This window comes from Oryx dammah, unplaced genomic scaffold (assembly GCF_014754425.2).
Source record: "Oryx dammah isolate SB20612 unplaced genomic scaffold, SCBI_Odam_1.1 HiC_scaffold_26, whole genome shotgun sequence".
Taxonomy (NCBI): Eukaryota; Metazoa; Chordata; class Mammalia; order Artiodactyla; family Bovidae; genus Oryx; species Oryx dammah.
The window spans coordinates 26,185,578-26,450,014 of NW_024070210.1; the positions used below are offsets into that span (position 1 = coordinate 26,185,578).

The 264,437-nt window shown below is 40.6% G+C and overlaps 7 protein-coding genes, 1 long non-coding RNA gene and 1 other non-coding gene across 15 annotated transcripts; 4 read left to right on the forward strand and 5 right to left on the reverse strand.

Moving 5' to 3' along the window:
* Positions 1–7,185: 7,185 nt before the first annotated feature.
* On the reverse strand, positions 7,186–28,599 carry PPP1R36 (protein phosphatase 1 regulatory subunit 36). 4 transcript variants are annotated; one of them, XM_040226284.1, is made up of 11 exons: positions 28,489–28,599; positions 27,628–27,692; positions 21,197–21,283; positions 20,224–20,321; positions 20,060–20,126; positions 18,061–18,159; positions 13,165–13,299; positions 8,723–8,765; positions 8,217–8,395; positions 7,936–8,127; positions 7,186–7,436 (listed from the first exon to the last, which is right to left on the reverse strand). In XM_040226284.1, exons 1-11 carry the CDS (start codon positions 28,552–28,554, stop codon positions 7,253–7,255), a joined length of 1,215 nt encoding a protein of 404 aa, XP_040082218.1. In that variant the 5' UTR covers positions 28,555–28,599; the 3' UTR covers positions 7,186–7,252. The 4 variants fall into 4 exon arrangements, with proteins under 4 accessions (XP_040082218.1, XP_040082222.1, XP_040082221.1 ...); XM_040226287.1 differs by lacking the exon at positions 27,628–27,692 and adding an exon at positions 21,364–21,451 and having other exon boundaries at positions 7,194–7,436; positions 28,489–28,569; XM_040226286.1 differs by lacking the exon at positions 28,489–28,599 and adding an exon at positions 28,281–28,373 and having other exon boundaries at positions 7,194–7,436.
* A 3,889-nt stretch (positions 28,600–32,488) lies between these two features.
* On the reverse strand, positions 32,489–36,345 carry HSPA2 (heat shock protein family A (Hsp70) member 2). The gene has a single exon (XM_040226275.1). The coding sequence runs from the start codon at positions 36,088–36,090 to the stop codon at positions 34,180–34,182; it is 1,911 nt and encodes a 636-aa protein (XP_040082209.1). The 5' UTR covers positions 36,091–36,345; the 3' UTR covers positions 32,489–34,179.
* A 264-nt stretch (positions 36,346–36,609) lies between these two features.
* Positions 36,610–61,185, forward strand: LOC120852832. The gene is made up of 3 exons (XR_005718663.1): positions 36,610–36,681; positions 39,419–39,509; positions 60,256–61,185. It is a non-coding gene; the product is annotated as an uncharacterized LOC120852832 (long non-coding RNA).
* On the forward strand, positions 40,757–40,825 carry LOC120853799. The gene has a single exon (XR_005718854.1). It is a non-coding gene; the product is annotated as a small nucleolar RNA SNORD2 (small nucleolar RNA).
* On the reverse strand, positions 41,268–67,195 carry ZBTB1 (zinc finger and BTB domain containing 1). Of its 2 annotated transcripts, XM_040226274.1 has the most exons (3): positions 66,223–67,195; positions 50,121–52,036; positions 41,268–43,093 (listed from the first exon to the last, which is right to left on the reverse strand). In XM_040226274.1, exons 2-3 carry the CDS (start codon positions 52,016–52,018, stop codon positions 43,057–43,059), a joined length of 1,935 nt encoding a protein of 644 aa, XP_040082208.1. In that variant the 5' UTR covers positions 52,019–52,036; positions 66,223–67,195; the 3' UTR covers positions 41,268–43,056. The 2 variants fall into 2 exon arrangements, with proteins under 2 accessions (XP_040082208.1, XP_040082207.1); XM_040226273.1 differs by lacking the exon at positions 41,268–43,093 and having other exon boundaries at positions 48,450–52,036; positions 66,223–67,188.
* Positions 67,196–67,276: 81 nt separating this feature from the next.
* Positions 67,277–111,614, forward strand: ZBTB25 (zinc finger and BTB domain containing 25). 2 transcript variants are annotated; one of them, XM_040226279.1, is made up of 7 exons: positions 67,277–67,525; positions 78,771–78,950; positions 81,909–82,852; positions 87,917–87,951; positions 92,939–93,002; positions 98,326–98,421; positions 111,264–111,614. In XM_040226279.1, exons 2-7 carry the CDS (start codon positions 78,778–78,780, stop codon positions 111,416–111,418), a joined length of 1,467 nt encoding a protein of 488 aa, XP_040082213.1. In that variant the 5' UTR covers positions 67,277–67,525; positions 78,771–78,777; the 3' UTR covers positions 111,419–111,614. The 2 variants fall into 2 exon arrangements, with proteins under 2 accessions (XP_040082213.1, XP_040082214.1); XM_040226280.1 differs by lacking the exons at positions 67,277–67,525; positions 92,939–93,002; positions 111,264–111,614 and having other exon boundaries at positions 74,827–78,950; positions 98,326–98,405.
* Positions 94,515–103,314, reverse strand: AKAP5 (A-kinase anchoring protein 5). Its single transcript, XM_040226283.1, has 2 exons — positions 103,200–103,314; positions 94,515–100,626 (listed from the first exon to the last, which is right to left on the reverse strand). Exon 2 carries the CDS (start codon positions 100,366–100,368, stop codon positions 99,091–99,093), a length of 1,278 nt encoding a protein of 425 aa, XP_040082217.1. The 5' UTR covers positions 100,369–100,626; positions 103,200–103,314; the 3' UTR covers positions 94,515–99,090.
* On the reverse strand, positions 108,119–167,859 carry MTHFD1 (methylenetetrahydrofolate dehydrogenase, cyclohydrolase and formyltetrahydrofolate synthetase 1). Of its 2 annotated transcripts, XM_040226272.1 has the most exons (29): positions 162,909–163,278; positions 162,726–162,866; positions 151,145–151,229; positions 145,169–145,228; positions 144,685–144,738; positions 143,665–143,801; positions 143,443–143,543; positions 141,377–141,513; positions 140,464–140,575; positions 135,380–135,507; positions 134,784–134,881; positions 134,460–134,633; positions 133,684–133,820; positions 131,828–131,874; positions 131,103–131,210; positions 130,896–130,970; positions 128,220–128,322; positions 126,275–126,351; positions 125,500–125,640; positions 123,975–124,043; positions 123,610–123,721; positions 123,377–123,516; positions 120,865–120,906; positions 118,258–118,358; positions 116,853–117,030; positions 114,404–114,511; positions 113,225–113,377; positions 109,713–109,806; positions 108,119–108,366 (listed from the first exon to the last, which is right to left on the reverse strand). In XM_040226272.1, the coding sequence occupies exons 3-28, from the start codon at positions 151,190–151,192 to the stop codon at positions 109,717–109,719; spliced, it is 2,730 nt and encodes a 909-aa protein (XP_040082206.1). In that variant the 5' UTR covers positions 151,193–151,229; positions 162,726–162,866; positions 162,909–163,278; the 3' UTR covers positions 108,119–108,366; positions 109,713–109,716. The 2 variants fall into 2 exon arrangements, with proteins under 2 accessions (XP_040082206.1, XP_040082205.1); XM_040226271.1 differs by lacking the exons at positions 162,726–162,866; positions 162,909–163,278 and adding an exon at positions 167,598–167,859.
* Positions 167,860–176,129: 8,270 nt separating this feature from the next.
* LOC120853615 (coiled-coil domain-containing protein 170-like) lies at positions 176,130–207,669 on the forward strand. Its single transcript, XM_040227579.1, has 8 exons — positions 176,130–176,267; positions 183,094–183,222; positions 191,342–191,598; positions 195,002–195,137; positions 197,529–197,843; positions 205,005–205,232; positions 205,895–206,110; positions 207,423–207,669. Exons 1-8 carry the CDS (start codon positions 176,130–176,132, stop codon positions 207,582–207,584), a joined length of 1,581 nt encoding a protein of 526 aa, XP_040083513.1. The 3' UTR covers positions 207,585–207,669.
* The last annotated feature ends 56,768 nt before the right edge of the window (positions 207,670–264,437 follow it).

The following is a 264,437-nucleotide window of genomic DNA, read 5'->3' on the forward strand; positions in this document are numbered from 1 at the left end:
AAGGATGGAAATGCTGACATGGTTGGCCAGGCTGAATCCTAGAAGAGGGTGACGGTTTAAATGTTACAGGAGCCTGCAGGGGTCAGTCTGAGAACAAAGACTGAATAGAAAACGTTTCGGAGCCCTTGGAAAAGGTTAAGAAATAACATGATCTTTCCTACATGAAGAAGTCTTCACTGCTTCCCTAACCAAGCCCACAGCCCAGCTTAACTGCACAAGGCCCCATTGTCACCTGGTTTTTGGGTCTGAACCCTGTTAGAATTCCAGGAAATACCCCCTGATACTCCCACCCATCTCTGCCTATCCAGACCCCTCTCATCTTCCAGGGGTCTTGGAAGATGTGCTCCAAGACCAACGCTCTATGCTCATCTCCCAATCTCCTGACCTGAAAGGCTCTCTCCTTTAAGACCTATTGCATTGTGTTTCTTGATATCTGACTTCTAGACTCTATTCTGTACATGTGCTTATCTTATCCTTCCACTTTTGTCCAGAAAGCAACCTGAATAAACACCATATGTGGTCCAGCTCTATGCCCATGTCAGGTTTGACATAAGTATCTGCTGAATGTTTTTTTTTGGTTTGTTTTTAAATTTTAGAAGAGTTTTAAAGGAAAGTAGCAAAGATATATAGAGAATTCCTGTATCCCTACATCCAGTTTCTGATTATTAACATCTTATATTAGTATGGTACATTCGTTATTACTGTTGCTTGGTCGCTAAGTTGTGTCCAACTATTTTGCAACCCCATGGACTGTAGAGCACCAGACTCCTCCGTCCATGGGATTTCCCAGGCAAGAATACTGGGTTGGATTTGCCATTTCCTTCTCCAGGCGATCTTCCTGACCCAGGGATGGAACCCACGTCTCCTGCATTGGCAGGCAGATTCTTTACCACTAAGCCACCAGGAAAGTCCATGGTACATTAAGGAACCAATACTGCTACATTATAATGAACTATACTCCATATTTCATTAGGATTTCCTTAGTTTCTACATAATATCCTTTTTTGATGTTTGTTTCAGGATCCTATCCAGGATACTAGATTAGATTTAGTCATCACATGGCAATTTCTCAGACTTTCCTTGTTTTGTTTTTAATTAGGATATAATTCGCATACCATAAAATTCACTCTTTTATCAGGGATGGTCTATTGACAAAGTTGTGTAAAATTAGCATTATCTAATTCCAAGACATTTACAATCACCCAAAAAGAAACCCTGCTAGCAGTCACTCCCCATTCCCTCCTCTCCTTAAGTGTCTGGCAACCACTAATCTACCTTGTCTTTATGGATTTCCCTATTCTGGACATTTCATACCTTTATAATCACAGAATATGTTGCCTTTTCTGTCTGGCTTCTTTCACTTGGTGTGATGTTTTCAAGCTTTATTCACCTTGTAGCATTCCTTTTTATGACCATATATTTCATTGCATGGATATACATATTTTGTTTATTCATTCATCAGTTGTTGATTATTTGGTTTGTTCCACTTCATTGTCCATTGTGAATGATGCTTCTTTGAATATCTGTGGGGCAGTTTTGATGTAAACATATGTTTTCAATTCTCTTGAGTATATACCTAGGAGTGGAATGCTAGGTCACGTGGTATATGCTTAACTTTTTGACGAACTGACAGTTTTAAGTGGTTGCAACACTTTACATTCCCATCAGGAATGTTGTGAAGATTCTGATTTCTCCACATCCTTATCAACACTTGTTCTTCTCTAGCTTTTTGCTCATAGCTATCCTAGTGGGTGTCAAGTAAGATTTCACTGTCAGTTTAACAACTAAAAATGTTGAGTGCTTTCTCATGTGCTTAGTAGCTAGCCACTTGTACATCTTCTCTGGAGTAATCGCTATTCAAACTTTTTGCCAATTTTTAAATTGAATTACTTTTTATTGTCAAATTATAAGAGTTTATTATGTATTCTTAATACTAGACCCTTATCATATATAGGAGTTGCAAATATCTCCTCCCATTCTGTGGATTGTGTTTTCACATTTTTCTCTATAACAGCTTTATTGATAAAACAAACAATGTGTATATTGAATTAATTACTAACAGCTTTTTAAAAATATAGTTCACATGCCATGAATTCATCATTAAAATGTATAATTCCATTTTCTTAGTATATTCAGAAATTGTGGTACAATCATTACCCTAATTTTCTATTTTATTATTTTTATTTGGCTTCACTGGGTCTTAGTAGGAGTGTGTGGGATCTAGTTTCCCAACCAGGGATTGAACCCAGGTCCTTTGCACTGAGAGTGCTGAGTCTTAGCCACCAGCCTAACAGGGAAATCCCCGTAATTTTCTTAATGTTCTTTGAAGCACAAAAGTTATTAATTTTGATGAAGTCCAATTGATCAATTTTCCTCTGGCTGCTTATGCTTTTGATATTATTCATATTTAAGAAGCCATTACCTAGCCCAAGATCAGGAAAATTACTCCTACCTTTTAAGAGTTCTCTAAAATTTTAGCCCTTATATTTAGGCTTATGGTTTACTTGAGTTAAATTTTACATACAGTGTAAAGTAGGGACCCAACTTCACTCTTTTGCTTGCACATACTCTCTCACTTGTTCACGATGATAAAGTCAGCTGGCATGTTGTAAGCTTCTTTTGGAGGGACTTTCATGGAAAAGGACCAAGGAAGGCCTCGGGCCAACAGCATGCCAGGAACTCAGTCCTGCCAACAACCACTTGAGCCATGCTGGAACCAGATGACCTCTCTTTTGCAGTATTCCCCACCGCTGCAATCAGTTATCTGAATATTCGATCCCTGTCTTTCTTCCCCAAGACTGTCAACTCCAAGTCAGAACTGACTATATCATTTCTATACTGAATTCCCAGCACCAAACATGGTACCTAGCACAGAGTGAATGAAAAAAAATGAATAAACAATGGAAGGAATTAATAAATGAAGGACAATAAAGCTTCACAGGTCAGAAAGAAGGCAGGAGGAAAAAAAAAAAAAAGCCCAGTGCCTTAGTAAGACAGTTATAAAAGTCTCAAAATTCCCAGGATTTACTTTTTAAAATTAAAAAAAAAAAAACATAAAAATAAAACCATGTCAACATGTTCCAGGTAAAAATTTGTTATGACACAGTGCATTATAACCAAATTCTCTGTGTAAATAAAATATTCCACAGGGGTTAGTTCAGGAATTTTTTCTTTTCTCCCCGCCTTTCCCCTGCCCCAGGATCCTTATTTGAGAAAAACGTTGCAATTTTAACAGGAGTAACTGGAGCTGACCTGGAATATAAGGGATGACAGTGAAGCCAGGCTGTGTGTTGCACAGAAGATGCTCCACATGATCAACAGGCTGGAGCTGCTGTTCCTCTGCTCTTGATATTAAATCTGGGGAAACTTTAGCTAAATGCAAAAAGGAGGATTTTTGAAATTTGAGGATAAACCCGTGGCCACAGAAAGGTAAATTCACCAGTTGTTTTAGTTGGTGAAACTCCTACAGGACTTTTTAAAGGATAATACTGTATACAATCAGCGGTCAAAAAACAGCTTCCTCCAACTGGCTCCCTGCAAGGGCATGCAGGGCTTGGCTCACCTTTGCAGTCCGCTCTTCCTCCTCTCCGCCTCACACACCCTCCCCCCTGTACACCCATGACTCTTGCCATCCTTGGTCACAGGACATACCTTTTCATCTCTGTGCCTTTGCACACTTTTTTTCTGACTGGAGGCTCCTGTTTAGTGCCACCCCGTCCCCGCAACACCAATTTCAAACTCTGAATGCTCCTGATTCCTCTGGAAAAGTGAAAACTGAGAGTGAAAGTCACTCAGTTGTGTCCCACTCTTTGCCACCCCATGGACTATACAGCCCATGGAATTCTCCAGGCCAGAATACCAGAGTGGGTAGCCTTTTCCTTCTCCAGGGGATCTTCCCAACCCAGGGATCAAAACCAGGTCTCCTGCATTGCAGGTAGATTCTTTACCAACTAAGCTATGAGGGAAGCCCGATTCCCCTGGAAGTGAGGGCTCTACTGATCTGTCCTCAAAGGGCACTTGGATTTATCTCTTTAAAGGTCACTAACTCATTCAATGTTGTATCACTAGCAGGCATGTGTTTTACTGATCCTCTCTTTACTACCCAGACCAGAGGATATGGTCTCTGTCTCGATGATCTTTTTTCCTTACATAAGCCAGCACAAGGCTGTGGATGGAGCAGGGGCTTGAAACATAGTTTTGTTAAATAAACAAATGAAAAAAATGAATGAAATGTACATGCTAAAAGGCCTTTAAATGACTCAGATGTACTTTATATCCCAATGCCAATAATAATATAGCCATAGAAAGAGATTTAATGTTAAAAATATTTTATTTTGCCTTTTTATGATATATTGTTTTCAGATGTACCAATTACTCTCTCTCATAAAACAAAAAGGAACTCAAAAATGAAGAAACAGAATGTTTCTTCACTAGTCCACTAGAACACTGGCTAAATGTCCTAATTGTTCATTTCCTAAATTGTATCTTACTCTTTGTGACTCCAGCATATCAGGCCTGCATCTCACCATCTCCCAGAGTTCACTCAAGTTCATGTCCATTGCATCAGTGATGCTATCCAAGCATCTCATCCTCTGCCTCCCTCTTCTACTTTTATCTTCAATCTTTCCCAGAATCAGGGACTTTTCCAGTGAATCGGCTCTTGGCATCAGGTGGCCAAAGTACTGGAGCTTCTACATTGGTCCTTCCAATGAATATTCAGGGTTGATTTTCTTTAGGATTCACTGGTTTGATCTCCTTTCTGTCCAAAGGACTCTCAAGAGCCTTCTCTAGTATCACAGTTCAACAGCATCAATTCTTTTAAGGTGCTCAGCCTTCTTTACAATCCAACTCTTACATCCTTCAGTTCAGTTCAGTCGCTCAGTCGTGTCCAACTCTTTGCGACCCCATGAATCGCAGCACGCCAGGCCTCCCTGTCCATCACCAACTCCCAGAGTTCATTCAAACTCATGTCCATCGAGTCGGTGATGCCATCCAGCCATCTCATCCTCTGTCGTCCCCTTTTCCTCCTGCCTCCAATCCCTCCCAGCATCAGAGTCTTACATCCTTATATAACTACTAAAAAGACCATAGCTTTGACTATACGGACCTTTGTTGACAAAGTGATGTCTTTGCTCTTTTTTTTTCCTTTGCTTTTTAATATACTATCTAGGTTTGTCATAGCCTTCTTTCCAAGAAGCAAGGGTCTTCTAATTTCATGGCTGTAGTCACCAGCCTGCGATTTTGGAGCCCAAGAAGAAAAAAGTCTGTCACTATTTCCACTCTTTCCCCTCTACTTGCCATGAAGTGATGGGACCAGATGCCATGATCTTCATATTTTTAATGTTGCATTTTAAGTCAGCTTTTCCACCCTCCTCTTTTACCCTCATCAAAAGGCTCTTCAGTTCCCCTCACTTTCTGCCATTAGAGTGGTATCATCTGCTTATCTGAGGTTGTTGATATTTCTCCCAGCAATCTTGATTCCAGCTTGTAACTCATCCAGCCCAGCATTTTGCATGATGTACTTGGCATATAAGTTAAATAAACAGAGTGACAATATATAGCCTTGTCATACTCCTTTCTTAATTTTGAACGAGTCAGTTGTTCCATGTAAGGTTCCAAGTGTTACTTCTTGACCCACATACAGGTTTCTCAGGAGTCAGGGAGGAATGATCGGGTATTCCTACTCTTTAAGAACCTTCCATACTCTGTTGTGATACATACAGTCAAAGGCTTTGGTGCAGTCAGTGGAGCAGAAGTAAATGTTTTTGGGGAATTCTCTATGATTCGGTGAATACTGGCAATTTGATCTCTGGCTCCTTTGCCTTTTCTAAACCTAGCTTGTACATTTGGAAGTTCTCCATTCAAGTACTGCTGAAGTCTAGCTTGAAGGATGTTGAACATAACCTTACCAGCATGGGGCTTCCCTGGTAGCTCAGTTGGTAAAGAACCCACCAGTAAAAAAAAAAAAAAAAGAACCCACCAGTAATGCAGGAGACCCCAGTTCAATTCCTGGATTGGGAAGATCCCCTGGAGAAGCGACAAGCTACCCACTCCAGTATTCTTGGGCTTTCCCTTGTTGGCTCAGCTGGTAAAGAATCCACCTGCAATGCAGGAGACCTGGGTTCAATCCCTGGGTTGGGAAGATTCCCTGGAGAAGGGAAAGGCTACCCATTCCAGTATTCTGGCCTGGAGAATTCCATATACTGTACAGTTCATGGGGTGGCAAAGAGTTGGACATGACTGAGCGACTTTCACTTTCTTTCACTTTACTAGCATAGGATGTGAGCCCAGTTGTTTGGTGGTTTGGTGTCTCAGATGGTAAAGAATCTACCTCCAATGTAGGACACCCAGGTTCGATCCCCAGGTTGGGAAGATCCCCTGTAGAAGGGAATGGCAAGTCACTCCAGCATTCTTGCCTGGAGAACTCCTGGGACAGGGAGCCTGGCAGGCTACAGTCCATGGGGTCACAAAGAGTCGGACATGACTAACTGACTTTCACTTATGAACATTTTTTAACACTGCCCTTCTTTAGAATTAGGAAGAAAACCGACATTTTCCAGTCCTGTGGCCACTGGTGAGTTTTCTAAATTTGTTGACATATTGAGTGCAGCACTTTAACAGCATCATCTTTTAGTATTCTAAATAGCTCAGCTGGAATTCCATCACTTCCACTAGCTTTATTGGTAGTAATGCTTGCTTCCTAAGGCCCACTTGACTTCATACACCAGGATGTCTGGCTCTAGGTAAGTGACCACACCATCATGGTTATCTGGGTCATCAATACCTTTTTTGTACAGTTCTTCTGTATATCCTTGCCCTCTCTTCTTAACCTCTTCTACCTCTGTTAAGTCTTTACCATTTTTGTCCTTTATCATGCCCATCCTTACATGAAATGTTCCTTTGATATCTCCAATTTTCTTAAAGAGATCTCTAGTCTTTCCCATTTTATTGTTTCCTTCTACTTCTTTGCATTGTTCATTGAGCAGTATAAAAAGTCAAATGTCCTTATACATTACTCTAAATAGTCATGTAAAGCCAAGGAAGTAAATAATTAACAAAGAAAATTATTAAATATAGGAAAATGAGCTTCTCAAAAGCTTCCTAGAATTCTTTAGTCTACTGTTGAACTTTTAGCAAAATAATATGGATAAGCTTTAAAGTTGAATAATAAACACTAGTCTTATATAAAGTGATTAAGTCAAAGTAGTTTACTTCAAATATAGGAATTAACTACAGAAGTGGAATGTATAGATTATTTAGGGAATGTTGTTTGAGAGGACAGTGTTCTCATGACTAAGTCCAGTGTATCCTGAATCCTCATGTTATTTCTTTCTATCAGGGAAGACGGTTTTCCAGACTTCATGCTTTCTTCTGGATCAAGGGGGATAAGGGTATGGGGGTTGAACTGACATCGAGGCTCCCCCAAGATGCCAACTCTGTGGAAAGAATTACTAGTATAGATGAATCTTTGCTGAGGTCTAAGACTAAGGCATATGGTTATACACACACACACATACACACACAGATTTATGCACCTATTTTTTTTAAGCTTTCCCTATTTCTATGAATCACCACTGTAGTCTTAAATATGGGCCCAAAAACTTGACACCTAGCAAGATTTCATACATTTCCCAAAGATTATTCTTCTAATGGGAAAACCTCAGTCTTACAAAGTCTGCTATTTACTTCACCAAATTAAAACTGTCTGAAGTCTAGTATAACTTTCTAGTTTTTTTCTAGCCTACATGCGTATACCAAGAGCTGATCTGGAAAGAAAACAGGTGGACAGGAGCCAGGGATGGTAGGAAGACTGTTTCCACCTTTGTTCAACTTTCTGGCAGAAGCACTGTGTCTGAGCCCCTGCCCCTCCTGGGCCCAACTAGGAAGTGACACACAACACTCCATCTCTCCTTCCTCTCCCCTGGGGCCACTTACATTGGCATGTGCAAAGAGTCCAGAGTTTCCCTGGGCTCTTGCATCTGGGCTGGGAATTTCGCACCTATTTGGCGGTACTTTTTCTCAGAGACATTCTGAGCTTTTTCTCTGAGAGAGGGCAGCAGAGTGGACATGACTGGAGAGCGCATGTTAATGGCTTTTTTAATCGCTGGGCGTTTTGCCATCATTCTCCTGGCAGGGAGAAGCAGGGATGACATTCAGGTCACATGATCCTGTTTCCTAGCAACGTCCTTGAACTTAGGAGAGTCAAAAGGTCATACCTGAACTGTACGAAAGTCATGCGCTTCTTTTCCCCTCCTGACTCTTCATCCTCACGCTTCCTTCGAGGAATGTTGAACATGTTGGAACGAAAGAGCCTTCCTATTTCTTCCTCAATCTCTGTGAAGTGTTGACGTCGGAAGACAATCCAGGCTACGTATGTACAGAATGTATAAAAGGACTACGACAGACACAGACAAGAATCAGAGTCCACAGCTATGACATGAAAAATGACATGGGAAACTCCTGTCTATGGAACACTGCTAAGGAGATGCAAACCAAGATGAGCCACTCTCTCCACATGCCTGCAGAGCTGTGGGAACTTATACATGTCCTCACTTTTGCAGGAGGAAAATCAGACCAAAGATTTAAGGAATGGCACACAGCTTATTAGTATCCTTTCTAGAAGATATTTACTAAATATATGTGCCTGAAAAATAACTATTGGTTATTGCTATACTTCATGTTTCATGTCAAAGAGCAGAGTCCCCAAAGGTAAGTGACTCACCTCAAAGAATTTCCAGTCTTTTTGTGTATCTGATATTTTTCCCCTGAAATAAAACAAATTATAACTTTGAAAGGGAAGTTCAATATTTCAGTGATCTAGGCAATCCTTTATCTTCAAAAGGCCTCTTTGCAGATTATTACCAATGGTCTCATAACTATTTACTCACATAAATGCTATCAAAAAGGCACTGTGAATGAGTGCCAATGTCTTTTTCTTCAACTTCCTAGGTTACCCAGATCAAAAACCCTAGTGTTTGGTTAATCAATATATCCTGTGATAAATCATAACAGAAAAGAACATGAAAAATGATGTTTATGTGACTGAATCACTTTGTACAGCAGAAATTAACATAACATTGTAAACTAACTACACTTTATTAAAAAAATAAAGTGGGACTCATAAAAAAAGCTAAAATAAATAGAAATTCAAGATATACATAATCAGTATAAATTCTGGATAAACAAGCCAACAAGGAAATGTATTCTTCCAAATATATCTGGTAAAGTGTATGTTAGGGAAGTGAGGAGAGGGGAATGGTGGTGAAGAGGTAACACAAGGCATTAGCAGGAATGGAAATAAAGAACTAGAGACTGAGTTTAAAATAAAGAACAAAAATCTCAAACAGCGGTTATGGCTATTGGATGCAAAAAGAATCAGAAACAAAACAGACACGGGTTGATAAGAGCATAATCCAGCAGAAATATACAACCCACAAATGTGACTTAAAACCTTCTAGGAGCCACAGTAAAAAGAAACAGGTGATATTAATTTTAATAATATACTTATTTTACCCCCAAATATTATCATTTCAATATGTAATCAATATTTTAAATTATCAGTGAGTTATTTTACTCACTTTTAAACTTTTTGTACAGTGCATATTTTACACTTACAGCACATATTAATGTGGATCAGCCACATTTCAAGCACTCAATAGCCACAGGTGGTAAGTGGCTGCCATGCTGGTCAACAAAGAGGCCTTACATTCACCTGTGAGGGTGGAATCCAAAGGAAAGAGGGGGAAGCCAGGCTGTTGGTAAACTCAGAGACTGTCATGGTCTGTTATATGGTTTATTTTTCCTTCCTGCTAAATGAGACTCTTAGCTCTAAACCAAATCATATTTTCAGTCATTCCTGAAGGGGTGTAAAGCCTAGAGCCAGACATATGGGGTTCTGGGCTGGGGAGAGAAAAAAAAAACTGTGTTCCCACTAGGCCCCCTGCTGCCTTAGGTTTAAAAGATGGTCAAGGCCTGCTCTGTACAAGGGAAGAGAAATTTCAAAGGCATGTGCTTGGGGGAGGGAAAAGAGGGCCTGGTGCAAGTGACTGAAGGTAAGGGTTGGGGAGAAGGACTTAAAGATGACTTAAGCACCTGAGCTTCAAAGAAACCCCTTTGTCCCCATTCCCATCCCCACCGCCAGTCTCTTTGGTCACCGGTCAGGGGACAGCTGTACTGACAGCAGAGGAGGAGGGCATACCTTCCAGGGTAGAGGTGGGGTTAGAGCCAGAATCGGCCATAACCAAAGATCAGATCCAGTTCTATGGGTTTGTGCCATCTGGGGGTTTTCTTACTTATCCCGGAAAACACAGAGCGGTTTTACTCAACAAGTTCATCAAAATTTTGCTGAAGATTTTGTAATATCAGGATTTCACAGCAGTATTTAGAACAGAAAGACATGTCCTCCTACTTCTCAAGAATCATGAAAGCACTAAATTAACAGCTGCTAAATTACTGGTTCTACTGAAATCTTTATCTCCAGAGATAAACAGTAGAAGGTGTCTAGTCCAACATTAAGTATGCATACATTAGAAAGAAAAGTGAGAAAATACAAAGGAGAATAGAAGCTTCTTCACAGCAGGAAGAAGTTAAAGAATGATATGTTAAAATCAGGTCATAACTCGTAACTGGCAAAAACATTGTCCTTATCTTCTCTAAATAAAAACAACCAAAAAGAGCAATATAAACTTCATGCAAGGATACAATCAACACCCATGTCCAATTAACAACTTTTTCTGGTAAAGTCATGTTATAATCTGTTTTACTCAATATCCATTATTCAGCAATTTGGCCTATATAAAATTTGTTATGTGAATGAGGGTAGTGAGCTAAAAAACTGATTATTCTCCAAAGCAGGTGACATTGCCCACAATGGCAGAAAGACCAACATCTCCAGGAAATGTACTGAGGCAATCACTTATAAACATGAGTTCTTTTAAAAGTTTGTATAAAAAAATACAATGTAATAAAGATGTACTTTAAAATGTTTTTTAGAGTATGTGTTTTTTTTAACCTTGTCATAGACAGAATGTGTCTTTCCCCCACCCTAATTCATATGTTGAAGCCCTTAAAACCCCTCCAAAGTGATGATAATTGGAGATGGGGCCTTTGGGAGATAACCGAGTTTAGATGAGGTCAAGAGGATGTGGCCCCATAATGGGATAAGTGTCCTTTGACGAAGAGGAAAAGACACTAGGGAGCTGTCTAGATTTGTTACATTTTCCCTTTTAACTCCAATTCCAGTTCCTATGGAATATTGTTCTTTACAGCATTGGACTTTCACCACCAGACACAGCCACAACTGAGTTTCTGCTTTGGCCTAGCTACTTTACTCTTGATAAATCTAGACAGTATGTTAAAAAGCAGAGAAATCACTTCGCTGACAAAGGTCCGCATAGTCAAAGCTATGGTTTTTCCAGTAGTCATGTACTGATGTGAGAGTTGGACCATAAAAAAAGCTGAGCGCTGAAGAACTGATGTTTTTCAACTGTGGTGCTGGAGAACACTTTGGAGGGTCCCTTGGAAGCAAGGAGATCAAACTAGTCAATCCTAAAGAAAATCAACCCTGAATATTCCTTGGAAGGACTGTTGCTGAAGCTAAAGCTACAATACTTTGACCACCTGATACGAAGAGCTGACTCCTTGGAAAAGATCTTGATGCTGGGAAAGACTAAAGGCAAAAGGAGAAGGGGACAGGAGAGAATGAGATGGTTAGATGGCATCACTGACTCAATGGACATGAATTTGAGCAAACTCTGGGAGATAGTGGAGGACAGAGAAACCTGGAGTGCTACAATCCATGAGGTGGCAAAGAGTCAGACATGACTCAGTGACTGATAACAACAACAACAAATGAACAAATGAACAGTGCAAATGAACAAAGTTACTTATATAAAGATATTCAATGTAAAAACAGTAAGCATAAAAACTGAAACTACACAAGTGTACACAAGAGGAAAGGTTAACCAAGCTGGTACATTATATGACAGAATAACCACAGTTGCTATTCAAAATAGCAGGTGAGATTATATAAGCAGAATACTAGATTAAGGTTCACAGAAAAAAAATGTGGAACACAAAAAAGTATATACAATACAAATATTGGTATTTTAAAAAATGCGGGGGAATGTGCAGAGAGAGAAATTATGTATCGGGTTCTTTGCCAATAAAGTTTAAAAAAATTTTTAAAGTCTGGCCATGACCAGAGACAGGTCTTCAGGCTATTGTGAAATCAGTATTGTTGTGATGTTGTGAATGTTGGTAACGTTGTGAAATCAGAGAGGGAGATTTTTGGGTTAAGGATTGGAATTTTCTCTCCTGTGATCCCAAACTTTCCTGTGATATGACAGTTTAAATGTTTAATTATATTAGTTATTATAAACTGTCGTCCTAAGGTAAAAAATATCCTTCCACAAATGGGGTCATTTTACTACTCCTACCTTACTCATACCCACAACTGTTTCTGAAAAGCAAGCAGCACAAGGGCAGAGGACACACCCAATACCCCTTCAACACTGGCCCATCATTTGGCTTCTCACCCAGCGCAGCCAAGCAGCCTTTGTCTGGCAACAGAAAAGCAAGATTTCATCGAGCTGATATAATTTGAGAGACTTTTTTTTTTTTTTACTGTTCTTACTTTAATTTTTATTTGGAAGATAATTGCTTGATAATATTGTGTTGGGTTTCTGCCATACAACATTGTGAATCAGCAGTAAGTATACACATGTCCCCTCTCTCTTGAACACTTGTCCTTCCTCATCCCACCCCTCTAGGTCATCAGAGCACCAGGCTGAGCTCTCTGTGTATAATGCAACTGCCTACTCGCTATCTATTTTACGTATGGTAATGTATGTTTCAATCCTATTCAATCTGAAAGAAATTTAAACCCAAGTGGTAGCAGGCTGTTAAAATATGTCACACCTGAAACTAACACAGCATTGTAAATCAACTTTAATTGAAAGAAAGAAAAAAAAAATCAGCTGAGATTCTTCCTAGACTCACTTGGCTCTCTCCAATACTACATCACATGAGTTTCAGACAGTCTCAGTTGAGCCCACTTATTCTGTACAACAAAGAGTAAGTCTTTCTCAAGGGTACCAAAAGTCAAAGTTAAGGGTCGTAAGGATGTGGATATACACACAAGTGAAGATCTAAATGTGTGCTTACTTTCCGCAGCTCATGTGATGCTTATCGGGCATTCCCAAGCCCAGGACAAGGACACAGTACTTCTGTGCCAAGTGTTTCTGTGCTGCTTCTAACTTACTGATAATCACTTCCATTTCTTTTTTCTCTACAAGGCCTCTGAAAGAAAAACAATAATCTGGATTAATTTCTTTTTTCTCTGCTAGGCCCCTGAAAAGAAAAACAATAATCTGGATTAATTTGGTAAATGTCTTTATCAACTAGGAAAAGTCAGAAATATAAACTATTTTGAAACAGAAGTGAGTAACACATCTCACTTATTGTTTCTTTTTTTTTTTTATTTGAGCTGCGGCAGAGGAAGGTCCTCCAAGTCCTTTGACATTTATCATTGTAATCAGCATCTCAATTTATGCCGAATATTATTAATTTATTTATTTTTGGTTGCACTGAGTTTTCGGTGCTGAACACGGGCTTTCCCTAGTTGCAGAGGGTTACTCTTCCGTTGCAGTGTGAGGGCCTCTCATTGCAGTGGCTTCTCTTGTTGCGGGGCACAGGCTTTGTAGCATGGGCTCAGTAGTTGTGGCTCATGGGCTTAGTTGCTCTGCAGCCTGAGCGATCTTTCCAGATGAGGGATCAAACCTGTGTCCTCTGCATTGACAGGCAGATTCCTATCCAGTGTACCACCAGGGAAGTCCTGAGTATTAATTTTTTAAAGATTCTTTATACATTGTGCTATGTACTCCTGAGTGTTCATTGGAAGGACTGAACTCCAATACTCTGGCCACCTGATGTGAAGAGCTGACTCATTTGAAAAGATCCTGATGCTGGGAAAGATTGAGGGCAGGAGGAAACGAGGTCACAGAGCATGAGATGGTTGGATGGCATCACGGACTCAATGGATATGAGTTTGAGTAAACTCCAGGAGTTGGTGATGGACAGGGAGGCCTGGCGTGCTGCAGTCCATGGGGTCGCAAAGGGTCGGACACGACAGTCACTGAACTGAACTGATGTACCCTTAATTTTATACGCAGACAGTCCTAATTGAGAACAGCTCAACTAACAAATTCCCTATCCTAGTTTCTGAGGCAGTGAGCAGCCCACTTTCCTGCTATTTTGCTATAACAGCCATGGAGACTTTTTCCCACCTTAGCTTCCTGAGGGTTTTCTGACATTACTACTATGTTTGGTGGCTCAATGTTTGAACTACTCAACGTTTGCCCACCCTCAGTTCTTTGTTTGCTAAAAAGGCACTAGTGAGGAACTACTCTGGGAACTTTGGCATCAATTACAAGCACCTCCCTGCTTCCCTGTAAAACACAGCCCCATCCAATTGAATTGCAAATATACTTTCTAAAAGACAATCTGTTTTTAGGTTACTGCATGTCTGAAGCCTAAATTTAGAAGCTTCGCAGTACAATATAGCAGGAAACAACATTGCCAACAATATATTCCAATGATTGCTATTGAAAGTGGCACTATCTTGTTCTTGCCCTTTTGTTTTCAGAAAGATTTAAACCAGATGAAACGCACTTTAAACAACAGGAACAGCATACTGCCCCTTCTGTTGTTAACTACTAGACTAACCACAGGAGGATAAGCTGTGGGGGGAAGGGAGTGGGTTTAAGGATAATATAGATGTCTCCAAGCACAAAACTTTATCACACGTGGTGAGAAGGGCTGTGAGTCATCAGAATAACATGAGCTTCTGCAATAGATAAAAGTGGGTTCCAACTTTAAATGCCCAAATATCATATAACCCAACACATACTCTCCCACGAGAACCCCAATGACCATCACTCTTTCCAGCCTCCCTGTTTCCTTCAGAAGCACCACCTGCAGCCTTCACCTCTACTTTTCCAGATCCGCCAATAGTTAATCTCTCCTGCTGCTCTGCTGAAAACAAAGCAAACCAAACAACAACGAAGAAATGGTTTGAAATGTTTGGGCAAATGGTTCTCAAGTCTTAATAAATGTAAAAAACTTCACCTGGGGTAATTGCTAGAAGTCCAAATTCCCAATGCCAATCTTTTAGATTTTGGTTCCATTAAGTCTGGGTAGAGCCTGGCATTTAAAACAAATCCAGGTACAATCCTCTGGAAAAAATTTTGGTAATGATTTCAAGTGCCACACAATTGGTCATACGTTTTGATCCAACAATCTCTCCTGTAAATTTCTTTTTAAAAAGCCATCCAAAGTTAGGGGAGAAATGTAATACATGAAGATATCAATGCAATTATTTATGTCTATCAGAAAACCTGGAGACTCCAAAAATATATAAAATAGAGGGATAATAGGAATAGTAATACAGGCTATAGTAACACAGCCAGTTACTGTTTAAGGACTTGACAAGGATCTAACATATGAGTCCCTGTGGGATTTAAGCCAGGCACCAAAGTCTGTGCTGTTATCACTATATTACATTGCTTTTTAACAGGCAGATTTATAAGTCACTAACATATAGTGGCTTGAAGGAACGTTATGCCACCATTAAAAATTACAATTATGAAGCTTGTAACAACTTGAAAATACGTATGATGTTTAAAACTGCATACGTAATTGAACCTTTGTTCAGAAGCTATAAGTCCTAATTACAAATGGATAACCTTAGCAACATTAAGCCAATCTGACTAGTAAGGGATGAGAGCATACCACACAGACATAGACTGTGGAGTTAAAGAGATGTGCATTCTAGTCTCAGCTCCACCACTAACTTGGCAGGTAACCTCCAGCCAGCTATTTAAACTCTCTGAGCCTTAGCTTCATCATCTGTAAAACGGGGATAAGACTTCTTCAGGAATGAGGTCTTTTAGTCATCTAAGATCATCAAAGTGTATTTTTGATATCTTTCTGTATCTCTCCCTCCTCTCCTCTCACAGGTTATAGGCTTTCCTTCCAAGTGCCAACCACTAGGTTAGGATAAAATGCATTATCTTATCTAATCTGGACAATAACTGAAAGTGAATGCTACTATTATCTCTATGTTAGACCTCATTATTTTGACTGATATTAATTTTTAAGTTATGCCCAGATATCTCAATTTAATTTGTTTCTATTATAATAAATAAACCAATCAACTAATGGAGACTTGAAAATGAGGTTATGCTTTTTTAGAATCACACCACAGAACCATTACTTTTAAGGGTTGAATTTTTCAGTCATTCTGTAACTGATTCCTTCTATGAAAATATACAAATATCACTGAAAAAAAAAGTGAGCGTTAGTTGCTCAGTTGTGTCTGATTCTTCGCAACCCCATGGACTGTAGCGCCCCCAGACTCCTTTGTCCATGGAATTCTTCAGGCAGCAATCCTGGAGTGGGCAGCCATTCCCTTCTCCAGGGGATCTTCCCCACCCAGGGATTGAACCCAGGCCTCCTGCACTGCAGGCAGATTCTTTATCAGCTGAGCCACAGGGAACCCCCAACCAATTAGTGGGTTCTATAATTTTAGTACATTTCAAAAAATAACTAAGAAACCTTTCTTCTCTGTTATCTATTCTTATAGATTAAGAACTGAAACAATGTCTCTGGCTTGAGTAGCAATAATCTGCAGAATTTGAAAACACCATACAAAATAAAAGCTAATATGCTACCAAAGTCTAATAAATTTTGTCTTTGGAAACAGTAAGACTTCTCAAAGTTTCTGAGCCCACAGCTGGCTTGAGCCCCTCTGCTACCATAGAAACACTTCATGATCTCTGGCTGCTCTGGTGGATGTTGCATATTATAATGGCTTTACTGGAGTAGCAATGTTTGAATTATTTATTTGGTTCCTTAGAAAACTGCTATCCCAATACATTCATCTGTCCACAAAATGTTTCTCAGGCTGCTTGTTTATGTGCAAGGATTTTGCATTTTGAAAACATTCCACAGCAACAAACTGATGACTCTTATCCAGCATTCCTAAGAGCTAAATCATTGGGTTGGTTCCATGTGTACTGGGGCGGGCACTGGGAAAGTTTCATGGCTTGCAAAGGTCACCATGCCTGAGAGGCATTGTTCTGCTTGGGACGCTGAGTTCCCAGATTCTTGCCCTGTATAGCTCTGAGCCACCTCCACCTAAAGTGATTAAATTCTTCATATGTAGCCTATGAAATCTTGTTTTCTTCTCTGATGTGGAATATCATTTGGGTCATACCTATTAATTTTTTTAAATTCTTAGTTTTTTAAATTAGATGCTTACAAACCCTTTATCTATATCCATGTTGTTCAATATGGCTGTGAGCCACATGTAGCTGCGGAGCACTTTGAGCAGCTAATGCTCAGCTATTCCTCAATTCCTCTGAATATTATAAAATAGACCTTATTTCAAAAACTTGCTAAATAAAAGTATTTTATTAAGAACTTCCTAACATTGACTACAAGTTGGAATGATTATATTTTTGAGTTACTGGATTAAATACCTTGTTAAAATTAATTTCACCTGTATCTTTTGCAATTTAAAAATATAGCTATCAGAAAAGTTTAAATTACATACATAGCTCTCAAAAGTTGAGCATACTCTTCTATTGGGCATTGCTGGTCTATATTATTTGGAATATTTCATTAACAGAATACCTATCTGAATTATTCAGTGAGCGTTAAAACTGGAGAACTCTTCCCTGTAAAATGTTTAATAATAATAAACATTTTTTTATCTTACAAGAGAAACATTAAATAAACATTTAATCTTAATAATCCAAGATTTCTCAATTTCCATCGTCTCTTTAGCCTACACAAAAGTTAGTTCTAATACTGGCAGTGATAAAGCTTTAAAGTGCACTATGGGGAATTTCCTTGTGGTCCAGTGGTTAGGACTGGTGCTTTCACTGCCAGGGCCCTGGGTTCAATCCCTGGTGGGAAACTAACATCCTGGAAACCCCGAGGCTTGGCCAGAAATAAATAAATCAATTTTTAAAAAATACACTATAAAATTCTACTTACATCATATAGCTTTTGGGTTTCTTTTCCTGTGAGATTTTTTCCAAGTAATAATATAAGTAGTACAACAATGCCATAAGGAAATTGTCAAGATTCTTATTCCTATGAGGAGATTAAAATTAAAATAATGTCATTAAAATAATGACAACATATTTCAATCATGAAGCTAGTCATAAAAGAATACATGGGCACACAACACAAGAATAAGTAGAAACACATGTCAGCATACCCATCACACAACTAGTTTACATTTAAAATTCTACCTACTATAACTGTTAAAGATATAAGAAATCTGACTTTTGTAAACAAAACATTTTAGGAGGTCACAATTGAATTACAATTTTGCTTATCAGTTAGTTTTCATTTTAAAAAAGTTTTTATATTATAGGTAACTTTGTTGTTTAAAAGATGTACACAAATGTACGAGGTAGAAGGACTCTCCCCTCGCTCTTTTGTCACCATCTTACTCTTTAACGGTACCCACTGTTAAGAGTTTGGCATGAATCCATCCTAACCTTTCTAGAGCACAGACAATCACATATAAGGTCCTCCCCTACCAACACACACACATATACATGAATATATGCCTTAATTTTTTTTGTAACAAATGGGACAATGCTGTATACACAAGTCTTTGCAACTTGCTTCTGTCACTTATCTGTGTAGGATGGACCTCTTTCCATGATACCATGTATAGATTTTTCTCATTTTTTTAAACAGCTGGATAAAGTATTCTGTAGCTCATAATTTAACTAATCCTGTACTGATATTTAGGTTTTTTAAAAATATTATAGACATCGCTGCAGTCATCATTCTCATAGCCACATTTTTGAGTAACTTCCTAGAAGTGAAAATGCTAGGACACAGAAATCTGTACATTAAAGTTTCATAAGTTTTGCTCTCTAAAAAGATTGCATTGATTTACAGTCTTATGTCATTTGTTTTAAAACTAAAAGCCTTTGTTTTCTTTCCAAATATTCTTACAAAATTTTTGCTGCTTCCTTTCTAGCCCCAGATGGAAATGTTTACTGTGGCATGCTTTCCTTAAACATACCTTGAGAGCAAGATGAAGATGAGCAGTGCAGTCTTTTTTTCCCATGATATTAATAATCACCTGTCCTAGGCTGGGTTCTCTCAGAAACGTGCCATGAGACAGATGTGAGAGTAAGTAGTATACTTGGAAGTGATCAGAGAAAACATCAGTAAGGGAGCAGAGAGGTGAGATAGAAAAGGGCTGCTAAGAAGTTCATTATCACTGTGTAGTTCGGTCCCATGGGGGACTCTGGGAGACAGTGTAGAAAACTCAAGAGTTATCCTGATAGGTGGAAGGTGGGCTATTTATCTCTCCCTCCAGCACGTCACTGACTGGAGGCTGCTTCTGGGACGCTGACTCCCTAGTGCCCCAAACTTGCCCTGTAGTCTGGCTGAGTGTGCTCCTGCTATAGAATAAAGCATCAGGCAGAGACTCTCAGATGTTTCCCATAAATGGTCTTCACTGAATGCTGAGGGAATCTGAAGGCACTCCCACAGTTCAGGATACCCATTTTCCACCTGCAGTCGCAAGTGCAGCTGTCACGTGGAGCACCTTCCACGAACAGCCACCTGGGACAGCAGGACTTCCAAACTTGTATCTGAGGGAACTGACGCTTAAGAAGGACAAGAAGCTGGGCCAGAGTCACACACCGAGTACTTGGGGCTGCCAGACATAACTAGTGGAGAACACTGATCTCCAGTGAGTGAGCATACCCTTTAACTAACATACACACAGTGCATACTCATTGGAACTCTGACAATATGCTCTCCATACTCCTTGACTTTACTTTGGGCTCCTGTGACCTGACTTTTCCTCCCTTTGGTCTCAGTCTTTGAAACAGAATCCTGAGAGGATGGCTAGCACAGAGCCAGCTCTTTCTCCTAAACTCAGATTTTTCACCATTTATCAGATGGAATGACTTCAAAATAAAAGATAAAGGATCTAAAATGTCTCACAAGCATTACATACCTCATAAACGTTGTAAAGGAACAGATACGTGGCATCTCAGTATCTTGTAGCAAAAGCAAAGCCACAACTGAAGGGAGAAAAGATGGACAGTTGAAAGAGGGACAAACTGCTGCCCTAGAGGCCGACACCAGGGAACATATGTAAGGATGATGACAGTTACTCACATTTAGCATCATGCAGTGTAACGTTGCCCTGCTGACTCCGTTTCTCCAAGCCTCTGGGTGACTTATCGTCTCTTAGAGCAAACCTTTTATCTGTCACCCTGTTAGGGGATATGACAGTCTCTAGTAGTGCTTTAAAATTTTTTTTTTAATTTTTGGCTATGCTGGGTCCTTGTTGCTGCAAGGGGTTTTCTGGTTGCACAGAGCAGGGGCTACTCTCTAGTTGCGGTGAGCAGGCTTCTCATTGCCATGGCTTCTTGCATTGAGGACCATAGGCTAGGGCATGCAGGCCTCGGCAGTTGCAGCACATGGGCTCCGCAGATATGGCTCCCAGGCTCTAGAGCACAGGCTCCACAGCTGTGGCACACAGGCCTAGTTGCTCCACAGCATATGGGATCTTCCCAGATCAGGGATGGAACTCGAATCTCCTGCAGAGCAGGTGGAATCTTTACCACTGAATCCCCAGGGAAGCCCTTTAATAGTACTTTGAAAGGTTTTAGTTGTATTTAATCTATCCTGAGGCACAGAAAGTATTTACTATAAAGTAAGAAGACCCTGAGTGTTACGCGTGGGTTTCATTTAATATAGGATCATTTTGGAATATATTTTATTAAACATTGTATATACTGTGCTAGGGATAGGAGGAATGCATACTGCCTGACATAAAATGAAAATACCAATTTCACCCAAAATAGAACATTTAGCTCATCTGTTTTTGGCATATCTATCATTTTCAATTCTTTTTAAAAGTATAAGAAGCTGAAAATTCATTTGTAGCCAAATTATCACAAGGATACACTATTGGGATGACTAGCTCCTATCATAATTGTGAAATAGTGCATGTTCTTTCCTTGATGCGTATTTGCATTTCAACTTAAGATGATGGGAGTGATATTTTCTTAAGAGTTTGTAGAGGCTTAAGCCATTCTGCTAAGAGGCACTATTAGCAACACTGCCATGGTGGTAGTTAAGCTACCTGTCTGAAGCTGGGCCATCAATTTCAACAAAGTGAACTGCTTTGCCTTTCTTTCCTCTTTCCTTGGATTCTACTGCAGGTGTAAAACTGTAATAGAAATGAGAAAATTAGGAACTTAATCTTTTCTTGGGAGAAACTAATCAGAGCATTGCCACAGCTCATGGAACCTTAGGACTGATATGTATTGTGAGTGTCCTGGAGAGAATCGGAGGCACATCCACTCTTAATCCATGTATTCACATGCGGAACAACCACCTAGGAAAAGATGAAAAGATCGGACTTTGTATTCAGCATCTACGTATCACTAGCCCCCAGAATACCACCATAAACAAATCATTTCATCTGAAAATCCAGCTGTAACTTCACAAGAAATAGAAGGCTTGTGATCGATTTGGAAGGATTTTTTTGATTTACTGAGTACTTGTTACATGCAAAGTGCTTTGAAGTATGATCTCATTCAATCCTCACAGCGACTCTATAAGGAAAATATTGCTACTGTCACAATTTTTCCATTATGAGAAAGACTGAAGTTTAGAAACAGATTAAGTAAACTGATCAAGATCACTTAGCAAGTGCCAGAGCCAGAATCGGGACCAGTTCTCTAGCTACAGAGCCATGTGCTTACCCACCAGGCAGTCCTGCCTCCCAAGCAGGACTCAGTTGTCATCGCTGTGGACTCTTCTAAAAGCTCGATTATCTCTAAGAACGTTTCAGGACCCTTTACTTAACTCAGGGTTTCTTAGACTCTTTAGTTTGTGAATAAGCATTACTGAGCAGTAATGGGCCTAACAAACAATGGACCACAATTAAGCAACAATAAATATATACTGAGGCCATACTCTGTGTCAGGCATTGCTGTAATATCAAAAATAAGTGTTGTCTGACGAGAGTGTCCACTTTCACTACTATTATTCAACATAGTTCTGGAAGTCCTAGCTACAGCAATCAGAGAAGAAAAAGAAATAAAAGGAATCCAGATCGGAAAATAAGAAGTAAAGCTCTCACTGTCTGCAGATGACATGATACTGTACACAGAAAACCCTAAAGATAGTATCAGAAAATTACTTGAGCTAATCAGTGATTTTAGCAAAGTTGCAGGATACAAAATCAATATACAGAAATCATTTGCATTTCTATATACTAACAATGAAAAATCAGAAAGAGAAATTAAGGTATCAATCCCATTCACCACTGCAATTGAAAGAATTAAATATCTAGGAATAAAGTTACCTAAGGAGACAAAAGAATTGTACACAGAAAATTATAAGACACAGATGAAAGAAATCAAAGATGACATAAACAGATGGTGAGATATTCCATATTCCTGGCTAGGAACACCATATGACCCAGCAATCCCACTCCTAGGCATATACCCTGAGGAAACCAAAATTGAAAAAGATACATGTATCCCATTGTTCGTTGCAGCACTATTTACAACAGAACATGGAAGCAACCTAGATGTCCATCAACAGATGAATGGATAAATAAGTTGTGGTATATATACACAATGGAATGTTACTCAGCCATAAAAAAGAACACATTTGAGTCAGTTCTGATGAGGTGGATGAACCTAGAACCTATTATACAGAGTGAAGTGAGTCAGAAAGAGAAAGATAAATATTGTATTCTAACATACATACATGGAATCAAACTTACATTACCATATGTAAAATAGATAGCCAATGGGAATTTGCTGTATGGCTCAGGAAACTCAAACAGGGGCTCTGTATCAACCAAGAGGAGTGGGATGGGGTGGGAGATGGGAGGGAGGTTCAAAAGGGAGTGGGTATGTGTATACCTATGGCTGATTCATGTTGAGGTTTCACAGAAAACAACAAAATTCTGTAAAGCAATTATCCTTCAATAAGAAAAAAAAAAAAACATTCTCTGATTATAGTCAATGCACAAAATGTTTAATAGGAAAACAGAAAAAAGTCTTTTAAAGACCAGTAGGATGCAGTTCCTAAAGAGTGCATTTTCTAAGAGAATTGTGGTATTTACCAAATACATTAGTTTGGCAGCCATTGTGGATTATGATGTTTATTTTTCTGCCTGAAATAATGCCACCTTGATAACATGACCTAGAAGTTTCATCTCTGCCCACAGTTACAAGTCTCTTTGTTAAGTTTAAGTGTAGATATAGTAGATAGCAGCACTTTTCCCCAGACTTTAATCATTCTCTAAGCATGCACATATACTCTTACCATATCCTTGTCAACATAAGTTTTGAAACAACTTCCTTTACATTTTTTCTGGCATTAGTTGCCCACAAAGTCATAATTTTAGAGAAATACCTGCCATGGGAATAATAAAGTTAATCAGTTTGGTACTGTCTTCTTCCAGGAGTTTTTGCCAACATCCTGGCAATATTCAGATTGAAAACTAGGTTAGAATCTAAAAGCATGTATATACTTTTAAAAATGTCACCTCAAGGGAATGACTTTTTTCTTTTTTTTTTTAGAACATTGGCACCAAGTTGGTTAGCGGATGATTCCTGAACTTTTCATTCTTTCTTGTCCTCTTCTTATCACTGGTCTCCATGGATTGGGTATTTAGGGGGAGGGTGTGCTGAAATACTGAGGGAATGGTGAGAAAAAAAGAAGTGAAAGGATACCAAATGGTGATAGTGGCTCTCTCCAGAGAGAGATGGGGATTGGATAGGACAGAGAGGGGGTATGGTGATGAAGGGAGCTATCTTCCCCAGCTGTATGCTTTTGTATTATTTGAGGTGTTTGGTTTTTTTAATAACAAGAATTTGCGTCACGTGCAGCCTGTCATGTCTGAGTCTTTGTGACCCTTTGGACTGTAGCCTTTTAGGCTCCTCTGTCCATGGGATTTCCCAGGCAAGAATACTGGAATAGACTGCCATTTCCTCCTCCAAGAATAAAAATAATGTATTGATATATTACCTGCATACCTTAAAAAATGTTGATAGAGGTATAGAGGAAGAAGCAGTATGTGGTCAATACATTCTATTGACAGACCATTTAGATAGTCTTTAACAAGATGGTCAATTCCCCTAAACATTCAGACATTTTCTAACAGCTCTGTGAAGTCTATTCTGCTTACTGGATATCTAGTGTGCAGCATTGATATTAATATAACCACCTTAAACAAGAACACAAAACTGTTTTCAGTTTTCCCTTGGACCATCAAAGTGTTTGGGGCACTTATAAGCCATTGGCTGTTAACTCTCCCCCCAGGCTAGAGAAATTTCAAGTCACCAGCCCTTCCTGGTTTCTCTTCTCTAGAAGATGAGAGAATACAGAAACACCCAATCTCAGTTAATGACAAATGAAACTTTCCCTCCTAACCTTGTTTCAGATCCATCCCTACAATTCAACATTTCTTCCCCTATTAGTTTGCCTGAGTTAAACTGGACATGAGAGAGCCTTATAAGGAAAAGGACACATTTGGGATCTTACAGATCAGGTCTGTGAACTAAGTCAAGTGAACTTAAAATTATAAAGTCATAAGATCATAGAATTTGGGGTTAAAGGACATCAAAAAGATCATCCAGTACATGGATGTCATTTTACTGATGGAGAACTAAGGCTCAGAGAGGCTGACCATGTCTCAGCATTTGAAACTTGTGGCAGTGCATGCCCTTAGCCAACAGTCTGACATTTACTGCTAAACCTTCATCTTTGTTTTTATGACCTCTGGACACGTAACACCTTCCCACACTTGTCTGAGTGGTTTTTAACTTGACTAAAGTCATCCTCTGGTTCAGATGGTGAGATAGATTCCTTCTTGTGAGTGTCCTGCCATAGCTCTGAAAGCAGTCTATGCTCACAGTGCTTTTGGAATCACTAAGCAGCAGCACTAGTAATAATTGAAAATTGTCCCTTAAATTGCACCTCTGATTGGCTCCCAAACCACAGTCTGACCTAGATCTATACTTTCTTCCAATCTTCATAGTTCCCCCTTCAATCTGGCAACCTATTTAGACCACGTTGTGTTGATGTGCTCTCCTGATATTTCTAGAACAATCATGTCATTTTCCTTTGCCCTGAAACAAATGAGAAAAAAGTCATATTTTCTCCTAGAACTCATCACTAAGATGCAGAGGGTTGGACCACTCTTGGCTTCCACACCAGTTAGAGCTCTTCAGGGGTTACTAGAGTCTTTTCTTAGGCTATGTTGAAAAATAAGTCCAAGGCTTCTGGAGGTGTAGTTTCCTGTGCGTCCTCAGGGGAGTCCATGACCTTAGCAAAGACTCAGACAGGGGCTGATTCTCTCTCAGCTGGAAGAAGGCACCTGAAACATGAAATGAAAGAACTACAGGCACTCTATCAGAGAGATGCATGTCTTGTGGGCCAACTCACCTGTGAATAAAGGTATTCCTTTTTGTAAAAGATTCTTTGATGTGGACCATTTTTAAAGTCTTTATTGAATTTGTTACAATATTGCTTCTGTTTTATGTTTGGATATTTGGCCCTGAGGCATGTGGTATCTTAGCTCCCTGACCAGGGATTGAACCCATGCTCCTGCACTGGAAGGAGAAGTCTTAATCACTGGATAGCCAGGAAAATCTCCAAGGTATTCCCTCTTTAATAAATAAGAAAGGAATGGGCATGCAAGCTGATGAACTATGCAATGCCCTCATTTACTCCTCAGAAGGCATTAATTTTCTGAATAAGGAACTTATAATTAACAAGGCTAAGTAACTTGACAAAGTAGGACCACCAAATTAGTAGCAGAACCAGGATTTGAACCCAGGTCTCCCTCCAAACCACTCTCCATGGTCTTTTTCTTAAGAAATAATGACCATCCTTTCCCTGCCCATTACTGTGTCATTTCATGCATGGAGGTAATGGGTATACTGCTATATTCTGATATAGTTATCCTCCTCAGGGTATAATCTGCAAAGGTCAGACAAACTCTGCCTGGGAATAGGCCACTACTTCTCTGAAAGGTAAGAGTCCCAGTGTCATTCATCCAGGAAAGATGCCAGGAACTGCAAGGTGGGGGAGAGGAAAAGGAGTCATCTTCTTTTGACCTGAATCTGAGAGTACCTAGATGTCTATGAACTCCTGTGGGCTAGTGGGTGTAAAAGGTAGCCTATCTACCCTAGGTGGAGGGAGACCAAAACCATGGAAGAAACTTCCAAGGTCTTAAATTGATGTCCTAGAACTTGAACACTCCTGAGATCAAGCTGTTACTGTGCAAAGCAGATTATCTGGGTACATGACACTCCAAATTCCCTCCCACAGCCCCCATGTCCTCAGTACAGCATGCACTTGTTCAGTGCATTTGGTGATTGCCTACTCTGTGAAATTCTGGAGATGGTTTCAGGGATGTGAAGATGATTAAGACAGTTCCTGCCACTGAGGGCTTACAGTCTATTGGAGGGAGATACTGTTTAAAGTAGAAAGGACTTTGGCATCAGATAAATCTTGGTTCGAAATGTCAGTTCTGCTGTTCTGGCTGTATGACTTTGACTTAAATGCTTAATCTCTCTGAGCCATGTTTCTTCATCTATGAAGTAGAGAGGAGATATTAACACTCACTTTTCAAGGCTGTTTTAAGAATCAGAAAAATATGCAAATGCCTGGAACATAACAGGTGCATAGCAGATGGTGGCTAGTCTTGTTAGTTTAGCAAAACACTTTTAATGGAGTCAATATTTTCCCAGTGGAGAATTAAAACTAGTTCTAATCTTCCCTAGTAGCTCAGTTGGTAAAGAATCCACCTGCAATGCAGCAGAGCCTGGTTTGATTCCTGGGTAGGGAAGATCTGCTGGAGAAGGCATAGGCTACCCACTCCAGTATTCTTGGGCTTCCCCTGTGGCTCAGCTGGTAAAGAATCCACCTACAATGCGGGAAACCTGGGTTTCATCCTTGGGTTGGGAAGATAATTGGAGAAGGGAAAGGCTACCCACTCCAGTATTCTGGCCTGGGTCACAAAGAGCCAGACGTGACTTTCACTTTCTTTCTTTCTTCTAATCTAATAATTTTACCTTGTAAAATTTGCTGTCTATTGCAGCAGGTATAACATGATCTCATTAATGTAAAACTCTATTTCTATAACTCAAAAAAGCAATTTTATAAAGTAGTTAATAATACAGTGTTAACCAAGTAGACCTAGATTTAAAACATCTGAGCTGTGAGATATGACCAAGGCTGTTAGCTTTCCTAACTTCTTACCTCTTTGACATCAGTTTCTTCATATGTAAAAGTGGATTAACATGCAGCTGTTTCAAAGAGTTGATAAACTGATTAGCACAGTTTCTGGTACATAGGAAGCAGCTGATAAATGTCATCAGAAAGTGATATCTGGAAGGCTGCCAAAATAGTTATCTCTAGATGGTGAGATTTCAGGAGACATTCATTTTATTCTTTGTACTCTTCTGTATTGCTTGATTTTTTTTTTTACACAAACACATGCAATTTCCACAAAAGCTATAATAAAATTTTGTTTAAATTTACCTTCTGAATTCAAGTGTTTTGGTTTCATCTTTCCAGTACCACATCCCCAATCGCAATCCCAACTGCTGTAAAATGAAATGATGGCAGCAAAAATAATTAAAGGTTCAATTTAAAATCAACATTCATAATGAACTTTTAACAATAGTTGCTCTTTAACGCTATAGAGCCTTAAACTTTCTTTTTTAAAACTTGATGCCAGGATTTTAAGTTATTATTTCGGGGTGTAGTTTCAGTAGACAGTAAGGAAGGGAGGAAGGTAGGGAAGAAAGGAAGGAAGGGAAGGAAGAGCGGAAGGCTAAGAGCCTGCATCACCTCAAGGCTCACCATAGCAATTTACCAATTGGGACTTAGACCACAATAAACTGGTGCCCAAGGCAGCCCCCATCTTTCAGAGGGGCTACACCTGTTGTAACCCTGACCCAGGCCTTCAAAAGCAAGCGAGCGTACTACAGGTTCGCACTTTCCAAGGTTGCGTAGCCACCAGCTCGGAGCCTTTCCTCTCCGGGGGTCCCAGCCGGACCGAGCAGGACTGCTTCCTCCGAGGGTTTCTTATTTTGCAGACAACCCATCAGAGGTGGTGAGGTAGAACTTTCCTACATCTGGATATCAGCGTGGGGAGCCGGAATTCAATTCTGACCGTTTGCTGAACATACCTCCATCATCTGGTTTATCGTAGACCACTTTGCCCAGGTTTCGTCGAGTGCGGCTCTCCCTAGGCTACGGCGGAGCCCCGCCCGGGGGGCGCGGAGGGCAAGGCCGCGGCTGAGGCAGTGGAGGGCGCCGCGGCCCAGCCACCGAGCCCCGTCGGGCGCCGGAGGTGGGCGGGGGCCGCGGGGTGGGGTCAGCCGAAGGGGCACTTACATCCGACAGGGCAGACTGAGAGTCCAACCGCCGCCGCCTCGAATAAAACTCCCCAACCTGACTCATGGTCTCCCGCTGGCCGCTTCAGAGCGTCGCCTGGAAACCGTGACTGGGGGCGGGGCCGGGGCTGGGGGCGGGACCCTGCTTCCTACGCCGCTGCGGCTGATGGGCGTAGCTCCCGCCTCTGCCGACACCCTGGGCTGCGGTGGCTCGCTGGCATCTCACTGCGAAGCTGCCCGAGGGTTTCTTGCTTAGGGGTCAGTTGGCTTTGTTTTTAATTAGAAAAACTAGATTCAGTTCCATAGGGAGGCTCCCTTTGTTTGATAGCACGAAATGAAGTTTAAATCCAGGTTGGAGAAACAAAATCCAGGCTGGGACTAAATTGATTGGGACGGGGTGGGGGGGGGGGGGGGGGCGTGGCGTGGCGTGAGTGGCGCAACCGTGGAAATCAAGGTTTCTGATGTGGAAGTCGTTTGAAGATACCCAAATGATCGGTGTTTGAGGATTCTTAAGGAGTGCTGCGATTCATGGGGTCGCAAAGAGTCGGACACGACTGAGCGACTGAACTGAATGTATGTAAAGGATCATCCTGAATTAAAGTATTGAGAATTAATGTTGCAGAAAGCAAAGAACCTTGGTTTGTGTCAGTGGGTATTCAACAGTGTCTCTCATTTGTGTACAACTCTTTTGCAACCCCCCCATGGCCTGTAACCCATTATGCTCCTCTGTCCATGGGATTTCCCAGGCACGAATACTGGAGTAGGGAGCCATTTCCTTCTCCAGGGGATGGAACCCCCTCTCTCCTGCTTTAGCAAGTGGATTCTTAACCACTGAGCAACCTGGGGAAGTCCACGTTCAACTTCATTCCTGCATTTACTTTTCAAACCATGTGTCTTGTAATTTCTTCTTGCAACTGAGTTGATATGCAGATTGTTTTTTTCCCCCTTCTAACACTGATGGTAAGCAATGCTAAATGACACTGTATGACTGGGAATGCCTCATATTCTGCTTTTGTTTTAGCCCCACAACTTAATTAGCATTAAATAGATGGTCAGTAAATACCTGATTTTATTTTCATATAAACTTATGAATCCCACATTGGTGGGATGATGGGTAACACCCATTTATTGTTTTTTTTCGGCTGCACCCTGCACACATGTGGGATCTTAGTGCCCCAACCAGGGATTGAATTTGGCACCCCCTACATAGGAAGGTGGAGTTTTAACCACTGGGGAAGTTCCTCGCATAAACTTTACAAACAAGAGCAATAGACACTCCACTGCTTCCCCTTAACCCCACCATCCTAGTCTACTTGGTAACACACAATCACTGTTCACAGTAGTATAAAATTGTAAACACCTAGATTCATGATCCACTCTCGAGTCCACTGCTGGTAACTGCTCTAATTCGCTCAGGTATAAGGAAACCCACCAGTACACTGGCAATGTTGCTTTGAGGCTATGGCCTTTAAGAGGCTGGCTTATTATAAGATGACTCATTTGAAAAGAATTCACCAACATATCCCAGTCATCAAAAGCTTTTCTCCAACCTGGGTATTTAACTTTGGGTGGGAACAAGAAGAAATAATGAGTTGAAGCTCCAAAAAGGACCAAGAAAGAACAAGAACTCTCAGTGGTACCCATTTATCACACTTCCAGGCAATCTCTTCAGTTTAGCTAAATGAATGAAGAAATGCTAATAGAAAACCAAAGATCTTTTATACCTTACTGTGTTTAACTTTAGGCTGTCTAATATGCAAAACTAAAGGTAAAAATAAAGGAATTGAGAACCCAGAACAATGACCTACATAAGTTACATGACAAGTTACCACAGCTGTGCTAAAGGGCCCTGTTAATACTTAGAGGAAACCCTGGATAACTCTGAAGGTAACATCTTATATTTCTGTGTCACTAGACCCTAACGAAAGAGGAAGTAAAAATTGTTTTTATGACTCTAAATCATTATTTTTAAAGTGACCCATTCATCTATTAGATTTTCCACCAGTTTTTTTAAAATGACATTAGAAACTCACAACCTAATATGGAAATATAATTTTCTCTTTAAAAAAAAAGTCAGTGATGCAATGAAGTAGGGGAAAGGTGCTGTCTAAATATTTAATAATTTCAAATGTCCTATAAGATTTTTTTTTGCCTAATTAAGTTCTCAAGAGAACTAAGCATATGACATAAAACTAAGTTGACTGTCTCAAATTTTAGGCCCAAGATATTAATTGGATATTATGCATACTTATACTATGAAAAAAATCAGTGGACAGATTTTCAAAATGTTATGGTTCTACTTTTAAAACTAATATATAAGAAACAGCAATACCAGTATTTGAATTAGCAACTCCATTTCTGGTGCTTATTTCTCCAATCTTCAATTCAAACATCCTAATCTGTACTAAAAGAGATGGAGGAAGAGTCTGACTTTTTCACTTAAGGGAAAAACATTTCAACATTAAGTAACACAATACTAAATTTTAGAAATACATATATCCTAACATATCTCCATCCCCAAAGCTGTAAATACTTGTAAAAAGCTGTAAAAAGAATAAATACTGAGCTCTTCTTCTAAAGATCTGTAATTTTTCTTGAAGGATTTAAATTTTATATCTAATTAATGCTTAAGGATAGTCCTTCAGAACAGTTGTCTCATACATTAAATATACAGAAACAATTGAATATTACTGTTGTTCTATATATATATATATTCCTTTAGCAATTGTCTTGTGATCATATGGATTTGAGATCCTTTAAAACTTCAGTTCCAGTATTCAAAAGCAAGAGAAATATGCCTCCCAACTTTTATAAACTACATCCAATTGAAATACCTTATCATGAGCCCAGTATTTGATGTTCATGAGAGACCTTTTGATTTCATAGATTATATTCATGTTTAAAATTATACATAAAGATTTTTAGTTCTCCTTGACATACAGAATATATTATGTATTTTAATATGCATGCTAAATTTAAAGATGTAAAGAGTACTAGTATCTCCTAACGCACAAGTCAGGTGCATTAACTTCCATTATACATATAAATTAATATGATAAATTTAGAGTAATCTTGTTTTGAAATTTCATACAACCGAAATACTCTAAACAATTTTGACAGGTGTCTAGATTCATTCCCTCAAAACAGGGACAATTATGTTAATCAGACATTCAAGAAAGAAGAAATTAAGTCCCCGTTCTGAGAAATGTACTTTTTCAATCCCTAAGCATTCTATACATATTTCATTAAGCTGTAGTCATGACCACTAGTCCCTAGCATAGTATTACTTTCAAGGGCAAGTGATGTTAATTATTCCTTAAACTGTAATTTAGCCTCATCCTGAACTCAAGTACTTTTTCCATTGTCATTTGACTATGGCTGATCTAACATCTGCTAAAGGGTTCCCATGAGTTATTGAGTTACCAGCTTCAACTGACCCTGGAAACATGAATGGCTACTTTAGTGGCTTTTTATCTTAAGCAATATTTAGATCTAGGTAAATCTGAGAAGACAAAAATACTCAAGAGTTTTACAAATTACTTTTCAAAATAACAGAAAATGAAGTATCTACATAGACTGATGTTAGTGTTACAGCAAGTTACCAGAGGTCAGGCTATAGGATCAGAGAGATTACCATTTGGCATTTTTCTGATCCTTTAGAAACTAATCTCTTCTAAAATGAGGTCTAAAATGAGTCAAACTAATACCAAACTGCACTTAAAGACCCCCATTATACTTTGTATACTTTGAAGTTAGAGCAAGGGATAAACACTTAATAAAAAACTAACAAAAGGTTAACAGAATGAATATTACCTTGGTAAAAACTCAGGTGAAACATCACTCTAAGGCTACTAATTACCAAGGTAACTTGTCAAATATTTATGTGATGCTATCTGCAGTCAATGAAATATCCTTAATGCTTCTTTGCTGAAAACTTTCCACTCTGGCAACAGCACTGAAAAACTCAAGTTATGTTCACCTTTCAGAGTGTAAGGAACAACTACCTTTAAAAAAATGTTTATTTTGAAGCAATTTTACAACTGCCTTTTTATCTCCCCTTCCACCCAAATGAGACTTGTTAAAAGAAAAAAAAATTCTATGTACAAAGAGTCAGCTCTTACGTGAGAGGACTGTGACCAAAGCTCAATATTTTTAGGCTATTTTGTTCTCTAGTTTTTATATTTCAAAAATTCCTCTCTGTGCTTGATATGGAAGAGTCCACTACTAAGTTTAAAATTAGCTTCTATTTGTCACTGTTATGAACAACATGAAGTAAATCTACATCACCTGGAAGGAGATATTAAATTGTATGGTGAAAACATTAGATTAACTATGCATTTTCCAATCAGCTTTACTGAATTTCTTCCAAATTCTCCTTAAACAGAATAAATCAGTACAAAGCTGATGAGTCAGTCCACTAAAATATAAACATGAACCCCCTTCTTCCAAGGATGTGGATTTTTAAAACTTAAGCCCAGGATAGTGGATTTCAAAGGGTTATATTTCTATCTGTAACAATCTCAAATTGGAAATATTGGAAAATGAACAAGTTGCATATTGACAAAATACAGGACTATATTGCAGTTTATCTTTTTTAAAAAGAAATATATTCTAGTGATTTAAGGCAGGTATTGAAAAAGCACTATGATCGTCAAATCAGAACAACAAAAAACTATTATCTTCCTTTACCATCCAAGTAATTTAAGTGCTGAAAACATATTCTTCTTGAATTTGCCATATGCCCAGAATTTGAACTGTTTTACTAGAAAAAGTTAAAAGTTTGACTGAATTTGGACTCAATATTAAGTGGCTTTAACCTTTGTCTGTTGGATCTTGTTTCAGACACCTGTATGCAGCAGAAAGCAAGCTTGTTTCATATTATGTTAGGCTATTTTCAGAAGACAACTCCTTTTGTTTACAGAAAGAATCTTTTTGTACTTAACCCTGGAATACAGCTTGTATTTTGCTGGAATATTCAGGTGGATTTTCACTTGAACATTTATGCCAACTCTGGTTTCTGTATTAAAAGGAGGGTAAAGTTTACCCAGATCTTCTCCCCTTAAGTTGCTGGTAATTCAAAGCAGGAAACTCATCTGAGAATTAGATAAGATTGAGTTAGACAAATTTCACCCTATACTAATACCTTACTTAAAGACCTACATGGGTAAACAGTAAAAAAACAAAATTAAAAACTCCAAGACAGTAATTTTTAGATCAATTTCAGCTTTTTACTTTTAAATCTGTATTTATGCATTTGCAAAAAGTATGCCTTTCCTTAACATTACTGCAATGTTCACCTTTCTTTTCAAGTAGTACATACAAATAAGCAGTTCAAGCTTCTATGTATTTTATTGTTACCAAACTTCTACAGAAACTGTGTGAAAACTTCAGGTTTCCCCTCTCAAATCTCCATGCACAAACTAAGATAACCAAAAAACATTCAAGTCAGCAAACAAGCAAAATGCATTAAAGAGATACCTCAAATAATATTTCTAAAAAATCAAACTTTAGAACTAATCTTTTATCATTCAACTAAGTTGTTGCACCTTTCCTTTCATATGCATACACCGGTTAAACACTTCCAATAACAGATCTCGTATTTGGCACAAGGACATTTCAAAGAAGAAACAGAAACAAAAGGAAAAGGAAAATAGAAAGGAAAAGAGGTTTTTACGCTGTCTTGAGTGCAGGTTTAGTCCACTTCCTCGATGGTCGGTCCCCCAGATGCTCCTGAACCGCCACCGCCGCCAGGGCCGCCTTGGTATAGTTTGCTGATGATGGGGTTGCACACTCTTTCGAGCTCTTTCTGCTTGTGTTCATACTCATCTTTTTCCGCCATCTGGTTCCGGTCGAGCCAGTTGATCACCTCTTGACACTTGTCGAGAATCTTGTTTTTGTCCTGATCGCTAATCTTGCCCCTCAGTTTCTCGTCTTCCACCGTCTGCTTGATGTTGTAGGTATAGGACTCCACAGCGTTTTTGGCGGCTACTCGGTCGCGATTGGCCTCATCTTCCGACTTGTACCGCTCCGCCTCCTGCACCATCCGGTCAATGTCATCCTTGCTCAGACGACCCTTGTCGTTGGTAATGGTGATTTTGTTTTCTTTACCGGTGCTCTTGTCGGCGGCGGTGACGTTGAGGATGCCATTGGCATCGATGTCGAAGGTGACCTCGATCTGGGGGACCCCGCGGGGCGCTGGGGGGATCCCGGTCAGGTCGAACTTGCCCAACAGGTTATTGTCCTTGGTCATGGCCCGTTCGCCCTCGTACACCTGCACCAGCACGCTGCTCTGGTTGTCTGAGTAGGTGGTGAAGGTCTGGGTCTGCTTGGTGGGGATGGTGGTGTTCCTTTTGATGAGCGGAGTCATGACGCCGCCAGCCGTCTCGATGCCCAGGGACAACGGGGTCACGTCGAGTAGCAGCAGATCCTGTACGTTCTCTGACTTGTCCCCGATGAGAATGGCCGCCTGCACCGCGGCTCCGTAGGCCACCGCCTCGTCGGGGTTGATGCTCTTGTTCAGCTCCTTGCCATTGAAGAAATCCTGTAGCAGCTTCTGGATCTTGGGGATGCGAGTGGAGCCGCCCACCAGCACGATCTCCTGGATCTGGCCCTTGTCCAGCTTGGCATCGCGCAGAGCCTTCTCCACCGGCTCCAGGGTCCCACGGAAAAGGTCGGCGTTGAGCTCCTCGAAGCGGGCGCGGGTGATGGACGTGTAGAAATCCACGCCCTCGTAGAGCGAGTCGATCTCGATGCTGGCCTGCGTGGACGAGCTCAGGGTGCGCTTGGCGCGCTCGCAGGCGGTGCGGAGTCGCCGCACTGCGCGCTTGTTGGGTGCAATGTCCTTCTTGTGCTTGCGTTTGAACTCCTCCGCCAGGTGGCTCACCATGCGGTTATCGAAGTCCTCCCCGCCCAGATGAGTGTCGCCAGCCGTGGACTTCACCTCGAAGATGCCGTCCTCGATGGTCAGGATGGACACGTCGAAGGTGCCGCCGCCCAGGTCGAAGATGAGCACGTTCTTCTCGCCTCCCGCGCAGCCCTTCTTGTCCAGGCCGTAGGCAATGGCCGCCGCCGTGGGCTCGTTGATGATGCGCAGCACGTTGAGGCCCGTAATGGTGCCCGCGTCCTTGGTGGCCTGGCGCTGCGAGTCATTGAAATAGGCCGGGACGGTGATGACAGCGCTCTGCACCTTGCCCCCCAGGTAGGCTTCGGCGATCTCCTTCATTTTAGTGAGGACCATGGAGGAGATCTCCTCGGGGAAGAATGTCTTGATCTCTCCTTTGTACTCCACCTGCACTTTGGGCTTCCCTCCCTCGCTCACCACCCGGAACGGCCAGTGCTTCATGTCTGACTGTACTGTGGCGTCCTCGAACTTCCGACCGATCAGCCTCTTGGCGTCGAAGATGGTGTTGGTGGGGTTCATGGCCACCTGGTTCTTGGCTGCATCGCCGATGAGGCGCTCGGTGTCGGTGAAGGCCACGTAGCTGGGGGTGGTACGGTTGCCCTGGTCGTTGGCGATGATCTCCACTTTGCCATGTTGGAAGACCCCCACGCACGAGTAGGTGGTGCCCAGGTCGATGCCAATAGCCGGACCGCGGGCAGACATCCTGACTGAAAGACAGGCAAGCGACGTTAGACGAGAACACCTGGGGCAGAAAATCTGCGGCCTCAACTAACGGTCGCCTAGCGCCAGACTCCGCGAACACAACCAGCGTCTCACTCCCCTCGCTCGGCTCCCCACTCTTATAGTCGCCTCCCCGCCGCCTTTTGGAAACTCTCAGAGCCAATCCGCTCTCGGGACCGCCCACCACAGGCTTGCCGGGATCGGAGTGACCGGCCTGAGGCCCAACAGACTTCTAGATGGATGAGGGGCGGGATTCCCGGCCACGCTAGGACGCGAGGGGCGGCCGTTATGCAAATGAGACCCCTCCCATGTGTCCGAGGCGGCCCGCAGTCCCCGCGGCCCCAGAGCGGCCTGCAGCTTGGGGGCGTTAGGCTCGCGCTTCAGGCCAGGTGTACGTGCTTTTTCTCAATTTTCACCTTCCCTGAGGCAGGATTCGTCGACGTCCGTTGGATTGGCAGGGCAGCCAGCCAATGAGTAGCGCGGATTCCCAAGTAGGGCGGGGAGGAAAGGATTGGGGCGTGGCGCTGGGAGGAGTCGCGGAAGCAGAGCCGGGAGAAGGGAGCCACCTAGACGGTTTGCTCAGTTCTTAAATCCTGAAATGTCGATCAATTACTAGTGTCTCGGCCAACCTAGCTCGCTGGGGCGGGGCAATTCGTTCTGAGTTGGTGGCAGCAAAGAACTAGGGCCAGAGCTGGCTTTTTTCTTCTGCCCGCTTGTGGGCGTTGGCTTGGCGGGGCCTGGGCGTGAGGGCGGCTACAGCCCCGGGAGGAGGAGCCGGGTGGAGGATTGAGAAATGAAGGTGAAGTTTCTAGGAGGGGCCGTCGGCCTCCTGTAATTTAATTTTGTGTGCTTCGCAGAGTCTTGGTGTGAGCTCTGGATATCTTATCTGGCGGGCGGGGGCAGCAGGAGACTGGGAGAGCTACGGGAGAGGCTGACCATTTTTCCCTGCGCGCGGAGGCCTACAGAGTTGGAGGGAGGCATGGGCGTGGTTGCAATCTCCTTTCTTGATCTCACTTTCCGTTTACCCTGCTTGTCTTACCACTTTAAGCTTCCTAGTTTCATCTCCCTGTTCTCTCGCCACTGCTTTTGTTATTTTCCGTTTCAAGTGCTTTATCCGCCGCTTTGAGTGCTCCGGGAAGTCTGTAGTCAAACCCCACACGTTGAAGTATCATAAAATAACCCGGTCTCACGCCTCTCAGGATTCTCTTAACCCAGGCTATCGTAAACTCAGCTGAGTGAGAACTCTCAGAGGAGGTAGATAGAAAGGAGCGCAATTCATTTTGTGTTTAAGAGGAATATGGGATAGGTGATAGATAAATGGCTCCTATAAATGGGCTCCGGAAGGAAGACAGTAACAAAGCAGCGGTAACACGTCACCTTATGTGGGGAAGCTGGAGACATTCATTCAGCTTTAACAAGTCCCAGGATGTGAGAGTAAGACGACGAGTGCAATAGTGTGTCTTTATGAGGTTGACAGCTCAATAAAGAGCTAAAAATAGCTCAAGAGAAGTGCTATGGGAAACACAAAAGAGGGAGCGCATCCAGTCGGGGAAACTAATGTTCCCGAGGGCTTCCTGTAAGAGGTGACATGCCAGCCTCTGACCTTTGTCATTCTTTGCATGGGTTGTAGCATGGGCAAAGATAAGAGCAGTGTGTGCTGGGGGCAACTACAAATTGAAGGTTGGTGTCAGTACATGAGGAGGGATACAAACAAGAAATAGTCTCTTCAGGTGGACGGGATATGCCATGATCTTTTCCCTGAGGCTATGGGGGCGTGGAGAGAAACATCTTTTGAAGAAAGTTATGGTTCATATTCAAGTTCTTTGAGACAGTGCTGGAGAAAAGCTTTTGAGAGTAACAAAAGTTATCTATAATTTTAAAAATAACGGTGACAGAATCCTATAAAGTTAAACAATGGATATTTAAGTTTCTTTTATCTAGTTGTGTATGTAATTTCTAATTTTTAAAAGTACATTTGCTATTAATTTGTTAATCTCACTTCACAATTCCCATCCCTTTTTCCATTAAAGAAGTTAAGGAAAAAACTTTAACTAGGAAAACTTTTTAAAAATTAGGAATATAAGGATCAAACCAAAAATTTCTATTGAAGTTGCCTTAAATGGTAAGTACAGATTTCTTGATTTTATTCTTAGAAATTCTTGTCTTTTGTGCAGTTAAAAAAGGGAGTTCAGGGAATTAGTGGACTGGAGAGCAATACACAGTCTTTATAGAACTAATGACACGTGATTTAGATATAGGGCCCAACTACAACGGAAAGCAGAAGAGAACTGTGAGAAGCACGGACTCTACAGATCTGTTGTATTCAGTCCTCACCTCAGACAAAGCAAGATTGCGAAAAAGCAGACATGCCAATTCTTACACACAAAAACCAAAATTAGAGTTTCAGAAGGGAGAGGTTCTTTTGTATAGTAACTATGTACTATCTCTCTGCACAGTTATTACATCTTGCCATCTAACTACCACATTCATCGTTAATACAACTTTCTGAAACCACAGTAGCAATTTTATCTGTATTTTCATTAGCTGTATGTATTTTTTTTGTTCTAACTTTTCACTCAGTAAATTGATGTTTCGTAAGTTTCATACTTTAAATGGCATCCTGAGCTTGTCCCAAAAAGACACAGTGTTTGCATTTTTATTTCATATGAAATAAATTTTTGCAGTTCTGGAGCATTATCATATACTGACCTTTCTTGGATTTTTTAATATTTTTCTCATTTGTATGGATTAAAATTTTTTTTCTATTTTATGATTGTGACTCATAATTCCTTAAACTTGTGGCACATTAAAAATGATCAAACTTAGCAAACTTAAGATGAAATGATATTCATCAACCTCAGTAATGGTGCGACAAAACAGGTAAAGCCCTACCTACTGGTGGGAATGTAAATTAGTACAGTCTTTCTGGAGGACTATGTGACAGTTTTTTCTTTAACTTAAATATGACTGTACCCTTCATTTAGCATTACTCTGTGGGATTTATCTTAAGGAAATAATGGAGCATGCAGGTATATTATTTATGATAACAGTGATAAAGGGGAAATGGCTTAAATATCCGACAGTAAGAAATAATTATTTGACCTATAGTCATGAATTAAAAATTGTTTACAGGATTTTTAATGACGCAGGAAAATGTTCTTGGTATAATTAAGTGGAAAACTTAGATACAACAGTTTTGTATCATCTTAACCTCTGTGTAGGATAATCATATATATGAGAATTGCATCAAAATTGGTTATCTCTAAAGGGTAGGATTATCAGTAATTTTTCTAAATTTTCTTTTTTACAGATGATTTTTAAAGCTTGGCTATCAGCATTCAACTGAAATACAGTTCACTAATCCTACTATTTATGTAGAAATTACTACTGATTTTCAACAGGTGAGATTTGTTTGGCAGATTATAAATAGGGTGTTTCAAAATATTTTTAAAATCCAAAGGCTGAGATTTTACACAGTCTGAATCAAACAAAAACTATATGTGTGTCAAATTTTCTGATGAACTCCCCAAATCCAGAAGAGTACCTGGAACACAGTAGTAATTCACTTGTTCAGTGTTTATTAAAAGTGACCCGAGACATTAAAAACTGGAAATAATAACTTCACTTTTTCCCTGTATAAGAGGAAGATTCTTTGCTTGCCTCTTACATTTCTGTACTAAATAATACTGCAGAGACCAAAAATTGAAACAAATTCACATCTGAAAATACTTGTACCTAGAGATACAAAGATGAATAAGATGAGGTCTAAAACTGTGTGCTTGTGGTAGTAAGGCCTACCCTAAGGAGATTACTTGAGCAAGAATACATTTTTTCCAGAATTACTAGTAAAGAAATTTATGGATATTCTGAAACCCTCTCATTCCCTACCCAGGCACAACCTTCATAAAGGTTGTGGATTGAAGAGGTAATGTTGCCCTGAAGAGAGGAGTGGAGTCAGTAGCAGCCTGTAATTTGAGAACCTATCAGCAAACTGGATTTCAACTTCTTATTATATTTAAGATCTCTATGAATACTGCCATTTTATAATTCTTTGGATGTACCTGGTCCCAAAATATTTCTCCCATCACCTGTTACTAAAATTTCACCATCTGCTTCTTTGAATCTTGAAAAAATCAGTCTTTAAAAGTTCTATTTGAATTGTAGATACACAATAATTGGAATACAACACTACTTTGCCTTGTATGGAAGGCTAAGGCTCCCAAACCTGGAAGAGAGACTTTTCTAGAAAAGTGAATCTGTGTAATAGCAGACAAATTGTACCTTCTTCAGTTTTGTAGAGTGCTAACCTTGAAGACAAGACACTCTTGTAGAATACTCTGAAATAATTTAAAAGACGTAAAAGAATAAAAGAAGTCGCTTAGTTGTGCCAGCTCTTTGCGACCCCATGGACTATACAGTCCATAGATTTCTCTAGGCCAGAATACTAGAGTGGTTAGCCTTTCCCTTCTCCAGGGGATCTTCCCAACCCAGGGATGGAACCCAGGTCTCCTGCATTCCAGGCAAATGTATAGTCCATCGGGTCACAGACAGTCAGACTCGACTGAGCAACTTTGAAAAAAGTGAAGCTGTTGTCTTATATATGGAGAATCAGATTCAATATGCCGTCATTGCTAATACTTACTAACTTCTGTGAAATTATGGCACTTATCTTTCAGAACTTACCCGAAATGAAGAGAAGACTCATTGCTGATCACTTGAAAAAAGAAAAATAATTTTTTAAACTCTCAAATGGAAATTTAACAAAATGAACTACATTGATAAGGTAGCTAGTTCTCTGAATAAATTGTTATTTTGAGAAATAGATTAACCCTCTAAAAGAACTAAATACTATGTCAGTTAATTTTTATAATTACCTATTTTTATATTATGAGGAAACCTAATTTGTTACCATCTGTTTGCCATGAGATAGTACTTTTCTAGTCATTCTGTATTGAAAGAAACCAGGATTTGGAAATAAGAATTTTAGTTAATTCTTTGTGCACTTCTTAAGGTGCTCAGGAATACTATAATTAGCTATATCAGATACTTTATTATTCTGGTATTATAGAATGAAAGGAACAGATAACTTTTCAGTCAAATAATTTTTTAAAAAGAGCAAGGTTAGAAAAGTACAGTATAAAAAAAGTAATATAAAGACATTTTAAATTCTGAACATAGAGGAGGAAATTTTATTAGATAAAGCGTGGATTAAAAAAATGTAACAAAAATTCTCTATGTAACCCAATAGTCCATTTTATACTAGTATACAGAAAGTAGTCACATTATAGAATGCATTTATATCATTTATAATTATTATAATTTATTACATTTGTAGTTTAGTACAGTCAAAATTTCAGTCATATTTCTCTTGTAAATCTAATTCCACCAGTAATCAAAAATTGTTGAGTTTCTACTATATTGATCTAGCACCTTGAATTATTGATAGTATTCTTTTATCTTTACTGTTTTCTCTTTACTTGTTAGAAGTCTGCAGTTCTATATGCTTGTTCATATTTCTAGAAGAAACTGGCTATAGTTTTTGGTTTTTAGACTATAACACTTCTCTAAATTTATTTATTTCTCTTAAAGCAGATGAATTCTTATGAATTTGAAGTCTTTAGTGGATTTCTCATCTCCCTTCTCAGCCCTGTACCCAGTATCACATTTTAATTAACTTTTTCTGATTTTTTGTTAGTCTAATTATTAGAATATTCATGTTATTATCCTGCTTTATATCTAGAGATGTTCAATGTCTTAAATTCTGCATCTGCTCTTAAATATGCTCTTAAGTTAGATATCTTTGTGCAACTCCCTATTAAAACATTTGAAGGCATTGGCATAAAAACAAAACAACCATTTCTGAATATATACATCTTGATATTGCAGATGAAACAGTAATGATTATGATGATGATATTGAGTTGACTATGCAGTTAACCAAAACTACAAATATATTCACAATATGCAAATAATATGGCTGTAAGATTAATATGGTTGAGAAATGTATGTATATCTATCTTCAGGTTAAAATATCATCAAACATTCCCATTTTCCCATTTTTTTTAAACATGTTAACAGTGGTTTCATTCAATACTTAGTTGAATTTTGTCTTGAAACTTGAAAACTGAGAAGCATGGTATTATGTTTTAATACCAAGAATAAATGTTTAACAGCTTATTCTGTCTATTAGGTTACATTGCTAAATTGAGAAGAAAATGTGACTTGATACATTCTTCTTGGTTGTCTGTGATCTGTGAATATATATCACCGTGGAAGTAATACCACTTCTATTTTTTCTTAAAGCAACAGACTTAAAAGGGAGCCTCATTAATATTAATAATCAAGATTTGTGACTGGTTATATACAGTGAAAAAAAAGAAAGGCAAATGTCACATTACAGTAAGCAATAACTAGATTATCTTGTTAAAATATTGGTCTTACACGTAACTTCTCTGTACCCACATCTTTTTATTTATAACCTAAACTACAGAATTGGTATGTAATTTTTGAAACTAACTACATTTCATGATATATAAACTGTAATTCCATTTAAGTTTAGAATTATATGTGTTTACAGATAGGTGATTATCTTACTTTATAAAGTATTTCTAGTAGCCTAACAAGCCCTTTTATTTTAGGAAGGGCTCTTGAAGATAATTAGCATATAAAGTTTCATTTCAGTGTAGCTGTAATCACTGATGTTGTTTTCTTTAGCAGATTTTTTACAAATAATAGAGTCACTGTGAATCGATTTTGTCACAACAAAGTGATTCCAAAGTGATCTTTACTGAGTTTTCTTGGATCCTTGCAACTGGAACTTTTGGGGTTGATGAGGTTTGTCAGAAGACAGAAAAGATGGTGTCACTTCAGATCTGATATTCCTGGGTCTGGACTTAAAGATTATCTGTTGATGATTGATTCTTCCCCATGTCCTCTCCAAATTCAGATCTCACTTCTCCAGAGGTTTAGAAGGCCCTATTTGACCACTGCCACACAGAAAAAGACAAAACTCAAGAAAAATAATATTACAAGTTGACTGCTCTACAAGATACAACATAAATCTTAGGTCAGAATTTCATCACTTTTGGCACCAGGCCAGCACACTGTTAATTGAACAAAAAATGAGAACAAAAGCACAGATCCTAAAACTTAATTTCTTCCCCAATGTAATTCACTATACCCTTTAAATATAAGGTATTCTTTTCACCAATATAATTTTTCAGCTATTGGGGCAACTTTTTCTTACAAGGGCTAACAGAATGGGTAGGACTCATAAATATGAAACAAAGAGGAGGATAGGTAAAGTAGGGAGGAAGGAAGCAATTAAAAAGTATTTTCCTTCAAATAAAATAATTTTACAGTGTACTTGTTAATAGCAAATCTCTGAATGAAACATACATCTAACAAGTTCATGTTCTTTTTATGAGTGCCTTCAGCCATCAGGCTAACATTGTTCTCTTCAAATATTGTTTTACACTCTGCAAATGGAAATAAAGTACACCCATACACAAAAAGGAGTGTTCCTTCAAATTCCTAAGTTCATAGCACTCCTAACCTGCCCCAATGATTCTGGGTAGAATTTTATTTTTTGCAGCAATGATTTGCCCTAATTTTGTAATAAAAGAAATTTTTTATTTTTTCCACATCAAGGAGCACATAAGTATTTGAAAGAAACAATGACTTTCATAATCAAGACGTTTATATTTCTGTCATCTAAAAATGAGCTCTGCTGGTTCTGCTATAAGCAATTGGTTTAAGTAGAATAAAAACAACATAGTAACTTTCTAAATAAAGCTTAACTGGGATTCATGAAATGTCTACCCATTCTTTTCTCAAATAGGTAAGTACAAAGTTATTCAAATGTTCCCACATAAAATTACTACTATTCCTGACTCATAAAGTCATGTTTTTTTACATTTTTGTCATCTTTCAGTCCTAGAGTTTCCTGTGATTTTTTAACTTATTACAGTGGTGATTAGTACATTGATACATTTAATTCAGAGGCAAGTACTGAATTATAATCTTCATAGTCTTTTTCTTGCCAGCAAGTAAGATGATAAAAAAAATTATAAATGGCTTCCTGCCCACTAGTGATCTGTGGTAGAATTTGATAGAAAAGATGAACAATTTTGTCACTAATAATGGACCTTAGTGATTTGGTTCTCCTAAATATAGTAAGGGAGCAACTTAAATGGATTTAACTTCTTAATGCTAAGTCAACTAAGCATATGCATATGTGTTATTAAACTAGTTTAAGATTAGCATGAATTTATAAGCTGCTATTGTCATTTAGTTTATATTTACCAATATTTAGAGACACAAACATTCTAAATCCTTGCACTTTTGCCTCTTGCCAGCATATAAATTTATAACTAGCTAAATTTCACTTGGTCTAGACTCAACCCATATGTTGGGGCTTTCCTGGTGCCTCAGTAGTAAAGAATCCGCCTGCCAATGCAAGAGACACTGCCTCAATCCCTGGTTCAGGAAGATCCCCTGGAGAAGGAAATGGCAACCCACTCCAGTAGTCTTTCTTGCCTGGGAAATCCCACGGACAGAGGAGCTGGGAGGGCTACAGTCCATGGGGTCACAAAAGAGTCATGACTTAGGGACTGAACAGCAACAACCCGTATGTTACCAAGGAATAAGTCCTTGAGTTTGATAGAAGGCAATGAAAGTGGGCCACCTAAAAGATTATATATTTTGTATGGAATCTTCACCATCTTCTTCTTCTAGTCTCACCTTTTAAAAAAAATATTTGGCAGATGGTAGGGAGATCATTAAAGTAGTAGGCTTTGTTAAGTAACAGTAAAACCTATTGTATAGGTTTTAGAAATCAGGCAATAGATGCATGAAATTAAAATCTGATTAGATGGGGAGGGATGTTGTTTCACTTAAACCAGTAGACTCTTCCATTTCTTAAAAGTTTGCTGCTAGGTTAGGGTGGATATACAATTGTTTCCTGAAATTATCTTTCATTTACAAGTAAGATTGTAAGTTTACACTAGGAATACATAGATATTTCTGGTAAATTGAATTACAAATGGCTAGAATAACTTGTTTTTAGAGATTGCTTTGTAAACTTTAATCCTTACAAAATGATAATTAAGGATTTTGTTTTGTTTTTTAACCAAATAAATGAAGAATTTCTTATCCACATTACCTGCTAAGGCAAAAAGAGGAAAACATTCTGGGGTCCTGATTTGAGGGGGCCACAATGGAGATTTTCAAATGATTTATCACATAACCAATAAAAGGAAATGGTGACTGGTCAGAGAGGTTAAAACATAACAATCAGGAATAGGGAAAACAGAGGCAAAACATCACAGAGGTAGAAATATAAAGGAAAATTATGAGTATTTAATATTTATTTCTAAAACATCATTCTGAATGATCTACTCAAAAATGTTTTGCTTCTGATATATTTTCACATTATTCAATATGTTCATTAAGGTACCACTATTACCAGCTATCTTACCAGGCACAGTAGATAACAGATGATGAACAGGAGCACAGAATTGCTTTGTCATACGTATTACCTGAACTGAAAAGGCTTTTGTTTGTACTTCTTGGTTGGTAAAGTATGTTGCTTAAGTACAGGAATGTAGGAATCAAGTAGGCCTAGTTTCAAATTTCAGTGCTAGTATTTAGTTTCTGTATGATCTTAGGAAAAAGACTCAGTCTCACTGAACCTCAGTCCCCCATCTGGAAAATTATTGATAGAATACTTACCTCATAAGGCCGAGGATTCATTAAAATTACATCTGTATCAAGTGTTTAGCAAAGTACAAAGAGTGTTAATGAAATGGATGATGGGATTACTGAGAGCCCTGGGATGGGTAGTTCGTAGACTTCCAAATCTGGGCCACAAGTTCTAACACCAAATCTAACTTTACTTGCTTCAGTTCCCTGGCATTCATTCTATCACCTTGTTTACTGCACCTTAGGTATCAGGAGATGGGAGACATTCCACAAAGGTATGTTCCCGCAGAGCCTTTGGTATCCTGGGATCTTAGGCATTGTCAAAGCCTTCTATCACTGAGAAGCATATGTCACAAAGGATGTGGGGGTGGTGACAAATGATGAGCTAATCAAAGTAGATTAATGGTGAAAAAAAAAAGTAATTCATAAAACCCATTTAGAATTAAGAAATATACCAAACTACTTTATTCTCAACTATGTATGCTTATACATATTCAGGTTTTTCTCTTCTAGTTGGTACTAATTTAGTGTTTTGTTAACAAGTTTTATGTTTAACTTAAACTGTTACACTGGTTCTTTGGGGAATTTTCCACAGATCTATTAAATACAGAAGTTCTTTAACTAGTGATACATAGGAATATGTATTGTTTAACCAGAGAATGTTACAAACCACCACCAGCTTCTCTTCCCACTTTTTATAAACGGAATATTATTTCCCATGTTTATACATATCCTCGGCATTTTCATAAAAGCTGTTTCATTAGGCATTCTGTAGCTCTGATGGAATTAATCATTATTTTAGCCTATCAAATTCTGTTTTTACTCACCTCACTTTTTTTTTTACTCAATGTTTTTACCTGGCTCATATTTTTGTTCTCAACCACAATACTTGTGATTTTTACTTAGCCTATAATTTTTCCTTTTAATTGGTGCTGACTGCTCTAGAAAACTCTGTCCTTAATTCTTTTTGTATCTAGCCCTTGGAGTGCTTCTTTTTGTTTATACTCAAACTTTAAACATTAGCCATTTTACTCATGTAAGTCATTTCTCTGAATATTACTTTAAAAATACAGGATTAAGACAAATTTCTGAGTCATAATCCACTAATCTCTGAGATTCTTAGTCCTGTTTACTAAAAATTGTAAATATCTGAGCTGCGCTGGAATTGGTGGCAAGCTTGCTAAGTACTGACTCCATTCCCCCAAGATTTTTTGCTGGAGAACAAAAGGCCCTTTAAGAAAGACTGTATTTGTAAGAAAAAACAATATTCCATATGTACCTATCTAGATTTCCCCTTCCTTTTCACATTTGGAGCCAAATCATGTAAACTACAAAGACAGTAGGAGGAGGCAACATCCACAACCTTGATTCACTGTCTTCATAGCACTGGAGGGCAAGAAGCGGTATTAAGTAGCCACAACTCTGTAGCTCCACTCCGGGAGAGGGAAGTGAGAGAAAACTGGGCTAAAGATGGTGTCGGATTGATTTCAACCCCCACCACCCCGCCCCCGCCCAGTTTTAAAAGGAGGCATGTAGTCATTAAAAGAACTCGTTCTTAATGAGGAAAATTGTACATAAAGAAGCTTGTAGTGCTGTAGCTAGCTGCAAAACAAAAGGCGTGTGTCCAGTATAACGGGGAAAACGCATCCTGCGGTGTAGCTTTGTGAAACTATAAACATCTGTTATGTAAAATTAGAGATTATGTTTAATGTTTATATATTTGCTTGCTAATTGACTGTTAGTACATGTGTAAAACTAAACCCCTTTCCCAATGCGTTAGAAATCATTTTTTACAGAGTGCTAGTATTTAGAAAGTCTTCCATTCCTTAAAGGCTTCCCAGGTGGCTCAGTGGTAAAGAATTCACCTGCCAATGCAAGAGACATGGGTTCAATCCCTGGGTCAGGAAGATCCCCTGGAAAAGGAAATGGCAACCCACTCTGGTATTCTTGCCTGGAAAATCCCATGGACATAGGAACCTGGCTGGCTACAGTCCATGGGGTCGCCAAAGGACTCGAACACAATCTAGGGACTAAACAACAAACTTGTTCTTTAATGGTGGGAAAGCCATTGCAATAGAATCTTTGAAGAGGGTCATGGAAAAAAGTGGTTCCAAAGAAAGTGATATCTACTAAGATGCTATCTATATACTTTGGAAATTTGGTTTGAGATCTTTTCTCTGTTCTCTGATGGTCTCTGGATTTGTTACAGAACTTTTATCAGGTTTCTATTAGTAATGTATATACATTTTAAAGTTGCATTTCAGATTTAATAACTTGATAAACTACTGTATCTAAGAACTAAGATGAATCATTTTTCTTGCTTTTTCTGCTGTATGGCTTTTTAAAAAAAATCCTGATTTCTCATTTGTCTTTTTGTGTATTTCCCCCATCTCTACTTCCCATTATTTTGTTCTAATACTGTATGGCTCCTATTTCAATTCTTAACACCTCAACACGTCCCCACAAATCTCTGAGCACACACTGTGGTCTTCTCTTTCAACTAAATCTATGCCAGTCAATATGTCTCTCAGTTCTCTTGGCAAACTTGTTCTTTTATGCAAATTGTATACAAAAATATGACTTGCATATCTTTAAAATGTGATGTAAACAAAAAGAATAATACTGTTAAATTACTGTTCATAATCACAAAATTATATTTTTAAATATAGGAGTTATTTAAAATCCCTTTCATTATGAGAAGGGTATTACTATGCAAGTAATTTACATTAAAACACATTCTATCCAACAGATGTGCTGATTTGTGGGCCAGTTTTGCCAGTTTTAATTCACATGTAATTCATGTAGACCTCGTGTCAGCAACAACTAACAGTAATACTACTTTATCTAAAAAATGATAAACTATTTTCATTTATGTTATTATTTTATAGTCCTCAAATTTTATAGTCCTTTACAGAAAAAAAAGCATGTTGATAAATTGTAATTTTCCATAACACATTTTCTCCAAATCTTAGTATAAAACACGAGACATGTTTTTTTTGCACACTCTACTTTTATAGAACAACCAGATTTGTGATTGATTTCTTTATTTTATTAGATTTATCAATATACATGGCAGCTTTCTCAAATCTCAAAGTAAGTTCCAAAAGTATGTCATTTTAAAGGTGAAAAATCATTTTCCTTTAGATGTCATCTTCCTAGAAAGCTATTAAAGTCTATTTATAAACAAAAATAATTGATAAACTAACACACTTTAGAAATCAAAATATTTTAAATTATTTTAAATGAATACAAGATATGCTTTTTTAATTAACTATCATAGTTAAATTTAATCACAAAACAAAATGACTTGTCCCCACTAATTTGTCAAGTGGAGTAAAGTCATTGGGTTTTTACACTTAATATAAGTTTTAAATGTGATTATTAAATGATAACATTTTATCAATTATAGGAAATATTCATTTATAGGAATTTCCTTAGGTCCATCAATCTTTTTAGGCCAAGTTTGAGCCCATGTCAACCTTCAAGGTTAGATTCAGCGCACCTAACCTGCCTACTAAGTTTTCAATTTAAGAATATGAATTTCACTGGTAAGACAGGGAAATAAACAGTGGATAAATCATTGTTCAACTTACAAAAAAAAAAAGCTAAAGTAAATGGGATAGTTTTAAATAACTACTTAAAAAAATTTTTTTTTAATTTAAACAGGAATGGCCAATGATATTGGGTTTAAAATTTCACAAGGTAGCCTTAAAAAACAAAATAAAAATTGTGACATCATCACCTTACTGATTAAAAAAAACAACCTATGCTTCAACAGTCACTGAAGGGGTAACAACCACTTGTAATCTACATTTAAAAGTAATTTTAATCATAGCTAAAACAAACTAAAAACAAAGAATTCTATTAAGAAATAACAAAAATGATAAACATTTAATAACACCTAAAATGTATATACTTAAGATCCTAAACAAAAATATTAACGGTAAAAGGGCCTTGAAAATTTTTTTCAACAATTCCATCTTATAAAATCATTTTCTAAATAGCTCATATCCTTTGCTTTGGTGTTTTGTCTCCTATCAGCTAAACATTTTACAGTAGAAAATCACTTATGTTCTTTTCAAATGCTTGGCATTATAATGTGATCTCATATCTTTCCTCAAGTTAAATTTTGCTCCACATATTCCACATGTATACAGATGAATATCCATGTGCTGCTCCAACTGTTCATTATTTGGAAATATCTGAAAGCAGACCTGGCATATAGTCTCACCAGCAGATAAATGAGAAATCATATGCCGTACATGGTCATGTTTTCTGAAGTTGCCTTGATCACAAATGGAACAGACATACCTGGCCATGCCTTTGTGCATGTCATTGTGCAGGCGCAACTGACGTTCTCTTAAAAACTGCTTCCCACATGTCTGACAAACAAACTGTTTTTCCTTGGTATGAACAGTATAGTGTTCTCTTAAGTGACACCGCTGATAAAATCCTTTCCCACACAGGTTACAAAAATGCTTTCGTCTGTGATCTCTTTCATTCTCTTCCATGATGGCACTCTTAAACACGTCTTGGTCTAGGCAGCTAGACATATGTTCAACCACTAGATTTTCAGTTTCAAATCGCTGGCCACAATTAGGACATCGAAAAGGACAGGCAGAATGTTTAAATAACTGCTTCTTTTGGATACTGTTTATCTGGAAATGATTGTCTCTAAAATCATCCAACATTTCAACAAACATATCCCTTATTTCTGACTGTTCATCAGGATTCTCTTCCATGTCCATCTTCTCCTCGGCATTTCCTAACCCGTTCATCGTCAGATCTTGGGGCTCTCCGCATCTCTGGGCATGCTCCTGAAGCTGTCTACCCTTCACAAGTATTTGTCCACATTTGCCACATGCGCAGATATTTTCGATATGTTTGGCCAAGTAATGAGATGACAGGTCCTCCTCAGTTATTGTGAGCCCACACAGCTCACAAGAAGCATTTTCAGTATCCTCTTGTACAGGACTGCTATTGTTCGGGGGCCTCATATTTTCTAAACCACCTCTTTCATCAGCATTTATTGACATCCGAGGTTTTAGAGTTTTCCTCCCACTTTTTTTAATACTGACATCTTCTTCAACATAATATCTATAAAATGGCTCTTCAGCTTCGTCTTCTAACTCATCATTGTCAGTGGACTCATTACAGTCTTTATCAGTAACTTTAATAATGTTAAAGTCTTTCAGTTCATCTGTAGGAATATCCTCTGGTTCCATCTTAATGATGATTCTTTTCCTCTCAGCGGCTCTGCTCTTTTCTTCACTGGCTAGTTCAGACTCCACTGTGCTACTTTTTCTGCTTCCAGTGGTTGAAGCTGAATCATCAGCAGCCTGGCTTGTGTCTCCTCTGTATTTGTCTGTCTGTGCAGAAAAGGTTTTAGAAGAATCTTTTTCACCAAATTCAGCTTTGATATTACTGTCTTTTCCATCTCTAATATCCACTAATCTATGATAGGATCTTGTGTTTTGGTATGAATGTCTGTTAGTACAGGTTAGCACATGCTCATCTAATAATTTTTCACAGCTAAAGCCAAATCCACAGCTATCACAGGTAAAACTCCGTCCAAAGCGTCGTGATACACGTTCTTTTGGAGTAGATAATTTGGACACAGAACTCTTTTTACATACATCAAATAATGGCTCAGGAAAATTACCTAATTGCAACGACTCTTCATCAGGCTCTCTATTATGTGGTGTATTCACTGTTGAACTTGGCTCTGCACACCACCTATTAGCTTCACTGCCATTTCTAGCCACAGTGTCTTCATACATTCTCACCCCAAATATCATTTTGCTGTTCTGTTTGCTAGAAGCAGAAGATGAACATTTTGAACTAGAACAATCTGCATCCTGTATGTCTTCTAAGCAGTCAGGAACATTGTACAGCTGTAGGTAGTTCATTGCCACTTTAAACTGTTCAAAACTGGAAGGAGCTGTCATAATTTTTCCTAAATACATGAACTGCAAAATGAGATCAAAACACTCAGCACTAATTTTCATGTTGCTGAGATTCAGTTGTGCAGTACTATGCTGATGGTTCATGAAAAACATTCTAAAATAGGAGCTACAAGCAGCTAGAACTGCTTTGTGTGCTTGAAAGTAAATGTCATCAATTGCAATACAACAGTCACAGAGAAAACCCCATTCCCTTTGGTTGTTTAGCTGCTGAAGGACGTAGCTGCTGTGGCTGGGCTTTGCCATCTTCTATTAATTAGAGACCTATGTAAAACAAAAACATTAAAATCAGACAAGAAATCAGAAAAGCACTTGAAAAAAAAGAGCTGTCCATTCTAACATAGTAAAACTCAATTAATATATACCTGAATCACTTTTAAAACTTGAAGATACCCAGCCATTTATTCAAGCTTCTCATTTTTATTTTAAGAAATACAAGCAAAGTTATCAAAAGCAAAGCCCATCATTTTGGTTTCATTACAACTCTAGAAGGAAACATGCAATTTCAAACTAAATTTGAAAGGAAAAAAGACACTAGTTTTAAAGTACTTGAAGAATACAAACAGTGAAAGCAAATAAAATAGCAATTTGAATGGAAAGTAATTCAATTGCCGAATATTAAAAAAAAAACTCTTCAGGTGATTGATATAAAGGAATTATTGCTCATCCTTAAGTGTGATGCAGGTATTTTGGTTGTGTTAAAAGCATCCTGTCTTTTAGATACACACTGCTGTGTTTACTGATGAAATGATACATCTAAGATATGCTTGAGAATAATCCAGTGGGGTGGGTATAGGGCTATAAATGATACAAGATTGGTCCTGTGGTGATAACTATTGAAGCTAGGAGGTAGACATAATTCTATTTTTGTATGTTTGAAAGTTTCCTTAGAAAAATTCTACTCACTAAAGCTTATCAGACTCCATGCAAAGGGCACCAAGCAAAAAGGTTTGGTCAATGCCTGTCTCTTAATTTATTAGAGAAGGAGTAATTCTGTACAAAGAAACAGGGGACCTATTTGGGAAGGAGGTATCTGTCCTTAGATTGTAAATTTTTCTTCATTTTTCAATCATTAAAAAAAAGGTATACAAAAGTAACACATGCTTACTGAAAAAAAACATAAAAGTACATAAAATAAAAACACACCTTAGGTCACATACCTCTTTCCAGAGATAACCTCTCCAATTATTTATCTTCAAATCTGTTTATATGTATACATACAGAGTCAACAGCTATTGAGTACCCACTACATGCCAGACAAATAGTTTTGCTTTGGTTTAAAAAAAATTTTTTTTAACCTAAATGATATTGTACTGTATATACCTTCTGCAACTAGTTTTCTTCACTTATCAACATATAAATATTTTTAATATACAGAGCTGATGCTGGATAAAGACAGGAGCACTGTAAGTCTGATTATATTACAAAGCTAAAATAAGATCCAATTTCAGCCTTAATTTTTAACCTGTATAAATAAAATTTCAGAATCTATCTTCTACTTGAAAACAAGTTCCTACGCAATTTGACTGAACATAAAAAGAACAACTGAACAAGCTGTTCATAGAAATAAAACATTCATGTCTCAAAACCTTTTAATCCCTGCAATGATAATTAGAAATTATCTAAATTTACTTACTTCTACTTGCTTTTTATCTGTTTGTCACAAATCACATGTGGGTCACATACCCCTTTCCCCTACTGCCTAAAGATCACCCTGCTTGTTTTGTTCCTGCCTGAAATCAGAGTTACACAGTAGGGACGTGCCCCTGGTGAAATGAAGATGGCTTATGAGACCTACAGCCATCTTTAAATTGAAATGTCCGGCCTTTTCTGTAAGCCAGATCAAATAGTATTACAAGTAGGTATAATATTTCAGCCTTGTGTAACTTAGATATCTGTACCAGAATTGAGTCATGTTCAGTATGTAGCTATATACAAAATGCAATGTATGCTCAGGTGTTTATCAGTGTGTTATTTATAACTCGAAATCCGTGGTAATAAGGGAGTTGTAAGTAAACCAAGGTAAATCCACTTCCTAAAGTTCACTGCCATGTGGCCTTTGTGAAAATTATATTTATGAATGAAGGCTATAAAAGAAAATGAGAAAAGTTTTCAGGATGGAAAGTCAAGTAAATAACCACAGACTACGAAGTTTTAAAAATTACAATAACATAAAACAACAACAAAACCTTCACACACACTCACACACAAATATTGACCCCCTCCAAGCCCATTTTATGTAGGATGAGATCTCTAGGTCTATAGACATTTTACAGCAAGGGTCCCCAACCTCCAGGATTTAATGCCTAATGATCTGAGGTGGAGCTGATGAAGTACATGATAATAAAGTGCATAATAAATGTAATGCGCTTGACTCATCCCAAAACTACCCCCCTGGCCCCAGACCTTGGAAAACTTGCCTTCCACGAAACTGGTCCCTGGTGCCAAAAAGATTGGGGACACTACTGTTTTACAGGATTCAGAGACCTTTAATGAATAAAGAGGTAGAAGGATAGATATTATCTCAAATTTTCTTCTAATAATAAGAGTTGTTAAAAAATGAAACAAACTCATCTAGAGGATAATGACTGTCCCATTTAGAAGCATGGGAGAAATTCTGTTGAGGACAGTACAGTGAACAGGGCACAGGCTTTGGGTCAGACAGGCCTGAGTTCCAACTTAGCTTTGCCACCTTAGATGACTTGTTTGTCCTCACTGACCCCAAGTTTCCTGAACTGTCAAAGTGGGGATAATTACACCTCAAAAATGGTATCAAACATGAGGCTTCACAGGAGCCATGTGTGAAATGTTTAGTGCTTGGCACGTGACAACTAATGGAAGGAATAGTGGCAGTTGTAATGGTAGTGTTGCTTCCTTAAGCACAGGAGGAAAGTCTGACTGTTGCTGCTGCTGCTGCTGCTAAGTCGCTTCAGTCGTGTCCGACTCTGTGCGACCCCATAGACGGCAGCCCACCAGGCTCCCCCGTCCCTGGGATTCTCCAGGCAAGAACACTGGAGTGGGTTGCCATTTCCTTCTCCAATGCATGAAATTGAAGTTGCTCAGTCATGTCCGACTCTTCGTGACCCCATGGACTGCAGCCCACCAGGCTTCTCTGTCCATGGGATTTTCCAGGCAAGAGTACTGGAGTGGGGTGCCATTGCCTTCTCCGGAAAGTCTGACTAGACAGTCTTAAAATTTCCTTCTAAATAAGAGCCCATCCGTATGAAAGCCGGCAGTTTATCTGTTAAAACTTTCAGGTTTAAATGTCTTGTGCTTGAAATAATGACATTAAGAGCTTAAAAGTTCCAAAGATCTTTGTAATCTAAAGGAAAAGCAGTTTTATGGTCAGCAACCAAAATGAATGCAGCCACATAGACCAATATGATAGGCACATCTGTAGCTACAGTTATAATTCACTTAAATTAGTGAACATACATTCTGTGTTAAACAAAACACTAAAACAAGTAAGAGAATCAACAGCATTTTAACACATTAACTCAAAAATCTGTTGAGTATTTTGGTGTACCAGGCACTGTATAGAGTACTGAGAATCAGCAACAACATAGGTATCCTATAATCTCAAGGATACATCACTGAGGGCAATTTATTGTTCTAGATGGTTACTTTGCTCAACACATACTCATGTACTACGCACGAAGGCAGTGTGCTGTGATGGACAGAACAAGGGCTCAGGGTCCAACAGACCTGAGTATGAATTCCACCACCACCACGTCTCTGTATTTCTATCTTCCCCTCATACAGCTGGAAGCTGAACAAGTATCTTTTTGTCAAAAATTAATGCTAACACTACAGCTCTTAGGCTGATCTAAAACTAGTTTCTACAACAATACAACCAAGTTCTGAGTAAAGCTGATTTTAGGGAGAGTAACGTTCACTAGCAATCATTCACACATTAGCATGAACAACTCTCTTCTTATTACACCTCATTCAGAAAAGCTTTAAGGTGGCTTAATAACACCAAAACAAAAACAAACAGAAAGGCGGGAGGTGGAATCATGGGTGAAGGATCTAAATTCCTGTGAGACTTTTAGCTTGTTATGTCTTGAGAATAATTTTTGCATTAAAGCTTTTATTTTCACTCACTTTTATTAAATAATAGTTTCACTTGGAGATGGGGGGTGGGGGAGGGAAAAAAAAAGTTTCACTCAAATTCCAAAAGAAGTTTGCTCTTTTTAAAATATCCTTAATAATGTTACCCCAAAAAACATAGTGAACGTTGTTACAGTAAAGCTTGTTACCTGTTTTTAATAAATGTTTAGATTTCAATTCTTGTTTTTATAATGACATTCTGTGATTGCTTTTGTTTGTATATTACTAGCTCCATCACTGGTAGAGCAAGTTTGTACAGCTACAAGTCAAGGGCTGGGGTTGAGAGCAGAAACTTCAAAGTTGATCCAAAGCTGAGGGTTCTCCCAAGGCTAGAAGGAAACCCAGCGTGGATGTAGTTCTCTAGAGGAATAAGGAGTTAGGTGATGCACTGGATTTTTGAAATTTTAGTGTGAAAAAGTTTAACCAGCTTTCTCAAATTCAAAACCAGCTACCAAGCACATTAAGAATATTCAGTAATTCAGAGGATTTTCGAGTTTAGAGATCTAATCTGGTCCCACAGGCTTATTTCACAGAAGGACAATGATGCAGTGCTGTTAAAACAATGTATCGAGGAGGGTTAACTGTGGTAAAGTAGGAACTGGGATTCCTGACCATCCAGATGGTACTAACCACTAAACAGTGATTACTACATACTCCTTGCAGTGTGCCCTTCTGCAAAGAACAGTCAGCAAGGATTGGGCATGAGTCCTTAACATGAGGTTTATTAAGATCCTTGCACACAAAAAAAAAACTACCCAGAACTCCATCTGTAATGTGGCTGTGTCTGTATATGTGCATCTAATCTTACTCAGTAGATGTGTTCCCTAAATTATACTTTAAGCTATTTCAGTAAATTTCTCACTGACATAGTAAGGTTTCAGAAATACTTTTCCTTCATTGCTAAATCTCTTAAATGGAAAAAACCAGTTTTGCTTGATGTTTCTGTTGCCCTGCTGCTGCTGCTGCTAAGTCGCTTTAGTCATGTCCGACTCTGTGTGACCCCATAGACAGCAGCCCACCAGGCTCCACCATCCCTGGGATTCTCCAGGCAAGAACACTGGAGTGGGTTGCCATTTCCTTCTCCAATGCATGAAAGTGAAAAGTGAAAGTGAAGTCGCTCAGTTGTGTCAGACTCTTAGCGACCCCATGGACTGCAGCCTACCAGGCTCCTCCATCCATAGGATTTTCCAGGCAAGAGTACTAGAGTGGGTTGCCATTGCCTTCTCCGATAAGGTGAATAACCACCCTCTATCTGTGTCACTGACTTGCATTACTAAGAACACTCTTCTGAGAACCATTTGCATAGCTCAGGGCTTCTCAGGTGGCTCAGTGGTAAAGAATCTTCCTGCCAATGCAAGAGAGGTGAGTTCAATCCCTGGGTTGGGAAGATCCCTGGAAAAGGAAATGACAACCCACTCCAGTCTTCTTGCCTGGAAAAATCCCATGGACAGAGGAGTCTGGGGAGCTACAGTCCACAGGGTCACAAAAAGTCAGACACGACTGAGTACACACACATATGCAGTTGAGTTTACAGTTCAGCATCCCAATCTCTGAACTACTAACAATTACCTCTGGGTCTCAAAGGTAATTGTTAAGTGCATACATTCATTTCCTCATATCTATTTCTATGTCTTATATGATAAATGTATATGGACTTGACTTGAGGGCTATAGACTAGATTTTAAGAAGCCTGAAATATAGTGAAAGGATTCTCTTCTGCTTATAAACCAGAATATCAGAATGTATTAAACACCCACAATGTTCCTAATAGCATAAAGTACTGAGGTGGATGGTGGAGAAGGATGGTATACAGTAGAGCTAATTACATATGAGGGATTACATTTTATTTTTTTAGTTTGCTGAGCGGTGCAGCTTGTAGGATCTTAGTTCCTCAACCACAGACTGAACCCGAGCCCCTGGCAGTGAATGTGCAAGGATCCTAATCACTTGACCACCAGGGAATTCCCTGAGGGATTACATTTTAAACCAAGAAACAATCAGAAAAATTAAATACTAAATTATATTCAATAAAGTTCAGTAAGAGTTTAGAAAGAGAAAAGCATGAATTGTACTAGAACGGTGGCCTTTAGGAAGGATTTGACTAAAGTAAGGATAAGAAAGAAAAGTAGACAGCAAGGGGAAAGACATTTCAGATATCTGCATTGGTGTGTATGTAAACAATTGGGGAGAGGTACACAGCAGCAAAAATAAAAGCTTGAAAATGTAATGGGAGGGAAGATAAATTTGTTTCACTAGCCTTACTATCAAGCAGATGTGTGTGTGTACGTGTGTGTGTGTGTGTAACATATCTGCTTAAACTGGAGCCTAGCAAGTCAATAGTAAGACATATAGTATTATAAATAAAACATGTATATGTGCATTTAAATATGTATATCATTTTATCATTTAATCCTCATAGCAATCCTACAAAGTATGTTCTAAGACCCATTTCCAGATAAGAAAACAGAACACAATGTTCTATAACCTTCCTAAGGCCAGAGTACTTGGTGAGATTAGAACACAAGCAATACGACTCTTGAGCTTGAGATCATAGCCTTAATGACTTTGCCGCCTATAAAAATAAGGTCACCTTGGCAAAGTTCTTCCTAGAATACCATTTTCCAGGGTATACAGTGCTCCAATCTCTAAATTTAACCTCAGTAAAATTCTTTAGGTTTTCTCCTTGAGATTTCCAGAAGAACTGGTTATACAGGTTTGTTTCCTAAAGAGAACAGGTTTTTATTCAAGGTACTGAAATTGGACAGTCATGATCAAGTTTAGAAAATTTTATTCACTTTTTAGAATAGGCATCCTGACTGATTATTAGACTGCAAATTCAGTACTTAGTACAGGAAGTTCTGAAATTATACTGGGTTATGTTCCAAAACTTTTAAGTTATTTGGAACCTGAAACATATTCCCATAGAAACAAAGCTATAAATGGTGGCTCCATTCTGTCCTCACACCATCAAGTCTTTAAAAACCCCAATGAGGCTGTGTATTAGTTCATCCTAACTGTGCTGTGCTGTTCAGTGCATGCCATGCTAAGTCAATTCAGTCGTGACTCACTCACTCTGTGTGACCCTATGGACTGTAGTCCGCCAGGCTCCTCTCTGTTCATGGGAGTCTCCAGGCAAGACCACTGGGGTGGGTTGCCGTGCCTGGCTCCAACGATCTTCCCCCCAGGGATCGAAGCCGTGTCTCTTGAGTCTCCTGCATTAGTAGGCAGGTTCTTTACCAGTAGCACCAACTGTTCTATAGTAGTATTAATACTTGCACCTTTAGCACTAATAGAGGGACTATATACAGCAATGCCTACTACACTCAGCTCTCCAAGACAGGGACAAGGCTTAATGGATTTTGTGTTCCCTGTGCCTAGCACAATTCCCATGGAGTTGGCACTTAATGCATGCTTATTAAATGAAAATATTAAGAGCCCAGGGAGCAGACATTGATAGATTTGAATACCAGCCCTACTACTTACCCAACTACAAATTTTCTTCACCTCTCTGAGCCTGCTTTCTCAACTATAAAACAGAGATAACCATACTCCTCATGGAACTCTTATATAAACCAGAGATGAAAACTGTCTTTCCAATCCAAGAGCAATGAAATTTTTCTTAAACATTAATGTCATCATTGTGAACAAAATTCACAGAATTTTACCAAGTGATCAAGTTCAACCTGCTGCTTTATAGATGAGAAAACGAACTGAGGCCCTGAGAAATTAAGTCATATACTCAAAGTCATATCTAATTTTTGTAGATGACAGGATAGGACCTTGGTCTCTTTAATTCTGGTCTGGGGCTCCTCCTCCAATTCCAACAGCTGCCTCCCACATACAGCAACACCTGGCTGGCTACTAGCTCTTCTGCATCAGTTTTTTCTGAAAAAATAGGAACTGTTCAAATTTGCAAGGGTTGTTCGCACCTACACAAAATGGCCTGAGGCTGTTACACTTTTGGAGAGTATAGTTTGTGGGGTGGCTAGTATTCTTCTGTCGCCTGACTTGTCCAGGCATCTGCTATCACTTCTAAAAGGTCTGTTGATCTCCTGTAGCCCAGCACTTCTGTTATGGGTTATGAAATTCAACAAAAACTCATTGAAACTGAGTCTACATAAATAATTTAGTTTTCTGTTAGGACCTAGGGAAGTGTTCTATGAGTATGATAAGGTTTTAGTTCATGCACTTTGTTTACCTATCTTAATTTTTGATAGGCAACAAACTGCCTTACTTTTGCTGAGGTTGTCAACCAAATAACTTCTGAATAACTGAGGTGTTACTGTAGTCAAGGTGCTAGGTCTAGGAAATGAATTTATTCACACAGAATGCAAAGGAAACATAGTGACTCCTGAAATTCTCTCTCTCTCCAGGAGTGGAAGAGGAAAAGCATTTAATTCAGTCTACATTTTGATCTGTTCATCCTGAGGAGGCAACATGGCATCTTCTGACCACCAGAGGGCACTGGTTGAACAGAAGCCTTGTCTCAGCAAAAGGCAGCTTCACCAGGAAGTCCCTTTTTGCACGTGGCATTCATATTCTTAGGGTTCATTTTGTGGAACCTTATTCTTCAACATACTTACTCTGTGACTTTGTCTGGGACCCACCTAAAACTGCTCTTCCCCCGCCTCCATCACGCACTAACCACCCAGGATACTTGTGAGTCACCTAGGACTTCTGCCTCACAGTTAACTAAGTCTTGCCAATTTTCTCACTAAATATTTCTCAAATTTGCCCCTCTATCCCATCCTTACCTTTCCTGTCCTTTGAGGCATCTATCTTTACTCCTAAATTATTACAATAGGCTCCTTCACTGGTCCCTCAAATCTATCCTTCACCCTCAGATGATTCATAAAGAACAAAAATCAGACCCTGTCATTCTGCTTGAGTCCTTTCACGTACCGTCAGACTGAAATCCAAACTCCTTTAGGAAAGCATAAAAAGCCCTTCCTGTCCACCCATCTAGTCTCCTACGTGGTTACTTACTGCTTCAAACTTCAGACAACCAGCATCAAACTGCTTGCCACCTTCCCCATCCTCCAACTCCATATACTTCATGTATTTCTTATCTCCATATTTATTCATGCTAACTGGTTTTTAGCTGTCTGTTTTCAGCTGACTGTCTGAACCCACCACATATCTTTTAAGAATCAATCACCTTCTCCAGAAAGTCCTCTGGAGACCTCCCTCTCCCACTGATTTAGGTTTTGATATTATTGTGTATTATCTCCTTATTTTGCACTGACTATGCTATTTTTTAAATAATCAGAACAGCAACATAAAGCAGATGTTAATGCACAGACTAACCAGACTGCCTGGATTCAAATTCTGGCTCTGTCACTTAGTAGATGTATGAACTCAAGCAGGTTACATCTAATCTGTGCCTCAATTCTCTCATCTGAGAATGGGGATGATAATCCTCCCTCGGGCTTCCCTGGTGGCTCTGGTAGTGAAGAATTTGCCTGTAATCCAGGAGACCTGGGTTCGATCCCTAGGTCGGGAAGATCCCCTGGAGAAGGGAATGACAACCCACTCCAGTATTCTCAGCTGGAGAATCCCATGGAAAAAGGAGCAAGGAGAGCCACAGTCCATGGGGTTGCAAAGAATTGGACACAACTGAGCAACTAACACACAATTTTCCCTAGGGTTTAGGGTTACTATAAGGAGGTGTGTCATGGAACAACTGCTAAATAAGAATCAGTTACCACAGTTATCCATATGTTGGTCTCCCAACTAGACCGTGAGCAACTTGAAGACCAGGACTTTGGCTTGTTCGATTCTCTGCAGCATGGTGTGTACTCAGTAAATGTTACTGAATGAAAATTGGCGAGGCAGCTCTAAGATGATGGGAGGGACTATCCAGCTTCCTTCTTTCAGCAAGTCCACATATATTTTTTAATTGTATTGTTTTCAATTGTGTAGCTCCAAGTGTTAAATTTTTAATTTTAACCCAAATCCTGAAAACTTCACACACCTTGAAACCAATAAAAACAGTATCATAAAAAGTATGTTCAGAGGCTTCCCTGGTGGCTCAGTAGTAGAGAATCCGCCTGCCAGTGCAGGAGACTGCTTCAATCCCTGATCTGGGAAGATCCCACATGCTGCAGAGCAACTAAGACCACGTGCCACAACTATCGAGCCTGTGCTCTAAAGCCCAGGAGCTGCAACTACTGAGCCACGTGTCCTAGAGCCTGTGCTCCACAACACGAGAAACCATCCCAATGAGAAACCTGTGCACCACTACTAGACAGTAGCCCCTGCTTGCCACAGCTAGAAAAAAGCCTGCAGCAATGAAGACCCAACACAGCCAAAAAGAAATAAATTAAATCATTAAAAACAACAACAAAAAGCACCTGGCCTCCAGAATTTTGAAAAAATAAAATGAAAAAAAAAAAGGTTTGTTCATTCTAAGAAGCTTAACTGCATTTTTAAGTCTTAAGTCTATTTAATATTTCCCCTCATCTCAAACTAACAAAGCAAACACCTTTGTGTTTTCATACAAATAATGTATCATTCAAACTGGGATGCTCTATCACCACACTCAATGGCAGGGATTATTATGATGTGGTTCCCCTGCTTCACTGTAGGTTACCTGAGATCAGGGCACTATCTTAGTCATCTCTGTGTCCCAAGCCTCTAACAGTTGCCTGACATTTAGTTGGTATTTGATCAGTTTTTGAATGAATAAGTGTCGAAGAAGGCAAGTTTTATTTTGCTTATGAACTTTTTGCATTATTTCAATTATGGCTACTTTTATATAATAGTCAAAAATTACAATGTGATTTCCCATACATTATGCAACTGATTTTTACAACAGCCCTGAGGTAGGTATTTTTACTATCCTCATTTTGTGAATGAAGAAACAGGTTCAGTGGTTGATACTCAAGTGTTCATCTTATAAGATGGGACTCAAACTCTGACTCTTGATTCAGAGCCCTAAGTTTCAGTGTTTTCAGCCAGAAAACACTCTTTCTGGCAATGACTATTAACTGAAATGTCCCTTTGGACATTCTAAGCCTCCCAGAGTCACCCCATTCTTATAAAGCCCCATACTGCAGGCAGAATGCCCTGCTCTCCCCATTTCCTCTTCCATCTGCTGACTCCCACTACCCATCAAAGGAAGCCCTCCTCTAATACAAAAGATTTAAAGTGAGGATGGAGCTCTTCAATTATCTCTAAAAATGATCACATCTCAAACAGACAACAGAAAATCTGGTTGGAGATTTAATTCTTTTAATTTTCCAATTTTATTTTGAAAATGATTTTAAATTCAAATCACAGAAAAAGAAAACAAAAAACAAAAAACAAAAAACAACCTCATGTCCTCAACACTATCAACCAATGTTGTAATTTAACTGCTACGTACTATTTCAGCAATTTTTTTTCAGAATATCAGCTACTTCACAGCTTACTCTTCTTGAAAATACCAGGCTAAGAAATAAGTGATTCTGTACTTTTAAGACTTCTTATATGTGCCACAATATGAGTATACTTAGAAATCTAACTTAAATATGTACTGTCTCCTTCTAGGCCACATCTGAAACCCACAGTCAGTAATCTTCTTTCCTCTAGTTTCCTTTCCTTGATGTTTGGCATGTTACCTCTGGATACAGATCCAGAGGGACCTCTCACCCTGTATCAGCACAGTGGTATCTTGGCAGTGGTCTTAATGATAAGTATAACTACTCCTCCCCAACTATAAATTATGAAACTCTTTACAAATGAGAGGGTTTGGTTTTGCTTTAATGAGTTTGGCCAGTATAAATCAACCCATCAAAGGCTTGACACCAACATTAACATTCAAAGTGTGAGAACTAGTCTGCTAAGCTACAGTAAGTACTTCATAAGGACAAATCTAAAATAGCAGCCCTGTTATATTTAAACTCTCATGTCTTGTTACTTAATCATAGAATTTTAAATCACTTTAATGCAAAACTCCCTTTTTCTCTACCTCGCCAATTCTCACCAACCAGAATAGTGAACAGAGAGCATGAGTTCATGAGTCCATGAATCATCACAGCTGTCCCTAGCCAGGGTGAGGTACACACAGCAGCACAGTAATACCAAATGTTGCCCTCTCTCATTTTACACAACGAATTGACTGTTAACAGTGATTATCTCTAAGGAGTGGGAGTCAAAATTACTTTCATTTTTGTTTTTTATGTACTTTGGTATAGGTTGAATTTTTATAAAGAAAATGAATTTTATATTAAAAGCATTTCTATTCTGAGGGGAAAAAAAAGACATGAACCAGTTTTAATTTGGTTCCCATAAGAGTATTAGAATAATTTCAATTTTTACTATAAGAGATAACAGCATAAGAAAATGTCAGGAGACAAGCTCCTACAGGGACCAAAGTGCCCTCTCAAGCAAATTTTTTTTTTTTATTCAAATGTATCTCAATTTTGGGGGGCAAAGGGAAAGACAACAGATTGTAGCTTAAAAATAAAATTTATGGAAAATTTTCTGTATTTTTATCTCAAATGGTTCTCTCTCCCCTTTGGACCAGAGCTTAATTGCAAAGGCTTAGCACTTCTTTTGGATGGAGGAGAGACCTGAAAGCAGGCACTTCTTTTCTCTTGCACATTAGACTGGTTATTCTGAAGGAACAAAGAGATACCCTTAAAAAGCTCCATGAACTATATCTTCCCCAGAGCCTGGCAAAAGAGAAGGAGGAAACAGGACAAAAATTTAGCTGCATTAAAACGAAATCAAACACAAGGTCAAGAGCAAGTGTCTGAGACTGCTCTGCCCTGCTAGGGTCCTAGTTAAAATATGGTTTCTCTTTACTCTGACAACGATGCATCAGGGCTCCCCTCTGCCTCCAATTTAGGCCATATTGGGGTACGAAGAACAGAAATGCTTCAGGTAAGATTGCTTAACTCGAGCAGTTATTCTATACCATGAAAATTTGGTTGTAATGGAGAAACCTGCTTTTGAAATGAATGTAAGATGCTGACTGAGGGTCCTACTTGCAGACTATCATCATTTTATCAATCTCTGGGAAAGTATTTCACCATCCCTACAGTTCAATTTTTTCTGTTTAAGATAAGGAAGCCAAATTCATTCAGTTATCACTGAGACTTTATTAGATATCTAGCAAGTGACTCAAAAGTTTTGAGGTTCTGATGGCCAGCCATCATTCAAGCTTCATCGCTTTGTATTCCAAATCTCATCATATCCATTTGCAATGACAAAATTTCCTAATTTCAAAGGAAAATGTGGTGATTGCTTAGTAGTTATCATGAGAACGGCATCCCTCACCAAATCTGTTCCGGAGTGCCTTGAACTTGAGCTCAAACGACTGATTCCAAGTCTCAAAGAGCCTGGGACCACATCTTAGGAACGAGTGTCAAAGGGGAAATATTTCGTTCCTGGCATAATTTTCCTGACGTGATACATATTGCATGGGAATACACTTAGGCCAGTAAAGAACCTGCGCGTGCCTACCAGCTTGATTTAGGAATATTATTACATACAAACGCCGTACTGTCTCCAGAAAACATCAAGGACTTTCATCAACATCTCCCTGACGCTCCCAGCTTGGAAAATGTCATGTCAGCCTTTCAGATCACGCAGATGCGCTGCTTAGGTACGAAGGGAGATGGGTTGAGTGGCTGAGCTCAGACCCAAACCTACATATTTTAGTGTTAACTGCTCCCGATCTACATCCAACATATTTACCGAACACTAACAGAACTCTAGTAAGCGCCCACCACCGGAAAGGAAAACACTTTCTTCCCAGGAAACATCTTTCCACTAAAAATCCCCAAACCCGAGACCTACCACTTTTTACTGAACAAAAAAGCGAGTGTGACGGCAAGAGGGGGTGGGAAAAAGCGTGGCAAGAATTTGCACGGCTCTTACGCCTCCTCCCTCGGAGCGCGCCCAAGTCTGCGGCCTCGGGCTCCGGGACACTTCCCCTCCCACCCGCCAAGGAGCCGCGGCTGTAAGTTGAGAGAAGCGGGCTCTCGGCACGTCAATCAACCGGCTCCTCCCGCCTCCCGTCTACACCTCCCCTCCCCTCCCCCCTCAAAAAAATAAAGGCAGAGAAAGAAAGGGAAAAGAAGGTAACTAATTTGGGAACTAGTCTCCGTGGGGGCTTCGCCTCCGACCCAGGGAGGCCGCACGTCCCCGACTGGGCGCGCTGGCGGGCGGCGGGATCAAGCAGGCGGCCCGGCAGTCACCCGTCACCGGGTCCTCGCCGTGCGCCCGCGGCGCCCCGGCTCCCCGCACGGGTCGGCGCCGCTCCGGTCCCGCACTCCGCCGAGTCCGCCGCCCCCAGCCCTGCGGCCCGGGCCAAAGTTGCGCAAATAGCCCCATAACTGGCAAATACTCACCGGCCGCAGCAGGAACCGGGGCTGCGGAGATTTTAGGGAGTTTAAGGCAAATCGGCAGCGGGAAAGGCAGGCGGAGGCGAAGGGGCCGAGAACTGCAGTGGCGGCGGCGCGCGGCGCTCGGGCTGGGCTGCGCGGAGAGGCTCTGGCTCTGCCAGGGACTGCGCTGCAACAAAGGACTTCCGCTGCCGCACAGCCGCGCCTGCTGCACCGCACTGAGCCGGCCCCGCTTACGCGGCGACTCCGGGTCTGCCCACCAGTTCGCTGCGGCGTCCGCCAGCCTTCCCCTCCCTCTCGACCGCCCACCCACTCCGCCGCTGGCTGCTAGGGGCACCCGCGGTCGCCTGTTTGTTGCAACAAGTTTCTGCGTCGGGCTCCGAGGAGGCTGGCGCAACCCGCACCGCGGGGGCCGGCGCGGCGGCGGCCCGACCACCCCTCTCGCCCCTTTCCCAAGGGTAGGCTTGGGACCTCCTCCTCCTCCTGTTTGCACAGCTGGATAGGACTGGGCTCCTCCCGGCTCCCCAAGGGCAGGCTGCTGCTTTCCCACTCCGTCCAGATGTCAGAGCCCGGCCCCAGAGGGCCCAGCAGCTGGGACCCTCCCTCACAGTACGTTCCTAGCGTTCGGGGGGCGCCGGAACCCTCGTCTCGTCCCGTGCGCTACCAGTCGGTTCAGGGTCGCCCATTCCCCGCACCTCCCCCACGCTTGCCTTCCGTGGGCCTGTCCGCCTCTGGCCTTGAGTCACTTCCCCCGCCATGCCCCACCCCGCCCGACCGCCTCCCCTCCTAGGCTACCGGGGCTTAAGCTTCCCTGGCCTCGCGCCCTCACTCTTACCGCGAAGACGCGGGTGCACCCTTTCCCGCCCCCATCTCTGAAATGAGGTGGTGCCTGTGTTTTTGCACACCCTGGGGAAAGTCCCCGGGTCACGCGGTTGTGTGTGTGTGGGAGCCTGTGACGCTCAGGCTGGTTTCCACGCTTCCGCCTACAGTCACGACTAGCAACCTTGGCGAAGGCACCCGGAGAGCGGGCCGACCCCCGCCAAGCCAGTTGAGCTGGCTGGCTGGCGGGCGGGCGGGACGGCGCGCACGTATGCACGCACGCACGCACACTTCGGCCCCCGCGCCTCTGGTTTCTCAGCTACGAGGGGCGCGGTCACGTGGGGCCCTTCGCCTGGAGGCTGGCGCGGGAAGCCGCGCGAGAGCGGGCCGCGGGGTGCGTGAGCCGGCGCTGCCGCGTGACGTACGCGGCGCGGGAGGCGCCCCTCCCGCACGGAGAAGTCGGCCGCCTGCCTGCCGCGGCGGCCTCTGGGTAAGCGACGCGGCCCGGCCCCTATGGGCTGCCCCGGGCTCAGTCCCTCCCGCCGCGATCCGCCTAGGGCGGCGGCCTGCAGCTGCGCCGGTCGCGGGACAGATGCAAGTAGCTGGGGAGATGGGTGTTTCTGGTCCGTTTGAGATGTCAATCAGGGTACTGGAGGAAAATGGCAACCGTCAGTGAAAGCTGGGCGGAGAACGCCCAGAGCGGCCTTTCTCTGTTTACACCATGCGGCCGCCAGGCCCGACTTAGGCCGGGACTGGGCTCCGGGGCTCTTCAAAGGGACGGAGACCTTCTGCCTGGGGGCCCCGGGGCGACCCGGCGCGGGAAGCCCCCCACGGGCCTGCGGCATTCCCCAGGCTGCTGCGCCCCGGACCCCTCTCGCCAGTGGGCGGGTCTCCAGGTGCCACTGGCGGAATGCTGCAGGCACTGTCCTCCGTCTCCCCTCCACTGCCCCGTTTGTGATTACCCCATCTCTAGGGCCGGAATTCCCCCTCATCTCCATAATTCTTTTTTCAGATTATGTTAATCTCATTCTAAATCAGTTTTACTTTTTAAAGCCTGCTCCATCTATCGCTGCCTTCTTTAGCACTCTTTATTTGGAGAAATCAAGCTGTTGTCAAATTGCTTAGGCAGTGCCTAGCGCCGTACCTGGAAATTGACAGCAGCTAACATGTTTCATAAATTAACGCCCCAGTTCCCCCCAGTGGCATGCATTCTTTTGAGACTCCTCTTTGGCAAAGCTGTTATTCTCACAGGATTTTGTGAAGTATGTAAAGTACACCTTAGAATCACAAGTCTTAAAGCCGAAAGGGGCCTAATAGAAAATGCAGTTCATCCCTCTCATTTTACAGATGAGGACACCAGGCCAAAAGACTAGCTTGATCGAAGTCCCATACCTCTTCAATAACTAGACTCCAGGGCTCTAGATGTCTTGGTCTTAACAGTCCTCACCACACCAGGAGTGCGATGCTAGTTTAACCCACTCACTGTAGAGACTTATCTGCTAGAGGTGATTGTACTTGATTCCGGTTATTGAGAAATCAGACTTGGCCAGTGTGATGACTCTGGCCTCTTAAGGAATGTGGTTGGCACTATTGCTAGGTGGAATAGACTGCCTATTAATGCACTTTGAGCTCAAAGCTCGTCCCCCTCCCCCGCACAAAAACATTCAGCTCTATTTTCTGCAAGAATAACCAAGATGTGCAGCATTAGTTGTTTCCTTGGGTAAAGGCACCAGAGATCACTTTGGCAATCTGAATATGCTTTAATTAAGAGTGAACTATTAATCCACTGTCAGACGTCAGCTCTCTAATAGGGAACAAAACACTGATGGGATAGGAAGCAGAATAGATCACTTCTGATGGCCGGGAGGTTTTCAGGAACCAATAGAACATCACAGGGATAATCAGCAAGAAGACAGGAGGGGACCGCACATAACTTGCTACACTTTTTCTCCCAGCGCAGCTCTGAATGTCTTATTTGGAGGTAGCAGAGATGGATTTGGTCCTTGTTTATTGAGTAAACAGCCCAATAGCAACCTGCAGTGGCCCGCTGTTCTTTCATAGATGAATTATGAATACTTACAAAATGGAGATAGTATTGTCTCCCATCTTACAAGCAAGGAAACAGGCTCAGAAAGATTTACCTGGCTTCAGTGATGCTGTCATTTGCAGTAGAACTCAAGGCTAAATCACTTTATCTCCCAAGTTTGGTCAGTGCTCTTTTGCATTAGATCTTGCTACCACTTCAAGCCAGGAAGGGGATGAGTGAATCGCCTGTGGCTGATTTATTGGCGCCTGTGGTTGCCCAGAGAGGCTGAGCAGGACTTTCAGCTGCCCTCTACGCCTTAGAAAGTAGAGCTGTGTGCTTCCACCCTATCTCCTGAGGGGAGTGCGGAGGAGCCAGGCTGTCTAGCTGGGGAGGAGGGGCCCAAGTGCCTTGGCCATAAATTATCCTGGTCAGGGCTGTGCTGGGAAGTGTTGCATAATGCCCTCCCCAACACTGAACCAAAGTGATTTATTTACTATGGTCCGTAGATGGTGCTTGACCATCTTGTTAAAGAAAAACTTGCACATTTTAGTAATAAAGGCCAGAAAAGAGTTGGGGGTTTTATATTATTGCAGGTTTTTTCCTTGTCTTAAAAACAGTGCAGGTGCTCTTATCTTGATAAATTATAAAGTACTTCTACACCACTTCCTGTGCCCCCTTTCTGCTTATTTATTCCAAATTGCATGTGAACTTCAGTCTCTTGAGAGAAGAATGCTAAGAAAAATACTGTTCCAGTTTATAGTTACCAGCACAGGCTGTGGAGTCAAATATAGCTTTTGATCCCACTTTGAACTATTTGCTTGTTGTATGTCCTAAGCCTAGGTTTTTTCTTATCTTAAAGTGGAAATAAAAATAATACATATAGTCATGGTGAGGATTAAAAGAGATAGTGTACATAGAGCATTTAGCACAAGGCCTTACACATACTATTTACTCTATAATAATAGCCATTAATAACTAACAATTTTTCCTCTAGGCTAGAAAAGATATTGCTGCTTGAGCTTGCTTAGGGAGAGTGGAGGAAGAGGAAAGAAAGTGTTTGAAGCAAACAGTAGTTTCAGGATTATTGGTTGAATTTATTAACACATCTGCTTTCCTTTTCTAGCAGGAATTTTTTTTCCTTTTTTAATCTTACCTGGAGAAAAAGTGTTTATAGTGTAAAGTTATTTTTGAATATTTTTCAATTCATTATTTCCCTGGTTACAAGTCAGTCATACAATGGCTCTTTAATTCCTCCTGAGAAATCCTAGGCACTTTAAGCAAAGGGTTTCATTAACGCATGTGGATAATGTGTGTGTGGAACATTGCGTGGCAAAGGAACCATTGGTTCGCCTATATTCAGAAGTTATAATCATTCTTGTTTGTACTGTGTTCCAGGTCTGTACCAGTGTTGTTGTTTTCCAGTTTTCTCCAGCCCTGTCAGTGGTTTGCTTTTTCTTTCAGAAATGCAGACTTAATTTTTTTTAGTGGACTGAGAGGAAACTTTTCCTTTACAGGGTTCCGATATTTTTAAGATCCAGTAGCAATTTGCACTCACTGGTGTTAGCTTTCATGTTTGCCTGGCATTGCGGCTTTAGCAGGCATCCCACGTGTTGGTTAGATGAGGGTAGAGATGTAATAGGCTGGCTGTGTCTACCAACAGGCAGCAGGCCCCAAACTAACGTTTCCCCTGTTCCGTTAAAGGTTTCTAGAGCTTAACTGCTCTTCCTGTACCATCTACCGCATCTGCTCCTTACCCTCTTCTCTTACATTTTCAGAGATAATTTCATTAGCAGATGCCTAGAATTACTGCAGGGTGTACCTCACACAAGAATTTTCAGATCTTAAATTTCCATGTCATTTTCAGATATTATAAAAATAGATATAATAGTGTCTGAGAGAGTAAATATACCTCTTTTTCCTAAGTACTTTTGAAAAAGAAGTTTGAAAATGGTGTGTTCTTCATCTGCCCCCAAGACCCATACTACTTTGGGAATATTTCTGCTTCTTGATCTGGCAAGTTTTTAGTTTACAGTTAGAATTACAGTGGTTGATTTTGGTTCATTTAATGTAATTCGTATAATTCCCACATTTTAAGCCCTTCTTGTGAAATAGCTTTTCTCTTTAATTTTAGTGTGTGAAATAGTCTCTTGGATTTCCTGGGTCCCTTGTTCTTCTAATGCAGTGGTTCTTAATTGAGGCATTATATTAGAATCACCTGTATGTTAGTCGCTCAGTCGTGTCCAGCTCTTTGTTACCACACAGGCTATAGCCTGCCAGGCTCCCCTGTCCATGAAGTTCTCCAGGCAAGAGATACTGGAGTGGGCTGCTGTTACCTTCTCCAGGAGTCACCTGAGGAGGTTAAAAAAGGCTCTGTGCCTCACCCTCAGCAGTTCTGTTTGGGTTAATCTGGAGTAGGACTCAGACATCAGTACAGCTCTGCATAGAAGGTTTTACAATGCAGTTAGGGCCACTATTCTGGGGTAAAATGATTTCTGCAAACATTCTTTCTCTTGGTTATAAAACATTACACTGCCACAATCATGTGAAGGTAAATTAAAAAGTTAAAATCATTGTATAAAATCTTAGTAAGTAGCACTTTGGATATTTCTGCTTTTACCTTTGTATTTATAGCCATGAGTAAGTATCTCAAAAAAGCTGTACACATTCCTAGGCCAACTTTCCTGTCTCCATGTCTTAATAATTAATAATAAAGTTACAGTGGTGGAAACCACAAGGAAAATAAGTGTTTTCCAGAGAAATGGATGTCTTACTCCTTTTGTTTATTCTTTTATTGAAGAGTCTTATAGCCTGCCAGAATGAAAAATTGCATATTGTAGGACATTATTCTGGCTGTCATAGGTCTGAGAGTCCAGATCTAAGAGTCTAGTCTGTCTATTATAAAATATTATTTTAAGTAAATTCAAAGAAGTTGAATATCAAGCTAACATTGAAACTGTTCTAGCTTACTTAGATTGAGCTAATCCAGTTATTACAGTCTAGTAAGTAAACAATTTTTTGTAGTCTCTTAAATATCAGTGCTATTATTATTAATATCACCTTGATAACAGATAAACTGTTTTAAGATGTAGCACCATTACATTTGGCTATAGCATTTGTAAATATAACGGTAAGTTATTGCAACCTCTCTCACATTTTAAATCTCCATGAAAATTTCTCACATGTAACTTCTAAGATGTTTCTGTACACATAGGAAACTTTGACTATTCCTCATACTAAAGAAAACCAAATGAGTAGACAACAAATGATGAACAAAGGCTATATTAAAAGCCTCTCTAATAATTTGTAAAGTAAGTTGTATTAGAAACCGTCCTGAATTAACTATGTTATGTTTTGGTTCTATTAACATGAGGTAAAGTCTGGTTGTGCTGCCTTAAAACATGAAATGTCTATAATGCAAACAAGTTTGAATGAACTTTTATATATATATATATATATATATGACTTTTTATTTAACAGATTTGAGTTTATCTCATTTTATAAACTTGAAACATTTATCCCTTTATTTGATTCAATATATTTGCAAAATCTGCCATCAGTATATATGTTGATAATTCTAGATGGGGATTTTGAAGAAAAGGTACTGAGTTTGAGGTCAGATGTGAAGTTCTGTGAGTACCATTTAACAGGTAGTTATCTGATTTTGGGTACCTTTCCTGCCTTCTCTGAGCTTATGGTTTCTTAACCTGAAAATGGAAATAATACAGGATCCGCTTTAGTACCTCATAGGATCAAAAAAAGATAGTGTAGGAGAGAGGTTCTCAAAAGTGTGGTCCACGGACACCTTGAAGTTTCCTGAATTTCTTTCAGTGGGTTTATAAGTATCTTGCTTTTGCCAAGGCAATTTCTCTTAATACATTTGAACCAAAACATCATGTGGCAATAGATTGATTGAAAAGGCAGAGAAAAGAACCCAGCTATAGTTTTTAAAGCCAGGTATTAAAGAAGATTGCAAAATACAAGTGCCACCCTTCACAGTGGATGAGAATCCATCTACCCAGTATAGGGGACACAGGTTCAATCCCTGGTCTTGGAAGATTCCACGAGAGTTCAGAGTGACCACATAGGTAGAAAGTAGGGAGGAGAATCCTAGAAAGGTTGTTGAGGGGACCCCCAAATACTGTGTGTAAATTCAGCTTAAATCTCTTGCCAACCCTGAAATGTGTATGTGTGTTGAGCAGCCTCCAAACAGCACACCTAACACAAAAAAAAAACCCAAACCATAGTGGAGGCAGAGCTTGGGAGTTTCAGTTCAGCCTAGCTAGTTTGCCGGAGAAGGCGATGGCACCCCACTCCAGCACTCTTGCCTGGAGAATCCCAGGGACGGGGGAGCCTGGTAGGCTGCAGTCCATGGGGTCGCTACTAGTTGGACACGACTGAGCGACTTCACTTTCACTTTTCACTTTCATGCATTGGAGAAGGACATGGCAACCCACTCCAGTGTTCTTGCCTGGAGAATCCCAGGGACGGGGGAGCCTGGTGGGCTGCTGTCTATGGGATCGCACAGAGTCGGATACAACTGAAGCGACTTAGCAGCAACAGCAGCAGCTAATTTGCAAAAAGAAAAAAAACATCGGTGCTGTTTGGAAGAATATTATAGTACCTAGAGTCTTTAGTAATGACAGTGTCTAAGATTTTATCCAAAATCATGAGACATATGAAGAAATAGGAAACTATCATCCTAATTGAGATTGACCCCAAGATGACCCAGAGGTTGGATTTAGCTGAGAAGATTTAAAGCAACTACTGTAACTGCTGAAGGGTGTAAAGGAAAATAAGGTCATAATATGTGAATAAACTGGAAATCTCAGCAGAGAAATAGAAACTTAGAAAACATGAGATGAAAATTTTAGTCCTGAAACTATATCTGAGATAAAAAATGGGTTAACAGGAATGATGGTGAACTTGAAGATAGGTAAATGGAAATGATCTTATCTGAAGCAGAAAGAGAAATTACTGTGTGTGAAAGTTCTCTGTAAAATTCAACACTCTGTATTAACATCAAGGATTAATGGGTTTCTTTCAAGGCCTAAACTCACCTCTTTCCTCTGCATATGGACTGACATCATAGTTTATAAATCAGTGCCATTGAAGAATACTCTGAGATTCTCTCTCCTTACTTCCCTGGTGGCTCAGGGAAAGTCTGAGCCTCTGTCTACAATGTGGGAGACCCGGGTTCGAGCCCTGGGTTGGGAAGATTCCCTGGAGAAGGAAATGGCAGTCCACTCCAGTACTATTGCCTGGAAAATCCCATGGACCGAGGAGCCTGGCAGGCTGCAGTCTATGGGGTCGCAAAGAGTTGGACACGACTGAGCGACTTCCCTTCCCTTCACTTCAACCATGTGCTTTCCACAATCAAAAAAAAAAAAAAAAGATTTCTTTTCTCCACACTCACTGCTGCACTTACAGTTGTGATTCTATTCTTTCCAGCTTCTAGAGATTCTACCCCTCTTCAGCCTGGAAGTCTTTGATCTGCGGTTCCCTCAATATCCTGTTCTATCTGTACCTATCCTCAATGGCCTCTGCTTTCTAACATTCTAACATCCCCCTGCAATCAGATACTCTGCTCTTTCCCAGAGTGTTGAGAGAGGTCACCAGAAACCTTGGTCAGCACACTTGGTGGGTGTTTGTAATAGGTCTCATCCCCGTGTTTCTCAGCCACTCCTCCCATCAGGGTTCTTGCCTTTTCTTGTGTTGTGTTAGTCGCTGCGTTCTGTCGACTCTCTGCGACCCCATGGACTGTAGCCCGCCAGCCTCCTCTGTCCATGAGGTTCTCCAGGCAAGAATACTGGAGGGGGTTGCCATTCCCTTCACGGCATCCGCCTTTTCTTTACCTCCCTCAATAACAATATATGTTCTTATTTCTCTTCGTGTGTCTAGCTGTATCCGTGTTTCTCAAGGATTCATTTTTAGCCTTTTTTTCTACTTTTTCTTATTTTATTTGGTAACCCCATCCATTCCTGGTGACTTCAGCCCAGTTATTTCGGAGGACCTCCTCTCTAGCGCTGCCCATTCTACTCAGATGTCCTAGGGTGGACACCTCAAACTCACTGTGTGCAAAATGAAGCTTCTCTCTTACCAAGCCAGCTTCTGTGCCTCTCCTCTGGCATTCTGCTATACTACCTATATATCAACACCTTGCACATGGCAGTTACTCTGCAAATAGGATCCTGAGGAATGAATGAATTCTCTTGCCCAAGCTGGAGTTCTGAAACTCACTTTTGACTTGGTCTTCTCTGTGACTGAGCACATCCAATTCTCTGCCAGTGCTTGTCAGTTCTCCATCTGGTATATCTTCTTGTATTCCTTTCTTCATTCCCACTGCCATTATTTAGATGTTACAAAAGACTACTTACTGGTCTTTATTGCTCCATGCCTTTTCTTTGTTAATCTTTTATATTTGTTGCTACTAGAGCAGTCTTGATTCTCAGGCCTAATGGTGATGATTTTACTCATTCTGGTTTTTTTTTTTTCTGCCTGGAATGCTATGTTCACCTTCTCCATTTTCATCTAAATCCAGTTCAAATGGCTTATTTCTCATTGGGTTTCCTGTTTATCTCCCCCTCATGCTGTCCAATTGCTCTTATGGCACTTACCACTTTTGCTTCATGTCATAGTTGCTCTGTTTTATGTTTTGTCTCCCCTGTTAGCTTATTGACTGCAACATCATTGTAATTTTTTTCTGTCCCTGTGCCTTGTACGGTGCATGCTTTCAAATACTTTCCTTTATTAAATTTCTCTTCACAAAATATTTGTTTGATAAGTGAATTTAACTGTTACTCAGACCATTAACCACAGATTTTTACATATGTGGCTTTTTAGTGTTTGCCATTTTCATTTCTACACGGTTCAATAGTTCACTATACTAACGCACTATTTATATACACCATATATATATATATATATATATAGAGAGAGAGAGAGAGAGAGAGAGGGAGAGAGGGAGAACTGTTGAAAATGTTTATGATCCAAGGGGGGGTGTTTCGGAGATAATTTGTAAGACTGGTTTAAGGTACTTCAACCTTAACTATCTTATTGAATCTAATTTTACATATTGAAATATCCAATATAGAGTTTTAATTTGGTTTTTTAATCTCCTTATAAATTGGTGGTATTTTAGAATCAGGGAAACGTGGTAAATACAATAAATAATGACTTTTGATTAAATGGCCTTTTGGAACAACACCCACAACTTGGATTTTTGATTATGTTCTTAGAGGATAGGCTCAGGTCGCTGTAGCTTCTGTTATCTTAATTTCTTATTTTATTTCTGCTTAAAAGCTTTTAAAATGAGATAGAAAGGGATATATGTTTTGTTACTCGAGGGAGGACCAGGGGAAGCTATTATGTTTGAATTAGAAGAATTTTTTAAAGTAGTGTGTGAATATAGAGTTAAAAGAAGTTTTAGGATTCCTAAAGTATAATACTATTCATATAAAAACCTTCTTAAAGGATATATGGGACTTCCCTGGTGGCTCAGATGGTAAAGCATCTGCCTACAATGCAGGAGACCCAGATTCAATCCCTGAGTTGGGGAGATCTCAGAGAAGGAAATGGCAACCCACTCCAGTATTCTTGCCTGGAGAATCCCATAGATGGAGGAACCTGGTAGGCTGCAGTCCATGCGGTCCCAAAGAATCGGACCCGACTGAATGACTTCACTTTCGCTTTCAAGGGATATATACCTATGCAGTAGAAATATGACGATGCACAGTAGAGTCAGAAACACTAAATCAAGATGGTGGCTGCCTTTGGGGGCAAGGAGTAGAGGGTGGTGGGGATAGAATGAGGGAGAGATGCGGTGGTTTTCTTCCCTGTTTGTGGTTGTTTACTCTCTGTGCCCCAGGCCAGGTGGATGGGAGGTGGGTGCTTGTTACATTGTGCTCTTTATCTACTTATCTGTCTAAAATACTTCAGCATATTCAAACAGGATAGTTCCCCCAGCTACCCTTAACTCCCTGTTCTCTAGTTTCCCTGGCAGAAACGAGAGTGGTTTCTTTGAACCTTTCCAGACATGTACATAAACAAGAATATATTTATGCATAAATTCTTACCCCACCTTTAAAAATAAAATAACCACTCTACCACTTTTTCATAAATAGTAGTCTTCTGTACACAATTTTTACATTTTGCTCCTTTTTTTTTTACTTAATATGTATTGGAGATTATTTCATATTAGTACATTAAATACGTGGTTTTAACTAAAATAGCTCTAACCTTTTATCAGTAATAATTGCTTTTGTCTTTACCAGTTTTAAATGTTTGTTTTGCTGTGTCACATTTGCTTAAGTAGCAGGAATCTGAGTTTCTCCCTGATTCTTCTTTCCAGGTATTCCTCTGAGACTTCCCAGGGTATGTGATGACTGTTCCCTCTGCTCCTTCAGTTGGTGGGTTGTGTCTTTTTCTGGGCGGTGGAGAGGGAGGGCCCTGGGGGTCTGGAGTCCAGTGCCCAGGTTTGAATCCCCAGCTCTGCATCTCACTAGCAGCATGATGTTGGGTCAGTCAGCTCTCTGTGTTGATTGTTTCCTCACCTGTAAAATGGATTGATTATTTCCTTTCTCACAGAATTGTATTGAAAATTAAATGAGTGAAAAATTCCTGACACACAGGAAACATTATAAACTGTTGATGATTTTTATTATCCATCACTCAGCATTTTGCAGCCCAAGCTACTGCCAGTCTCCAGACAGCTAACCTCCCACTCTCATCACTGACCTCCTTAAGACTTTGATCTGTCTGGTTAGTGAGAAAGCTTCATTCTTTATTTAGGACCTGCTCTTTTAGAGAAGGTTCTCCCAGACCCCAGTGGTGCCCTTTATACCACACCTGCCTTCTCTTTGAAGCACCAGGGCTCTCTGCACGGTTGAGGTGGAGAAGGTGGACAGAGAGGATGGCCCAGCCTCCTGCTTCCAGGGCGCCCTCAAATGTTCTTGCTGCTCTGCTCACACTAGGCTTCTCCACCAGAATTCTTTTGCATATTCTTCCCAAGGCATGATTTCCGGCCCCCCTGAGACCAGTGGTCCCATCTAGCATTCTACTTCTTCGGGAACCTCCATGCTTGTATGTGTCTGAGTCCAGTTAAGGTCAGGGCTTAGGTTCTTTCCCACTGGGCTCTAAGCCCCATGTGGCTTGACATCTATTTTAAGGGCTTCTGTGACTGATAAGTTTCCCAAACTTATATGATAGTTAGGCGGCCAGTGTCCCCTGAGTATGCAGAGGATCCCTAAGGAGCAGGGACAGCTCTTGCCTAGCCAGGACACACATTTAGAGTTGACATTTGAACAGTAGTTTCCATTACAAGGTGCTTTTCAGGTAACTTATCTCATCTGGCCCTGAGGCAAAGATCAGTACCTCATTCCCATTTTTGCCAGTGAGGAAACTGAGGCCTAGAAACATTGTGGTCACATAGATTAAAAAAAGGACAAACTCCCTCTTTCACATCGCTGGCACCCACGGCAAGTCACTTTCTTACCAGATTTTAAAAAGGCCATGTATTACCTTTTCAGTATAGTGGATATCAGTTATCATAATTTAATGTTAGCTAAGTTTAGGGTTAGATTAACAGTACTGAAAACTGTTGAGTAATTTCATTTAGATTTAGGTCTCCCTGTCCTCTGTAGGTTTGTGTGAACTATAGCCAATTTGGTTTAAAAAAAAAAAAAGGCAAAAACTATATTGTCCTTTTTCTCAGAGCCACAATGGACACAGCTAGCCATAGCCTTGTCCTTCTGCAGCAGCTGAACATGCAGCGAGAATTTGGTTTTCTGTGTGATTGCACCGTTGCTATTGGAGACGTCTACTTCAAAGCCCACAGAGCAGTGCTTGCTGCTTTTTCTAACTATTTCAAGATGATATTTATTCACCAAACAAGGTAAGGAGGTGCTTTTGTAAATCAGAAGAATTTTTAATACCGTGATATAGTTAAGCTTTATAAAAAACATCATTTTGGGTATTCTTTTTTTATGGGATCACCTTAGGAAATAAAAAAAAAAATTATCATTTTTTTACACATCTGTAATTAAGCTCTGTATAGGATCCATGGTGGAAGATAATGAAAACAATAATAGGTAAAGTTTATTTGTTTAATCCCATAACCAACCACTAAGCATTTATCTAATGTAAATTCTACCATTATCCATATTTTTTTAAGAGAAAAAGAAACTGTGATTGAGTTAAGTAACTTGTCCATCTAGGATTACGCACAGCTAATAAATGAAACTCATGCAAATCTGTGCTCTTAGTTACTAAGTTGTTGATTTCTGTTCATATTTTCAGAGCAAGATTTCAATGTCATAACTCCACCCACCTGGTGGCGGCAGAGGAGCCCCGCCGGTGGGCGGGGCAGTCCATTCCACCCTTCTTTCCTCTCTGGGCTCCGCCTCTCTGCGGGCGGCGGTGTCCTCAGCCCCAGTTTCTCTGGCCGTGCCGCCGAATCCGACGCTGGGTCGAGTGGCACCGTCCCCACGGAGGGAGGGCCGATATTCCATATTGTAATTCAAAGGTCATTTGTTTCAAATATTTTTTCAAAAAAATTTTTAAAATTTATAACTCAACATGATAGGGAGAGGGGTATAAAATGGTATCCAGATTCTGAGCTCTTGGTAAAAAATAGCTTTAATGCATGTTAGGTTAAAAGTGATGGAACACTATGCTTACAGATTTGGCGTTTCTCTGGCAGTCCAGTGTTAAGACTCTGTGCTTCCCCTGAAGGGGGCGCAGGTTCAATCTCTGGTCAGGGAACTAAGATCACAGGCCAGGTGGCTTGGCCAAAAATAGAAAAAAGACATTTATAGTCTAAGAGAGAGGTAATGCATGTAAGGAAAATAATTGCAGTGTGATTGATCTTTTTGTGCCTCAATTTCCTTCTCTGTAAAACACTAGAATAGTATATCCACTCCATGATGTTGAGATTAAATGGATTAATAATATTAAAATGTTTGGAACAGAGCTTTGCACTGTTAGCTGCTGCTATTAATAATTTCTATGATGTGTATAGTCGAAGTGCTGCACAAAGTAGACTGGAGTGTCAGCAGCCGTACTTTGAGAGGGTTAGAACAGGTTTTACAGAGGCTCTGAATCTTAAAGGATCAGGAGGAGTTTTTCAGATGTTATAGAGGAATGCCAATAATTGCAATTGTAGGCAGAGGAAAAAATGCAGGAAAACATATGCAAATATGAACCAGGCTAGCACATTCAAAAAATGGATTGGCATATATGATAAAAAGGGGAGAGGAGATTAGAGTTGGGGACAGGTCATGGGTAGCCTTTTCTGTCACACACAAGTTTCCTCTCCAACTTAAGTGTCAATGTAGAAACTAGATTAGGAACCCTACCTTGACATCAGCCTCATTTGAGAGCAGTAAGTTGGTTTAGCTCTTAAACACCTGTTTGTACCAGGCACTGTGCTAAGCTAAATTCAGGAGATGCACAGGTAACAGGCCTGCTCTGTGATATTTCTGCTGAGTAACTAAAATTCCTCATTTAAAAGACCTCTGTGCTGATACTAAAAAAAAACAACCCTGCCACAGACCATGGCAGTGAGTGGGTCAGAGGTAAGAGTGAAACCCAAGAGAGAATCCTAAAATATCAGGACTAAAGAAATGGATTGCTGGCATTCAGACTGCTTTCTGATGTGTTGAGGCAAACTTGCGTTTCAGGGAAGGTAAGTCCATCGACTGATTCCATTGTTCCTTGTTATCCAGCCTTTCCCTCAAGTTCTCTTTATCTTAATTTTAACGGAGTGTTTCCTGATTTCTTGTTACACAATTATTTCCATCTATCTTCTGGATTCTAGATTCATATGTGAAAAATTGGGCTTGAGATTAATTTAAAGCTTTTCAGAATTACACTTGTATTCATTTGTGATCTAAAGAGTAGATATATTAATATATTTGGAAGCCAAAATAAGGTGAGTATGATTTAAATTCTATATGGTACCAATTCCAATAAGCCCTTTGAAATTTTAAAATTATTTTTTGTTGTGGCAAAATATATATAAACATAAAATTTGCCATTTTAACCAGTTTTAATTGTACAGTTCAAGGGCATGAATCATATCCACAATGTTGTATAACTATCGCTATTACCTATTTCTAAAACTTCATCACCCCAGAAAGAAACTAACCATTACATAATAACCCCCCATCCTTTCCACTCTCAAGTTCCCAGTAGCCTCTAATCTATTTTCTGTCTCTGAATTTTCCAAATCTAGATTTTTCTCACAAGTGGCATCATATAGAATTTGTCCTGTTGTGTCTGGCTTATTTCATTTAGCATGTTTTCAGGATTCATCCATGTTGTAGTGTATATCAGAACCTGATTCCTTTTTACGGCTGAGTAACGTTCCAGTATACATATATACTGCATTTTGTTTCTCCATTCATCTGTTGGTGGATAGTTGGGTTGTTTTCTGCTTTTGGTTAATGTAAAATGCCATTGGTTTATGGATTTCCATTTGAGTCCTTGATTTCAGTTCTTTTGGTTATATACCCAATAGACTGTTAAGTTCCTTAAGGGCAAGGTATCTGTTTTATTTGTTTTTCTACCCCCTGCATGCAGTGTAAGTGCATATCACTTAGGAGTCACTAAATGTTGAACTAATCAGAATATCTGTGTTTCTTAACTTTAGGCAGTAGATTGAATAAGTGGTGCTGGGCCATAAAACTGGTATACAATGAAAATCTGAGCTTTTGTTGCTGTGTTTCATCAAGGCAGATTGTTAAATAAGAAGTTAGGAAGAAACTGCTTTAGCCTAAGACTGTATGCTATTAACTAAAAGGCCAACTGGGTTGTTTCATTCTGTGTGGGTCTGTTTTTTTGTTTTTAACAGTGAATGCATAAAAATACAACCAACTGACATCCAGCCTGACATATTCAGCTATTTGTTGCACATTATGTACACGGGGAAAGGGCCAAAACAGATTGTGGACCATAGTCGTTTGGAGGAAGGGATTCGATTTCTTCACGCCGACTACCTTTCTCACATTGCAACTGAAATGAATCAAGTGTTCTCACCAGAGACTGTGCAGTCCTCAAATTTATATGGCATTCAGATCTCAACGACCCAAAAAACAGCTGTCAAACCAGGGCTGGAGGTCAAGGAAGCTCCTTCCAATAACAGTGGAAACAGAGCTGCTGTCCAGGGTGACCACCCCCAGTTGCAGCTCTCTCTTGCTATTGGGCTGGATGATGGCACTGCAGACCAGCAGAGGGCCCATCCTGCCTCCCAGGCCTTGGAAGAGCACCAGAAGCCCCCAGTGTCCATCAAGCAGGAGAGATGTGACCCAGAATCTGTGATCTCCCAGAGCCGCCCCTCACCCTCATCAGAGGTGACAGGCCCCACTTTCACCGAAAGCGGTATCAAAATACACTTATGCCATTACTGTGGGGAACGTTTTGATTCCCGTAGTAATCTAAGACAACATCTCCACACCCACGTGTCTGGATCCCTCCCATTTGGTGTCCCTGCTTCCATTCTGGAGAGTAATGACCTTGGTGAAGTGCATCCACTTAATGAAAATAGCGAGGCTCTTGCCTGCCGCAGGCTCAGCTCCTTTATTGTCAAGGAGAAAGAGCAGCAGCCCGACCTCTCACACCGGGGTGCCACAGAGCCTTTGCAGATCAGTCAAGTGTCTTTGATCTCCAAAGACACCGAGCCAGTGGAATTAAACTGTAATTTTTCTTTTTCAAGGAAAAGAAAAATCAGCTGTACCATCTGTGGTCATAAATTTCTCCGAAAGAGCCAATTGCTGGAGCACATGTACACACATAAAGGTAAATCTTACAGGTATAACCGGTGCCAAAGGTTCGGTAATGCATTAGCCCAGAGATTTCCGCCATATTGTGACAGCTGGTCTGATATCCCCCTGAAAAGTTCTCGTTTGTCGCAAGAACAGTTAGATTCATCTTGTGCCTTAGAGTCAGAACTCACACAAGAAAATGTGGACACCATCCTGGTTGAGTAGCAGTTTCTCCTTCAGAGTTTTTATATCAATTTTGAAAAAGGAAATCCACATGTGTTTTTTTATTCATAAATTATTTTCCTCCTCAGGTTCTTTACCATTTATCCAAGTTCTAAGGTTGTATATACTACATCTTTCTATTGTAAAGATATATCGATACATTGCTGCCAAAATGTAACCTTCCATTAGGGCTGTCTTTTCCTCAGTTAAATCACAATTTACAAATGAGAAATCAATGTGGAAGTATGGAAGTTTTTTCAGGTTGTAGAATCTGTAAAAGCAAATTGAATATGAAATAAGTGTAATCTTTTTAAAAGAATGTTCTAAACTATCACTTTTGGTGAATGTTCCACATGAATTAAGCCCCTATGAGGATTATTTTAAAATATTTTCTGCCATATAGGAAATTAATAGTTATATTAGTGTATAAATATAATGTATAAAACATTTGTTTGAAGGCATAACTACACCAAATCACGAGTAGTTTTAAATTTCTGTTTATTTGCTAGTTCTGCAGCATCTTGCATGCATGTGTGTGCATGCTCAGCCACTCAGTCAGATCCTGGGGTGTGATTCTTTGTGACCCCACAGAGTGTCTGACTGACCCCATGGACTGTAGCCTGCCAGGCTCCTCTGTCCATTGGATTATCCAGGCAAGAAAACTGAAGTGGGTTTCCATTATATGACTTTATTTAACATTGAGCATACCTCATTTTCAATAAAAATTATTTTATCTAAAAGAAAAGAAGAGTCAGAAACACACAAAAACTTAGAGAGTCAGTAAGATACATACACGTAGGTAAGCATAGATGCCTCCAGTGTTGAGACAGCAGTTCAGACAGATCTGCGTGGACTGACACCCTGGTGTTTTACCTTAACCTAGTGTTTTCTTAAAGAAATTAAGACCAGTTTGAGATTTATATGACAAGAGGTTTATATGAACTTAAGAAAATGATAGAATACAAATTATCTTTCTATCCATAGTATCAGAAGATTTTATAGGCTGTTTGAATTGACATTAATTTCCTTTTTTTCCCCTTTTTAGCTAAGGAATTTATTTTTTAATATAAATTTATTTATTTTAATTGGAGGCTAATTACTTTACAATATTTTATCGGTTTTGTCTAACATCAACATGAATCCGCCACAGGTGTACACGTGTTCCCCATCCTGAACCCCCCTCTCAGACATTAATTTTCTAACAAAAACCTGAAAAGGTACTTTTTCAGTGGCACAGTTTTCATTTTTTCTGGTACATAAAACCAGCAGAGTAGATAACAGTCAGTGTACTAGAACTATGTTTAAAAATCATGACCAGCCTTCTCTCTGTGAGTCAACTTAATTCCCCTTTCTAATAGTGAAACTTACAAAGCTAAAACTCCAGAAAAATTAAAACTGATGGACCGAATGACAGATTCTTCTGCTGTATGTAGCTGGGAAAAAGCTGGTCAAACCTCACCAGAGAGGATAGATCTAAATTGTTTCTGATATGTTTGAATTTTAAATCCTAGATAGTCAAGAATAACCAAAGAGAGAGGCTTTAGAACACCCTCATCTTTTTTGTATGTTCCCCTGTTAAATTCTAACTCTCAGAAGTATTTTAGTAAATTTAATAAATTTGGTTTCTACAGCTTAGAATTTAATTGGATACAAAAACTCTTTAATTTCCCTGATGACTGCACACTTCATAGTTCCTGACATCAGAGTTCCTTAAGTGTCTGAGTTTAGTCAGGAAGGAGCTCAGAGAGAAATCCATCTCATTTTAAGGGTGCAATGATTTCTCTGAGTTATCAGTGAATTCAGGTAGATTATGAAGTGGTAAGTTTTTCTTAAGTGAATGAAGAAAACCAATGGGCATTATCTAAGGTGGTTGAACTTCTGTCCTAGACAAGGATGTGAAGCCTCATGGGGTCAGGATTAACGTGCTAAGAACAAAATCTAAGTAGCTATTGATACAGAGTCAATTGTATCAGTCAGTAGTTAAAACAAATGTACTGCTCTTTAGTATCAGAACTTCATCTAATCATATTCTTAAAGCATTTCAGCAATTACTCAAACTTTTGCTGTCCTCAATGACTTCATCACATAAGGTGAACACAAATATTAACGTTGATTTCATGTATCTTAGGCTATTCTGGATATATTCCCTAGCCTCCTTCAAGTACAATTTTATTTTTTCTTGTTTAGATAAAAATTTTCTTGATTTTTCTGTTCTGTTTTCTTTCTTACTTGCTCAGTCATTGGTCCTTGACACAAAAAGTATGTGTAGCTTAAAGGGTGGGATTTATTGTGCATATGAGTTGTGGGTAGGACAGCAGTTCAAGGCAAAGTCTGGATGAGGCAAGAGTTTGCTTTTGGCTGACTGTCCATAATAGACAACATTAACTTAAAGCAGACATTTATCTACTTTGTTGAGTGTTAAGAAAGGAGTGATTAACTGTATTTTTATTCTTATTCATAGGGTTCCTTTTAATATTAGGAATTCAAAGCAAGTGTTCTTTCCTTCATCTTCATAGTATTATGTCTGTATTAGGAAGTGGGAAAATGAATACTCCATTTTATAGGAAAAAATCCCCAAACCTGGGTTCCGGAGAGCCAGTGAGTAGTGGTATGGGGAATGATTCCAGTTTTATCTTTTTCATTTGTTCAACAAGAATATTGTAAAAATTATTTTATAACTAATATTGTGCCCTGAGTATTTTTAAAGACATGATTCCTAAGAAAATCTACCTTGTATAAAAAAGTTCCTCCAGCCAAACACTTTAATTTTGACTACATCATTTATAAAATGGAGCTGTTATCTTAGCCATATAGTATGGTCTGCATAATGATTGTCAAACTCTTAAAACTGGAAATGCTGCATGCACCTTAGTGTATCAGGCAAGTACTAAACAGACGTTTCCTCTTTGGATCAGCTTAGAATTTTCCCTTTCTTCTAGATCCCACATACAGTTTTTTTCTAGAGGAAAACTGACTGTTGCAGTATTTGTTCTGGTTAGCATCTTGTTAAACTCAGTATCTGATAAGTGCAGTCTGCCTTATAAGAAAACCAACATTTCTGGATTTATCTCTTGAAATTATTATTTCTTTCTCTGAATTATTATTCACTTTCCCATCTGTAAAGTGTATGAAAGCAATCCCTACCTCACAGGGGTGTTGTGAGGATTTGTTTTAAAATTGTGGTAAGTTATATCAGTATTATTGATAAAAACCAACCATATAGGGACTTCTCCAGTGGTCCAGTGGTTAAGACTTCACTTCCCAACGCAGTGGGTTCCGGTTCAATCCCTGGTCAGGGAGTTAAGATCCCACATACCTCATGGGTCAAGAAACCAAGACATAAAAACAGAAGCTGTACTATAACGAATTCAATAAAGACTTAAAAAAACCAACCATATAAAGAAAATTACATTCTGCATTTTTTATGTAGCTAAACCTTTAACTTTAGTATTCCAACTCATAAATTCTAGAATGTCTTCAGAAGCGGTTGTGTACAAGTTAATACTCAATAATTAATTGGCAGAATTTTTACTTTTTACAAATACTTTAGAAACAGCAGAGTTGCTAGAATTCCCACTCTACCTTAGTTTAATCCTAAGTATTTCTCTTTAACCTTTAACAAGAAAGATAGTAATTCTTCGGCATTAGTGGAAATGAAAACTTTCCAAGTTCAGTGTTATTGAAAGTTCCCCCAAACATATTGTTTATATATAGGAAAAGAAACAAAAGCAGTGGAGAAAATACCATTTTCATTTCTTTGATGTAGATCATCTAAAAAGTAGATGGAGACAGGGAATAGAGTAGGGATAATAACATAGTAATTTATTATGTTCTATCAAAATAGTATTGGAAAAGACTTCACTTAAAACTGAAGGAAATACTTATTAATCATGGGAAAAGATAGTCTGGAAAATGTATAATCCCATTGATGTTTATTTGCACAGGTGAATTCTTGATGTTGTAACTCAGATCCTTGAGAAGTATCCATTTTTTGTCTAATTGAGGTAAAAAATAGGCAATGTGAAGAAATTTCATAAGGTAACTTGTATCTTTGTATGTTTTAAAGTAGATGTAGCTCTGTGGTATTTTATTATAATTAATTTTTAAATTCCTAAGAATGAAATCTGTAAATTATTATTCTTTGTTGTACTTCTATATTTGTATGGTTGGACTTTCTGAAGATTGGTGAGATTATACAGTCCTTAGCCTGTCTGTCTTAAATGTAAGGAATTACAAACTGTGATTTTTGTCTTCAAGACTTGAAGAATCCTTTGTGCTTCAGTGTGTATCTGTCCATACTTGATTACTTAGTAGATATTGTTCCAGTGCAATTGATGGACTGTCATCAACTCTTCTGTTTTGTGCCAAATAGTCATTTAGTCAGGTTAAATCAAATATCAACTTAAAATTCTTTCAAAGAAACTTGGACTTAAAAAATTTAAACCAGAAAAAAAAAAAGAAAAGGGAAATTTCCTGGTTGTCCAGTGGTTAGGACTCTGCGCTTTCACTGCTGAGGGCCTGGGCTTGATCCCTAGTTGGGGAACTAAGATCCCACAAGCTATGTGGCACAGGCAAAAAAACCCCAAAACCTGTACAATGAAAAAGGCCCCCTGAAGAAATCTTCAAAGTACTACTAACACATAGTAACATATAATACAAGAGACTGAAATCAATAATATATTGTATGCTTAAACTCTTCCACCTAATGTATTGTGAGTTTGCTTCAGAAATATTCTTTCAGAAAGTTTTGTATTCTCCATTTGGAATGAAAACAGTGAATTTCATGTATTTTATCATGACAAATAAATTAATGTGGCTTGATCATAAACAAAACTTTTTGTTAGCTCAGCTTATAGAATGTGTTCTTATTTTACAGCAGTGTCTGCCAAATGTTGTCTTCCTAGTGTTGAGGTAAGTAGTCTCTGTATCAGGTAACATATTGGATGTGTGATGCAAAAAATGCATCAGTGGGTCCAATTCTTATCAACAATAATCTGTGTTAATAGAAAAGTTGTGTCCTCATCAAGTGCTTCCCAGCTGCCATCTCTGGAAAGAAAGATAGTATCTAGTAATTTCCTGGAAGTTTCTTGCTTTGCTCCTTTCTTTCTTCCCTTTTTACTATCCCTCCAGTAGCGGAATCTGCAACAGCGATTCTCAGCTAGGATGTATTAATTGGAGTTCTCCAGAGAAACAGATGGAGAAGGCAATGGCATCCCACTCCAGTACTCTGGCCTGGAAAATCCCATGGACGGAGGGGCCTGGTGGGCTGCAGTCCATGGGGTCGCTAGGAGTCGGACACGACCGAGTGACTTCACTTTCATTTTTCACTTTCATGCATTGGAGAAGGAAATGGCAACCCACTCCAGTGTTCTTGCCTGGAGAATCCCAGGGATGGGGGAGCCTGGTGGACTGCCGTCTATGGGGTTGCACAGAGTCAGACGCAACTGAAGCGACTTAGCAGCAGCAGAGAAACAGAACCACACTGTGGGTGAATGTGTATGTGTCTGTGTTTGTGAGAGGGAGAAAGGGAGAGAAAGAGATTGATTGACTGGTTGATTATAAATAATTGGCTTATACAAAGATGGAGGCCAAGTCCCAAGTCTGCAGGTGGCAGGCTGGAGACTCAGGGGAGTGGGTGAGGTAGTTCCAGTCCAAACTTTGCAGCTTGAGACTCATAAAGGCAGGAAAAGACCACTGTCCCAGCTAATTGGCAGAAGTTCCATTATTCTCAGGAGGGTCAGCCTTTTTGTTCAGTTCAGGCGTTCAGTTAATTGTACGAGGGCTACTCACATGAGAGGAAATCTTCACTCAGTCTACTGAATCAAATGTTAACTCATTCAGAAACAGAGACACACCAATAATAATGTTTGACCAAATTTCTGGGTATACCATGGCCCTGTCAAGTTGACACATAAAGTTAATTATCACACTGGGTGATCCCCCCTCACCATGGTGACATTTAGCAGTGTGGAGGGATTTGTCACAACTGGGTGGGGTTAGAAGAAGGTTGCTGCTGGCATCTAGTGGGTAGATAAATCAGGGGTACTCTGAACATCCTACAGCACAGAGTATAGCCCCCACAACAAAGAATTGTCCAGCCAAAATGTCTGTGGTGCCAAGAATTAAATTTCTATTTGTATTAACTTTATCCCATCTTTTCAAAGATAAAAATGTGATTATTAAAAATTGTAGATGTATTAAGCAACAGGACAGCCTAAAATCTCATATAGTCTTTGAATTAAACAATTGTGTCCCTAATAAGTTCTCTGTGAAATTAAAATGTGATCATAAGTTGTAATTTGTATATTTAATTTGGCCAAAAGGTGGCACCAGTGTACCTTTTAAAAGTCTTTCACATAGCTTTGACTAGGCTGATAAAGGTCCCTCTAGTCAAAGCTATGGTTTTTCTGGGAGTCATGTATGGATGTGAGAGTTGGACTATAAAGAAAGATGAGCGCCGAAGAATTGATGCTTTTGAACTGTGGTGTTGGAGAAGACTCTTGAGAGTCCCTTGGACTGCAGGGAGATCCAACCAGTCCGTCCTAAAGGAAATCAGCCCTGAATATTCATTGGGAGGACTGATGCTGAAGCTGAAACTCCAATACTTTGGCCACCTGATGCAAAGAACTGACTGATTGGAAAAGACCTTGATGCTGGGAAAGACAGAAGGCAGGAGGAGAAGGGGACAACAGAGGATGAGATGGGTTGGATGGCATCACTGACTCAATGGACATGAGTTTCAGCAAACTCCAGGAGATGGTGCAGGACAGGGAAGCCTGGTGTGCTGCAGTCCATGGTGTCGCAAAGAGTTGGACGTGACTGAGCGACTGAACTGAACTTTATGCTCAAATTTGGCATCACTATTTGTTTAAATCACATTTATTTGGTACTTAGCTTCTTTGGGATTTTGTCTCACTTTATAGAGTCATGATTAATGAGAAGCTTCCTAGCATTCCATAATAGGTAATATATTAGGATTCCATAATATATTAGGAAATATGTTGACATCCTGCTTTGATCAAGATGCTCCCAATTTACCTGTATTAGCAGCAGATAACTTGAAAATATCATTTAGTATGCTTCTTATATCAAGAATTTCTGAGGATGCTTGTAAGTCTTTAACATTAAGTGAAAGTGTTAGTCGCTCAGCCATGTGTGACTCTTTGCGATCCCATGGACTGTAGCCCACCAGGCTCCTCTGTCCATAGAATCCTCCAAGCAAGAAGACTGGAGTGGGTTGCCATTTCCTTCTCCAGAGGATCTTCCCAACCTGGGTCTCCTGCATAGCAAGCAGATTGTTTACCATTAAGCCTTAGGCATTTTAGTCTCAATCACATTTGTTCCTTTAATCAGGCATCAAACTCAGTTTTTAGTGTTCTGATGGGTTAGTAGATAAATTCAGGGACATATGAGTAAATACTCCCTAGTTTCTTACCTTTTGTTTCTTTGCTTCATATGCACAGCCAGTGAGGTTAGCCTGTATATTATTTTCTGGAACTTACTTTTTCTTTCAACTGTGATTTAACAACTGACTTTCTAAGCTGGTGTTCTTTTTCCATCTTCATTTGCTTCCTTCCAGCCAGTTTCATTCTCTGAGTAGGCTGAGACGTTCTCTCATAGAGTTCTTGTGCCTTCCACTGCTGAGTGAATGCAGGCTACCCTTTGCTCTCCACCGACTCTGTTTGCAGTAGTACTATTATCCTCAGGCTTTGTGTCTCATCGCTAAATACTTCTCTTACATTTATTTTACAACTGATTAACCAGCTTGGACAATGAACCTGCTTCCTCCCAGATAAATTCTTTTCCAGTGTTTGTTTATATAATGTTGAAACTTTTCTGTTGAAACAACTTGGTGATATTGTATCAAAATAATGGAAATAAAAGATCTTTGTTTAAGCTGCTAGAAATCCTTGGTGTCCTTTCATGTCAGAAATCTGAAGGAATATCAGTGCTATGGGAGGGCTGCTCTGTACAGCTGGTCCTGGCTCTCTCGGGAAGTAGAGGAGAGGCTTGTGCAAGAAGGAGGCCTTCATCATCTGAAGTTACCTGTTGTATGATCTATGTTATTACTCACTTTCGAGAAGGTTCATATTAGATTCCTGTGGACCGAACAGGCCCTTGAGGAATGAGATCTTATGAATTTAGCTCTGCCACATTTTTCTATAAGGGAAGCCATATGGTATTTAGTCCAAACCATATGTAGGTTAAGTATCTAATTTTTAAAAAATTGTTTTTTTGATAACTGGCATTTGTACCAAGTGCCTTGTAGGGAGGAAAATCTAAAGAACTTATGGTGTGGTTCTTTAGGAAAAGGATGCAACATTTGCAGAGATAAGATAAAAGGTTTTGAAATGCAGACCAAAGGTTCCAGTGGAGTGCCTCTCAAAAAGATTTTTTTTACTGGACCAGTTCTCATTTCCCACACTGCCCTTCTTTTACATATGTGCACACAGTCCATGCTATGAGCTCAGTGGTACCTGTCAACTATCACAGCATTTAAAAATTTGGGAGGAAAGGCATGTAAATGGAGAACGCCTTTAAAAAATGCTGAACGTCTCCTGTTTCACTGTTCACTACAGTTTTTCAGATTTCTCCAGTTGGTGGTTAGCTTCAGACCCACCATGTAGAGCCGTGCAAATTATGCACAGTAACACTAACTGCACATGCACCACTCACCAAATGCATGCTTCTGGCGTTAGGCTTGCAGTTTGCAAAGCTGTGTGGAGCAGCCCTGTCTTTCCTCATCCTGGTTTAAATGTTGAATTTATGAAGCCCTTATTTTGAATTTCTGCAGCAAGTGACAGTTTTCACTTGTGTAGCCAGGAAATTATATTAAACTAAAATACACAAGTGGTATAAAGAACAATGAAGAAAAAATGAATGCTCACTAGGTGACTCAACCATGTGTTTGTTAAAATTTGTAGAACTGTGCACCTGTAGAACAGGGTGGATTTTACTGTATGTAAATTACACCTTAATGAAGAAAAGATTAAGACCACCCAGATAAATATAGAAAAGTCTTAAAGTTTAATGAGCCATAATGATTATCATTCACTATTAATCCTTCCATGGGTCAGAAAAAAAAAAAAACCACCATCTAGACATTAAGAGTTGGAGAAGGCAATGGCACCCCACTCCAGTACTCTGGCCTGGAAAACCCCATGGATGGAGGAGCCTGGGAGGCTGCAGTCCATGGGGTCGCTAAGAGTCAGGCACGACTGAGCGACTTCACTTTCATTTTTCACTTTCATGCATTGGAGAAGGAAATGGCAACCCACTCCAGTGTTCTTGCCTGGAGAATCCCAGAGGCGGGGGAGCCTGGTGGGCTGCCGTCTATGGGATCACACAGAGTCGGACACGACTGAAGTGACTTAGCAACAGACATTAAGAGTACAGAGAAAAACTCATGAAACTAAAAAGGTGATTCTGAAATTCACTGTGAAATCAGACAAATTATTGATGAGGCTGTGGCACATCTGGATAAAAGATCAAAAACTCAGGTTGAGTTTTTCACCTGAATTGAATTGTGAGTGACCAATTATTTTGGCATTTGGTGCATCTCAGCTTTATACAGAGGACAACTAGTCATTCTGATCAGGGAGATAGAAACACTAGTTTCAGTTGACCTGTTTAAAGGAGGTGATACTCTATGTTTTTATACTGTTCCACATGGAACCTCTGCATTGTAATTTATATATGAAGATATTTGGTTGACTTGAGCATACACACCTGTAGCTGCATTAGTCATGACTGTGACTGATCACAGATGTGGTTTAGAGGCCCACTTGTCACTGTACTGACCAGACCTTCCTGTGACCTGCAGATACAATATGGATTTGGGATTCAAAGGTTTGAGTACAAGTATACAAATGACTGCACCTGCTTTTGTCACTCCTAGGAGGAAGAAATGGCTATCCACTCCAGTATTCTTGCCAGGAAGATGCTATGGATAGAAGAACCTGGTGGGCTATAGTCCGTGGAGTTGCCAAGAGTGGGACATGACTGAGCATGCACAAACATCTCCCAGGAGTACAAAATTGGAAGACCTGTTTTTTTTGGCCACAGTTATAGCTGAGAAAAGTATAGGAAAGGTTTAATCCCTGCCCCAGAATTGCACTGTCATAAAGATCAACATAGACCTTCCCAGGTGGTGCTAGTGGTAAAGAACCTGCCTACCAATGCAGGAGACGTAAGAGATGTGGGTTCAGTCCCTGGGTTGGGAAGATCTCCTGGAGAAGGACTTGGCAATCCACTGCAGTATTCTTGCCTGGAGAATCCCCATAGACAGAGGAGCCTGGCAGGCTACACTCCATAGGGCTGCAAAGAGTTGGACATGACTGAAGTGACTTAGCATGCATGCAAAGATCAAGATAAAGCCAAAGTCCTCTGAGTCTAGCCATGAAACAAATTGTGAAGAAAGTGCATCTGGTCTTGTAAAATGAAGAAACTGCTAGATACTGCTACCATTGCTGTTACGATAAGTTAGAGACCGTTTTAAGTTTAGGAGTTTTCCACCCTAGGAGGCATCCTCCCCTCACCTAGGTTTTTCTTAACTGTTTGTGGTATCTGTACCCAGCTTTGCTGAGGATTTTCTGAATGTGTAGTGTGCTCATGTACAGATACATATTTATTCACTCTTTTTCCTAAGTTCAGAAACTTAGCCTCCAATGATCTCAAGCTTCAGGGAAAAAAAGGTATGTACTTCACAAAGTGAGTGGGGGCTCCAGACTTAGCATAAAGGGCAGAATTGCCTGTGAGGACAAGTGTTGCAAAAGGTTATGTACTATTCTCTTAGAAAGATGTGACTTAATAAAAAATTTTAATCCCACAAAGCATGAAATATTAAATACCCTATGTACAGTGTACATTAATAAGACATTTTACTTCAGAACAAAGTTTAGTTTTAGGACTTTTAAGATGTTACCAACTTTAAATTGATCCCAGGGTTTGGAAAGCACATTCTTTTCTAGAGCCTAATTATTGTCATTGGTCTGTGCTTCAGAAAAACAGGGCTGTCAATGTTTAGGGAAGAAAACTGGTGTCTTAGTAAACACAGAACTTTTGAAACATCTAGCTTTAGCAGGCACCATCTGAATAAGCATTTTTTTGCATCAAGGTTGCTTAGTTATTTGGTAACCATACAGATTATTAACAATGTGTCACTTAATACAGAAAAAGCAATTTGAGAACAGCAAGAGGTGAGGAAAACAAGTGCTTCTATCAGGTTCATAGATGGCATCAAAATCAGAATTGTCCTTTAGGTGGAATTATTTCAGTGAAATTGAACTCAAGTTCAAGGTGTTTTCTTTCTCTTTCCTGGAGGTGGGCTCTTTTAGGTATGTCATCATAAAAATCTGGCCAACACTCAGCAGAGCAAAACTTTTGATGGTGCTAACTCAGTTTCAACCTGTGATCTTTATGGTTTTAGGAAATTAATGTACTATACCATGTTTCTCTTAAAAGACCTGGCTAAATAAACATGAACCAATATAACATTTATTTTATATTAATATTCAGTACATATATTAATTCAGATTAAAACTTTACAGAGTATTATTTCTTTAATATTTGCATCTGATCCACAGTAATATAGTACTAATTTTAATGAGAAATACAAATTAGAACTTTTGCTTTCATAATAGCTCATCCAATTAACATTTTTACAGACAAAGAACTACTATAAATATGTAACATTATGCAGGCTTTTTTTCTGCACCTGTTCACAAATCAGAAGGAATATACTTTAAAACTACTTAGAAACCAAATGCTATCAAGCTGCCCCTGTATTTCTATGACCAGCTGCCCCTGTGTTTATATGACCATCTCCCCACACCTGGCAAAATGAATTCCTGTCTCTTTCATCTCCTCCGCAGTGCATCACAGTGCTGCGTCCCTGTGGCTCTTTCTTTAACCCCTGTCCCAGTTTCAGTTGCTGCTGTTTCCCAGACTGGGCTTTTCAAGGGCAGACAGCCTGTCCCCTTTATCAGTATTTGGGATGTGTCATACCCAAAACATTGAATAAATTGAATTCAACCTAAATTTAAGTAATTGCTTTCTGTTACATTTTTTGTTAACTAAGGATTACAAAAAAACTTTTCAAAAATGTACCATAAAATGTACTATATACTGAAAATTTGAATTCTGTATAATAAGAAACTAAGTTACACAATAAAACATCATAGGAATTTTAACCTAAAGAACTCTAAACCTTAAATAAAGATGTTTAAAAATGCAGAAAGGGCAGGCAGTGAAGTCCACCCCTAATGTATTGAGTATCAGGTGAAATTAAAAAGCAGACTTCACACATCTGAATAAAGTTGACATTAAAATGATCTTTTCAAACAATGGGATTCTGAAACCTAACAATTACGTTAAAAATTCTGCTGTAAACTGTCCCCCCCTCAAATTAATTCTTAAACTATAAAAAAGTAAGGCAACTTGAAGTTAGAAACTTACGGATGAAGTTAACTCTGGATTTTTTGCAGAAGCCAGATTGGACTGGTGCCCTCTCACAATCCGTATTTCTAAAAGCCTTTAGCAGGAAGGTGAGTCACACATATTGGTGAAATAACATATTCTCTCAAAAATACATCAATCGAGTGTCTAAGGCTTCACTAAAAGTAGACCAACTAAGATCACAAACTTCGTGCTGTCAAATGGATTATCTTCAAAGAAAATTATGCAGACAGTTTTCTGAAGAACTCCGTTTGTGCCACATGCTTATTGTTCTTTGAGGTGGAGGAGGTGGCAGGGAACCTAATTTCTACTTGAATGTTCTTTTGTTTCCTGCTGCCTTTACTTAAATGTTACCAGGGACTATTTTTATACCCTATAAAGTACTTTGAGAAAATGTTAAGTGGCTAGTGCTACACAAAATAGAGGAGGATTTTCTTATTCTTGTTGTAAAGCAAACTGAATAACACAACTCTCAAAAGGGGGAATATAATGTGCTGAAAAATCATCTGATAAACCAACTAGCCTTGTAAAATTCTGAGTTCAAGAGAAACTGAATCCCAGCTAATTGATGAATATTCATTAAAAGCGTTTATACCACAGCAAATTTAAAGGAAAATTAATGTGTTATTAAATTGCATTTTGTGATATTTTAATACTATCAAGTGGATGTGAATTGAATAAGAACCTATTTACATTCACTTCATGTCTTACATATAAGGTCAAATTGCTTAAAATAAAAAATATTTTATGAAAGACTCCTAAGTCATCTGATTCTTGATTATTTCTATAAGAGCGAAACAATTTACATCATCTTAGAATTCACAGTAGTAGAATTTGGCCATGTAGCAGAATAATCAGATTGAGACCAGTGCATTTCTGGATTCTTTTTTCAAACTGGAATCCTACTTACTTAATTCACCAGATATTCTCAATAGAAAAGATTGAGGAGAAACCATTTAAGAATGAATGCAAATAAAGTACACATTTCATCACAAAAACACTCAATTATAATACATTCTAACCAAATATGTATTATACCACAAAGGGAAAAAAAACAATAGAAACCTAGGACTACTTAGTCTTAAAAAATATTCATTACACATATTTATCTCACAGTTTTTAAAACTCCCAAATAAATATACCTAAACATTTGAAAATATTTTCAGTAACTGGTAAGTGCTATACTTTTTGCTCATTCATGAGAAATTACTAAAAACTTACAATCAAGTATATTGGCTTGAGCCATCCTTGCAGTAAATGAAGGCAGGATTCTTCAAAACTCTGTAAAACGCACCAACTTTAGTCAGTTTTTTAAAAAATTGCTCACTTTTAAATATGTAGTTGCTGGTAGCTGTCCAAGTCCATTAGCACCACATATAGTGAATTAAAAAGTATTTTTAGGGAGGATGACTTAGCAGTCTTTTGTTTAAGAATTATATAATTAAAAGAAATTGATCTCTTGGGTCATGTTTTGAAAGATCCACTTTTCATCTTGCTAAATTGAAGGACTGGTAGTTTCCTTCCCTGCGCTCCCCTCCCCACAAGGTTATAAGCATGAAGGGAGGAAAACCTGGGGAAATACTTTCACACTTCAACAAAGAATCTTGCTAATAATATCTGTTATCTGGTTCAGTTCCAAAGTCACATTCTTCTGCCAGAGGTCTCAATAGGTACTTAAAGGAAGAAACTAGATTTTAAGGGATAAATTAGCACATACTTTCTGTATGCAATCTGTAAATAATGCAGGAAGTCACCAGATCGTTTTAAATCATCTAATGTACATTCTTTTCTTTAAGAACATACGAATACCTTTAACAAGTACCTTACAACTCAAGTGAAACTTCTTTGCTATTTCATCTACTTTCAGAGTGACACTGTCACTCAATAGGGGACTGTACAATGTGAACCCTGACCTGTGAGGTAGGGAAGTGTATTGCAGTCTTACGGCCATTTCACACAAGGAAAGGTTGAAACAATTACTTTTTTCAAAAAATATGGCTATCACTGAGATCAATGATTTAAATAAATAAAACACTAGCCCTTCTTGCTATATTAAGTTCATTTTTTTGTGTAAGGGATTAGCTGGACTAAGTACTGATGAAAAAGTAAATTTTCAATATTCATGTAAAATGTTTACTGGTGTCTCTCAACACATAGGCACAATGAAAGAATACTAGCATTTAAAATATAATGTACTTTAGTAATAACTTTCCACTTTCTATTCAGCTATGTATTTGGCTCATTCTTGAGCAAGCATGAGTAATATTTTCATTAAATTATTGTGATTTCCTAATAAATCACAATCCAACCAGTCCATTCCTAGAGGAAATCAGTCCTGAATATTCATTGGAAGGACTGATGTTGAAGCTGAAACTCCAATACTTTGGCCACCTGATGCGAAGAGCTGACTCATTTGAAAAGACCCTGATGCTGGGAAAGATTGAGGGTGGGAGGAGAAGGGGATGACAGAGGATGAGATGGTTGGATGGCATCACCGACTCAATGGGCGTGAGTTTGAATAAGTTCCAGGGGTTGGTGATGGATAGGGAGGCCTGGCGTGCTGCAGTCCATGGGGTCACAAAGAGTCAGACACGACTGAGCAACTGAACTGAACTGAATTGATTGTGATTTCCTAGGACTTTTACTGCCAGGTTGGCTTTGAATCCACTCGCCCCTCTTCGAGGAGAGATTGATGAATATAGTCTCCAGAGATTTAATCTTGCAAGATGAATCCTGTGTTACCTGTGATCACTTGTTACTTGGGAAGTTTGTCTTCTCCTGGATGGAAAATAATATTCCACTTTCTGTTTTTGTTGTTGCTTGTTTTAGGCTTTCAGCAGGTGATCTTGCACAAGTGGATTTACACAGGTCTATCTGGGGTAGAAGAAAGATGGAGAGGGAAAATGCACTCCCTGTTTCCACAAGGTAATTACTTGCCTGTTTGAAGTAATTTGTGAATGGCTTTTGTAAGAAACTTGAGCAAGACTAGAAAACCACTCATGTTTAATCAAACTATATATATATATATATTTTGGTTTGCAGTATTGTTTTGAGGTAAGGCTACTGCCTAGGAGTGTAAGTCCTAGGCAGTAGTCTTACTACTATAAATCAACACATTCACAAAAATAGTTCACCATATTCATCATTTCAAATAACATAAAAGTGCACTGTAAAAAAAAAAGTTGTTGAAAACAGAATGTGATATTAACATATACACAGTGTGGAACTATCAAAAGGAAACCAGGCTTTGTGACATCAGAGGACATGAAAGAGCTTATGGCTACTGCAAGTACTCATTAAATGTATCTTCTCCCAAGCACTCTAATCTCCAGAAACCATTTTAGCAACTCCCCTGATGTCACTTTAAATTGCAATTTGTACTGACTTCTTCCAATCCAGAAGTGGCTGCATTTCAGTGGTAGGGAGGGTTTTATAACTTGATTAATTCTTCAGCACTTGACTTCTAGGTTGGAATTGTGTTGGGTTAAATTCCAGATGCTAAATCTCATTTGTTGCTGAAGAAAGAAATGCCACGAATATGTAAAATAATTAACCATTAAGCTTTTGTTTTTCCCTCCCATGATCTAGAAATTCTCACTGTAGACGATTATTTATTGTATTATCATCAGAGGCCATTTCATTAACAAGCTGTTCTATAGACAACTGGATAGCATTCTTGACAAGAGAAGAAGCTGTTTCTATTAAGAGTGTTTCATATTGTTCCGAAGTTCTACCCTCAAAACCACTGTCATTAGCAAAAACCCCTACTTGCTCATTTTCAATTGAAATTAAGAATGGCTTAGGGACATTTTTAGATTTCTTAACATCAAATTCACTGATTTCAGTGTCTGTGATAATAATAGCAATTGGCTCCATTCTTTTGCTTTCTTCTGGTTTGAGTTTTTCTGCAGTGATCTCATTTTCTTGAAAATCCAATTCCTGGCTCAATCCAGTATCTTTTGGCTTACTCTCCTCAACAACAATCTCTCTACTTCCATGCTCCTTCCAATCTGGTCCACTTTCTAGGACACCATTTCTGGCTTCTTCCAGAATTTGTTGATCTGGGACTGCAGGCGAGGGAGGAACCTCAGAATCCACTGGGAGCTCCTGTTCTGTGTCCGAAACTTCCAATGGGCTCACTTGCTGAGGTTGAATGCTTTGTTTTTCCTCAACTGTTTCAGTATCTTTTTCAAGGATTAGAGTTCCTGTTTGAATAGCAGAATGGCCCATATCTAACTCAAGTTCTACTGAAATCACTTTCTCTCCAGGAGAAGTTATGCTGTTGTTCATATTTGATTCACAGACCTCATTCTGTGAGACAGCTTCCCTTACATCCTGGGGCGACTTGCTCTTTGTTGTCTGGTCATCTGATTGGGCCAGAGTTTTTGTAACCAGATTTTCAGCCTCTTGGACTTTGACACTGCGGTCTGAATCTTCTATGACTTTGGAGTGATTACTTCTTTTCTCTCCTTTTGAGAATTTTATGCAGGGAATCTTGAGTCTGGATTTTGCCTTTTTCTTAGAAGGATTAGCATCCTTAGCATTGATTTCCGATTGCAGTTTAGCCTCAAAGGGCTTTTGCTGCTTTGAAGATTCTGACCTTTTCCTGCGTGTTACAAGGCGTTTGATTGAGGCCCAGGCCCCGCCAGGGCTCTGTGGCTGATCAGAAGCTCCTGCTTCTGGAGGACACTTCCTTGCTGCATCAGCAGCTTTAGAGCTGGCTTCGGGCTTCATTGCTTTGGCTGCTTTTTTTCTTCTCTTGAAGCAGAGCATCGATGCTTTTTCCTCCTGCCTCTCATCCTGACGTCTAACTTCTGCTGATCTCGTCTCATCCTTGCTTTCTACTTGTATTTCAGAAACTGTGATCTCCATTTTCACATTACACTCTTTCTTCCTCTAGAAAACTATATCGTCTCTTCCTTAGCAGTCTATTATGACAAAAAAGTGGGCAAAAATATCACACTGAGTAAAATTTCTTCCAGATGTAATCATTCGTCTTACTCCATATAGTCATTTTAGGTGGTTTCTCCAGTTATACAAATGCCTACATTCTCTATTACTTGTAATTTCGCTAATTTCTTCATGAAAGCCCTTTTACTGGATAGACTTTTGTTTTATTTAAGGAGCAACCTGATAAGAGAAAAGAGGGATATTTTATTTCACCATCAGTCTATTGTTTTCTATAGAGACTATGTCAGTTGAATGCATATGATTCTACCTGGCATATTTCCCATAAACTAATTTACTGAAATGACTGGAGAATAAAAAGTGGGGTTTATTTTTGCCCTATCCAAAAGACTTCAGTGTGAATTTATTTTACTCTCTTTTCTTTGTTAAAACTTCATTTTGGGTTACTCTGCAGATCTGTTATTATTTTATCAATTCTGGAGTTGTGCTGTTTCTATGAATTATGTAATTCTCTGAATTGCAAATTAACAAATAAAAATCGCCATCACCACCAAAAACAACAACAAAAACAATGAAGAGCAGAGTGATAAGCAAGATAATGTAATTTTTTATTACATGCAATAAAGAGTTCTGAAGTTGCAAAGATCTTAGAGATTATTTGAGATTATTCAGGTCGAGCCAGGTGAAAAAACTGAACTCTGGTGTGGGCAGCTGGCCTGCTGAAGGTCTCACAGTTAGATGAAGTCAGAGCCAGAGTTAGAACTGAAGACTTTGACTCTCTAATGCTCTTTCCAGTATACCATAAGGTTTCTGTTCTAAAAATGTATGTTCCATGAAGGAGGTGCTACTTTTCATACATGCTCGTGGGAAATTTAACATACTGTCATTCTCTACTTGTAAATTTGTTTGTATAATTTTAACATTTTTTTCTAAGTATCTGCTGTTCAAACATTTTCTATAATGAGCACATAGTTGAAGGTCAGAGTGAATAATAACAGTTGACATTTATTGAGCAACTCCTATGTATTAGGAAGTGCTAAGCACTTTTATATACATCTCTAATCCTCCCACATTACAGAGGAGGTGGTGCCATCACCACCTACAGATGAAGAAATTGAGGCCTAGATAGGTTAAGTAACTTGCTCTAGATTATATGGCTAGTTGATAACAGAGTTCAGATTCAACCCAAGATTGCCTGTTTTCAAAGCTTGTCCTCTGAAACTGCGCTTTAAGAGTTTCATCAGAAAAATGAATTGTTTGGAGATGCTAATCCGCACTAGACTCACTAGTCAAAAAATTTAAAAACTGCTTAATGGTCATGTAACCATAATGTAACCCATCGACTCATAACTGAACCAAGACTCAGAATGAGTTCTTGCTATTTTAAGATCAAGCTTTTGAAATTCTTTGTATTTTATTATCTTGGCTCTGGAACTAATTTGAAAGCCAAAAGTAAGTTGATAAGATAGGCAATTGGCAAACTAATTAGTGACATAAATATAAAGGTATATTTTAAAATCAATCCACAGAGTGGTATGAGGGTACCAATGAACAGAGATGTGAGGTGGTTACCTAACAAAAATCCTATGAATTTTAGATGGATGTCCTAAAATAAGCAAAAGGACTCTTTCTTTGTACTGGTTTTTGTTTGTTTTTTAATGTAAATCCTTCACTGTTGAAGGTTTATTTGGGTAGCCCTTGATTCCATGAACCACAGAAGGAACTGGAACTCTGAAAATCAGTTCATCATCTAAGTAAATATCCCCTTAGGTTGAGTCTTACATACTCCATTCCTCTGACAGAAAGACAAAGTCATCCTAGAACAATGACGAAACTAAAATATGAACATTTTTACAATGTCCCTCCTCATATGCTTCCATAACACAAGAACCACAGCTGATTATAGCTCTTTAAATCTCCCTTCTTGTGAATTCTCAGCGCCTGGGAGTTTTTATTAACCAGAGGATGTAGAGCCAATAGAAATATTGAAATTAGACCATGTTTAGAAATGTCATTTGAAATTATCCTAGATTGCCCAAAGACAACTGCTTGAGAAGCTCACTTGAATGTATATCAGATGAAGAAATACAACAAATATCCAAATAAAACCTAACTGAAATGGGGAAGGTGCAGGACAGCGACACTAAAACTTTGCATAACACTAAGCTGCAAATGATTCGTCCTTAACCTGCGCAGACGGTTTTATCGCCTCGGCAATCTCCAAGTCCCTGTTATAATTTCCTGATAGAACCGCAAGTTTACTGCCACAGAAAATACCCCTCCCCATATTTCCGTGAGCAGAGAAGCACGGAGGCAAAAAGCAGCCGCTCTCTGGGGAAAGTAGTGAGTCTCCCGGTGCGGACCGCGAAGCTTCCTCCTGGAGGAAGGCGTCTCTCCTTCGGCTAGATTGTGCGTTTGGCAGGAGCCAGAGCGCAGGAGAAAGTACTCAAAACGGAAAATGCTGGGGCGTGGAACAGGTACCCCAGCTTCAAGTTCTCTGCACAACGATAATGGCCAGGAACTCCACAGCATATTTCCCCCCAAAAGGGCAAGGAATGAAAGCTATCAGCAACACCTGCTCCTAGGAGATGTAACACGAAGAGGTGGGCGGACAGAGCCGATGAGGGTCGCTCTGGCTGGAGATGTCTGCGGGCAAACGACCTTCCTGATTCTCACCCCGGCCACCTTGGGTGGTCAAGCGGGGACCTCCCGCCTACTCTGCCACACAGGCTATCAGTGGACCGGACACCTACCCGCACCCTTTCCCCCGCAACCTCCTCGCCCTCCTCACTTACCGCGGGGTCCCTGGCCGACGCAGGGCTGGACGCCGGGGCATGCGGGAAGCCACGATCGCACCCGGAGCGAGCAGCCCTCTGCAGAGGGACCGCAGCCCCGCGACGCCCCCTCCCCAGAGCGCGGGGACCGACAGGCGGCGGCACCAATGCGCGCGGAGGGGGCGGGCGCGGGGCGGGGCCGGGCTGGGGGCGGCGGGCGGTGAGGGTAGCAGATCCAGAGGTCCTTCCATCTAGCAGTTCGCCCGGCCGCTGAGACAGTCGCGCTTCCAGCCTGGCGGCAATCCCCGCCGCGCGACCTCATACGAGAGCGAGCCGGCAGATGGGGAAGGGACCAGGGTCCAAAGCCTCCTCTATTTTTTTCTCAGAGCAAAGCAGTTAAATCCAATTTTAAATGACAGGCATCCCATTATAAATTCCCCCACTGAATATTTAAGTCACAGCATACAGCACATTTTAAAAGTAGGATTCAAAACTTTGCAGTGAACCTTGTTTGGAGAGAAAATGACATTATATGAATTGATAAAGAGAGAAAAACAAAACAAAAACCTCACTATACCCAAACCCACTCCTGGGAAAGTTTTGGATATCAAGGTTCACGGCCAAAGGGTTTCAGAACCTAGCAGGCTCTTCTTTCCCTAAATGTCTAGAAGGCGGGTAGAAATGATGCAATCTGTGTGCCGTCGAGTTCAGAACCCAGGTACCCAGTTCCACCCATCATTTATACCTTGTATAGATTTCCAAGATTAAGTAGCTTACAAGTTACCCATGTTTCCCTTCATTATGTTCCTGCTGCTGCTGCTGCTAAGTCGCTTCAGTCGTGTCCGACTGTGCGACCCCACCAGGCTCCCCCGTCGCTGGGATTCTCCAGGCAAGAACACTGGAGTGGGTTGCCAGTGCCTTCTTCAATGCATGAAAGTGAAAAGTGAAAGGGAAGTCGCTCAGTCGCGTCCGACTCTTAGCGACCCCATGGACTGCAGCCCACCAGGCTCCTCCGTCCATGGGATTTTCCAGGCGAGAGTACTGGAGTGGGGTGCCATTGCCTTCCCTCTCAGTTAAGTGGGGGGTGGAGAACTGGAGCCGTGTTCCTCACAACTCCAATCCTGATCAAAGCAAGGGTACTGGGATTATCTACTCTCCTGCCTGACTGGAGGGTAGATTCAGCTTAGCTATTGTGTATTTTCACACATTTTGAGTCTTTATTAACAGATTCTTAAACTTTAGTGAAAAGCATCGTAAGCATTTATTTGTACACGTAATCCATTGTGTGCTATACATTAACACCAATGAAAGGTGTTGCAGTGAGTGACTTGCTTTGGGTTTAGTATGACCTACAAGGGCACTCCTGGGAGCTCCAGAGCTGAGGTCCTCCAGGATGCTTGGCTCCTCTCTCCTCCTCTGGCCCCTCCCATGCACACCACCCAGATGAAGAACTCATTAAGATGGAGGGAAGAATTTCTGAAAAGTAGTTGTACTTCTCTCTTTTCTTTTATAGGATCATGATACTTTATAGGTAAACCTCAGTTACCCATTTGGGGATGTTTTTCCAGGAATATATTTTACTTTTGTTAAGATTCTATAGCTTTATCTGAGACTTATTAAGCAAAGAACTATTAGCACACAAAGGTAAAGATGAATCTTAGCTGTCAAGATCTTAGAGACAAAAGCTGTAAAACAGGAAAATCCATAAGCATACAGTTTATAGTAGTTATAATTAAGAATTCAATTTATCTTTTGTTTATTCAGCAAATATATGTGAATATGTCTCAGATGGGTTACTGACCCTGCTGTCAGTTTTGAACTTTAAACAAATCAAAAAAAATCTATGCCATTCATAACTAACTGAGATGCTATTATCGAGATACAAATTTTCTCAAATCTAGCAGATTTGGGAGTTTGCAGCAATTTCAAGCAAAAATAAGATGAGCTTATCTAGATGAAGACAGGGTAGAATAGCTGTCTTATTAGGAAGTAATTGGAAATGAAATAAGAAACAGATTAACACAATAAAGGTCATCTTAATGACATAGATCTTATTCCGTCTGCTTTTCTTTAAAAAAATGACTGAAAAGTGGTTTGGGGTAAGAGGTGAATTGATTTTGTATTTGAAGGGCAGATTTAAGGTATATTACATATAACTCATCTCCAACCTCCAAGACACACATAGTATAGAATCATAAATAAAATACTGTAGTGTGGTTTTTCTTTAGGATATAACTAGAACCCAATGCGAAATAAGTTTCAAAAAATATATCCAGTACCTCATACATGAAAGAAACCTGTCATCCTTGAACTCATTTAAGTGACAGTTAGTAAGCTATTACCCATATCATTGTCTGCTATTCCATTAGTTGCTTTTTATTATATAATGAGAAACAGGCTCTAAATATATCTCCCATCTGATGAGAAATTACCCTACCTACAGTTTATCTTGTTAATATCACCAGATACAGTGTGCCAATAAAATCGCTTGCTTATTTATCTGATCTCTACAGATGATACCATTTCTCCCATTCTAGTCCCTATCCACCATCCACCCACAGCCTGGGTCTGCAGTTACCAAAAATGGTTTGTAACTCCTTGGTCATAATTCTTACATGTTATGAGACCTCCTGGGAATAAGCCCTCCACTTCCCTTCCCCGGTACACCATTAAATGAATATGGCTGCAGCTCTCTGCTGGTCTGTTTCCAGGCACCACCAGGGTTGCCCCAGCCAACGTAAACACACTAATTCTGCTGCAATCTGCTTTACTTGACAGCACATAAACATTTTCTTTCTTGAAGTGAGAATGTATATACATCTTCATTGCACAGCAAGCCTCTGAGGTGCAGATCTGAGGAGATGCAATCTGTTTATCAGTAACATTACGAATATAGGGAGGGAAGCCATTAACCACTCAGGGTCAGAGCAGGGACAGGGAGGTCGGTGATCTTGAAGGATGCCTAGGCTCACTAGTTCTTCTCTGGCCACACAGACTATTCCAAAGCCACTAATGCTTGGCAGTAAGTCTTGAGTTCAGGTCTTCAGATAGCCTGCAGTTATTTTTGTTCTTTATGCCTTCTCTTGAGCTTGGAATACTAGGTAAAAAACTATTTATTGTACTGAAAGTGAGTCGCTCAGTCGTGTCATACTCTTTGTGACCCCATGGACTATACTATCAATGGAGTTCTCCAGGCCAGAATACTGCAGTGGGTGGCCATTCTCTTCTCCAGGGGATCTTCCCAACCCAGGGATGGAACCCAGTTCTCCCACATTGCAGCTGAGCCACCAGGGAAGCCCATTTATGTATTAGGGCTTTGTTTATAATCTTTGTCTTCCCACCAGTTGGGTTCAGTATTTCTAGAAATATTAAAGATGAAGCCCACATGGCTGGGACTTCCCTGAAGTCCAGTGGTTAGGACTCTGTGTCTTCCGCTGCAGGGGCCACGAGTTTGATCCCTGGTTTGGGAACTAAGACGGCACAAGCTGCGTAACACAGCCAAAACAATATGACAAACAAAACCCACATGGCTTTTGGTGATATGAGAAAGCCTAAAATTTTAAAGATGATCTTCAGGTCACCTAGACTGACAATACACTGCTTTACTCTCCTGTTTACCAACTGAATTCCCAGCAGGTCCCATTCCATATGAGGTTTTATAAGACATTAAAAAAAAAAAAACACTTGAAATAGTGAACTCTGTGCAGACAGCCCCAGTGATGCTTTCAAACAGGAACTGACAACATCACTGAGTGTGTATGATGTGCCAGGAAGCGTACAGAGCATGATGGAGCTGGGGCTCTTGCTTTGACCCCCTCTGCCATATGCCCACTGCTGTCATTTCTTTAGACTGTGAAACTGACAGTATTACAACACTGATATGAACAACCTAGGGGATTAAAAATAATAAAACCAAGGACACCAGGGAAAACACTGCTCTGCAATGCTAACTGAGCAGCAGTGGCACCAGTGTGGATGTGACATCTTCTGGAAGGGCCCAATGCAGGACGAGAAAGGGGAAAGAGAAGGAAAAATGGCAGAAGAACAGAGATGGACGATGAACAAAAAGAGAAGGGAAAACATTTGAGGGGAAAAAACATCCTGTAGGGAGGGCCAGAGAGCTCAGGCACAGGGCAGAAGCTAAATAATCATTCGCTGAGTCAACAGAGCCATGCTACGGTTAATACTGTATAACCATCCTTCCTGAGGACTTTTAAAAACGAACGGTGCTGGGGACTTCCCTGGTGGTCCAGTGCCTAGGACTTCCAATGCAGGGGGCCCAGGTTTGATCCCTGGTTGGGGAACTAGATCCCACATGCTGCATCTAAGACCTGGCACAGCCAAATAAATAAATAAATATAAAAGAATGGTGCCGAAGCTGTGACAGCAATGGGAATTATAAGGAAGTTCAAGATAAAAACCTATATAAGTAATACTTCTCAGAGTTTAAAAAAAAAAAAAAAAAAGCAATATTTTGGGCTTCCCTGGTCGTCCAGTGATTAAGACTCCAAGCTTCCAAAGCAGAGGGCATGGATTCAATCACTGGTTGGGGAAGTTTCACATGCATGCAGTGTGGCAAAGAAAAAAAAAAAGTAGCTCCTAAAAAACTAGACTGACTTACTGACCAAGGCAATGAGGCCAAGAACGCATTAAAAAAAAAAAACACTATATATATACACATATACATATATGTACATGACAAAAAGGCATGTTCTCCAAATTCCATTTCTCCCTCAGCCCTCTAAGGAGGTCTCCTTATTACGTGTCTTCCCAGAAACACACAAGCACGCACGCATCATTCCCCCTTTAAACACAACGTATCCTAAGGTACACATTAGGACTTGCTTCTTCTGTTGTGGCAGAGGTCTCCCAGATCACACGGGAAAGCAGAGCTAAGGCAACACAGACTGTTAATGCTATGATTTCTATTTGAACGCGGAGACTGAAAAATTATTTACTTTTATTCTATGGATTCGGTAAGGTAATTAGACGTGTACATTGATTCAGGTTAATTTATACACAATGATGCAAATTAAAACTGAAGAAAGGCTTCTGGGGAAACTCCCACTACTCATTTCAGAAGACCTTTGGGGCAGACTGACTTCTCTTCATTTCCCCACACTTCCTGACAGGAGGCCTGAATAAACAGCAGCCAAACTTTCAAAACAGCTTCTTGAAGACGGACAATCTAGAAAGACAAAGAGACAAGAAACTCAGTTTTCTCTAAGCACTAAAATATCTCCTCTCCCTGTCCACGCCACACCATCATCTTCTACTGCTGCTGAAGTTGTTAACATTTACCTCCTTTCTCACCGTCAACACTTCTGTGCACAGACTTGAAAACAATGTACAGGATTTACACCATGACTGTGCGAATACTGTGTAAGTCCAGACCAAGCATGTGCCACGATGACATTTCCAAGGTCACATATGCCTCCTGAAGAACAGCGCTTCCCCAGCACCAAGCACAGGTGTCTCTGCTTCTGTGACAACCATCCGTATAGCTGCCTAGATGATAGCCATGGTTGGCTTCCACCTGGACCCTGACTTTCTTAGACAATGTGAGACCCTTTTGACACCCTTGTCTTAGCTCTCTCCAGTCTTTGCTCCCTCCTTCTATTCCATGTGGGACTTGTAACTCTGGGTCACTTGTACTTCTCAGGACTCCCCTTCATTACAGTCCAGATTAAGATTTGATCTTCTGAAAACCATGTCTTCCTTTGCCCTGGTTTGGTCCTCATTTTGCTGGAGTAAACTGCTAAATCCCTTCCGAGGAAGAGACATGGGAGCAGCAAGCCTGCGCGTGTCTGAGAACACCTGGACAGTTTTAGTGGAGTGTAAATACAGGTGGAAAGTCACTTTTCCTCGTGAGTGTGGAGGGCTTTCCTCCACTGTCTAAAAGCCTTTTACTACTGGGAAGACAGGGGTTCAGTCTAATTCTCACTTCTTTCACAGGCCAGCCATTTTTTCTTCTCTGGAGAAGGGTTTTTAGGATTTTTACCTTTAATGTCTTTGAGATTTCACCTGGTATGTCCAAGGGTGGCTCATTCATTGTGAGGAGTACTTTGGGGCCCTTCATTTAAGACCCCAAGAATTCCTGGACTGCTCCTGCTTCCTTCTTTCATCTACTTTCTAGGACATTTACTCACTCCTGCCTGCCGTCCATTCAGAGTATACAGACCTTCAGCTGCTCCTGCCCTCCAAGGTGCCATTAGCTCCAAGCCCAGAGTCTCCTGGGGGTCCACAGAGGTCTAACCTTCACTGGGTTCCTCCACAATTTATCAGATGGTGCCTCTCCCCTTGATGCTGCCAGTTTGTGATGAACCCTGTTCTTCTTCCAAAAATGTACGGAAATATAAATATTTCACTTACTGGGTACTGCCAATGCTCGCTACTACCACCTCTTCTCTCACTGATGTCTGGAAAGGAATCTTAAATTATGAAATCTGCATTTTCATAGCTTTAGATAGAACCTGATGATTCATAAATATGCCTCATAAGGAAAAAGCAAAACTTCTGCCAGTAATGACTTACCTGTTTAGAACAGCCCATTCACCTGCTCAGTTTCAGGGTCCAAATCAATATCATAGAAACAAGGCCGAGTAGGGAGTCCAGGCATGGTGCTCATCTAGATGTGAAATAGCATTAAAAACAAGCTAAACTAGGTCTTTCCCTTCATGTTCCTTTCAGCTAGAAAGCCCAAGACACAATATTATTTTACAGTTGTCCATAAAGTGGCACTCTTTGTGTTATAAATTAAAAACCAAGTCACTGATTCTGTTATGATCTCAAGAGAAAACCCTCGAGTTTCCCAGCAAACCCCTCGCCAGTCTTCCCTCTGGGCTACCACACAGACAGCTGCAACAGGAGGCTGAGGGGGTGTTTGCACCTTCGTCCCACAATGGCAGGTGCCGGGAGGCTAACCCAGTTATTCACCCCCTTGGTTCTCACACTGAAAGACCAAAAGGAGGTGCAGGCTTGTCTGCTATTTAATTTTGTTTCAATGAGTCTTGAGATGATACTGGTATTATTTTTGCTTCAGTAACAAAAGATTAGCAATCAGTATCCTTTAACTTGGGCCAAGACGTTGCTGGACACAATCTAGATGGTTTTACAATCACTGTTACCACTGGTCCAATCTGGGTTTCTAAAACTGAACTTGCAATGCTTGTGGATATTATTTATACTTGTTTCTTCTAAAGAGTTGGCTTTGACAAATACCTACTTAGATATAAATTTCTAAAGTCTTGTCAGTGAAAACGCAGTATATTTTAACCTGTAACAACATCCTTTATAAAGAATACATACATACAAGTTTCAAATCAGATCCAGACAGGAGGCGAGACTAAATGGAACTTCTACAACTTTACTATAAAAGTGTCAACTTTACTATAAAAGTGTCATAGAAAAGGATGAGTCACCTTCCATAACACAAAATACATATACTTTAGAAAACCTGATTCTGACATCTGAGTGTCAGTCAACACTCCTGAGAACATACTATATGGAGCTCATGTTGGTCTTTAGTCTCAAATTCGGTAAGAGAAGCAAGTGCTAAGTGTGGGGACGAGGAAGAAAAAGGGAGCCTGAAGATGACATTATAAAGATGAAGGACAGGTGCCCACTGATGTAGACACACATGTGCAAGTTGGCAGAAAATTCTGAAGATGTTCCCCCAAATAGTAATTAGCAGGATTTTCAGTACTTTTATTCTTTTCCAAGTAGGACTTTTTCCCCTTAGATACTGGTCATATTGATAATCAGAAAACATTTTAAAATAAGATTATATATATACATATAGGAACTTAGATTAAAAAAAAAAAAAAACCTCCAAATAGAAGCCACCACCCTGTGAATTAGTACATAAAATGCTCAAATCCTCTAAGCCTCATTCAGGCCCCAACAGCAATTAGAAAGCAGGAAGAACAGTAATCATCAAGCCATCTAGATTTTGTGTGGAAATGTGTTGGTCCAAGTGGGCTTCTAATGTGTGTGTTCTAGATGAGACTGTCGTGGAGCTGGGCAGGCTGTGTTCCTCTCCGAACTGCAGGCCTGACACTTCCAGTTTTGCTTCTGTCTCTACAGCCACCCTTCTGCATGCACACATCAAAAGTGACAATACTGCTCTGCTTCTTCAGCTGCTGACCATTTCTCCAGAACCAATGTATGTTCTACAATATCCAAGGTGCGGGATAAATGGTTTAGAGTTCTTATTAAAAGGGGATTTTGACAAACCCTGAGCACTGATGAATGTTATGATCACTGAGGTGATAGTGAGGCCTCCTGCCTCTGGAGGGGCTGAGGGACACTGGCTTGCAGACCCGTCTGGCCACCACTGTGGCGTGGTGATGCTGCCCAGAGCGCTGCGAGGGGCAGGGCTCACACCTCTTGCTGTTTAGTCGCTCAGTCATGTCCGACTCTTTGTGACCCCTTGGACTAGCCTGACAGGCTCCTTTGCCCATGGAATTTCCCAGGCAAGAATACTGGAGTGGGTTGCCATTTCATTCTCCAGGGGATCTTCCCAATCCAGGGATCCAACCAGTGTGTCCTGCTTGGCAGGCAGATTCTTTACCACTGAGACACCTGAACTTTCCTGAGGCCCAAACCAGCAGAGCTGAAAGTGGATCTGGCTTTAACGTTCTTTACTTCCGACTGTAATACTGCCTTCTACTGCTTTCTTACTATGCTGAAAGAAGCTCCAAAAGGAGACGTATTGATTTCTTTTCCTTGTGTACTGGCTTAGTTCACTATTTCAATCCTGTTATTGCAGGTAAGAAAAAGCAGCAGATATACTGGTTGGCCAGCAAGTTCATTTGGGTTTTTCTGTACATCTCAAACGAATTTTCTGGCCAACCAAATAGGCTACTGGGCAGATCTGTGGCGGAAACCTGGGCACAGGATCAATGTAGACATTGGGCCAGAGTCCAAACTAACAATGTCAGTCCAAATCATGCCCGTAACCTTTCCTCTACTTCCCAATTAGCAATTTTCCTCCTAAAACATGTATGAAACCTGTAAGACAGGAAGGATCTGAAAATTAATTCATCTCAAAGCGTAAATAATCAGCCATAAAAAGGAACCCATTGGAGTTAGTTCTAATGAGGTGGATGAACCTAGAACCTATTATACAGAGTGAAGTAAGTCAGAAAGAGAAAGAGAAATACTGTATTCTAACACACATATACGGAATCTAGAAAAATGGTACTGAAGAATTTATTTACAGGGCAGCAATGGAGAAACAGACAGAGAACAGACTTATGGACATGGGGAGAGGGGAGGTGAGGGTGAGATGTAAGGAAAGAGTAACATGGAAACTTACATTACCATATGTAAAACAGAAAGTCAATGGGAATTTGCTATATGGCTCAGGAAACCCAAACAGGGGCTCTGTATTAACCTAGAGGGGTGAGGTGGGGAGGGAAATGGGAGGGAGGTTCAAAAGGGAGGGGATATATGTATACCTATGGCTGATTCATGCTGAGTTTGACAGAAAACAAAATTCTGTAAAGCAATTATCCTTCAATTAAAAAATTAATTAAAAAAAGAAAAAAAAAGAAAAAAGAAGCCACCTTATCTTTCTTATCTATAGGCTTAATTTACACATTAAGGGGCAAATTCTTTACTCAAGAATGGTTAATTACCTGAATTTCAGGCATAAGCTCCAGGCCTGTTGATAAGACCCAGGAGGTGCAGAGCCTCAAACAGGCTATTGGGAGGACTAAGTCTGTAAAAGGTGCCCAATAAAAGTCAGCTGTGATTATATACAACAGTACTGTACACAGCCTATGAATTAGGCCCATCCGGGATTCAGACAAGGTCACACTGCCACCGGGAAACAATTATTATTCAGTACAAGCAGTCATGGCATCATCCTTGAACTGAGACCAAGATGGTCCACAGCAAGACAATTTATCGTAATGGGTCCGACTCCAGCTTTCTCCTTAGCAATGAACTCTGCTAATTAGGCATTTACGTAATGTTTGCAGTAATCGATTTAAGAAGCACTGATGAACAAGCGGTCCTCTCTGCTTGCAGCACTCACTCACCGTTCCCACCAGAGGGTACAGAAAGCCGGCCCCGACGCTGGCGCGGATGTCGCGAATGGGCAGGATGAAGCCAGTGGGCACGCCTTTTAGCTCTGGGTTGTGAGACAAGGACAAGTGTGTCTTGGCCATGCAGATGGGCAGATTCCCAAAGCCCTGGGGAAAGATGGGAACAGAAGTGGGAGGAGTGAAAGGCTGGCAATGCAACGAAGAGCATCTGGGCACTGTGCTTCTGCAATTTACCTGAAACACCCAATTCCCTTTATGTCCACGTCTACGTCACCACTCTTCTCCAGCTTAGTCATTATAAATTAAAAAAAAAAACCCTTGTTGGGCAAAGGAGTGGAGCCCTCAAAACTATACCCCACAAATGAGTATTTCACTTTCATTTATATAACCGATTAAAATGATAGTCTGGAGCACACATGAAGATATGACTCAAGGCAGGCTCTCAGTGCTTTAGTAAGACATTTCATGTTTCCTCATGACTTTTCCACACTCACATACCACCTCAGGGAAGATAAAGAACTTGGGACTGGACCACCTAATCCATACTCAGTATTTAAGAGGGGAGACGGCTGCTGCCCAGCGAAGGACAACAGTGCCTGGCGGGGCTGGGAGAACGCGGGCATTCTGCCTCCAAGAGTTGATGTATAAAAAGAGCTGAAAGAGTTCTGATGAGATGGATGAAACTGGAGCCGATTATACAGAGTGAAGTAAGCCAGAAAGAAAAACACCAATAAAGTATACTAACACATATATATGGAATTTAGAAAGATGGCAATGATGACCCTGTATGCAGGACAGCAAAAAAGACACAGATGTGTATAGCGGACTTTTGGACTCAGAGGGAGAGGCAGAGGGTGAGATGATTTGGGAGAATGGCATTGAAACATGTATAATATCATTTAAGAATCGAATCGCCAGTCTATGTCCGATGCAGGATACGGCATGCTTGGGGCTGGTACATGGGGATGACCCAGAGAGATGTTGTGGGGAGGGGGGTGGGGTGGGGTCCATGTTTGGGAACGCATGTACACCCATGGTGGATTCATGGCAAAACCAATATAGAATTGTTAAATAAATAAATAAATAAAAATTAGGAAAAAAATAAAAATAAAATAAAATGCAATTGAAACTTGCAAAAAAAAAAAAAAAAAGAAGCTGAAAGAACACACCCACCTGCTTTGTGTAGACTTCCGCTTTGTGCTGGGCTTCAGGGAGCAATTCGATGTCGTCAGCTCCATAGATCTTCTGTGCAATAATCCTGATTTTGTCCTCAACTGGGAGCTAATAAGAGAGAGAGGGGAGGGCATGACTAGACACCCGTGAGGATATGAACCTTTACTTACAGTGGTATTCCGGGTCAGAGTCCCTGAAACGGCCACAGGTGTTTATACATATACAAGGATGGGCAAATAGTTCGAGGTTTACTGGATTAGAAACGTTTTTTTACTACAAGGTCCCAGATTTTATAAGCAGAAACTGTCCCCCAGGTGTCAAGTTGTTGTCTGTGTGTGTGTGTGTGTGTGTGTGTGTGCGCGTGCGCACATGTGTAAGATTTTACTAGGTACCTCATAAACAATACTGCTCAAGAGTAACTATTTCTTCATAAATAAAAATAATGCTCTAATACTGACAATCAGTCTCCCATCAAAGCAGACTTGGGATACTGTTTATGAAATAAGACAACTGATACCCATTCACAGAACCCCCAGTGTGTACAGATGCTACCTTTAACACAAATGACTGTCAACTGCTGTTACTTTGGAAATAGTTATAAAAACAAAATCATCCACATATTTAAACAACAATCTAATGACTTATACGATCAACATACAACAAGGATGGTGGGAAAGGATATGTTTTTCATGGCACTTGTGTAGTGGACAGAGGCCAGTGGTCCAACCAGTGACCTCCAGGTCTAATGAGGAAGCCCAGGGCTGCTTCCTCCAGGGCAAAAACCTTCAGAAGTGGCGTCTGGCCTCTGAAATACTCTTGCAGGCCAGCTCAAGGCACTAAAATTCAAGAGCAAACAGCACAAGGAGAAACTGCCCAAAGGAAATGGGAAAGACAGCTACTCTCACAGGTAACCTGGGTGAGCAAATCACTTAAATTAGGCAGTATGTGACTCCAGGCCCCCTAGCAACTAAGGCTAACATTGGGTGAGTTTTGCTTTCTGAAAATAATAATTACCTATGAAAACAAGCATTTCCTTTTGAACTAAACTGTGATCATTTACGAGGGGGCTTTGTATAATGGACATGAATAAAGTGAAGCTATTCAATTGCGGCTTTATAAAGATCCAATAGAGATTAGTTTCATATGCCTCTTATAAGTGGAGCTCTATAAATGCCAAGGTACATTCAGAACTTCTGAAGAAAAAGTACTTTCGTTGAGGAGTGATTTAAGACCAACAGACGCTGAATAAGACAAAATGCAACAGCTTCCCGTCTGTCAGATACAAGTTCCAAGTAGAAACGGGTTATGAAGTCCTCATTATCCCACTTCTTCCAGGCCTCCTTCTCACCTCCAAGGACTGGTGTTCCTCACTCAGGCACCGTGGATGCGGGCTTAGAGAGGGTGTCTATAAATGCTCTGTATTTGTGTGCAAATTTCTGTGTATGGCATTTCCCCCAAAGACAGTTGGTTGAACAGGTTTTCAAACCAGTCTATAAAACTAAAGCTCAACAGGAAAATGTCCATGTCAACAGAATGTTAATTAACTGTAATTAAGATATAAGCAGATTAGATCTGCGAGGGGCAAAGAAAACAAGAGACTGTTAAAATTCATGAGTAATAGGGTTTGCTTCCTTCTACCTTTTTATGGCTATTTTTGAAAGTCTATCATTATCTTCTAAAAATCAGGCCAAAAAGCAGCCTAGATAACACAAGCAGAACCAGCTGCAACGTCCATGCCATGCTCCTAACAAAGCTGGCAGTTGTTGCTGTGGGCAGACTGCTTAACGTCCAATTGCCTTCTGAAGTACATGGACAGAGAACTGACAGCAAAGTACAACCCTATAATAAGAAAAACCATTTTGTGAACTAACTTTATTGTACCCCAGAATAAGCAGTGCTTCTGCCTATGCCAGACATATCATAATTTACTCAGTGACAGAAAGGACTCTGAGCCTGCCAGGGTGCTCTGGTTTCGCGCCTGAGTGCTTCTCTGAACTCCAGGCAGCCCCGTACCAGGCAGGGTGTGCAGAACCACACTGCTTTCCCCTATGCTGGGAAGCAGTCAGACGACACTTTTGAGCTTCATGTAGCCCAGTGCCAGTTTGCAGTAACATGGCTGGTGCCCTGGTTTAAAGGCTGTGGTTCTCTATGTAAGCCTTTCTCCTGCCAGAAAAAGGGGCTGTACTGTGAGCCTTTTCCAAAGTTAGGACGTGAGCCAACCTCCTGTGGTGTTCTTGTCTGGAAGCCCTCCTCGGTCAGAAAGCAGCAATGCACGTTGTTAAGAAAGCTGTCTGGAGTTGGGAGTCCAGGCTGTGGTCATGTAACTCACCTCCACGAGATGCAAACCCACAGGCTGAAGTTGCTAAACATGGGTCCAAACAGAAGCCTAAACAGAAACCTCGTTGTGCTTTTTTTGGTTTATTTTTTTTGCATATAGCAGTTAACCCACCTTGAGGTCGTAGAGGAGCTGGAAGCTGCTGGGGGCCACAGCTGCCCTCTGGACGGCCTCAGCCAGCGCCAGGGCACCCTTGCCCCCTTCTGCCCAGTGAGTGCACTTCACAGCGTCAAAAGCACCATGTTCTTTGGCGAGGTGGCTGATGAGGTCCAGCTCAGCCTCTGTATCTGTCCTATAAAGGCAGAACTTCATGTTAAAGCACTGAGGATGGGGAGAGGACAGAATTTGTCATGTTTTTGCCATAAAAATCCATGTGCTTACAGAATTGTAAAAATTAAAAATAAATAAATAAATTTAAAAAATTTAAAAAAAAAAAAATCCATGTGCATTACCCACTGATAAACAGAAACTAACAGTAACACTGCTTGGGTTTGAACCCTGACGCCACAATTTACCAGCTCATGACTTGCAATGTCTTAGGGTCCATGTGGGTAGAATGGGCATAATCACTGCATTTCACTGGGATGTCATGAGGCTTAGATGGCAAACACACACAAGGTACTTAGAACATTCCAGGCACATCATAAGGAATCAATAAGTACTAGCGTCTGAAAATTTTTGTTTCCTATTTTGCTGTGGCTACACCATCAGAATAAGATCAAAACCAGCATGAGAATAACTAAACAACCCATGCAAGTTCTCTTACAGGAACATTTCCAGGTCACTATGCTTAACAAACTGTCAAGACACTATCCCACCAGACCTGGAGAAATAATGGAACTGTGGGCAGTACTCTTGCCTGGAAAATCCCATGGACAGAGGAGCCTGGTGGGCTGCAGTCCACGGGGTCGCCAAGAGTCGGACATGACTGAGCGACTTCACTTTCACTTTTCAGTTTCATGCTTTGGAGGAGGAAATGGCAACCCACTCCAGTGTTCTTGCTTGGAGAATCCCAGGGATGGGGGAGCCTGGTGGGCTGCCATCTGTGGGGTCGCACAGAGTCTGACACGACTGAAGCGACTTAGCAGCAGCAGCAGCAGCAGACCCATGACCTTATCTTAGCACAAAAGGCCTTGAGAGACCAGAAAGAACATTTAAGTTCTGGCCTGTGTGTTACCTACTTCACCTGGTGAGGATGGGCACCCACAGGAGCCAAATCTGACTCCGCACCCTCAGCAGGGAGGGTGACAAGTCCCCTGTGACATACGCAGTTCCTGTCATATGGCAGGCTCTCGTCAACAGCTCCCAAAGCAAATGCTTGATAACTGACAGCAGCAACTGAAGAAAAGAACAAAGCTAAGAGCTGGGCTGCACATCCGCTCCAGGAGACGTCTGCTGGCCATTTCCCACAGTCTCCCTCAACTCTTTTTTTTAAATTTTTTAATTGAAGGATAATTGCTTTAAAGAATTTTGTTGTTTTCTGTCAAATCCTGCCTCAACTCTCACACCCCATACTTACTTGAAGGCATTCACGGCCACTACCACTGGCACACCAAACATCCTGGCATTTTCAATTTGCTTCTTCAAGTTACTGAAGCCTTTTCCAACCAGCTCCAGGTCCTGTAGAAACAACAGAGGAAGGTCTGGAAGGTTAGAGAGCAGAAGTTAAAACAGCTGCAGGTTCTTCTTAAAAGAGAAACCTTCTCCTTGAGCCAGCAGCTACTTGCTGTCAGGACGAGCCGACAGAGCGCAGGGGCGGTGATGCGTTCCCCAGGTGACCGAGTGACCTGCGACCCTGGGCCTGGCTGCCCTGAAAGCTGAGATCTGCCTGTGCATCTGCCTCACCACGCCACATCTTAAGAGCTTATTTGCTGTTTGAAGGGACTCAGATGCCCTTAAATAAGTTATATTTACAACCTGTTTTATAATAGATTGTATGTACTTCTATGGCACAATGGTACAAACTGACTGTTCAGGATGGCACAGACGCTGCCATCAGAAGACAGGGCCTAGCATATGGTGCACAAAAGAGTCAAAGTGTCAGTCACTCAGTTGTGTCCAACTTTTTGCGACCCCATGGACTACAGCCCCCCAGGCTCCTCTGTCTAAGGGATTTCGTAGGCAAGAATACTGGAGTGGGTTGCCATTTTCTCCTCCAGGGGATCGTCCCAACCCAGGGATGGACCCTGGGTCTCCCATACTGCAGGCAGATTCTTTACCGTCTGAGCCACCAGGGAAGCCCTGTGCATGGCATTTGTCAGAAAATGTAGAGTCATCAGGAATGCTTCAAAGGCTTAAATGAACTCAACCATAATAAACCTTGTATCAGAAGTAAGATAAATATCATCTTTAAGAACCAAATACTATGAAATTGAAAGGAAAGTAATTAAGGAACATTTTAAAATATGCTTCCTGGAGCACTGCTTGCAGCATAAGACTGCAAACAACACACACCTCCTCCAACAGCGGACTGAGTCAGTGAATTATGATATACACACTCAATAAATATGTATCATGCACATGTCATGAAAAGTGAGATAATCTGTATTAGCACAGAACCTCTGAAAGATGTACTAAAACTGTGAAACTATGAAGAGCTTAATTAATGCTATTTTTGGACAAATACAAAAATACATGTGCAAATGCAGGAAATTTTAAATGTTGAGAGAGATACACTAAACAGGGGACTCATATCATATATATTATAATCTTAATTTTTTTTTTACAAAGTGTATGTTATTATATAAGCTTAAAATACATTAAGTATTTTAACAATGAAAATATCATGGTCTCATATACAAATATGTACCCAAGATCATGGATAAAACCCAGCAGTAGTAGTGCTTGGTTTTTACTCCATAAAACCATGGGAGAAAGGGTAAGATACAAACACAAAACAACTGAGATCATTATAAACATGATTTATGTTTTTTTCCCCTTTAATCATTGAAAACTGAGATTAGAATTTAGTTGACATTCTAAAGAGCACAGCTAATTCTTTACCTCTAGTCACATGAAAACCAATTAATATGTAAGACTGACTGAGAACAGTTTTAAATAAGGCGAATTTCTTAAATGAAGACACCAGCTGGGCCAGTGAGGGGCAGTCACTCTAATTAGACACAGGAAAGGCTGCGGGGTGGCAGGAGGGCCAGAACTGTGAATTCCCCTCCTACGCGTGAATCACACAAATGACCATAAAAGGCAAATCATAACTCAGAAGACAGGCAGGCTGAAGGCACCAGCAATGCTTTGCTAGCTGCTTTTGAATTACTTCATTTGGGGGCTGAAAAGTGACCCTGTACTGTCTGACAATTTAAAAGCCTCCAAAAAAGGCAGAGAACTTGAATCAGTGGTGATAACCGCTGACCTTACCATCTCACATGGTGCCCCCACCTCTCTCAAGACCACCCCAAACCGGCACCAGAAGATGCTTCTCGACGGTAAATGATACGCTCATGAGAAGCTGTATGCTCAAAATTCTTTGAGCTCCTGCTTACTGCTATAAGCCTTATCAGTTTATGAAAACCTTGCTTAGGAAAATAACCAGGGTGTTGATCCTACCTTGGCCCTTGACTATGAATTTAAATCTGCACAGAAAAAAGCATTTGAGAAAATCCCCCTACTTGCCTCTGATTTGAATGGCATTTGCGAATCAACCAGCCAATGCAGGGAAGACAAGGAAACTTCCACTAGATTAGTGCATGGTTCCTTATTTCTTTGTAGTGGGGGCATCCTACGAATCATAGCACCCCTCTTTAGCAGCAACTCTGGCCTCTACGCTCTGAATGCCAGTAGCACTCCCCACCTCCAATTGTAACAATCAAAAATAAATGTCTCTAGACACTTCCAAATATCCTAGGATGGGGGAACTGCTTCTGGTTGAGAATCAACCACTGCTCTAGGGGAGTGGTTTTACCGATATCCTATGTGGGCAACTGTTTTATGAGGCATTTCTTCCCTGTTTCATTTAGTACAGTTGTTCAGCACACTATGGGGCCCTTGCTCCCAGGAAGAGCCCTGGGTCATATGACAGCCCACTCATTTCCAGATATGCCAGGCTGAGAAATGCTGATTCGGAATGTGGTGCATCCTAGAGCAAGCGATGAGAAGTGACTGAAGTTACCTCCTCTATGTAGGCCTTGGGAAGCGGAAGTCCAGCAGTAACCTGGAAGACAAAGAAGCAAAATCAGAGGCATTTTTACTTACAGTAAAATTTTAGCTTCTAACAGTGCTTTGCCATCTGTTCAAAGCCAGAAGCTGCATCCTTGGGGTGGGGGCGGGGGGGTGGGGTGGAGGATATACAGCAGTAGAAAGCGATTTCCTGCCTTAAGGATTTAGAGCAAATGACCAAAACTACAGCACAGAACAAAAGTCACTGCTGTGAGCAGGGTGGGAGACCTTCATGAACTGAATTAAAGAGAGAAGGGACGAATCTATGAAGGCGGGCGGGGGAAGCGATATGTTTCCCTGCGAGTGAAGCACACAGCAGCGGGGGTGGAAGTAGAGCTGAGTGTAGGGAAAAAGGCAGCTGTCAGCCCTGCAAGAGCCACCCTGAGACGTCCGCTGTGGAGTCTGAGATGCGCCCAGCAATGTATTCAGGAGCTGGGCCACCAAGCCAGCCCACACCTTGTGGAGCTGAACTGGGTGCGTGGGGGCTGAACTGGGGCACGTGAGCAGTACAAACAAGAGGGAAACAACACACAAGGATTTTCTTCCTCTACAGTTACAGAGGTACCTGGTGGGACCTACTGTACGCACAGGGAAGTGTGTGAGGGTGCAGGCGCCGGTCCCAGGGACCCCACTGGGCAATGGACTAAGAAACCTTCCGAGTGCTCTGCTCCCTTTCCTCAGAGACACCACGGTGCTCCAATTCCAAAAGGGGCCTCAGAGAGGCGGGGCACGAAGCTGGGACCTGATCCCACACTCTGGGCCTCACATGGCTCCAGGAGGTACAGGAGCAGCGGGCCAGCCTCTTGACAGAGCTGTGTGCAAAGCTCTTCTCTCGGTGCGGCCAGGTGACACACCCACGATTCCTCAGACCATGAGATCAGGAGGAAGGGAGGCGCAATGGTGTGAGGACGCGTGAGGGGATGGAAGAGGAGAAACGCTGGTTATGAGGAGGAAGAGAAAGGGAGTCCGTCCTGCAGCCCAGCAGAAAGGGACGTCCTGGGTTAGGACGGCCACAGGACGAGGAGGACCCGGGAGGTGTGCTGGGCTGTGGCGGTGGTGGTTCTCCCCTTAGTGGGGACCTAAACCTTTCCCGGGGTCCAAGAGGTCAGGACTACTTCCATAACCCTAGGATATTATGGCTCTTTCACTCTCATTCCCTCAGGAAGTCTACAACAGATTTGCCCACAGATTATGTGACGTGACATCACAACAGATCGAATGCTAAAGATGAGAATCCAGCAGTCTTTAATTAAGCCAAACACTGAAGAGATTTGAAAAACATACAATGCCCAAATGTTGTTTTGGAAAATAGAGTCACTTAAAAAAAGTATTTATATAAGCATTTAATTATGTTCTTATTTATGCTAAAATTTAATTCCTACTTTGGTAAATATCAATAGACACAACTCACCTAAACAAAAGTTCTTTTAGGCCTTTAATAATTTTAAGTGTGTCAGGAAGGTCTGAGGCCAACATTCTTGAGAACTGCTCTATCAGGAAAAGCCCTGATCACTACACTAAGAAACAATGATTTTCTTCTGCAGATGAGGGAGGTCTTACTGCTCAAGCTACAAGACCAGCTCCCAGAGGATAGGAATTTAATACTTCATCAACTAATTCCTGAAAAAGAGAGCCGTATCTTCACATGTACATGCTGAAGAAAAGGTTACAACAGTGATAGTGTTAGGCATTCAGTTGTGTCTGACTCTTTGCTACCCCACAAACTGTAGCCCACCGGGCTCCTCTGTCCATGGGATTCTCCAGGCAAGAATACTGGGTGGGCTTGCCATTCCCTTCTCCAGGGGTTCTTCCTGATCCAGGGATCAAACTGGGTCTCCTGTATTTCAGGTGGATTCTTTACCGTCTGAGCCACCTGGGAAGTGGCTCAGATGGTAATAGAGCAAAAAGTACAATTTCTAAGCAGTGTGAATAGAGGAAAGCACAGTTTCTGGACAGCTGAAGGAAAATCGTGCTCACCTGTTTTCCCCATCACTGGAGGGAGTCCCAGCATACCTGCCCTTCTCCTCCTCTTCTCCCCAGCCCAGGCTGTTATCAGTCCTGCCTGGCACGCTGACCTCTATCTCAAGCTAAATGGTTTGGCTGGCTAGCTGCCAGCAGCACCATTAGAGGGAATGGGACTCAGATGTAAAAAGAACAGTCCAAACAGAAAGGAGTTTTTCGGTAAATATAGCCAAGCACATGTCCTTGGAGGGGTTTGGATATCATCAGGTGTTTTCCTCAGAAAGGTAGGCCACGAGGCCAAACTTGGCCCTCTCCAAGAGCTGGGACTACCTGTGAGTGATGAGACGGCCAGCACAAGAGCCATCTGGATGTGCCCTGCTTTGGTACCCTAATAACCATAAGGGTGAGAGCAGCTTAATGAAGGCACAGGCAGGAGTCATCAGCTTCCCTTTAGCCTTCAGAACATGTCTGAGAATCAGACTGTTCGAATCCCTGATTCTCACCGTGGGGCCGCCTCCGTGCATTTTCAGAGCCCTGACAGTGGCGACAAGCACCACCACGTGCGGGCGGAGACCAGAATACCGGCATTTGATGTTGAAGAACTTTTCCATTCCAATGTCTGCTCCGAATCCTGCTTCAGTCACTGTAAGCACAAAAGCAACTGTAAAAATGCTACCCCAATTCCCTTGATGCTGAAAGAAAAATGGTCTATCACTGATTTTGCAAAAGTACTTGCCTACAAACCCTTTGGGACCGACAAGCTTGAGTGCAATCCTGTCTGCAATGATGGAGGAATTCCCGTGTGCGATGTTGGCAAACGGCCCAGCGTGAACAAACACTGGAGTGCCCTGTGGAAATCAAGACATCTTGAGCGAAGCTGCCAATCCTGCTTCAAAAGGGACCATTCGGTCAAGGGGAACCAAAATTAGTTGACATCCAAAAGAAAAAGGGCAAGTATGAAGCCACCTCTTTTATATTTCAGTGAAGTCCCAGTCATAACTGAGAAGAATGGGAATAAAGAGATGATCAGGAAAAGAAGTGTCTCTCTAGGGACACTGTGCTTTCCAACCAGTCCCGGACGACGGGAGTCACTCTGCTCACCTCTAATGTCTGCATGAGATTGGGCTTGATGGCGTCCTTCATAAGGACCGTCAATGCTCCACTCACTCCCTACAAAACAAAGGCACGAACAGTTAATTCCCACCAGGAAAAAACCTCCGTTTTGAAGCCAAAATTCAACATTCTTATGTCTTCCATTTTTGGCCATCTTGGACTAATGATTATTTTTACCTAAACTAGACCAGTCATTCATGTACTTATAAGCTACCAATTACCTTAAAGGAGAATGGAGAATGAAAATGACATTCACATATAAGTTCTGGAAAAATATGTAATCCTGGAAACAAGCCTCTCAGTGAAGCTCTGGTTACTGATCCATGTGGGGAATCCATTTTAGACAGCATGAAAACGCTCGTTCCTAGAATACTGAAGTATAGGTAACTCTGTGGTGTCTGGACAGAAATGGCTGTAAACCAAATTTAACATGTGTGTCTTGGGACTTCTCCTGTGGCTCAGCTGTAAAAAAAAAATCTACCTGCAATGCTGGAGCTGCAGGAGACATGGGTTGGATCCCTGGGTTGGGAAGGTATCCTGGAGAAGGGCATGGTAACCCACTCCAGTACTCTTGCCTGGAGAATCCCATGGACAGAGGAGTCTGATGGGCTACAGCCCATAGGGTTGCAAAGAGTTAGACATGACTAAAGCGACTTAGCATGCATGCACGTTGTGTACCTTAAACTGAAATTTACCCACGAATTTCAACATCAACTCATCTATCAGGACCCTCTTTTAAGCCATCCAACCATGGATGAACAAACTGGTATCAATGTAAGATAAAGCTATAGATTTCAATTTCCATGAGTTTTTAGGTTTCTGGTTTGGTGTAAAAATTTAAAGCAATTTTTGTTCTTACATACAGAAACTGTGAAAACAAAACATTAGTATTTCCCCCCTTTTCTGAATTCATCTGACATACCACTAATTGTAGACCAACCATTCTGGTGTGTGTCAACACAAATAGGCTTTTTAAAAATTAATCTAGAGATTATCTCATTTCAAACTTCATATTACCATGTAGACAGTTCAGAAATAATCCTGATGTGGACAACTAGCCAAGTAGGATCATTAGAAGACCTGGTTGAGCTGTTTCCAATATGGTCATCAGTGTGGATATGGGGCCAATGAGCCTCATGATGAGAGGTCTCTGTGCAAGGAGGCCTGTTGCGGGGAGGGGCCGAGGTGGGACTCTAAGCTCAGCTCTAAGGGACTTAGACTTGGGACTGCTGATGCTCTCTGAAACTGAAGTCAGACACCCTCTCTTGGAAATATTCACAGGTTGAATATACATGCTCAAACCACCTGAAAACTGTGGTCTGTTACTGGAGCATACTGCCTGTCACTCTCTGTGGAAGTGTTTTTTATGAACTTCATATTTATTTACTAAGTAAAAAGATCATATGACTTCATTAGTTAATTGCAGTCTCTTAACTACACCATAGTTTGTGTTATTGGTAGCTGCTGAGAGAGGCTGGGAATACAGACCCAGAGGAATCACCCCAGGACCCACCAGATCCTCAGTACTGATGGGCTCCCCTTTTTTGCTGGACGCCACCACCATTTTGCCCAGTCTCTCTCTCATGTCTTCTAGAGAACTGGTGAGAGCCAGGACAGCCATGATTTCACTGGCCACAGAGATATCAAACTGAGCCTGTTGGCAGGGAAAAGACACAATAAGGAAAACTGTGTGAAACCCAGAAGCATGGATTCTCTTTACACCCGAGGCTTAAACAAATAACTTAAAAGGACAGAATAGAAGAACAGCATATGAACGACTTAATGAAAATAAATAATCCCCTAAGAGCAAAAAAGTTTGTAATTAAATATTCTAAGACTTTGAATAGACACTTTTTAGAAATGAAAGTCCTAGAAGGACCAACAATCCCTCTGGAGGCAGCTTGTGCTTATGTGATTATGGTTTCCCTAATATACAGGGACTGACACGGAAGCTCTCACACTAAAGAAACGTACTGCAAGACGGCCACAAAAAAGAAACAATTTTAATCAGTTTGTGTGCAAGGATATTCACTGGCGGCTCTCCACCTCTAGGAGAAAATGCTAGGGGAAAATACACAGGTGACACATGGGATTTACTGCAAAAGCTGTCAAGAGCGCTCAATGCCACACACCTACTCGCTCCCACTTTAAAAGGAAGAAGGCGGAACAACACCCGGCAGAATCAAACACCACCCGGCAGAATCAATCGATCGGGAAAGGACGGAGGAGGAGAGGAGCAGCAAGGATCCAGTCCCCATGAACTAATCTACTTAAAAAGGAACAGTTACCGTCCGGGAGTGCCCCTTCTCCGTTGGAGCCTGTCCGATCGTGATCTTCCTCAGGAATCTATCATTGGTATCCAGCACTACAGGAGAACGGGAAGATGCAGAAGACAGATACAGTAGGCACAGCAGAAAGGAAAAAGGACCACAGAGTTAAAGGAACTCGCAGAATTGTAAAGCAACAAATCTATCTTAACGACCATTTGATTTCATATTTTATGGTAAAGCTAGAATATGGGTTCAAGTTTAGAAAAGATGTTCACGTACTGTTAATGTGCAGTAATCAAGGACAGGATTGTAGAGTGGCTGTGTCTACGCTTTTTAGAGAATTCAAACAATTATTAATAACTAGAAATCTGGACTCCGTTTCAAAGCATATTCCAAATTCCACAGAAAACAGAGCAGGTCACTGTTTCAAAAGGCCGAGGTTTGTGCTGTTTCATGGGATGACTCACTGACTTTACACGACCCTGAGAACCACAAGGGCCATAAACACAGGGCAAGGGCAAGGCCTTTTGAAGCAGGCTGGGTGACACACCTGCTCTTTCCTTAGTATGTGTAGATGGAATAGTTTCCCATTCTGATGACACAACATCGATCCAATTGCATACCCTTGGAAAACATGGCTTAGATCAACCTACTAACTACTCTTAATCCCACTGCCTAGGTCTAACTATGGTGAACATTGTAATGTATTCCCAATTTTGTTTTTTGTATGACATGCCAAAAATAGCAACAAAACACAAAATGAACAACAGTGGCAAACCAGTTCATACTTTTAGGGTGGATCAGAGGAGAGGCATTTTTAAGGTACTTGATAACATGCTAAATTTCTTCCCATAATACCATATTTAAACACTAAAAGCAGTGTCTTGTACAGCACTTGGAGACACACACACAACCCCATTTTGACAGTGAAGGATGTCATGAGTTGTTGGAGCTTATCCTTTTTTTTTTTTAATAGTGTCAAGTTCCTTGTATCTAATTTCTATGTAGAAAACAACCAATGGGTATGATCTATTTTTTCCCTTGTCTATTTCTACCTTCTCAGAAAGCAAGAAATTACAAATAAAGCAAAGGAAAAGTGAAGGAGATACCAAATTTTCAAACTGGATCTTTATTCCTCACAAAGTATTATACATAGGGTTAAAGCTACTGAAACAAAGGAAGAGAAATATCAGTGTAGTTTTAGATGTTGAGAGAGTTACCTTAAAAATGCCATTAGCTAGCACAGTTATTGAGCCAATGACAATTAAAAAAACAGTCAATAAATTACTTGTTAGCTGCATTCTGTGCACCTGGATAAAAATTCCTTCTCAGCAGTGATAGAGTTTGGATGGATGCACTGTTGGTACAAAATAAAAAACTAAGCCATGCTGGCTGATATAAAGAAAGGCAACATATGGCAGGGAAACCAGGCAACTCACTTATCAACTTGCTAAATGTTTAGACCTTCAAGGCTACCTACTTTGTTAAAAGAGAGTTTACCAAAATGAGGTAAAAATGAGTTGCCAAGCTCCAGAGCTACAAGAAAAATCAAGTCACTTATGCCAGACAAGAATTCTAAGAATAAAGGGCAACATGATTCAAGAAGTGATTAAACGTTACTTCTCTACTTCATGACACTGAAACTTGCTGTATAAAATGAAACTTGCAAAAATGTTACTTCTGGTTTATACATGAACTTCCTTAAAACCATCCTCATGCCAATGAACACTGAAGAGCCAGCAAAATGTCCAACTGACCAAACAAAAGGAGGTTTGATTACAGCTAATAAGGAGAGAGACCAGTAGAGGTGGCCAGGAAAAGGAGTAAGTTGTCATCTTGGTCAGCCCTTAACCATGAACACGAGAACACCCAAGCTTTGGACCTCCCGTTTTACCACCTTTTAGGGAGGGCATGGGGTGTGCAGCATAACTGAACCAACGGGGCGTACGCCCTGCTCTGGTACCTCTTTGCCAAGTTATAGTTTCTGGATCAATGTCCAATCTTGCAAATCTGTTTATCTCTTCATCTGTCAGTGTGGCAGGGTCAGTCTTTTCAATGCCTAGTCTCTGAAGAGATAAAAAAATTAAAACAAAAATAAGACAAAACAAACAAAGCAAATAAAATTTTAAAAAAGATTTTTATCCCTAGCTCCAGGTAGGGTCCCCTCTAGGAAATATAAACCATGTTAAATTCAGAAGGGCAAATTATGATGCCTTTAGCTAAATCTTTATTAATACCACTCACACATGTACCAAGGCATTAGTAACACATTTGTCCCTATTACTGAACACCAGAGGCATTTCCCTAAACCAAAGCCTTATGTAAGCACAGTGACCAAAACATGTCATACTAATTCACCATATGCAAACATATTGAAAAGAAGTGCAAAGCCTTTTCAGTCAAACCACTGAGAAGCCCAAGTCAAATGCAAAGTCAGAAATGGCCAAAACAAGTAACAATCAATAAAAATCAATGGAAATCACTTTTAATGTTTTTTTTTTAAAATAATATGCTTATCTTTTGAAATATATAAAGGGATAAATAGTCTTTTCAATGCAGAAGAAAAGAAAAGACATCGCTCTAGCACAGTACATGCTTTTGAAGTAGCCCTATTGTTTACTGCCTTCTTACTGTTTCAAAAGGCCCAAGAAAGCTTTGTCTCTTCCTCCCCATGGAACTTGGAAATTTGTCTGTTTACATTGTGTACCGTGGTCACATCTTGAAATGGAAAATTCCTTTAAAACATACTCTCCTTTTCTCATAACTCTTAGTAAAGCTGAGTGGCCCCAGCAAGCCCTACTCCTCCCATAGTTTCCTTCCTATGCCAACAGGACTTTGTTTTCAAACCTCAGGTGTGTTTTCAGAGTTGGTGCTCACCAGCTTGTCAAACAGCCTCACAAGCCTGGAACATGATATTGTTTACAGAGGTGAGCAAAACCCTCAGTCACCAAGTTGAGAATCTGCTGTTGACAATTCACTCTTATTTACTTATTTGGTTGCACTGGGTCTTAGCTGTGGCATGCGGGATCTTTGATCTTCATTGGGGCATCTTTGGTTGCAGTATGCAAACTCTTGGTTGCAGCATGTGGGATCTAGTTCCCTGACCAGGCATCGAACCCAAATCCCCTGCCTTGGAAGTATGGAGTCTTAGCCACTGGACCACCAGGGAAGTCCTGACAACCCACTCTTGACTAAGCTAGGGGGTTGGTTAGACTGAGATAATGAAGTTCAAAGAGAGAAAGTTTGGGAACCAGGAAACAGGGGACCAATGTTCTAGTTCTAACCTGTCAAGGGGTTCTGTGGCCATGGACAAATCCCTCGTTTTCAAACCCTAGAGATTTTTAAAGGATCATTTAAACACTGAGTCCAGCCCCTCCCCACACACTGACAGAAAGTTCCACCAACGAAGGTTAAGATCAGTTGCCTGCTCTTTCCACCAGACTTGCAGAACACAATTCTTTGGCATAACAAGGTAGCAGCTGACTTACCTTCTGCATAGTATTTTTTGGGAGGTGTGAAAACAAGAGAAGCTAAGCAATATGAAACTGTAAAAGTCATTTTTTCTCAAGTCTAGAGAAAAATGCATATGCATAAATGTGACAGCATTGTAAAGCAAGTAGGGAAAAATGCAAATAATTACTGCATCTGGGTACAGGGGAGCTTGTGTACTATTCTTACAGCATCAAAATATAAGTTGCAAAAAATTAAAAGTCAGGTGAGTAGAACTACTATTGATAACAAGGCAGCACATACCAATTACTGAATGCTTACATGTGCCAGGCAGTCTGATATTTATAGATGTACAATATTTCTCTCATATGTAAAAGTAACACAGGAATATACTTTCGAGTTTTATTTTTAAAATTCCCTTGTGCTACCCTTTTATAGTCACACTGTCCCCTGACCCGTAACTGCTGGCACCCACTGACCTATTCTCCATCACTATAGCTTTGTCTTTTGAGAATGTCATATAAATAAATGCAAGCATACAGTATGCAACCGTTTGAGACATTTTCTTCCACAAAACGTTAAGAGATTCATTGAGATTCATTCAAGTTGTTGTATCAGTTCATTCATTCTTTCATGGTATGGATGTACCAGTTTGTTTATCCATTCATTCACTGAAGGCCATTTGGGTTGTTTCTCGATTTTGCAGATTATTAATAGAGCTGCTAAAAAATTCATGTTTTTATATGAATGCACATAAAAGTCTGCATTTCTCTTGGGTAAATACCTAGAAGTAGAATTTCTGGGTCATCCAGTACAGTGTATGTTTAATAACTATATATTTGCATTAGAGATTCAAATAAAATACAGAAGTAATCATCTTGCTAAGCTCCCAATGCTGGGATGAGCAAGTATTGAAACTCCAGAAGCTGCCATGCTGGCATCCTGACTCCTACACCCATGCTGTAAAGGAAGTATCATTCTTTTTCTTAGCTGAGGGCAGGCGGTCAGATTTCTGCTTTTTTCACTAAAAACCCACAGAAAAATGAGAAATGACCTCTGCCACCAATCTCCACTTGTATATCATGACCTTATGACTACTAAATGAACCTGTCCAAAACAGGGTACTCTAAGGAGAACATCAACCACCTAATTTCACATAATAACAAAAAAGAACAAGGAAAAGGCTTACCCACAACCTCCGGATTTGGATATCAGAGAACTTTCTCACTCCATTTACTGATGGCACCAAACGATTAAAAAGAGCCTTAAAGAAAAGGAGCGCGAGAGTTTTTAATTGAAAAGAACCCCATTGCCTTGCTACCTGCATTATCAGCACCCACTGGCCCAATATTAATTCAAACCTTCTGCAAGTGTCTGTGGGGTCTGAGCAGCCTACCTTGTCTGTCTGGGTCTCTTCATGGAACATACGGGCATCGATGGCTGCGGCCACAAGGTTATTAGCTGCAGTGATGGCATGGATGTCACCAGTGAGGTGGAGATTAAACTACAATAAGGTAGAAGCCACATCAGTCTTAAAACTTCTTTGTATCTTTCCAACAGTCAATCTATCATGACCAAACCTATCCCTATGGTAAAGCCAATGGAAAACTGATGGGGGCACAGCTAGCGGACAAACACCCAACAGCCCTCGAGAGCAAATGACTATCTGTCCTCAGAAGGAACTGTGACCTTCCCTAAGAGACCTGGCTAGTAACCACAAATGCCAGACCACTGGGATCAACAGCGACACTGGACTAGAAAGGACACACTCATGAGCTTTCAACAGTGAGCGAGGAGTACACTGGAGCTCCATTCCTGTATGCTGCTCCCACTTCTGTGGTTATTACTTTGAATTCACTGCATGTTGGTTTTCCCCTCTCTCATGCCACATCTGATCGCTTGCTTAACGTTACTTCCACTGAAAGCCCGGCTTTGAAGTCCTTGTCATATCAAAAAGTAAGCTGTCTAGAAGTTTACAAATTAAGATGTTTTTCTTCTGCGTATTGCTTCTGCTGAGCAAATGAGTCATTTGTCTACTAAGATCTCTGCGACAGACTTTAATTCCAAGAAGGAAAAACTATAATAAAAGATCTGATTCAGCCAAATCCTGGACTGCATTACCTCTTCCATAGGAATGACCTGAGAGTAGCCACCGCCTGCAGCGCCACCTAGAGGACAGGTCAAGGGTGAGAACTCATGTTAAGCACGCTTCTTCACAACTTGAAAATCAAATGAAAGCAAATCGGTTTTTGTAACTGCCTCGCGGATTATTTATTTACTTTTTACAAATATGTGGACAGACTTGAACAAGTGCTTCTTAATTTTCTTTACCAAGTATTATTTGTTTACTTTTTACAAACATTTGGATAGATCTGAACAAGTGCTTCTTAATTTTCTTTACCGTATTATCTATTTACTTTTTACAAACATTTGGACAGATTTGATCAAGTGCTTCTTAATTTTCTTTACCAGACTAAACCACTTGCTCTTGTTCATGCTGAATAGTCTCTCAGCTGAAATGTGACTCTAACTGACAAAACCATGAACACATACATACCTACTCATTATCTTTAAAAACAGGTTCCCTGTGATTCCTAACATTTGTTAAAAAACCCAGCCGACGGTTACATAAAGACAAACCTGTTCAATTTCCTACCCTCATAACTGCTATTCTGGCATTTTAAAAAAAGGAATATTTAAAATACACACACCAACATAAACACAGAGACTGCAATTCTTCCTAAATAGGACACATATGGTGGAAAACAGCTTAAGTGCTAGATTTTTGCTGGCCCATACTGGGTTCAATAAACAGGAAAAGGCTCATTCTGAGCTAAAAGGGAGTTGCTAAGACAAGCTCAAAAGCAGAACTAAGTCAACGGACTTATAGCTAAACAACAGGCTGAAGAAGGGCAAAGGTGTACCCATATCAACATTTATAGTAATCATGAGAGTAAGGAGAATATATGATACCCTATCACCAAGCAAATGATGAAGCTAACTCTGAGCTAACCCATTATAATTAATAAAAATATAATTTTAATTACAAGAACATGTTTGGAGTATTGCTGATACCAAACACTGAAAGTGAAATACAGTTACTGATGTTGTGCTTTCATCTCATCAGAAGAAACACTGCGTTGAATGTATTATCTTAGAGCTTGAGATAGACGTGGGGGCTCTCCCTGGTACTTGATGATAGTGCCTTGACCAAGCTCCTCTGAATTCTAGCTGTTACTGTTGTAAGTGGTGATAAAACTATCTTAGAATAGGCATAAACTGCTTAGCAAAAAACCTAGCATGAAGCCTAATACTCAACAAGCGTAGGCTTCTCTTATTCTCTTAGCGTGAAACATCTGTAGGGTTTGTCTTTGTCTCCAGAAAAGTCAGCATGGTGATCAGCAGTTGTGACTGTGTGCTCAGTTGCTGTTGTGTCTGACTCTTTGCAGCCCCATGGACATTAGCTAGCCAGACTTCTCTGCCCATGGAATTATCCAGGCAAGAGCGGGTTGTCATTTCCTCCTCCAGGGGATCTTGCTGACCCAGGGATTGAACCCGTATCTCCTGCATCTCCTAAACTGGCAGGTGGATTCTTTACCATGAGTGCCACCTGGGAAACCCCTGGGAAGCAGTTATGATTACCTTTACTTGTTAACTATGACAATCGACTATCAGTCATATAAAAGCACTCCTGGCTATGTATCACCCAATCCAGGAATCCCTGTGTGGTGACAGACAGTGATAGTAGGAATTGGGGTGAAATGATGAAAGCTTTCAGCAGAAGTACCATGATGGGGGTGTATGAAGCCCCATCTAGTGTCTAAACGAGTTGAAGACCACCACCCCCTCAGATGTTCATGGGCCAAGTGGGCCAGAGGACTAAAGGAGAGGCAGCTGCCCTCTGGCCACCCAAGTCCGGTCCCACTTATACATTTTATTCTTCCTCCAACTGAAAATAAATAATTTTAAAAAAATACCTTTTATCCCAAAGGTGGGCCCCTGAGAAGGCTGTCGCACACATGCAAAGACATTCTGATGGAGATGGGCGCCGAGGGCCTGCACCAGGCCAATCGTGGTTGTGCTTTTCCCCTCTCCCAGGGGTGTTGGAGTGATTCTTCAAGATGAAAGCAGAAAAGGAAAATTAAGTTTATATAAATTAAATTCATGTGCATCAGCAGGTCAGATCTAACAGATCCTAGAGAATGACTCTTAGTCTGAATGATCAGAAAGATGAAAGACACGAAAGGGATCTTTTCCAAGAATCTTAGTTGTAACTTCCTCCCAGTTTAAAAAAAAAAAAAAACCTCCTGCATTTTAGCTCTTCTGACTGTGAGGGGCAAATATACTTTACCTTGTAAGAGACACTGCTATAATCTTACATAATTTCTCTATTTTAGTCTCAGAAACTAGCTTTTAACTCAGTAAAACAAAAATATAGATGAATGCTCAACAGATCTAAGGAATTAATGATTTGGGGCTAAAAAGAAGGGCACTTTCATCTGAAGATCAGATTTTAAGACTCAAACCTCTTCCACCTACTAGGTGAATGACTTTTACAAATTTTCGCATCTCTGCAGGGTTATAATCTACTCTTACCTCACAAGGTTGCTATAAGGATCAAAGCAATAAACACATATGAAAATGCCCAAACCAAATTAAAAGAACCTCCACAAATACATGCTAAGTGCAAATGCAACCTCTGGTAATAATAATCAGTATTAAGATTCAATTGGCAAATGGACAAAAGTCATACCCGGTTACCACCACATATTTCCCATCAGGCTGGTGCTTCAGCCGTTCCAGCGCTGAGAGCCGAACTTTTGCCTTGGTTTCACCGTACAATTCTACCTCTTCAGTGTGCAGACCAATTTCTCGAGCCAGGTTACCAATGGGCTTTGGCTTGTAAGACCGTGATATATCAATGTCACTTAGAAGAAATACAGAAAATACGAATCAACCTTTATTAATCCCATCATAGTAATGACTCACTCCAACCCCCTTCAGAAGGGGCATACACATTAACCATCAGTTAAAAACCTAACAATCCACGCAGTTTTTAAACAGTAAAATATTTTACCTTGGCACGGGTGTCTTCAGGTTAAGTTTGTTATACTCGATGATCCACTTCCCTGGCTTAAAGTTCTCCAAGAAGCGCTTTGCACTCTCTACTGTGCTCTAAACAAAATGACACAGACGGAACTGAGAAGAGGTGATGATTTTTTAACCTCCACCTCAATTCTTAATCCTGGTCACTCAAGTTCAATCACAAAATGAACAGCTTCATGATCCGATTATTAACATGCTTCAGTTGTAGGCCAGAGTCTACGAGCAGCCGGGACGCCCTGGGCTGTGGGCCTCACCCCTCTCAGCTGGTGTGTGTTACGAAGGGCAATAAGCCAAAACAGACTGAGCAAAGCTAGGGTGTTTATAGTTTTTTTCCCCCTGAAGTTATCACATTCCAGAGGAAATCAGAATCGTGCTACCCCTGATTCCCTTTATTAATATGCCTGATTATATTTCTTTGGTCTTTCATTTCCTTTTTTTCTTCAAAACAGTCACATCCTTACTCAGATTTTGAGTAGGTTCTATGACATTTCTGCTTGAAGAGAAATGCACTCCCTAGAATTCTACCAGTTTTGTACAACTATTATAGAAACTTGCACCCACACGCACCTGCATTAGCATCGCCACCGTCATGGGCCCGACGCCACCAGGAACAGGGGTGATGAAGCTTGCCCTCTCCTTGGCTTCCTTGTACGCTACATCACCCACAATTTTCTTCCCACTTGGTTTTGTATCATCTGGTCAAGGAGGTTTTAAAAAAAAAAAATCAAAGGCCAGCCTCAGAATCGCAATCCTGGTGTTTATTTCTAAGTTATGTGATCAATTATTATTACAATAGCTTGTTCCACAAACTTAGTTGAGTTTAGGAGTTGCTGTCCCATCTGGGTCAAGTGCCTACTTTACTTTTAAAAAGCTGTGGGGTAACAGGTATTTGCTATTTCCTAGGGAGAAGCTTACTCTACCTGCAAAATTCCCCATGATGCTTAAGTGGTTTTTCAGAACCAGGAGAATCCTTTTGTCATCTGTCAGGTGGCAAATAAGATACCAACTGTTTTGTATTCTTACAGCCAACCACCCAGTATATAATAAGCACCTTTTAAAATGTTAATTTGCCAAGGCCTTCAAAGGAATTTTTTGGGTGCACAAAGCTCCAACTATATCACAGCTGCTAGATACGGTTTCTACAGCAACTGTCAGCATTTGGTAAGCTCCAGGCATGAGCTGGAGGAACAATTCAACATCCAATTCCAAAGACGAGCAGCTACTTAAATGTATGCAGAAAGCAAAGAATATAATTACATTCCCCTTAAAAGGATACAAGAACAACTACGAATCTCAGTAGCAAAGAATAGCTATTCAAGAGAACAAAAATCCCACGATGCATCACTGCTCACACATGAAGCACATCCTACACTTGGCTTCAGAGCACTTCTGGGAGGGGCTGGGGACAGGGCTAGACCTTGAGGCTCTAAGGCTTCCAGGCAGGACCTGGTAGGATCTTAGCCATTTCATCTTTTTGAACAGAACACCAGAAATAAGAAAGAAAGCCTTGCTGCTGCTGCTGCTAAGTCGTTTCAGTCGTGTCCGACTCTGTGCGACCCCACAGACAGCAGCCCACCAGGATCCCCTGTCCCTGGAATTCGCCAGGCAAGAATATTGGAGTGGGTTGCCATTTCCTTCACCAATGCATGAAAGTGAAAAGTGAAAGTGAAGTCGCTCAGTTATATCCGACTCCTAGCAACCCCATGGACTGCAGCCTACCAGGCTCCTCCATCCATGGGATTTTCCAGGCAAGAGTACTGGAGTGGGGTGCCATTGCTTAGGTTCAGCCAAAAACCCAGAATTAAGCGATCTTGGCTCTAGGATCAGCTCTTCTACTAACCTCGAGTCCTCAGCCCCTATGGGCTCCTTACTCATGAAAAGTCCAAAGGGGCAAAGAAGGATGAACAGTACCTATTTCAGAGGCTTGTGAAGACTCAAAGAGAGAAACTGTGTTTCTTGAAACTGTGAAAAAAAAAAAAAAAACATTCTCCAAACATAAGCGTTTCTCTTCCCATTCTAGATGTGGTGGTTGGTTTAGTCGCTAAGTCGTGTACGACTCTTGTGACCCCATGGTCTGTAGCCCACCAGGTCCTCTGTCCATGGGATTCTCCAGGCAAGAACACGGGAGTGGGTTGCCATTTCCTTCCCCATCCATTCTAGATACATATTTTCTATACATACTCTAAGGAGGCAGGGGACAGAAATCCTTGCGATGGTTTCAAGTTTCTCGATTATAAGGCAACAAGTTATGGCAACAGGAGAACATTTCCTACCATAACCACAAAGGTTGTTTCAAGATGCCAAGGAAATACAATTCAGCACTGCCTTTTGTATAGGTTTCCACTTTCTAACACCGAAGGCAGCTAAAAATACCCCTACACCTCCTTCTATCTATGAATGTTAGTCCCTTTCTTCCTGTGTTTCTCCATCCATACAGGAAATGTATCAATGACTGAACAACTTAATGCTGAACCAGGTGAGCTCAGCTCTGCTCCTTCTTCAAACACTATCAGGGCTGGCTTGAGTGCCTCTGATACATGTATGGGCTTTCCCTAGCGGCTCAGATGGTAAAGAATCTGCCTGCAATGCAGGACACCAGGGTTCTACCCCTGGGTCGAGAAGATGGACAGGGTTTCCTGGAGGGTGTAACGTGGTCAGTGGAAAAGTGACGTCACGATCTAAGCGTACGGCTTCAGTAACCAACACACATTTTGGTTACTTATTCCAGCCCCTGAATTTCTGTTTCATCGGGAACTATTAGCACAAAACTACTTAAGATCAGCTGAGGGAATTCCCTGGAGGTCCGGTGGTTAGTACTCTTGTGAGTCCCCTGTAGGGGCACAGGTTCAGTCCCTGCTTGGGGAACTAAGATCCCACAAGCCTGACAGAACGGCAAAAAAAAAAAAAAAAAAAGACCCAGCTGAACCTTAAGTCCTTCGTGTGTAATTTCGGGATCCTAGTAACAAGGTTCAGCACAGAACCACTACACTAAGTAGATTGAGACTGGATCGGGGGGCAGTGAGGAATCTGTTCCCACTTTTATAACCTTGCCAAATAAAGCACTATTAATCCAGCCCTTCTCAAACGGTCTTTAGTAAGTCAAGCAGAAAGAACACTTTCACATGTTTCTCTGGCCAACACTTTCTCCTCTACACTTGAATCTTAAAAAAAAAAATATTCCGTAAAAAAACAACAAGAAAACCCCACATACCTTAATTCATCCTGAATTTGGAAAATGATTTAAGACATTATCCCTGAATGGACAATGCAAATGATTTAAATAATCAAAATGTGAGCTAAGAAGTGGCCTAGCTGTGGAACATCGTGCTTTACGACTGAACATTTGCAAATGTAGTCACTTTTCTACTGACCACATTACACCCTCCAGGAAACCCTGTCCATCTTCTCGACCCAGGGGTAGAACCCTGGTATCCTGCACTGCAGGCAGATTCTTTACCATCTGAGCTGCTAGGGAAGCCCATACATATATCAGTCTTTAGGTCCCCCTGCTCATCCATGGATTGGTAACAGCAATCCTGCCCTCCTTGGGGAACAGTAACATCCAGGCTTGTTGATGCTTATTCACCTAAATGCCTAGGACCAGAAAAAAGTACAGGTGACCCGGAGGAAAGATACTGCTTTGACTATTCATATTTCACCTTCTATGTGAGGAATAAATGTGAACAGGAGGTAAGTTTCATGTGTAAGTCAGCATTTCATGCCAAACTGTGAGACTCAAGAACCCTACCCAGGTTTTCTTCTTTCATCATCTCTCAAATTCAGTCCAAAACAGAAAAAAGCCAACAGCAGAACTATGTTAGAGAAAAGGCAAGGTTTTAAATACAATGAGCCTGAATGTCACATTGCAAGTACTGAAAGTGGGGAGTTATAGGAGAGCAATTTCTTTATCACTCGTCAGATAATTACACTACAAGACAATGAGTGATCAATTGTGAGCTACTGTCTTAAAATCATGGTACCGAGAGTGGGAGGGAGGTTAAAAACGGAAGGCTTGACAGTGACTCACGTTCCTGGCAGCTTAGTGTCAATATTTCAAACCTGAGCTGGGAAGGGAGAAAAAAAGAATATTCTTGCTATAACCCTCTTCAACAATCCAACAGATGAGGGCCTGCTGTCAGCAAGCCCAAGCTGGACATGACACCGCAGAGACCACTGCCCCGGGGCACCCATGGGCAGACGAGTGGAGAAAAAGGAAGAGACGCATATGATGAGAGAAACACCAAGTTCTGTGGGACGGGAGGGAGAAGAAAAGCACTTTCAAAGGAGAGACCCTCTTTTGATGAAGGGAAATAAGACAAGGTTTGGAAGGAAGAATGGACATTTCAGACAGAGAAGGGGTGGGCAGGAAGTTGCTGAAAATGAAGATGACAGATGAGTTTTATTCGACTGTGTAGCCCAAGACCTGGGGTGGTGCCCAATGCACAGAAATGATCGCTTGATTAAAAATTGTTCCTTTTTCAAACTCACAAAGTATGTACACAAGTATCACTAAACTGTCCTTTCAGCTTTTATGTTTGAAAACTTCATCAGAGAACAGCCTGTCCCACTAAAGACACAGAGGAGCTGCAAAGGAAAACAGGCATGTGCGGGGGTGGGGGGCGGGCGGGGGACACGGTCCACTTTACAATAGTTAAGACAGGTATTCACAAAGTGCATGTGAGAAAAAAGGCCGCAGAGGTGGCTAACACTAGCATGGGGCTGAGGAGTCTGACAGGTGACCTGGGAGAAAGAGGCTCACAAGTCCACATCAAGCCCCGAAAGCTTGGCAAGAGCACGCAGATGGGCCTGAGTGGGAGGCAGCGGGCAGGAGGGAAGCCAGGGAGATATTTATGGCAGCGCATCCGGTGGAGAGGGGGACACTCAGTGGTGACGCTGAGACCATAGAAGGGGCAAAAAAGTCATAATATTTAAAAATGGGTCCATTCGTGGAATGATTGGGAGGGAAACTGAAAGGTTTCAGGCCTGCGGGAAGGAAGAATGGTGATGATATTACTAACCAAACAGGGCCATGGGGAGTAATTTAGGGATGAGGATTCAAGGACAGTTACAGACATGACTATAAAGTTAGCGTTATCCTTGGTCTAGAAAAGGTGCAGGTCAAACAGCTCTGCAAAGCCCTAACTGGAGGTTTCTTGGCACTATGTATCCCTCTCCTGGAGTAGTTTCAGAGCAGTTTGTAAAGATCACACTACACTTTAACTGTCCTTTGCTAAAATCCACTCAAGGTGAGGCTTCCCTGGTAGCTCCAGTCTATAGAGAATCCATCTGCAATGCAGGAGACCCAGGTTTGATCCCTGGGTCAATAAGATCGCCTGGAGAAAGAAATGGCAACCACTCCACTATTCTTGCCTGGGAAATCCTATGGACAAAGGAGCCTGGTGGGCTAGTCCATGGGGTCGCAGGAGTTAGACATGACTTAATGACTAAACACCACCCCACCTCTAGGTCGTCTTGGGACTGCACAGCACAGTGGCTAAAATCACAGCTTCTTCCTGCCAAGGGGCAACTATGCCATCTACTAACTTCACGCACCCAAGGGCAGGCTAATCGCTTTGAACCTTAACACTTCAAGCCTAAAACGGGACAAAAGATTCTTGCTTAGGCTTCACCTTCCTCCCTGCAACACTCACCTGTGACGTAATTGATTCCACAGTCGATGACTATCGCCCCAGGTTTGATCCACTCCCCTTTCACCATTTCAGGTTGACCAGTTGCAACCACCAGGATGTCACCTTTACTTATCTAGGAAAAGATGGTTCTGACTTCAGAAACTTAACAGTGACACATTAAAAAAAATGTAGAAGCGGAAAGGACACCCCTAAGTTTTACACGACTTTCTTCATCATCTGCTATTTTATGCAGGCCGCAAAGTCTCTGACAGCTCTTTGTATACTGTGCTCATTCCTACACATGTCAAAACCTCCCCTTTCACTAGATATTTTACTGAATGGGGAACCTGATGAGAACCTGCAAGGTAGGGAGGCAGAGCATTGCTTGGGGAGGATTAAAGAGATGCAGGGCCTCTCCTGGTCTCTCCCCACGTTTATGAGACTGCTCTGTCAATGGGATGTGTCTATATGAGAATTTCTGAGCCCAGGTGTCAAGAACAAGCTGTGACTGAGGTCACAAGACCACTGTCCACATCCTCCTCTAGAAACCTCCACCTCTGAGGCCACCCCGTCACGTATCCGGGATCTGGCAGCCAGGGGTCAGTCTCAGTTCCTATACTGCTAACCCCTATCTACTGCGGGATGGACTGGTGGAGAAAAATAGTCAGAACAAAATCTGTATAAATTTGGGCAAGTTTTAAACTTGAATTTGTTTCTTCATCTTGTAAAATAGACAAGAATCATAGAATTGTTAGAGGGGTTAAATGAGATAATGAGGTAAAGTACACGACAATTTTTGGCACTGAAATGTTAGCTATTCCCATTACGCAAGGACCCCCACCACACATGGGAACATGCATGCAAATGAGAGCATGTGTGCGTGCGCGCACACACACACATACACAGCCCTTGCACTCCACTCTGGATCCCTTACCTCCTCGTTCAGATTCACAGTCTTGGAGTGGCAGGTGGTCACTGTGGCATGGTTCCATAGAAGCAAGTCATGCATTGGGGCACCAACGATTTTACTGCGCCCAACCACCACAGCGTGCCTTCCAGCAATTTGCACCCCTGAAAGACAAGCCAGCGAGCATCAGAGAACTGGGGAAGCTGCCCTCCTTTGCAAGCCACCTAAATGGGAAAATTCAGAACAAGTGCACAAAAACAAGTTCTGAGTATCAAAAACAAATCTTCCTAAAACCATCCCTTCTTTGTCAACTCAGGGTTTCAGCTACAAAATTGGGGCTTGTCCATGTGGCCTTCTTGCAAGTGGGTTTTTGAGCAGGGCTTAAGCCAAGATCCATTTACTGAGTCATAGCGGAGTGGGAAGAAAACCTACACTCAAAGCAGAAAGAAACCCTGACACACAGCTTAACAGCCATATGGAAGCAGAGAGCAGATTACATTACCTGGGAAAAAGTTATAAGAAATAGGGTGCATGTTAATGGAGTGGAGGAGAGAAGTGAGGGAAATTAGATTAGTATCAGTAATTCTTTAGTTCCTCATCCAAATTTCTCTTTTGGCTTAGGGCCTGGGCCACAGGGTTATTTGCAGGGAAGTGATAAAGGGGAACCTAACTGTAATATAAAGCCTTCTTTTTGTTTACTGAGCTCCCAGTCTTCTGGCACTGTCCCAACATCCCTCAGGACCAACATACTCTCCGCAGTAGAGATGATGTGGGTGAGGACCCAAGTGTGGACGAATGACTGTATTTCATCCCCTGGCCAACAAGATCCGCCCCATCACTCTTAGGCACAAGGATGGAACAGGCTGGAGCTGTTCCGGGAGACCAAGTAGAGCTGAGAAGGAACTGCCACGCAAAGGGGAGCAGAGATGAGGTCTCTGCTGAGTCCCTACACCCAGTCCCACTGAAGCCAACTCAAGGCAGTTTGTGTTCAAATTATGCTTCTTGTGTAACATTAACTCTATCTAAAAATAGGGAAGTTTCTATATAATGCTAACATCATGAACATCTAGAAGAAAAGCCCTCAAATCGTGAAGTGTTTATAAAGTACCTTTCTATACTTTTTAGGGTTCAGCAAAGGACTTGAAACTGAACTAGGGCAAATGGTTGCTTCAATGTCAACTGGAGGGAATATCCCTGGTGATCCAGTGGCTAAGACTCCTCACTCCCATGCATGGCGATCTGGGTTCGATCCCGTGGTCAGGGAACTAGGTCCTACATGCTAAAACTAAAGATCCTACAGGTTGCAACTAAGACCTAGCAGCTTAAATAAATAAAAATTAATTAATTAAAATCAATAAGAGGAGGTGGAGGCCCTACAGCTGCTGCAGCCTAAGGGACTGATTTACATTGAGTTGTAAGACACTGTAGGCTAAACAAGCCATAGAGGATAAATTTAGTTGTAGGACTGATCAGCAATAGCTGTCCCAAGAGTTATACCTTGACCTTTCCTTGCCAGCCACAGAAAATTTTCACTTACGTTAGCCAACACTTACCACTTGAAATTTCTGATCCACTTCCTCTAAAAAGGGCACACTTCCTTGTAAAAAAAATAACCTTTGCTAAAAAGTATTCATGATGAAATTAAAATGCCAACATGTTGACTAGGTAATGGGGGGTTGGCTACTCAAGGGATCCATTTGCTAGAACTACAATGGGTTGGTAGCCCATTCTGGGGTGGGGACTTTTCACTTTTCACCCTACAGACAATATGAATTTGTATTACCAAATCGGTTATTTTTCCACACAAAAATAATCTGCTTTGAACTCAAATAACTCTGAGTTCAAATCTTGGCTCTGCTGCCTCTTGGACGAACTGCTCAATCACTCTGAGAATGTCTTCTCAGCTGTTAAACGGTAAGAGCACCTACTTCATAGGGCTGGTGAGAACATTTAGAATTTAGGTCAAGAAGCCCCTAGCATACAGGTCCTTGTGCCAATCAAGCCCGCTTCTTTAGGGCCCACAGCGTATCTCCCCTAAACCTCCAAAGGTATAGACCACGTTCCCCCAAAGGGTGCTTTGTTTCTGTTTTTACCTGTCTCCTTGATGAGTTCCAAGCATCCTTTGGGTGTACAAGGGATGAAACAGTTACTAAGGTCCCCTCTAGCAAGTTTTCCAGCACTGATGCTATTCAGTCTAAAACAAGGAAAGTGATAGGTATTTTCACTCTTTAGAAACAAAATGACATGTTCCTCAAATAGGAATATATTTTAATCGCAATCAAGCAACGTGGTGTAGAAAGCCAAGCCACACTCACCCGTCCACATCTTTTTCGGGGGCAATAGCATTGACCAATGTTTCAGTGTTAATGGGATTCTCTGAATCTAAAGGTAGCTGCACTATGAACCCATGCACAGTGAGGTCTTCGTTCAATGACGTGATGCACTTTAACACCTAAAAATCACACCACATACCAGTTTATATACCATGGAGAAATCAAGAGGGTAGAGAAACACTTCCCAAGTCAAAAGCCAGGTGACCTCATCCCTGCTCCCCTCCACACACCGAGAGTTTAACTGTAGTTCTCTTGCCTTGCATTCTAGAGCAACTCTACCTTAACACAGAATGTCACCTTCAGGTGTCTGGTAAGAAATCCATCACATAAAAGAGCTAAGAACTTTAATAATCTATTGCTACACAGTAAAATTCATGTTATCATCATCTAAACCAAGACTTTTGTGATGACAGAAATGCTCTATAATCTGTACCTTTCAATAGTGGCTTCTGAAGTACTTGCAATGTGGCTAGTTCAACTGAGGAGTGGGAGTTCAAATTTTATTTCATTTTAGTAAAATGAGCACATGGGGTTAGCGGCTGCCCTGCTGGACTGTGTGGATGTAGAACAGATCCATGACCTCAGAAAGTCCTTTTCCCCTCCTGCCATGTCATAGCCAGTCCCCCACCTACCGGCAACCACAGTTGCGACTTGACTCACCCAAGATTTGTTCTGCCTATTCTTGAACAGCATGTAAATGAAAGACACATTTTCATTTTTAAAGTACACAAAATGACAGGCCAGTGATCAGTTTTTAATGAACATCGCAAGTGACTTGGAAGCAAAATACGGGCAATCACACTGCAAGTACCCAACATTCATAGCTGGCACTGCCCCATTTACTGATTTTCAAAGATTTTCTGGAGGCTCAGTCTCCAGAGAAACAATTATCTGGAGGTCTCTTGCGTGCTGAATGTATCAGCCCCTAAAGTTCTCTGAAACTAAAACCAGCGAGAAAAGCACTTCAGCTGCCCTCTTAATAGCTGACTCCCAGCTGCTCACCTCAGATTCCGTGGCCGTTCGGGGTAACTTAATGTGCGTGGCTTTGATCCCGATCTGCAAGAATGAACATTTAAAATGGGTACATGGCAAAAGCAGTTGAGACATGGGCCTGTTTCCTCTGCAGATGTGACTAAACCAAAGCAAGAGAGGCAGGCATCATTCCACCCTCACATGTCCTGAAGAATGAGTCTCCTGCTTTGACCCCCCCATCCTTCCCTTGTTAACTGTCGCCACCGAACTGAGGCACGTTTATATTCTCTACGCCGGCTCTTTAGAATCAGATCACTGACTCGAAAACACTGCAGGGCCAACTACAGGCCGAAGCTCTGTCACCCATTTCTAACTGGCAAAATAGATAAACTGAAGTCTGCTGTGGGTGATGGAAGTTTTTGTGGGAGGAGTGCAAGGGGTGACAGACAGGACTCAGAGAAGGGGAGGGGTGGGAGCTGAGGTGGGGCGCTGGCACCATTTTTCTGGGCTTTACCTCCTCAGCAGCCTTCAACTTCACATTTATATAAAGATTAGAGTCATCTCTGTTGCCAACCTGGAATAACAAAGACATGCAAATCGGATGATTAGGGAAAGGCAAACTGTATGGCAAAGCTTCTAAAATTTCCGTTTTGATAAAAGCAATGTTTAATTATGAGACTCCTGCTCCCGAGAACTTTTACAGGAGAATAAGGAGGATGGCGGGACAGCATGGAGAAGCGAACACACCAGGCAGTACCAAACAGAGCAAAGCACGCCTGACCCCCACAGAAAAGACACTTCAGCACCCGCTCTGGGAACTAACTGAGGGAGCAGTGGCCTGCCTAAACCATGGGGAATCGCTGCTTGCCAGCAAGCGGATGAGGCAGAGCAACAGGGCAGGGGGACAGAGGAACTGGCAACATGCAAGAATGCATGGTAGCTCTGATAAGACATCTGCGCCCTCTCCCCACCTCTGGGGGCAGGGCAAAGCTCTCAGGCTCAGCCATAGAGAAGAGGAATCAGTGAGGGTGAACCGAACTATTCCCATGCTCACACACAACACTTGCCTACGCCAGGCAAAGGGCAGTCTACTGCCCTCAAGAGAGAGAGGAAAGAGTACACAGAAGCCAACTTCTCTGACCCACCATGCTAGGTTTCAACATAGTCCCTGTTTAATCATGGATATACATAGGTTTTCACTGTAATCACTTACCTAAGAAATTTCCTTTACAAATATTTCCCCACGTATCAGTGTTGACATTTGCTCTTTTCAATAATGAAATGTCCTCTCGGGATGATTTATCACAATAAGTTTGGTTTCTCCCCAAACTGCAGAGGGAAAAACTGTAGGTCTCTTGACACCAGAGATAAGTGATGTGTGGCTGCTTTACACAGGACAACTCTGGAGAAAGCAGCTGGCCCTAGGAACAAAGTAGCTCCAGGCTTAGTAACCTGATGCTGTTCCTGGAGGCTCTCTTTAGGTTTACGGAACACAGGTTCACAGAACATGGCCTCACTCTTAGCTGCAGGTGTCTTTCTAGAGAAGTCTCAGTTTTGCCAGTGCTAAGCTGAATTTCAAGATAGCCAGAGGAGTCCAGTGAGGGGTATTTGGTTTTCTGCACCTAAATGCATTAGCTGCTTACTGGGAGGATTTCCCTTGGATTTTAGGGAAATTTAGGGATTTTAAGCTCATCTTTTCTGTCCTTTTCACATGTATGACCTTTGCCCCAATCATCCAACCTTCATTGATTTCGTTACCAGATTTAATACCTTCCAGGTTTTTAGATGAAATGAGAAAGGTAGGAGTATTTTGTTTTTACTTATATTGTAAACAAAGACTGTCTCCTGCCATTCCAGTTCTGAGGATCACGTCAGTAGCCACCACAGTCACTAACCTACAAGTCCACCCTGAAAGGAATGCAGGTTGCAGTATTCCATGTTTTAGATATGTGGGCCCCTGAGACAGTTCAAATGTGTATCTTAGGAAGAATGTCAATGACCCCAGATTCATGCATCTTCTCACACACAGAAAAGCACTAAAATCACAGATATCTGATCCTGGCGCCCGCAGTTAACCTTTCACTGAGATCCTGACTGTCTGTATCCCCAGTCCACATTCACAGATGTATGCTGGCTCTTCCCCCGACCTCTTTGGGATAGTTTCTCTGAGCAACTGGAGAGACTACTGCTGTCTCCTGGGGTACAGCCCTCAGTTAGACACTGAGTAAACAACTCACAGCTCTTAGGTTGTATGTTTTTTAAGTAGACCATACTCATAACTACAATTAGTTATTTCGACTTAACTCTGAGATTAAATGGTTTTTATCACTCTGCTGTTTTTTTTAAAAAATAAATTAAAACTGTTCTATATTTTATCTTCATCTCTGATGTAGCTGAGATACAACTGTAAGTTACTTTTCCTGGAAAGGTGTGGGCAATTCTCCCAAGTCTGTGTGTACCTGAAAACCTCTCTCTGCCGTCTTTGCACTCGAAGGACAAATTTGGCCAAGTCTGGAGTCACGACATTTTCCTTCAAGGTTGCTGTCTTTGGCATTTAGTATCACAAAAGTCTGAAGCCTTTTTGTTGTTGCTGTTTCTGTCTGGATGTTTCTGAAGGAATTTTTCTAAAACTCCAAAATGGCCACTCGTTTTTAAAAAAAGCTTAAGAGTTATGAGCATACATCAAAGTCTGATTGTAATCCTAAGGCAAAGGAAAACACCTCCTAGGATCCAGTTGAAATACTCAGTATAGGCATCTAATAGGGAAAATGGTTACACAATCATTCTCAAACTGGACGCAAAAGGAATGTTTAGTTGAAGAACAGTAGATTTCTTGACTGACAGTCAAGTGGGTGGATGGCAGACTGGTTTCCCAGAACAAATCTTAATCCCATTATAGTTTATACAAAAAAAAAAAAAAATCACTTAAGCATTTTATCAGATATATCAATTTCTTCTTTTAAGGAGGTCAATTACATCATCCAAAAAAGGTCCTATTGAGACAGAAGGGAAGGGGGCAGGGCACAACAGTTAAAAGAACGACACAACCGTTAAAGAACAGGATACCACAAAAATCAGTTAGAACCCATTAGGTACAGGATGGCAGCAGAGCCATCTACTTCCAGTAGAGCCTGATCATATGCTCACCGTAATACATTAGCAAGCTAAATGACACACTCACAGGCACCACAACAGTTCCCAGGGTGGCCATAAAAGGCCAAAATGTGGGCAGTGGCCCAATGCCTGGAAATCCCTGCCACTTCTCCAAAGTAACTGGAATAATCTTCCTACTTCCTAGCCTAGGAAATTACCCAGCCCTGAGCGCCGAACAATTGATGCTTCGAACTGTGGTGTTGGGGAAGATTCTTGAAAGTCCCTTGGACAGTAAGGAGATCAAACCAGTCAATTCTAAACAAAATCAACCTTGAATATTCATTGGAAGGACTGATGCTGTAGTTGAAGCTCTGATGCAGAGCTGACTAACTGGAAAAGACCCTGATGGTGGGAAAGATTGAAGGCAGGAGGAGAAGGGGATGACAGAGGATGAGACGGATGGATGGCATTAACGACTCAATGGACATGAGCTTGAGCAAACTCCAGGAGATGGTGAAGGACAGGGAAGCCTGGCATGCTGCAGTCCATGGGGCTGCAAAGAGTCGGACACAACTGAGCGACTGAACAAATCAAATCAACTCATAACAACTACAACAACAGCACATGAACTGAGAACTTCCAGATGTACGGATGGATGAAACTGGAGCCAATTATACAGAGTGAAGTGAGCCAGAAAGAAAAACACCAATACAGTATACTAACACATATATATGGAATTTAGGAAGATGGCAATGATGACCCTGTATGCAGGACAGCAAAAAAGACACAGATGTGTATACCGGACTTTTGGACTCAGAGGGAGAGGGAGAGGGTGTGATGATTTGAGAGAATGGCATTGAAACATGTATAATAACATGTAAGAATCGAAATGCCAGTCTATGTCTGATGCAGGATATGACATGCTTGGGGCTGACGCGCGGGGATAACCCAGAGAGATGTTGTGGGGAGGGGGGTGGGAGGGGGGTTCATGTTTGGGAACGCATGTACACCTGTGGTGGATTCATGTCAATCTATGCCAAAACCAATACAGAATTGTAAAGTAAAAATTAAAAATAAATAAATAAATTTAAAAAAAATAAAAAGGCAGAGGAACCAGAGATCAAATATCTGCTGGGTCATAGAAATAGCAAGAGAATTCCAGAAAAACATCTGCTTCTGCTTCATTACTATGCTAAAGCCTTTGATTGTGTGGATCACAACAAACTGTTGAAAATTCTTAAAGAGATGGGAATACCAAACCATCCTACCTGCCTCCTGAGAAACCTGTATGCAGGTCAAGAAACAACAGTAGAACCAGACACGGAACAAGGAACAGTGGATTGGTTCAAAATTGGGAAAGGAATACATCAAGGCTGTATACTGTCACCCTGCTTATTTGACTTATATGCAGAGTACATCATGCGAAATGCCAGGCTGGATGAGCATAAGCTGGGATCAAGACTGCTGGGAAAAATATCAATAATCTCAAATATCAGATGACACCACCCTAACGGCAGAAAGCAAAGAGAAACTAAAGAGCCTCTTGATGAAGGTGAAAGATGAGACTGAAAAAAGCTGGCTTAGAACTCAACATTCAAAAAAATGAAGATCACAGCATCCAGTCCCATCATTTCATGGCAAATAAATGAGGAAAAAATGGAAACAGTGACAGACTTTATTTTCTTGGGCTCCAAAATCACTAAGGATGGTGACTGGAGCCATGAAATTAAAAGACCCTTGCTCCTTGGAAGAAAAGCTTTGACAAACCTAGACAGCAAATTAAAAAGCAGAGACATCACTTTGCCAACAAAGGCCAACATGCTAACGAACACAGTCAAAGTTGCGGTTTTTCCAGTGGTCATATACCGCTGTGAGAGCTGGACAATAAAAAACGCTGAGCACCGAAGAACTGGTGCCTTCGAACTGCGGTGTTGGCGAAGATTCTTGAGAGAGTCTCCTGGACACCAAGGAGATCAAACCAGTCAATTCTAAAGGAAATCAACCCTGAACATTCACTGGAAGGCCAGATGCTGAAGCTGAAGATCCAATACTTTGGCCACCTGATGTGAAGAGCTGACTCACTGGAAAAGACCCTTTTGTTGCGAAAGATTGAAGGCAGGAGGAGAAGGAGACGACAGAGGATGAGATGGTTGGATGGCATCACTGAGTCAATGGACCTGAGTTTGAGCTAGCTGCAGGAGATGGTTAAGGACAGGGAAGCCTGGCCTGCTGCAATCCATGGGGTCACAAAGAATCAGACATGACTGAGCAACTGAACAAGACAAAACGGTCTTCCGATTCCTGTTTTACAACATAAAATATCCTGGGAATTCATTAGTTTTTCTTCAGCTCCAGGGAAAAGATTTTATAGCAAGACTTGGGTTGAGAGCAACAGAGTGTGTGACTTTCTTCAGATTGGTTGGTGGTAAGGAAACAGGGAGGTGCTCTAGGAGTCTTGTGCTCAGCTTGAAGTTATCATCCTTCACTTGTGTGGTGGCCTTAGTTCTGAAGAATAACTCAAAGCTACTTTCATGTATATTCTTTGAGAAGGAACCAGGACCCTGCCCCAAGCCTTGCTCTACTATTGTTTCCAGACAGTCCCTCTCTTGTGTTTTTACATCCCCTCCCTTCCCTGATAAGCAACTGTGTGAATCTGCCCTATGCGAGGCTGAATGGAGCCTATTTCTTACAAATGAGAAATGGGGGACACAGGAAGGATTTGTACCACATGGGACCCCACAGGCTCCTGCTTGGTTTCATTACTGTGTCTACAAGAAGACAGCTCCCATGCTGTAGGGGGTGTAAGATAAAATTAGAACAACCAGAAATATATACAAATCACTTGAACTACAGAGACATTACATAAACAGTACTGTCATTCTTTTTGCATAGGATGGGCAGTGTGTGTGGCTGGATTGATTGTGATCAGATCTGCATTTTGACAAGGGTGGCATCTGCGGGTAAAAGGACAGACTGGAAGCATCCACTTCACTTTCACTTTTCACTTTCCTGCACTGGAGAAGGAAATGGCACCCCACTCCAGTACTCTTGCCTGGAGAATCCCAGGGATGGGGGAGCCTGGTGGGCTGCCGTCTATGGGGTCGCACAGAGTCGGACACGACTGGAGTGACTTGGCAGTAGCAAAGGGGTCCTAAGACCAATGATCAAGAGATGCTGGATTAGGGAAAAGTATCCACAAAGAATAGCCAAGAGCCAGGGCAGGTCCACATGCAGAAGTTGAGCTGAAGAGGAGTGGCCTGCACAGAGAAACTGAAAAGGTCTGAAGATTCACAGAAGCCAAAAAAGAGGGAGAACCTTGATGTGCTTGTTGTCTTAAGTACTACCGAGAGACTGAGAAAGGAAGAAAGATACTAGTGGAAACACACTATCATAATACCTGTAAAATTGCCAGGCCTGGTATGAAACCAGGTACTTCCTCCTTCATCTGAATGACTTGGTTCTTCAGTCTTTCCTTTATTTGCCTAGAGAAAAAAGGAGTTAAACTGGAGTTAAAACTTAATGCTTCAAGTCACAAATAAACAATATGTATTATTAGATACATTGAAATTGAAAAAACACCTTCACTAAACAGACATTAGGAGAAGGCAATGGCACCCCACTCCAGTACTCTCGCCTGGAAAACCCCATGGATGGAGGAGCCTGGTGGGCTGCAGTCCAGGGGGTCGCTAAGAGTTGGACATGACTGAGCAACTTCACTTTCACTTTTCCCTTTATGCATTGGAGAAGGAAATGGCAACCCACTCCCGTGTTCTTGCCTGGAGAATCCCAGGGACGGGGGAGCCTGGCGGGCTGCTGTCTATGGGGTCACACAGAGTCGGACACGACTGAAGCAACTTAGCAGCAGCAGCAGACAGACATTATCTGATGTTGTATGTACTCTGTACCACCCATCAGTTTTCCAGGGCTCAAGCAGACACGGATCTTTTCTAATTCTCACTGACACTGACTGGGCCATGGGTTATGGAACAACTGGTTTAAAACACACTAGTTGAACATATAAAATAGATCATCAACAAGGACAGAGAACCCTTCATTATTCTGTAATAGCCTAAATGGGAAAAGAATCTGAAGACTAGATATATATATAACTGAATCACTCTGCTGTGCACCTGAAACTGAAACATTGTAAATCAACTATCAGTTCAGTTCATTGGCTCAGCCGTGTCCGAATCTTTGCGACCCCATGAATCCCAGCACGCCAGGCCTCCCTGTCCATCACCAACTTCCGGAGTTCACTCAGACTCACGTCCATCGAAATCAACTATACTCCAGCATAAAATTAAAAATTTTTAAAAACATACACGTTTACAGCATTAAAAATCATACAGGGAACAAACAGAAACTTGGACCAACGCTTTTGGAAGGCTGCTAATACTCATCTTTTTCAGCATTCCCACTCTCTAGAGTGCTATAGGAAAAAAGTTCACAGGAAAGAACTCAAGCTCACATCTTCTGCTCAACTTACCCTACCTAGTCACAGGGTATCTACTGAAGCTTGAATGATAATTCAATGAATCCCACTCTGAATTCAGCATGAATTTACAAATTATATCCTATTTCACAAAAGAATTTCCCTTACTAAGTTGAAAGTATAACCTCTTGTGAAGCAAAGATACATCAATTTACTAACATACAACTTCTCTACAGTAGGACATTAAGTAAATGCCATTACATCCATAAGTAAACATTCAAATTAGTCCAAACTGTCCAGTTATGATGCAGTTATTAACTTGAAGAGGATCTGTCTCTCCTAAAGGACCAGTTTTGTCATTTGTCTTCATCTTAACTGCAGTGACAAACAAATATGCCCAGATATTCACACCATCTCTTTCCTCATTCTAATTTGGTTACTCCTTCCCTCAGCTCTCCACACTTTACACACATCTGGCATAAAAAGGCACAGGAGGACTTCTCTGGTGGTCGAGTGGATAAGAATCCACCTGCCAACGCAGGGGACATGGGTTCGATCTCTGGTCTGGGAAGAGTCCACATTGTGCAGGGCAACTAAGCCTGTGTGCCATGACTACTAAGCCTGCACTCTAGAACCCACCGGCCACAACCACTGAACCCATGTGCTACAACTACTAAAGGCTGCACACCCTAGGGCCTGTGCACCAGGACAAGAGAAGCCACTGCAAGGAGAAGCCCATGCACTGCAATGAAGAGCAGCCCCCACTCGCTGCAGCTAGAGAAAGCGTGAGTGCAGCAACAAAGACCCAGCACAACCAAAACAAAAGGAACTTAAAAAAAGCACAGGAGTAGCAAAGAACAGATTATTTGGGTTAGCCTAGTAAATGGTAGGAGAAGGCAATGGCAATCCACTCCAGTACTCTTGCCTGGAAAATCCCATGGACGGAGGAGCCTGGTGGGCTACAGTCCATGGGGTCGCTAGGAGTCGGACACGACTTCACTTTCACTTTCACTTTTCACTTTTATGCATTGGAGAAGGAAATGGCAACCCACTCCAGTGTTCTTGCCTGGAGAATCCCAGGGACGAGGGAGCCTGGTGGGCTGCCGTCTATGGGGTCGCACAGAGTCGGACACAACTGAAGCGACTTAGCAGCAGCAGTAAATGGTAAGAATGTTTAGTGATACAAGAAGTTAGAACTAGGACTGCAAAATCTTGTAGCTAGTAGTCTTGTTTTTTCAAATCCAATATTCTACAAATCATATGTTCAACACAAGTATAACTGACTATTGGATTTCTTTTACTGGGATTTTAATGAACAGAGGCACAATTCTGCTCTGACATAAGACAACAGGAAACACTAGAGTTGCCAAGTCTTCCCTGGGCTCCCGCTGAAACTCCCCCGCAGCTCCAGCCAGAGTGGTTTCTCCTGCACAAGGACTGGAAGTGCTGCCCAGGTTGCTGCAGAGAATAAGTCTCCACTCTCTGCTCTCCCCTTCCTTCCCACTGTCATAACTAACACAAAGTGCCAGGCAGAGGCTTCTACTGGTTCTCCTTACCCCTCCCCACCCAAACAAAACCCACCGTGCGGAAGGGACTCCTAGGAGGGGTAGGTGTTAAAAAAAAAAAAAAATTCCAAGCACAATGTGAGACAGTAACGTGAACCAACAGTGAAAAGACGAACCCCCCGCGGTAGGCAAGGGAGAAAAAGCGTTCTTATTCCTGTTCACAGATGCAGACACAGGCGCTAAGCAGTCGGGACAGGTGCCTCTCCCAGGGCCAATTTACAGAAAGAACAACAGGTGCAAAAGGCCCCAGTGGGTAAATGAGGTCCAAGAGGAAATAATAATCAAATCAGGTAGATAGTCGTTTATTCTGAATGGGATGGGAAGCCATTCAAGGGTTTTCAGTGGGGCTGACATGATGGAACTCACCTAAAAAAAAATTTTTTTGGGGGGCTGTGCCCTGTGACATGTGGGATCCCAGTTCCCCAACCTGGGGTGGAACCCTCACTCTCATTGTAACAGAAGCATCTAGACCACCAGGGAAGTCCTCAGCCTTACATTTTTAAAGGATTATTCTTGTTGCTGAATTGGGAATACACCCAAGGGGGAAAGGTGAGAATCAAGGATATCAGCAAGAAGTTACTGCAACTGTAAAATCCAGGCCAAGAGGTGGTGGTAGCTTGGATTATGGTATCAGAGGTAAGCTGGCAAGAAGTATATATTCCAGATATACAAAACATGAAACACAGAGGAAATACCAGGAATACAGGGGACTCTGAAGTTTGAGGGGGTTGTGAGATGGAGCTGGAAAGACTGATGGTACAAATATTTTAAGGACAGGACAATGAATTTATTTACCAAATCTTATAAGGATTCTAGAATAAGCAAGCATTTGAGACCCAAGGAAAGAATCTAGGGACAAATAAAAATAATACTTAAACTCAGCAGGTAGTAAGCTGCAGGAACCCAGTACTATAAGGTAGTTGAGGTGGAAAACGTTTCAGCCCAGGAAGTTAAGAGCAAAGAACAAAATGTTCTTTATTTTCTATGCTATAATTTAAATGAGTCTAAGGGTGCATTTTTTTTCCCCCTAAAAGAAATTATAGCTTGAGATCACTTACACTGCCTCCCTTAAACTTCCTCTAAGAAGCAGGATCATTTAAAAATTTGCAGGGATAGTTTTCCAAATACAAAGCTCTGTTGAAAAGTTAACACTTAGGCCTCTTTATGAGACATGATCAGAATACCAATGAGACAGTCTAACATGCACATAAACCACAGTAAGCAAGAACTAGACAGCACAGAACACTAAAGCATCAGGTGGAAAATCTGCCCTGGTGAGGGGGGTGGGGGGTGGGGTGGAGAAATTAAGATAGTTGTAATTAGGTCTCCGTAAGTCCCTTAAAAAAATTTTTTTTTTCCTGCCTGGCTTTCTTGTTTGGCCAGAAACTGAAGTACCTTAAAATGAAAAGTGGAAAAACAAACCCAAGTGTCAGGTATGTCTAAAGTTGAGACTATAAAAGAAAAAGATGGAGAGAAAAATGAACACTCCCTCCCTTGTCTACCTTTATTTTAGGGTCATAAAGCTGTGATGAATTAAATAGGGGGAAGCCCTTTACTTCTTATAGCTCATTTTTAGAAAGTTTAAATGTATAATGGAATAACTTCCGAATCACTGAAGCTTCCTAAATCAACAGAAACTTCCTTGATTGCAGACACCTCTCATTTCTATCCATGGCCCTGCAAGTTACATCATCCTGGTAAAAATTTTGGGAGCAAAGCGAGGCAAAAGTGGGCATATGGAGAAACATCCCTGATCCCTGAATAGAACTACACATGCTGGTCACACCATCTTCCATCAGCATACCCTAAAATCTGAGGGAAGACATAGCTCAGTCTTGATGTAGGAAAAATCAGAACTAGACTGCCACTGACATTAGCAGGACAAAGTAGCAGTAAACCATTGACGTCTCTCTGGTCCTGAAGGACAGATACTAGTCCTGAGCCGAGAGTCATAGCCAATTAAACGTGAATAGACACAGATGCAGTTTAACTAAGTTACTACTGGCATCTAGTGGGTAGATGCAATTACATATCCTACAATGCACAGGACAAAGCATAGCAAAGAACTACCCAGCCTTCATGGTAACAGTGCCCAGGGCTGAGAAACTCTGCTGCTGGCCGATAAAATGCAATGTTCGGGGTTACCTTTTCTTTCTAAGCTGCAAAAATCAAGGTGGAGTCATTTATAGCTCCACCTGTCAAAATCTGTTTGAATCTCTATGGATCTGCATGACTTATCAGTTTTTTCCAAGCTGACTTCTCCCACACCCAACTGTCAAAGACCCTAGTTAATAAAAGTCAAAGGTGTACATCCCTATAGAATCTTATTACTCTTCAACAGTCCTAGTCAAAGTCTAACATCCCTAAACAGTCACCTAGATTCTCTTGCCTCAAGTCTTGTACAATTACTCTTGAAAAACTCCATTACAAGTTTCAACTCATTCTGTTTCACAGGAGGGCCCATTTTTAAATTTTGGAAATTTACGCCTGAGAAAAAAAAGCATTGCCAAAATATAACCCTAACAAAGACATTTCAACAGAAGCTACAGGTAGGAAAAGGAGGCAGAAAAGGGTATTTAGCTACATGGCTAAGAAATCTACATGATGATAAAAAAAGCTGCCCAGTCAACAAACACTGAAATGTTAACATAGGCTTAGAGGAATTTGCAAATGATCCTTAAAAGGTCCACAGAATAGGCCTTTAGTAGTTGATCAGAGAAAAAGCAAGAACATTCATCAACATGTAGGGCTATTCTAAACCAGGACACACATTTCTCTTTTTCCCCTCAAGGAGGTTGTTAAGATTTTACAATGCAGTAAAACACAAATGTCTGATTTTATTTGCTTTATTTTCATTTCGTTCATTTGCTGTTTTATTTTTCACTGAACCTCTCATACTGCTAAAAAATTCTTCAAATTTTTGGGAAAAACATAACATGTAGTTCCTTGTAAAAACAATTGAGGCCACCTAGTGTTCCAAGAAAGGTATATACTTCAAATCCCAAATTAGTTTAATTGAATTAAATATTTTTCTTGTTAAAGAACATATTTGCAAACGATGTGACTGACAAGGGCTTAATTTCCAAAATATATAAACAACTCATACAACTCAGTAACAACAAAAAACAATGCAATCAAAAAATGGGAAGAAGACCTAGACATTTCTCTAAAGGAGACATACAGATGGTCAACAGGCACATGAAAAGATGCTCAACGTTGCTAATTACAGAGACGCAAATCAAAACTACCCTGAGATATCACATCATGCTAGTCCAAAGGGCCATCATCAAAAAGTATAATGAATGCTGGAAAGGGTGTGAAGAAAAGGGAAACTTCCTACATTGGTAGTGGGAATGTAATAAATTGGTGCAGCTACTATGGAAAACAGGGTGGCAGTTCCTCTAAAAACTAAAAATAGAGTTGCCATGTGATGAAGCAATCCCATTCCTGGGTAGACAGCCAGTGTGTGTGTGTTAGTCGCTCAGTCGTGTCTGACTCTTTGCATCCCCATGGACGGTAGCCCACCACGCTCCTCTGTCCATGGGGATTCTCCAGGCAAGAATACTGGAGTGGGTTACCATTTCCTTCTCCAGGAAGATATCCAGATGAAACTATAATTTAAAAAGATATACATGCACCCAGAATCTGCCTGTAATGTGAGAAATCCAGGTTTGATCCCTGGGTCAGGAAGATCCCCTGGAGAGGGAAATGGCAACCCCCTCCAGTATTCTTGCCTGGAGAATCCCACAGACAGAGGAGCTTGGTGGGCTACAGTCCATGGGGTCCCAAAGAGTTGGACACACCTGAGCAACTATACTTTCACTCTTCACAGCAGCACTATTCACACTAGCCAAGATATGGAAACAACCTAAATGCCCATCAGCAAGTGAACAGATAAAGAAGATGTGATACACACACAATGGAATACTACTCAGCCATAAAAAAGGACGAAATGATTCTGTCTGCAACGACATGGACAGACCTAAAGATTATCATACTAAATCAGCAAGAGAAAGACAAATATCGTGATATCACTTATATGTGGAATCTAAAACATGACGCAAATGAACTTATCTACAAACCAGAAACAGATTCACGGACATAGGACAGACTTGTGGGTGCCAAGGCAGGGCAGGTGGGGGAGGGATGGATTGGGAGTTTGGGAGTAGCAGATGCCAACTATTCTCTATATAGAACGGATAAACAAGATCCTACTGTACAGCACAGGGAACTATCATCAGTACCCTGCGATAAACCATTATCGAAAAGAATATGAAGTAGAATGAGTGTGTGTATGTATATATACAGACACATACACACACATACAGAACTGAATCACTTTGCTATACAGCAGAAACATAACACTGTAAATCAACTATATTTCAATAAAATAAATGTAAAAAAATTACCTTCTTGTTATACATCATTTTTAGTGATATCAAGCACTACATTTTATCAGTATATGTATCAACTAACACCAGTACTCTTTTATTATGTTTAAGAACAAAATATTTACGACGATTATAATTTTACACAAATATTTACTAAACTTGACAGGTACCTCAAACATATATTTGAAAACTTAATATGAATCTATTTTAGGCTCCAATGAAAATTTAGAATGTAAAATTCTTCCATCCAATTCTCTCAAACTCTCTCAAAGACCCAAGGGAACAGTGACTTACCTGATACTTATGACATGAAAACAGCTAACTGGTGTAAAGTTCTAATAAACCTCCAAATTCTCAGTGAGCATAAAGGTCATCATTAATCCATATACACAGTGACAAAATAAATGCTTTTGAGGTCTCCAGATCAGGGTTTATGGATCTCAACATGACTGACATTTGGGCTGGATGATTCTATGTTGTGGGGACATCCGTGCACAGCAGGATGCTCAGCAGCCCCCGGCTTCTCCTTCTAGATGCCACCAGCAGGCAGCCACTCGCCACATGACAAGCAAAAATGTCTCCAGACATGTCCAAATGTGGCCATGGAAGGGGGGACAAAACTGCCACCATTTAAGAACCACTGACCTAGAGGAAAAGACTGATGCTGGGAGGGGTCGGGGGCAGGAGAAGAAGGGGACGACCGAGGATGAGATGGCTGGATGGCATCACTGACTCGATGGACGCGAGTCTGAGTGAACTCCGGGAGTTGGTGATGGACAGGGAGGCCTGGCGTGCTGCGATTCATGGGGTCGCAAAGAGTCGGACACGACTGAGCGACTGAACTGAACTAGAGGAAACAAATGGAGCTACAAACTAGACTGAATTGGTGGGGAAAGGCTTCAGAAAGGGCTTCCCTGGTGGCTCAGTCAGTGAAGAATCCACCTGCAATGCAGGAGACCTGGGTTTGATCCCTGGGTTGGGAAGATCCCCTGGAGGAGGGCTTGGCAACCCACTCCAGTACTCTGGCCTGGAGAATTCCATGGACAGAGGAGCCTGGCAGGCTGCAGTCCATGGGGTCGCAAAGAGGCGGACACAACTGAGCTTTATAAAAGGAAGGATTTTAAAACCAGACTAAAATTACATTAACATTAGAGAAAGGTCATACAGAGGAAAGCACTGTCAGAGAGGGCGCACACCGCCAGGTACAGTCCCACCTTCCTCCTGCCCTCACACGGGAGTGGGGGCAGCTTCTTCTCAGACCCAAAAAATCTGTGATGCTGAATCAGAGTACAGTATTGCTGGACTTTACATGTCTTTCAAAACGGCAGGTGACCATGTGTAATTAATTCTTATGTGTAATTACACACTAATATGTTGGGAAGTAATCCAATTTTTAAAAATAAATCTGCAAGCCCAACGAAATACAACTACATCTGGCCTCCAGGGTACCATTCTGTAATTCTCAGCCTGTTCCGAGAGTTAAGAGACGTAATGGAGTGGCTGCAAGTCTCAGGATCTGCAAGCAAGGGCCCAACCCCCAGAATTAGTCCTATTTCAGGACTATCTAACCACAGATCTAAATGTCAGAGCAGATGACATTCAGCAGGCCTCTAGGTCAGCATCCGAGGGGAATGTGGAAAGAGTGTAGAAATTACTGGGGTCTCCACCAGGAGAAGAGGAGAGGCCAACAGCTCTTAGCTGAGAAAAGGCTCAGAGACCTGGCCTTTCTGCTTTTAGAGAAGACTGAAGGACAGTCTCAGAGAAGGCGATAGCACCCCACTCCAGTACTCTTGCCTGGAAAACCCCATGGACGGAGGAGCCTGGTAGGCTGCAGTCCATGGGATTGCAAAGAGTCGGACATGACTGAGTGACTTCACTTTCACCCGTTGGAGAAGGAAATGGCAATCCACCCCAGTGTTCTTGCCTGGAGAATCCCAGGGACGGGGGAGCCTGGTGGGCTGCCGTCTATGGGGTCGCACAGAGTTGGACACGACTGAAGCGATTTAGCAGCAGCAGCAAAGGACAGTCTTGGGTAGGAACGGCTTAGGTCCAAAAGGCTTCTTACTTAATAAGCAGGGGTCAACATCCAAGGGAAAAATCATTTATCTTAAATCATGCAAGGCGGTGAACCCTCCTTCCCATAACACTGGCAGGATCATGGCCCCACCTCCTTCAAATCTTTACCTACAAGTCCCTTTTACAATGAGTATGAGGTTAATTTCCATATTCGAAATTATAATCCCTGTGAATCAGAAGTCTGCCCCTCTTCCCTGCTCTGGTTTTGAATGGCTTTGGCAAAACCTTTAACAAAAACACTCCCTATTTCCTGAGGCGCATTAAGCATCAGCAACCCAAAGCTGTACCTCTCTGCCCAGGCTTGAAGGCAAGAACTTTTTAGCAAGGGAGGAAAAAAAAAGTTTAGCTAACAAAGGAGGGTGATTTGACTGGTTTTCAACCTGTCAAAAATGACTGAGACTCTGAAAATAATTTTCTGAGGTGACTCAGTTTGATTCATTCAACTCTTAAAAGGGAGAACCAAATCTAGCCAGTAAAAGATTGCAATTCCTTTTAGCAAGCAAATAAAAAGCCCTTGGAGAGGAAGGAAAATACACTGATGAGGGTCTGCCACTAGCCTTAGAACTCTTGGTCAAACAAGTCACTTCTGGCTGCAGTTTCACAAACTGCAACATGGAGGAAGCGGTGACCTGGGTAGCAGAGAAACCCTGACTGTGGCACGGTTAGTTGCCCTCTCCCTCAAGGTCAAAGGCTTACATACAGGATGCCAGGAGCCACCTTATGCAAAATTGTCAAGGTGGGGGAAACTGCACAAAGCAGAGATGCAATGGCTTTCTGCCCTGTGGGTCAGATGTCAGAAGGCACAGCTGTAACCAGAGAAGCCCAAAGGACTGCTTCAGAGAACCTCATATACTCGTTTAATCTTCTCGGCAACCTCAGGAGATAACACCATCATCATCGCCCCCACTACACAGAAGTGGAAAGTGAGGCTGACTGACTTGCCCAAAGCCACACAAGCCTGTCCTTTACCCTATCCAGCCTCTCCAGGAGTCAGCTGGAGAAGGGACCCTCCCCTGTGCCAGGCCAGCCTGATACCCCTTCTTCCAGAGGCTTCTCCATGCAAATGGGGATATAAACAGGGACTATATACCTCTACTCAAAGCCTCTTGTCCAAATTCCAATCTGCCTTATCACCCCTCCAGGTGGGTGAGGACAGATACATTTTCTGGGATGATAAGCCCTAGTAAAGATTTTGGCTGGTGCCATGGCCACGTAAATGACTGCCAGTCCAGACTGCCACAGTCCACCTACAGCACGCCCAACAGCCTGACTGGGTGGCCTAGTGAAGAATCAGTGGAAGGTCCCACTTTCAGGAACTCCTGCTTGCTCTCCTGCACAGGCTCTCAGACTGAAGCCAAGGTTGAGGTTGACAGCCACCGTTCCACTGACCTTCCAAAAGGCCCACACTCTGGAACTCATTACAGGTAAATCTTTCCAAGCACAAAAAGGCCTACAGGTACTTTATCTGCAGGACAAAATGAAAAGCTCATCAATTTCACTGTGGTGAACAAACTCTTTTTACAGAAAATAGTTCTTCTAGCCCTGTAGCTAAACATATAATCAAGGTTCCATTTTATCTGTGAGCAGTAGCATACATTCTAATTTTAAGGCTCAAGATGATAAACCAGCGTTCACAGATACAGTTTGGATAAATACAAACACCATCTGTTTATTCAACATGAACTAAGTATCAATTTATTGTAACTTAACTGTGTGCCAAGGACTGCTCTAAATGGTCTACAAGTAATGACTCATTTAACAATCCTATGAATTAGGTGACCAACATACAGATGGGGGGCTTCCCAGCTGGCATCACTGGCATCTGAAAAGAACCCACTTGCCAATGCGGGAGACATGAGATACAGGTTCAATCCCTGGGTTGGGAAGAGGTTGCCCTGGAGGAGGGCATGGCAACCCACTCCAGTATTCTTGCCTGGAGAATCCCATGGACAGAGGAGCCTGGTGGGCTACAGTCCAGAGAGTCGCAAAGAGTCGATACAACTGAAGTGACTTAGCAGGCACGCATGCATACAGATGAGGATGCTAAGGCAGTAGGTAAAACAAGTCGCCCAGTGATCCTGGAGGGAGCACTCCGTGACCAGCTCTGTGGATACCTCCCACAGGAATCTGTGTTACCGGCACATCAACAGGGTCTGCTCCACCCATAACTCAGAGCACCTTCTCTTGGCGGCCTGACAAATGGCAAACCATCTGTCTCTTCACAACCGGCCTTTTTAGAAAGAAGGCTTAATCAAGAGATTTAATCAATCCCTCCAGGGAAGTAACAGGCTCAACTGCAAAAGGAAAGGTCAAACAAATTGTACACCACTTCATTAGCCCCCTTTGAAAAGTGAATGGTGGTTCGCTTCTGGTCTAACAGCTGTTATCAGGGTAGTTTTTCTGACACTGTCTATTTTCCACCCTCTGTATCATTTCTTTAGGAGTTCCTCCCTGAAGCCAGGGAGCGCTCTCACCACCAAGGTCAGTGCACTTTCACTCAGCCTCCCCACTCACCTTCAGCTTCTCTGAGGCCATCACTGCTGACCCCAGGGCAGTCATTTAATAATAACTGGTGAGGTCAAAGTTCCATGGCCCAGGCTGTGTTTCTGGTGAAGAATCTTCTTCTCTGTAACACTGGCAGGCTCACAGCCCCACCTCCTTCTCTTTTCTGTAACACTGGCAGGCTCACGGCCCCACCTCCTTCAAACCTCTCCTCATAGGTTCCTCTTACACTCTCATGTTCAAAATTACAAACCTCATATCCCAACGCCTCAGAAATCTCCACCCCCTTCCCCGCACTGGTTTTCTCTTTGGCACTTCTCACTACCTCACACCCTGCTTTAACGATTTTTACCATCTTCAACTATCCATCAGGACACAAATTCTACCAGGGCAGGGATGCAGGCTGTCTTTGACGACTGGTATACTCTTGTGGCTTTGAAGAGTGCCTGGCAGATAGGAGGCACACAGATATTTACTGAATGAATAAATATCCCCAAAGACACCTTGGTCCCTAACCCTCAGATCTCCCCCAGTGTTCAAATCCAGGCTACAACCTTGGAAACTCCCCTAAGGAAGAAATGGAAGTGTTCCTTCCAAAGAGACACGACTGGCAAACAGATCCAGGTTTCCCACAGGCAGAGAAGACATCTGGAATGATGAACTCTGCCCAGTCCAGGCCACCAGAAAGGGAGAAGAAGTAAAAGTAGACAAAAGTCTAGGATGGCCTTCTCAGCAGAATGGGAGGCAAGGCAATGAGAGGAAGACTGGTATAAAGAAAAAAAAAATTGCTTATGAAATTCCTTTTAGGAAAAGTAATAAGCACTCGATGGTGAGAAACACCATGTACTGGGTGAAGACCCTGATTCTAAATCAGCCTCTGCCATTAACCAGTCGAGCAACCTTTGGCCAAATCATATCACTTTTCTTGCCTCAACTGTTTCCTCAGCTGCAGGATAGAATGGGTGTGAACTCTATTTTAGAGAATTTCTCACCATGGGATTCTTGGTCTGCCCCATTCTTCCTCCCCCTTCAAAGAAGAAAGCAAAGTGTTATAATTCAAACACTACATCAGGACAGAATCTGCCCAGGGAACTTAATGTTTTGCAAGTTTGTCCTGAGAGAGACTCAACAGGAATCTGATCTGCAAATCTGGGGAATGAGGAACCCTTCTCCTGGACCCCAGGAACCCTGGCTGCACTTACCTTTCCTCTGAAGAGTGTCCCTGGCCCAGGAAAAGAGGGAAGATAGGGACACCCTGCTGGAGAAGGAAATGGCAACCCACTCCAGTACTCTTGCCTGGGAAATCCCATGGACGGAGGTGCCTAGTGGGCCGCAGTCCGTGGAGTCGCTAAGAGTCGGACACGACTGAGCGACCTCACTTTCACTTTTAACTTTCATGCATTGGAGAAGGAAATGGCAACCCACTCCAGTGTTCTTGCCTGGAGAATCCCAGGGACAGGGGAGCCTCATGGGCTGCCGTCTATGGGGTCGCACAGAGTCGGACACGACTGAAGCGACTTAGCAGCAGCAGCAGCAGGGACACCCTGCAGCCCCACCAGCTCAAGCTCTAAGACCCACCACCTTCCTGTTCAGGACACCCCCCGGGCCACAGCCAAGAGTCCGAGGCCTGGCCCAGCCTCAGCACTTGGAGCTGAGGGACTCCATTACTGCATGAACCAAGCAGGCTGTCCCCCCTCTACAGCTTCTCCTCTCTGCTGTGAGCTCTACCTGCTCCTGGATTCAAGCTCTCCATGAAAGTCAAGGTGCTATGGCTGCGTCTGAAAGAGCCATTTTATGAGTACATTAAAGAAAAATCCTCTGTAAGCAGAGTCCTTAGTCTTAGTCCTTGTTTATGAATTGTATTAGTCGGAACGATCTGATTGCTCAACCATGAGGCAGTGTAAAAGGTCAGCTATGTGACGTCTGAGCAGACAAGGGAAAGGAATCCTTCCAGTACCTGGAACAGTCATTTCCAGATCACTGCCATTCTCCTCTTCAACTATGAAACTTGGATTTAAGAGTTAAAGTGAAGTCACTCAGTCATGTCCAACTCTGTGATCCCATGGACTGTAGCCTACAAGGTTCCTCCATCCATGGGATTCTCCAGGCAAGAATACTGGAGTGGGTTGCCATTTCCTTCTCCAGGAGATCTTCCCGACCCAGGGTTGAACCTGGGTCTCCCGCATTGCAAGCAGATGATTTTACCATCTGAGCCACCAGGGAAGCTCAGCATAAGAGTTAAGGGTTTAGATAAGTGGTCAAGATGCCTTAGAAGCACAGGATGAGCTTTTAAAAGATTTTTAAAATGTTGAGTCCAGTGGATTATTGCTAGCAACTACAATTAAATCAGTCTAGTGTAGGTACCAAGCATGGAGTGGATATGTGGAGGTGCTCAGTTGCTCACTTGTGTCCTACTCTTGTGAACCCATTGATGGTAGCCCGCCAGGCTCTTCTGTCCATGGGATTTCCCAGGCAAAAATACTGGAGTGGGTTGCCATTTTCTCCTCCAGGGGATCTTACTGACCCAGGGATTGAACCCTCTCACATACCTGCATGTGCACAAAACTATCTTGGAAAAGACTGGCAATTTCTACTAAAACTGTTCATATATGTGTCCTATCATTCTTCAATTCTACTCTTAGGGATCTAACCAACAGAAATGTATATATCATATGTTCCACCAAAAGACATGGAAAAGAATGCTCATAGCATTATTCAATATTCATAATCAACCAAAATGAGAAACCAAAATGTACGTGAATAAGTAAATAGTGGCATATTCACACAGAATACAAAACAGCGATGAGAGTTAATGAACTACAGCTACATGTAACATGAAATGATTTCAGAAATACAAGGCTGATTGAAAGAAACCAGACACACAGAAGACTTTATACTACTTGATGTCATTTATATAAAGATCAAAAACAAGCAACACTAACCTGCAGTGTTGGAAGTCAGACAGCGATTACCTTTGTTGGAGGGTGGTGATGGGATGGGAGTGAGAGAGGAGTTTCTGGAGTGCCAACAATGTTATTTCTCGCTGAGTGCTACTGAAGTTTAGCAGTGAAAAACTCAGTGAGCTATATACCTATGACAGGTGCACTTTTTTGTACGTGTTCATATGTAAATAAAAAGAAATAACAAAAACAAAAAGCTCAAGTGATTTTTATGTGCAGTTTATATTGAGAACCACTAAAATAGGTCTCAAAGCAACTATCACTGTCAAAAGATACTGAATCTTGAAACTGTGAAAAAGATAATGAATCAATCTCTTCTGTATATATTAACTAATTACCAACTGTTAACAGCTAACATGTATTGAACGCTTATTCTGTACCAGGAACAGTTCTAAATTCTCTTCAGTTAGAAACTCATTCAATTCTCTTAATAATTCAACGGCCTAGATATTATCTTTATTTTACACTTGAGAAAATTTTGGCACAGAGAGGTTAGCTAACTCACTTAATGCTAAAAAACCAGCAAGGAGTGAAAGGTTTCCAGGTGTTCTGGATACAACAGAAATAAGATGATGCACATATCGGCCCTTATGGAGCTTACAAACATATTTAATTTGCTCTCTACTCAAACCAAAACATATCCAGTGAGCACCTAGTCTCAGTAGCCTGCCAAGAAGCAAATCTAAATCATCTCTTCAGTCTCTCTAAAATGAAGATTTCATCAAGAAAAGCCTCTGATTAAGGGAGTGGGTTTGAATATAAGCAACCAAACAAAAAAGATCCAAGCACAAGCAATGCAATTTAGGAAATCACCTGCAGAAAAGAGCTCAAATGTTAGTACTGTGATTTCTAATCTAGAAGTTCTGGGTTCCTCCTCACCACTGTGAGAGATTCACCATCATCTAAATTACATCTCACCTTTGTTCACTTCTACCCTCCAGGAAACAATCATTATGGCTGAAGGTGGGTTTCACCACCAGTGACTCTATAGAGTCAAAACCTGTACACACAAAATTAGGGCTTCATGGGGCAATTATTGTTGCCAGCTGCAGCTGTAACTAAATAACTGGTGAAGTCCAAGGTCCCAAGAAAAACCTGCAGGTGGATCACAGAAGATATATCCTTCCCTCTTCTACTTTCATCTCTCCCCCTCACTCCACTCCGGTCAACTCTCAAAACAAAAAGCTGCCAGGTGTTACTCCCAGGGAATTAAGGCTGGCAATCATATCCACTAATTAAGCATCCAGATTTCCCCGTAGAGTAGAAATGGCAGAGGTCAAAAGGAGTGTAGAATATTGTCAGGACTCAAGAGCCAAACCAGAAAGTAGCTCTAGGGTCAGGATACAGGAGATAGCTGTTAGATGAGCATGAAATTGAGAGGGAAAGAAATGTTTATTGGATTTCACTTAGCAAATGATGACTCTGGTGTAGTAGGAAAAAGCTATGCTCCTGGATGGAGACCCTCTGACACTAATCAGCCTGGTAAACTTGTAAAGTCTTGCTACTTCATTAATCTCAGTCTCCTCCCCTCCAAATTACGGCGGAAGGGAAGTAACTGGATTTCTGAGTGGGATGCTGGAGGCAACTCAAACTACTCTTCTGGCAGCTGCACTTCTGGGAGAATAGTTGTCGGGCTGAGGAAGAGAACTTGTCCCAGAAGCATAGAAGCCAGCAGGAACGGCCACCAGGTACCCAATCTACAAACGCAGATCATGTCCGGGGCGCCTTTTTTTGGTTGCAGAGACCCAGTCTTCAGCTGTGAAGGGTTCAAGACAGAATCCTCGCTACCCACTCCGCTGGCCTGACTCTTGCGCTACAAGTCTACCTCCCGCAAAAAAAAAAAAGTCCTTGGGAACCTGCATACCCTGCTCACAGTCCTCGCCTGCAAACCCAACACGCCCTAACAACAAGGACAGGTGCTTACGCGGAGACCACCTTCCCGTTCAGGATTTCCGCCGGCGCCATGACCTTTAAAAGTCCGCCGCTCACAATGGACACCAACAAAACCGAGGTGCGACTCCACTGCTGCGCGGGACAGCCCAACACACGTGCTTAGCGACCGCCCAGGCCGACACTTCTATTGCGCCTGCGCCCCCGCCTCCACACATAACGGATGAGAATGCGCGTGCGCAGCCCAGACGGACGGAGGCCCCTTAGGCAGCTTAGAGCTGAGGCGTAGAGGGTCTGAAGTGCCGCGGGAATATGAGGGACGTCTGTGTAGTCTGGCTGGAGGACATGATTGGTTGCTGGAAGGATTTTTTTTTTTTTTTCCAGAATGCGCCATCGTGTGGGCGGGGATCCAGCTGAATTGGGAATCAGCCTAGAATCCAGACCTTAGGGGGCGGAGTCCAGGCACAGGCTAGCGGGAGACCAGTTTGGCGGGCGCGGGAGAGCGGCGCCGGCTGAGGGCGTGGAGTCTCTGCTGGAGGATTCTTACCGGGTTCCCGCGTAGGGAGCTTGGAGGCGCCGGGCTGGCTTGCAGCGGGTAGACCTTCGGCGTGTGGGGCGGCGTCCGGCGTTCTCGCACCCCCTCCCTCATTTCCCCCCCACCCCCACCCCGGCGTGGTCCGACTGGGGTCGCAGTCCCCACCCTTATACTGAATCGGAGTGTCTGGGTGGCGCCCCTGACTGCTTTTCAAGTCTTCTCAGGCGAATCTGATGCTTGGCCAAGGTTGAAGCCCAGCCCGCTGTTCCAGACCCGCGTAGCTGGAGCGCCGTGTTGGCTCCTTCAGGGTCCGGGTAACCCCAGGACAGCCATTGCAGGGAGGGTGGTCAGCTTTACAAGTCTAGGTTTTATCAAATGCCCCCACACAGATCTGGGGTTGGAGAAAGGACATGGGCCTTGCAAAACTGGATGGCCTTGTGACCTCAAGGGCGGACACTCCCTCTTGGAAGGCAACTGGGATGTTTATAACAGATGCTAAAGTCCGCAAGTGCTGAAGTCCGTTATAAAAAAACAGCGTAGTATTTACGTATAACCTAAGCACATACTCCTGTGTAAATTACATCATCTGTAGATTACTGATACCGTGTAAATGCTATATAAATAGGTGCTGGTATGCTGCAAATTCAAATTTTGCCTTTGGGAACTTAATGGAACTTTTAAAATTTTTGACCAGGCTTGGCTGACTGAGCAAGTGAAACTCAAAGATACCAGAGGGCCAACTATATAATAACCTAAAAAATATAAGGACCTCTGAAGGCGTACTGTTACGTTATGTTCCATGTGAACAACAGAGATTGAGAAAAATATGTTGCCCGTAAATTATGGGTAGTGAAAGTTTGTTTTTATAATGCCAAATAAATATTGACTGCAACTATCTGGTTTGCTGAGAAAGATGACATAAACCCCGAATTGCAGATTGAGAAATAGACTTTGAAGGATAACTTTTTCAAAACTGCATAGCTGTTGCTGGAATAGGGACCAAACCTGATTGTTTCAAATATGTTGCCTTTGCCACTCTAACAGCCTGGTTTTCAGCTATGATATATCTGTGTGACCTGTACAATTCATTCACTGAGCAAATAGTTATTGAGTGGCTACTTCGTCAACAACAAAGAGACACTGCTCTAGGTGCTAGGGGTATCACGGTGAACCAATTAATCCCCCCACCCCCACTTCCCAGCAAATATTTTGGGAGTCAATGATCAATTAAAGAAATATGTACTCTAATTTTAGATATTGAGACATGCCATGTTTTACGAATAGGCAAGCTAAGAGGATAGGGAATGGTGGTGGGAGGCAGGAGAGTGCTGTCTTAGAAATGTGTTAAGAGGAAATTCCCTCTGGGGAATCTGAGGTGCAGAAACCTGAATGAAGAGAGGAAGTTACGGTATAAGAGAAAAAAGCAAGGATTTGGTTTGAGCAACGGAAAAAATGAAGTTCCATTACTGAGCTGAAATAAGTTTTTAGATGCATCTTAAATGTCTGATATTTGTATAAATGAGATCTGCAATATTTAAATCCATGAAATTGGAAGTGTGCCCAAGACAGGAATGAGTGTAGGTAGAGAGATGACTGAAGACTGATACCTAGGACACTTCAGTGTTTAGAATTCAAGGAGATATGAGGAGAAACCAGGAAGGAATACTGAAAAGAGTCCAGCATTGTTATGAGGAAAACTTTGAGAGCATTCAGCCTTAGAAGACAAGAAAGTGTTTCACAGGAAAAGAGGTAACTAATTCTTCCAAATATATTGCAGATTGGTCAAATAAGAAAAAGACTGAGAATGGATCATTTCACAGAGAATAAAAAGATAACATATTTTTATTCAAATGCTATTAATGGCAGTTGCTTGAAAAAACGTGGATCCTTTCTGCAGAAGTTCCATTTTTACAGAAATACTGAGGGTTATTTGAGAATATCTATCAAAACTTTAATGTGGGCCTTCTTTGATCTTGTAAGTCCACTTCTAGAAATTTATCCTAGAGTAATAAGTACATGTATACACAAAGATATATATATAAGAATGTTCCTCACAGCATCAGTTTATATATTAAAAAGCAAATCTCCATCAGGATGGATGAAGTTGTTAAACAATGGATATACATCTATAGATGCTGTGTAAGATAGCTTTCACAAATTATTAAATCATCAAGGCAGGTTATCCAGTAAAATGTGTAATATGATTTCTATTAATATATTCAAAGCAGACTGTCTCTGATTACGTTATCAAAAATGACCCCTCACTTAGCTACTTGTTACTCTCAGGATAGCCTATTTTATTCGCAGCACTTATCACTATCTAAAATGATTTCATTTATTTATATAGTTGTTTGCTATCTTTTCTTTTTCCACCAGAATTTTAGCTTTATTAGAAATGTCCTGTCTTGTTCATGATTATGTTTCTGCTGCTTTGGGGTGTAATTTTTAAAATCTAGTTTTAGAGGGAAAAAAGGATATTTCTAATTTTACTGGTTTAGTTATTAACTCTTACTCTCATACTTATTAATACTACTCATTTCTATTCACACTAGGATTACCTGTGTAGAGTTTTAAAAATATTTATGCTTAGACCCCACTGTAGACCAATTAAGTCAGAACTTGGGGTAGTGTCAGAGTAACAGTACTTTTTGAAGTTGTCTTTGAGATTTTAATGGGTGGACAGGGCTGAGAGCCACTAGATTAGATGATATTTGAAGTATAATTGTAGTGATTCTAATATCAAGAATACATAATAGGGACATGCTTTCTTCGAATACCAGTTTTTCAAACAAATCATATTTTGCTTTTACTACATTCCATAGTAGATGGAATCATAATTTTTCTCCTCCTTTCAAAGTACTTCTTTCTTTATTAGGTGTAGGTGTTTGACCTATTCCAAGAATTTCACAAAAGAAAGACCCAAAATATGAATTTCACCTTTGCTGGAATGTTTACTTTTGGTGGGATCACTTTCCTAAGAGTTTGTTAAGTTCTCTCATGCTTGATGAAGCCACTTTATGTTTTTCACTTCATTAATTAGGAAAATAAAGACTCACAGGCCTTACTTTATCACTTTAGGAGGTCCCTTTGCTATTCCCTTGACCTCTGTGATGCGTTGACCTAGCAACAGCTCCTTTGATGTACAAACATTCTTTTGGCAAATAGTGCAGGGCAGCCCTTCATATTGAACAATTCAGATTTCTTTTGGGAACTGAACTTGGAATTGGAATTTTCTCTTGTGCCTGATATGGTAAACATTTATGGTTTTCATTTTCTACTAAATGAAGCATAGCATACTGTATTTTTCTAATGTGAATATTGATCAATCTTATGAATGTTGTCAAAGAATTCAGTAGTTATGTACAGACCTAAAATCATAGAATAATTGTGTCATATGGCTGTATTTTATTTTTCACTTCAGACTTCCATTATATTTTTATTATATTTTTTGAAGAACAGTATTATCACTTATATGAGTTAACTTTGCACTTAAGAGTGGTGTTTTGTGTTTTTTTTTTCCTGTTGGGTTCTTTAGTTGTTCAAACTGTATTTTGGGGGCCTAGTATGTTCAAGCTGGTTTTAGAAAAGGCAGAGGAACCAGAGATCAAATTGTCAACATCCGCTGGATCATGGAAAAAGCAAGAGAGTTCCAGAAAAACATCTATATTTCTGCTTTATTGACTATGCCAAAGCCTTTGACTATGTGGATCATAATAAACTGTGGAAAATTCTGAAAGACATGGGAATACCAGACCACCTGACCTGCCTCTTGAGAAACCTATATGCAGGTCAGGAAGCAACAGTTAGAACATGACATGGAACAACAGACTGGTTCCAAGTAGGAAAAGGAGTACGTCAAGGCTGTATATTGTCACCCTGCTTATTTAACTTCTATGCAGAGTACATCATGAGAAACGCTGGGCTGGAAGAAGCACAAGCTGGAATCAAGATTGCTGGGAGAAATATCAATAACCTCAGATATGCAGATGACACCACCCTTATGGCAGAAAGTGAAGAGGAACTAAAAAGCCTCTTGATGAAAGTGAAAGAGGAGAGTGAAAAAGTTGGCTTAAAGCTCAACATTCAGAAAACGAAGATCATGGCATCTGGTCCCATCACTCCATGGGAAATAGATGGGGAAACAGTGGAAACAGTGTCAGACTTTATTTTTTTGGGCTCCAAAGTCACTGTAGATAGTGATTGCAGCCATGAAATTAAAAGACGCTTACTCCTTGGAAGGAGGGTTATGACCAACCTAGATAGTATATTGAAATGCAGAGACATTACTTTGCCAACAAAGGTCCGTCTAGTCAAGGCTATGGTTTTTCCTGTGGTCATGTATGGATGTGAGAGTTGGACTGTGAAGAAGGCTGAGCGCCGAAGAATTGATGCTTTTGAACTGTGGTGTTGGAGAAGACTCTTGAGAGTCCCTTGGACTGCAAGGAGATCCAACCAGTCCATCCTAAAGGAGATCAGTCCTGGGTGTTCTTTGGAAGGACTGATGCTGAAGTTGAAACTCCAATACTTTGGCCACCTCATGCGAAGAGTTGACTCATTGGAAAAGACTCTGATGTTGGGAGGGATTGGGGGCAGGAGGAGGAGGGGATGACAGAAGATGAGATGGCTGGATGGCATCACCGACTCGATGGACATGTGTTTAAATGAACTCTGGGAGCTGGTGATGGACAGGAAGGCCTGGCGTGCTGTGATTCATGGGGTCACAAAGAGTCGGACATGACTGAGCGACCTGAACTGAACTGAACTGGGTATGGAATGATAGAGATAAGCCAGAAATAGATTCTGCTCTTAATGTACCTTTAATATAGTAGGATAGATCAGATTTTTACCTCATACAATACTGATTGAGATAACAATCAAAGTAAATGCATAGATCATATACTCTTAGGAAGAGAGAGATTATTCTCACCTTTCATAAATCAAGGAAGGAGATGGTATTTGAGATACTGTAAGATCAGTTCATGCTTCTGGGAATATATTTTGGCCCACATAGTAACTTGTTGCTTAGAAGCAATATAAATGAATCTCATAAGTTGTTTCTTAAAAGAGCATAAGATTCATAAAATGGTAAAGAAATTTTAAAAAAAGCAGAGGATAGGATTCTTAAGAAGACCTTTGTCTCCAGTATGATCCTTGTTCCAGGACTGAGGAGCAGTTTATTCTTCCTTTTCAGTTCACCAAAACTTAAGTCAGTTCAGTTCAGTTCAGTTTAGTCACTCAGACGTGTCCAGCTCTTTGCGACACCATGGACTGCAACAAGCCAGGCCTACCTGTCCATCACCAACTCCTAGAGTTTACTCAAACTCACACCCATTGAGTTGCTGATGCCATCCAGCCATCTCATCCTCTGTCGTCCCCTTCTCCTCCCGCCTTCAATCTTTCCCAGCATCAGGGTCTTTTCCAATGAGTCAGTTCTTTGCTTTGCATCAGGTGGCTAAAGTATTGGAGTTTCAGCTTCAACATCAGTCCTTCCAAAGAATATTCAGGACTCAGTTCCTTTAGGATGGACTCGTTGGATCTTCTTGCAGTCCAAAGGACTCTCAAGAGTCTTCTCCAATGCCACAGTTCAAAAGCATCAGTTCTTCGGCACTCAGCTTTCTTTATAGTCCAACTCTCACATCTATACATGACTACTGGAAAAACCATAGCTTTGACTAGATGGACCTTTGTTAGCAAAGGAATGTCTTTGCTTTTTAATATGCTGTCTAGGTTGGTCATAATTTTTCTTCTAAGAAGCAAGCATCTTTTAATTTCATGGCTGCAGTCACCATCTGCAGTGATTTTGGAGCCCCCCAAAATAAAGTCTGGTACTGTTTCCACATCTATTTGCCATGAAGTGATAAGCCAGATGCCATGATTTTAGTTTTCTGAATGTTGAGCTTTAGGCCAACTTTTTCACTCTCTTCTTTCACTTTCATCAAGAGGCTCTTTAGTTCTTCTTCGCCTTCTACCATAAGGTTGGTGTCATCTGCATATCTGAGGTTATTGACATTTCTCCTGGCAATTTTGATTCCAGCTTGTGTTTCCTCCAGCCCAGCATTTCTCATGATGTACTCTGCATATAAGTTAAATGAGCAGCCTGACAATATATAGACTTGATGTACTCCTTTCCCTATTTGGAACCAGTCTTGTTGTTCCATGTCCAGTTCTAACTGTTGCTTCCTGACCTGCATATAGATTTCTCAAGAGGCAGGTCAGGTGTCTGGTATTCCCATAGAAGAATTTTCCAGAGTTTGTTGTGGTCCACACAGTCAAAGGCTTTGACATATTCAATAAAGCAGAAGTAAATGTTTTTCTGGAACTCTTTTGCTTTTTTGATGATCCAACGGATGTTGGCAATTTGATCTCTGGTTCCTCTGCCTTTTCTAAATCCATCTTGAACATCTGGAAGTTCATGGTTCATATACTGTTGAAGCCTGGCTTGGAGAATTTTGAGCATTACTTTGCTAAGTGTGAGAAGAGTGCAATTGTGCGATAGTTTGAGCATTCTTTGGCATTGCCTTTCTTTGGGATTGGAATGAAAACTGACCTTTTCCAGTCCTGTGGCCGCTACTGAGTTTTCCAAATTTGCTGGCATATTTAGTGCAGCACTTTCACAGCATCATCTTTTAGGATTTGAAATAGTTCAACTGGAACTCCATCACCTCCATTAGCTTTGTTCGTAGTGATGCTTCCTGAGGCCCACTTGACTTCGCATTCCAGGATGTCTGACTCTAGGCTGATGATCACACCATCATGATTATCTGGGTCTTGAAGGTCTTTTTTGTATAGTTTTGTGTATTCTTGCCACCTCTTCTTAATATTTTCTGCTTCTGTTAGGTCTATACCATTTCTGTCCTTTATTGTGCCCATCTTTTCATGAAATGTTCCCTTGGTATCTCTAATTTCCTTGAAGAAATCTCTAGACTTTCTAATTCTATTGTTTGCCTCTATTTCTTTGCACTGATCACTAAGGAAGGCGTTCTTAAGTCTTTTCTTTGGTTCTTAGAAAAGGAATTGACATAGTAATGATTTTAAATATCAAATAATTAAGGCAGAGACTAAAGTTTCATTAGAAATATTTGTTCTTTAATAATTGTCTTCAGTATTAATAAATCTAGAATAAAGTAATAGAGGCATTTCAAAATAGATTTCTAGTGTTAGTAAAGAAAACCAGGGCTTCATACTTTCAGCTCAATATTCTTCAGCTCACACCCTCCTGATATTTTTTGTTCTGTAACTGTTCCATTTTCTGGGAGATACCACCAGCAAAGGAAACTCATACCCTATTTGCATGCAGCCCTTTCGGTGCACAGCTTCTAAATGCCGCATTTCCCCCACTAGAGTTCATTCTCTGATCTTAAAAAAGAAATCTCCATCTTATTGCTTAATAAAATATATGGATAATAATTTGGAAGGTGTCTTTCTTCTATTTCTCTTATTGAAAAGAAAGATAATACATGAATTGAACTGGGTAGGGAAAATGGATTTAAGGCAGTATTGAGTTCTTCAGAAATTGAATTTATAAAATTCATAATGTGAGGTTACATTTTATGTTCCTCTGGGACAGAAAGAGCACTATGAGCTATCACGTGTTACATTAACTCATTTTAGATACTAGCTTTTGACTGAATCTTGAAGGATATAGTTATATTTTCCTATAGATTCAGAAATTGAAGGAAATTTGCAAGTCAGGTATCTAAAGATATGATTCACAAGTAGCATTTAAGTATGATATTATAAGTGCATATGTGTATATCAGCAGGCTGTTTTCAACCAGTTGTAATTTAAGCACTGTTTTGATACTGCCTTTAGAAACTAGATCTGTCTTATCTCCAAGCTACAGGTTCAGCAGGCAGCTTCTTCTGCGGTCTGGCTAAACTGTAAGGATCTGACGGGGAACCTTCACAGAGACATTGTTGTGGACGCTGGCCAGACCTCAGCATCTTTTCCTGACCACTCTATGAAAACTCTTTTTGGAAGCACCTTGGTTCACCATTAGTAGATCCGGTTCATGCTGCTTTTATCTCCAGCATGTCAAGCCCTGTCCAGTTTTTAAACCACTCAAATCCAGGGAAGCTGGCTACTGCCCAAAGCAAAGGGCCCCGCAAGGCTAAGCCACTGGAAGTCAAACATATATCAGCTTACACATCTCGGAAAAATAGCTCAGGGGTGAGTTGTACTCTGGCATTTATTTAATTTTTTCTGTTCTCAGGAGGAAGAGGTAAAACAGCCTCTTGCACAAGTGAGAGCTAGCAGAAAGGAAAATTCAGTTCTGTGGAACACCCTTCCAATGCATGACTCAAGACATGAGTCAAAGATCTCACTTCCAGTTCCTGACTTAACTCTAGAACAAGGAGCAGTGAAATTTCTGAATCTAATGGAACCTCGAAGTGAATTTTACTTATTTTTGCCTTTTTGGTGATTCTGATATTTCACCAAGGCCCACAATCCCAAAACAATATAAAAAAAATAGACTATAAAGGGCCTCTGAGTTAATTTTATCCAACCCTATCATTTTGCAGATTAGCAAACTGAACACTGGAAAGAGGCCACAGTGACTTAAGGGCAGAACTGAGTAGTCTGACTCTCATCACCTTCCTGTTGTCCCATATTAACCCCCTTGATATACAACCTTGTTTTATTAGGGCTGGAAATGATGAGACTGTTTCTGGAAATTAAATACCCTCTTGGGTCAGATGATATTTTTAAAACCATTAGACAGATCCATCTATTCTTTAGCTTGTAACTCATAGATGAGTCTGAGCTGTGGGGTAAGGATGGGGGCTTAGGGGACTGGTTTATTTCCATCCCCTATTATCTTTAAATGAGAATAATTAACCTAGTTTCTTCCCTAGAAAAGGAAATGTATTACATTAAAAGTAAATAAGTCAACAGATGAATGGATAAAGAAAATGTGATACATGTATTCTTTCAAAGAATATTCTTCAGCCTTTAAAAAAAAAAAAAGGAAATCCTGCCATCTTCAACAACATAGATGAACCTGCAGGACATTATACTTAGTGAAATAAGCCGAACAAAGACTAATACTACATGATCTCACTTATGTAAAATCTAAAACAAACTTACAGAAACAGAGAGTGGAATGGTGATTTCCTGAGGTGGTGGGAAGACGGAAATCAAGAGATGTTGGTCAAAGGGTACATTAGTTATGCAAGATAAATAAGTTCTGGAGATCTAATGTTCAGCAATGTGACTATAGTTAACAATACTGTATTGTATACTTGAAACTGCTAAGAGTTTAGATCTTAAATGTTCTCATGACAAAAAAAAGAAAATGGTAACTGTGAGGTGATGGATATGTTAATTAGCTTGATTGTAAAGATTATTTCACAATGTATACAAATTTCAAAACATTGTCACATATTTTATATATAATTTTAATTTTCAACTATACCTCTATGAAGATGGGGCAAAGAAGTAACTGATACAATGAAGAAGGACATTGTTCTACAACCTCTAACTCTTTTCAAGTGCATAAATGCTCATAAATCCCTCTAGAAATATAAAAAATTGTTTTACCATTTTCACAAATTTTAACACCATAAAATATAAATTTAAATATTGGTACATTATGAAATTTATAATAATAAAATTGTCTTATTATCAACATGTCCTCATTTAACTATGAACTTTATTTTAAATCAATTATAAAACAAAATGCTTGAGTTTGCAACAAGTAAGTTTAAAATAGCATGTTTTCAAAAAAAAATAGTATGTTTTCTTTGGGACTGTGTGTCTGTGTTAGTTGCTCAGTTGTGTATAACTCTTTGCAGTCCCATGGACTGTAGCCCACCACGCTCTTCTGTCCATGGGATTCTCCTAGCAAGGATACTGGAGTAGCATGCCATTTCCTACTCCAAGGGGATCTCCCAACCCAGGGATCAAACCCATCTCTTACATCTCCTTCATTGACAGGTGGAGGCAGAATTACATCTCCTTCATTGACAGGTGGAGGCAGATTCTTTATCACTAGTGCCACTTGGGAGTGAAGTGAAGTGAAGTCAAAGTCACTCAGTTGTGTCCGACTGTTTGCGACCCCAGGGACTATACAGTCCATGGAGTTTTCCAGGCCAGAATACTGGAGTGCGTAGCCTTTTCCTTCTCCAGGGGATCTTCCCAACCCAGGGATCGAACCCAGGTCTCCCGCATTGCAGGCAGGTTCTTTACCAGCTGAGCTGCGTAGGAAACCAGTGCCACCTGGGAAGCCCTACGGAAAAGTATAGAGACTAATACATTTCCCTCCAAATTTGCTTAGTTGTTCTTTTAAGAAAATAAAACTTCACTGATAAAATTGAAGACCATTTTGTAACCTCTCATCCTTCTCCAGTCTTGGGTGGCATGCATGCGTGCATGCTGAATCACTTCAGTTGTGTCCAACTCTTTGCCACCCTATGGACTGTAGCATGCCAGGCTCCTCTGTCCATGGGATTCTCCAGGCAAGAATACTGGAGTGGGTTGCCATGCCCTTCTCCAAGGGATCTTCCCAACTCAGGGATCGAACCTGCATCTCTTATGTCTTGTGCATTGGCAAGCATGTTCTACACTAGCGCCACCTGGGAAGCCCCTCTTGGGGTAGGTAATATAAACAAATTTAACAGTAGAATCATACATCTGCCAGTAAGAATCTTTGCCACTCTTAACTCTAAGGCAGGTCCTGGGGCCTCTGCTGCTGAGCATCAGTCATCTTGGTAAGGGAAGTGAGTGGATCCAGGGTCTGGGGTGGTGAGAGATGAGGATGTTAGGGCAGCTACTATCATAAGTCTATGTGAAAGTACTGCTGGACCATCCCGGACCTTTTTTTTTTCAGAGATAATTTATAGCCTTTGTGTCCATGTTTTTAATGTTTAGATATATGTGAATGCTTTTTATATTGTTTTAGCCATTTTAAAAATTACATTAATGATATTCTACTAAACCTAACTTTCTACCTTGCTATTTGCACTCAGTCTTTTTGTTGTTCAGTTGCTCAGTCGTGTCCAACTCTTTGCGACCCCATGGACTGTAGCACGCTAGGCTTCCCTGTCCTTCACCATCTCCCAGAGCTTGCTCAAACTCATGTCCATTGAGTCAGTGATGCCATCCAACCATCTCATCCTCTGCCATCCTTTGACGTCCTTTTGTCCTCCTGCCCTCAATCTTTCCCAGCTTCAGGGTCTTTTCCAGTGAGTTAGCTCTTTGCATCAGGTGACTAAAGTATTGAAGCTTCAGCTTGCATCAGTCCTTCCAATGAATATTCAGGGTTGATTTCCTTTAGGGTGGACTGGTTGGATCTGCTTGCAGTCCAAGGGACTCTCAAGAGTCTTCTGCAACACCACAGTTCGAAAGCATCAATTCTTTGGCGCTCAGCCTTATATGGGTGTTTTCTGTTGGTTAGTTTTTTGGTAATCTTCTTTTTTTGTTTTATTTAATGGACTTTTAAAAAAAGTTGGAGTATAGCTGCTTTATGATGCTGTGTTAGTTTCTTTGTATAATGAAGTGAATCAGCTATACATATTCGTATATCCCTTCTGTCTTGGACCTTGCTCGCACCTTCTGCTCCTGCCATCCCATTCATCTAAGTCACCACATGGAGCACCCACGCTTAGCTCACTGTGCTATACAGCAGGTACCCACTAGCTATCTACTTTATACTTGGCTGTGCACATATGTCAATCCCAATCTCTCAATTCATCCCCTGCCCTTCCCGTGTCCATGCATCTGTCTTCTATGTCTGCGTCTCTATTCCTGCCCTGAAAATAGATTTATGTTTTTGAGAGTAGTTTTTTAATTCATATAAATTTAGGCTGTGCATGATAATTCCTGCATAGAATTCCATTACAAATTATATTAATATGTCAATTTTTATACATTTTAATTTTTTATTGTATAAGCAAGCTTCAGCAAGCTTCATATACAGCATCCCTCCTTGTTCATTTCTTCTAAACTATGAAATGAGAAAAGAATTTGAAAGAGCTTGTTTATAAAAATTAATTGCAGGTTTAATATTTCTTATTTTTGTAAATTAAAAGCCTAATGGAACATAATGCTTACTGTTTTTTCTTTTTATTATTGGTGTTTGAAATCTTAGCAATATTTTGATGTGTTAAGAATTTAGCACATTTTAATCAATTTGCTTTTTTGTTTTATATCTCAGGTACATTGTCAAGTTAATCATGCTTAGTTCATGGTACAGTATCATCTTTCTGTACAGGGCTCCTCTTGCTTTACTTTTTCTCCATCTCCATTTCTGTCTCATCTAATATATTTGATGTATGTCTTTGGATATATATGCATCTTTTAAAAATATGTAGTTTTGTTTTGTGAATGGATTTTTAAAAAATATACATAGGAAAGAACTATAAAATGTATATGCACAGGTTAGGTAATAAAACAAATACCTATAAACCCACCACCCAATATCTTAAAATACTCCAATACCTTAGAAGCTTCCTCTTTGCCCCTTACTGACTGAATCCCTTTATTCCTACCTACACTTAAAGATAGTGGGTATTTTGAGTTTTGTGTCAATCATTCTCTTGCTTTTATTCCTAGTTTTACCATTTATATAAGAATCCCTAATATATTAATTTTATGTTTAAAAGTTTACTTAATGTAATTATACTATTTTTGTCTTTTTGTTACTTCTTTCACTTCATGAGATTTGTGTCACTTTGTGTGCATTCAGTAATGATTCTATTGTATGAATATACCATTAATTACCCATTAAACTCTTACTTGAAATGTGGGATGTTTTCAGTTTTTGCTTTTTCAAGAAACATTGATAATCTTTGCTTTTAACTGGAAAGTTTAGTCCGTTTACATTTATTGATATTATTGATTATTTCGGTGTCTTTCTATTAGCATATGTATAATCTACTTGTCCTATTATTTTGTTTTCTTTTCTCTCCTTCTATCATACACAAAACTGATTGTTTTTGTTTTGTTGTATTGCATTTATTTCTTTTTTTCTCATATTTTTTTCTTCTACAAGTTTAGGAGTTATATGCTGTATGACTATTGTTTTAATAGTATATTAGTTATTTTAAGATATATACTCAGCAAAGTTAACAGAAGTTTTTATGGTTACTCTTGAGAAATCTGAATGTTTTATTATAATGCTTTAAGCTGTTTTTCTCCTCTCAGTCTATATGCTTTTATTTTGTCCTGCACTGGTTCTATTCTTTATTTTTAACCCCATAAATCACAGTTTTAAAATTAATGTTTATGTAATTATGGCCACATAATATTTACTGTTATTTTTTATTCCCTTTTCTTTCTTGTATCTCAGACTTTGTTGATTTTCTTTCTTTAAAATTCTCTTAAGTAAGGGCCTGTTGGTGGTAAATTCAATTTTTGTTTGTCTAAAATGTGTTTATTTTACTCTTAATCTTGGAACATAATTTAAGTAGAAATTCTGGTTGGCACTTACTTTATATCTTTGATTTGAACAAGTAGTCCTGTCTTAGCCACTATTTTGAAATTTGAAAGTGTGCTTTTGGCTAACCAGGCCATATATGAATTAGAGGAAATTTTAAGATGCAGCCCAGTTGCAGAGATGTGAAAATCTGTGCCTCTTACACTCAGTGAAAGAATATTTTTCTTAGTACATTACAGATGTCATTTTGCTGTTTCTCAGCTTCTGTTGCTATTGAGAAGTTGCTCACCTGTCTAATTGCTATTTCTTTGTAATTATGTCCTTTCTATTATCTGCTTTTTAGATCCCTTTGATGTTCTGTAGTTTCATTATGAGTGTGTTGGTAAAGAAATTTTTTTAATTTACTTTTCTTGGGACTTGCTGGACCACTTAGATTAGTATCTTTCAACAATTCTGTAAAATTATCAAAGCATTATTTCTTCAAATATTGCCTCTTCATCATTCTATAGAATATAGCCTTCTTGGACTCCAAACAGACATATGATAGACCTTTTCATTTTAATCTCTCTGCCTTAAACTCTCTTTCACCATTTATTTGTTCCTGTATGCTCAAAAATTTCCTTCATATTTGAGTTCACTCGTTCCTCAGCTGTGTCTAATTTGCTTTCTAATGTGGTCATTTAGTTTTCAAATTAAAGTTATTATACTTTTTATTTCAAAAAGTTGTTTTTCCAAAATGTTTTCCAGTGTTAATTTATTGTGGTATCTTGTGACTTAGTCATATTTTCAAAAGTTCTCTTTATTTTTTAAAAACATTTAAATATAGTCATTTCATATTCTCTTTTGCAGATCTGCATTCCTAGTATCTTGGTAAGAATAAAATTTTAAAACCTGATAACTTTAGAAAAATGCATTTTGTTCCTTTAATACAATAAGTACCATGTGATTCATTTATACACTTCTTAGGGATTTAGATTAATATATTTTACTTGGTTTCATTTGAATCATGTAAACTTTGTTCTTAACCAGTTATGCTAATTAAATTTAGAACATTATATATACTCTTGGTAAGAGGAGGAGATAGTGTAATACAGATAAATCTCCCTAATTTTTACTCTCAGTAAAGTATGAAAGAAACACAAAATTGATGTTAATTTACTGAAATCAGATTAAAAAAAATAAATTTGTATAAGATATAAGCATAGGAATTTACTTATAATAAAAATAAAACAAATACTGGTAAATCTTTCACCAGTGACCTTATAATAGTTTAAGGCTCTGTAAAGGCTTTATTAGGTGTGAATTAAAATTTTCTGACATTTTATGTGTGTTTTCTTTCCTATACTTCAGAAATTATGTTTATTAGATGTGCTGCATTTACTCATGGCAAGTATTATAAATTGTTAGTTAAGAATTTTTAGAGAAATGTAAGGTAGACTTTTAAGTTAACATGTTACTTGCTACTTTTTGAGACCTATTTCATTTGTTAGGTTACCACGTCAAAGTGAATATTTTAAAGTTGTATTTTAGAGTTACTTATTTGAGTTTGTGAGCTAAGACAGTGCAGTTTTTATTATAGGGTACATGTTTAGCTGATTAATTTGAAATTTCTTTTTGTAGGCTTGTCTTAATCCACCTCTTGAAGTGGTTCCCACCAGGAACCCAGTCAAGTGCAACAAAAGGGCAGCTGATTCAGTCCCTCCTGATCTTGCTGGTTTGTTGGTGAAAAACAAGAATCTTTTAGCTGAGGTATATGGATTACTTGAAAATAAAACACCATGGGACATTATATCCTCTGTAGGGAGCGAAACATTCTGATAAAATTCTCCAAGTATTATCTAAACTCAGTTTTGCTTTTTTCCCCTCAATACTGAGGGGCACTAATGTAGATCCAAATCTATCTTTTGCTGGAGAAATCCCTTTGGAGATGTTACATATTGCTGCTTTTGAGTGACTACTGAATGACGTAGGAACCGCCATGCTCAAAATGTCCATAATAATAATCTCCGTGTGCATGCTCAGTTGTGTCCGACTCTTTGTGACTCCAGGGGCTGTAGACCACTAGGCTTCTCTATCCATGGAATTTCCTAGACAAGAATACTGGAGTGGGGTGGCATTTTCTACTCCAGGGGATCTTCCCAACTCAGGGATTGAACCTGTGTCTCTTATGTCTCCTGAACTGGCAGGTAGATTCTTTACCACTGTGCCACCTGGGAAGATAATAGTCACATGTATTAAGCATTTTTTTTTTTTGATGGAAAGGATGAGTTCTCACTTTCAGTAAAGCGCCAAATGGCAAATATCTACTAATCTTATTAAATACTTGATGAAACATCTGAGCAGTATCAACAGATGAAAAAGAAACCACATTTGTAAGAAGTACCTTGACTTTGATACATTTGATACCCTGCAATGAACTAAAGGATACTTAGGAATTTTTTAGCTGAACTCTAGTATCCTAAAATATTTGTTGCAAGAGATTGGTAATCAAGATTGGAATCCCAAGGCCGTTGTCGATGTTAAAGGTAACGTAATGTGGCTGCGAGTCTGTATTGCCACTATGGTTACCTTTACGTAAAATGTTCTGAGTGCTGATATTGTGGGACATTGAATAATGCCTTTTGAATAAGTAGCTATCTGTTGTTTCTATATTGGTTTGCTTGGGCTGCCGTAATAAAGTGCCATGGACTGGTTGGCTTAGTTAACAGAAATTTACTTTTTCATAATTCTGGAGGCGAGAAGTCCAATATAAAGTGTCAACAGGGCTAGTTTCTTCTTCTTTTTAATGTTTCCCCCAGCTATATTGCCATATAACTGACATAACATTGTGTAAATTTAAGATGTACAGTATGGTGATTTGATGTACATATGTGTTATGAAATGATTACCCCCAAAAGTTTGGTTAATAACATCCATCACCTCGCATAATTACTTTTTTTTCATGGTGAGATGGTTAGTTTCTTCTGAGGCCTCTCTCCTGGGCTTGTAGATGGTCATCTGTTTTCTGTGTCCTAACTTGGTCATAGTGTCCAGGGGTTCATGTCTATGTCTAACTCATAAAAAACCTTTAAACAGATTTAAAGAAAATATGTAAGTTATTCATATAGAATGAATTCTATTCATATAGAATTTCCAAGTACTTCTTAAAAACAATTTTTTACATGCACACAAAGCATTTGGTACCTATACTTAGTTTTTGTTTGTCAAAGATTCTACAAGGTCTACAAAGGGTCTAAAAGGTTCTACAAGGCCTCATTGTGAATTGATTTTAGAGACTATATACATGAAAAAGTATTTCATAGCTCATATTGGCATTTTCTAAATTTAATAAAAATCAGTGACAATTTAACTCCAAGCTTTTTTTTTAAAAAAAAAAACAACAATCCCCCAGTGGTCTCTCCTGCCAAGGGTCTGAGTTCAGTCCCTGGTCAGGGAACTAAAATACTACAAGCTGTACAGCCAAAAGAAAATGAAAACAAAAACAAACTTCAAAAAATAAAATAAAAAACAAAATTTAAAAAAGTATATTGATTATAATAGAATACCTTCAGCTTGAGTCATCTTTCCCTTTCCCAATAACCTATTATTTAATTTTATAGTAACACAATTGTCTTGATGAGACAATTTTTCTATTCATGCATACATTTAAGTCTTTCTGTTATAATTATCTCTTTGTGGGACATAACAGAAATAATTACCATGTGTTTCTGTCCAATAATGGAGAAACAGGTGCAAAAAGCTATATTTAGCAAAAGGCAGATAGAGAAGGGATAAATATTAAAGAGTCCAGTTGGTGATTGGGTTGTCTAGTTTAGGGAATATGGTATTGAGCTAAAACTCTTGCATAGTGCTAGGTAGGCTGCTGTAGTAACAAAAGTTAAACAGGGAATTCCCTGGTGACCCAGTGGTTAGAAGTTGGCACTTCCACTGCAGGAGGCCTGGGTTAGATCCCTGGTCTTGGAACTAAGATCCCAAGAGCAGTGAGGCTCATCCAAGGAAAAAAAAAGGTCTAACAGTTTGTTAACTGATAATATTTATAAGAAGGCCTACTGTCTTTAAGTTAAGATAAAATTAATGTGTTTTGCCATTATTTTTAATTTGATTTTCAAGGAAACTTCTGTTTGTGAGGGCAAGATGACTGTTTTTTGCAGATATTTTTCTTCCCTTAGTGTAGTAACAAGGCAAATAATATAAACCTGGTAAATTCATCAGTTCTGGAGGGGGTGGATGGAGGCAATATAAATTTTGCAGCTAAAGAGAAAATCTTGAGAACCAGTTATTATTAATTTTAGTTGAATGGCAAAACCAATACAATATTGTAAAGTAATTAGCCTCCAATTAAAATAAATAAATTTATTTTAAAAAGAAAACTAAAAAAATATAAGCTAGTAAACTAATAAATAGCATTTTAAAATCTTGAAGAAAAAATAATTTTGGTTGAACTTTTTATTGAGATAATTATAGATTCATTTGCAGTTTTAAGAAATAATACAGAGATATTCTTTGTAAACTTTGCACAGTTTCTCCCAAATTTTGCAAAACTGTAAATGTAACAGCCTAAATATTGACATTGATGCAATACAATCCACCAGTATTATTCAGGTTTCCCCAGTTTTACTTGTACTTATTTGTGGGTATTATGTTCTAAACAGTCAGTCAAAATACTGAGCAAGTAGTTTTAACAGCACAAAGATCCTTCCCATTGCCATTTGATATGCACATCCACTTCCTTCCCATCCCAACTCCTGGCAACCACTAATCTCTTCACCATTTCTAAAGTGCTGTCATTTCAAAAATGTTATATACTGGGAAAAAAAGTTATATACTGAAAAGCTAAATATATTACCATGTGACTCAACAGTCACACTCCTAGGTAGAAACACAAGAGAATTAGAAATATATTCACATAAAAACTTGTAAATGAATATTCATTCTAGCATTTTCTGTAAAACCAAAAAGTAGACATAACACCAATATCCATTGATGAGTAAATATCCAAATGTGGTATATCCATGCAGTAGAATATTATTTAGCCATGAAAAAGAATGAAGTACTAATTGATGCTCCAACATAGATGAACCTTGAAAACACTATGCTAAGTGAAAACAAGCCAGTCACAAGAGACAGCATATTATGTGATTCCCTTTATATACAATGTCCAGAATAGGCAAATCCATAGAAATAGAGAACAGATTAGTGGTTGCCAAGGGCTGGGTTGGAGGTAACTACTAGTGGGTATGGGATTTCTTTAAGGGATAATGAAAATGTTCTGGAATTAGATCACGGTGATGGTTGCACAACTGTGAATATACTAAAAACTGAATTGTATACTATAAAGGGTGAATTTTACAGTGTGTGGATTATATCTCAATTTAAAAAGTGAAAAAAAAAGAAGTTCAATATGGCTACACAATTCTATGAAAATACCAAAACCCATTCAGCTGTGTACTTTAAATGGATAAATCTATGAATTATACCCCAATAAAGCTGTTTTTTAAATGTTTTACAAATAGAATCATGCAGATACAACCTTTTTAGATTGGCTTGTTTCACTCAGCATAATATCCTGGAGACTTGTTCAAGCTGTTATATCAATAGTTTGGTCCTTTTTATTGCTGAGATTGTGGTATGTATATACCACAGTTTGTTTAACCATTCACTTGTTGACAAATACCTGGATAACTTCTGGTTTTTTAAAGTTGCTATGAACATTCATGCACAGATTTTTGTGTGAACATAATTTTTCATTTCTCTTGGATAAGTGCCCCAAAATGCAATAGCTGGGTCATATGGTATTTGCATATTTAGTTTTATAAGACACTGCCAAACAATTTTCCAGAGTACCTGGACCATTCTATCTTCCTACCAGCAACATATGAGTGATCCAGTTTCTTTGCATCCCCACCAGGATCTGATGTTGTCCCTGTTTTGTATTTTATATATTTTAATCTTAATACATGGGGAGTGTTATCGCACTGTGGCTTTAATTTGCATATCCTTAATGGCTGGTGATGTTGAATCTATTTTTATGTGCTTGTTTGCCATCCATATGTTGCTGGTAGGAAGATAGAATGGTCCAGATACTCTGGAAAATTGTTTGGCAGCTTCTTATAAAACTAAATATGCAAATACCATATGACCCAGCTTCCGTGGTGGCTCAGAGATTAAAGTGTCTGCCTGCAATGCGGGAGACCTGGGTTTGATCCCTGGGTCGGGAAGATCCCCTGGAGGAGGAAGTGGCAACCCACTCCAGTATTCTTGCCTGGAGAATCCCATGGACGGAGGTCGAGCCTGGTGGGCTACAGTCCACAGGGTCTCAAAGAGTTGGACACGACTGAGCGACTTCACTTTCGCTTTCCCTTGCCATCCATATGTCCTTTCTGGTAAAATTTCTGTTCAAGTCTTTTGCCCATTTAAAAAATTGGATTGTTTTCTGAGAATTTAGAGTTCTTTATATTAATATATTCTAGATATAAATCCTTTGTTGACAGTTTTTATCCACAAGCTGTATCTGAGTTTTGGGGTACCTAAATTTAATTAAGTTCTGAATATATTTCAGGTTTCATTATGTCCAAATACAACATTAAACTATTTAAAAATTTGGGTTCTTTAACATAAACGATACCAGGCAGACCTCTTTTATTGTGTTCCACTTTATTTCACCTCACAGATTCTGTGTTTTTTATAAATCGAGGGTCTCTGGCAACCTTGCATTGAGCAGGTCTGTCGGAGTTCTTTCTCTACCAGCATCTGCTCACTTTGTGCCTCTGTGTCACATTTTGGTAACTCTTGCAATATTTCAGACTTTTTCATTGTTATATTTGTTGTGGTGATCTATGATCAGTGATTTTTGATGTTACTATTGTAATTGTTTTGGGGCACCATGAACTGTAACCATATAAGATAGTGAGCTTAGTTGGTAAACATTGGGAGTTTTGACTGCTCCATTTACCTGCCATTCCCCATCTCTCTTCCTCTCCTCTGACCTCCCTATTCCCTGAGACACAACAATATTAAAATTAGGCCAATTTATAACCTTACAATGACATGTCAGTGTTAAAGTGGAAGAAGAGTTGCACATCTCTCACTTTACATCAAAAGCTAGAAATGATTAAACTCGGTGAGGAAAGCAAGTCATTGGAGAAGGAAATGGCAACCCACTCCAGTATTCTTGCCTGAAGAATCCCAGGGATGGGGGAGCCTGGTGGGCTGCCGTCTCTGGGATCGCACAGAGTCGGACACAACTGAAGCAACTTAGCAGCAGTAGCAGCAGCAGCAACCCACTCCAGTATTCCGGCCTAGAGAATTCCATGGATTGTGTAGTCCACGGGATCACAAAGAGTCAAACACTTTTGAGCGACTTTCACTTTTATGTAAATGCAACATTTTTTTGTCTTTTTAAAATTCTGTTGAGCATTTTGTTAAAAAATAAGAACAATCAAGACTTGCAATTTAGAGAGTTCCCTGGCAGTCCAGTGGTTAGGACTCAGCACTTTCACTGCCACGGCCCAGGCTCAATCCCTGGTCAGGAAACTCAGATCTCATGAGCAGAACACTACCAAGCAAAAAAAAAAAGATTTGTAATTTCATGTTAATTTTCCTCTTGGATGGTAACTCCAGTCATCAAATCTGTTGTCCTTATGAATCTCCTAAGATCTTCAAAAGAAGACAGAAGATCTGGAAACTATTTTCAATACTTGTGAAAGCCTGTCCTGTCAGAAGTCATATCTATGTTGAGGCTTCAAAAACTAATAATAAATATCTTGTTTTTAAATGTTCAATACAAACTATAGTAATTAAGGTAATCTAGATAAGTACTAAATTTGCTGATGGAAGAGTTGATTTGCAATTTTCTGCTTTGTCTAAATCCACTAAAAGGACCAATAATAAAAATGATGGATGGTAAAAAAAAAAAAAAAAGAAAGCAAGTCATAACCTGAGATAGGTTGAAAGCTAGGCCTCTTGCCCCAAACTGTCAGTTTAGCTGTGAATGCAAAGGAAGAGTTCTTGAAAGAAATTAAAAGTGCTATTCCGGTGAACACACAAACGATAAGAAAGTGAAACAACTTTATTGCTGATACAGATAAAGTCTTTGTGATCTGGAGAGAGATCAAACCAGCCCCAGCATTTCCTTAAGCCAGAGCCTAATCCAGAGCAAGGCCCCAACTCTCTTCAGTTCTAGGGAGGCTGAGAGAAGTAAGGAAGCTGCAGAAGAAAAGTTTAAAGCTAGCAGAGGTTGGTTCACAAGGTTTAAGGAAAAAGCTGTTTCCATTACATAAAAGTACAAGGTGAGGCAGCAAGTGCTGACATAGTAGCTGCAATAAGATCCAGACGATCTGGCCAAGGTCAAGATGAAGGTGGCCACATTAAACAACAAATTTTCAATGTAGACAAAACAGCCTCTTGTTGGAAGAAGATGCCATCTAGGGCTTTCATAGCTAGAGAGGAGAAGTCGGTGCCTGGCTTCAAAGCTTCAAAGGACAGGCTGACTCTCTCTTAGAGGCTAATGCAGCTGGTGACTTTCATTTGAGGCCAATGATCAATCCCAGTCTTAGAACCCTTGAGAATTATTCTAAATCTGCTTTGCTTGTGCTCTGTAAATTGAACAGCAAAGCCTGGATGACAGCACTTTGTTTACAACATGGGGTAACTAAGTATTTTAAACCTGATGTTGAGTTTTACTGTTGAGAGAAAAAAAGAGTCATTTCAAAATATTATTGCTCTTGGTCACCCAAGAGCTCTGAGGGAGATGTACAGTGAGGTTAAATTTGTTTTCATGCCTGCAAATACAATCTCCATGAATCAGTGGTATGCCGTATTGCTGAGGTATGCCTGTAATGCAAGAGTGGTGTTTTTGTTTTCTTTTGTAATTCATAAAGTCATGACTTTTTAATCAAAATATTTCTCAATCACAGTTTTTCATTATACAAGCTGTAATTTTTTCAGACTTTCCTGAATATTCCACTACGTATATCAAACTATCTTTTAAAAAATTTTTTATTATAGTTGATTTACAATGTTGGGATAATTTCAGGTATACAGCAAAGTGGATTAGTTATACATGTATCTACTCTTTTTTAGATTATTTTCCTGTATAGATCATTGTAGAATATTGATTAGAGGTCCCTGTGCTATACCATAGGTCCTTATTATCTATTTTCTATATGAAAGTGAAGTTGCTCAGTCGTGTCCAACTCTTTGTGACCCCGTAGACTGTAGCCCACCATACTCCTCTGTCCATAGGATTTTCCCGGCAAGAGTACTGGAGTGGGTTGCCATTTCCTTCTCCAGAGGATCTTCCTGACCCAGGGATCGAACCCAGGTCTCCCACATTGTTAGCAAGACGCTTTACCATCTGAGCCACCAGGGAAGTCCTATTTTCTATATAGTAGTGTGTATATGTCAAATTCAGTCTCCCAATTTATCCCTCTCCTCCTTACCCCTTGGGAACCATAAGTTTAATGCTGATGAGAATAAAATTACTTATTCCAAATCCTTTGTGTCAATTTGATATGATTTTTTAAAATTAATTATTTTTGGCGGTGCTGGGTCTTTTGTTGCTACGCACAGGCTTTCTCTAGTTGTGGCTCGCAGGCTTTGTTGCCTCGCAGCATTTTGGGGATCTTCTCAGACCAAGAATCAAACCCATGTCCCCTGCATTGCAAGACAGATTCTTAACCGCTGGACCACCAGGGAAGCCTTGATAAGATTTTTTAAGTGTAATTAATATTGGAGTCTACTGTTAGGAGATTCAAAAATCCTTATTTTATAATGTATAATTTAAATGCTCATAATGATTTAAAATCATGGATTTTCTAAAACCAAAATTATAAATGACTTTAAAATAACATTTTCCTCTTCTCATTAGCTAAGAAATCTTCGAAACAAACTTTTCATAAAAGAAACTTCATTGCAAGAGATGAAGAATGAGCTAGAAACTTACAAAGAAAATAATGTGCAACAGTCTTTCCAGATAATGTCCCTGAAAGACGATATCAAGGACTTAGAGGAACTTATTGCTTCTCTAACCAGAATTAAATCTTTGAAAAACACCAGTATTCAGAGTCTTGAAAGAGGCAACTGGGATCTAACTGAAAGAATTACAGAACTAGAAAATCTTCTAAGGTAGGAAATTTTCTAGTTTGTTTTCAAAAATGTCATTCATTTTTCATAAGCTTGCTAATATTATATGAACTTCATATTCCTGACTGATCACAGAATTTAAACCTAACAAAATTTAACATGCCTGACTCAAAATTAAATTTTCAATTGAGATATAATTTCCATTCCATTAAAATTCACCCTTTTGCAGCATACAATTTAGTAGTTTTTAATATATTCACAAGGTTGTACAAGCCTCACCACGCTCTAATTCTAAAACACTTTCATCAACCTCTAAAAAAATCCATGTCTACTAGTAGTTACTCCCCAATCCACTCTCTCCAGTTTTTGACAACCAGCAGTCCACTGTCTTTCTCTATGGGCTTGCCTTTTCTGGACATTTCATATGAATGAAATGTTACAATATATGGCCTCTGTGTCTAACTTCTTTAATTTAGCACAGTGTTTTCAAGATACATCAATGTTTAGCCTGAATCAGTGCTTAATTTTTTTTATGGCTGAATAATATTATGTTATAGGGTTATATCACATTTTGTTTGTCCATTCATCAGTTGATGAACATTAGGTTGCTTCCTTTGCAAGGGACTTTATGAATGAGCTGCTATGTACATTGTTGTGTGAACTCTTATATGACTGTAAGTTTTATTTCTCTTAGTTAAATGCCTTAGGAGTAGAATTGCTGGATTGTAAAGTACTCGATGGACGTGAGTTTGAGTGAACTCCAGGAGTTGGTGATGGACAGGGAGGCCTGGCATGCTGCAATTCATGGGGTCGCAAAGAGTTGGACACGACTGAGCGACTGAACTGAACTGAACTGAACTGAAAGTAACTCTATGTTTAACGTTTTGATGTTACTTCTGAGTGACTTCCAGGCTGTTTTCTAAAAAGTTTTGATGAAGTTTAAATCTTTTTTTTCTTTTGTCATTTTGTGTCTTTGGTGTTATAGCAAAGAAACCTAATCTAGTATCTCAAAGATTTACACATATGTTTTATTTTAATAGTTACTGTTTTAATACTTAAAAATTTATCTTTGACCCATTTTGACTAATTTATTTATTCTTTCATTTTTGGCTGGCTGGTTCTTCCTTGCTGTGTGCAGGCTTACTCTAGTTGCAGCGAGCAGAGGTTACTCTCTAGTTGTGATGTTTGGGCTTCTCATTGTGGTGGCTTTTCTTGTTGTTGTAGGTGTGTGGGCTTCAGTAGTTGTGGTTTATGGGCTCGATTGTTATGGCAATGGCACCCCACTCTAGTACTCTTGCCTGGAAAATCTCATGGACGGAGGAGCCTGGTGGGCTGCAGTCCATGGGGTCTCGAAGAGTCGGACACGACTGAGCGACTTCACTTTCGCTTTTCACTTTCATGCATTGGAGAAGGAAATGGCAACCCACTCCAGTGTTCTTGCCTGGAGAATCCCAGAGGCAAAGGAGCCTAGTGGGCTGCCGTCTATGGGGTAGCACAGAGTAAGACACAACTGAAGCGACTTAGCAGCAGCAGCAGCAGTTGTGGCACAGAGGGTTAGTTGCCCCATGGCAAATGGAATCTTCTCAGACCAGAGGTCGAACCCATGCGCCCTGAATTGGCAGGTGGATTCTTACCCACTGGACCACCAGGGAAGTCCCCACCACTTTCTTTTAGATTAATCAAGTTTTTATTACTATTTTTCTCCTGTGTTATTTTAAAATATCTTTTAAATTATCATTAACTTTTTACCTTAGACCTTGTGATTACAATGAAAGTCTAGATTAGTGCTGTTATGTTATCTGAAAATAGAAATCTTATAACAATGTAACTCTACTTACCCATCTTATGCTCCTGTACTATTGTTATGATACATTTTACTTTTCTAAATGTTATAAATCTCATAAGATGTTAATTTTCAGTATTAATTTATATTGACCCACACACTCACTCCTGGTGCTCTTCATTCCTTTCTACAGCTCTGTGTAGCCGCCAGGGATCATTTTCCTTTATCCTGTAAAATTGCCTGTAATTTTTCTGCAATTTAATGCAGTTCTTCTAAGGATGAATTTTTCCATTTTTCCTTCTGAAAGGGTTTTTTTTTTTTTTAACTGAGTATAGAACTCTAGGTTGCCAGTATTTTTTTTCTGCACTCTAAAGTGTTCTTCAGTTATCTTCTGACTTGCATAGTTTCTCTTTGAAAAGCCAGTGTTCAGTCTTATAGCTATATGTTAGAAGGTAATATATGCTTTTTCTCTGACTTTTAATTGGTAGAAATTTGATGATGATATGTCTTGGTGTGGCCGGCTTTGTATCTATCCTACTTTGGATTTGCAGAATTTACTCAATCTATCAATTGATTTTTTTCATCAGGTTTCAAAAATTCGTGGGAAGTATTTTTTAAAGTATTGTTTCTATCTCATTCTGTGTCTACTCTCATTCTAAGGCTATAATTACAAGGAATGGCCTTTTGAGTGTGACCTACATGTCTCCAATATAATTTTATGGAATTATATTTTCCCTTAGATAATTCAGATATTTTCTCTGACCTGACCCATATTCACTAATTCTGTAGGATGCAAATCTTCTATAGAAAAGAATATAACAAACATGGAAGGTGGACTGAAACTTTAACTTAGCTTCAAGGTAGAAAATATTACCAAACCTATCAATTGTTAATCAAAACAAGAACCAAATAATTAATTGTTTGTATTTGATTATAAAACAAGTTTTTACATATGCTGTTTTCTATTGTACCATTTCTAATTCCTTACCTTTCTTGAAACTAATTCAGGGATTCAGTTGAAGAGCCCATGCAGGTGTTACTAAAATGGGAATATAGTTTTCCTTCATCCCTTGTGCCTCAGGGTCTGCAGATGCTAAATCCCTTGTATAAAATAGTACAGTATTTGCATATAACCTATGTACATCTCTTGTGTACTTTAAATCAACTCTAGATTACTTGTAATAGCTAATCCTATGTAAATGGTTGTTTGTGTAAGACAAATTTAAGTTTTGCTTTTTGGAACTTTCTGAAAAAAATTTTTTTGAATAGTTTCAGTCCATGGCTGCTTGAATCCATGGATGTGGAACTTGCAAATACAGGCCTGTGGTACTTGTACCCATGTGGAACCTCCTGATCATCACAATATTATCATAGTAGCAGAGACCTATTCATACTTAAATTCCCTCTTGAAAAAGAGTGGTTTCAAAATTGACCTCTCCCAAGGGAACTACTACAGACTTAACATGGAATCATTCTCTCCATTTCTCTGCTATTTCTCATCTCTTCCTAGAAATAATCCAGGAACTTGCACAGCTCTTTTCATAAGGAATACATTTTTACTTGGTACACATATTTAATTTATTTTAAATGGGGATATTTCTTGTTATTTGAAGTTTGAAAAATTGGTTTCATGATATTTTTACCTACCAATATCTTACACAGAGTACATCTGATTGAAAGAAAAAGAGCAGAGCAAAAAGCAGACCTTTTGGAGAAAAAGTTAGCAGGTGCTAACAGATTCACCCCTTATATGAGTATGAAAGAACAAGAAGATTCCTTGGATAGTTTCATGACAAAGGTGAGAACAAATTTTGATTGATTTTTGAAGAAAAAGGATTTTTGTTACTTTATGTTATTCCAGGAGATAATTGGCAAATGTTGAGTGATTTGTTGGTCCTCTTCTTGTGGAGGATAAAAGGAAGCAGTACAGCATGGTGAACTGAAAGCGTTTCTGAGTATGGAGAGAAAGTGCAAGGCAGATCTGAAGGTCTCTGTGATACTAAAGAGAAGGTTAGAAGGAATGGAGCTGTGAGAGAACTGGGAAGAGGTGGTGGTTAGAGAGTGAAATATTGAAGTTTTAAATTTCTGGTACAGGGTAGTTCCTGCCACTGACAAAATCTGGGTTTTGGATTTGGGTATAAGGATTGAATAGGGGTATAGAAGAAAGTCGTTGAAACTGAGGCACAAGGGTCACAAAACTAAACTGGTGGATCATCCACACTGGATGTTGAAATCTAGATGTATGCATGAGTTGGGTTTAGAAGGAAGAGGTTAGCCTGGTCCCTTCAGTTCAGTTCAGTTCAATCGCTCAGTCGTGTCCGAATCTTTGCGACCCCGTGAATCGCAGCACGCCAGGCCTCCCTGTCCATCACCAACTCCAGGAGTTCACTCAGATTCACGTCCATCGAGTCAGTGATGCTATCCAGCCATCTCATTCTCTGTTGTCCCCTTCTCCTCCTGCCCGCAATCCCTCCCAACATCAGAGTCTTTTCCAATGAGTCAACTCTTCGCATGAGGTGGCAAAAGTACTGGAGTTTCAGCTTTAGCATCATTCCTTCCAAAGAAATCCCAGGACTGATCTCCTTCAGAACGGACTGGTTGGATCTCCTTGCAGTCCAAGGGACTCTCAAGAGTCTTCTCCAACACCACAGTTCAAAAGCATCAATTCTTCGGCGCTCAGCTTTCTTCACAGTCCAACACTCACATTCATACATGACCACTGGAAAAAAACCATAGCTTTGACTAGACAGACCTTTGTTGGCAAAGTAATGTCTCTGCTTTTCAACATGCTATCTAGGTTGGTCATAACTTTCCTTCCAAGGAGTAAGCGTCTTTTCATTTCATGGCTGCATGATAGCAATTCGCAGGATGAATAGAAGTTATATGGAGGAATGTTGAAGGAGGATGGGAGATGAATTACTGTCAAGGAAGTGGTAAAAGTTTATTCTGAAATCCACAGACTATAATTGTTTATTATATGCATGCTAAGTTGCTTCAGTCATGTCCAACTCTTTGCAACCCCCATGGGCTATAGCCCGCAAGGCTCCTCTGTTTGTATAATTTTCGAGGCAAGAATACTGGAGTCTGTTGCCATGCCCTTCTCCAGGTTTATAATATTCTGAATGTAAAATAAGGTCCATCATGATCCAATTAATGTGAGGGGTTCCACTTAAAAAATTCAGCAACTACTTTCAGAGTTTAAAGTAATTCCAATTTTTAATTACCTCTTTCAAGTAATTCACAGTAACACTTTCTATGTTTTTCACTTCTCTGTCATATCTCTGAAAAACTCTCCCACACCAGTCTGTGTAGCTCTGACCTTTTCTTCCACTGCTCTTTTTTTTTCTACTACCTTTTTTTTTCTTTCTTTCTGGGCTTTTAGTGAGACAAACCCATCATTACTTCAACAACTCTAGCTTCCCTTCTATCTTCAAGTTTCACATGACAGAAAGTCCAGAAAGTAAACTTATTTACTCAGTTTTCAGAATTGAAGGTGAAAAGAAGGATTTATAACGGCAGAATCTTCCTGGGAGAGGCAGGGTGAAGGAGTAGTATTGCATTAGCTTCTATTTTTTCCTGTTTACAATGAAAGCAGGGCGCTTACAAGGGATAGGTTGGGGGAAAGAGATGTGACTTCTCTGTGGTCTTACATTATCAAAGCCGTTACTATTAAATGATGTTCTATAATCATAATTAAGTTTTTATGAAAATACTCATTTCCCTGCCAACTTTTCACTTAATAGTCTTAGCATTCATTGATGATCCTTGCCTGAATCAGTTATTTTGTTAGGAGAACCAAAATGCTGAGCTGTGAAATTCCATCATTCCTTCTATATTTATTATCTCAAAATATTTTGTAAACAGCTCCTTCATAACCTGGAGCAGTTGGTTAGCTACTTCTCTAAGTTAAACTTCCTGTGTTCTCAAAATACTTTCTCCATAACATCAGTTTTTTTTTGCCCTTCCCACATGCCCCCCAAGAGGTATTTTAATACCTCTTGAAGTTCTAGTTTACTCTTATGAGTGTGTTCTTGTCTCTCTTATAACTCTGTAACTCTTTGTTCCTATAGAAAGCCTTTTCTCCTCAAGTTCTGTATTATGACTATACTTATATTTCAAAAGGACAGAAATAGATGTCTCGATATTAAATTCCAAATGAGAAGTTTAACACATGTGTTGGTATATTTAGGATAAGGATGAAGCTATCCTGGTCAAAAATTTTCAGAGAGACAACACTTTTCACTCTGAAGGGCCAAAAGATGGACAGAAAATTTGGGATAAGTGTCAACAAGATTTGATCCATGAGGAAAAACAAATACCTGAGTTAGACAGACCTCCACATTCATACAACTGGGAAACTAAAACAGCGCGATCCCACTATCAGAAATTCCTCAGTCAGCTGTCTGCTCTTCCCAGCAACAGTGTTGAGCCCACACCAGCCACAGAGGAAGCTGTGAAAGAGAGCATTCTGGAGACTGGTGCAAATGAGCAATCCTGGAAGTCTGTAAGTGTATCAACAGATGAGTTCCTCTTTCAAATTAGTTTTAAGATGTGGATTTTGATGTTAGTTGATTCGGTGAACCCTGTGGCTCTGATTTTATTTTTATTACTATAGTGATAAGAGGGACAAAGATGTCCATTATCACAATAGGGGTAATATAGTGAGTGGATTTAAGAGCAGAGAGGCCGGGTATGAATTCCAGCTCTGCGATTACCAAATGTGTGCTCTTGAGCAGGTTATTTATACTCTCTGCGTCAGTTTTGTAAATTTTGGCAGGAGTGGGAGTGGGTTTAGGGGGGATATAGTTTGTGTACCACAGAATGGTTGTAAGGATTAAATGGATTAATACATAATAAATGCTTAGTACAGGTCAGTGTAAGCTCAATGAATGTTAGCTTAAAAGTAGTGGTGTGGTGAGGATAAGGCTTCTGTCATGACCAAACACTGGTCAGTTTAGTCAGCACAGTGAAGTAAATTATCAAGTCAGTCATTTGTGTGAATTTACTGGTCAAGTCTATCAAAAGATTGATCCAACAAATTCAAGTAGATACATCTCCTGTTATGTTCAAATTATTGTAGTAAAATTTCATCACTCTTCATCCTAACATTCAAATGAAAATAGGTATTGCTTAAATTCAGTGTGTTAGTAAAACCTGCTACACGGTAGTATGCTTATTGTACAGTTACAATTTTTTTTACACTCTCTCTCTTAAAATTCATTATACTATTTTATTTCTCAAGTATTCACTAAAATGTCTTATTTTTGTACATCAAACTTTTGTTTCTTTTTTTTAAAACCAGCTTATACGTGTTGAGTCTTCTTAAACATCTTCCCCATTCATCTATTTAGTAACTTAGTGTAAAGTTCAGTTCAGTTCAGTTGCTCAGTCGTGTCCAACTCTTTGCGACCCCATGGACTGCAGCATGCCAGGCCTCCCTGTCCATCACCAACTCCCCGAGTTTACTCAAACTCATGTCCATTGAGCTGGTGATGCCATCCTGCCATCTCCTTCTCTGTCATCCCTTTCTCCTCCTCCTGCTGCTGCTGCTGCTGCTAAGTCGATTCAGTCGTGTCTGACTCTGTGCGACCCCATAGACGGCAGCCCAGGGGGAGCTCAGGGTCCCCTGTCCCTGGGATTCTCCAGGCAAGAACACTGGAGTGGGTTGCCAGTGCCTTCTTCAATGCATGAAAGTGAAAAGTGAAAGTGAAGTCGCTCAGTCGTGTCCGACTCTTCGCAACCCCATGGACTGCAGCCCACGAGGCTCCTCCGTCCATGGGATTTTCCAGGTAAGAGTACTGGAGTGGGTTGCCATTGCCTTCTCCGCAGCTTCCTGCTAGTTACCTGTTTTACACAGGGTAGTGTATATACGTCAGCGCTACTTTCTCAGTTTGTCCTACCCTCTCTTTCCTCCACTGTGTCCACCAGTCCATTCTACATCTGCATCTCCATTTCTTCTCTGTAAATAGGTGTATCAGTACTATTTTTCTAGATTCCGTATACATTAATAAACAATGTACTTCTTAATATACTTTTTAAAAAAGATTAGAGGGAAATGAATTCAAAAAAATAACTCTCTAAAGATGGAACTTTAGCTACTGTGTCAGGGAACTTTAGCTCTTGGTGAAATTCCTCAATAATTACCTTATAGACCATTTCCTTTTCTATTTTTTGCTTCTCTGCATCTATAAAGTCAATCCTAAAAGTGGAATGGGAATAGGTAGGATGTTTTTCAGGAGATTTTGATTCTATTTCACTACCTCTTCACAGAACTGCTTGTAATACCCATACCCATGCTATACTATTTCTATGCTTGCTGTGCCCCACAGTATAAACCCACTCACTCACTATTGAGTCTGTCATTCCATCCATTCATTCATTCATTGGTCCCATATAGTTTGATCACTCAGTTTTTAAAACCTTCCAGCACTTGGTAAAGTGGTATTGGCAATGCACTCCAGAGCACAAAGATGAATCCAGCTTCTACCTCTGCTCTTGAAAATATAGTTGACAACGACTCATTTCCACATAAAAATTATAAAATATATTATGTTAAAATTTAAGAATATATAAACAGCACATGCTTTCCACAACCCTTGAAACCATGCTAAAAGATTTGATGAAAACAATGATAATCTTCTCTAACCCTCTTTCTGCCTATTTCACCTCAGTAACCAGTGTGTCTATATCTTCTATAACTATTGCAGTGATTATGGAAATATATGAGTATATACTTATATGTAAATGTTGACATTTTTACAAAATTGGGACTGTACTAGTCAAAATACTCATCTTACTTGATAAGTACTTCATGGTCTTTCCTTAGATCAAAAGATACAGGTTTAACTCATTCCTTTACAGTTGCATAATATTCCATACTATATATATAACTTATTTAACCAGTTCCCTATTAAGAACTATTGATGGTCATTCTCTTATTCGTACTTTTTATGCCACTACAAATAATGCTGAAATAAGTATGTTCATACGTATGTATTTCCACACCGGTGCTTTCTCCCTCTACGGTGGGTGTGTGTGCACTCAGTCACTTAGTTGTATTCTACTTGGCTACCCCAGGGACTGTAGCCCACCTGGCCCCTCTGTCCATGGAATCTTCCAGCAGGAATTCTGGAGTGGGTTGCCGTTTCCTAGTCCAGGGGATCTTCTCGACCTAGGAATTGAACCCACATCTCTTTGCATCTGCTGCATTGGCAGGCATATCCTTTACCGCTAGCGCCACCTGGGAAGCCCCTCTCTCTATAGGATTGAGTTCTATATGTGTTCAGTTAATGTATGAGTTCAATACAGTGTATGTGTATTCTTTTTTTCCTTTGGTCGCACCACATAGCTTGCAGGATTTTCGTTCCCTGACCAGCAATCAAATCCAGGGCCCTGGCAGTGAGAGTGCTGAGTCCCATCCACTGGACCACCAGGAAGTTTCCTCAGTATTTAGAAGTTTAATGGCTTTTCTGGTGACTCAGATGTAAAGAATCCACCTGCAATGCGGGAGACCTGGATTCAGTCCCTGGGTCAGGAAGATCCCCTGGAGAAGGAAATGGCAACCCACTCCAGTATTCTTGCCTGGAGAATCCCATGGACAGAGAAGCCTGGCAGGCTACAGTCTCTGGGTCGCAAAGAGTCGGTCACGACTGTGCAGCTGAGCTCACACATGCACGCATGCACCACCTTACTGAATTTACTTAATAAGTCCAATAATTTACTAGAGTTCTAGGGTTTTCTTGACACAGTTGAATATTATATTGTTTTATAGGAAACAATGTATTTCTTTTAGGTTTTCAACTTATTGCCACTGAGTTACGTAGTAGTGTTTATAATTCTTTTCATGTTTTCTATATCTATACATTCTGTATGTTTCTCCTTTCTAATATTGTGTGTTTTCACTTTCTCTCTTTCCTCCTTAACCAGACTTGCCCGGGACATCTATTTTATCTTTCCAGAGAACTAATGGTTCTATTTTATATACATTTTACCAGTTTAGTTTTTATGTATACATAATGAAAATATATGGTATCTTTATTAAATCTATACCCCTTGTTTCTCTTTTTCCTTATGTAAATATGCTCTTTCAGCATATTATTCCCTTGTTTTAATTCATAAAAATAGCAAAGGCTGTAAATATTCCTCTGTAAGTTGTTCAGTATATTTTTATATGAAGTTCTTTCACTGCATTTTTCATTTCTTCTTTGAGCTGCAGTTATTTAGGAGAATGTTTCTATCTTTTACACTTATATGTATATATTATGCATACATATATTAAAAAGAATTAAATATACCACGAGTCTCCTATTGAAAAGCAGCAGCCCGCTTCTGTACTTCCACCTATCCTATTTCCCAGAGGGAACTACTTTTAACCAAATTTTAGCTATTGCTTCTGGTAGTAAACTCCATTTTCTTAAATAATTTGCTTATATTGGTGTGTGCTGTGCTGTGCTTACTCAGTGTTCAGTCATGTCCAACTCTTTGCAACCCCAAGGACTGTAGCCTGCCAGGTTCCTCAATACCTGGGGATTCTCCAGGCAAGAATACTGGGGTGGGTTGCCATGCTCTCCTCCAGGGGATCTTCCCAACCCAGAAATTGAACCAGGATCTCCTGCCTTGCAGGTGGATTCTTACCAGCTGAGTTATCACGGAAGCCCTTATACTGCTATATCCTGAGTTATTTGTTTAGACATTATCTGTTGACTTCCTATTATATGATATTTGAAGGTTTCTCTTTCCCCCTCCACCTTCTATAGTCCCAGGATAGCTATATCAGTATTTTTAGCTAAAACTATAATCACCTTTTACTTCACTATGACACTGAATAATGCTTACAAAATGCCCAGTATTATACTCTTGTGACATTTCCTTTCTTGTAGTAGTGTGTGTTATTTTTGCTAGAGTTAATAGTTTTCTGCCAGGAGCCAGCACGGGAGATCCCACCCATGACAAAGGTCATGAGGAAGAGGCCTGACAGGCAAAGGCGAGTCAGGACTTGAGGGACCCCCTGGACCTGCTCGAGCATCTACCCCAAAACCAGAATCTGCCTGTCCTGCTATTTCTCACCAACTCCTCTGTTACCAACGGGGGGCTGTCCCCGACCACCTTTCTTTGAAGAAAATTAACTTAGAGCTCTAGTTAATAAGTCTCCTGGCTGTAATTGGAGTGTTTCAATTCAAACCCCTCTGATAGCTTTCTAATTTGCCTGACAGGTTTATCCGGACTTTTACAACTACGCATGTGATTGTTTACAGCCTCCCAACCTCGAGAGACACAGGAAGCTTAAAACATTCTAGGAATGTAGAGCCTTTCGAGGAGTTAAAAATCATTACAATAGAACTGGTTAAGGGTTTCATTGTATTTCCATATGTATAATTTTCAATATTCATTTATTAATTTTCCCCCAATACTATGTCAGATGATCTTATAATCTACAAAAATCTCCCATTCTTTCTCATCCAGACTCCTTAATTCTCTTGCATCAGTCTGGACTGTTTGCTCTCTGGGCCTGGGCACAGCTATAATCCTGTGACTTTTCTTCTCCAATCTCTTGGTTAGGTTGCTTACTGAATCTTTTGTCTTCCTTTCTTTTGAATTACTTTCTTATTTTGCTGGGGCACATCTTCTAATAGATTTCTAAGAAATGGTATCTTGGAGGGAAAAAATTCTTTGAATAAATTACAAGGTCTTTTTTGTTGTTTTTACCTTCAGGATCAGTTGATAGTTGGGTTTAGACTTTATTTTCACACAGATTTGAAGGCATTACTCCATTGTCTTCTGATTTCCAGTGTGTTATTAAGAAAAATGGTGCCATTCTCATTCTTATTCCTTAATATGTTTCTTGTCTTATTTTTTAAAGGATTAAGACATTTGTAATAACATTTTAAGTAACTTTTTCTTATTATAAAATTAATTTATGTTTATTAGTTCTGTATGTTTCTTTTTCCTAATAGTATTTTCATTTTCTCTTCCTTTTTTAAAAGTTAAAAAAATGTATGTATTTATTTATTATTTTTGGCTGTGCTGGGTGTTCATTGCTGGGTGCAGGCTTTCTCTAGTTGTAGCAAGCAGCGGCTATTCTCTAGTTGTGCTGCACAAGCTTCTTGTTAAGGTGGCTTCTCTTGTTGTATATCATGGGTCTAGAGCAAGTGGGCTTAGTTTCAGCACACTGGCTCAGTAGTTGTGGCTTGTGGGCTTAGTAGTTGTGGCATATGGCTTAGTTGCTCCATGCATGTAGAATATTCCAGGACCAAGGATCAAACCTGTGTCCCCTGTATTGGCAGGCAAATGCTTAACCACTGGACCACCAGGGCAGTCCTCTCTTCCTTCTTTAACCAGCCTTGCCTGGAGTATCTATTTTCTTATTGGAAGAGCTAGTGATTCTTTTAAACATATTTTATTAATTTTTAGTTCATGTATAATGAAAATATGTGGTATCTTTATTAAATTTGCACCTCTCTCTCTCTCTTTTCTGGTAGTAACTTTATAAAGTACAAAATAGTAGAAAGGATACAATTAAAATAGCCAGTAATTCTACCACTTTGAGATAAACAGTGTTAACATATAGGTATATTTTACTATGACTATTTTTCATGAATATTTTAACATAACTGAAATAGGCATCGGAGAAGGCAATGGCACCCCACTCCAGTACTCTTGCCTGGAAAATCCCATGGAAGGAGGAGCCTGGTGGGCTGCAGTCCATGGGGTCGCGAAGAGTCGGACATGACTGAACAACTTCACTTTCCCTTTTCTTTCATGCATTGGAGAAGGAAATGGCAACCTACTCCGTGTTCTTGCCTGGAGAGTCCCAGGGATGGCGGAGCCTGGTGGGCTGCTTTCTATGGGGTCGCAGAGTCAGACACCACTGATGCAACTTAACAGCAGCAGCAGCAGCAGCAGCAGAAATAGGCATAATTTTTCTTCATCCTGCTTCTTTCATTTAACTATATCATTAGCATTTTCTCCTAGTAAGTATTTTTGAAAACTTGATTTATAAGAAATGTATTAATCTGAATGGAATCCTAGATTTCTAATTAAAAAAAAATTGATATGTAACAGGCAACGAAGGTTTACTGTATAGCACAGGAAACAGTAGTCAATATCTTATAATAACCTATAATGGAAAATAATCTGAAAACAATATATATTTATATGTATAGCTGAATCACCTTACTGTGCACCTGAAATACTGTAGGTCAACTGTAACTTCAATAAAATGTATATATTAAGGGAAAAAACCCAAAAGAAATATATTAATTCTTAATATATGAAATGTATTAATTAATCACATGTAATCTAATTATTTTTTGACATTTGTATTTCTTCATGTTATAAATAATGTTGTAGAGGATATCTTTTTGCTTGAATCTTTATCTAAACATTTTATTATTTCCTAATCATACCTTATTAGAAAAGTTGAAATAATACATGCTATCACATGGTGTTTATAAGTTGTCTGCTTAACTGTGCCGTTGTTAGCATTGAGCCATCACTTTTACGGTCATATTTTATTTTCTGAATTATTATAATGCATATTTATGGTGAAAACTATCTTATTTATATAAGAATTAAGTCTATAATTTATCAGTAGATCTGGTATGCTAGCGTGGAATACCATTTAAAGCATAGCTTCTTTATTTCAATACTGTTGATTTCTGTAAAGGAAAACTCTCAATCGAAGATTTCCCCGGTGGATGAACATGGCAAAACATTCAAGCAGCTAGAGAAAGACAACAAGCAAGAAACATTACTGAATATTCAGCAGAAGTTTCAGACTGTTACAACTCAAAGATTAGAGGAGAAAATCCAGAGACTTCAGAAACAGCTCAGTGACTTGAAGTTGTCAAACAAAAATATGAAAACTCAACTGACAAGAGTAAATGTCCTTAAAGTAAGTAAAGGACGTGAGGCTTTCAAAAATTCACTTAAGTTTTGTTCTGTTACTGTTTTTGCTGTATGTTTTTCATTGAACTTTAAAAATTATTTTAAACCCATAAAAATAATATATATAATATTAAACATATAGGATAATTTAGTTAGATGTTGTAAATCCACCACTCATCTTAAGAATCAGAGTATCTTTGGATCTTCGCTTTATCAAGCTTCTGTTGTAGTATTTTGAAAGTACATTTTATGCCTGAAACCAAAGATGCACTAGACACTTACTGATCAACTTTTTTTTGCCAGTTTATCAAGAATATTTAATCTTACTGTATCCAGTTATTCTCTATTTCTGTGCTTGATTACCACAGACTGAGACTCTTGGGGACATGGAATGTGTGTTAAACCTCTTTAAATCCCAAATGCCTAGTTACTAAAAGTTCTCATTAACTATTGGTTATTGATGAACATAGTGGAGAAATGTCCTCTTAATTCATAAATTGTGGAATTTTCTTTTTCTACATATCCAGCTCATAAAAGAAAAAGAAAAAAAGAAAGAGAGAGGAAGAAAGTAAAAAAGCATGAGTTATCATGCATCAGGCCCGTCTGTTACTTAGAATTCTGAGATCTAATTGTAGTCTTCTCCCTTTCCCACAACCTCTACCCTCATAGGACAAAACAATTGAGAAGCTCAAGGAATCTCTAACAAAAGTTGAAGCAATGAAAGGGAAGGCAGTTATGGAAACAGACCTGAAAACTACAGCAGACTCTGATGAGCAAGAAGCAAGATGGGATAAAAAGAAGATCCATCAAATGTCAGAAACTGCCACTCCTGAGCTCAGCACAGCAAAGAGCACACTTGAAGAAGTACCGGGAAAACAAGAAGAGGTGTGTTTTCTTTGAATACTAGATTAAAATTCTTTAAGTTGAAGTGATAAACACCCACCTCAATTTAGACTACCCTAATTTAGACAAAAGAAAATTGATTGCCTTGTGGAATCAGAGTTAAACAACCAGAGCTCCGAGAAGGCAGAGATGCACCTGGGCTATGGATCAGCACCTGGAATCTTCACTGTAAGGCCTTTCTCACCATTTCTTCTTGGCATCTGCCAGTCAGCTTCTGTCTGACTGACAGCCACAGGGTTAGCGTTTCTGTGACAGGAGAGAGAATCTCAAGAAAGGGTCTTAAGAGCCCTGAACAGTTTGGATGTTAGTGCTTTTCTGTTTTCTTCTCATCACAGTTTTGAATGCATATTTGCCATTTATCTATTCACTTTAAAATCCCTTTAATTGCCTTGCCTTCTCAATTTCAGGTGTTTCTACTTTAGGGTACTTAGGGGGCAGGGTTTACATACTAGGTTTCTTAACTCAATACCACCCTCTTCTGTTGACGTGGTGAGTGCAGCTTCTTAAAGTTTACTTAGGAAGTCAAGCCTTTTATTTTGGGGTGGGGTTTCTGTGATGTCTGTTTCTGCAGTACTCTCTTGTTTATATAAGTCCCTAATTTCCAGTGCTTGCTTTTTCCTTTTCCTTTATCACTAAGCCTCCTCAGAAACCTTGCCCTCTAGAGCTGCCTTTTCTGCTCTCACATACTTTCATGCACCTTTCTTTTCCTTCCACAGACACCGGTGCTCTGATCCACCAGTTCTCAGACTTGTTTTTAGTATTTCCTCCTTTGTGAACTGTCCCGTATCTGGGACACCGGAAGAAGCTAGTTGCATACTCCAGCTTGGGTTCTGAACTAGCCTTTGTTGGTTTAGAATATTTATTTCCCCACTTATATGCAGAATGAAGTCTGTGGTAGTCTCTACTTGTGCTTTAGGCATGATTTATGGATGATTTTATCTGCTCTCCTGTTGATCACTATAGAGAAAGGGCGGAGAGATATGTACTTCAGGGACTCTATTATCTACAGCAAATCAGAAGCCCCCAAAATAATTACCCTACAGATGAAAAAAAAGCAGCAATAAAATTAAGTTTATCCTATAAAATTGTAAAACTAAAAACAAATCTTAAGATACAAAAGTTTAGATTTCTTATAAAAGTTTTTTAGTTTAAAAATACATTTGAATGTAGAATATGTTATACTTCATAAAGAAATGTTTAATAAAACTAAATTTCTTAATATTTCATTGTACATAGTAAGGTGATCAAAACTCATGACATATCTTGATTTGGGGGGGGGTATGGTTCTTTGTAGCTTGTTGACTTTCGAGAAACTATTATGAAGATGTTGGGCTTTAACATGAAAACAGCAGACAAGAAAATCATCAATCACCTAAGGCTTATTATACAAGTATATGAAGCATCTGACAAATCAAAGATGGCTTCTGAGTGTGAGACTGGACAGGATAATAAATAAAGAATTTCTGCCAACAAGAACTCACAAATATGGACATTTCCTCTAGCATCTTAAATATGGTTACATTATGAATAAAATGCATTTGAAACTTTTCAGTTAAATCTGTTCTCTCCTTTGATATTTGGCAATTCACTTTTCTTTGTGGCAATCATGTTCTGTACATTTATTTGTGGTCTAGTCTGGATTGTTATTATAATGTATAGTGTCTAATTATATTTATTAACTGTATTTTAAGCAGAATTAACCCTTAGTTGGAATATTCATATCTACCTTAATGGCTTGTGTCTAGAATGAATGGTTTTTTGGGCTATGCCCCCTTATGAATCTAGGTAAAGTTACAGTCTATAATTTGAATCTATTTTATCTATTTGATTAACTGACAGTTTGAAAATCAGATATGAAATGTTGAAAAGTAGGAAGCTCATTAATTATTAATAATGTGCAAGACTATATTGCTTATGTTTCTTAGTTAATAGTGTCTGCCAGTGTTTTCCTAATTGTAGATAGATCTCTAAGTTAATAATGTTTTAAAAATTTTATTTCTAAATTTTACTTAGAACAGGAAACTGTTCATCTTATAAGATAGTTTTAGATTTATCCAAGATGTCCTCTGTAGGAACAGGTCAGAATCTGGACAGGCCTGTGGACACCCAGTGCCTGCTATTGTCATTTGAAAAGATCTGTAGAGCTTAGTTTTAGAGGGATCTTCAGGGTGGAAGAAGTGACGTTACACTGGACCTTATAGTAGTTTTGGAAGAAAATGATTCTCTTGAATACTCATTCAAGGAAAAGATGAGTGAAATTCTAAAATGCTCACATCCATGGTTCTCAAATGTGTGCCAAGGCACCCTGGAGCACTACAAGATCTCAGCATGCCATGGAGTGTTTAAAATTTTAAAGGGAAACAGTGACATTTGACACTTGTCAGGAAAGTACTTGAACTATTAGCTCCTACTATAGTTTGAACACTGGCTCAACTCTTCATTCCTTTTGATGACATATATTTTTAATAAAAACTTCCCAGGGCTTCTGAGGATTTTTTAATTTGTCGCCAAGTGGGGATCAGCAGTTGGTGGTATCACTACCAAGTAAGGTGATTCCAGGATCCCTGGAGGCAATGTAAGAGGTTCACTTACCTTTTTTTCTGAAGAATATCTTTAAGGAAAGGTGACACCCTGCACAGAGCCTCCACCTACAGCCCAACCTGCCCAAGCTCTAAGAAAACCACCTTCTTGTTCAGGATTCTCCCAGGGTCGGTGGTCAGGGGGTCGATCGGGTGACTGCTCCAGCCTCAGCTTCTAAGAGCTGGAAGGATAGCACAACCCCATGAGCCTGACAAGCTGCCAGACTCCTTCCTCCAGCACCTCCTTTCCACGAAACTGCGAGTACTACCAGCTCCAGGGTCAAGTTCTCCCTGAATGTGAACAGTGGCAAGGTTTGGCAGTCTCAAAGAGTCAGTTCATAAGCATGTTAAAGAAAATTCATCTTTAAGTACAGAGTTCTTAGTCTTAAGGTTCCTTTATGAATTGTGTTAATAGAAACTGTTCAACCACAGAGCACTGTATAAGGTCAGCTATGTTAGCTCTGAGCAGAGGAGGGAGAGGAACCCTTCCAGTACCTGGAACAAGTCTTTTCTAGAACTGCTTTTATCTTATGACCAAATTGCTGCCACTCTGTTCTTTAATGAGAAATGAATTTAGAATTAAGGATTTAGACAAATAATTTTCAACCTTCAAGATGCAGCAAAATTATCTAATTTAAAATAATGCATTTTCTGGACCTATCTGGAGATTCCAGTTCAGTGCATGTGGTGTGGAGTAAAATATGGGCATGTTTTCAAAGCTGTTTAAGTGTATGAATTGGTAAAACTACTTTGGAAAAGTTTGGCAGTGTATCAGTTTCCTACAGCTGCAGTAACAAATTATCAAAAACTTTGTGGCTGAATCAAATGTTTATTATTCTACATTTCTGGAGGTCTCAGAGCTATGTTCCTTCTGGGGAGGGGAGAGAATCCATTTCCTTATCTTCCCCAGCTTCTAGAAGAATCCCACAGTCTATGCTCATTGCCTTCTTCTCTCTTCAAAGCCAGGGTCTTGAGGTTTGCCAAGTTTTTCTAACACTACTATTTCTCCTTCTGCCTCCCTCCTCCTCTCTTAAGGATTCTTTTGATTGCATTAGGCTCATCTGGTCAATCCAGAATAAAATCCCTGTTTTAAGGCCAGCTGATTTGTGAGTTCAGCTCTAGATTCCAGGCATCCCCGATCGTGGCAGAAACGCTTTCGGGCCAGTTTAATGAAGCTTGTTGCCACATAAGTATAAGAGCCAGCAGGTACAGCCACCAGGCACTTATTGCCCGAGGAAACTTCCTCACGGCAAGGCGCCTGTTGTCCCCTTCCAGAAGGGCTTAGTGCCCCTTCCCTACTCTGAGCCTCTGCAGCGCTCCAACACACCCTAGCGACAAGTGCAGCTGCAGAGGCGACTCCAGCTTACACTGCAGCATTTCTACTCAAGATTCCACTGGGGAACGTAGCCAAACTCCCTCTCCAATGCGTTCAGTTCAGTTCAGTCGCTCAGTCGTGTCCAGCTCTTTGCGACCCCATGGACTGCAGCACGCCAGGCCTCCCTGTCCGTCACCAACTCCCGGAGCTTCCTCAAACTCATGTCCATTGAATCGGTGATGCCATCCAACCATCTCATCCTCTGTCGTCCCCCCTTCTCCTCCCGCCCTCAATCTTTCCCAGCATCAGGGCCTTTTCAAATGAGTCAGTTCTTCGCATCAGGTGGCCAGAGTACTGGAGTTTAATATTCAGGACTGATTTCCTTTAGGATGGACTGGTTGGATATCCTTTGGAACCGTCCATTCCACTACCGCGCCTGCGCATTCCTCAGCGGCTGGAACGCCGGAAGCATGCGTTTTTGTGGCTATTTCTCTGTGAAAGAGAAAAGAGGGCGGGGGAGATACGGAGCTGATGATGACTGGCTGAAGAAAATGATTGGCTGGTGGAAAGACCATTCCAAATCGCACCTTCGTGTAGGCGGGGAGCCAGTTGAATTGGGAATCAGCCTAGAATCCAGCCGGTAGGTGGCGGGGCAGGGGGCGGAGTCGAGGAGCGGGCTCGCTGGAGAGCTGTCTGGCCTGCACCGGAGGGCAACGCGGGCTGCGGGCGCAGGTCTTTTCCTGGAGGGTTCTGGCGCGGCTCTCTCGTGGGGAGTTTCAGAGTGTGGGGCTGTGTCCAGCGTTCTCGGGTCCCGGCACCCTCAGACTGGTGTCGGGGTCCCCAGCCCGATACTGAATCGGAGGGTATGGGTGGTGCCTCTGACTGTTTCGAGAGAATCTGATACTTGGCCAGGGTTGAAGCCCAGCCCGCTGTTGCCCGCCGGTGGAGCTGGAACGCTGCGTGATTTCCGTCAGGGTTCTGGTTAACCCCAGGTTGGCCAGTGAGGTGGTCAGCTTTGCAAGTCTCGGTTTTATCCTATCCCCCATGCAGATCTGGGGTTAGATGCCACGTGACCAACGAGGGCGGACACTTCTTCCTAGGCGTCCACACTCTGGAGAAGTGAGATTGGGCGTTTGCATAGATAGCAGGGCTGGAGGACTGGGGAGCAGTGCACCGGTCCTGCAAGTTGAGTCCGGTCCTGCAAGTTGAGTCTGGTCCTGCAAGTTGAGTCCGTTGAGTGCTGTCTCTGCTTGAGGAACTTGGCTGGTTTCGTGGTCGCTCAGATTACAAATGGTTACCTTGATACAGTTATGTAATTTATCTGTTACTCTGATCACGTTGCACTAAATATCTGGGTTTCTTTTACAGACCATTTCTTAGGATGGTGTATATCAATGGCAGGGCTCATCTATTGAACTTTATTCATTTTTGTTTGTTTAGGGGTTTTGGTAGATGACTTTTGGTTATTGTTCAGTCAGTCACTCAGTCGTGTCCAACTCTTTGTGACCCCATGGGCTGCAGCATGCCAGGCTTCCCTGTCCATCACCAACTCCCTGAGCTTACTCAAACTGATGACCATGGAGTAGGTGATGCCATCCAACCATCTCATCCTCTGTTGTCCCCTTCTCCTCCCTCCAGTCTTTCTCAGCATCAGGGTCTTTTCCAATGAGTCAGTTCTTCATGTCACATGGCCAGAGTATTGGAGTTTCAGCTTCAACATCAGTCCTTCCAATGAATATTCAGGACTGATTTTCTTTAGGATTGACTGGTTTGATCTCCTTGTAGTCCAAGGGACACTCAAGAGTCTCCAACACCACAGTTCAAAAGCATCAATTCTTTGGCCCTCAGCTTTCTTTATAGTCCAACTCTCACATCCATACATAACTACTGGAAAAACCATAGCTTAGACTAGACAGACATTTGTTGGCAAAGTAATGTTTCTGCTTTTTAATATACTGTCTAGTTTGATCATAACTTTTCTTCCAAGGAGCAAGCATATTTAACTTCATGGCTGCAGTCACCATCTGCAGTGATTTTGGAGCCCAAAAACGATGCAAGAGCCACAAATATGGAATTAGAGAATCTCTTATTAACCGTTTCATTGAGATATAGTTTACATACTATGAAATGAACCAGTTTTAAGTAAACAGTGCAATGATTTTTAACATATTTATAGAGTTCTGCAACCATCACCATAATGGAATTAGGCAATTTCCCCCCACCCTGGTAATAGTCTTTACTAGTCTCAAAAGTAAGTCTAAGCGGACATTTTGGAAATACAACCTAAGAGCCTCTGAAAATCTAAGTGCAAGTCATTTTATACTTGAGCAGGTGAAATAAAGAGGAGAATTGAAGCAAATGTTCCTAGAAGTTGCAGGTAGTGAAACTTTTGTGTATTGTAATACGAAGTAAATTGTAACCATTCCAGGTGTCTTGTTTTATGAAGAGTATGGCATAAATCCCACTTTACAGATGACAAAAGAGTTTGAAGAATAAGTTGCCTAAAGCTACATATTTGTGCCTAGGCTAGGCCCCAACCCTGGATGCTTTATCTGCCTTTGCCACCTCATTGGACTGATTTCCATTATATATGACCTGTACAATTCATCCATTTATTGAGAAAATAATTATATAGTGACCACTATGCCGACAACAACCAAAAACATTCCTCGAACTGCTGGAGGTACCATAGTGAACCAGCTAAGTTTCTAACTTCAGCTAATATCCTGATGAGACAATGATCAATTGAAGGGAGAAAGTGACAGTGTTAGTTGCTCAGTTGTTTCAGACTCTTTACAACTCCATGGACTGTAGCCCGCCAAGCTCCTCTATCCATGGAATTCTCCAGGCAAGAATACTGGAGTGGGTACCATGCCCTTCTCCAAGAGATCTTCCTGACCCAGGGATCAAACCTGGGTCTCCCACATTGCAGGCAGATTCTTTACCATCTGAACCTTGAGGGAAGATTCATGATCAACTGAAAAAATATATAAATATATAATATATATATGCTAATTTTAAATATTGGGAGATGCTGTTTTCTTTGTTTTGGCTATGACTTCCCTGGTGGCTCAGAAGGTTAAGCATCTGTCTACAATGTGGGAGACCTGGGTTTGATCCCTGGGTCGGGAAGATCCCCTGGAGAAGGAAATGGCAATCCATTCCAGTATTCTTGCCTGGAGAATCCCATGGACGGAAGAGCCTGGTGGGCTACAGTCCACAGGGTCGCAAAGAGTCGGACACGACTGAGTGACTTCACTTCACTTCACAAGGCATATAGAGTCGTAGCTCGCCAGCCAGGGGTTGAACCCAGGTCCCAGCATTGAAAGCATGAGTCCTAACCACTTGACTACCACCCAAGACATGCTATTTTTTTAAAAAAAAAAAGGTAAATTAAGAGTATAGGAAATGGTGGTGGAAGGCAAGATCTGATTTGAACAAAAATCTGAGAGGAGAGAAAGTTGGGCGTAAGAAAAATAAAGCAAGGATTTGGTGTGAGCAATTGGAAACATGGTGTTGCCATTTACTGAGTTGAAATCTATTAGGTAACACTATGGAAGTACCAGGTTTGGGGGTTAAGAAGATTAATTCAGCTTTAGATATATTTCGATGCCTCTTAGTCATCCATGCAGTGATGACTAAGAGAAAGAGCAAATGTTATCTGACCAAGGGAATGGGTGTCGGTAGAGATAGGATCAAGAACTGATCCTTTATGACACTTCAATATTTGAAATTCAAAGAGATGACAAGGAGCCTGGAAAGAAGATCGAAAAGGCTAGTTCATTGTGTTAGGAAGAAAACCAGGTGAGGATTCAGCCTTAGAAGACAAGTAAACAAAGTGTTTTGTAGAAGAAGGGGTATGTCAAAAGTTATAGATGGGTCAAATAAAATGAAGACTGAGAATGGCCCATTTGTTAGAGAGATAATGAAAATCTTTTGATCTAAATGTTCACGCTGGCCATAGCTATAGAAACAGAAATCCCATGTTGGGATTATTGTTCTTAAAGGAAGAAGAAAGGAAACTTGAGCTGTTCTCTTTGCCATGTGTGGACACTACAAGAAAGGAAGTGGGGGCTAACCAGGGACTGAATTGGCTGATACCTTGATCTTGGACTTCCCAGTCTCCAGAACTGTAAGAAATAAATGTTCATTGTTTAAGCCATCCAATCTATGGAATTTTGTCAGCAGCCCTAGCCTTATTAGATGGTAAAGTCATGTTTTCTAGCAATGTATTGTATGATCTGTTATTTAATATATCCATACCTATCTAATGACACCATCAAAAATTACTTTCTCATTTACCTTGCCTGAACACTGTTACATTATTCTTTCCTATCTATGGCACTTATCACTATCTAAGACTTTTATTAATTTTTATGCTTATTTACTGTCTTTCTTGCCATTGTAGAAGGTAAGTTCTATCACATTTTTGCCTTTGTTATTTTTCTTTGTATCCCCAGTGCAGGGGTATGTAATTTTTATATACATTGTTTTAGGTGAAAAACCCAAACAAACAGAATTCCTTTGGTGGTTTTAAAATAAGACCACAAATTCACTGATACTGTTCCCTGGAAAGCCTGGTGGCTGATTCCCTTCTTCTTGAGTGTGGGTTGGATTTAGTAACTAGCTTCTAATAAGTAGAATATGGCAGCAGGGAAGGCATGTCAATAGGTCATAAAGGCATCCATCATGACTTCCTTCTTCTCCCTCCCTTGGCTCATTCATTCTGGTAAACCATCTGCCCATATCACGCATGCACTCTCAGTCACTTCAGTCGTGTCTAACTCATTGTGACCCTATGGACTGTAGCTCACCAGGCTCCTCTGTCCATGGGATTCTCCAGGCAAGGATACTGGAGTGGGTGGCCATGCCCTTCTCCGGATGATCTTCCCAACCCAGGGGGCTAACCCACCTCTCCTGCATCTCGTGCACTGCAGGCAGATTCTCTACCACTCAGCCCTATCATGAGGACATATCAAGTGGTGCTTTGGAGAGGCTCATGGGGCCAGAAACTGAGCTCTACTCCCAACAGCCAGGGGAGAGCTGAAGCATCCTGCCAACAATTATATGCGTGAACCGCCTTAGAGGCATTTTTTCCTGGCCCCAGTCATGGCTTTATTTATTAACTTGACAGCAGTATCACAAGAGACCCTGAACCAGACCATTCAAGTAAGCCACTCTCAAAATCCTGTTAGATAATACATTTTTGTTGTTTTAAGTCACTATGTTTTGGGGGCAGTATTGTTATCAACAGTAAATAGTAACAATTTTTTGGTAAATATTATATTCTATTTTCAGTTCAGTTCAGTTACTCAGTCATGTCTGACTCTTTGTGACCCCATGAATCGCAGCACGCCAGGCCTCCCTATCCATCACCAACTCCCGGAGTTCACTCAAACTCACGTCCATTGAGTTGGTGATGCCATCCAGCCATCTCATCCTCTGTCGTCCCCTTCTTCTCCTGCCACCAATCCCTCTGAGCATCAGGGTCTTTTCCAATGAGTCAACTCTTCGCATGCGGTGGCCAAAGTATTGGAGTTTCAGCTTTAGCATCAGTCCTTTCAAAGAACACCCAGGACTGATCTCCTTTAGAATGGACTGGTTGGATCTCCTTGCAGTCCAAGGGACTCTCAAGAGTCTTCTCCAACACCACAGTTCAAAAGCATCAATTCTTCGGCACTCAGCTTTCTACACAGTCCAACTCTCACATCCATACATGACCACAGGAAAAACCATAGCCTTGACTAGATGGACCTTTGTTGGCAAAGTAATATATCTGCTTTTGAATATGCTATCTAGGTTGGTCATAACTTTCCTTCCAAGGAGTAAGCGTCTTTTAATTTCATGGCTGCAATCACCATCTGCAGTGACTTTAGAGCCCCCAAAATAAAGTCTGACACTGTTTCTACTGTTCCCCCATATTGTATTGTAGTTAATAATTATTAGTTCCATTCCTGAGAAAGTCAGTTTCTCACTGCCTGAGGGTTTTTTTAAAGCTCATTTTATTATATTATATATTTATTTATTTTGGCTGTGCTGAGTCTTGGTTGTTGCGTGGGCTTTTCTCTAGTTGTGGCAAGTGGGGGGGGCTATTTTGTAGTTATGGAGCATGGGTTTCTCACTGTGGTGGCTTCTCTCTTTGCAGAGTACAGGCTCTAGGGGACACAGGCTTCAGCTTCAGTAGTTTTGGCTCGTGGGCTCAGTAGTCGTGGCTCCTGGGCTCCAGGGCACAGGCTGAATAGTTGTGGCCCACACAGTGCATGGTTTCTTTTCACTATGTGGCACACATTGTACATGGTTTCTTTTCAAAAACTGTTGTGCTTCTTTGGCACATTTTTGTTAAATTACATGACATATGTCAAGCTGTGGTTTAGAGCATTATGTCAGGGTTTAGAAGTCTTGTATTCTAATACTCAGCTCTATCATGAACTGTGATTGTCACCCCAAACTTGTTTTTTATGTGTGGCATAGAAATACAAAATCTTAGAAGTGTAAACAATATTAAAATTCATATATCAATTTTTCAGTCAACATTCTTTACAGGTATTTCTCTACGTCTATTTCTACATTTATAGTGACAAGGACTTACTGTCCCCCCCACTGAAGCCATTACATTTTCAGATAGCTCAAATTGTAATAAAATTCTTATTTTTTTTTAAAGCTAAAACCTACTTCCTTCTAACTTTCATCTTTTTGATTGCCTTTAAAATTTTCCTTCTCTATGCTCAGTTAGTGAATTCTAGAAATGATTTCCCAATATTATCATTTCAAAACCTGTTACCATTCTAGTTTGATGACTCATAAGTCTTTCTTTCTATGTGGGTTTTTTTGTCCTGAGTTTTCATACTATGACTGTAGTTACATTTCAAAAGGAGAAAAATAGATGTCTTCATATTAGATTCTAAATGGGAAGTTTAACATGTATGTCAGTATATTTAGGAAAGATGAAGCTATCCTTGGGACTTCCCTGATGATCCAGTGGTTAGAACTCAGCACTTCCAATGCAGGGGTGCAGGTTCAATCCCTGGTCACGGAACTAAGATCTCACATGCCATGGGGTGCAGCCATAAAAAAAGGAAAAAAAAAGTGAAGCTATCCTGGCTGAGAACTTTGAAAGAGACATTTTTTACTCCAAAGGACAAGAAGATGGGCAGAATATTTGGAATAAATGTCAACAATATTTGATCCATAAGGAAAAATGAATATCTGAATTAGATACACCTCCTTGTTCATTCCACTGGAAAACTAAAACTATGTAATCCCACTATTAGAAATTCCTTAGTCAGTTGTCTGCTCTTCTCAGCAAGTGCTGCCCCATACTAGCAATGAAGGCAGCTGTGAAAGAGAATTTTGGAAATTGGTACAAATGAGCCATCCTGAATGTCTATAAGAGTATTGACAGATAGATGAGTTACTCTTTCAAATTTGTTTCTTTTTAAAGATCTAGATTTTGATATTAGCCAATTGATAAACTCTGTGGCTCTGAACATTAAGTTGGATTTTGTTCCTATAAACATAAGTGATAAGTATCAGGAAGTGTTTTTTTCTTTTGCTATTGAGAAAGGATGATTTTCAGTAGGAAATTCAGATGCTCACTCAGCAAATGGAGCAGCTGCACATCTTTATGAATAAAATGTTTATGAATCATTCCAGGCTAAAAAAAGTAAAGGGAATAGAAAAGACCCTTGAAATATCTGAAAAGAAAAATTTCTGAGAGTTTTTTTTTCAAGAAAGATTTGTCTTAGTTTTTAAAAAGCCTTTTCTGAATGATAGATGTTAATTTGGGTAAACAAAATAATGATATATCATTGTAATATTGATAACTAATTTTGTTTATTGTAGAAAGCTGATAAAACTATTTCAGTTCAGTTCAGTCCCTCAGTCGTGTCCACCTCTTTGTAACCCCATGAACTGCAGCATGCCAGGCCTCCCTGTCCATCACCAACTTCTAGAGTTTACCCAAACTCATGTCCATTGAGTCAGTGATGCCATCCAACCATTTCATCCTCTGTCGTCCCCTTCTCCTCCTGCTCTCAATCTTTCCCAACACCAGGGTCTTTTCCAATGAGTCAGCTTTTCGCATCAGGTGGCCAAAATGTTGGAGTTTCAGCTTCAAAATCAGTCCTTCCAATGAACACCCAGGACTGATCTCCTTTAGGATGGACTTGTTGGATCTCCTTGCAGTCCAAGGGACTTTCAAGAGTCTTCTCCAACATCACAGTTCAAAAGCATCAGTTCTTCTGCACTCAGCTTTCTTTACAGTCCAACTCTCACATCCATACATAACTACTAGAAAAACCATAACCTTGACTAGATGGACCTTTGTTGACAAAGTAATGTCTCTGCTTTTGAATATACTATCTAGGTTGGTCATAACTTTCCTTCGAAGGAGCAAGCATCTTTTAATTTCATGGCTGCAATCACCATCTGCAGTGATTTTGGAGCCCAAAAAGCAAAGTCAGCCACTGTTTCCACTGTTTTCCCATCTATTTGCCATGAAGTGATGGGACCAGATGCCATGATCTTCGTTTTCTGAATGTTGAGCTTTAAGCCAACTTTTTCGCTCTCCTCTTTCACGTTCATCAAGAGGCTCTTTAGTTCGTATTCACTTTCTGCCATAAGGGTGGTGTCATCTGCATATCTGAGGTTATTGATATTTCTCCCGGCAATCTTGATTCCAGCTTGTGCTTCCTCCAGCCCAGTGTTTCTCATGATGTACTCTGCATATAAATTAAATAAGCAGGGTGGCAATACACAGCCTTGACGTACTCCTTTTCCTATGTGGAACCAGTCTGTTGTTCCATGTCCAGTTCTAACTGTTGCTTCCTGACCTGCATACAGGTTTCTTAAGAGGCAGGTTAGGTGGTCTCGTATTCCCATCTCTTTCAGAATTTTCCAGAGTTTATTGTGATCCACACAGTCAAAGGCTTTGGCATAGTCAATAAAGCAGAAATAGATGTTTTTTGGAACTGTCTTGCTTTTTCGATGATCCAGTGCATGTTGGTAGTTTGATCTCTGGTTCCTCTGCCTTTTCTAAAACCAGCTTGAACATCTGGAAGTTCACGGTTCACCTAAGTGAAGAAAGTGGAGTGAGTGAAGGTTGCTCAGTCGTGTCCGACTTTTTGCAGCCCCATAGACTATACAGTCCATGGAATTCTCTAGGCCAGAATACTGGAGTGGGCAGCCTTTCCCTTCTCCAGGGGATCTTCCCAACCCAGGGATTGAACCCAGGTCTCCTGCATTGCAGGCAGATTCTTTACCAGCTGAGCCACAAGGGAAGCCCTAAATGAAGAAAAGCAGCTATAAATCCTTAAAGTGATGCCTCTATCTTCACCAAAAAGCCTTCCCTTTTGTGTATCTTATGCTTTTTGAGTGTATACGTATTTGATATTTGCTATGAGAGGACTTATATATAATTCTTAATGTACTTATAAGGATGGTTATAAGAAAAGGAACTCAAAGGAATGACTCTCTAATAGTGGAATTTAGGTGCTGTGGTTCCTAGATATGGTGGCTATGGGGGGCTGGGGCCTTTGATGATATGCCTTAATAATGACTGTGTAGAATATTGTTTCTCTAGTTTCTTTTCCTTGCATCTGCAAAGACAATGTCAGATATATCACACTTTAAAAAATCAACAGACTATTCTTTAGGGCCTTTTTAGGTTTACAAAAAAAAACTGTACAGACTAATTTTTCCTGTTAATAATGTCTTTTTTTAAAATGTGATATATTTGTTACATTTGATGAGTCAGTTTTGATACATTGTTATTAACTAAAGTTATTAGTATTGTCTTGACAAGTAATGATATGTAATCACCATTCTTGTATCATACAGAACAGTTTTACTGCCCTAAAAATGTACTGTGTTCCATCTGTTCATGCCTTCATTACCCTCAAACCTCTGGTAACCAGTGAGCTTTTTACCATCTCCATAATATTGCCTTTTCCAGAATGTGCTATATTTGGAATAATATGGCAGCAGCCTTTTCAGACTATCTTCATGCACTTAGCATTTAAACTTAGCATTCACAATATGCATTTAAGCTCACTCCAAGTCTTTTCATAGCTTGATAGTCATTGCTTTTTATCACTGAATAATATTCTATTGTACAGATACACTGGTTTGGTTATTCATTCACCTGTTGGTGAATCTTGATTGCTTCCAATTTTTGGCACTTATGAATAAGCTACTATAAACATTTGTGGGCAGGTTTTTATATGGACATAAATTTTCAACTCATTTGGGCAAATGTCAAAGAGTGCTATTGCTTGATTATATAAAAAGAGTATTTTCAGTTTCTAAAGAAACTGTTAAAATGTTTTCCAAAGTGGCTGTTCCATTTTGCATTCCCACCAACAATGAATGAGAAATCCTGTTTCTCAACATCCTCACCAGCATTTGGTGTTCTCAGTGTTTTGGATTTCAGTCATTCTAACAGTTGTATAGTGGTATTGCATTATTTTTAATTGAAGTCCTCTAAGGATATATATGCAGAGTACATCATAAGAAATGCTGGACTGGATGAAGCACAAGCTAGAATCAAGATTGCCAGGAGAAGTATCAATAACCTCAGATATGCAGACGACACCACCCTTATGGCAGAAAGTGAAGAAGAACTAAAGAGCCTCTTGATGAAAGTGAAAGAGGAAAGTGAAAAAGTTGGCTTAAAACTCAACATTCAGAAAACTAAGAGAAAACTAAGATCATGGCATCTGGTCCTATCACTTCATGGCAAATAGATGGGGAAACAATGGAAACAGTGACAGACTTTGTTTTTTGGGGCTCCAAAATCACTGCAGATGGTTACTGCAGCCATGAAGTTAAAAGACGCTTGCTCCTTGGAAGAAAAGTTATAACAAACCTAGATAGCATATTAAAAAGCAGAGACATTACTTTGCCAACAAAGGTCCGTCTAGTCAAAGCTATGGTTTTTCCAGTAGTTATGTATGGATGTGAGAGTTGGACTATAAAGAAAGCTGAGTGCCAAAGAATTGATGCTTTTGAACTGTGATGTTGGAGAAGACTCTTGAGAGTCCCTTGGACTACAAGGAGATGAAACCAGTAAATCCTAAAGGAAATCAGTCCTGAATATTCATTGGAAGGACTGATGCTGAAGCTGCAACTCCAATACTTTGGCCACCTGATGTGAAGAACTGACTCACTGGAAAAGACCCTGATGCTGGGAAAGATTGAAGGCAGGAGGAGAAGGGGACAACCGAAGGTGAGATGGTTGGATGGCATCACCAACTTGATGGACATCAATTTAAGTAAGCTCTGGGAGTTGGTGATGGACAGGGAAGCCTGGTGTGCTACAGTCCATGGGGTCGCAGAGTTGGACACGACTGAGTGACTGAACTTACTGAACTGAACTGAAGGATATTTGAGGTAAGTATATTTGTGTTTGCTTCTTTGCCATATCTTCTTTGGTGAGGTTCTCTTCAGAACCTTTGCTCATTTTAAAGTTGTTTCCTTATTGTTGAGTTTTAAGATTTCTTTGTATATTTTGGATACCAATCTTTTATCAGATATGTATTTTTGCAAAGATTATCTCCCAGCTTGTGGCTTATCTTTTCATTTTCTCACTAGTATCTTTCACAAAGCAGAAGTTTATTTAATTAATACTTTTTTAAGATGAGTTTAAGGTTCACAGCAAAACTGAGAGGAAGATAAAGATATTTCCTACCTACCACCTGCCCCACACGTGCATAGCTTCTTCCATTATCAACATTCCTTATCAGAGTGGTACATTTATTATAACTGATGAATCTACATTGATACACCATAATTATCCAAAGCTCATAGTTTACATTATAGTTTACCCTTGGTGTTGTACATAAAGTAGAAGTTTCTGGTTTTAATGAAATCCAACTTACTAATTTTTTCTTTCATGAATTATACTTTTGGTGTTGTATCTAAAAAGTCATTTCCAAGCTTAAGATAACCTGTATTTTTCCCCATGTTTTCTTCTAGGAGTTTTAGAGTTCATGGTTTATGTTTAGGTCTGTGATCCATTTTGATTTATTAATAATTTTTGTGAAAAGTGAAAGTCCTGTGTCTAGATTTATCTACTTATTTTTGCATGTTGATATCCAGTTGTTTCACATTATTTTTGAAAAGATTATCCTTTCTCCATTGAATTGTCTTAGTTCTTTTGTCAAAGATCAATTGACTATTTTTACATGGGTCTATTCTTGGCCTCTAGTATGTCCATTTTTTCACCCCTACTACATTGTCTTGATTACTTTAGCTTTATAGTAAATCTTAGGTTGGTTATTATTAGTCCTCAAACTTTTTTCTTCTCCTTCATTTCTGTATTGGGTCTTTTGCCTTTTGATATTAACTTCAGGATCAGTTTGATGATATCCACAAAAATAACTTGCTGGAATTTTGATTGGGATTGTGTTGAATTTACAGATTAAGTTAGAAAGAATTGACATTTAATAATATTGAGTGGGTCTTTTTATGCATGAACGTTGAATATCTCTCCATTTATTTAGATCTTTGATTTCTTTCATGCAAAGATTTTATTTTCTTCATGATGACCTTGTACATGTTTTGGTAGAGTTATACCTATGTATTTTACTTTGGTTAGTGATAATTTAAATAGCATTGGGCTTTTAATTTCAATTTCTAGTTATTTATTACTGGCATATAGGAAAGCAATTTATTTTTGCAATGTTAACCTTGTATCCTGTGACCTTGCTATTATCTCTTATTAATTCCAGGGTGTTTGTTGTTGTTGTTGTTGATTTGTTGATATTCTCATATAGACGATTATATATTTCTGATCTGTATTCACTTTATTTCATTTTCTTGTCTTACTGCACTGGCTAGATCTTCAAGCCCTGTGTTGAATGAGAATGATGAGCACAGACATCCTTTTCCCAATCTTAGAGGGAAAGAATTCAGTTTTTCAATATTAAATATAAGGTTAGATATATATTTTTGGTAGAAACTTTTTATCAGGTTAAAGAATTTCACTCATATTTCTATTTTTCTGAGTTTTTATCATGAATGAGGTTTGAATATTGTCAAATATGTTTTCTGTGCTATTGATATGATAACATGATTTTTCTTTTCTAGAATGTTGATATGATAACTATACTGATGTTTGAATGTTGAACCAGTCTTGTACCCTTAGAATAAACCCTACTTGGTCATGGTATATAATTCTTTATATATTGCTAAGTTTGATTTGGTAATATTTTGCTAAGAATTTTTGTGTTTATTCATGCTGTATATTGATCCGTATTAGGTTGGTGCAAATGTAATTGCAGTTTTGAACTGTGAATTTTAAATCATTATAATTCAATTCAAACACATCTTTATTAATCAAAATAGGAACCATTACAATTAACACATTTTAGCCAACAAGAAATAAGTTTGTTTATTCCTATAGCGTAAACATCCATGCTTCAGGATTCAACGAACACTTGGAAAGCATTTTCTGCTTCCTGCTGGTTGTGGAAGCATTTTCCCTGCAAAAAGTTGTTGAGAAGTGGTAGTCAGTTGGCAAGAGGTCAGGTGAATATGGTGAAGCCAAAACTTCATGGCCCAATTTGTTAAACTTTTGAAGCATTAGTTGTACGGTGTGTGGTTAGGCATGTCATGGAGAAGACTTGGGCTCATTCTGTTGACAAATGCCGGCTGCAGGCATCGTAGTTTGCAGTACATCTCATCGATTTTTGAGCATACGTCTCAGATATAATGGTTTCACTGGGATTCAGAAAGCTGTAGTGGATCGGATGGGCAGCAGACCACCAAGCAGTAACTATGGCATTTTTTGGTGCAAGTTTGACTTTGGGAAGTGCTTTGGAGCCTCCTCTCTGTCCAACCACCGTTGCTGGTTGTTGTATAAAGTCCACTTTTCATCACACATCATAATCTGATTGAGAAATGGTTCATTGTTGTTGCATAGAATAAGAGAAGATGACATTTCAAAATGACAATTTTTTTGATTTATGGTCAGCTCATGAGGCACCCACTTACTACCTTTCAAATGCTGAATGACATAGAATGGTTGACACTGAGTTCTTTGGCAACTTCTCTTTGGTAGTTGTAAGAGGATCAGCTTCGATGATCCTCTCAGTTGATCACTGTCAACTCCCAGTGGCCAGCCACTGCATTCTTCATCTTCAAGGCTTTCGTCTCCTTTGCAAAACTTCTTGAACCACCACGTTTGGTTCACTGTACCAAACTGTATGTTGGTTAGCAGTTCCTGGTCCACATGCATTGTTGATGTTGCAGGTTGTTTCTGCTGCTTTACAACCCATTTTGAACTCAAATAAGAAAATCCTTTGAATTTGCTGTTTCTTTAACATCATTTCCATAGTCTAAAATACATATAAATAAATAGCAAGTAATGTCATTAGCAAAAAGACATAAAGCGAGAAATGTGCATTAAAATAATGTATAAGATAACCACATTTATTTAAGAACCACATTTATTTATGTATTCTAATACCTAGTGGCAAAGTTCAACAATGCAAAACCACAATTACTTCTGTACGAACCTAATAGTTTTCTTCTTTTCTATTGTCTTTGTCTTGTTTTGGTGTCAGGATAATACTAGCTTCACAAAATGAATTGAGTCAAATAAATCATTGTGTTGTACACTTAAAACAATGGCATGTGAAAATTTCATCTCAAATTTTTTAATAAGATGGAAAAATACTTTAAAAATGAATTGGAAAATAGTCTTTTCCATTTTTTTGAAGATATTGTGTAGAATTGATGTTAATTCTCTTTAAATGTTTGGTATAATTCTCCAGTTAAGTCATCTGAACCTGAAGCAATTTTTGGAGAGGAGTGTTTAAATTATAAATTCAATTTCACTAATATTTATAGGGCAATTATTTTATCTATTTAATATTTGATGAGTTGTGGTGGGTTTTGTTTTGCAAAGAATTGGTCCAGTTCATCTAAGTTTACACATTACTTTACACATGAACATCACCAAATGGTCAATATCAAAATCAAATTGATTACATTCTTTATAGCTGAAGATGGAGAAGCTGTATACAGTCAGCAAAAACAAAACCTGGAGCTGACTGTGGCTCAGATCATCAGCTTCTCATAGCAAAATGCATGCTAGCCAGGTACAACTTAAATCAAATCCCCTTTGAACATGCAGTGGAGGTAGTGAATAGATTCAAGGGATTAGAACTTGCAAACAGTGTGCCTGAAGAACTATGAACAGAGGTCTGTAATATTGTACAGGAGGCAGCGAACAAAACCATCCAAAGAAAAAGAAAAGCAAGAAGGCAAAGTGGTTATCTGAGGAGGCCTGACAAATAACTAAAGAAAGAAGAGAAGCAAAAAGCAAGGGAGAAAGGGAAAGGTATATCCAACTAAATGCAGATTTCCAAAGACAGCATGGAGCAACAAGAAGGCCTTCTTCAGTGAACAGTGCATAAAACTAGAAGAAAACAACAGAAGGGGAAAGATGAGAGATCTCTTCAGGAAAACTGGAGATATCAAGGGAACATTTTGCCCAAAGATGGACACAATAAAGGACAGAAACAGTAGAGACCTAGTAGATGCTGAAGAGATCAAGAAGAGATGTAAAGAATACACAGAAGAACTGTTCAATAAAGATTTTAATGAACCAGATTACTGTGATGGTGTGATCAGCCACCCAGAGCCAGACATTCTGGAGAGCAAAGTCAAGTGGGCCCTAGGAAGCAGCGCTGTTAATTAAGCTAGTGGATGCGACAGAAGTCTAGTAGAGCTATTCAAAACCCTAAAGGATGATGCCATCGAGGTGTTGCATTCAATATGTCAGCAAATCTGAAAGACCTAGCAGTGGCCACAGGAATGGAAAAGGTCAATCCTCATCCCAGTTCCCAAGAAGAGTAGTACAAAAGAATGTGCTAACCATTGGACCATTGCACTCATCTCTCATGCTAGTAGGGTCATGCTTAAAATCTTGCATGCTAGGCTTCAGCATTATGTGAACCAAGAATTTCCAGATGTCCAAGCTGGGTTTAGAAAAGGAAGAGGAACTAGAGATCAAATTGCCAACATTTGCTGGATTATAAAGAAAACCAGGGAATCTCAGAAGAACATCTCTGTTTCATTGACTATGCCAAGGCCTTTGACTGTGTGGATGATAATAAACTGTGGAAAGCTCTTAAAGAGATGGGAATATCAGAGCATCTCACTGTCTCCTGAGAAACCTGTATGCAGATGAAGAAACAAGAGTTAGAACTCTGTATGGAACAACTGATTGGTTCAAGATTGATAAAGGAGTACAACAGCACTGTCTGTTGTCACCCTGTTTGTTTAATCTCTATGCTGAGCACATCGTGAGAAATGCCAGCCTGGATGAGTTACAAGCTGGAATCAAGATAGGCGGGAGAAACATCAACAATCTCAGATATGCAGATGATACCACTCTAATGGCAGAAAGTGAAGAGGAACTAAAGGGCCTCTTGATGAGGGTGAAGAAGGAGAGTGAAAGAGCTGGCTTAAAACTGAATATTAAAAACAACTAGGATCATGGCATCCAGCCCCATTACTTCATGGCAAATAGAGGGGAAAGGTGGAAGTACTGACAGATTTCCTTTTCTTTGGCTCTAAAATCACTACAAATGGTGACTGAAGCGATGAAATCAGAAGACATTTGCTTCTTGGCAGGAAAGCTATGACAAACCTAGACAGTGTGTTGATTACTCTGCCAACAAAGGTCCGTATATACAGTCAAGGCTATGGTCTTCCAACTGGTCATGTATGGTTGTGAGAGTTGGACCATAAAGAAGGCAGAGTGCTGAAGAATTGATGCCTTCAAATTGCGGTGCTAGAGAAGACCCCTGAGAGTTCCCTGGACAGCATGGAGATCAAACCAGTCAATCTTAAGGGAGATCAACCCTGAATACTTTTTGGAAGGACTGATGCTGAAACTCCACTATTTTGGTCATCTGATGCAAACAGATGACTCATTGGAGAAGTCCCTGATGCTGACAAAGGCTGAGAGCAGAAGGAGAAGAGGACGTCAGAGGATGAGATGGCTGGGTGGCATCACCAAAGCAGTGGACATGAACCTGGGCAAACTTTGGGAGATGGTGAGGGACAGGGAGGCCTGGCGTGCTGCAGTCCATGGGGTCGCAAAGAGTCAGACACGACTGGGCAACTGAATAACAACAACAAGAATTCTCCGGTTAAGTCATCTGGATCTAGAAGGTGTTTTTTTGGGAGGGATGTTTAAATTATTGATTCAATTATCCTAATACTTATAGGGCCATTATATTATCTATTTAATATTTGATGAGTTGTGGGTTTTGTTATTCAAAGCACTGGTCCATTTCACCTAAGTTTTCAACTTTATGTGTGTGGAGTTGCTTATGGTATGAATGTTTGCATCCACCCCCAAATCGTATGTTGAAACCCTAATGCCAAATGTGATGGTACTGGGAGGTGGGGGCTTTGGGAGGCGAGTAGGTCATGAGGTAAGAATACTCATGAATTAGATTCGTGCCCTTATAAAAGAGATTTCAGAGAGATATCTCATCTCCTTCCATTGTATATGAACCCAACCTGGACTTCCTAGTCTCCAAAACTGTGAGAAATAAAATTATGTTGCTACCCAGAGTGTGGTGTTTTGTTATATCAACTCAAATGAACTAAGAGAGTAATATTCCCTTGTTATTTTTCAGATGTGGGCATTTCTGGGCAGCTGACTCCTTCTGTTCCAATTCTGGGATATATGAGATATAAAAGAAAACCCAGGCAACTAACCATGCTCTTCCTCAGGGCCCAAGGTCCCTAGCTGGTCTGTTTTATTCTCTGCATCTATTAGAGTCTCCTTATGGTTTGTTTTATATATAATAGCCAGAGTTCTGGTTTTATTTAAGTAGCAGGAAGAATAGGAAAAAGTATATCTACCCTACTTTCCCAGAGTGCAAGTCTCCACCTTCAGTTCTTGATATTATTGTGTGGTTTGTCTTGCTAAGGTATTGTGGCCAAATCATTTTTGTCAAGATAAAGCATTACTATTACTGTAAGATCATTGTTGTCCATTTGGCAAATCTTAATTACATTCAGTGGCCTGAGATGCTTGGTGAATATGACTTTTGAATGTGTGGAAATGTTTTGAGTATTGACTTAGAGCAAACTATTTATATAATACAAAAACTTTGCCCTAATTTCATTTGTGAGTAGATATTTGTACATAAAACTTTATTTGACAAATAAAATATGATCATTTAATTCTTTAAAGGGAGTTTATAGGCATATCTGCTTTTGGTTAATTATAAATGTCTCAACCCTGTATTTGATTTCACAGATAAATGAATAAGTAGAAGCGAAACACTGCAAACAATTGAGTATAAATGTGAACTAAGATAACAACTTTAATAATTAAACTTATGCCTTCAACTCTTCCTGACAAGAATGTCTTATCCATTTCTCATAGTTACATTGATTGGTCCAGTAACCTGAAATAAGTGTTCTGAGATTGTTAGTCTGTATTTAAAATCTTTCCAATTTAGTCAGAGGGAGTAACCAAATCACATACATACCTTTATCTGTGGAATAAATATGGCTATTCTGACCTCTGAAAAAACCCATGTTCTATTTTTGCTAATAATTTCCCCTTCTGTGTTCACATAGCTTTTATAGCAGTGTTTTCATAAACAATATATTATCATACATCTACAATTGGTTATGTATGTTTCACAGACAGTTGCGAGACTTCTTGACACCTTCAATGTTCATCATCACTGATAGTATTATTGTAAATGAGTAGTAGAGGATGTAGAAGCTTGGGAAAATGTTGGCTTTGAAAACGCAAAGCAAAAGTGTTATACTAGTTGGCAATGTCAAGAGGCCCAAATATGAATTTAAGTTAGAGTTTTATAAAGTAATATAAATTCTCCTTTTAATGCATTTTAATATAATTTTCTTTAGCATCCCTTAACACCCTCTAAGCCAATAGTTCTCCATAATTATTTTAAAGTCAATGTCCTTTCTCTGTAATTTTACCATCCTCCATTCTCCTAATAAGTACAGCTGTAAGTTGAAATGATTTTAGAGAACTGTGAGCAAAAATCTAATACCAAAAAAAAAAAACCTCTTGTCATTTTGAAGAGACGGGAATAGTAGGTAATCGACAGAGAATGACCAGGAACATGGACATGGAAGTAGGTCAAACAGATTGAATTGTTAAGTATTTTGAATGCACTGTAAATGAGATTTTGAAATCAATATGCCATTTTGGTTGCATCCAATATGGACTTTTAAAGATAGAGGCAGCATAGAAAGATATGTAATACTGTTTTGTTCAGCCTTGCTAATACAAATGAAAGTGCTGTGTGTATTAAGTTCCCCAGAATCTTGTGAAAAAAACAAACTACACTCTTCTATAATTTTGCCTTTAGAACAAGGTGTTTAAAATTGTATATGAGATAATTGTACGCTAATACTGTTGCAATATACACGATGATAATTTTCATCTTGTAACATCTGTCTTTATTGTTGTTATTTTGGGGTTTTCCTTAACAACTCTTGACTGGATACAAACTGACTGAGGTTACTCCATCTTTTATTATGCTGCATTCAAATGTAGGGATTCTAAGTAGCCCTGACTGAACCTCAAGGAATTGATATTCTAAGTGTAACAGATACTTTTGGTTTCATTCCCAGTAGCCATTTCCTTTTTGTTGTCTTCTATGGTCCCATACGCTGGGCTGGAAGAAACACAAGCTGGAACCAAGATTGCTGGGGGAAATATCAATCACCTCAGATATGCAGATGACACCACCCTTATGGCAGAAAGTGAAGAGGAACTAAAAAGCTTCTTGATGAAAGTGAAAGAGGAGAGTGAAAAAGTTGGCTTAAAACTCAACATTCAGAAAACTAAGAGCATGGCATCTGGTCCCATCACTTCATGGCAAATAGACAGGCAAATAGTGGAATCAGTGACAAACTTTATTCTTTGGGGCTACAAAATCACTGCAAATGGTGACCACAGCTATGAAATTAAAAGACACTTGCTCCTTGGAAGAAAAATTATGACCAACCTAGACAGCATATTAAAAATAAGAGACATTACTTTGCCAACAAAGGCCCGTCTAGTCAAGGCTATGGTTTTTCCAGTAGTGTATGGATGTGAGAATTGGACCATAAAGAAAGCTGAGGACTGAAGAATTGGTGCTTTTGAACTGTGGTGTTGGAGAAGACTCTTGAGAGTCCCTTGGGCTGCAAGGATATCTAACCAGTCCATCCTAAAGGAAATCAGTCCTGAATATTCATTGAAAGGACTGATGCTGAAGCTGAAACTCCAATAATTTGGCTACCTGATGTGAAAAACTGATTCATTGGAATAGACCCTGATTCTGAGAAAGATTGAAGGCAAGAGGAGAAGGGGACGACAGAGGATGAGATGGTTGGATGGCATCACTGACTCAGTGGATATGAGTTTGAGTAAACTCCAGGAGTTGGTGATGGACAGGGAGACCTGGCGTGCTGCAGTCCATGGGGTCGCAAAGAGTCAGACATGACTGAGCAACTGAACTGAACAGCCCCATATATGTTAGGGTGCCACCCTTTCTTTGCAGTCTTGTGCTCAGTGAAGAGGTAAAATCCCAATAGATACAAGCTAGTCAAAGTGGCGGAGAAGGCAGTGGCACCCCACTCCAGTACTCTTGCCTGGAAAATCACATGGATGGAGGAGCCTGGAAGGCTGCAGTCCATGGGGTCGCTGAGCGTCGGACACGACTGAGCGACTTCCCTTTCACTTTTCACTTTCATGCATTGGAGAAGGAAATGGCAACCCACTCCAGTGTTCTTGCCTGGAGAATCCCAGGGACGGGGGAGCCTGGTGGGCTGCTATCTATGGGGTCGCACAGGGTTGGACACGACTGAAGCGACTTAGCAGCAGCAGCAGCAGCAGTCAAAGTGGCCCTCTCCCTTAGCCAGTGATTGGCTTAGAGGTTGAATTTGAACAAGTTTGGTCAACGAGACATGAGAAATGTGCTGGAGAAACTGTTTTTCCTTGCTCTCAAAAAAAGATGGGGGGTAGAGATAATCCTTTTTTCTACCAAATGTCCTGTCTTATTATGACCCTTGGGCTGCCGCTGTTGTCTAGAATCCGAGAGGAGCTGACCTGAGGACAAAGTGAAGCACACCAAAGATGGCAGAACAGAAGATGAAAAGAACAGACTCAATGACGATATTGAGTTCCTGATTTGGAATGAAAGTTACAACTGCCCTATACCTAGACTTGCCAAGTGACATTGCCCATTTCCAGGGATTTATCCATTTCTTCTAGGTTTTCTTTTTTTTTTCATGGTATTCTCTTACAACTGATAGATATCAGTTGTAATTTCTCTTCATTTCTTATTTTGCTTGAGTCCTCTTTCTTACCACCTTATGGACCAGGGGATTTTTGCAGAAACTGATGCCTGTGGCCTGTCTCTGGTCAATAATGTATTAATGAGCCTGGCTAAAAGACTTGTCAATTTTGTTTATCTTTTCAAAAAACAGCTCTTGGTTTCCTTAATCTTTTCTGTTATTTTTTTGTCTCTATTTTATTTATGTTCTCTCTGATCTTTATTATTTCTTTTCTTCTACCAACTTTCAGTTCAGTTCAGTTCAGTTGCTCAGTCATGTCTGACTCTTTGCAACCCCATAAACTGCAGCACGCCAGGCCTCCCTGTCCATCACCATCTCCTGGAGTTCGCTCAAACTCACGTCCATCGAGTCGGTGATGCCATCCAGCCATCTCATCCTCTGTTGTCCCCTTCTCCTCCTGCCCCCAATCCCTCCCAACATCAGAGTCTTTTCCAATGAGTCAACTCTTTGCATGAGGTGGCCAAAGTATTGGAGTTTCAGCTTCAGCATTAGTCCTTCCAAAGAACACCCAGGACTGATCTTCTTTAGCATGGACTGGTTGGATCTCCTTGCAGTCCAAGGGACTCTCAAGAGTCTTCTCCAACACCACAGTTCAAAAGCATCAATCCTTTGGCGCTCAGCTTTCTTCACAGTCCAACTCTCACATCCATACATTATCACTGGAAAAACCACAGCCTTGACTAGACAGACCTTTGTTGGCAAAGTAATGTCTCTGCTTTTGAATATGCTATCTAGGTTGGTCATAACTTTCCATCCAAGGAGTAAGCATCTTTTAATTTCATGGCTGAAATCACCATCTCCAGTGATTTTGGAGCCCAGAAAAACAAAGTCAGCCAATGTGTCCACTGTTTCCCCATCTATTTGCCATGAAGTAATGGGACCGGATGCCATAATCTTCGTTTTCTAAATGTTGAGCTTTAAGCCAACTTTTTCACTCTCCTCTTTTACTTTCATCAGGAGGCTTTTTAGTTCTTCTTCACTTTCTGCCATAAGGGTGGTGGTATCTGCATATCTGAGGTTATTGATATTTCTCCCAGCAATCTTGATTCTAGCTTGTGCTTCTTCCAGCCCAGCATTTCTCATGATGTACTCTGCATATAAGTTAAATAAGCAGGGTGACAATATACAGCCTTGGCATACTCCCTTTCCTATTTGGAACCAGTCTGTTGTTCCATGTCCAATTCTAACTGTTGCTTCCTGACCAGCATACGTTTCTCAAGAGGCTGGTCAGGTGGCCTGGTATTCCTACCTCTTTCAGAATTTTCCACAGTTTACTGTGATCCACACAGTCAAAGGCTTTGGCATAGTCAATAAAGCAGTCAATAAGGCCAACTTTAGGCCTTGCTTTTTTCTCACTTCTTTAGGTAGTATGTTAGGTTGTTCATTTGAAATTTTTGTTGTTTATTGAGGTAGGCCTGTATCACTGTGAACTTTCTTCTTATAACTATTTTTGCTGTGTCCCATAGATTTTGGAAAGCTGTGTTTTTATTTTCATTTGTCTTAAGGTGTTTTCTGATTTCTTCTTTGATTTCTCTGGAAAATTCTCAATCCACTGCTTCTGTGAATGCCAGTAATGGCCATCCTCACCCCCTTCAGATGCAGTACCAGGTCCAAGCCTGCTCTGACTGCCACAAATGAGCATGCTCTTTGGCACTGGCAGCTTTCACTCTAGTGGAGAGCTGCACTAGAACAGGGGGTGGCAGAATGGGCGGTCAGCATGGGCTGGGACATGCACAAAGGCAGTCATGTGAAACTGACCAGGGTGCTAGGTGGTTTCAGTCTGCTTCCTCCACCTGCTTCCTCAGTGTGTATGCCCAGCAGTGGGATTGCTGGGTCATATGGCAGTTCTATTTCCAGTCTTTAAAGGAATCTCCACACTGTTCTCCATAGTGGCTGTACTAGTTTGCATTCCCACCAACAGTGTAAGAGGCTTCCCTTTTCTCCACACCCTCTCCAGCATTTATTGCTTGTAGACTTTTGGATAGCAGCCATTCTGACTGGCACGAAATGGTACCTCACTGTGGTTTTGATTTGCATTTCTCTGATAAGTGATGTTGAGCATCTTTTCATGTGTTTGTTAGCCACCTGTATGTCTTTGGAGAAATGTCTGTTTAGTTCTTTGGCCCACTTTTTGACTGAGTTGTTTATTTTTCTGGAATTGAGTTGCAGGAGTTGCTTGTATATTTTTGAGATTAATTCTTTGTCCATTGCTTCATTTGCTATCATTTTCTCCCATTCTGAAGGCTGTCTTTTCACCTTGCTTATAGTTTCCTTTGTTCTGCAGAAGCTTTTAATTTTAATTAGGTCCCATTTGTTTATTTTTGCTTTTATTTCCAATATTCTGGGAGATGGGTCATAGAGGATACTGCTGTGGTTTATGTCGGAGAATGATTTGCCTATATTTTCCTCTAGGAGTTTTATACTTTCTGGTCTTAGGGAAGTCAGGTTTTGACAGTGAGAGGGAATTAGGCTTTCTGTAGAACAGCTAAGAGAGAGCCTTGTTATGCTGATACTTGAAAACATGGGCTTCAGACAGATGAACTCAAATCCATCTGACACATTTTTGCTATCTAACCTTGGACAAGCTGATTAATCTGCTTGGGTCTCAGTATTATCACTTGTAAAATTTAGCAGAATAAATTAGGACCTATTTCATAGGATTATTCTGAGGATGAATGAAGTGTCATTTGATAAGTATTTGCTAGCATGCCTAGCACATTCTAAGTAAATTACAGTTATTGGATAATTTACTCTCCTTTCCAACAATTCATTTGAGTAAAGACTCCATGAATTTTCTTTAACCTAAACTCATCCAAGCCTATTTCGGTTCTTACCGGCCAGACATTCTGACCCTTTGAAGCAAGAAAATTACCAAAAAGGAGTCTGATTCTATTTTGCTCTAGCCTAGACTTCACCGAATCTTCCCTCAACATTGCCACCAGGATGACCCTTTAAAATGTGAATCTACTTTTTACTTTCCTGCTAAAGTCTTTGAATAGCTCCTTGCCTCCAAAACAGAGTGAAAGCTCTTTAGCTTGCCATAGCAGGTCTGGCCTCTGGTGATCTTCCCTCTGTTTTATGTGTATGTGAATTTCCTCCCAAGTAACTGAATACAGGACCTGCCTCATTTATTTCTGTCTTTTAAGTGTTTCGTTTTGAGTAGGAAATATCTTCACATGGCTCATTATGTTAAATATGTAAAAGAAATACACTCTCTTACCTCTGTTTTCTAGGTACACTGTTACCCTTCTAGGAGGAAACCAAGTTATGTTAATAGTTTTTTAACATCTTTTGGGAGATAATTCATGTGACTGTGTGTGTGTGTGCGCGCATGTATTCTTTCTTCTCCCTTTTTAAACAAATGGTAGCATATTATTCATACCATTCTGCACTCTGATTTTTCCCCTTAATATATCAGCAATCTTTCTATCTCAATATACAGCACATTTTCTCAGTCTTTTTTTTTTTTTTTTGCCATTGCATGGTGTTATTCATATCTTTATACCTCAACATCTGGCACATAAATGATAAATATTGAGTGAATGAAAACAAAAGGACACCTTCATTCCACTCTTGGAACTAACTGAATAAGCATTGTTCTTTACATCCCATAACTATAGGTTGTTTCCTGTTACATGAATCGTGCATGACAAAGACAAACCATCGAAGTCTTCTGATCTAACAACAAATAGAAACAAGTAGAAATCTGACTTCTCTTATTCTTTCCCATCCATTAGAGGGAGACGTGAACCTGTGTGTAAAGCCAACATATAGATTCTCTAACTAGAAAATCTGAACCAACTCTACAGCGGGTGGTCCTTTGTAGAATCTTAGCCCTTAATAAAGCTACCCAGGACTGCAGGATCTGGGATGATAAAGGAAGTCAACTGCAGGAGGAGAAAGCATAATACTAGGAGGGAGGACACAGGTGAGTTCTTTTCAGTTACTAATAGCAAGACAAATTCATCACCTCTGCTCAGTGCTGTGCTAGTAAACCAGCTCTCAAAAAAACAGTCCCGCTTGTTTGTAATAATGATTATACAGTCCCTAGAGAAAAAGATGATGCTCAAAGTGAGCCAGAGCCAAAAACCAGAGAATAGTCAAGAAGCATCCACATCAGTCAAGTTCTAAAGGAAACAGACCTGAGCACCCCTAAGGGTTTCTCTGACCAAGAGATATCTGTAGTGTAACTACTCACCAGGCTGGTTTCAAGCTATTACTGGTTAAACAACTGCATTGCATATTCCTTGGGCATTTAATAATAAGCTCTCCTGAGTGTGACTAGGCTCCTGCCTATGGTTTGCAGTGCTTTGTTGGGCCATAGTTATCTTGCCTGTAAAATAGGGACAATAAATCACCCATTATACAGTGGACACATTAGCACTTTGAACACTTCAAAGTGGTGTTCCCCAAGCACCCTAGATTATAAAATCACCCAGTAGCTTGTGGAAAATTTCCAGGACCTGTCCCGGAGCCCCTGGTTTAGAGTCTGCTGGGGAGGAGGGACCTGCGAGTCTACATTTTCCTTTAAATTTTTAATTGATTTATATTAACAAACAATATTGTGTTAGTTTCAGGCATATAGCATAGTGACTCAATATTTTTATGCATCATGAAATGATCACCACTGTAGTTTAGTTACCGTTTGTCACCATACAGAGTTGCCACAATATTATTGACTAAGTTCACTATGTGTACATTACATCCCATAACATTTATTCAATAGCTGGGGATTTATATCTTTTAATTACCACCACTGGATTTCATCTGCCTCCCCAAACCCTGTTCCTCTAGCAACTGCCAGTTTGTTCTGTGTATCTATGAGTCTGTTTCTGTTTTGTTTGTTCATTTGCTTTGTTTTTTAGATTCCACATGTGAGGTCATCCAGTATTTGTTGTTCTGTAACTTATTTCACTTAGTATAATATCCTCTAGGACAATCCATGTTGCTGTATATGGCAAGATTTCACCCTTTTTTTTATGGTTGACTAATATTCATGTGTATGTGTGCATATATATAACACATTTTCTTTATCCATTCATCTACTGATGGACATTTCAGTTGTTTCCATATTTCCATATCTTGCCGACTGTAAATAGTGCTGCAATGAACATAGGGGTACATGTATCTTTTTGAATTAGTATCTTCATTTTCTTTAGATGAATACTCAAAAGTGGAATTGCTGAATCATATGGTAATTCTATTGTTAACTTTTTGAGGAATCTCCATACTGTTTTCCATAGTGGCTGCACCAGTTTGCATTCCTACTAACAGTACACAAGGGTTCCCTTTTCTCCACATCCTTGTCAACACTTTTGCTTCTTTTCTTACTGATAATAGCCATTTCGACAGGTGTAAGGTGGTTTCTCATTGTAGTTTTAATTTGCATTTCTCTGATGATTAGTGATGTTGAGCACCTTTTCATGTTCCTGTTGGCCTTTTGTATGTCTTCTTTGGAAAAAATGTCTATTCAGGTGCTCTACCCATTTTTCAAATGAGCTGTTTTTTGGATATTGCATTGTATGAGATCTTCATATATTTTAATTGACTCCTTATTGGGTATATCATTTGCAAATATCTTCTCACATTCAGTAGGTTGCCCTGTCATTTTGTTGGAAGTTTCTTTCACTGTGCAAAAGCTTTTCCGTTTCATGTAGTCCCGTTTGTTTATTTTTATGTTGTCCTTGCCTGAGGAGATGTATCAAAAAATATTGCTGAGACAGATGTCAAAGAGGTCACTGCCAACTTTTACTTCTAGGAGTTTAATGGTTTCAGGTCTTATGTTTAAGTCTTCAATCCATTTTCAATTTATTTCTGTATTTGATGTTATAAAGTGGTCCAGTTTCATTCTTTTGCAGTAGCTGTCTAGTTTTCCCAACACCATTTATTTGTCTTTTCCTCATTGTGTTTTCTTGCCTTTTTTGTTAAAGATTAATTAACCATATGAGTATGGGTTTATTTCTGGGCTTTTTGTGTGTGTGCCACACCACATGGCATGTGGGATCCCAGTTCCCCGACCAGGGATTGAACCACCCCCCTGCCCCCACAGTGGAAGCATGGAATTGCAAATGCTGAACTGCCAGGGAAATCCCTGGGCTCTATTTTGTTCCAATACCATACACTTGATTACTGTAGCTTCATAGTATAGTTTCAAGTCTGGCAGATGATACATCCAGTTTTATTATTCTTTTTCAGTATTGCTCTGGCAACCAGGGTCTTTTGTGTTTCCATACACATTTTAGGATTATTGTTCTAGTTTTGTCAAAAATGCCATGGATATTTTGATAGGGATTGCATTGAATCAATAGATTACTTTGAGTAGTGTGGGTATTTAAATGGTATTGATTCTTCCAGTTCATGAGCACAGTGTATCTTTCTATTTATTGGTGTTGTCTTCAATTTCTTTCCTCAGAATCTTATAGTTTTCAGAGTACAGGGTTTATACCTTCTTGGTTAAAGTTATTCCTAAGTATTTTATTATTTTTGATGCATTTGTATAATAAATGGGGTTGTTTTCCTTACTTCTCTTTCTGATGGTTTGTTATTAGTGTATAGAAATGCAACAGATTCCTATGTATGAATTTTGTATCCTGCAATTTTACTGAATTCATTTGTTAGTTTGGATAGTTTGTTTGCTTGTCTGTTTTGGTGGAATCTTTGGGGTTTTCTACATATCATAGCATTTGCAAATAGTAACAGTTTTACTTCTTCTTTTCCAGTTTGGATAACTTTTGTTTTTCTTGCCTAAATGCTGTGGCTGGGACTTCCAATAATATGTTGAATAAAAGTCGTGAAAGTAGGCATCCTTGTTCCTGATTTTAGAGGACATGGTGTCAGCTTTCCACCACTGAGCATAACGTTAGCTGTGGGTTTGTCATAGATGGCCTTTGTTATGTTGAGATATGTTCCTTCTATACCCACTGTGTTGAAAGTTTCTCTCAAAGATCAATGTTGAATTTTGTTAAGTATTTTTTTGGTATCTATTAAGGTAATCATATGATTTTTATCCATTTTGTTAATGTGATGTGTTACATTGATTGATTTGTGGATTTTAAGCCATCCTTGGCTCCCTGGAATGACTCCCTCTTGATCATGTGTATGATCCTTTTAATGTATTATTGAATTCAGTTTGCTAATCTTCTGTTGATTATTTTTTTCATTTATGTCCATCAATGATATTGGCCTATAATTTTCTTTTTTGTGTATGGTATCTTTGGTTTTGGTATCAGAGTAATGCCAATCTTGTAAAATAAGTTTGGAAATGTCCCTTCCTCTTCAATTTTTGGACTCATTTGAGATAAAACAGATATTGACCCTTCTTTAAATGTTTGGTAGAATTCACCTGTAAGCCATCTGGAGCCAAACGTTTGTTTTGGGGGAATTTTAAAATTACCGATTCAATTTTATTACTAGTAATTGGTCTATTCAGATTTTACATTTCTTCCTCATTCAGTCTTGGAAGATTGTATGTTTTGGTGAATTTATCTGTTTCTTATAGATTTTCTGATCTGTTGGCATGTAACAGTTCATAATATTCTCTTATGATCTTTTATATTTCTGTGATGTTGTAAACTTTCCCCTTTCATTTACAATTTTATTTATTTGGGCCCTTTCTCTTTTTTTCTTGATGAATCTGGCTAAAGATTTGTCAAATTTATCTTTTCAAAGAACCAACTGTTAATTTCATTGATCTTCTATTTGATTTTAAAATTTTAGTCAGTATTTCATTTATTTCCAGCCTGCTCTTTATGATTTCCTTGTTCCTACCAACTTTCGACTTTCCTTGATCTTTTTCTAGTTTCTTTAAATGTGAAGTTAGGTTGTTTATTTGAGATTTTTCTTGTTTACTGAGGTAGGCTGTATCACTGTGAGCTTCTTGAACTGCTTTTGCTGCGTCCCATGGATGTTGGAAAGTTGTGTTTCCATGTTCACTTGTCTTCGGGAATTCTTTTCATTTCCTTTTTGGATTTTTCAGTAGCCCATTGATTGTTTAGTAGCATGTTGTTTAGTCTCCTCGTTTGTGTTTTTTTCCAGTTTTCTTCTTGTAATTGCTTTATAGTTTCATACTGTTTTAGTCATAAAAAATGCTTGATGTGATTTCAGTCTTCTTAAAATGACTGAAACTTGGGCTTCCCTGGTGGTCCAGTGGTAATGCCAATGGAGGGGACACGGGTTCAATCCCTTGTCTGGGGAGATTCCACATGCTGAGGGGCCACTAAGCCTGTGCGCCACGGCTACTGAGCCCATGCTCTGGAACCCGTGAGCCACAACTATTGAGCCAGCGGCTGGAGCCTGTGTTCTTGAACAAGAGAAACCAATGCGATGAGAATCCCTCATTTCGAAATTAGAGAGTAGCCCCCACTCACTGCAACTAGAGAAAGCCCACGTGCAGCAACAAACACCTAGCTCAACCCCAAATAATAAATAAATAAATAAAAATTTGAAAAAAAAATAAGTGAATTTAGGAAGGATCTAAGGTTATTAGAAAAAGGTTTTATCTCTGTATAATATCAATAGGTAATTTGAAGAAAAGTGATTGAAGCTTGTTTTGTGACCTATGTGATCTATCCTGGTGGCTTTAACAGACCAGTTGGGGCTGGAGTGGATGCAGCCCAGAGAAGTCCCTGGGAAGCACCACACTGAGGCCATCTTAGGAGCACTTCTGGAACTGGTGTGAGCGCTGGCCTGGGACAGTACTGGGGTACGCCACACTCGAGGCTGCCTTAGTAGGACATCTGGAGCTGGAGCAGGCACGAGGGGTTCCTGGGGGAACTTAAACAATGGCACTTGCCAGCGCCTCTGACCCCAGAGAGGGCTGCAGCAGTCCCCTGCCTGTTCAGCAGAAGTTCTAGGCTTAGTCATTGAATTTCCTTCTAGTATAGTCTAGGGGTGCTGTAAATTGACAGTGTTTTGCTCTGTCACAGGATCGGCCAGTTTACGATTGGGTCCCTCAGCAACAATCCTCCCCACTGCAGGTTGCCATGTGCAGAGAATATTCCTGTGTCTCCATCTTTCCTCCTGGTTACTGTGGGATTCTTCATGCAATTGCTGTTCAGCCAGCCCTCAGGTCTTCATCAGGAGGAATTGCTCTACATGTAGGTGTAGATTTTACACAGCTCTGGGAGGTGAGCTCCGGGTCTTATTAGCTGCCATTTTGGACCCCTGCTGGGGATCTGCATTTTAAACAAGTGACCCAGGTAACTCTTAGGATACAGGAAGGTGGGGAAATACTGCTCTCAATTAGTCTGCTGTTTTGGCCACCGGTCAGTAGGTCTTTCTCTGACTTCCTTCACCAGGGGGCTTGCCTGAAGAGATGTATTCAGAGTTCTAGGACTAACTCCAGGTAGGTATGTAATTTCTGTACTACTTCTCCACCCTCTGAGCCTATACATTTCATATCACGAAACTTGCTCCTTGCACTTTCCTAGGCCAAGGCTCCCTTATATCCAAGAGGTCCTTTGTTCGAAAGACTGCTCTGTTGTTCTAAAGCTGTCATTTATTGGGAATTTACCAGGTGTCAGGCGTGTTACAACTCATTCTTTCTTTTCATGCATTCAACAAACCTATGGAATAAGTTCTTAACATGTTCTTCTCATTTTACAGAGGACAATCAAAGAGGCCAGGAAAGTGTTCAAGGGCAAATGACTGGAAGTGATTAGGCTGAAAACCTGACCCAGGACCCACTGACCCCAAACCTGGACTCCATCCTGTTGAGGGCTCTTGTGGCCTGCCTACGCAGGTGCCTTTGTGCTGACTGTCCTATCTCTGGAAGTCCTGTGCTCTGAATGCAGATGCCAGAGGCCAGAGGAGAATAATGAGGGATTCTGAGGGAAGGTTGCAGAGTTGGGCCTGGGCACGTGCAGAATTTGGAGGAGACCCAAGGGGAGGTCAGTGCCCTAAGTGTCTGAAACTCAGTGAGCTCTGGTAATGAACTCTGGGGGCAGGGGTTAACATAAATCTCTCTCTAAGAGGAACTCAAACACTCAGGGAAGAGAATTCTCATCCTCTGAATGTCCACAGAACTCCCGCTTCCCACCATTCGTTTGTCATTTATCATTCATAGTAGTTCTCGTAGGTCATTTCTTAGGCATTTGTCTTCTTTACTTGTTTTTCAGTCTCTAATTCGTGTCCGACTCTTTGTGACCCCATGGGCTGCAGCACACCAGGCTTCCCTGTCCTCCACTGTCTCCTGGAGTTTGCTCAAGTTCATGTCCATTGAGTCAGTGATGTCATCCAACCATCTCATCGTGCTTAAGTAGAGTATAAAGCTTAGGGAAGTCAGCAGTTCAGAGAGAATAGGCATTAGACTAAAGCAGATCTAGTTTCAACCCTCTGTCCTTACTTTACTAGCTGTATGATATTGGGCAGGTTACTTAAGCCTTCTGAGCCTTAGTTTTCTCATCTGTTAAGTGGGAACATCAGTCATACCTACCTTGTAAGATTGTCTTAAGGATTAAATGAAATAGTGCAGATAGAGTGTTTACAAGAAATTGCTGAATAAATGGTAGTCACAGCCTCCTCCATCTCCTCCTTCCTTCTCATCATCTGAGAGCAAACACCTTCATATGCCTTTGTGTTTCAGGCAGGCTGTTAAAGCACTATTGTTCTTCAGCATTAATGGGGCATTTTCACAATGATACAAATGCATAAGGTCAAGAAGCATTCTTAAAAAAAAGTGTTTTATGAAAGAATAAATGTAATGTCGAGTGTCAGAGTAATTTTAAGGTGAAAAAAACACTAAAGAAGCTGTCAGTGATGTTCTTTTCCTTGAATGGAATTTTAGACTGACATAGAGTGGGAAGGGCAGAGGAAAGGGAAGGGGTCAGACTGACCTAAGTCTAGAGACGCCAGCAGTAGCAGCAAGGAGGACATTCAGAGACCCCAGTACTTGGAATATGGGAAATGAATCTGCTGATGGGAGGCATATATGGACCTATATGATGAGTCAGGTGACTGGGGTTCCTGGAACTATAAACCTGGAGAACTCACTTTGATTTCTTTATCTGCAAAATGAGGATAAAATCATTTTCTCAGAGTTGGTGTGAAATTGAAGCATTACGTGGACACCTAAGTGATCTATTAACTGTAAAGTGAAAGTGAAAGTGTTAGCTGCTCAGTCGTGTCCAACTCTTTGTGAACCCATGGACTGTAGCCCGCCAGACTCCTCTGTGCATGGGATTTTTCCAAGCAAGAATGCTGGAGTGGGTTGCCATCCCCTTCAGGGGATCTTCCCGACCCCAGGGATCGAACCTGGGTCTCCTGCATTGCAGGTAGACTCTGTACCACCAGGGAGCACTATTAACTGTAAAAGTGATCTGTAATCTGTTATCCTAGGGTAGCAGTTCTTAGTAAGCTGTGGCTGGTGGATGGAAGAGTGGGTGGGAACAGGCTGAGGAATGCTATGGCCTGGACACGGGCAGAACCTGAAGGAGAGACAAGTGAGCAAAACTGCATGGATGGATAGGGGAAAAGTGTAGACCTGTAGAAAGAAGAGGGAAAAAGGGGGAAAATGCAAGAATTCTAGTACATTGGACAACACTGATAAGACCTCAGAAGCTGTATGAACTATCTGGAGAAGATTTTTTCCTGGCTGTAATTCCCAGCAAAAGAGGAGACTGAATACTGGAGAGGACCATTTATTTGTCCCATTAGGCTCATCAGATCAGGTAGTAAGTAACATATGCAAAAGAAGCACCTTCTCTCTGTACACAAAAGACAGGATCTGTCGTTTTATAAAAGCCACTACTGCAATGTGCATCACTGGAGTGTTAGTTGATGTGGGTCTAAAGGACAATGTGAGACATTTCTAGTAACTTTCCATGATGTGAACAAAGAATTCGAACATGTCAAATACATTTACAAGAAAAAAAATTAGTTTTTTTGAATTCTAAACTCTATGGAATCAGATAGTCTTATTAGAATCTGTGGCTTCTTAAGCCATGTATGTCTATAACCTATCTCCTTTTGACCTTATTTCTGGGACTATTACACTGGCAGACCTGTTATTATTAATCATACATTATTCTAGAACCGTGAACTTCCAGGTGTTCAAACTACTTTTAGAAAATGCAGAGGAACCAGAGATCAAATTGCCAACATCTGCTGGATCATCGAAAAAGCAAGAGAGTTCCAGAAAAACATCTATTTCTGCTTTATTGACTATGCCAAAGCCTTTGACTGTGTGGATCACAATAAACTGTGGAAAATTCTGAAAGAGATGGGCTTACCAGACCACCTGACCTGCCTCTTGAGAAACCTATATGCAGGTCAGGAAGCAACAGTTAGAACTGGACATGGAACAACAGACTGGTTCCAAATAGGAAAAGGAGTACGTCAAGGCTGTATATTGTCACCCTGCTTATTTAACTTATATGCAGAGTACATCATGAGAAACGCTGGACTGGAAGAAACACAAGCTGGAATCAAGATTGCCGGGAGAAATATCAATAACCTCAAGCTATGCAGATGACACCACCCTTATGGCAGAAAGTGAAGAGGAACTAAAGAGTCTCTTGATGAAAGTGAAAGTGGAGAGTGAAAAAGTTGGCTTAAAACTCAACATTCAGAAAACTAAGAACATGGCATCCAGTCCCATCACTTCATGGGAAATAGATGGGGAAACAGTGGAAACAGTGTCAGACTTTATTTTGGGGGGCTCCCAAATCACTGCAGATGGTGACTGCAGCCATGAAATTAAAAGACGCTTACTCCTTGGAAGGAAAGTTATGACCAACCTAGATAGTATATTGAAATGCAGAGACATTACTTTGCCAACAAAGGTCCATCTAGTCAAGGCTATGGTTTTTCCTGTGGTCATGTATGGATGTGAGAGTTGGACTGTGAAGAAAGCTGAGTGCCAAAGAATTGATGCGTTTGAACTGTGGTGTTGGAGAAGACTCTTGAGAGTCCCTTGGACTGCAAGGAGATCCAACCAGTCCATTCTAAAGGAGATCAGTCCTGGGTGTTCTTTGGAAGGAATGATGCTAAAGCTGAAACTCCAGTACTTTGGCCACCTCATGCGAAGAGCTGACTCATTGGAAAAGACTCTGATGCTGGGAGGGATTGGGGGCAGGAGGAGAAAGGGATGACAGAGGATGAGATGGCTGCATGGCATCACTGACTCAATGGATGTGAGTCTGAGTGAACTCCAGGAGTTGGTAAAGGACAGGGAGGCCTGGCGTGTTGTGATTCATGGGGTTGTAAAGAGTCGGACATGACTGAGCGACTGAACTGACTGACTGACTGATGCCAAAGAAAGTAAGGAAGTTGCATTTCTGGAATTGCATTTGAGTCATTTGTGAAATTGCACATTACAATTTCCCACCATTTCTAACCTTTCTGCAAGATGTTCTTTCTCAGCTGGGTTTTCAAATTCATGGCAGTGACCTCCAGGGGCTAGTTACTTTTCTAGCTCAAGATGGAATTTCTTCAATCAGAGTTGAGGCTGAGGTCAGGAACATTTATTCTTCACATTGTTTGGTTTCAGTGGATAAAAAACTATAAACTCAAGGTCTGCAAGAGATTTGTGCAGAATTTAAGTACCTTCCAGAAGAAGAAGATGGAACAGAAAGTTAATTTACCTGTATATTTGCAAATGTCAAAGAGCAAGACTGAAAAAAATAAGGATGACTTATGAGGAATTGGCTATACATGCTGACTGCCCAGGTGGTCCATTTCAACTAGGGTCACAGTAACCTTGTCCTCTGGTCTGGGTGCCCAGGTATTAGGTTAGGTCTACCTTGCAGCTTATGTCCTTGGTCACCTTACTAGAGGCTCTAGTCAAACACATGTCAATAAGGAATAAAGTTATGTAAATATGCACACAGGTGGTCAGGCCTAGAAAAGAACTTGGCAAAAATTCATTCAGCAATATCCGAGTTCTTCAGGACAAATATCTCTCAGTTTCTACAATAAGCAAGAAAAGCAACACAGGATAACTGGAGAAAGTGAAGTATTATCAGGTAGATGGTAGATAGATAGCACAGGGCTGGAACTTTCACTCTGCCACATGCACTTGGGTGATCTTACCAAAAAATCATCTCTCTGTGCCTCATTTTCTCTATAGTGAGCAGAGATGGCCACAGGGATGTTATCTGGATTAAATGAAATAAAGTGAGCCAATTTGTGGAGGCCTGCCCATTGTATTGGGGCTAGAAAGATGGCATAAATATTAGGTTCACTTTAATTTCTACAGAAGACTTAATCCTGAAGAGCTCTGTCCAAATTCAACTTTGAAATAGCAAGTTCTATTTTACAAACCCTGATTTATGAGCAGCTGAGGTAACCTCTAATACATTGCATTAGTAACACCACCTTCCCAATTCATTGCCATCAAATGAAAGTGTTATTGCTGGTTCAATGAACCTTTCCCTTCTCTTTTATTAATTTCATCACTTTAGGGTTTCATCTCTTGGATCCTCTTCAGTTCAGTTCAGTTCAGTCGCTCAGTCGTGTCCGACTCTTTGCGACCCCATGAATTGCAGCACGCCAGGCCTCCCTGTCCTTCACCATCTCTCAGAGTTCACTCAGACTCACGTCCATTGAGTCAGTGATGCCATGCAGCCATCTCATCCTCTGTCATCCCTTTCTCCTCCTGCCCCCAATCCCTCCCAGCATCAGAGTCTTTTCCAATGAGTCAGCTCTTCACATGAGGTGGCCAAAGTACTGGAACTTCAGCTTTAGCATCATTCCTTCCAAAGAAATCCCAGGGTTGATCTCCTTCAGAATGGACTGGTTGGATCTCCTTGCAGTCCAAGGGACTCTCAAGAGTCTTCTCCAACACCACAGTTCAAACGCATCAATTCTTCAGCGTTCAGCCTTCTTCACAGTCCAACTCTCACATCCATACATGACCACAGGAAAAACCATAGCCTTGACTAGATGGACCTTACTCGGCAAAGTAATGTCTCCGCTTTTGAATATACTATCTAGGTTGGTCATAACTTTCCTTCCAAGGAGTAAGCGTCTTTTAATTTCATGGCTGCAGTCACCATCTGCAGTGATTTTGGAGCCCCCCAAAATAAAGTCTGACACTGTTTCTACTGTTTCCCCATCTATTTCCCATGAAGTGATGGGACCAGATGTCATGATCTTCGTTTTCTGAATGTTGAGCTTTAAGCCAATTTTTTCACTCTCCTCTTTCACTTTCATCAAGAGGCTTTTTAGTTCCTCTTCACTTTCTGCCATAAGGGTGGTGTCATCTGCATATCTGAGGTTATTGATATTTCTCCCAGCAATCTTGATTCCAGCTTGTGTTTCTTCCAGTCCAGCGTTTCTCATGATGTACTCTGCATATAAGTTAAATAAGCAGGGTGACAATATACAGCCTTGATGAACTCCTTTTCCTATTTGGAACCAGTCTGTTGTTCCATGTCCAGTTCTAACTGTTGCTTCCTGACCTGCATACAGATTTCTCAAGAGGCAGGTTAGGTGGTCTGGTATTCCCATCTCTTTCAGAATTTTCCACAGTTTATTGTGATCCACACAGTGAAACGCGTTGGCATAGTCAATAAAGCAGAAATAGATGTTTTTCTGGAACTCTCTTGCTTTTTTGATGATCCAGCAGATGTTGGCAATTTGATCTCTGGTTCCTCTGCCTTTTCTAAAACCAGCTTGAACATCAGGGAGTTCACGGTTCACGTATTGCTGAAGCCTGGCTTGGAGAATTTTGAGCATTACTTTACTAGCATGTGAGATGAGTGCAATTGTGTGGTAGTTTGAGCATTCTTTGGCATTGCCTTTCTTTGGAATTGGAATGAAAACTGACCTTTTCCAGTCCTGTGGCCACTGCTGAGTTTTCCAACCTTGCTGGCATATTGAGTGCAGCACTTTCACAGCATCATCTTTCAGGATTTGAAACAGCTCCACTGGAATTCCATCACCTCCACTAGCTTTGTTCGTAGTGATGCTTTCTCAGGCCCATTTGACTTCACATTCCAAGATGTCTTGCTCTAGATTAGTGATCACATCATCATGATTATCTGGGTTGTGAAGATCTTTTTTGTACAGTTCTTCTGTGTATTCTTGCCAACTCTTCTTAATATCTTCTGCTTCTGTTAGGTCCATACCATTTCTGTCCTTTATCGAGCCCATCTTTGCATGAAATGTTCCCTTGGTATCTCTAATTTTATTGACGAGATCTCTAGCCTTTCCCATTCTGTTGTTTTCCTCTATCTCCTTGCATTGATCACTGAAGAAGGCTTTCTTATCTCTTCTTGCTATTCTTTGGAACTCTGAATTCAGATGCTTATATTTTTCCTTTTCTCCTTTGCTTTTCGCTTCTCTCCTTTTCACAGCTATTTGTAAGGCCTCCCCAGACAGCCATTTTGCTTTTTTGCATTTCTTTTCCATGGGGATGGTCTTGATCCCTGTCTCCTGCACAGTGTCACGTACCTCATTCCATAGTTCATCAGGCACTCTATCTATCAGATCTAGGCCCTTAAATCCATTTCTCACTTCCACTGTATAATCATAAGGGATTTGATTTAGGTCATACCTGAATGGTCTAGCGGTTTTCCCTACTTTCTTCAATTTAAGTCTGAATTTGGCAATAAGGAGTTCATGATCTGAGCCACAGTCAGCTCCTGGTCTTGTTTTTGTTGACTGTATAGAGCTTCTCCATCTTTGGCTGCAAAGAATATAATCAATCTGATTTCAGTGTTGACCATCTGGTGATGTCCATGTGTAGAGTCTTCTCTTGTGTTGTTGGAAGAGGGTGTTTGCTATGACCAGTGCATTTTCTTGGCAAAACTCTGTTAGTCTTTGCCCTGCTTCATTCTGCATTCCAAGGCCAAATTTGCCTGTTACTCCAGGTGTTTCTTGACCTCCTACTTTTGCATTCCAGTTCGCTATAATGAAAAGGACATCATTTTTGGGTGTTAGGTCTAAAAGATCTTGTAGGTCTTCATAAAACCGTTCAACTTCAGTTTCTTCAGCATTACTGGTTGGAGCATAGACTTGGATAACTGTGATATTGAATGGTTTGCCTTGGAGACGAACAGAGATCATTCTGTCGTTTTTGAGATTGCATCCAAGTACTGCATTTTGGACTCTTTTGTTGACCATGATGGCTACTCCATTTCTTCTGAGAGATTCCTGCCCGCAGTAGTAGATATAATGGTTATCTGAGTTAAATTCACCCATTCCAGTCCATTTTAGTTTGCCGATTCCTAGAATGTCGACGTTCACCCTTGCCATCTCTTGTTTGACCACTTTCAATTTGCCTTGATTCATGGACCTGACATTCCAGGTTCCTATGCAATATTGCTCTTTACAGCATCGGATCTTGCTTCTATCACCAGTCACATGCACAACTGGGTATTGTTTTTGCTTTGGCTCCATCCCTTCATTCTTTCTGGAGTTATTTCTCCACTGATCTCCAGTAGCATATTGGGCACCTAATGACCTGGGGAGTTCCTCTTTTGGTATCCTATCATTTTGCCTTTTCATACTGTTCATGGGGTTCTCAAGGCAAGAATACTGAAGTGGCTTGCCATTCCCTTCTCTAGTGGACCACATTCTGTCAGGTCTCTCCACCATGACCCGCCCGTCTTGGGTTGCCCCACAGGCATGGCTTAGTTTCATTGAGTTAGACAAGGCTGTGGTCCTAGTGTGATTAGATTGACTAGTTTTCTGTGAGTATGGTTTCAGTGCGTCTGCCCTCTGATGCCCTCTTGCAACACTTACCACCTTACTTGGGTTTCTCTTATCTTGGCGTGGGGTATCTCTTCACGGCTGCTCCAGCAAAGCACAGCCACTGCTCCTTACCTTGGACGAGGGGTGTCTCCTTACCGCCACCGTTCCTGACCTTCAACGTGGGCTAGCTCCTCTAGGCCCTCTTGTGCCTGCACAGCCACCACTCCTCGGGTTGCTCCTCCTGGCCGCTGGCTCTGGCCTCGGGCATGGGTGGCTCCTCCCAGCTGCCGCCCCTGGCCTCGGGCTGGGGTGGCTCCTCAAGGTCACCACCCCTGGCCTCAGGCACGAGGTGGCTTGTGGCTTCTCCTGGCCGCCCCTGATCTCGGACTCGGGGTGTCTCCTCCCGGCCACCACTGGCTTCAGACGCGGGGTAGCTCCTCCCGGCCGCCGCCCTGACCTCGGACACGGGGTGTCTCCTCCCGGCCCCGGCCGCCACTGACCTCGGACGCGGGGTGTCTCCTCCCGGCCACTGCCACTGACCTCGGACACGGGGTAGCTCCTCTCGGCCCTTCCTGCGCGTCGCAGCCTGGCACTCTAGGCCGCTGCCCCTGACCTCGGACGTGGGGTAGCTCCTCTCGGCCGCGCTTAGTGAGCCGGCTTGCAGCTGCCTGCACTTAGTGAGCGGCTGCGAGCCGGATCCTCTTAAAACAGCAATTTATACCCAGGTAATATGAAAGTGCCTGATCCTGTTATACTTTGGAACATGTAAGAGCATCCCAGAATCGAAATCCTCCCACCTGCCCTCAGGCTGAGAAGAGAAAGAGTAATGATCCCAAACCATTTTGTAGCATGACAGTCTTCAGGTCATCGATAAGTCTTCCCCTTTACATTTTTGCACATCAGCTTTTGCTTTGTCCTCGACAGCATTTATTTGTTTAGCCCCTTGGTAGTTTCTTTGCTACAGAAAATCTCTCCCCTTTACCTCTGATCTTTCCAAGTTGAAGCCTTCACGAAACATTTGTTGAATGCCTGGGTTGTATTAAGTGAATGCCATGGGCAGGGTGCTGCTGTGGTCGGGGGTGCGGCAGATGCAAGACGGGCATGGTGCAGTCACAGTGCAGGCAGTGCTGACAAGTAGGCTGAGTGCTAGGGGAGGTGGTGGGGATGTTCTGCTGGACTTTCACAGTCTTTGCTTTACTTAGGCTCTTGGCTTCTCCAGACAGAGAAGGGCTGGGATGAGAAGATGAGAGAGATGCACCCCATTGGACATGCTTCCCTTTTTCCTACGGCAAAATGCACCGAGTCTTACTCTGACTTCCTTTGCTTTTCCAGGTGACATTTAGCTCATCTTGCAAGCTCATCTCATGAATGTAATTATAAATGCTAGTAAAATTAATATTACACATCTTATATAACTGAATTGTAACAATCCAAAGCTTTAACCCCAAAGGAAGTTAAAGGACTGAAGTCCTCACCATTCAGTCCTTATCGTAGGATATTTGGGAGAGGGAAAAGCCTTTCTATGTTGTACCATGTGGGTGCTTCCTTAGGTGGGTCATAGGTGAGGTAGAAGTGAAAGACCCTGCTGAAAAAAGGTACATCCACAACGCTAGATTTCAGGTGCTACTTGGCCTCGCTAATGGCATTAACTGTTTCAAGAATTCCTTCTTGGTTTTAGCCTTGGTTCAGGGGGAGTTGGAATAGTCACCTTCCCCACTCATTGCATTCAGCTAGGCAAGTTTTCATCCCTAAGGTACTATTATCTTTCTTGATCCACAGGGTGAGTCAGAAGGCAATGTACTCACTCCCATTCATTCTCTTTGCTTAATATTTCCTGTAGTGAGGTTTCCTTGAGTGACAAACAGCTTCTGTGGGTGTTTGAGGGTCTTTAAAATGAGAACATGTTGTTCTGGTGAGTGGAATGACTTCTGAAGGAAGCATCACAGTAAACAGGGAGCTCTAGTTCCCAGAGTTGAGCAGAAGCTTTTTTCACCAATGGCAGGAGCCTTTAAGGTGGGGCTTGTCTGCAGGAGATACAATTTTCTGGCATTCAAGCCATCTTCATTTCCAGTTGATTGAAGCCATGGTACGGAAGAAAACCGTCTTGAGCTTTCACTGGCCTGGATTCAAGTTCTTCTCAGCCATTGATTGGCCATTTTCTCAGTCATAAAATGGAGCTAATTCATAATAGAATTGACACAGAGACTTGTTGTAGAATAAAATTATGTATAGAAAGTGGAAAGTCACTCAGTCAAGTCCAACTCTTTGCGACCCCATGGACTATACAGTCCATGGAATTCTCCAGGCCAGAATACTGGAGTGGGTAGCTGTTCCCTTCTGCAGGGGATCTTCCTATCCCAGGGATCAAACCCAGGTCTCCTACCTTGCAGGTGGATTCATCACCAGCTGAGCCATGAGGGACGCCCATAGAAAGTGGAGCATGGCTAAATGCCCAATAAGTGGTAGCTGTTTATGAAAGCATTGTTGCTACTGGGTTCTTTTCTTACTATGCATGACTTCAGGTAGCTGATATAAGCTCTGTGAGCCTCTCTCTGTTACCCTATCTGAGAAGTGGGGTCAATGAGGATTAAATGAGATGCTGTGCACGCACTTAATGCACTTTCTGGCATGATGCAGATACTTAATAGATGTCAGTTTTCTTAACTGTTCCATAATCTTTGTCTCCTCATCAGCCCATGCATGACTGGAATTTCTTCATAATAATTTTCATTCTGGGATATCTGTTGACAAGTACACAAATGGAACTGATTAAAAAAAAAAAAAAACACCATCCTTTAAAATTTTCTCCTTAAAATGGAATGGAGGAAAAAGCACATGGGTATTAGGTACTGGAAATATACCTAGGGAAGGGAACAGGGGAGCAAAGACTGGCAAAGATAAGCATTTTGTCTTCTACCATCCTCCACAGGGTGGATCTTGCCCGCTATACACTATACTGTCTAAACTTCTCAGCCTCAGCCTCAAGGACCAGGAAACTCTGCCCTACAGCTTGAGAAAATCCAGAAGTCCAAGCTTTAATCAAACTTGGAGGTGGGGAGAGTACAAATTTTTGATAACCATTGTTTATAAAGTAGGTGACTCTCCATATTTGGAGCGTGTCTCCACCGCCTGTGGACTTGACTCTTACAAGCCCAGAGCACACTAGCGTCCCTCTAGGCTATTTTTGGTTAAACCCAAGCATTTAAGTCTGTAAAAGTTTCCTTCCATATGCCCCTTTGGTCTTCCTGCACCTGCGATCTGGAGCCGCAACCGCATCAAGAACCGTGTCCGTTTGTCACGTGTATAAATATTAATGACTTAAATCTACTAGTGTGCACGCTGGGATACTGCCTGGTCGGTGGGTGAGAAGCGTGCAGGGGACCGTGCAGACCTGGGAAACTGGAACTACCACCAGGGGGCGCTCGCCTGCGGAGAGTTTGGTAGAGGAGCAGGCGGGGACTGGGGGCGCCTCCGCAGAGAAGCACAGTACCACCTCTCCGCCTCGGATCCCCTGGGCTTCCTTGCATGAGCTTGAGGAGCTTCCCGGGATCTTGCCCTAGGGCTAGACGGCCTTCCCAGCCAGCCCTTGAGAGATGAGAACCCTCACCCTCCACCTCCCGACCCGTGCTACGAGGCTTTTCCTCTCCAGGGGGACAAGGCTGCTCTTGCCGCTGGGGACTGGGCAAATCCAACGCCTCGCTTAAAGAGGCGGAGTTCTCTATTTAATGACACCGAAGCATACAGCTCCTCTCGGACTCAACGTGGCTCAGGGTCTGGGGAGCCGCCAGTCAATGCCCGGCAGCTTCAGTTTCAGCATCACCTGTTAGGAATGCACAATCGCAGGCCCGCGCCCCAGATCTCCCGAATCCAAGACAGGGGAGGGGCCCCGTGTGTGCTTTGTCGCCCCTGAGAGTGACAGTGAGGCGCTGGACGGTGACAGCCCCTGCCCTGGCTTCCTACTTCGCTCAGGTGAGCGTGGGTGGCGAGGCAGGCAGCCCGGATCCTCCCGCGATCTCCCGACCGCAGGCTAGGTGGTCACGTGGGTTCTCGGCATCTCCACCCCTCCCCACCCCCCCGCTGCCTCGAGTCTATAAGAGGAAGGAGACGCTCCTAATTAAGTCATTCGTGATCTTTGCAGTGTGTCGGGCTGCTGGCCCTTCGGATACCCACTCCTTGGCCCCTGCTGCTAGGCCGCTGGGAGCGCGGAGGCTTCGAGAGACGCCTCTGGAAACTTGCAGAGCAGATAAGGGGCGGCGGGAGCCCGACCATAAGAAGACTATCCTGGGCTGCGACTGGCATCCAGTGCTGCGGGTGCAGGCGGGCGTTTGGGGTCTGGGCTGCGCCGGGTGCGCTCTCTCTCGGTTTGCGGGTTGCCCCAGCCGCGTGCGGGGCACAGAAGTAGTCTGGGGAAAGCACGTGCCGCGGGTTAGTGACTGCTAGGCTGGTGTGCACAAGGAAGGTAAGTGCCCCTTTTCTCCAGGTGTGATTTAATTGTCTGATTTAATGTTTGAAATCCAACGGTGGGAAAACAGTAATATTGAAAACAATAAAAGCACCCCCTAATCAGCCTCCCACCCCCCCGAAAACTGCTGGAAACAGACATTTCATGATTTGACTAAACGTTTTCATTCAAGAGGCTGGCGTATTAACTAATGAGTTTGTGCCTGTAAGCTCCGGGTTCATTGGGTTAATAGACGTTTTCGAAGGAAAAACCTCTATATTCTCTAGGAATTTCCCGACCGTGGATGAAATGGTGACAGGAAAGTTGACCAGGGCACTTCATGCTTGAGTCTGAGAAGACGTGCATGTATCAGGCAAGGTAGCTAGTATTTTTGAATGTATTTAACTGGGAAACCTTAGTCATACCAGAAAAGCAGAGTTAACTTCTTTCCTGACGGATAGAGTGAGATTGAGATCACCTGGACTGTTTTATGTGCTGACCCGGAACCCCGCCACTCTTCTCTTAACCCGTTGTTTCCCCGTTCCTGCCTAGTTAATATTAGATATTAAATTAAGTCAAGGGAATATTATTTTTGTGAAAAACTAAACTTTGGACTTGGGTGAATATTTAGGAAAATAAGGTTGACTTAATTTTACTAGCTTCATAAAAAGCAACTTTGTGCTTTGTGTTGGCACACAACACTTTTGAGGAAAGATTGTATTGTTAGGTTTCTAGTATTTATATTGATTTCCCTGGTGGCTCAGATGGTAAAGCATCTGCCTACAATGTGGGAGATCTGGGTTCGATCCCTGGGTCGGGAAGATCCCGTGGAGAAGGAAATGGCAACCCACTCCAGTACTCTTGCCTGGAAAATCCTATGGATGGAGGAGCATGGTAGGCTACAGTCCATGGGGTCACAAAGAGTTGGACATGACTGAGCGACTTCACTTCTGTTGGGAATTTTAATTTTTATTCTAAGTTTGCAGACTCACAGTGGCTGTTTTCCTTTGTGTGTGGGGAAAGAGATTTGTTATTTAAAAAGTGAACATGTGGAAAGATTTGTGCTGTGAGTATTGTAAAAAGTAAATGTACTGTGACCATGAAAAGAACATTACACACTTATTCTTTGGCTCATATCTTTGTCCTGCAGAAAAACCTATGTTTCTGCCTATATTCTAGAAGAGGGGAAAGTGTTTGGATCTGTTTATCAACAGGTGGTAAAGCATAAAACTTAGGATTCCATTTTATGTTCAAGCTTTTTTTTTTAATTTGAGTTACTGAATGATTTTTATTTCAAAAGTCACCAGTCTCCTGTAACATTTAAGACATATAAGTCTCTGAAGTCAATTTAAAAAACATTTAGCACATCTTTCATAGAAGGACACAAATGAATTATATCACCATTTACATTTCTCAATTTATTTATAAAATGGAATACGTAGATTTCAACCCTTCAAAATATAATTAGCACTTGATGTCTGTTTTAAAGAATATAACACTACAGTTTTCCACACGTGTAGCCAACAGGTAATTCAGTATGCATCTTTTAATAATTTAAAATCATGTTTTGAATCATTTTACATAATATCTATAAATAAAATAATAGGATACTGAAGGCTGAACTTGAACCATTTACTGGCATGTTTTTTGGTAATTAGAATCCTTGAGAAATGTATGCTTGAATTTTAGACTTCATCATTCAATACCAAGCACACTGTTTTAGACATACAGCATTTTTGAAAAGTCAAGCTTATTACAGTATAATTTACATAGAGTAAAATCTGGCCTCTGCAGGTCTATCACATTCTGAATCTTGACAGTTGCACCCAGTCATATAATCTCCTCCATGATCAAGGCATGGAACCCTTCCATCAGCCCTAGAAATACCCTTTCTAGATGACCCTCTCCACTCAACCCCAACCCTGGAAATCACTGTCTGCTGACTATATCGTGTTGCTCTTTAATATATTCTTACTCAGAAATAATTGTTGTCCTTTCCTTTTCTCAAAAGAAAACCTCAGTTCCCCTCCTTTTTTGAGGATGAGCCAGGTTGTCATATTTTTGTTTTAATCCTGTCCCCTTGGGATAAATTGAAGCAAAGACAAAACTATTTTGAAAATGGGAAACCAGAGACATGTTAGATTTATATTGGGCTAGTAGATTTAATTCTTAGCAAATTCGGATCCCACTGTGGTATAAGCCTTTGGGTACAGTGTGCACCATTCGTTATTCTGAACTGAAATAAAGGCCATTTGAAACATATTTATTACTTATGTAATATTAATAGAATATATGGTTTTTTATAATCTTGCCTTTAAGAGATACTTTTATATTTGAGATTAAGAAAGTTACTTGAAATTACATATTATCAAATAATGAGAGGCATAAGAATTGCAAATGACAATATGTAGTCATTTAAAATAAAATATAGAGTGATTGAGACTACATAGGTTAAAGTATTTAATAATCTTCTTACTAGGGGCTAAGGTCTGTGCCTAATTATTTGTAGATGTCAGTTCTTTTCTTTTCTTTGCCCATGTCGTGAAATCTAGATTTCTCTGTAGGACATAGATATAAAATCTTTTATAAACCAATATTTGTTTCCTGTTTAATTATTCATTTCAGTAAACAGGAGCCTGTAATCGCTAGGCACTCCTAATAAAGATACATCAGATTGATGTCGTTTTCCTTTTTCCTTGGTGTTGTGCAAAACAAGAGCCTGTCTTTTAAATATGCATACAGCTTACCCTTCAGAGAACTGCAGTGGCAGTAACTAGCATATGCAGACTGGCAAGTTTATGAAGCACCAGCAAACAGGATAGTTGGCATTTCTGACTGGAACAGTTACAGCTCTTGATAATAGCTAAGGGCTTTACGAAGGGAATCTTTTGCAGGTGTACTTGAGAGAGGACAGAAGAATGAGGGTCGCCTGGAAAGACAAATTACTGGACTCCTATATTTCCACAAAGCAGGACTGCCGTTCTGCTGATGAATGTTTTGTGTTCTACTAGCGAACCCCGGACTGGCAGGAGAGTTGAATGTGCTCAGCTCTGCAATGTCACGTCCTTTTGAATATCTTTACCCACAGCTCTCCTCCACCTTCCTCCAAATATTTTAATATGGTTCGGTTTCCTAAAAGTGGAGCATTGTCTCTGACAGTTGGTATTGGGAAGCAGCAAAGGCCTCATGATGAAAGAGAAGATTGATGGGCTGGCCCTGCACAGCCCCACCCCTGCCCTTACAGTGTGATAACCGTGGGGCTGAGGCTTTGTCCTCTTCCTGTATTCAAGCCCCAAACATCCTATCTCCTGTCCAGCTCAGTAGGCTACGAGGGAAGTTAGTTTTCTCATTTTGGAAAATACCTGTACATGGTCTTAAGAGTTGCATGTGAGTTAATTATTAATGATGATTGCATGATGATTTTAGAGTGCTTTTAATTTCTAATATCAAACTGAGAGCGTTAATACTTTTCTTTGGGAAAGATACATGTAAGGCTAATGGTTGGCATGTAGCCACCTATACACATCAAGGACGCTTGACACCTAAGACATACTCTTCATCTTTAAATTCCTTCCATTGTCTGCTTTGTGAATGTGAATTTACGACTTCTGCAGGCACAGATGTGGAGTTTAGTGCTGAATGCTTGGACAAGTGTGATGGGCAGCCTGGAAAATACAGCATAGGAGCATGTGGTATTTTGGGCCCCACACAGGCTACTTGCAGCTCAGCTTTTTGGGCAGTGGCGATGGACTGTCAAGAAGGTAAGAGTAAAAATTAGGAGGCAGAAATCTTCAGGGTGGCCAAAAGGGCATTTGAACCTAAATTGTCTCGAAATCCTGTCTAACACTCTAAGCATATTCAGTGGCATACTGAAAGACTGACCTCATCCTCTTGGATATGTAATGACACCTTGTGGGGTGCTCTCACGTACATCATTTCACTTCATCCTCTAAGCATTGTGAGAAGGGGAACCCATGTGAGGTCCCCGTTTTTACTGAAGTTGTGGGAATTCAGGGAGTTTATGTGATTTGTCTAAGGTCACCTGGCCTTCAGGCGCAGCTGGGCATTGGGCCCAGTGTTCTGCTCTGTCCTCTGGACAAGAATATATATAAAAACAGGCCTGGTGGTGACGGCCTTCTGATTTTTTTTTTTTTAACCAGACTTAATAGGCGCTTTGATAAAAATCAGTTTAATCTTTCTAGAGTGTCTTTGTGCCATTTCTAGGGCCTGCCTTTTTCTTTGCCAAGGAATCACTGTCAATATTTGGAATTTTAAAAACTTTTAAAAAGTTAAAATTATTTTTTAGTTTAAGAGCCATAATGCATTCCCCAGCTAGTACATTAGAACACTGTGTATAATCCCATGTGTACAAAAAGCTTTCGTGCTGGACACAGACGTGACCGGAGAGGGTTCCACACAGGTGTGTGTGCTGGAGGAGTGTGAGAGAGAGAACTTTGGGCAGAAGACAAGGGCTGTTCATCATGAAGGATATGGGCCACCTGGTTTTAGGCTATGGTTAGGAATTAAAACCAGCACGCAAAGAAATGATTACTTATAGATTCGGGATGTCTGGGTACACATTCTTTTGTTGGCCTGGTGAAATTCTACACCTGCCAGGCCCAACAATTAAGGTGTTCAGAGACTGTTTTTCTTTGTTATACCAGAGCTTGAGGTCACAGAGGCAATGCTTGGATGTTCAAACCAATGTGTCAGGAAAATCCAGTTGGTACATTGTTGTAGAAATTTATTCTTTTGGGAATTCTTTCCTTCAGTCAGTTTATATTCCTGGTTTAGAGCAGAACTGCTTAAATGACCACAGGCTGTTTTATTCGCTTTTCTAGACCTCCAGTGGAGAAGACTTTCCTTTTACTACCTGTTCTCTTGGGTCCCAGGTCTACTGCAGTGATTTAAATTCATCACTCTTTGTTGTGTCTTTGCTTAAGAAGGAAAAACCCTTTGCATTAGCTACCAAGTTATTAGTTACCCAAGACTCCACTGACAAGTAGTTGTCATGGGAATCTGGATAATTTAAAAGATACCCAACCAAAACCCAGCACATCCTCTTAAGCACTGTCCAGCAACCAGCTATCACATTAATTTTCATGGTACTGGGGTGTGTGTGGAAATCCGAGAGAAGTTGGAATATGTATAAAACCCATATTTTCTAAACCAAGTTGCTGTGGTGTCCAATAGATTGCCTGGATGAATCTCCTGGCATTTGCTCTTTTGCGGTATGCGTCTGACAGGTCATTTCAGCATTTCTGGGTTGAGAATGAACATTTCAGTTGTAGGTGTAAAAGTTCAATGGGATTGATTCTTTGCTCTTGAGAGAGATGTCATTTTCATTTTAAATGATGTTTTCTCTTTCTAACTGGATAATGGGGAGTGTTATTTCAAGTTCATGGGTTTCCTTGCTACTATTCATCACTTTGTGTTAGTAGAAACTTTATGGTTTTAAGAGGCCTAATGAAAGGAAAAGATAGCCTTGGTTTTCTGATAGTTTAGTGGGTTGGCTTTTCTGAGCTACTTAAGCTGAAATGCCAAATACATTTCTTTGGGGCAATGTAAAGTTGAGACAACATGAAAGTCAGTCCAACTTTGATTGGCCAAAATGTTCAGAGAATGATTTTTTGTTTGTTTAAACAATTTAATTGGTTTTTAAAAGTTGAGTATTACATCAAAGCTTGTTTTCAAATTCTTATTTTAAAATCTGCTTTCCTGCTTAATTTCTTGAATATAATTTGATCTTCATTTGATGATTGAGAATGTTGAATTTATCCTCATGTAAGTTTACTGTGAGTAGTGTTCTGTATAAGAAATAGGCTTCCCCAGAGGCTCAGCAGTAAAGAATCCGCCTGCCATGCAGGAGATGTGAGTTGGCTCCCTGAGTTGGGAAGATCCTCTGGACAAGGAAATGGCAACCCACTTCAGGATTCTTGCCTGGGAAATTCTGTGGACAGAGAGGAGTCTGGTGGGCTACAGTCCATGGGATTGCAAATGAGGCAGACATGACTTAATGACTAAATAACTGTATAAGAAAGTTGGGATACTCACCATGGTGATCACACTAAACTTTGGATATACTTTTTTAAAATTATTATTAAATTGTGTAAGTCATCTTGTTTTCTTTTTTTAAGTTCAAGAAATAAAAATTTAATACTGTAAATCAACTATGTGCATGCATGCTAAGTCACTTCAGTTGTGTCCAACTCTTTGGGACCCTGTGAACTGTAGCCCGCCAGGCTCCTCTGTCCTTGGAATTTTCCAGGCAAGAATACTGGAGTGGGTTGCCATTTCCTTCTCCATAGGATCTTCCAGACCCAGGAATTGAACCCATCTCATGTCTTCTGCATTGGCTGCTGCTGCTGCTGAGTCGCTTCAGTCGTGTCTCTTCGTGACTCTTTGCGACCCTATGGACTGCAGCCTACCAGGCTCCTCTGTCCATGGGATTTTCCAGGCAAGAGTACTGGAGTGGGGTGCCATTGCCTTCTCCATTGGCAGGTGGCTTCTTTACCACTAGCGCCACCTAGGAAGCCCCAATCAGCTGTACTTCAATATTGCTTCCAGATTACATTATGTATAAATACAATTTTTATGCATGTTACTTAAGTATTTTGTTCTCAATTGTATACTGTTTAAGTTGTGTTTTAAAATACTTTAAATGTCTTGTGATTAAATACTTGCCCACATAAGACGCTCAGTTCAGTTCAGTTCAGTCTCTCAGTCGTGTCCAACTCTCTGCAACCCCATGAACTGCAGCACGCCAGGCCTCCCTGTCCATCACCAACTCCCAGAGTCCACACAAACCCATGTCCTTTGAGTCGGTGACGCCATCCAACCATCTCATCCTCTGTCGTCCCCTTCTCCTCCTGCCCTCAATCTTTCCCAGCATCAGGGTCTTTTCAAATGAGTCAGCTCTTCGCATCAGGTGGCCAAAGTATTGGAGTTTCAGCTTCAACATCAGTCCTACCAATGAACACCCAAGACTGATCTCCTTTAGGATGGACTGGCTGGATCTCCTTGCAGTCCAAGGGACTCTCAAGAGTCCTCTCCAATACCACAGTTCAAAAGCATCGATTCTTCGGTGCTCAGCTTTCTTTACAGTCCAACTCTCACAGATAATTTAGCAAAAATAACCCACTAAAACACAGTCACCAAGGTACAGTATGGAAAACATAAGCACAGTATATGTGTAGGTGGACTGAAATGGGAGAGGTGTTTTTAGGGCACATTGAGGGATAAAAAACCTCCTAACAATACAGTCAATTTTGGAGCTGACATCTAAAGGCTACCAGTGACCTAACTGCCAACTCCTATATTCAGTTGCTTGCTCTAACAGGTCATTTCCATGGTTCTATAAATGTTTCCAAGGATCTCTATTGAAGACCTTCCTTGATAGACACAATGTGGTATAAACATCAATGGAATATTATTCAGCCTTAGAAAAGAAATTCTGACATGTGTGACAACGTGGGCGAACCTTGAGGACATTCAGTTCAGTTCAATTCAGTCGCTCAGTCGTGTCCGACTCTCTGCAGCTCCATGAACTGCAGCACGCCAGGCCTCCCTGTCCATCACCAACTCCCAGAGTCCACACAAACCCATGTCCTTTGAGTCGGTGACGCCATCCAACCATCTCATCCTCTGTCGTCCCCTTCTCCTCCTGCCCTCAATCTTTCCCAGCATCAGGGTCTTTTCAAATGAGTCAACTCTTCGCATGAGGTGGCCAAAGTACTGGAGTTTCAGCTTTAGCATCATTCCTTCCAAAGAACACCCAGGACTGATCTCCTTTAGAATGGACTGGTTGGATCTCCTTGCAGTCCAAAGGACTCTCAAGAGTCTTCTCCAACACCACAGTTCAAAAGCATCAGTTCTTCAGTGCTCAGCTTTCTTCACAGTCCAACTTTCACATCCATACATGACCGCTGGACAATAATTAGCATTATGCTTTATCCTTCATATTTTCTTTTAGAAATCAGGGATTGTATATGTTGACTGGGAATCTAAGTAGTTGAAATATGGAATCCTGTAGTCATGATTAATAAATACACATAGATATTTTTTAAAACTTCCTTGACAAAGCTACCATTCTCTCTCCGGTCCCTTGTGGTCAGTCAGTGTTGATTGGAAGTGGTAGCACCTTTGTATTAGTTCCTTGTTATTTTACCTGGTCTGCCTGCCTTCTTTACTGGGGACCATGGCTCCTTGAAGGCAGGGTGCATGTCTTGGGATTCCTTTAGATCCTCTGTATCTGCTTAATACCATGCCTACTAGAAGTGCTCCATCATTGATTAATACTCTTTACTGGCTGAAAGCATATATTTTCGACACACTTCTTCATTTTTTTCCTTGTTTTTAATCTGCACCATGTGGGATCTTAGTTCCCTGACCACAGATCAAACCTGTGCTACCTGCATTGAGAATGTGGAGTCTCAACCACTGGACTGTCAGGGAAGTTTCTTCATATTCTTTTCTTACAATAGATATTTATAGCATTGTATTGGAAGGTGAATAAAATATAGTGTTTGCTTTCAGGGAGCTTAAAACCTAATTGTATGTGCTTCTTACTCTCCCACTCCACTCTTACAACTTCCAAGAAGGATTCAGTGTAGTTCTCATCTAATAGGGGTGCTAGTGTGAAAAAAGTGTTAAGGCATAGAATGCCAACCACTTAACAATGTACTTTGTGTATTTCTTATGGATATGGCAGGTTTTCTATAGGAAAATGAAGGAGGTTAGAGTGGAATGACGGAGAAGGCAATGGCACCCCACTCCAGTACTCTTGCCTGGAAAATCCCATGGACGGAGGAGCCTGGTAGGCTGCAGCCCATGAGGTCGCTAAGAGTCGGACACGACTGAGCGACTACACGTTCACTTTTCACTGTCATACATTGGAGCAGGAAATGGCAACCCACTCCAGTATTCTTGCCTGGAGAATCCCAGGGACGGGGGAGCCTGGTGGGCTGCCGTCTATGGGGTCACACAGAGTCGGACACAACTGAAGTGACTTAGCAGCAGCAGCAGTGGAATGCCTTGACCATTAGAAGAGTATGGCTTAGAAGAGGCTGGTGGGTAGCAGAGGGCTGCTCAGAGCTGGGTTTTTAAGAATGTTAATCTGGCCTCTCTGGGGCCCTGGAGAGAGCTAATTGGAGTCTAGGAGCAGTGAGGAACCTATATAAGATGCACAGGTAAGAAATAGCAAGAGCTTGCTCCAATGGTGGCAAATGACTTAATAGGGGAAAGGCATAATGGAGAGAAAAACTCATGATGATGGGTTTGATGAAAGGCAGCTAGATGAAGGGGAGAAGACAGATAACTGTAATGGGCTTTGTCACTAACACAAATAGGAAATGAGTGGCTTGGGGGAGGAAAATGATGAATTTTTCCACGGATATTGTACCAGTTGGTCTTCCCAGGTGGCACTAGTGGTAAAGAACCCGCCTGCCAATGCTAGAGACATAAGAGGCTTGGATTCGATCTCTGGGTCAGGAAGATCCCCTGGAGGAGAGCATGGCAACCCACCTCTGTGTTCCTGCCTGGAGAATCCCATAGGGGTGCAACGAGCTGGACATGACTAGCAATTTAGCATGTATGCGTGCATTGTACCATCAGCCAGTGCTCTATAACACATTGTCATCAAGTTTAGCAGCTTAAAACGACAAACATCTCACATGGCTTCTGAGAGGAATCCAGAAGCAGTTTAGCTAGGATATTGTCCAGGGCTGCAGTCACCTGACCATTAGACTGGGGCTATAGTTCCTTACTGGCTGTTGGCAAGAGGCCACTGTAGGGCTACTTAAGTGTCCTCACAATATGGCAGGTAGCTTTCCTGCAGAAAGTGATCCAAGAGAGCAAGCCAGATAGAGGCTGCAGTGCCTTTTACACCCTAGTCATGGAAGTGCATGCCATCCATTCTACCATAATTTATTCTAGAAGGGTGTCACTAAATGTAGCCCATACTCAAAGGGGAGGTTAGGCACCATCTTTTGAAGGGAGGAGTCTTGAAGACCGTGGATATTTTTTTAAAACCACCACAGATATATTGTTTTGATGACAAATGGAATGAGCATTCAAAGGAAAATGTCAGGAAGAAGGAATTGGGAGCTTTAGAGAGCCAAGCTGCCTGCATATGGAGGTAGGTGCCAGCTGGAGCTGAAAATACTGAAAATGGAGAAGTTCTCTAGGCAAATTTCCTAATAATCTCTCTCAACCAGTCTCATTATTAAAGGTCATTGTTCCCTTCCCCAAATTATATTATTCCAGATATTTAAACTTTTTTTTAAGGTTTCCATTTTAAATTTCTTGTATTATTTTGTTTTTTTTCTCCAAGTTTATCATGAAAAATCTCAGTTACAGAAAAGTTGAAAGACTAGTATAATGTCCATATATTCACTATCTGGAATCAGTAATTATCAGCATTTTGATTTATTTGCCCACTTTATCTATCTATCCATCTGAATATTTTTCTGAACTACGTATTGAATGGCATTCTTTGGTAAAGAAGGGTTTCCCCCTCTATCTTGGGATAAACTACAGGTCCTCCTAAAAAGGCAGAGTACAGGTTTAATTCTTTTCCCCTGATTACTAATTATGAGAGTGAGGAACTGATGTAACAGTCACTTGCAGTGGTAGCGGATGGTTTTATTTGAACATCAGTAAGGACTCGTAGTCCAAAGCATATGTAATTTTGCTGTTTATTGCCAAGTACCCATGGAAGTTGTGCCATTTTGCATTCTCACCAACAGTGTAGAAGCCAGTCTGTGTTTTTTCCGTAACCTTGCCAAGAGAGTCTGTTGTAAAACATTTGAGTTTTTGGCAAACATCAGTGAGAAATGGTATTTTGGTACAGTTTGATTTGTATCTCTTTATTGAACAAAGTTGAACATCTTTTTATGTGTTTTAAGAGCCATTTGCCTTCCTTTTTATGTGTTCTGGTTGTGTCTTTTGCCTGTTTTCCTAATGAAGTTTGGGTTGTTTTTTTTTTTT

Coding starts and splice junctions, on each gene's coding strand:
- PPP1R36 (XM_040226284.1), bottom strand. CDS start 28,554: ATGAGTCAGGTTGGGGAGTTTTATTCGAGGCGGCGGCGGTTGGACTCT. Junction 8,128..8,216: donor ATGACTTTCGTACAGTTCAG/GTATGACCTTTT, acceptor TCTCCCTGCCAG/GAGAATGATGGCAAAACGCC. Junction 7,437..7,935: donor GACTCTTTGCACATGCCAAT/GTAAGTGGCCCC, acceptor TTCTTTCCACAG/AGTTGGCATCTTGGGGGAGC.
- HSPA2 (XM_040226275.1), bottom strand. CDS start 36,090: ATGTCTGCCCGCGGTCCGGCTATTGGCATCGACCTGGGCACCACCTAC.
- ZBTB1 (XM_040226273.1), bottom strand. CDS start 52,018: ATGGCAAAGCCCAGCCACAGCAGCTACGTCCTTCAGCAGCTAAACAAC.
- ZBTB25 (XM_040226279.1), top strand. CDS start 78,778: ATGGACACAGCTAGCCATAGCCTTGTCCTTCTGCAGCAGCTGAACATG. Junction 87,952..92,938: donor GTTGTCTTCCTAGTGTTGAG/GTAAGTAGTCTC, acceptor TGTCACTCCTAG/GAGGAAGAAATGGCTATCCA. Junction 98,422..111,263: donor GCACTCCCTGTTTCCACAAG/GTAATTACTTGC, acceptor CTGTCTCTACAG/CCACCCTTCTGCATGCACAC.
- AKAP5 (XM_040226283.1), bottom strand. CDS start 100,368: ATGGAGATCACAGTTTCTGAAATACAAGTAGAAAGCAAGGATGAGACG.
- MTHFD1 (XM_040226271.1), bottom strand. CDS start 167,638: ATGGCGCCGGCGGAAATCCTGAACGGGAAGGTGGTCTCCGC. Junction 141,514..143,442: donor GGAACTCATCAAGGAGACAG/GTAAAAACAGAA, acceptor CTTGTCTTTCAG/GGGTGCAAATTGCTGGAAGG. Junction 135,508..140,463: donor TGGAATCAATTACGTCACAG/GTGAGTGTTGCA, acceptor CTCCTTGACCAG/ATGATACAAAACCAAGTGGG.
- LOC120853615 (XM_040227579.1), top strand. CDS start 176,130: ATGTCAAGCCCTGTCCAGTTTTTAAACCACTCAAATCCAGGGAAGCTG. Junction 183,223..191,341: donor ACAAGAATCTTTTAGCTGAG/GTATATGGATTA, acceptor TCTTCTCATTAG/CTAAGAAATCTTCGAAACAA. Junction 205,233..205,894: donor CAAGAGTAAATGTCCTTAAA/GTAAGTAAAGGA, acceptor CTACCCTCATAG/GACAAAACAATTGAGAAGCT.